Source organism: Cavia porcellus, unplaced genomic scaffold, assembly GCF_034190915.1.
Source record: "Cavia porcellus strain 051 isolate PalLab524CR breed Dunkin Hartley unplaced genomic scaffold, mCavPor4.1 scaffold_8, whole genome shotgun sequence".
NCBI classification, from domain to species: domain Eukaryota; kingdom Metazoa; phylum Chordata; class Mammalia; order Rodentia; family Caviidae; genus Cavia; species Cavia porcellus.
Genome location: NW_026947491.1, coordinates 42,720,598 through 42,960,600, shown reverse-complemented (window position 1 = coordinate 42,960,600; position 240,003 = coordinate 42,720,598). Strand labels below are relative to the sequence as shown.

Here is a 240,003-nt window from a genome sequence, read left to right as displayed (position 1 = left end):
TATTTTAATTCCTTTTTGGAACTATTACGAGTGGTTAAAAGTTCTTACTATGCGTCCCTCAGTGGCTTCTCCAAGCAATCCTCCAAAAGTGATGACAGGTGACATGCAGGCACAGTACAGGAACAGAAAAGAGGCCAGACACTGTAAGCTGAGTGCATCTCGGTAGTCGCTCCAGTACCAAGGCGCCTTCCGCTTGATATCCAGCACCAAGCCCCCAAAAAGTCTGTGGAAACACAGAAGAGAGGCTTCTAATGCAGTCCCTCATCCACAAAAGCTCATGACCAGAGCACATGGGAAAGCTTTTCAAATGTGCTCTGTACTGAGGTAGTATTTTGGCTTCAACTTGACCCCAAATACAGGAAATCTCTTTAGAGTCAGCACAGATCCCATTTGCAGTCAAGGACATGACTTACGGTACATGTGAGTAACTTATCCTGAGAATAAAAATAATTTGAATAAGCATATTATCCATTTTTTTAAAAGTTCAAAAACTTAAGAAAGTACTAGTCTGAAACTTCAAATTCTGAGCTGTTAGGATGAAATAAGTAAAAGCAATTTAAAATTGATTTTATTAAATATCTTCTGGATAAAAAGCCCTACCCATGTCCTTTCTTACTCTGAACAACCATCTACTTTGCTGTTGGGAAATTAGTGTAATAGTTCATTGACGTAATTGACAAGTAGTAGTAGATATACGGTGCCCAGAGTAATTCAGGTACAGAAGATGACCGGTAAGACAAACATGACCTTTGCTCCCTGAGACCAAGAGTGCAGTGCAGGAGACAGGCAGTGCTGAGGGCGCTAGAGGATCACAGAGCAGAGAGGCGCATTTCAGCAGGGACTCAAAGGATGAACCTGGAGAGCCAGATGAGTAGGAGAAAGCTAGCACAGGCAACAGCTATAAGGTGAGAGTGCATGCTGGGGTCAAGGTCTAGAACAGATAAGATGGATAACACAGTGTGAGGGGCAGCTACCAACGGACAAGGCTGGATGGAGAAGCTGATTCACAAAGGGCCTTGAAAATGCTAAACCAACTAGAACTTTGAACTAGAACTTTTATCTGAACTGCATGCCAAGTTACTGAAGGAGTATAAACAGCAAAGCAACATAATCAAACATGCATTCTGACAGGATCATTCTTATAGTGTGACAAGACAGTATCAACTGGGATAAAGGAAGAAGATAGATTTAAATGCTCATCAGGAAGCAAAAACAACAGGACTTTCTGGTAGGAGTTCAGAGCCCTCTTACACTACCTGGATGAGAAAGACAAGGGATGAGACTTCCTGCCCTGAGAAGAGCAGTGCTCCCAGATTGAGCCATTTTTTCTAAAAATGGAGTCAATGCAGTGAGAAGTTCAACTGAGTAACTTTGCATTCTACACAGTACATCATCTGGCTTCTACAAATCAGTGTCATCGAGTAAAAGGAAAGAAAGGGGGCTACATAGGACGGCAGCATAGTAACCAAACTCAAACCTGTATCAAACAAACTCTAGAAAAATACTAACAATCACAAGAAAACCCAACAATATGGACTGAGCAGCAGATGATATAAAGAATGAGCATTAATTCTGCTAGACTAGACAATGCCATAATTATTTTTAACTGTATTTATTAAACAAGGTATACTTCCCTGAAGTATTTGCATGGAAAAATGATATGATATCTTGGATTTGGCTTAAAATAATCTAGAAAAAATAAAAATAAATGGGAAGAAGTAGATGAAATGAGATTGGCAAAATATTGGTCACAGTCAATAAGTACCTGGAGATTCATGTGTTCTTTCTTTTTTATATGGTTGAAATTTTCTATAATAAAAAGCAAAAACAAAAAACAAGTTACTTCCTCACAGAAGAAGGCTTAGCCAGCTTTCTTTCCTTATCTTATAGAAGTCTGGAGAAGTACGTAAGGCCTGGGGTCAGGGGTAAAGCCACAGCACTTTCTCCGTTCAAATGCTCTGTCATTTAGCTAAGTACAAGGGATGCACAGGTGGAACCCAGGGCAGACACTGTTCTCTGTTACCCTCTTGCTCCTTTCCTCTGACTTCGGAGGATGTAGCTGGGATTGATCTTTCCTCCACTTATTGCAGAAACTTCAAAATCAGAGTGTGGGCTATAAGAAAGAGGCAATGCTAGCCTTGTGACCTGCTTTCTTTTCAGTCTTTCTGGCAAATCTGGCTTAGGTACATAAGCTATCTATAGGGTTCAACCTAGACTATGAGAGATTAGCCTCAGGGTCTGGGAACAAGATTCTCATTAATAATAAATTTGTACTTTGTCTTGCTCTCTACTAGATAAATAGCCCTCCAAAGGCTAACAGCAGTGATTAGTCTGAAGCAAGATTCAAGTATTGCTAGGCCCTTAGCTACTATAGCATCTTATTTCTGATGACTATTATCTCCTTATCACAAGTAACTTTCCTCTGAAGGGCATTATTTTGGGAAAAGAGTCTTCTTTGTACCCCACCGAGGTCACCTGATATGCTTCTATGATTGTCTGTCCCTTGACACAGTAGTCATCTTCAGTGAAGAGTGTCAGGCAAAAAGATTTATGGGACGGACTTATGGAATGATTTAGAGAAGAAAGACACCTGTCTACCTAACAGTGATTAAAAGAGTGAGAAGGAGGTGGTTTGGAGTTCACATAGATGGTATAAATATAAATTAATAAAGTAGTTTTTGAATACTGTTTATGGGGTCAGGCTCATAGCTCATTCACACATAAAATCAGATCATAGGTATTAAGCAGACATGGATGCTTCTCTTCATTTTGAAACTTCATTTCCTTTTCAACACTGCCCTTGATGTTCAAGGGGGGTGGCTATGAAGTTAAGCTTGATGCAAGAAAGGACTTACCCTCACTAGGCTCTGGAGCACTGATCTAGGGAAAACTCCCCTAAGGTTTAGGAATGAGTGAGTCATCCATTTGTCTGGTATGCTTTGGAAGAAATCATTTGAAGTCCTTTTTTCCATTAATCCTTCTCCAAAATTGGCAACCCTAATATAGGATATAAATCCAGCCTAAAGATCTCTCTATAGTACTTTCCTTGAAACACAGCTTCAGGACAGGAAGACGATACCCATACTTTCTTCTTTGTTATGTATGCCATCCCTGCTTGCATCAGCAACAAAGAGGTTCATGATATTGTCTGAGCCCTGGCTTGGAGGGTCAAAAAATATAGAGCTCGAGAGCCAGCAGATCCACCTCTGCCTGCCAGGCACCACCACTAGAAGGCCCTTCCCTAAAGGCTCTAGCACGGGCAAAGAGAATCAGCAGATCCACTTCTGCCTGTTGGGTGCTGGCACTGGAAGGCCCTTTCCTACAGGTGCCCAGCACGGGTAGACAGAGCCAGACAGATCTACCTCCGCCTGCCACTTGCCACCACCAGAAGGTCCCCTCCTGTAGGCAGCGAGCAGGACTCCAAATAGCCATACAGAACTCCAAATAGCCATAACCAAAGTACATCTACACCCAGACATATTATAATCACGATCCCAGAAATTCAGCACACGAACAGAATATTAAAAGCTGTTAGAGAGGGGCTGGGGATTTAGCTCAGTGGCATAAGCACCTGCATTGCAAGCAGGCGGTCATGAGTTCAATCCCAGGTATCAATAAAAAAAAAAAAAAAGCTGTTAGAGAAAAGAGATAGATCACCTATAAAGGAAAACCAGTCAGAATCACAGCAGACTTATCAACACAAACCATCAAGTCAAGAAGAGTTTGGAGTGAAGTGTTTCAAACTCTGAACAACTTCCAACCCAGATTGATCTACCCTGCAAAACTATCTTTTCAAAACTGATGGAAAAGTAAGATACTTCCATAAAGAACAACTGAAGGAATTCATGACTACCAAACCAAGCCTATAGAGAATGCTAAAGAATATTCTAGAGACAGATAAAGATGACCATGGTTCCAGGAACAGCAGCAGAGGAGGATCGCCAAACAGGACAGACAATTAAATGAAGGGGTAAAGTGGAGGGCCAACAGCAGGAGGGATAACATGGCAGAGACAAACCAATGTACATTGGTTGTAACCATTAATGTAGATGGCCTCAGTTCAGCAATAAAAAGAAACATAGGGAGAGTGGATCAAGAAACAACATCCATTGACATACTGTACACCAAAAACACATTTAACTGGAAAGGAAATTCAACTGAAAATCAAAGGGGAGAAAACAATTGTTCCATGTGACAGGAGACCGCCCCCCTCCAAAAAAATAAGCAACAGTAACTTGCCCATCAACCACAGAATGGATAAGAAAGATATGTTATTTTCATGCAGTGGAAAGCTACCCAGTTATAAAGTAGAATAATCTCAAGCCTCCTGTAGTTAACTGCACGCACCTGGAAATCATGTACATGGCCAAAACAGTTTGAACACATGTGTGTGAACCCTAGCATAAGAAACAAAAGGAGTTAATGGGATCCAAAAGCAAAATAGTTAACGTAAGAGCAAAGGAGAGGAAACACCTGGGAGGGAAAGGTGGAAACTACTGTCAATTTCTTATTGTCTTATCTAGAACTCTTGCATTGTTTATATAATTTTGTTAGGTTTGGCTTTATTCTGCCTTGTTTTGTTAGATATTATGCTGTCAGATATTAGGGGCAGCTATTTTGAATATAATGGAATACATTCAGGTAATCATAGTTTCCTATTATATTGCTTTGAAGTCTTATAATGCTTTCATTCATTCGTTTGGTTTTGTTTGATTGTATTATGTATGATATAATGAACTATTTTGAAGAAAACGAGACATTATGGTAGCCATTGCTGATTTATATCATCTTGTTTTGAAGTCCTATCATGCTTTTGTTCTTCTGTTTTGACTGGCTCTATCCTGTTGTATTTTATTTGATTTTATTATGTGTGATGGTAGGGACAGCTTTTCTGAGAAAAATGACATATTATAGTAGCCATTTTTCATTTCCTGTTATCTGGTTTTGAAGTCCTATAATGCTCTCCTTCTGATGCATGGTTTTATACTGTTTTGTTTTGTTTGATATTATTGTTTGTGAAGGTATGCTCAACTATAAGAAAACAAGAGACGTTATGTAGCCACTATTGATATCCTTTTATCTTGTTGTGAAGTGCTGTGTTGTCTACATTGTTCTATCCTTGTTTTGTTCTCTTTAAAATAAAAAGGAAAAAAGAAAATATAGAGCTCAAAATAATGTTTTCAGCCTCATCTCCTTTCCCATGGCCCCATCCTCAAACACTTCTTTATCCGAAAAGGATAATATAAGTTTGTGAGTTTTCTCTCAAGGTTGTGTAAAGTAGATTTTGCATTCAAAGAAACACAACTCATGTTTTGAATAATAATGTTAATAATGCTTTTAGACTACACAGCCTAGGAAGGTCCAAACACTTCTGGGATGTGCAGCCAGAAATTCACATTGCCTTTGGCATCACTTGAAATGGGAAGGAGTCAGAGGTGGCCTAGAATGGTGATGTCTGACAAAGTACCAGGTTACCAGGCTACCGTGGAGGCTGGGCCACATGTCTCGAGCGAGGTGTTTGAGGAAAACATCAGAAGCTCAGGAAGCAGACTACCAAGGAAAAGAAAGCTTTGAGCCCAGCGCTTCTTTTCATCTCTGTCCAGTTCCAGAGGTTTCTGACATGACATTCTGAGAAAACTTCAAACCTATTTAAACATACAATTTAAGATACTTAGGGTTTTGTCTTTATTTTGTTTGTTTGTTTGATGCTTGGTTTTTTAGGACAGAGTCTCACTTCAGACTGGTTAGAACTCACTACGTAACCCAGGATGGCCTCAAACCCATGGTAATCCTCTTGCCTCAGTGCCCCAAGTGCTGGGATTAAAGGTGTGTGTCCCCATGCCCAGCAGTACTTAGGTTTTGTGATTAAGCATGTGACAATCCTGACAATGTGGGATTTACTTTGGGAATATGAGGCATCACTTCTAAGATCTTAAGATGTTTCAGATCCAGTCTTACCATCTCTTATCCCCCACCACAGCATGCAGAATAGATCACAAGGGTGATTACACTCTAGTTCATTCTGTTTTCTTTGGTTCTGAAAGAAAGCTGAAGTATCACTTTACATAGATATACATCTGAAGAAAACCTGTTGCCATCAATCTCAAACTCTAAATCCTACAGTGTACATACCCTAAAATATAAAAAATACAAATCATAATTCTGAAGTATTATCAAACCTGCACTCAAGACCTTTTGTGGGGTTGGGGGTAGGGTGTTCTTCTTTGGACAGCCTCAGACCTGAAGCCACTATCAGGGGAGACACTTCTTTTGCTATATTAGCAGCAGGCCCCAACCTATTCAGATCTCTCTCAGTTTTAAGGAAGGTATTTAACTCACTCTTGGAGGCTGCTCCCTCTTTGCAGTGACCCCTTCAATTCCGATGCTGCTCCTTCTTGTCAATTCTCTCTCCAAGAAGAGTTATCTTCTTGCATCCTCAGATACATTCCTTCCACCAAAAATATACTCCCCTATCACCACACTGTTAGTTAAGCAACATTCTTTCCTATTTCTCTATCTCCTATTGTGGCTTCTCTCTGAAATTTTCCAGAAGTGGGAAAATAATTTCTCTCCACAACTGAAAAGAAAAGAAGAGTCTGAGTTTCCATTGTTTAGAAAAATGAGGAGAATAAGAGTTAAGAAAGGACCCTCCTGCGGCATAAGCGCCTGCCTTGCAAGCAGGCAGTCGTGAGTTCAATCCCCAGTACCGATAAAAAAAAAGAGAAAAAGACAAAAAAATAAAATAAAAAAAAAAGAAAGGAGCCTCAAGCAAGAAGAAAAGATGTGAAGGTAAAGAAGTAGAGGTCATAAAAGCTTCTTTCCATGATCCAAACCCTGCTCTAAAAATCTCTATCCCACAGATCTCTATAGATGCAAAGTAATACACAGAGTCAAAGCCACAGTTTCAAATTTTTCTCATAATCTCCAGACATCACTGAATACTACATCAATGCCAAACATCATCTTTTTACCACCTTCTTACCTAGGAAGTAAAACCCCCTGGTATGGGGATCTGTTATCCCTACCTACAATAAGGGATACCACTTCCTTGGATATCTGCCCTTAAAATACTGATGAAGGAGGGAAGATTGTCTATTCTGAGATCCACACATCTAAGACAGTGTCTATATTCCTACCATATATTATTGTAAACCCATATATTGAGTTCAGTCATCCAAGTATTGTAATCCTCTTTCTAGTTTTCCTCACAATCCAAAAAGTTATATTTGTAATCCTATTGAGACGATATTGGAATCACAGCAGGCTAATTTCAATCTACCATCACCAATCCAATCCACAGAGAGAATAAAGACACCACGACATGTCAAGGGGTCAAGGGGTCAAGGGCAGTCAAGAGGTCTTAAGTCAAATCCTCAAGGCCTCGATCCTAGGCCTCGCCCAGCATTTATTATCTTGTGAAGAAAGGGGGGGGGTGGCTCAGGAATGAGTGATAGTGAGGATGTTGGGGATTACTGAGCAACTTGAGCTGGTTGGCCAGGTTTAAGAATGGCATCTCTGGGGCTGGGGATTTAGCTCAGCGGCATAAGCACCTGCCTTGCAAGCAGGTGGTCATGAGTTGGATCCCCGGTACCGATAAAAAAGGAAAAAGACAAAAAAAAAAAAAAGAATGGCATCTCTGGGTAAACCGAATTGAGAGCAGAGCTGGCGGGGAAACCTGCATGGACCTGCGGTGAGTGATGGGAATAAAGACCCTTTCATAGACAAAGAGGCTCCAACAGATGACATTCTGGGACTGGGCAGACTGGCCAGAACAAGGGGCTGCAATGACTTCAGTCAGCTATTCCCTTCTCAAGCAGGATTGGTGGGGAGCACTTGACCTGGATCACGCCGTGGACTGAAATCCAATAGGCTAGCCCTAACCAAGTCCCTGCGCCTGGCAGTGCACCCTAATGCAGTGAAGCCTTCAGCAGGTTGACTAAACTGGAGGGGAGGGCCCAACAGAGGTTCCCCGGGTCTGTACCTCCTAGTACACTGCAGTGGGTAGACCACCTAACCAGCATACTTCAGACAAACTGAAACCAACAAAGAAAGAAACTGGCCTTCCTATATACGCCTGTAAGGGAGGAAGAAAAAATATGAGAAGAGGAGGCAACAAGAAAGGGTACTCAGTTCACAATCCTGAGAACACTGATCCAGGAAAGGTAAATGCAAAGGAGAATGAGGACAGCAAACAAGCAATATCAGACATGGCACCAACAGACATAAAGCGGTACCTTCAGGACCTCATAGGTGAGTTCAAAAGTGAAGTATTTAACCAAGTAAAGCAAGATATAAATAGAATAATTAAAGAAATGCTAAGCACCTCCCAAGAAAAAACAGATGGAAGAATGGAAGAACAAAAAAAGGGAGAATTGTTTGATGGAGAAAATAGAGAAAACATAGAATACATGAAGCAGGTTCAAAGAGATTACCAGGAAATTAAAAACTCCACTGAAAGCTGGCAAAACTGCTTGAAAGAAACTAAGGACAGATTATCCAAACTGGAGGACAGATTTGTAATGTGGGAACATAAAAGGAAAAACTTCTTAAAAATAACAAGGAAACAAGCAGTAACAATACAAAGGATAGAAGACGACAAGAGGATCTATTACTTAAGAATAAAGAATGTGAATAAAGAAGCAAACAAAGGAACTGCAAAGGCTATTCACAGACATAATTAAGGAAAACTTCCCAAACATAGGAAAAGGAAGATACTCAGATGTATGAGGCATACAGAACTCCAGCCACCTACAATCAAAACAGAACTACACCCAGGCATATAATAATCAAGATCTCAGAAATCAAAAGAAGAACAGAATATTAAAAGCTGTCAGAGACAAGAAACACATCACATACAAGGGAAAACCCATCAAAATTACAGTAGACTTCCTGGCACAAACCATCAAATTGAGAAAAGCATGGTGCGAAATAATCTAAGCCTTGAAAGAAAATAACCTCCAGCCCAGATTGATGTATCCTAGAAATTAATGGAGAAACAAGGTGCTTCCAAGATAAAGAGGAACTGGGGGAATTCACAACCACTAATCCAACTCTACAGAGAATACTACAGGACATTCTAAAGAGAGAGAAAAGCACCAGGATTTCAGGAACAGTGGCAGACAGGCCCCAGCAAATTGAGCAAAAAACGAATTGAAGAAGACAGATAACTAACTAATGACAGAAAAAAGAGCACAACAGAAATGAGGCAGAGAAGGTTGGATATACTTTCTAATATAGATGGCCTAGATACACTAACTTAAGGGAAAAAAAGAGAATTGCAGGCAGAATGGATCAAGAGATAGGGTCCACCGAGAGGCTCTTTATAGGAAATATAATTAACCTGAAGAAGGGTATATGGACCAAAATCAAATATGAGAAAACAGAACTAGATGTGATAGGGAACCAGAGAGTAATAGGGGTAACTGAGCCAGTATCTATGGATAGGTTGAAAAGACAGGCTTTAATAAGTGAAGAAATACAACTAGAGATCAAGTCCAGGAGTAAGAAAATTCGGAAACAGGTAAATAGCAGGTTGCCTCCCCCAATATAAAACCATAAGTGTTGGGGAGACCCAAAAATACAGAGTATATCCTGGGGAAGGAATAGTCTTAAAAAATACAGCAGAAGATATTGCTAACAGTGTATTAGGAGTTAAAACCCTTATTACTCGCACCACTCTGCTTGGATGGAACTTGTTCCGTCCCAGTTTGTATACAACTGAATCTGAGAGCACAGACAGCTGTCCTGAAGATATCAGGACATAGCACACTGGTCATCTTTAAATTTCCTATTAACTTAATCCAGATCCCTGTATGACTTATACTGTTGTATCATGACTGATCTTAGTTAAATCTGATTTGTTTGATTGCTGCTGCTTATTGACAGATTTATTCAAAACTGTTAGGCTGATGGTATCAAGTTAGAGAGTATAGACAACAATACTGAAAATGATAATGATTCACTACAATACCCATTCTGATTTGATTACTACCTGTTTTTGTAGCTCTACACTATCTACAGAATTATATTTCTATTAATTCTGTTATGTACTGATATGTTCAATTATACTTTATCTGATGATATAGCCAATTCTGTTGATGATAAGAAACAGCACAGTGACTATGGTAGAACTCCTTATACAGCAGTTTTATATGTCTTTTTAGTTTTATGTGTCTATAGGGATATGTTTTGTTCCATCCTGCTTTGTTCCGTTTCTCCCCCTAATATAGAAAGGATAGAAATACATGTTAAAGACTCATGCTTGCGGGGCTGGGGATTTAGCTCAGCGGGATAAGCGCCTGCTTTGCAAGCAGGCAGTCGTGAGTTCCATCCCTGGTACTGATAAAAAAACGAAAAGACCAAAAAAAAAAAAAAAAGACTCATGATTGCATAAAACCTATAAACAGTTTATGAGAACTATCTTATGACACATGATGAAATGAACAAATACTGTGAAGGAAAAAAAAGGGGCACTGCAGTATCCAGTGCTGATTCTGGAGTGTCATAATGTAAAATCCAGCAATACTATTAATCTTTGTTCAGAATGATTTTAATTTGCTATGTTTTCTTTGGTCTCAACATAAATGAAGATATGGATAAATGTGTACATGTCTAAGTACATAGGATTGATAGCCGTATTACTTAGTTTTTGTTGGATAGTTGAACAGAACTGTTTGCAGTCTCCCTGGTTGAATTCCCATTTATATGTTCTACTTTTGTATTTTGAACAATTATTTGTGGGGGGACAATATGTATATATCAACTAGTGATTTATTACTGTTTATTTCTTTTCTTTGAAAGTATGCACTATTTCTGCCCATTTTCTGTTTTGTTTTGTCTTTCTTTAAATAAAATTTTAAAAAAGAATGGCATCTCTATAATTTGCAGAGGTAAAGATATACAAAAAAGTCAATTTACATAACTCAATTAAGGTAACAGTGGAATTGTTTTGGTGGGCTATTGCTTTGGTTTCTGATATGCAAACTCTTGTGCCTGGGGAGTGATAGCCTCTTATCTTGAGGCTCTTACCCAGTTGACATTCCTCGAGCTGTTTGCTCTAATACCTTGCCAGCTCAATCCTGTTGTGGAGAGCACTGTGCAAGGAAACAGGACTGTCTGATGGCAATAGACTTTGTATAATAGCACTTCGTCTAGCCTTACTTGCAATGCACAGAGCAAATTGAAGAGAGAAGGAAATATCCTAGCCAGCCTTTCACATATAAGGAAATGAGTTTCCAAGTAATCAAAGTCACAGCAATTGTTTTGGATTCAAAGGGAGTTATTGGAGTTGCCTCTCACAAGTGTGATGGCTACAGACTTTGCACATTAGCCCCTGGGCCAGTCTTATTTGTAATGCTCAGAGCCAATTGAAGAGAAGGAAATACCCTGGTCAGCCTTTTACATATCAGTATAAGGAAATGAGTCTCCAAGTCTTCAGAGTCACAGTAATTATTATGGATTCAAAGGGAGTCACTGGAGTTGTCTCCCACCCTATATGAGAATTTATTAATCCCAAATGATTACCCAATATATTCATTCATACCTAGTCCATTCCATGCTAAAAGTATTCACTCATTCATCAGATATTAAGTGCCTGCTCTGTGTAGGGCACTGGGCTGTGTGCTAAGAATATAAGAGTCTCTGTTCTTTTGGAGCAAACGGGTCTAGCAGGAAACACAATGATTCAAGCAATAACAATAAAATATGATAAGAATTATTGTGATGTAGGAGAGTGGATGGTCAGAAATTGATGCTGTGTACTATCAGAGTACTGTGCAATGAAAACAAAAATCAAAGACCAAAGAAATTTCAGAACAGGCAAAAGCTCCTGGAAAATTAACAACATACTCTTAAACAATCAGTGGGTCACAAAAGAAATGTTAAAATTTCTGGAAGTTAGTAACAAGAACTGAATAACTCTTCAAAACATCTGGGACACTATGAAGGCAGTTCCAAGAGGAAAACTCATCATAACCAATGCTCACATTAGGAAGACAGAGCAACCCCAAGTAAGTAACCTCATGAGAAATCTTAAAATACTTGAGAAGCAATAACAAACTAGCCCTGAACCAAAATTAAGGGAAATTGTAAAGATGAGTGGAAATCAATAAAATTGAGATTAAAACACAGTAAAAAAAAAGAAAGTCAACAAGTTGAGGAGCTGGTTCTTCAAAAGAATAAATAAAAGAGATAATCTGTAGACCTGAGTCACCAAAAGAAAGCAAGAAAAGACTCATATCAATGCAATTAGAAATAAAAAAGGTCAAAATCATGACAAATACTGTTGAAATCCAGAAGACAGTAATTACTTTGAAAAATTACATTACAACAAATTAGCAAATTTTGAAGAAATGGACAGATTCTTAGATACATACAAACTACCAAGACTAACCCAAGGAGACATAAATGTTTAACAATCCAATAACAAACAATGAAGATAAAACATGTAAAACACTTGAAGATATAGGTATAGGAAAGGATTTCCTAAATAGAACCTGAGTTGCACAAGAAATAATAGCAAAAATAAACAAATGGGACCCTAATCCCAGCACTCGGGAGTCTAAGGCAGGAGGATCACTGAGAGTTTGAAGCCTGCCTGGGTTACATAGTGAGTTCAAGTTCAGCCTGAACTACATGATGAGACCCTATCTCAAAAATAAATAAGTAAATAAATAAACAAATGGGCTTATATCAGACTAAAAAGCTTCTGTACTTCTGCATACAAAAGAATCAATCAGTAAAGAGACAACCTACAGAATGGGAAAAAATTTTTTGCTAGCTACTCCTCAGACAGAGGACTAATATCTAGAATACACAAAGAACTCAAAAAAATTAAACCACATCAAATTAAACACCAGTCAAGAAATGAGCAAGAAAACTGAACAGATACTTCACCCAGAGGAAGAAACACCAATAGTCAACAAATATATGACAAAATGTTAAAACATCTCTTGCCATTAGAGAAATGCAAATTAAAATACTGTTAAGAGTCCATCTTACTCTGGAAAGAATGGCAATCAGTAAGAAATCAAATAATAACAAATGTTGGCATAGCTGTAGTGAAAAAGGAACCTTCCCTTATTGGTAGGAATGTAAGCTAGTTCAGCATTGTGTAAATCAGCCTGGAGATTTCTCAAAGAACTAAAATTATAAATTTCATATGACCCAGCAATCCCAAACAGCTTAAGTCATCATACTACAGGGATACATGCATACCAATGTTTATAGTAGCACAATTCATAATAGATAAATCCTGGAAGCAGCCTGTATACCAATCAGCACACAACTGGATAAAGAAAATGTGCTATCTATACATAATAGAATACTACTTGGCTATAAAAAATGATAAACGTGATACATCTGTAGGAAAATTGATGCACCTGGAAAATAGAACGTTGTAAGAAATAAACCAAACATACAAGCTTAGGCACCATATGATATCTGTCATTTGAGTGAGGCAAAGTACAAGCAAAGAAAACGGAAGGATGGGTCTCTTGCAACAGGGCAGTAGTTTGAAGGAATGAGGGCAAGGAGTGAGGAAGGGGAAATATGTGAACTGTACGAAATCTAAACATGTACAAATAATATTAAAACTTAATAACAGACAAATCAGTGCCGTGACATAACTTAGCAGGAACACCTAATTTCAAGTATAGAAAGGCTTTCCAAAGAAAGTGACACCAAAACTGGGACAAAAGATAAGTGGAGTTAGCCAGGAATGAAGAAGGAAGCGAATGTTTAAATCAGAGGGAATAACATGTGGGAGAGTCTGGAGGTGAGACAGAAAATGATAGGTGGTTTGGAAAACTCGAATGAATGAATGAATGATGAATACAGCATTTGATATTTCATAAGACTTATAGTCAGTGGTCCCATTTAAGTTATTCCCAGACAATAAAGTCCCCATTCAGAGAAAAGGGCAGAAAATAGAGAAGAGGCCTTCTTCCTTCATCTCGCTTCTGCCCAGTAAGGAGCGTTAGCTGTGCCATGTCCCAGGACTTACCGCCCAGTACGTTGAAGCTCTGGCCCACTATGACCCCCATGTAGTTCTGGTTCTATGTGGCAAACATTTCCATTTGGAACCCCAGGCATTTTCCTCTTCTCCTTTTAACATAAGACCACAGAGTTAGTAAAGTCAGCATCTATCTGCCCTTCCTGCTAACAAGGGAAGTGGTGATAGGATAACCTGAAGCAACCAAACTGCTCGAGTGTTTGATTATTTCAAATGCATTTACTGACTTGATACACACTGACTTTCATGAAAGTATATATGTGTTTACATATATAAAATTTCTCTTCCTCTCCAAGAGAACCTATCTATAAGAGAAACACAAAAGTGAGAGCTTTTTGATGATGATGATGACAAAGTTTCAGTTCCGATCAGCTTCTGTGTAATTTTACTTTACTTTAGAACCTTGCATGGAAGATCATTTTATTCTTCTAAGGACAAGAATACCTTTCAGGGAGATGTTGCTGGGAATATTGTATTCAGACATAAAGCACCTGTCCTGGTACCTAGCACAATTGGATTTCTTTCTCCATGCTTAATATTTCAGAAAAGTGTGAGAAACTCTTTATGCTTTCTCCATAAAATTGATTTTTTTATTTGATGATTTTATACATGATGTACTCTAAAAAATGTTCTCCCTCTCCTCTTAACTATTTTATATCAACCCTTCAAAATCTAGTTTAAAATTCATATCCAGATAACTCTGAGATGTCATCACATTGCAGCCAATCCATGTTACAGTATATTCAGTTTGAATTGCAGCTCAGACATTCTAGGAATCCCCAATCACGGCCATGCTTTAATTTATTTAGCATATGCCCGCATGATCTTTGGTTTGTTTGCCACAGTGCTTTAGTGAAACTAGCTACCGCAGGTTAATGTGCACACATTACCTGGGATGGGACGTTTTTGGGTGGCTCAATTCTAATGGAGGGATCCCATTCTCCTGGAGGGAGCACAGTCACCTGGTCTAGGAACTCATCAATCCCTGCCAGGAGATCATCTCGTTCTTTTGCTTTATATGCCACATCATGAAAAATCTACAGAGAAGAAAAACTTCTTAGGAAAGTTGAAGGTTACTTTTCTTAAAACAATCACCAACTGAGACAGTGATAGATGGATACAGCCTCTTGATTTTTATCTCTGTCATGGGGATATGAGAAGCAAAAACTTAGAAAAGTATAAAGATAAAAGGATAAAAAAACTGAACCTAGATATTAAGTGGGTAAAAGAACTACATATATGTCTGCTAGTGTAAGAAGAGATGCATGACTCTAAAATTGTGTAATTTGAGCTGGGCACAGTGGCTCACATCTGTAATCCCAGCACTCGGGGGCTGAGGCAGGAGGACCACTGTGAGTTCAAGGGCAACCTGGGTTACACAGTGAGTTGTAGTCAGATCCTGTCCCTCCCCCCCCCAAAAAATAATAATAATGTTGTATAATTCTATTGTTTCTACAAAGAATGGAACAAAAAGTAGGATTATAGAAAATTTTCTTGATCATTATGTTTGAGGAAACTGGATGAAATTACTAATGAGTGTCTTCTGTGAGATAAGCTCTCCAATCAAACTAGCTGATAAAGCACAGCCCACATTTCCCTCTTCCCTCTTTTAAACACACCTTGAAAACCTTACTTTGGAGCTTACACTGGAAACACTGATCGTGTATGAGTGTGGCACAGTGTCAAAATGTCTGGTAGCTTGGTACAGACAAGCCAGGACATTCCCCTACACTCGGAGGTCACAGTCCTGACCTATGCAAACTGCTCTCCCTTATGCAGGACAGAGATAAGGTTTCTTTGTACTAATAGCTTGGATGTATTCAAGGAAGTTAAATCAGCCCTATTTCTCCACACATTCTATTTGGCAATAATATATTTTCCAAAAAGATTTCTCTACATCTTTGATTACTCAAAAGGTAGAGATAACATAAGAAGAAAATTTCCGGGGCTGGGGATTTAGCTCAGCGGCATTAGCGCCTGCCTTGCAAGCAGGCAGTCGTGGGTTCGATCCCTGGTACCAATAAAAAGGAAAAAAGACGAAAAAAGAAAAGAAAAGAAAAGAAAATTTCCTCAGGGGGCTTGGTCTTCCCACAAAAGGCTCTCAGAGAAGAGCCCTAACCTGCTTTTGAGCAGACACCGCAACTGTAAATTCTATCCCCAGGAATTAGCACAGTACATGACACAGAAAAATACACTCTATAAATATTTATGACATGAATAAAGCATAAGTGGCATGTACCTCATCTGTCATGATGGTGGCCATGGACCTGCCAATCTCATGGTACTGCTGACCTTTCCCTACTGGACCCAATAAGACAAACAGAAATCTGGCAAAACACACAGAAGAAGAAGTTATACAAGTAAAAGCGAAGACATGACACCTTGCTCCTTTCTAAACAGTAAAACATTTCTCTTTCTTATTGAAGATAAATCATCCCCATACCTTCAAAAAATTTAATTAAAAACAAGGAAACATACTAATATGGAGTTCTTCAAGATGCCTTGATCTAGTAGTTCTGACATGAGAATTGAACACTATCTGTACGACATCATTCAACAATGTGGTCAAATTTTTTAAGGTTTCCATTAACCTAGCTTTTCAAGTTCCTAGTTTCAGAAAGGACAGCTTTTCAAAACATGGCACTGTGCAAATCAAGGTTATCTGGCACCTATTCACTGTTCTAATAAGAAAACAATAGGGAGGAGAGCGAGCATAAGGATGCTGCCACGATCGAGCCCTGCAGAGCAGTCTAAATTGTGTCCTGGACATCTGAATACGCTATAATTAGTGGGGCTCTGAATCACTGTCATCACCACCTTCAGAGTGCATGAATAGCCTTTGAACAAATGCAGACATATGTGCAAACCATACAAACCCTGACTGAATTGTGAAAAGACACCAATACCTTTACTTGGAAATGTTTCTAAGGAATTTATCTCTGTGGAATTTAGAAAGTGAGACTTAGGCTTCCTGTTAGAATGCGTGACTAGCCCTTGCTGGGCCTTTTAAATCTCCTCTCATTTCCAAGACTGTAAGTACGCATAATCTTAAAATTTACAATTCATCTACATGGTCACTAAATAAATAAATGCTAGTTTTCTAGCCCACTGCTAAATTTTAAACACATTTTCAAAATTAATTAATCCTGGGGCTGGGGATTTAGCTCAGCAGCATAAGCGCCTGCCTTGCAAGCAGACAATCGTGAGTTCGATCCCTGGTACCAATAAAAAGGAAAAAGAAAAAAAAAATTAATTAATCCTAACATTTGGCATTAAATGCTTTATTCTACAGTGCTCACATAAATTTATACTTTGGATGGGATGCATTGGGTTTTTTATAATTTATTTTTGCTTGTTTTTGATTGGTCCATGTTTAGAGTACACAGTGATTACATTCATTCTGGGGAGGTGATACATGTACAGACACATCTTAATTATCTTTCCATCCCTTCTCTGCCCCTCTTCTCCCTCCATCTCTTGGTCCCCTTTCCTTCTGCAAAAGTTTTATCTCCCTGTTTCCTATTCTTATCTTTTATATGACCTTTAACTTACTTATCCTTTGAGTTTCTCACATAAAAGGAACCATGAAATAGTTAGCCTTGTATGTCTGATTATTTTACTTTAACTTCTGGCCTCTGAGTAAACCATTTTTCTACAAATGAATCAAATTTATCTTCTTTATGGCACAGTAGGACTCCATTATAAGTAAATAAAGAGTAAGATAAAGGAAAGAAAAAGTAATATTCAGATACACTGAGTTTTATCTTTGCTTTTACCTCGTTGGGATTGGCACTTCTGTCAGGCCTGAAAGAAGAACAGCTGGAGACAATCTCACAAAGGCAACGATAGGCCGGTCCAAAGTGTCCACCTCTCCAACCAAGACATTTGAGGCCTCTGCCCCAGTGGGAATTTTTTTCATAAAATGAAGGTCAACCTGAAAGTGCAAAAGAGCTTCTTGATTTTGGAGTTATCATCTTAAACATTACTCACGTTCCACACAGCTTACTTTCACATGTCATTTTATGGTTAACAAATGTTTTTCCTCACATTGTTTTATTGATTCTTACCTATCTCTGCATGATTGATAAGATAGGCCACATTAGTCCCACCATTTAAAAAATAGGAGGAGGAGGAGGAGGAGGAAGAGAGAAAAGGAGAAGGAGAAGGAAGACAAGGGTGGGGGAGAGGAGAAACTGAGACTCAGAAAAGTGAAGCTGACTTTCTAGGGCTACAGAGCTTTTAAAATAATCAGAATTTAAATTCCTATATTCTGATTTGAAACCCATCCCTTGGTGCTTCCTCAAAGAGAAATGTCTTTGAAGCTCTGGGTCATATGACTTGGCTTAAAATACCTGATTGCTTTGTCACTGTCCTCAAGTTTTCTGAATAAAACAGGGAGCCTGTGAGCTCAGGGAGAAAACTGTTATGACAGTCCCATGGTTCAGAAGACAGTGTCAAGAACAGATCAGAGCAAGGAGCAGCTGGAAGGAGGGAGACCAAGGCTAGGAACAGAAACGGAACAAGGTGGTGCTAATGCGGAGGCCTTGGCTACCGCAGCCACAGTCCACGTGAGTTTCAACAATAAGGGTGGAAGAGTTTGCTTTAGCAAAACTCATGGAGATGAGAAGGAGCTTCAGAAGTGCATACATCAAAATATAACTGAAAAGTCAGGAGGTCTGGGTTAGGAAAGACTCTCAGTAGCTAGTCCCATTTTTTTTAGCTTCTTAAATCTGGAGGAACAAACAGTCAAAAGACAGCCTTACTTAGGTGGGGTGGAAGGCAGAAGACATAACGTGGCAGAAACGTGATTGTTATTCCAAATAAATATCTCTAGTCTGGAATACTCATATGTAGACTATATGACTCAAAAAAATTTCAAGGCTCAGTCGAAAAATGGGCATTTGAAATGAATACTTTTCAGATGAGAACAGTCAATACATGAAAAAATACTCAACATTGATGGCCATTCAAGAAATACAAATTAATCAAAACAACACTGAGACTCCATCTCACTCCAGGAAGAATGGCCATTATCAAAAAATCAACTAATAAGTCAGGTGTGATGGCTCACGTCTGTAATTCCAGCACTTGGGAGGCTGAGGCAGGAGGATTGTTGCGAGTTCGAGACCAGCCTGAGCTACAAAGTAAATTCAAGGCCAGCCTGGACTGCATAGTGAGACCTGTCTCAAAAAGACAAAAAAAAAAAAAAAAAAAAAAAAAAAAAAAAAATCAACTAATAACAAATGCTGGTGAGGGTGCAGGAAAAAAGGAACCTTTTTCCATTGTTGGTTGGGAGTGTAAATTGGTACAAGCACTATAGAAATCAATAGGGCAATTTGATCCAGTTGTTCCCTTTCTACATATCTTCCTGAAAAAGTTAAAGTCATTATAACAAAGTGATACATGAATACCTACATATATACATGTTTATAATAGCAGAATTTATAAAAGATAAATCTTGGAAATAGCCCATATGCCCATCAACAGATTAATGGATAAGGAAAATGTGGTATTTATAAACAATGAAGCATTACTCTGCCATAAAGAAGCACAAACTTCACACATTTTTAATCCTAAGTGAAATAAGACACACAAATTTAAACATCACATTTTTTCTCTTGTGTGAGAAATCCAAAATATAAATAATGAGCAAAACAGAGGATAGTAGGAGGAAGAAAGAAGAAAGGAAGGGAAAGAGGATTTAAATGAAAAAGGAAAAAATAAAGAAAAAAATGGAAATAGAGCTTTTGTAAATGTGAGTGGGAGAAGAGTTGGAGGCAGGGGAGTAGAGAGGGACTTTGTTTTAAAAAAGAATCAAGATGCGTTATGTACATGTACAAATACTCCATGATGCACGTGTTCATTATGTGCTGGAAACATGTACTAACAACAACAACAACAACAACAAAAAACTCAGGTTGAAGAAAGTCTTGAAATAACAAAACTTACGCAGATTCTGGCAATTGGATGCAAGGCCACTAGGGTTAGCCTTAAACCTAAAAGCCTGCTCCCACATCTCTGCTCACCTTGCTTAAATCCACAGGACTGTGTTCACAATTCACTCCATTTTTCACTTCAAGATTTGCACTTGGAACAGACTGAGGTGATATAGTTTGACCTATTTGGAGAAAATCAAACATAATCTTCTAAGTGCCTGCCCTTTTCCTCTTCTGAAACACCCCATCCATTATCAGTTAGCTATCACTTCTCCCATGATGGCTACCTAGAGAGGAAACCAAAATGAATATGAAGGCAGGACCCATTCATACCTATCTCCCTACCAGTGAGTTAGTGATAAGAGGAAAACAGACATCTTAACTTCTGCACCTTCCTGAACACATCTGTGGTCCTTTTAATTTCTCTGTTTAAGTAATAATATCCTTAACCAGAGTGCATATGAGAGAACTCTACAGAGAACTTTTCAGAAATACAGATTCCCAGGCATATCTCTTCACACTGTAGTTTAGTAAACAAGAAGACCACGAGATGAATATAGAACAAATGAAACCCAGTCCAGTACAGGAAAGGGAACCAATCAGCAGCTGAAATTCAGAATGTTTACAATCACGTTTCTGCCTAAAAGATTTACATAAATTTACTCATGGAAATCTCAAGCTGAAGGAATAGGTTCTATTGTCTTAATTTTACAAATGAGAAAGTAAAATTTAAACAGCTTTAGTGGGTTGTCCAAGGTCATACGTTTTACAGGTAGAAAAGCCCGAAACCTAACCATAGAAATATGATTCAATTCTATACTAGTAGGGATACAGCTCAGTGCTGTATCACTCAGTAGAGTGCTTGCCTAGCATGTGTGAAGCCCTGGTGCAATACCCAGCAGGTAATGTACTACTAAAAAAATTCTTGTTAAAGAAAAGATCTTGAAATATCAAAGCTTACCTAGATTCCATCAATTGGATACAAGGTTCCACTAGAGATATCCTTAGATCTGGAAGTCAACTTCTCATGTTGGGGGAGGCAGGTGTATACCACTATACTTGGTCTGCCTAATCAGTAAGTCATTTGTTTACTTCTAAAATGCTCACATCCTCTGGCCCAAAATTGTCCCAGATATAGATATCTCCCAAAAGCCATTCAGTTCTGAGAGCAACCTGGGGCACAAGCTCTTTACCTTAGGTCTACTGAGCTGCATCAAAAACAGACATCTTAAGTGCCAAAAGAAAGACACAGGCACTGCCAGCCACTCACCTTTCTAATGGGCATGAAAACATTGCCCTTACCCTCTAATAGCTCAGCATCTCCAATACTAGTAAAGAGAAACAATTATCACTTAGAATAATTTTACCATTTTTATCCATTGAATGTGGATCAGACTGTTTCTTGCCAACCTCAGCAAAGGAGCGAACAATGGGAATGAGGTTGTTTCTCTTCTTCTCATTTTGATGATGATGCTTTTTGAGAAGAGCTTCCCGCACTTTAACCCTCATGCTGTCATTCAGGTCACTGAACAGTTCCTGCTGGTCCAGTATCAGGTCTGGAAGGCAGATATTCACATAAAGGCTCAAATCGAAAGTTGAGGAATCCACGGAGGCCAGCATCAGGTGGGTGGAGCTGAGGCCAAGGAGGAAGGGGAAGCCACTCCAGCAGGGTCACTGAGGTATAATTTCAGCTGCACTGTCTAAAAATGCTCTTTGATTACTGTGGCTATGAAAAATTACACTTTATTCATTCTTTTAAGAGATAGGGTCTTACTATGTTGACCAGGATGGCCATGAACTACTGGGCTCAACTGACCTTCCTGCCTTAGCCGTCTATGAAGGTGAGACTACAAGCACATGCTACTGTCCCCAGTTCAAATCACCATTATTAAGAATAAAACTTATCAAAAAAACTAAGTAATTAACATGCACCAAGATTTATAATGTGAACTTCACACTTATTATCCAGCTAATCTTCACAAAAACTCTGAAAAGCAAATATTACACAACAATTTTTACAGATGACAAAACTGACGACCAAATGTTATAAAATTCTCCACGCTCTCACATCTAGTAAACTGTCGAGCTAGGAATCATGTTCAGGACTGTGTAAGTCAAAAGCCTACATTATTACCCACTCTGTTCTGTCATAGGCCAAACTTCTATGTTTCCTCCCTCCAAGAATTTAACACCACTGGGATTGTCAAGAGGACCATAACTGCGTGTGGCTGTTGAGAGTAGTCTGTGAGACAAATGTACCATCATGTCACACAGCTACTATCGAGTATCAATCTTTATCCCATCATATTCAGCAGATTTAAAGGGCAAAGGGTCCCTGTACTCACTCGGTACAGTCAACAGAGCCGTTTGGGTATGGATCCTGCAGCTATAACTCCACATTTCGTCACTTCTATCACTTTCGTCATTCCATCACTTTCTATTCATGTGATCTTGGATAAATCACATACTCTCTCTGCTCTCAGCTTCCTTAGCTGTGATAGGGAACTGAAATTATCACCCACCCTCTAAGACTACAGGCTGTTATGGAGAATTAAATTACATGATATATAATAGAGTACCGATTCAAAGTAAATGTTTGATACAGTTTACTTATCCTTATCACTAATATTCTGCATATACAGGTACCAGATGTGAAGACCATAGCAGTTGTTATCATTGTTGTTTTTGAGCCGGGGACTTGCTATGTAGTGCGGGCTGGCCTTAAATTCACTATGTAGCCTAGGCTGGACTTGAACTTGCAAAGATCGTCCTGTTTCAGCCTCCCAGTGCACCACTGTACCCAGCCCACAGCAGTTTTACTTGATTCTTAAATACATCTCCCTAAGCCTCCCCCAAACCTCAACCTATCCTTAACTTCTAACTCCACAAAGACTAACCAAGTGCTTAAAGTAATAAATGAGAATTTATTTCATATTCAAGCTGAAGATCCATATTTTTGTATCTCTAACCTTTATATTGGTTGATTTCTTTTTGTGCCCAACCCAGTTTATATTCAGGAGGCTTCATTTTGAAAGGAAAAAAAAGTCAAGGTCCCCTCTACCTACTGTCTCCTTTTTCTCTTTCTCTATCACTCAAGGTTCTCAAAAGAAAAATTCTTCAGCCCTTTGGGCTATGCCAATAAACCTGCTTCTCATATAATCATTAATAACCTTGCTAAATCTGATGGACATTCCTGATCATTATCTCACCAAACCACATTGAAGCATTTGACACTGATAAATTAACATTTTCTCCTCTCTTGACTTCTGTAATTGGTTCAAAAGCACCTCTCAAAAGATCTATATTCTAACAGATCTATATTCTAATCTATATTCTCACCAAAATCTGTGAATGTGACTTTACTTGTAAAGCACTCTCATAGATGTATTTAGTTAAGATTTCAAAAGGAAGTCTTTCTGGTTTACCATAGGCCCTAAATCCAGTGGCAACTGTTTGTATAAGACACACAGAGAAGACCCAGGTAGAAGAGAGAAATCCAGCGAGCTGAACATTTCCTCACGTATTTATTAGCCTTTTGTACTTCTGAGAAACAGCTCTTCACCTTGCCAGCCCATTTTTGACTGGGTCTTTTATTCTGAGGGACTTAATTTTTTTAAGTTCTTTATATATCCTAGATGTTAGTCCTCTGTCCAAGGAATTGCTGGCAAAAATTTCTTTTCCATTCTATAGGCTGTCTTTTCACTGCTGGTTGTTTCTTTTGCCATGCAGAGGCTTTTTAATTTGACAAGATCCTACTCATTGGTTCTCAGTATTTTCTTATGCCCTTGGGGTTCTGTTCAGAAAGTCTCTACTTACACCTGTGTTTTCAAGAATCGTACCTATTTTATCTTCCAACAGAGGATAAAATGTTTTGTTTAACATTTACTTCTTTTAGTTTAGTACATGGGGAGAGAGATGGTTCTAGCTTCAGTCTTCCGCATGCGGAGAGCCAGTTTTCCAGACACGGTTTATTAAAGAGGCTATCTCTCTTCCAGCATCTGTTTTTGGCCCTTTGTCAAAGATCAGAAAGTTACATGTACTTGAGGGGTTCCTTCACCTTCTATTCTATTCCATTGGACCTTATGTTCATTTTTGTGCCAGAATCATGCTGTTTTATCACAGTAACAGCACAATATAACTTCAGGTCTGGAACCGCGATACCTCCCACTTTGCTCTTTTTACCCAGAATGGTGTTTGCTCCTCTAGGTCTCTTCTGGTTCTATATGAATTTTAGAATTGTTGGGGCCAGGGATGTAGTTCCATGGCACAGCACCTGCCTGGCAAGCACAAGGCCCTGAGTTCAAATGCCAGTACCAAAACAAATAGAATTGTTTTTCCCATTTCTGTGAAGAATGCTGTTAAAATTTTGACTGGGATTGACATAAATCTGTATAACAATTTTGGAAGTATTGTCATTTTGACTGTGTTGGTTTTGCCTATTCTGGAACAGGGAACATCTTTCAATTTTTTTATGTTATCTTAGAGAAATGAAAATTAAAACAACACTCAGATTCTATCTTACCCCAGAAAGAATAGTCATCATCTAGAAATAAAATGATAACAAAAGATGAAGAGGCTGCAGGGGAAAAGGAACTCTTTTAAACTGTTGGTGGTACACTACCATAATCACAGAACTTGGGAGGCTGAGGTAGGAGGATCGTTGTGAGTTCGAGACCAGTCTGGGCTACAAAGTGAGTTCAAGACCAGCCTGAACCATATAGTGAAACTTTGCCCCCAAAAAAGACCAAAAAGCTACATTGAGATAACATCTTATCCCTGAAAGGATAGCCATAATCAAAAAATAATAGCAAATGCTACAGAGGATATGGGGGAAAGGAACTCTTTCACACTGTTGATAAACTAGTATAACCACTATGGAAGTCAGGGTGGAGATTCCTCAAAAATCTAAAAACAGAAATTCCATTTGACCCAGCTAGTCTCCTTCTAGCTATCTTCTGAAAAGTTAAAATAATCATATTACAGGGATATATGCATACTCATAGCAGCTCAGTTCATAATAGCTAAATCTTGAAAACAGCCTATATGCCTATCAACAGATGAATGGATAAGGAAAATGTGGTATTTGTTCACAATGGGTCGTATCCTTTGTCATAAAGAAAGATAAACCTGAGGCATTCATTGGTAAATGGATGTACCTCGCGACTTTAATGTTAAGAGAAGTAAGTCAGACACACAAACTCAAATATTGCATGGCTGGTATATGTATGCGTGAGAGAGAGAAAGCACAAAATAGAAGACGGCTAAACAGGAAGTAAGGATAACTTCAAATAATTCTCCAAATTACCTTCTACTGTTTCAAAAACATTTTAACATATATGCTAACTTTTCTCATTTATACTACGAGTTTCTCTTAGTTAATTGAAAAGAAACTTTTGTGCTATTATCTGTTTTATCTTTGTAAGAGTCTTTTTTAATCCATGTCTTGCACTCTGAGTTACTACTTTTGTGGTTTTTGTTTTTGTTTTTAGACAGATCTTACTACGTAGTGCAGCCTGGTTTTGAACTCGCTTATGTAGCCCAGGTTAGCCCTGAATTCATAGCAATTCTCCTGCCTCATCTTCCCAAGAGCTGGGACTATAGGCATGCACCACCATATCCAGTTGAGTAAATACCTGTAAGATTATGATACATAGTGTATTAAATATTATTCTCTTATTATTTCATGAATTTTTTGATAAAACAAAAAGTAGAAATAAATTTTAAAAAGCAGAGTTCCTATTACTGATTAGATATCTCTACCTAGATGTTCCACATAACTCTAAAGCTAAATAAATATAAAACCATTCTTTTTCCCACCACACCTTGTTTTTCAGCTATTAAGCCACCTAAACAGAATGCTTAACTTTTTTCTTCTAACTTACTTTCTTGTTGCTAAGACAAAATACCTGATACCCAAGGAATGGAGGAAGGGTTTATTTTAGCTCATTGGGTGCAGAGGTTTCAGTCCATAGTTGCCTGGCTCCTAGGCCAGGGGAGCACGGCAGAGGGTCATGGCAGAGGAGAAACAGTCCATGGCATGGCGAGCAGGAAACAGCAAGCAGTGAGTCTCCCTTCCCTAAAGAGTCCATCCAGGCTGCAAGTCTATTGTTTGGTATCACTCACACCCAGGATGGGCCTTCTGTCTTCATTCAAATCATTCAGCCACACCGAGAACTGTGTCAAACCAGTCACCTGTCAGTGGTACTACTGGAGCATCTCCAGTGAGAGAAGGGCACGTAGCATCCTGTCAGTGCTGACCCTTTCCCTGGGTATCCATGTTACCCCCGAGGGGCAGAAGTGGAGAAAGGTCTGGAGCAATCTTTATTTAAACCTGTTGAGCTGAACAAAGCCCATCTGATGGGAAAATCTCTACAGACCCAGGTGTTTCTCCAACTCTGTTCCCAAAGCACAGTCATTTAATATCTAATTACATCAGGAAACCCCATCAGACATGGGTCTCTTTTATCATATCACTGAAGACGTGAGAGCACTGTGGCTCACTATTCCTGTATTTCTTCCTGAAATGCCATATTTTTTAACGTTTAGTTTGCTTTCATTGAACTCCTTCTCTGCACAACTCCTACTGGCCCTTTAATTTTGCCAGCCACATCTGTTAAAATTATTTTACTTGTTATTTCCAGGGGTATTTTCTCCACTAAAAGGTGAGCATCTTGAAGGCTGGCACTGTCTTATTTTCATAACCCTACACATCACACATTGTGAAGCTTACAGTAGATGCAAAATGTCTGCTAAATGAATGGGCAAATGGAAAACTAAATACTAATTACTATGTGTTCCCTCTCCTAAGCTTACCTGAAATTTCCTCGATGCTATTCGCATGCATGTCTAGAAGGACAGTTCCATTAATGAGGCAGCTCCTTAATTCGAAGAGACTGTGCAGCGAAAGGGTTGCCACATAGGGCTTGCTCCAGCGCTCTCCGCCGTCTTCCACATCTTCCTCAAACTTCAGCCACCTGAAAGCATTGCAAATAGCTTGAGGCCAAAGATAGAAAATGAGTTTTCAAAAGCGAAAAAAATATGAACAGTCTGACTAAACAGTGTGAAATCCAATCTATATCTTCAGGACATACTGATTAACTAGAAAAAGCAAGTGATAGAATAGTACAATACTGAGAAAAAATAAAAACCATAAAGAGTAGTTTAACTCCATTTTTATTTAGATAAAAACATAAAAATACAAACACATACATGTATAAGACACTACATATACTCCTTATTGAAAAGGTTTTGGTCCAGGCCGGATACTGTAGCTGGAAAAGGCCTCAGTGGGAACCAAGGAGCTCCATCTCCCCACCCCTAGGAATTTACCTCTGGCGCCAAACAAAGACCAATGGGCTACCTGTGCATCCCTAATGCCCCCTCAGGCTCCACCCCAAACCGAGGCTACTTAATGTGCCTCACTCCACGTGTTCCACGGAGAGATCCGACCCTGGGGTGGAGATGCCGCACCCCAGGAGGGGTCCCCGCATTTTCAGAATAAAGGTCATTTATATTTCATACTTCTTATCTTTTCAGCCGCCGGTGCACCACAGTTCTATCACTTATGACCCTTGGGGCAGTGGAATTACAGACAATTTTCATTTTCTTCTTGCTGCTTATCATTATTTTTTAACTTTCTACAATCAGCATGCATTGCCCGCACAATTAAAAATAGATCTAATTTCTATCATTTGGATATACAGACAAATTCACATTAATAAAAGAGATGATATTTTCTTTTTTTGAGTGTCCTCTGACTTTCAGAGCTCAGTATTCTGTGTGACCTCTAGAAGTCACAAAGACTGCAGGACAAAAGGTTAATTCATTGCCTTTTCACTTGGTGTCAGGTCAATTAGTTTGTTCAATAGTCCCCATCCACAGGAAATGTCCATAATACACAGATACCCAGAAAGAGGTATTTCAGTGACAGCTGGGGCATGGATTTGCTGGTCACCTCCTCTCCCCTTGTTTCCAGGATCCAGGCAGGCTGATTTCATATCAACCATGAGGATCACTGGTCAGTTACTACAGCAGCCTACTCAGGGCCTGGTTGGGTAACCAGATGGGCTGGTTACAATACCATAGGTCTCTGTGAAGCTGAATTCTACCAGAAGTAGTCAAAGTCTCAAAATTATAGGACTATTGTGGATTAAACCCTCAACGGTTCATTTGCAGAAAAAAATCTGAAAATACGCTATGACTGGCCAGGTTACAGTGACTTTATCTAGCATCTTGTAAACCAGACCTATAATATCAAGAGAGCCCACGGGGGTGAGATAGTTCATGCTTATAACCCTAGTAATCTATAGGCTGGGGCAGGAAGACTGTCGCAAATTTGATGTGACCATAGGCTATAATAGTGAGTTCAAGGCTATTCTAGGTCATACAATGAAACCTTGTCTCAACACAAAAAGAGAGAAAAAGAAAAGAAAGGAAGAGAGCACCCATGAACTTACTCTGAAGCTCAAACAAATGAGAGAGCCCTCTTTGAAGGTTATACATTTGTGTCACCAATTACAAGCTCCAGGTCACCTGGCAGATGAATGAGCAGAGATATCATGAAAAGACCAACACCAAGACTCCTAACAGGAGGCTCTAGAATGTCAGTCTTCACATCAGCTATCACTTCACCAAAAAAGAAAGAAAAGGCAAGCAGAGGGGTCCCTGGCTGAGCGTCTGCCTCCCAGACAGATCCTGATCCCGGTCATTTCAGGGCCTCACCTGGCTGTCTCCTTCCACTCAGCATCTTCCCCTTCTTTCATGCAGATCTCGTCCAGCTCTGTGAACAGCTCATGAGGCACATGCTCTTCATCTTCCTCTGTCCCAAGAATGAACTGAACACGCTGAGATGGTGTGTCTAGGAAAGCAACCGCAGAGACAGTCTGCAGCTAGCCTCAAATCAGAACAGAAAGAGCATCTGCCTTATCTAACCACTTCTGGAGTAAACAGAAGATGATCCTGAACACAGAATTCCTTTAGTCTCAAACAAAAAGCTATTCTGTGAAAGCAGTTTCATAAGAAGACAGATTTAAAAACTAACACTACTTGTAGAAATTCCCTATGAACCTAGAAATCTGACAAATTTGATCAAAAGGAAAGACTAATTCTCTAGCAAAGGATTACACCCTATTATGGCACTGATTTGGGGAGGCGAAGGGTGGGTACTGAACCATTAGGTTTTCGTGAACAAGCTTTTGATTCTTAAGGACATTTTTTTCTTGGAAGCAAACTCTGCAAAACCTACCAAAAGGCTAGAATCAAGATGACATGTTATACCCTGACGCACTCTCACCAAGCCTCCAGCCATCGATGCCCACCGCCTCCTCCCTCCTCCCTCCTTCCCTCCGGAGGGCTGAGGGCATTACCATGGGCCAGCGCTTCCAGGCCCTCCTCTCCCTGGCTGGCTCCTTTGCCCCGCCCTCGTCTCCGGTGCTTCTGGCCATGGGTGCGGTGGTGTCGATGGCTCTGCCTGCCCAGTGGCATCCGAACCCCCACATACAAAGTTCTGTGACCTGGAAGGAACCAATAAATCTATAGGGAGGATGCGTCTAGTCAAAGGAGTCTAGTATAGTTATCAGGAAAAAAAAATCCATTTGTTTTTTGGTGGGGGTGTGTTTTGGTTTTCGTTTTTGACTGATCACAAGTCTAGAATAATAAAACTTCAAAACTTCCAGGACTAAAGATTCAGCGCTCTTAGAGTTGAAGGCCTCTTCCTTTTCTAGCACATGGCTGCAGACCTCACGGGAGTGTTATAAAGATCCAAAGAAATCGTGTGTCTTAGGGGTTAAGGAGGTAGCTCAGGGGTAGAGCAAAGGCTTCAGCAAGTATAAGGCCCCAAGTTCAATCATCAGGGCCAAAAAAAGAAAAGGAATAACGTCTGCATATTGTACAGGCCTATAAGGTATTAGTTATTGGTATTACAATTACAATTTGACTGAGTGACTTTTAAAAAAGAAATATAATTGCTCTATGACAATTTTAGCAAATTCTTCCATAGACAGTTTAGAAAAATGGTTAAAATACAATTTAGCAGCATGGACTATACAGTAAGACCCTATTTCAAAATAAAACAAGATAAACCCTAACAGCATAGCACAACTCAGACTCAACTCAGCTTGCCTGTATCCAAAACTTGATTTTGTCATTGGCTAGTATGTGACCTTGAACAAGTTATCTTATCTCTCTGTGATTCTTTTTTTTTTTTTTTTTTTTGGTATCAGGGATCAAACTCATGACCTCGAACTCAGGAGACAGGTGTTTACACCACTGAGCTAAATCTCTGGCCTCTGATATCTTTTTAAAGGGGAGCAGAAGAGAAAGTAAAAAAGGATGGAGATGTAATATGTACATGTACCAATTCTCCACATGAAAATATTTACTCTGCATGCAAACAAATACAAATAAAGAAGGGGAAAAATTAAAAATAAGCTGGATGTGGTGGTGCATGCCAGTAATCCCAGCACTTGGAAGACTGAGGCAGAAAGATCTCTGAGAGTCTGAAGTCAGCCTGGGTTACACAGTGAAGTCAAGGTCAGCTTAAACAACATAGCAAGACCCTTTCTCAAAAAACCAAAAGAATAAAAATTTTTAAATAAAATATTTAAACTAAAGGAATACTAACAGCTTATCATTTCAATTCAGAGTGTGGTCATAAGCAAGAAGTAAGATAATACATGTAAAATATTTAACACAATGCCTTAAACAGTGATGAAACTTTTAAAGATCGAGTACTCAAACTACAACGCCAAAACCACTTAGGTCTTGCAAAGCACCAATACTGCGATTAACCCTGAACACTCGGCTTCCAGAGTGATGCTGGGATGACTTGGCTCGTGTGCCTGCTGTACCACACATGCTGTAGGTTTGCCACCACTGGCCTAGAGCGTACTAGCCACTACATTCTACAATCTGCTTCCTTTTTTTCCTTTTCTAGCACTACAGAATAAAACATCTAGAACAATCGTGAAGGTCTAGTTATAAATCGAAAAGAACATGGGGCTGAGTTTAAAAAGAAATAGTGTATGTTGCATGAAACGTGGAGAAGATGTGAAAATAAACAACCCAATAGCATTCCTCTCTGACTCCTGTCTCCTGCTCCACACCTGCTATACTGACTTTTCACTTCACCTGCCTTCCTGCCGAGTCTGGAGCCCAGAAGCCCCAGTCACTCCTGTACCTGCCACAAAGAACCTTGGTTTCCCCTGTTCCACCTGATTACTGCCTCACCCCTCCCAACCTCAGGCCCACTCCACATCTTCTGCCACTGAAGCTGCTCCAAACTTCGGCATCGTCCGTCCGTCTTCAAATCCACCACTCTAGTCACATTCCCTCCCTCTGAGCAGGTGACCTTGCTTCGCCTTTTCCTGAGGTGCCCTCCTATGAATGCCCTCCATCTCAATCAGGGCTTCTGTCTGCAAGGTTTATGCTCATGGCTCTTGATCCCATTTCCTCCTACCTTTCCAAAGCACTCCTGCCTCAGCTCTCTACAGTCCTCCCTGCCATTCATTCCTTTCATAGCTTCCTCCTGATCTTTTTTCTCCCACAGTACTAGGGGCTGAACTTGTGCTAAGCAGGCACTCCACTCCTCAGCCCTTTTGATTTTTTAATTTTGATCAGGATCTTACCAAGTTGCCTAAAATGGCACTGAACTAGTTATCCTCCGGCTTCAGCCTCCTAGGATTGGAGATGCTCCTAGGGTGACATTTGTAGCTCTATCTCTGTGCTCCCTCATCTACATTCCTGTAGATTAGGGACGCCAAGCCTTCCTCTCCTCCCACTTTGACAAAGGAAGATCTCTTCCTGCCTCCCTCCCTAATTTAACCTCATAGAATAATCCTCCTGTTCACAGCTATAAAATGACACACACACTCAGCTCTACAGATTCAGAACTCTTCATTCACAGTCCTCAGCCTACTTTCTAAACTTCTTTCCTTAGGACAAGTTATACATTCAAGGTGCAGATAAAAGGACACCCTCTAAAAGCAGAGTAATCAATCACCTCAAGAGATATGAAAGGGAAGTCCCACATGCTCACGCAGAACAAACATTTGAGAGAACACTCTGGACAAATACATCTTCTGTACGCAGCAACAGGCTGGCCTGGTTTTTACTTCCTCTCCTTCTCATGGCTCTGGCTGTACATCCACCATCACTTCACACCCTTTTTTTCTACCTAGAGCAGCGTGCTGTTGCCTAGATGTGCCAGTGCTTCCTGGATGCTGACTTGGCGCACTCAGCCAAGACTCTGCAAATGCACCTTCCTTTGGCAAAGTTTCTGATTTTCCTGATGGAGATGTATTGCTCCTCCCTCTAAATGCTCAGAGCCCTGTGCTAGGACTTCTTGAATGCACTTACAGTGGTATCTTGGTTCACTAACTTGATTCTTCCCATGATTCTGGTCACAAACCAAATTGGATGAGAACTGAGTCAATAAGGTCAATATTTCACCTAACAGTTGAATTTGATTCAGTTCTTGTCCAATTTGGTTTGCAACCAGGATAGTGAATTCAGTTCGAAAACCAAGGTACCACTGTATTTTATGTCTTGAATTAAGTTTTCTGCCTCACCATTAAGTTGAACAGCTATCTATCTTGTCCCTCACTTTTCATCTGCAAGTAAGCTCTTTCAAGGTCATAGTCAGACTTTCTCTGAAACCCCACATAATCAAACACATTGTCTTGTACCTTGGCATCGCTCCACAAATGTTTGACAAATGGGATATTTCCTAAGTGCCTCCTCCAGGGGTATAACCCCTTACAACTCCTCAGAAATACCCAACCTGACCTAAAGGGCCTGTGATCTGAAAGAGGCTACAAAAGGATCATGTTACAAAGTGAATATGTTTAAAATAGTAGCAAGGCATGAGAGGGATTGTGAAGATCCTAACCCATCTGAGAATGGACAGCTTCATAGGACGACTTCCCAGAGAGAGGGGCTTTATGAGAAGAGCTGCAAACTCTTTATCTTCTCTTCTCAGCCAGTAAGTTTCGTAAGACTGCACTCAACTTCCCTGATAGTGCTTTCCACTTCCAAGAGAGGACAGAGTGCCTTGGGTACTGCTCTAACACACCTTGGCCAATTTCCTCCTCCTCCTTTTTTTTCTCCTCTTATTTGCCAAACTCTAAAATGATAATACAAAATAAAATAGAAATAGTAACTATTAGAAGAGATCACAGACTTCTCAGAATACAGAGTGCAGAAGAATAGAATATTTAATACTTGATGGAATCACCTCTAACCCTCCTCCTATGTTGCCTCATGCACATCTCGGGACATTTCAATACGCAGATCTCTGAATGCAGTGTACTTCCCTTGCAGCTTCATAGAAAGATTTGGACCAGAGAAAATCATCTGCTAAGATCTGAAATTCCAGACCTCCAACATTATCAATATAAAGTACGTAAAGGAGGAAATGACTAAACTAGCCTGTGTAGTAATTCCAGCTACTCAAGAGGCCAAGGCAGAAAGAATACAAGTTAAAGGCCAGACTGAACAACTCACAGCAAGACCCTGTCTCAAAATAAAATGAAATCAGCTGGGGATATAGCCCAGCATTCCCTAGGTTCAACGCTCAGAAATACACACACACACACACACACACACACACACACACACACACACACACATTTAAATGAGTATCATCCTATGGAATATCACTGAGATCAACTCAGATGGCATTAACAGTAGAATGAAGTCACCTAATTGTACCAGGTCCTGTCTTAAGGGCTTAGGATATAGTATTGAACAACACAGTCTTCAGAATATATATTCTGCTTGGGAGAAACAAACATCATGAAAACAAGAAGACATTATCTCTACAGACATGGTAGTTCACACCTGTAATCCCAGCTACTAGAGAGGCTGAGTAAGGACGATTGCAAATTCAAGCCCAACCTGGGCAACTTAGTAAAACTCTGTCCCAAACAAAATCATTTTTAAAAGGGCTGGGAGCCAGAATGGTGGCACACAACTATAATTCTGCCACTCTGGGAGGCTGAGACAGGAGGATAGCAAGTTCAAGCACCTGAGCTATTTAGCTAGTTGGCAAGACCCTGACTCACTATTTAAATTTTTTAAAAGGGTTGAGGACATAGCTCAGTTCAAAGACCCTGGATTCAATCCCCAGAAATATAAAAAGAGAGGGATTAGGAATGCAGTGCAAAATTAAAATGCTTGCCTAACATGTCCAAGTATTGCAGATATAAATATGATTTCAAATATGGATACTTATTATGAAGCAGAAAAAGTGCTAGAGTGTCTTTGAAGAGGGGAGGATGGAAGAGAGAGCCTTTAGCTGAGAGGATTACATGGGACATCTCAGAAAAGGCCATCAGAAGACCTAGGAGAACACCCTACTCTAGGAAAGAGAAGATCTTAGTGCACAGGCTGTAAACTGGGACGCGCATGAACGCAAGGCAAAGGGACGGCCAGGAGCGTCAGAATAAGGTGGAAAGGGGAAGGAAAAGATGCAGAAGAGGACAGAAAGACAAACAAGAACAGATCATGAAGAATCTGTGGACCATGAAAGACACAGTTAGGCCCTACAGAATCACTTCAAACAGCCTCTAAACGTAGTAAATCTGGTACATCTAGGAAGAGCTGGTCTTAGGTAAAGAGTAGCCTCACTGAGGGATGCCTCTCAGGCTTCCCTGCTCCCAACTGCCTGCCCGCCACCCCCAGAGGCTAGGCCAGGCCTCTACTTTGAGCACATTACAAATACTTCCACTAGGCTCACACAGCAGAATTATCTAATTTTAACTACATCCTTAAAGATAGTAAGAAACAGTATTCAAATATGTGTTGTTAGATCTCATCTTACTGGTGAATTAACACACTGCCATTGGTAAAACCAAGAGTTTGGACCAAATAAATTCCCAACGCTTACTCAGATGATGGCAAACCCAGGTCCTAATGTCGCACTCATTGAAAATTTCAGTATAGGTCACTTTTTGGAAATATTCTTTGGCACAAATGTTTAATTATTCTCACTATTCTTACTTATTGCTACAGAGAAGAACCACAAAAGGGACTCAGTAAATGTTTGTTGAGTAAAAAATGTGTGATTTTACTGGACATCTAAATTCCTACTAGGTCAGTGTGAGACCTAACAGGAAAGACATCTTTCAGATGCTTGATGTTTCTGCAGGAATAGAAAGCTTAAATCTTAGAGAAGGAAGGCTGTCTGCCTTTCTAAAACACCAAAGAGATAGGCAGAAATGAAAATGGGTTCAGCAAGGATCAATGCTAAGAAGGACCAAGTGTCAGAAAATTAGAAATAAACTTCTAGGCTGAAGATTCAGAAGAAGGAATTTAGATTTTTCTGAGTGAATTTAGCAGAAAAGATAACAAACACACAGACCCTAGGAAATGAATAAGCACCAATGAAGTTCAGTCAATCTAATTAGATTCTGGCAGTCAGGTGACTTTATCAAAGTAATCCCATGGAGGCCACTTTGCTGGTCATTTGATGATGCTCCTTCCCACGCGGTCTTTGTCTCCATCTGTCTTCCAACTCACTCAGACACTGTTTATTCACATTTAATTCTTCACTCTTTTTCCTAGTCGGTGTCATACCTCATCTACTGGGACTATCTTTATACAAATAAAGTATTCTACATTTGTAAAGCTCTGAGAAGTATGTAATACTAGTGTTTTTTTTAAAAAGATAGGTGTAGTACATGTAACATAAGAGAACAATCATTAGTGAACTGGCACTGAATCTTGTAGAGGAAAACAGAAACCACAGGTGTGACCCATGCCATAGATAGAGACTGGGCTCAGCAATGCACAGCACGGCACATGCATGCTGTTTCCCAAGGGCTCATACGGAGCTCATTAGCACATACAAAATGATGTTCTGCTCCTCTGGGCTTACAGGTAGACTTAAAGTCAATAACCACAAAGGGAAACCCAATATGTGGAACAGAAGCTAGCTTTTCTAAAAGTTATAAATGTGACCAAATAGCTCTGTTAAAAACTTATTAGTAGGCATTAAACTTCCTCCAGGATTCATAAATCTAGTAGCTAATCAGGAATAATGATGTGCCAAGGAAAAAATGGGAAAAGTCATTCTTCTAACTAAAGCAACTGCTATCTTCCTCTGGGGCCGGGAGAATTCATGGAACACATCATAAGCTATTGCTCTTCTTAAGTCTGCCTTTGGAAAGATGTTCTAATGTTTGCTTTTATTCTTCAGATAGATAGATATATCAATACCATGATTTAATGCACAATTTCTTAGTGATAAAGTTAGCTTATGCAAAAAGTCCCACATTTACAGTTTTTAACCACATCTAGACACTCAGTCTCCGCAACTGTTGTGAAAATGAGGTAAGGGAATGGTTTATCAGGTGGGTAGTAGATATAGGGTAAAGTGGGGAGAAAGACCCGGAGAGTTCTCTACAGACACAGAAATCAAAATACAGTTTACTCTGTTTTCTATAAAAGTGGGGCTGATTTTATTCTATGCCTTCAAGAGGCATCACTACCTTGCGTGCTGCTTCCTTGAACCCTAAGGTTGCATGTCAGAGGGAGCCAGAGGTGGGGGGACCCAGGGCATGGCTAACTCTACATCAATGCTAACTCCCTCTCCTTTTCTCTAGGGCTTAAACCACATCAGGCCTGCGGAGTGCAATGATTTTTCTCCATTTGCATGTCGTTCTTCTTTAAAAAGTGGTAACACAGATGGGCTAGGGATATAGCTCAATGCTTGACCAGCATGTGTGAGACTGAGTATGATTCTTGGCACCACAAAAGAAAAAAGTTCCAAAAAAGTACTAACAGAAAATATTCTAGTTTTTAAAAACTAGAGGAATGCATGCGGGACCATTTCCCAACACGCCATCCCCCAGTTATGCCATCTTCATACGCAGCTTTCCTTTGCAGCAAAGTAGAGCATGCATACAGAACAGATGACGTAATCAGGCAAAAGATACTGGCCTTGTCGCCAATTTCCAGCTCTGCGAATGGAACCTAGTCCTCAGGATCCAGGACAGCTTGTCCAGGTTTATTATTCTATTTCTAAGTAGACAAAAGTATTCTTAAGTGGTTACCTCCTTGTTCAGGACAAAGGTCCAGTGTGTAATTGCTGGAGCCATCAAAACAGATGGCTGTGTGCCCCACCCCCAAGGTAAGATGAGAGAGTAGAGAGATAACAGGATTATTAGAACAGAATAAGAAAGAGGAGCAACAAATAAAAATGTCTGTATAACAGAGCAAGATGCTGAGGTTAGATGATTCACGCTGGCTAGGTATTCTTTCTTTGCAATCAGATGGTAGAATGAAAAAAGTAGGATTCTCTTTTGTTTCCCGTTCTGTTAGGCCAGATAATCCAGAGAGGTTTGCCCTTTGTATAACAGGGATAATGATACCTACACCTGCCAGGTACCAAGTAGACAAAAAAGTCAGCTTGTATAACTGATGTCTCATCTAATACCTAACACGGGGGCATTCTCCAAATAGTAGCCTCCTGCGCCACACCCTTTCCTTTTCCCACTTTCTTCCATTTGCTGAAACTAACATTTCCTCTTCATCCATCTGGTCAAAATAACTTGTAAAACTTGACCTTGATATATCTGAACACCACTGACCTCCACTGAGCCCTCCACAGCGCCGCCCACGTAAGTTCTCGCGGTAACAGACCCAGAGGCTGAGTCAGCCTCTACAGCTTTCCTTCTCTCCCCATCTAAAGGACAAGCTTCCTCTGGGGGTTGAACAGCTTTGATGAAAAATCCATCATGGGAACAAGCAGGAGGGAGAGAACATTTCACATGCTGTCCCAGGCATCAGAAAGTTGCTGTATCATAGTCTGCAATTGCGCAGTCGATTCTGCAGGTATTTCAAAAAGGCTTTTGAACCAAATGTGGCCAAAAGAAGAAAAAGGCTGAATTGGACACAAGCCTTCCTCTAAGAAAACCGAATGCCACTGTTAATCAGAAACCTTGGCTAGGTGTGAGGCCACCCGCTAAAGGTCCAGTGAGGCTCCCTGGGGAGAAGGAAAGCAAAAGAACACCATGCTCTGGTCACTTGGGGAGCTGGGGGCGGGGACCAGAGAAGGGCAGAGCCAGGCAACAAAATGCCTCTTCCTTCCTTCCAGTTCAGCTGGAATTTTATAAAATTTTGTGGTGTTGGAGAGTATGTCACAGGTATGTTCCTGTTTTTCCTTTTCTTATTTCAATGAAAACACCTGGCAGAAATGGGTATAGTTGGAACATGAAGAACAAATATTGGAAATGGGTTTAAAAAAAAGAAAAGAATTCTAGCTTCATGGACTGCAGAGGCCCAGAACCAGGTCTCACAAGGTGATCCCCACCTGGGAACCAGCCCCACGAGCGGGCTTCTGCCAGGGTGGGGACAGCCAGACCAAGCCTCTCTCTGTGAGTCAGTGCCATTTGTGGAACATGGAGGGAGAGAACAAGGCCTCACCAAGAAGCCATCCCCACCTGGAAACCATATTATTTTCATTGTTTTGTTGGATTGGATTTTACTCTTTTGTTTTGTTTGATTATGTTAAATCCGACAGCATAAGCAGCTATTTAAAAAGACAGCATGACATATTATGGTAGCCATTTTGGATTTACTATTGGCTTGTTTTGAAGTCTCTTATGCATTCATTGTTTTATTTTTATTGTTTCTATTCTATTCTGTTTTGTTCAATTTTTACTGTGTCTGAAAGTACCTACAACTATTTTGATGACAACAAAAGGCATTATGGTAACTGTTGTTGATTTTGTAAGGTTTTAAAGTTCTGTATCACTGACAATGGTTTGATTGGTCTTATTCTGTTTTACTTTCCTTGTTTTATCCTTTTTAAAATAAATAAATAAATAAATAAGAGGTCTATCACCAGAGTTTTAAAAAATATTTGTTTATTATTTTTAAAATTTTTTTCAAGCTGGTGATTTAGCTCAGTGGTGTAAGTTCCTGCCTGGCAAACGCAAGGTAAGGAGTTTGATCCCTGGTATCAAAAAACAAAACAAACAAAAAAACCCAGAAACAAAAAGTAGCTGAGCATGGTAGTGCACACCTGTAATCCCAGCACTTGGGAGGCTGAGGCAGGAGGATCGTTGCAAGTTGGAGACCAGCCTGGGCTACAAAGTGAGCTCAAGGCCAGCCTGAACTGCAGAGTGAGATCCTGTCTCAAAAAGACAAAAAAAAAATTTCTTTTTCATATCCTTATATTTCCAGGTAGTGTCAAGAATCGATGAGCTGAACTGTGTGTTTAACATCCTCAAGGAATAGGTTATTCATTAATACTTACATTGAACTATACAGTTACTTAAAGCAGTGTATCATAGGTTCCTGACTAGGTCCTAATGATACCCATGTCAGGTGGATTGCTGTCTCTGCTTTTATTTAATAGACAAGGAAATTGATAAAACAAATTATGTAATTTTTTTCCCCTAAAGTCTTACATCTAGTAAGAAAGAGTTAGGATCCAAACCCAGGTGTCCTGCTAGTAAAGCCAGATCTAACCTTCTCATACTAGGCTGCATCCTGGCAACCTCCTCAATTGCACGCACAGATGCACACACACATAGACATACACACACAGAGTTCTTACCTTCCAACTCTTCTTTCTCATAGTGAATGTTGAGAATTGTGCTGGTCCCACCCTGATCCACCACAGCTTCTTCATCTGGTCTCTGTTTAAACACAAGTTAAGTAAGTCGGCATGGCAGTACACACATTTCACTCAAATACCTGAGTACCTTGCCTATGCCAGACCCTTTTGAGATTCCAGGAGGGAAAGGAAGGGGATACAATGATGTACATATATTTTAAAATTTGAACTTCACAATAACTTTTAGAGGTAAACATAGCCACTTTCTTTCTCATTTTATAAGTGAGCTGTCTGAGATGCAGACTATTAAGTTACCACAGCGCAAGGTCACCAATGCATTAAATGATAAAGCTAAGACTGAGCCCAGGTCTCATGATGACAGATCTCATGTCTTTTTCCACCTCTTCACTCCACCCATGCATCTTTATAATTATTTGGCACTTTACAAATGCTGTCTCATTTAATGTAAACTTCTCAATCTCTGTCCAGCATTCAGGAGTTTACTATATTGTCCTTGAAATTCTCCATCATGTTCCTCTGATCAGTTCTCCTCTGTCTCATCCTAACACTCATCTTCCTCTACGTTTAATTCCCAAGGAAGAGCTTTTGACTTTTCCTTTCCTTCTCTTGGATCTTACGAATTTCAGGTGCAGCCTGCAACTGTGTAGCTCAGCACTTGATAAGCCACTGGGATCCTGCACCTCAGCATCCATGTGTCTAAAATCCAACTAACCTTCCTTCCCGAAGTACCACTCAATCCTCATTTATTTATTCCTCTGCATTGCACCACCATTTGTTAGCTCACATTTCAAATTTACTTATTTATTTACTCATTCAATAATATTAATACTCACCATATACTCTCAGGGAATTAATTCCCTTTCATTATGAAGTGTGCCTTTGCAACTGATTTCAGATTCACTCCTCTCTCTCATTCACTCTACCTCACACTCTTTTAGTCTTTTAAATTATACAGGCATTTTTTAGCACTGCAACAGCTTTCTTCACTGAGTACAGCTTTCTCCATCTGGATTCCGTTTTTGGGGGGTTTTTGTTTTGTTTTGTTTTGTTTGTTTTTTTGATACCAGGAATTGAACTCAGGACCTTGCACTTGCCAGACAGGCGCTTGTGCCACTGAGCTGTATCCCCAGCTCCTGGACTCTCATTCTCTCTCTGCAGCTCCCACGCCACTACTGGCAGCTAATAAAATATTATTCAACATCTCTTAGATCTCAACCTGAATACATTTCCCTGGATGACTTTCCTGACTGACCCCCACTTCTAAACTAAGCTAGGTCTTGGCATTTATATTCCTCATAGCACACCCAATTTTCCTTAACAATAAAATGTCTCTTTCTGTTCCTTGAAGGAAAGACTATATCTGTCTTCCCCTACACTATATCCCAGGACTCAGCCTAGATTTTTCACATAATAGATACTCAGTAAATCTTTATTAAAAGAATTAATACATTCAGGTACGTTGGCACATGCCTGTAATTTCAGCAACTGGGAGGCTGAGGGAAGAGGATTGCCAGGGGTTTGAGGCCAGCTTGGGCAACACAGTGAGTTCAAGGTCAGCCTGAACTATACAGTGAGACTCCCCACCCCCCTCAAATAAAAAGGTCTATAGATATATGATCTATCTAGCAACAGACTCACAAAACACTTGGGAATATTATTTAATATACATTATAATATTCAAAATCTTCAAATGCACTTTAACATCAGTGTCTTCCTCAGTACCATAAGTACTTTAATTTAATGACACAAATTTCCAGAACATATCAGTTTTATTTCTAGCTAAATTGCAAAGCTTCCTACAGTCTTCCCCTTCTGCCCCCAGGAATAATTTTACTTTGTTTCTTTTCCTTTTATTAATTTTTTTTGTTTTTGATAGGGTTTCCATAAGTAGTTCAGGCTGGCCTTGAACTCACTATATAGTCCAGGCTGGCCTCAAAGTCCCTACGACTCTGCTGCCTCACCCTCCTAAATCCTGGGATTACAGGCATGTGCTTCCATACCAGTCCCTGAGGAATTTTTTTTTTTTTTTTTTTTCCTTGAGACAGGGTCTCACTATGCAGTTCAAGCTGTCCTTGAGCTCACTTTGTAGCCCAGGCTGGTCTCGAACTCAAAATGATCCTCCTACCTCAACCTTCTGAGTACAGGGATTACAGGTGAATGCCACCACGCCAGCTCAGAGTATTTTTTAAGTGGAAAAAAACACTTAGCTTTGTTTTAGACTTATTATTTGCTTACCTAGCTTATCTTTAGATCATGAATTCCCTGACAGCAGGAACCACATATTTTTCATCCTTATGTTCTCTGAGAGCCCAACACAGTAGCTTACACTCCTTCAAGATCCAGCAGGTTGGGTGCTGTGTCTTATGTTCACCACTACGTATCTGGTACCCATTACAATGTCCAGCACATGTCAAATATCTAGTAAATTTCAACAAATATTTATTAGTTTTATGAATTCTTTGATATTTTACCTATATTTTCTCCTAAACCTACCTATATGAATTATTTTACCTATACAAATAATTATTCATGTTGGCTTCATTGGTTTTTAATTTCCAAGGACAGAGATTAATTAATTATAATTAATACTTCGTAGTGTCCACAGACAGCAGACACAGCATAGAACATGATGGCAATCTGGAGAGAGGAAGGAAGAGATCATTGATTTCTTGATTCTAAGATTATAAAGTCAAACTATGAAGAGCAAAGTCAATCATCTCAAAATATCTAGGTTGGAAAACTGACTTCTTGCTTGTGTCCTTAACTTAGATTGGCTAGTTACAGCCTAACTTCAGTGACTAACTGCCCGTCTACTTTTTTTGTCTCACCAAACAAATCAGGGCCACAGTCAGTAACTATTAGCCTAAGCATTTGAAAAGCTGAGCTTGAATGGGAATGAACATTTGGGTTTTTTTCAAATAAACCAAGTATGCAAAAAATATAGATAAAAATAATTATAAGACACTGAAAAACAAATTAATCAATTCACCGCATATTTCATTATACTAAGCAATTATTATTTTGTGTAATGATAATATCATTCTTAAAAGAGTCTTAATCTTTAGTGATACACAGTGAAGGTTTTACTGATGATATGAAGTCTGGTATTTGGAGAATGGATGAGGAATAGATGAAACAAGATGGTGTATTCATTATTGAAGCCAAATCATGGTGATTCATTATGCAAATCTCTTTAATTTATGCTTGAAGTTTTCCATAAATTTCAGGCATGTACAAAGTTTGTTTGAAATCATTAAAAATGAAAAGAAAGGCATATTGGATCTCTTTGGTCTGTGTTTGCATATGCCCCACCAGTTGGCTATTATTTCCTCTGGTATTTTCACTGTTTATGGCAAAGAAGATTTTTCAACCTATGGTCTGTGAATTTCTAGGGTATCTATGAATGGGCTTCAGAAAATCTGTGGTAATAGGTATGAATGTACATGGGGGGGGGGTTAGAAGGTCCATAACTTTCATAGTAGTCTTTGAAGGCCTTGTGACTCAGAAAAGATTAGAATCATGAGAATCACATACAAGCATAAGGGAAAAAAAAGGAAAGAGGGGAAGAAAGAAGTGTAAACTAGAGAAAAGTCCTATTTCTAAGCATCTTCTTTTTAGTTCTTCCTCCTAGCAGGCTAATAATAACCCCCTATATAAAACTGAATAGGAGTGCCTATCTCAAGGACTATATAAGATAAAAACAATTAACGGGTTATTTGTGCATTAAAATATTGAACTTGCAGGACAACTCCTGAGAGCAAGTCAAGCCCAAACCTTGTAACAGAGAGGAAATTATAAAGATTAGAGCAGAAATTAATGCAATTGAGTCTAAGAAAATAATACAAAGAATCAAATCAACTTGGTTATTTGAAAAATTAAATAAAATTGACAAACCCTTAGGCAACTCTATCAAAAAAAGAAAGAAAAGTCTCAAACTCATATAGTTAAGAATGAAAAAGGTAAAAACACAATGAAACCTGCAGAAATTCAGAGGATCATTAATAGCTACTTCAAGAACCTCTGTTTTATGGCCAGGGATTTAGCTCAGCAGCATAAGCACCTGCCTGGCAAACTGAAGTTGTGAGTTTGATTCCCTGTACCAAAAAAAAAAAAAAAAGAACCTCTGCTTTAAAATGATGGAAAACATAGAAGAAATGGAAAGTATTTAGATACATATGATTACCAGAGCTGAGTCAAGAAGATATAAAGATTCTAAAATAATCCAGTGTCAATAAAATTGATGATGTAATTTAAAACTTACCAATAAAGAAGATCACAAGTTTTGATGGATTCACAGCTGAATCTATAAGAGATTTAGAGACGATCTAATGCCACTAATTGAAAGGGAAGCAATACTCCCAAGCTCATTCTCAGAAGCAAACTTTACCCTGATACCAAAATCAGAGAAGGATTCACCCATAAAAGGGAGCTCTAGACCAATTCCCTAGTGTACAGAGATGCAAAAATCCTCAGTAAGATACTGGCAAACAGAATGCAGCAAATCATGAAGATTATACATTATGATCAAGTAGGATTCACCCCAGGTATATAGGAATGGTTCCACATACATAAATCCGTAAGTGTAACATCCCAGATTAACAGAGCCAAGGACAAAAACCACATGATCATCTCAATGAAAACAGAAAAATTCATTTGATAAAGTCTAACATCATTTTTAAAAAACTATATAGAAAACTGGAAAAAATGGTCTTTTTCTCAATCTGATAAAAGTTATCTATGACAAACCAACAGCCAACATCATACTAAATGATAAAAACATGAAAGCTTTCATTCTAAAATTAGGAACAAGTCAAGAATGTCACTGTTACCACTCTTATTCAGTATAGTTCTGGAAACTTTAGCCAGAGAAGCTAGCCAAGGATAGAAAAGCAAGAAGTTAAATTATCATTATTTGCAGATGACATGAATACACTACACAGAAGATACCAAAAATTTCACCAAAAGACTCCTAGATTCAGTAGCTAAATCATTAGCACAGTTGGATATAAAGTCAACACTCAAAAGTCAATAGCCTTCCTGTAAAGAAATAACAAACTTACTGAGAGAGAAATTAGGGAAACAACTTTCACAATAGCATCAAAACCATGAAATACCCAGGAATTACTCTAACAAAGAAATAAAAGACCTTTACATTGAAAACTATAGTATTCTGATACAGGAAACTGAAGAAGATAACAGAAAATGGAAAGATATCTCTTGTTCTTAGGTAGAAAGAACGAATATAGTGCAAATGGCTATACTTCCAAAGTTGTTATACAATTTTAATGCAATTCCAATCAACATTCCAACAGCATATCTCACAGAGTTAGAGGCAACAACCCTAAAATTTGTTTGGAACCAGACCAGACCTAGAATAGCAAAGGTAATTCTTCCGGGCAACAAAGGCAAGACAGGGAGCATCACAATCTCAGACTTGAAATTATACTACAAAGCTACTGTGACAAAAACAGTATGGTACGGGCCAAAAACAAACCTGAGGATCAAGGGAATAGATGAGAAGATGCAGAAACAACTCCAGACATACTAAGTCATGTTATCTATGATAAGGGGCCAAAGTCATTCACTGGAAGAAAGATAGCCTCTTTAATAAATGATACTGGCTCCCCACATGTCAAAGATTAGACTCATATCTTTCATCATGTACTAAACTAAAATCAAAATGGATCAAAGATCTAAAAATTAAAACAGGAACATAAAATGTCCAGGAAGATAAAATAGACCTCTTGAAGACACAAAGTCTACTAACAAAACCCCAATCACACATGAACTATCACAAAGAATCAACAAGCGGGATGTCATCTTACTAAAAAGTTTTTGCACAGCAAGAGAAATCACCAACAGAGTAAAGAGTCAGCCCACAGTGTGGGAAAAAATTTTTTCCAGCCGTTCCTCAAAGAATTACTATCTAGAATATATAAAGAACACAAAAAGTCAGATGCCACAAATTGGAAGACCCAATCAAAAAATGGACATCTAAAATAAATACAGAATTCTCAGATGAAGAAGTAGAAATGGCAAATATATATATATATATATATATGAAGAAATGTTCAATATCACTGTCTATTCGAGAGATGAAAATTAAAACAAGGCTGAGATTACATCTCTCCTCAGGAAAAAAATGGCTATTATCAAGAAATCAACCAATAATAAGAGTTGGAGGGGCTGTGAGGTTAAAAGGAACCCTTCTCCACTGTTGGTGAGTATAGACTGGGTGCAACCATTGTGGAAATTAGTGTGGAGATTCCTCAAAAAACTTGCAGTAGAGGATCCATTTGACCTAACTACCCCCTTTCTTGGCATCCTCCCAAAAGAATTAAAAGCATCATACCACAGTGATATACACACAACCATATTTACAGCAGCACAGTTTATAACAGCTAGATCTTAGAAACAGCCCAGATGCTCATCAACCAAAGAAGATGTGTTTTTTTAATATAATAGAGGGTTACTCACCATAAAGAAGGATAAACTTGAGACATTTCTAGGTAAATGAATGCACAGGGAGGCCAGAGTCTTAATTGAAATAAATCAGACACACATGTTCACATATGGCATGATTTCTCTGGTGTGAGAAACTGAAAGTATAAATAAGGACCAAAATGTATCACAGTTCTTGTGCAACAGGCAAACACTGTGCAGGTGGGGAGGGGAGCTAGGGAGACGGAAGGGGGACAGGAAAAAGAGAGAGAAGAAGGAAAAATGGAAACAAAGCTTTCATAAATGGGGAAAGGAAGAAGGAAAATGGAAGAAGGGAGTGGAGGGAAAGGGGAAAATTAAGAATCCAGATATACCACGTGCAGGGACAAATTTCATGTGATGAATTTATCATCATGTATACCTAAAACGTGCCAATGAGCTAAGACAATCATCTGCAGGTTTCGAAGGAAACACATTGCAGCCTGAATTGTCCCCCATTTTCTGGTCAAGTTTTTGCTTGGCAAGTCAGCCCACATCTTTGCTCCCAAAGGTCCCCAGCAGAGCTGGTAAAGCCAGGTAGACAATACATACCCCAGCTCCTCAGTTCTCACACGCCAGTTAGTGTGTACTGGACTACACTGTGTGTGCGTGGTCAGAAACTATTAGGGGTCAATGCTTTTGTTCAGTAACATTGAACATAAACTAACCATGACCCTCAGAAGAGTTGACCTGCTCTCTACAGTCATTCATTCACACACTCAACAAATATTTACTGAGCTACAACAACATCAGCAGAATCACCGGGCACCAAAGTTCAGGACTCCTTAAGGAACTTTTTTTGAAGTTTTAGGTGGTGTTATTGTTGTTATTTTCTGGTTCACTGTAAGGCTTACGGTGTGAATCCTTTCCACTGACCATGTTTCTCATTTACCAGGGTTGGTATTCTGAAGATTTCTGTAACATGTTCCACTTCGAGGGGGCCTGGTCCACACAGACAGCGTGGTAACTAACTGCCCAGGCTCACTGGCTTCCCCTCCCCCACTTCCCTTCTCACTTACCAGCACTACTTGGCAAACATGCGGAGGATGGCAACCTCTCCAGCCTTCTCTTCAAGCACTTCCTTCTGGTTGATTGTGAAAGTGCTGATCCAGAGAACTGGAAACTACATGATATTCTCAGTTCCAGCCCAAAATAGGGGCTTTCCCTAAAGCTGTCGCATCTTCTTCCTCTATTACTTTTAAGAGTTCACTAATCCTTAAAATTTCAACACCTCCTCCAGAAATCTCACCAAAATGAGATATTCATTAACTAGGTGTTCATGAACTCATCCTAAAGTACACCAACAAGCTCCCTTTCACAACAAGCTGTCTTCCGTCCTTTCAGTCTCTCCAGCTCTGATATATCCTTTGTACACCTTGCCACACATGTCTTCCCAAACATTTCAGAGGTGCTCACTCACAGCCAAGTATTAGCTAGATGCCAAAGACACAAGCTGCAGTGAGTAAAGGCACATTCTTTGAAGCGAGGTGGCCCTAGATTTGGCAGAACTATAGGCAATTTTGTCACTTATTAGAAGTTACCTGACCTATCAATACCTCAGTCTCCCCAGGTGGAAAATGGGATTAATAAAGGTCCATAATTCTCAGGATAATAGAGTTAAATGTGATCACAGGGCTGGGGTCATAGCTTAGTGGTAAAGCATATGCCTAGCATATGAAAAGTCCTGGGTTCAATTTCTAGCAACACAAAAGACAAGAAGAACACAAAGGAGGAAAGGAAGGGCAGTGGTGAAGAAGTTCATGCCATAGCACATGAAAAATACCTAGTCAGTACCTGGCACATGGCAAGCACTCAATACACGCTACTTAACAGTAACAAAAAGGGATCTGTTGGGCGGGCAGCAGAGATGCATGTATATTCCACAAGCAAATCATGGAAGAAATTATCGCACTTGCTATATGCTCTGAGTAGAAGAGACTGAGTGGCAAATTTAGACAGAGCTATATGAAGCCAGACCTTGAAGGTCAAACCAAACTTTCCTAAGTACAAAGGAAGGAAATGATTTCCCAGCTTGAACACCTGAGAAAAACACATGCACAAAAGCACAGCAGCAAAGAGAAATCTTCCACGTAATCAAGTAATGACCAGCTGCGTGTCTGCCAATCCTGACGAGCCCACAGAATCCTTTGTATATGGCAGAATTGTTCATTTATTCATGCAACTGAGAACCAATTTTATATCAGGCACTGCGCTCAATTTTCTGCCTGGTCCCTGTCCTCATACACTTCTATTTAAGAAGATAGTAAATAAGAAATCAAGAACATTTCAGACAGTTGGGTATGATGGCACACACCTGTAATCCCAGCACTTGGGAGGCTGAGGTAGGAAGATTGCCTCAAGTTCAAGGCAAGGCTGGGCTGCATAGTGAGTTCAAAGCTAGCCTGGACTATGCAGTGAGACCCTGTCTAAAAAAAGAAAAGAAAAGAAAAAAAGAATACTTTAGGTAAATTACATTTGCAATCAAGGAAATAACAAGAGGCAAAAGAATTACAAATTCAGGACCAGCCTGGGGCAATTTACAACTGTCTCAAAATAGAAAAATAAAAGGAACTAGGAATGTTGCATAGCACTCCTTGGTTTAGTCCCCAGTACAGAAAGGAAAAAAGGAAAGAAGAAAAAAAAGGAAAGGAGAGAGGCAGGGAAAGAGGAGAGAAGGAAGGTAAGAAAACAATGTCACATAAAGGAGAGTGACCAGGAGTGAAGAGCAGGCAAAGCCACTTTGAAGAGGGAAACTGAGTCATGATAAGGCCTGGGTATAAAATGTCCTTGGCAGAGAGAATGACAAACTCAAAGCTTCTGAGCTATGAAAGAGCTTGCCATACTGAGGAAACAATAGAAGCCAGAGTTCATGGACAGATCTATAAGCCTGAGGCAGGAAGATCAGGAGTTAGAAGCCAACCTATCGGGCTGGGGATTTAGCTCAGTGGCATAAGTGCTTGCCTTGCAAGCAGGCAGTCGTGTGTTCAATCCCTGGTACCGATAAAAATGAAAAAGACCAAAAAAAAAAAAAAAAAAGTTAGAAGCCAACCTATCTCAAAGACCTTGTCTCAAAATTTTAGAAAAGGCCTGAAGTGTGGCTCAGTGGTAGAGAGCTGGCAGAAAGAGGACAAGTAAGCAAGAATAGGGGTAGGAGGTGAGAGAGTGGAGAAGAGGCAGTCTCAGGAGCACGCGCAGGCCCTGATCATGCTAAAGCTTGGTGACCCGTGACAAAGAACTTGGATTTTATTCTAAAATGCACTGGGAAGGCATTGAAGGGATTCCAGATAGGGTATGATCTGCTTTGTATTTTTAAAAGCTCCTTCCGGTCTCCATGTGGATTGCAGCCTCGCAAGGAAACAAGCAGAGGCTACTGTTAGAAGACAAGAGCAGCGTCCACACCAGAGACAGGATAGACGTACAATACACAGAAGTGATGTCCGGAACATCTGTGCTCACTAAGTCACACAATTTACTCACTTGCAAGGTCTGTCTCCCCTGCACGCACCCTTACTGGCACATGGGGGGCTTTATTGGCAATCGGCACTTGCCTGGACTATGTGACCTCTTTCTTTTTCTCCTTTTACCCTCATTCCTTTTTCCTCCCCACACACTGCTGACTCCAACCTTTATGAGGTCCTGCTGTTTCCACTCAATTCTATTTCTTCTCATTCCACCACCCATGAAAGTTTCATAAGCTGGATATAAAGGAGATAATTATTTTCTCCTACCCCAGAAGCATGCAGGGATCACCAGTCTCATAGAAAACTAGCAGAAATCTAAGGGCTGTTACATTCTCAGTGACACAATCTGCATACATTCGGCCTTCTAGGGACCCATCTCACATTCACTCCAGCCTGCTCTCCCTACTGTTGCCAGAGAAACCTTTCAACAGAAAAATCTCATCATAGTATCATCTGCTGTCCCTCGAGTCCCCTGTCTCACCTGCCTCACCTTCCCCTGCTTGCTTAAACTTCTAGTGGTACCCCCTGTTTCTCAGATAAATGCCAGCTGCCTCAACAGGGGCTACAATGACCCGGGGAGTTACAACACCACTCTCCTCACTGCTCAGACTTTTTCCCAGAATTTTCCCCTTCTGCCACAAAACTTTTATATACGCTGTTCTCTTTGCCTCCAAGACCTCCCTTTTGCCTGACTTGATATTTACTCATTCTTTAAATCTTTGTCCAAATTTTCTTCCTCAGCACAATTATCTCTGATCTGAGATTACACACTATAACAACTAAATTGATTTTCAAACTCTTATCACAGTTTACAATATATTTGTGTGATTACTTGATGAAAAATAGTTACTTCTCTCTTATCAGATGACAAGCTCCAGGAGGGCAACAACTTGCCTGTTTTTGTCCATTACTATATTGTAGAGGTTCCAACACATAGTCAGCCTTAAGAAGATTAGATATGAAAAGATTTTCCAAAATCTTAGCTACTGTTCCTTTCCTCCTCCCAGTACTAGAGACTGAATCGAGCCTTCACACTAGGCTACATCTACAGCCCTTTTATTTATTTATATTTCGAGACAGCATCCTGCTAAATAGCCCAGACAAAACTTGAACTTGCAATCCTCCTGCTCAGCTAGAATTACTGGCCTGTCCCACCACGCCCTGCTTTGTTCCTTTTCAACTGAGAAAGCAGAAAAGAAATTATGGCTCTTCTTAGTAGCAAATTAGTACTAGGAAAAAGGAGAGGGAGTTAATGTCCAATACTCAATTTGCTACAAACTCAGGGCATTTTCCCTGCCTTCTTCCAGAAACAATGCTGATGTCAACATGGCACTTGTTTCCAAGACCTGTCATCCTTCCTGAGATAGTCCACCATCCTCTTCAGAGTCATCCACTTATCTTGACTGCCCTCCCACCTTCAAACCCTCTTTCCAGGACAGCAATCAAACAATCTGATTGCAGGCCAGACAAAGTGAGAGTTCAAAGAGCTACCACTCACTTACTGGGTATCGCACAATAAACAGTTCACAAATTGCACCACATCTAATCTTCAAAACAACCCTGACAAGTAAACAAAGTGAATATCACTATTTTTCTATTAATAAACGAGGAAGCTGAGGTTAGAAGAGACAAGTGACTTAGGTCACAAAGCCTATGTGAGACACGTGGAATTTGAACCTACAGATTCTAACACCTAGTCCAATGCTTCTTTATGTTGGCCACCCCAACAGTTCTATTGTCAATTATTTAACCCTGGTTTTTCTCAGTCCCTGAAATAAGCACCTGTTCCTGACCCGTCAGCACTTGCCCACCGCTTCTCTGCATGCAACTTGTCAAATGTTTGTGCAGTGAGCCGGAGGAGTCACAAAGCTGGCCATGCTAAGGAGGGCTCTTCCCAGCCCTGGTCTCTCTAACTCTTCCTCTGAGCCACTAAAGAACCCAAAGCCCCCAGAGATAAAAACACAAAGACCATAGCAAGATCCCTGGCTACTCTTTCGCCCACATTCTGGCGGGACAATGCAAAGCCAGAGCCGGCCTCTCCCACCGGGGAAGACTGGAGGAAAGCAGAGGTCACCGCCCGCCAGCCGTCAGGGCTCCTCGCGGGCCGGCGCGAGGGATGCGGCAGGACCGGCGGGTTCTCAGGTGCCGCCCAAGGTCACCTCTCCAGCCGCCCCGAGCGCCCCCTGGCGTCCCGGGCCGGCTCCCCTCGCCCTCCGGGAGCGGCCTGCAAGTCCGGGCTCCGGGGCAGGCGGGAGGGTGGGCAGAGGCTCCGGAGGCTGAGCCCCGGGGAGGGGCGAGAGGCGGGGCCCTACCTGATAGCTGAGGACGCCGTCCGGCTCGTTACTCCCGGCAGGCATGGCGGAGTGGAATTAGGTGTCCCCAGCGAGTTCCAGGCCAAGCATCAGCAGTTCGCGCCGTCCAGGCGGGTGCGAGCGGATCACTCGAGCCGCGACCCCTACCCTGGAGCCAACGGTCAACCATCAACCACCGCTGGCTCCATAACCACCGGCCGCGAGGCGCCCGCAGCAGCCAATCAGCGAGCGGCCTGTGCAGCCAATCGGAGCGCGGAGCACTGGAGGACGCTGTCCGGCGGTACCCTGGGCTACAGGGAGGCGGAGGAGTGAGCCGGCGCAGCAGACGGCTCCCCAGCCCGGTTGCCGTGGAAACCACCTCCCTCCCTTCAGGGGCCTCTAGGCTGGAAGGTCCCTCCAGCTGCTTGCTAGAAGTCGGGGGGAAAAAATCTCTTCTTATGTTTGCGGCTGCACCTGACTCTTGAAAACTGGAAAAGTGTTGGTTTTACCTCTTCCGATTTTACTTCATGGGAGATGCTTTATAAATTCTGAGGAATCGTCCTCAGGATTGCAGAAGCAAAGCATTGAGGCATGAGGGGAGAGGGCCTTCTAAAATGAATTGTTCATCCCTGAGCTCATAGATTGAAGAGCGTTGAGCCAGCAGTCAGTAATCGAGCCCCCTCAGCAGGCTATGACTTGGCAGGTCTTGTGAGTTTTAGATCAGCAAGCACAGAGATCAGCTAAGGATGGTTGCTGAAAAAAATCCCACCAATTTTTTTTTTTTTTTAAAAGGGGGGACTGGAGATATAACTCAGTGGCACAAGCATCTGCCTTGCAAGTGTAAGGTTGTGAGTTTGATCCCCAATACCAAAAAAAAACAAAACAAAAAAAAAAAAAACTTCCAACTTTTCCAGGAAATGATTTTAGGGAAATTATTATTTAATAGCAATGGAACCAAACAATCTAGAACAAAGTTTAAAAATCATAAGGATTGTATTCAGTTTGATTTGGTTTAAAAGAAAAGAGAACTTGACTAAAATCCAGCTAGTCCTCTGTTCCCAAAAGGAAGAGAGGGACCTTTTTTTAATGTGTAATACCATAAGACACTATAGGTAAGTCTACGTTATTAAGGAGGGAAGGATCACTACAAATAATTCTTAGCCTCCAAAGAAGCTACACTTGGGGGATACAGCGCAGTCCTAGCCTTGCATTCCATCCTTTGCATTGGCCCTGAAATTGGAAGCAAGGCTTGGCTTCAGTGCCCTTGAAAAAGAACTGTATCAGTTTTAATGCTCATATCCACATTCTCTGTTCATTTCTCCTTTGATCCTACCTCCATTTTTGCCCATCAAAATCGTTTTTTAATTTTAAATTTTGTCATACATATTGTACCTATTTGTCATACATATTGATCACATTCATCAGAGGGAGTTTGTAGCCTTACATAATATATCTTAATTCTTTTCCCATTCTCCCTTTAACCCTTTCCTTCACCATTTACACAAGCTTCATTTTCATTTTTTCCTTCCTTTCCTTTTCCTTTTCATTCTTTTTTTGCCATTTTCCCTTCCTTTTCTTCACCCCCTTCCTTGTTCCCATTCCCATTCCCAGTTGAATATGTTCTTCCTACTTCCTAATATCTGTCCTCCATTATGCTCCTTCTTTACCTTTGGTTTCTCACACAAGAGAGCAATAAAATATCTAAACTTGCATGTCTGGTTTATTTCACTTAGGATTATGGACTCAAGGTGAATCCATTTTCCTACAAATGATTCCGATGTATCTTTCCTCGTGGCAGAGTAGTATTCTATTTTATATAAATATCACACTTTCGGGGCTGGGGATTTAGCTCAGCGGCATAAGCGCCTGCTTTCCAAGCAGGCAGTCGTGAGTTCGATCCCTGGTACCGATAAAATCGAAAAAGACCAAAAATAAATAAATATTACACTTTCTTCATTACCTGTCAAAATCTTAATCATCCTTCAGAGCCAATCCCAGAGGCCACTTCTCCCTGACACCCCTAACAGACGTTTCCTCTCTCTCTACAAAATCCTCATTTCATGTTTTTCACAGTGGTTATCATGCTGTCGTAATTAAAGTACTCTTATGTATTGACTTTAGTTTGCTATAATATTGTATGCTCTTTGAAGACAATGATTATTTTTCTTATGCCTTCCTGGAAGAACACTGGACACAGAAAGTAGTAGGCAAATACATGTGCTTTTAATTTTTAAAAATTATTTAATATATAAATATTGTTATTGAATATATACAATGTACAAACCCAAATAGCACTAAAGATGCAGATAAATATAAGACATATATCCAAGGAATTTAATAAGCTAATCATGGATATATGTTAATACAATTATGGCAAAATAATATGCCCAGCCCATAAGGATAGGCTGGGCATAGTGGCACACACTTATAATCCCAGCACTCAGGAGGCTGACGCAGAAGGATTGCTGTGAGTTCAAAGCCAGCCTGGGCTACAAAGTGAGCTCAGTGCCACCCTGAACTACACAGAAAAACCCTGTCTCAAAAAGAAAAAAAAAAAAATGGGTAGAATATCCATTCCTCAAAATCAAGCGCAAAGGCTACCTTCCCAAGAAACCTTCCTTCCAAAGATTGTAGCTAAAGGGAAAATGTGCTTGATTTCCAAACAAAGATTACAAAAATTCAAAAGACAAAAGTAATTTTTATAACTTGAGGCAGTTCAAGGAGACACAGAGGACATGGGTGCCAGCTAAGTCTTAAAATACAGGTAAAGGACGGGGGCAGGGGGAGAACAAGAAGTCACCAAGAAGTAAGCCCTCCCTGTGAACCAGCACCATGTGTGGGCCACTGGGGAGACAGCCAGATGCTAAGCTCTTCTGGCACATGGGCCGGGAAACAAGAAAATCCAACACTGCCACCACTACCAACCCCACCATAAGCAACCAGCTGATTCGTAGAAACACAGCCTGTGATGATAGCTATTGAGGTAAAATACAATTTAATGCTTGTAGGGTTTAATGTCTTGCTGACTTTGTAGGTCTAAAGCTGGCAGTCTATTTAGAGGATGACAATGTATAACGTACCATCTATAGGGGATCTCCTTCTGACAGTGGTGGCCATTGTTGACTATTATCTTGTTTTGAAATCCTATATCATTCTCATTGTTTTGTTGAGTTTTGTTCTGTTTTAATTTTATTATATCCAATAGCATGAGCAGCTATTTCACAAATGACAAGATATATTATGGTAGCCATTTTGGATTTAGTCTTATCTTGTTTTGAAGTCCTTTATTGCATTTATTGTTTTGTTCTTACTTGTTTTATTCTGTCCTGTTTTGTTTGATTTTTACTATGTCTGAAGGTATCTGCAGCTATTTTGAAAGCAAGAGGCATGATGGTAACCACTGTTGATTTTCTTTTCTTCAAAGTCCTGTGTCACTTCCACTGCTTTGTTTTGATTTGCTTTATTCTGTTTTATTTCACTTGATTTTATTATCTTTAAAATTAAAAAACAGGTAAAATTTAAATTACATAAAAAGGTTTTAAAAAGGGAGGTTAGGTAAAGACTTAAGAGTAATAATGCATTTGGGTTAGCCATGAGCTGGACCAAAGCAGAAGGTTATTAAGAACAATAGGGGGACTTCTGGGAGAACATGGTGGATAGATAACAGCAGCTACGGAGGCTCTCTGAGATACCCAGCTTAAAATCCAGGAATGGTGCGGTGTGAGCAGTCCTAAGCAAGGGGAGATATACCCTGCCAACCCAGGAATGAACTAAGGTGAGAGAAACCAACTGGAAATCCAATCCTGGTGCTATAACCAGAACAGATAATATCTCAGCACAGAAGCTGGAACCCACGCCTCTGGAAATCACGATTTGAATTTCCTGCTGCCGCGGCTGAGTCTGAATTGGCACAGTAGGGACAAAGAGGCGAAACCTCTGAGAGCGGGAATCGGTGAACAGAGTTGAGAGTGGGACTGGTGGGGAGCTCTGCATCGACCTGCGGTGAGTAAGAGGAACGGGGACCCTTCCATAGACTAGGAGGCTCCAAAAGAAGACATTCTGGGACCAGGCAGACTAGCCAGAATAGGACGCTGCAGTGACTTTAGTCACATATTCCCCTCTTAAGTGGGATTGGGGCAGAGCGCTTGGCCTGGGTGACGCCACTGACTAAGACCCAGTAGGCTAGCCCAAACCAGGTCCCAGCGCCTGGCGGTGCACCCTAGCAGTGGAGCCTCCACGAGGTTGACTTCAAGGGCCGGGCCCAGCAGAGGCTGCCCAGGTCTGTGTCTCCCTAGTACACTGCAGTGGGCAGGAACCCCTAGGCGGTGGATTCAAACAAACTGTAACCGAAAAACAGAAAAAAATTGGGCCTCCTATATTCACTTGTATAGAAGGAACAAAAAGTATGGGAAGAGGAAGCAACAAGAAAGGGTCCTCAGTCTCCAATCCTGAGAACACTGATCCAGGAAAGGGAAACACAAAGGAAGACAGAAAACATGCAATATCAGACACGGCACCAACAGACATAAAGCACTGTCTCCAGAGCCTCATAGATGAGTTTAAAAATGAAGTATTTAATGAAATAAAGCAAGATATAAGTAGAATAGTTAGAGAAATGCTAAGCACTGCCCAAGAAAAAACAGAGGTGGAATGGAAGAACAGAAAAAAAGGGGAGAATTGTTTGATGGAGAAAATAGAGAAAACATAGAATACGTGAAACAGGTTCAAAGAGATTATCAGGAAACTAAAAACTCTATCGAAAGCTGGCATAACAGCTTGAAAGAAACTAAGGTTAGATTATCTGAACTGGAGGACAGATTTGTAAGGTGGGAGCATGAAATGAAAAACTTCTTAAAAATAACAAGAAAACAAACAGCAATAATACAAAGGCTAGAAGATGATAAGAGGCTCTATAACTTAAAAATTAAGAACATAAAATAAGAAGTAGGGACACAAACAAATGAACTACAAAAACTATTCAAAGAAATAATCCAGGAGAACTTCCCTAATTTAGCAAAAGGTAAAGATACTCAGATGTATGAGGCATACAGGACCCCAGACACCTACAACCCAAACAGAGCTACACCCAGGCATATAATAATCAAAATTCTAGAAATCTAATATAAGAATAGAATATTAAAAGCTGTTAGAGACAAGAAACAGATCACTTGCAAGGGAACACCCATCAGAATTAGAGCAGACTTCTCGGCACAAACCATCAAATCACGAAGAGCATGGGGGGAAATAATTCAAGCTTTGAAAGATAATAACCTCCAGCCAAGATTGATATATCCTGCACAACTGTCCCTAGAAATTGATGGAAAAACAAGGTGCTTCCAGGATAAAGAGAAAATAGGGAAATTTGCAACCATCAATTCAACTCTACAGAGAATACTGCAGGATACTCTGAAAAAGAAAAATACCAAGATTCCAGAAACAGTGGCAGAGAGGCCACAATGAATGGAGCAGAAAGCAAAATGAAGAAGACAGACTGACAACTAATGACAGAAAAAGAGCTCAACAGAAATGAGGCAGAGACTTCCGGGAGAACATGGCAGACAGATAACAGCAACTACCGGAGGCTCTCTGAAAGACTCAACTCAGAAGCCAGGAATGGTGCGGACTAAGGAGACATAAGCAGGTGGAGATATGCTCTGCTGACTCAGGAACGAACTGGGCTGAGAGAAACCAACTTGGAATGCAGTCCTGGTGCTAAAACATGAACAGAAAAGCCTCGGTGTGGAGGCTGGACCCCGCGCCATTGTAAGCCGCGATTTGGGTTTCCCGCCGCGCGGTGGCTGGCTGCCTCTACAGTGGCTCCGCAAGGAGAGAGACGCGCAGAAGCTCTGAGAACGGCAATCTGCGAACGGCAGGGAGGTGTGCACTGACTTGTGGTGAGGTGAGTGAGAGAAACTAACACTCTACCACAGTTTGACTCCAGCAGAGGATTTTCTGGGCCCAAGCAGTCCTGCGGGAGCAGGGCACGGTGGCAACTCCAGGCACACATCCCCCTCTCGGGCGGGATTGGTGAAAAGTGCCTGGCCTGCGTGACGCTGCTGGTGGACTCGGTAGGCTGGCCCAACCCAGATCCCAGAGCCTGGCCGGGAGGGGAGACGCATAGGCTGCCTGGTCCGTAACTCCCTGGTGCGCAGTGGTGAGCGGGAACACCTAACTGGCGCAATTCGATCAGGCTGTGGCTGACTGGGAGAGAAGCTGGGCCTCTTATATAAGCTTGCATTATAAGGAACAGAGAAGAAGAGGCAGCATGGGAAGAGGCAGCAACAAGAAAGGCTCCTCGGCCCCCAATTCTGAGAAACAGGCAATAGCAGACACCGCACCAATACACATAAGGCACCATATAGAGAGCCTCATAGACCAATTCAGGAATGAAGTTATCAATGACCTGAAGCTAGAAGTATGCAGAATAGTTAGAGAAATGCTAAGTACCACCCAAGAAAAAACAGGTGGTGGAATGGAAGAACAGAAAAAAAGGGGAGAATTGTTTGATGGAGAAAACAGAGAAAGCATAGAGTACGTGAAGCAGGTTCAAAGGGACTACCAAGATACTAAGAAGTCTATAGAAGACTGGCATAACAGCTTGAAAGAAACTAAGGACAGACTATCTGAACTGGAGGGCAGACTTGTAATATGGGAGAATGAAATGAAAAACTTCTTAAAAATAACAAAGAAACAAACAGCAATAATACAAAGACAAGAAGATGATAAGAGGATCCATAACTTAAGGATTAAGAACATAAAAGAAGAAGTAGGGACACAAACAAGTGAACTACAAAAGCTACTCACAGAAATAATCCAGGAGAATTTTCCTAATTTAGCAAAAGGTAAAGATACTCAGATGTATGAGGCATACAGGACCCCAGCTACCTACAACCCAAACAGAGCAACACCCAGGCATATAATAATAAAAATTCCAGAAATTCAATACAAGAACAGAATATTAAAAGCTGTAAGAGACAAGAAACAGACCACTTACAAGGGAACACCCATCAGAATTACAGCAGATTTCTCGGCACAAACCATCAAATCACGAAGAGTGTGGGGGGAAATAATTCAAGCTTTGAAAGATAATAATCTCCAGCCAAGATTGAGATATCCTGCACAACTGTCCCTGGAAATTGATGGAAAAACAAGGTGCTTCCAGGATAAAGAGGAACTGGGGGAATTTGCAACCACCAATTCAACTCTACAGAGAATATTGCAGGATATTCTAAAAAAAGAAAAATACAAAGATTCCAGAAATAATGGCAGGCCACAACGAATGGAGCAGAGAACAAAATGAAGAAGACAAACTGACAGCTACTGACAGAAAAAGAGCTCAACAGAAATGAGGCAGAGAAGATTGGATGATAGGAACAGCTATTTTGGAGAAAATGACATCTTAATAGGTAATACTGATTTAGTATCATCTTGTTTTGAAGTCTCATCTAGCTTTTGTCCTTCTGTCTCCAATGGTCTAAATAGGCTGTATCTTATTGGATTTTATTATGTACGATAGTATAAGCAAAAACCTTTTAAAGACAAGGAGATTATACAGAAACCATTGTTCATTTTCTGTTAGTCGATTCTAAATACTCTGTAATGCTGTCATTCTCTTGAATGGTTTTACATTGTTTTGATATACTTAATGCTACAGTATACGAAGTTGCACTCAAGGATTTCAAAGAAAGAGACAATATGGTAACTACTTTTAGGTTAGGATTATCTGGTGGTGAAACACTACTCTGCTTAAATGGTTATGTTTTGATCTGCACTGTTTCATTGTTATGCCCTCTTTTATCTCAATCCCCACTCCATTATTTACTTTTTTATCTTTATCCTTTTAATTAAAGGAAAAAAATAGCAGGATATATTATAGTAACCCACTTTGACTTTTCATTACCTTGATTTAAAGCCCTGTATTACTCTCACCATCTGGTTTTTAACTGATGTTCCCCTATTCTGTTTTGCTGGATAGTATCAGGTTCGAAAGTTTAGGCATCAGCTGTGAAGATAATGAGATTCATTATGACGCCCATTCTTGTTGACTTTTATCTACTTTTGAAGACCTACAATGTCTCTAATGTTTTGGTTTTGTCGGTTTTATTCTTTACTGTTTTGTTCAATTGTATTATAACTAACGATATAGGCAATTCTATTAGAGATAGCGGGAGGCATTATGGTAACCATTGTTGATCACCTTGTATTATGTTTTTACATTATCTATTATGTCCACCCTTTTGACTTGACCGATTCTGTTCTGTTATGTCACATTTGGTTTTACTCTCTTCCAAAAAAGTAATAAGAACCGTGGGAGCAATGAAACCCAAAATGTGTAATAGTCATGGTACAAAAGAGAGGAAAAGAAAGTGCTCCAAACTATATAACTGCATGTATATTTAAATGTATAAGATAGAAAATGATATCACAGAGTTTTATTGGATCAATGAACAGAACTGTTTGCAGTATCATTGATGGAATGTCCACTTTACAAGCTTTAATTTTGTGACTTGAACAATTATTTTTAAGATGACAATATGTAATCCATTAACTAGTGATTTCCTACTGTTCATTTTTTTTCTGTAAATCTGTATAACTTGTACCCTTTCCCTGCTTTTTTTTTTCTTTTCTCCTTAAATAAAATTAAAAAAAAATTTAAAAAAAAAAAAAAAGAAATGAGGCAGAGAAGGCTGGATGGTAGGAACAGCTATTCTGGAGAAAACAAGACATCATAATAGCTAGTGCTGATTTAATATCATCTTGTTTTGAAGTCCCATCAAGCTTTTGTTCTTCTGTCTCCAATGGTCTTAACACGTATCTTATTGGATTTTATTATATGTGATAATATAAACAAAATCTTTTATAGACAAGGAGATTATACAGAAACCATTGTTCATTTTCTGTTAGTTGGTTCTAAATTCCCTGTAATAATGTCATTCTCTTGAATGGTTTTACATTGTCTTGATATGTTTGATGCTACTGTATATGAAGTTATACTCAAAGATTTCAAGGAAAGAGACATTATGGTAACTACTTTTATGTCGGGATATCTAGTGGTGAAACACTATTTTGCTTAAATGGTTATGTTTTGACCTGCACTATTTTGTTGTTATGCCCTCTTTTATCTCAATCTCCTTTTTTTATTATTTACTTTTTTATCTTTTTAATTAAGGGAAAAATAAATTAAAAAATAGCAGGATATATTATAGTAACCCATTTTGATTTCTTATTAACTTGATTTGAAACCCTGTATTGCTCTCACCATCTTGTTTTGACTGATTTTCCTCTATTCTGTTTTGTTTGATAGTACCAAGTTTGAAAATATAGGCAACATCTGTGAAGACAATAAGATTCATTATGATGCCCATTCTGGTTAACTATTATCTGCTTATGAAGTCTTGTAATGTCTCAATGTTTTGGTTTTATTGGTTTTGTTCTTTACTGTTTTGTTCAATTTTATTATAACTGATGATATAGGCAGTTCTTTTTAAGATAGCAAGAGGCAGTATAGTAACCATTGTTGATCACCTTGTATCTTGTTTTTACATTATGTATTATGTCCATCCTTTTGATTTGACTGACTCTGTTCTGCTATGTTACATTCGGATTTACTCTCTTCAAAAAAAAAAAAAAAGAAATAAGAACTGTGGGAGTAATAAAACCCAAAATGTATAATTGTCATTGTACAAAAGAGAGGAAAAGAAAGTGCTCTAAAGCACTGCATACATATTTAAGTGTATAAGATAGATAACCATATTACTGAGTTTTGTTGGATCATTGAACAGAACTGTTTGTAGTCTCACTGTCTGAAAGTCTACTTTATATGCTTTAATTTTGTAACTTGAACAACGATTTCTAAGATGACAATATGTAATCTATTAACTAGTGATTTCCTATTGTTTATTTTTTCTGAAACTCTGTATAACTTATACCCTTTTTCTGTTTTTTTCTTTTTCTCCTTAAATAAAATTTAAAAAGAACAATAGGAAATAAGATCTATGATAAAGAGAGACTTTGGTGCTGAACATGATAGTGACATTGTTAATTCCAGCGGGACTTGGAGAGGCTGAGGCAGGAGGATCTCAATTTCAAACCCAGTGGGGCAACTTGGAAAAACCTTAGCATCAAAATAAAATTTTACAAAGGGCTGGCGATATAGGTCAGTACTCCATGGGTTCAATCCCTAGTAGTAGGAAGGAAAAAAGAAAGAAAGGAGAAAGGGAGGGAGAGAAGGGAAAAGGAAGAAAGGGCTGGGTATGATGGTGCATACCTGCAATCCCAGCACTTGAGAGACTGAGGCAGGATCACTATAAATTTGAGGCTAGCATGGGCTACATAGCAAGACCCTATCTCAAAAACCAAACGAAAAAAAAAAAAAAACAGGAAGGAAGGAAGCAAAAGAATGAATGAAAGAAAGAAAAAGTGAGTTTTAGGGCTTGGACCGTGTCTTAGTGGTAAAGTACTTGCCTAGCACACACAAGGCTTTGAGTTCAATCCTCAGCACTGAAAAACAAATTGTGGACTGTGGTGGATTAACAACTGGTGGTCAACTTGTAACACTCACCTGAACTGAATCAGCGTGGTGCTGGCTGTGGAAGGTCCACCTGAGAACTGCTGCCAACAACATGAAAACGAGAACTGGAGAGGAAGAGGTGATGCTGCTGATTCTCCTGGAGAAGCTTGTTGCACTGGCTTTCCTTATATGAACTTGGCAGTTCTCATCATCGGAGGAGCTTGGGACCTTATTTCACTGAGGATGGCTGTGATACTTGTGAGGGGAACTCTGACCTTACTTCAAGCATTGCTTCCAGGCTCCAATGCAGATCACTCAGCCTCCTGGCATAGATCCTTCATCCGGTTGGCACAGACTTTCTAGCCTCCACCACTAACCTTTGGGTCTTCCCAGTGCAAATTTGTGAAATAGACTGGGATGAGACATTCTCGTGGGCTCTGGGCCTCCAGTTGGACTCATCAGGGGCACTGTCATGTGCTCTAGACTGTCAGCTGGACTTGTACAGGACATTGTCATGGGATCCAGGCCCTTAGCTGGATTCTTTGGGTCTCTGGTGTGTGGACATATTTCCTACACTCTTTTGTATTTGACTCTTTGAGTGACTACCATAAAATAACCGTATGGGGCCAGGGATGTAGCTCAGTGGCACAAGCACCTGCGTGGCAAGCACAAGGTCCTGAATTCAATTTCCAGTACCAAAAAGTTAAAAAATCCTATAAGTTATGTGTCCTGTATTAAATTGTTTTCCTGGCAAACCCTGACTACATCATGGACAAACTGTGATAGACAGCCAGACATTGACAAAAGTTTCTAAGGAGCACTTCCATGAGCAAACAGTAGGTAGTATAAATGCATTGTGTTATTTAATGCAATGGTTATGTTATCTCCATTCTTTTTCACTGATACGAAAACTGAGGCTCAGAGAAGTTAAGAAGCTTCCTAAAGTTCAGGTAGCACATTTACTGAGATCCTGTGTATCTAGCCCACTGCTGGGTGACAGAGAAATAGCAAAAAGGCAAAGAGAATGATGCTTGCCTCTCTGGTCATTGCAGTTTAGTGAGGGGACAATTTAGGGACAGACAAACAAGATGGCTACAAGTTGCAGCAGCTACTATGAAGGGTGACAGAATTATGGGACAGTGAAAACCTGAAACAGGAGAGGAGGAGCCTTTCTGGATGAGACGAGTCAAAGGCAAGTCTTCCTGACTCTCAGAGTTCTAGGCACTTCACTATGCCACCCTGTCCTACAGAAACAGTACTATCCCCAAAACCTGCCATTAGGACAGGATGAATTAGAGGAAGACCCTGAAGCAGGGAGGTCAATTAGTCTGACCTTGGCAACCTACTAATTTAAGAGAGGCCAAGAATGGTGGCCAAAGGAAAATATGGCTGCGTCTTCATTCTCCCATAAGACAGCGTTGGAAAGGACTGAGGAGGTGATTCCTGGAATCTCTGGCTGATCTTATTTCCCTCTGGTACAAATGTGGAGAGGCGGAGCCGCTGGGCCTTGACTCCAGAGTCAAGAGCCCCACCTTGTGGCCTATTGTTCAAATTACAATAGGAAGTGGGCCACAGAGGCAGGCTCTGAGGCGGCCTGAGGCTGCTATCTGGGACACTGCAGCCAGGCCCTTGACTCCCAGGCCTGACTTGCTCTCTCCTACCTGAAGAAGGCCAGCTTGCATGACCCCGGGCACCGGATTCCATGTGAGTAATATATACAAGCAGCCTCTATTGCTCTACCCAGATTGGAAAAGTGGAAGTGTGTGTCTAGCCAGCAAACAGGCCCTGGAGGAGCTGAAAGGAAAGTAAGTCGGCCAAGGACAACTCACACTGATTATTTTTCTTAAAGAAGCATAAAAAAAGAGCACTATAGAACTGGATTAATGACAGGAATAGGCTTGAGAAATGTATTGTTAGGCAATTCTATCACTTTAATGCAAACATCAAAGACAATACACAAAATGACATTACGAGGTGATGTGATCTTATAGGACCACTGTTGTATACCCAGTTCAAAATACCTTTGTGCAGCACATGACTCTGTTGATGGAAAGACATTGAAATTCTTTTTTTTTAGAGATAAGATAAAATGCAAGAAACTCAAAGCATCTGAGAAAATATTATTCTATAATTGCAATCAATTTTTCCATCAAAAGCATTTTTTTGTTGTTTTTATGAAATGGTCTCACTGTGTTGTACAGGCTGGCCCTGAACTCATGATGATCTTCCTGCCTCAGCCTCCCAAGTGCTGGAATTACAGGCATGCACCACCATACCTAGCAAAAGCATCTTAATTCCTTTATGAATTTACCATGTCTCTTGCTCAATTTAATAAGTGAGAAGACACTTAAACAAGATGCAATCACAGACATGCAGTTCACCAAAGGCAAACCTAGCAGACAGCAAGGTGGGACAGTCAGAAGGCCACTCACCTGGACTCTCTGAAATGGTGACAACAAAACAAATGAGCAGAGTTCAAAAAAAAACAAAATCAGAAATAATTTTTCAGATACCTACAGAGATGGTGACCACAATGAAAACCATGCTTAGTGACTCTAGAGCAGATACAGATTTAAAGAGAGAGAGAGAGAGAGAGAGAGAGAGAGAGAGAGAGAGAGAAGCTTAGAAAAATGATGGAAATCATGAATACCCAACATAAAATCTGTAAAAGAGAATCAAGAAGATATCCAAGAGATTAAAAATTCCATTGAAAGTATCTGCAGCAGAATAGACCAACATGAGCACAGATATAGAAGATAGATATAGAATATATCTATCTTCAGATATAGAAGATAGATATAGAATATATCTATCTTCAGATATAGAAGATAGATTTACAGTTAGTGATCATGAAAAGAAAAATTTCTTAAAAATAGCAATGGACCATGAAAAATCAACCCAGCAGCTCCTAGATGATGGAAAGAAGAATAATATAAGATTGATTGGAGCCCGTGAAAAAAGCAAGAGGTATCACAAATGATATGAAAAATCTTTTTGCAGATGTCATGACATAAAATTTCCCTGGCAGGGAAAAAATTTTGACATGCAGATAAGTGAGGCATATAGAACTCTAGTTAGCTATGATCAAAAAAAAATTATAGCAAGCCATAAAATAGTTAAGATTCCAGAAATTCGGCACAAGAAAAGAATATTAAAAGCTGCTAAAGAAAAGAAACAAATCACTTATAAAGGAAATACCATCATAATTACAGCTGACTTCTTAACACAAACCTTCAAATCAAGGAGAGCTTAGAGTGAAATATTTCAAGTCCTAAAAGAAAACAGCCTCCAACACAGATTGACGTACCTTGCAAAACTATCTATTAAGATTGATGGAGAATTAATATGCTTCCATGAAAAGAGCACCTGAGGAAATTCACAAACAAAACCAGCACTCTAAAATGTTCTCAAGGACATTCTGGAAAGATAACAAGAACCACAACTCCATGAACCCCAACAGAAGAAATCCCCCAGGAAAGGCAAACAATTCAACGGGGAGGGGGGGGCCAATAACATGACAAGAATAAGGCAATACATATCAATTATAACTATCAATTCACAAATCAGAAGAAACAGACTGGCAGAATGGATCAAGAAACAAGATCCACCAATACGCTTCATACTAGAAATACATTTAATTCATAAAGAAATCCATGGACTGAAAGTCAAATGACGGAAAACAATAATCTATGCAACACGAACTTGGAACAAAAAGTACAGGTATTCTGTTTACAAATTGGATTTCAAGCCAGGACGGATTCAGGGACACAAATAATGTCACTACATCTTTGTAAAGAGAATAATCGAAGAAGAAGAAAAGACAACAGTGATAAATCAGAACACACATTCTTCTCAGGTACACATAGGATGTTCTCCAAAATAGATCACATACTATCTCACAGAACATGCTTAAGTAGATGCAAAGGAAATGAAATTATCCCATGCATATTATCAGCCCATAGTGCAATGAAATTGGAATTCAGTGGCAAGAGAAACCATGAGAACTTCATAAACACATTGAAACTTAATTATATCCTCCTAAACCACCAGTGGGTCACACATGAAATTAAAGTTAGTTTCTACAGTCAAATGATAATGACAGTATAACATCACACGATGAAATCAGGGAAATTTATAGCACTGAATACTCAAATCAGGAAAACAGAGCTAACTCAAACAGCATCATGTTAAACCTCGAGCTTCTAGAAAAAGATTAGGTCAAGCCCAAAGCTCATATGAGGGAGGCAATTATAAAGATCAGAGCAGAAATTAATGTAATGGAGACTAAGAAAACAATATAAAGAATCATAAATTGAAGAGTTAGTTCTTTAAAAGACTAAATAAAATTGACAAACTTTTAGTCAACCTTATCAAAAGAGGAAGGAAAAGACTCAAATCCATGCAATTAGAAATGAAAAGGGTAAAATCACAATGGATCCTGTAGAAATCAAAAGATCATCTATACCTACTTTGAGAACTTACGTTCCAATAAGATGGAAAGTGCAGAAAAAATGAACAGATTCCTAAATGCATATGAATTAACAAACATAAATTTAAAAAGATATAAAAATCCTATTTAAACCAATATCAATCAATGAAATCGATGATGTAATTAAAAACCTACCATCAAAGAAAAGCCCAGGCCCTAACAAATTTACTGCTGAATTCTACAAGAAATTTAGAAAATATCTAATACCACTATTTCCCAAACTCTTTAATGAAATTTAAAGGGAAGCAATATTCCCAAAGTAATTGCAGGAAGTGAACCTTACTCTGATACCAAAATCAGAGAAGGATTCAACCAAAAAAGAGAGCTATCAATCAGTCTCCCTAATGAACATACATGCAAAAATCCTCAATAAGATACTGGCAAACAGAATGCAGCAAATCATGAAGAATATTATACATTATAATAAAGGATTCATCCCAGGGATCCAGGAATGGTTCGACATACATAAAGCAATAAATGTAATGTACCATATTAACACAGCCAAGGACAAAAACCACATGATCACCTCAATGGAGGCAGAAAATTCATTTGACAAAGTCTAATACTCATTTATCATTTTAAAAAAACTCTACAGAAAACTAGAATAGATGGTCTTTCGCTCAATCTATAAAGGTTATCTATGACAAACCAACAGCCAACATCATACTAAATGATCAAAACCTGAAAACTTTCATTCTAAAGTCAGGAACAAGACAAGGCTATCCACTGTCACCACTCTTTTTTTTTTTTTTAAAGGAGAAAAAAAAACAGAAAAAGGGTATAAGTTATACAGAATTTCAGAAAAAAATAAACATAGGAAATCACTAGTTAATAGATTATGTATTGTTATCTTAGAAATAGTTGTTCAAGTTACAAAATTAAAGCATATAAAGTGGACTTTCAAACAGTAAGACTGGAAACAGTTTTGTTCAATGATCTAACAAAATTCAGTAATATGGTTATCTATCTTATGCTCTTAAATATATATGCAGTTATATCCTTTAGAGCACTTTCTTTTCCTCTCTTTTGTACAATGACAATTACACATTTTGGGTTTTATTACTCCCACAGTTCTTATTACTTTTTTTTAAGAGAGTAAAACCAAATGTGACATAACAGAACAGAGTCAGTCAAATCAAAAGGATAGAGATAATAGATAATGTAAAAACAAAATACTAGGTGATCAACAATTGTTACCGGGGCTGGGGATTTAGCTCAGCGGCATAAGTACCTGCCTTGCAAGCAGGCGGTCGTGAGTTCGATCTCCGGTACCAATAAAAATGAAAAAGACAAAAAAAAAAATTGTTACCATACTGCCTCTTGCTATCTTAAAAAGAATTGCCCATATCATCAGTTATAATAAAATTGAACACAACAGTAAAGAATAAAACCAAAACATTGGAGACATTACAGGACTTTAAAAGAAGATAATAGTCAACTAGAATGGGTGTCATAATGAATCTTATTGTCTTTACAGTTGTTGTCTATACTTTCAAACTTGGTACTATCAAGCAAAGCAGAATAGGGGAAAATCAGTCAAAGCAAGATGGTGAGGGCTGTACAGGGTTTCAAATCAAGTTAATAGGAAATCAAAGTGGATTACTATAATGTATCCTGCTTTTTTAATTTTTCCCTTAATTAAGAAGATAAAAATAAAAAAGTAAATAATTTAAAAGGAGGAGACTGAGATAAAAGAGGGCATAACAACAGAACAGCGCAGGTCAAAGCATAACCATTTAAGCAAAATAGTGTTCACCACAAGATATCCTGACATAAAAGTAGTTACCATAGTGTCTCTTTCCTTGAAATCTTTGAGTATAACTTCATATACTGTAGCACTAAACATATCAAGACAATGTAAAACCATTCAAAAGAATGACAGTATTACAGTATTTAGAACCAACTATCAGAAAATGAACAATGGTTTATGTATAATCTCCTTGTCTATAAAAGTTTTTGCTTATATTACCACATATAATAAAATACAATAAGATACAACCTGTTAAGACCATTGGAAACAGAAGAACAAAAGCTTGATGGGACTTCAAAACAAGATGGTATTAAATCAGCACTAGCTATTATGATGTCTTATTATCTCCAAAATAGCTATTCCTACCATCTAATCTTCTCTGCCTCATTTCTGTTGAGCTCTTTTTCTGTCGTTTGTTGCAGTTTGTCTTCTTCATTTTGCTTTCTGCTCCATTCATTGTGGCCTCTCTGCCACTGTTTCTGAAGTCTCGGTATTTTCCTTTTTTAGAATATCCTGCAGTATTCTCTGTAGAGTTGAATTGGTGGTTGCAAATTCCCCTAGTTCCTCTTTATCCTGGAAGCACCTTGTTTTTCCATCAATTTCTGGGGACAGTTGTGCAGGATATATCAATCTTGGCTGGAGGTTATTATCTTTCAAAGCTTGAATTATTTCCCCCCATGCTCTTCGTGATTTGATGGTTTGTGCCGAGAAGTCTGCTCTAATTCTGATGGGTGTTCCCTTGCAAGTGATCTGTTTCTTGTCTCTGACAGCTTTTAATATTCTGTTGTTATATTAGATTTCTAGAATTTTGATTATTATATGCATGGGTATAGCTCTGTTTGGGTTGTAGGTGTCTGGGGTCCTGTATGCCTCATACACCTGAGTATCTTTACCTTTTGCTAAATTAGGGAAGTTCTCCTGGATTATTTCTGTGAATAGCTTTTGTGGTTCATTTGTTTGTGTCCCTACTTCTTCTTTTATGTTCTTAATTTTTAAGTTATAGAGCCTCTTATCATCTGCTAGCCTTTGTATTATTGCTGTTTGTTTTCTTGTTATTTTTAAGAAGTTTTTCATTTCATGCTCCCACCTTACAAATCTGCCCTCCACTTCAGATAATCTATCCTTAGTTTCTTTCAAGCTGTTATGCCAGCTTTCGATAGAGTTTTTAGTTTCCTGGTAATCTCTTTGAACCTGTTTCACGTATTCTATGTTTTCTCTATTTTCTCCATCAAACAATTCTCCCCTTTTTTTCTGTTCTTCCATTCCACCTCTGTTTTTTCTTGGGCAGTGCTTAGCATTTCTCTAACTATTCTACTTATATCTTGCTTTATTTCATTAAATACTTCATTTTTAAACTCATATGTGAGGCTCTGGAGATAGCGCTTTATGTCTATTGGTGCCGTGTCTGATATTGCATGTTTTTTGTCTTCCTTTGCATTTCCCTTTCCTGGATCAGTGTTCTCAGGATTGGAGACTGAGGACCCTTTCTTGTTGCTTCCTCTTCCCATACTTTTTGTTCTATACAAGTGAATATAGGAGGCCCAATTTTTTTCTCTTTTTTGGTTACAGTTTGTTTGAATTGTGCTGGCTAGGTGTTCCCACCCACTGCAGTGTACTAGGCAGACACAGACCGGGGCAGCATCTCCTGGGCCCGCCCCTCCAGGTCAACCTACTGAAGGCTTCACTGCTAGGGTGCACCTCCAGGCGCTGGGATCTGGTTTGGGCTAGCCTACTGGGTCTTAGTCAGCGGCGTCAAACAGACCAGGCACTCCCCACCAATCCCATTTCAGAGGGGAATATGCAACTAATGTCACTCAACACTCTGTTCTGGCAAGTCTGCCCGGTCCCAGAATGTCCTTTGCTGGAGCCTCCTACTCTATGAAAGGGTCCCCATTCCGCTCACTTACCACAAGTCGATGTAGGGCTCCCTGCTAGTCCTGCTCTCAACTCTGTTCACAGATTCCTGCTCTCAGAGCTTTCACGTGTCTCTCTCCCTGCCCTGCAGATTTGAATGCAGCAGTGCCAGCAGGAAATTCTAATCGCGGCTTCCAGTGGCGCGGGTTCTTGCTTCTGCGCTGAGATTTTATCTGTTCCTGTTATAGCACCAGGATTGGATTTGCAGTTGGTTTCTCTTAGCTTAGTTCATTCCTGGGTTGGCAGGGTACATCTCCCCTTGCTTAGGATTCCTCGTACCACACCATTCCTGGATTTTAAGCTGGGTATCTCAGAGAGCCTCCGTAGCTGCTGCTATCTATCCGCCATGTTCTTCCGGAAGTCCCACTGTCACCACTCTTATTCAATATAGTTCTGGAAACTTTAGCCAGAGAAACAAGACAAAAGGAAAAATAAAAGAAATAAGGATAGAAAAGAAAGAAATTAAATTACCATTATTCGCAGATGACATGAATACACTAGACAAAAGATACCAAAAATTTCACCAAAAGACTCCTAGATTTAGTAACTAAATCAATAGTACAGCTGTATATAAAGTCAACACTCAAAAGTCAACAGCTTTCCTGTAAAGAAATAACAAACTTACTGAGAGAGAAATTAGGGAAACAACACCTTTCACAATAGCATCAAAACAAATGAAATACCAAGAATTATACTAACAAAGAAAGAAAAAGCCTTTACACTGAAAACTACAGCATTCTGATATAGGAAATTGAGGAAGAAAACAGAAAATGGAAAGATACCTCTTGTTCTTAGGTAGGAAGAACCAATATAGTGCAAATGGCTTCCAAAGTTGTTATACAATTTTAATGCAATTCCAATCAACATTCCAACAGCATATCTCATGGGGTTAGAGGAAACAACCCTAAAATTCATTTGGAACCAGACAAGACCTAGAATAGCAAAGGTAATTCTGGGCAACGAAGACAAGACAGGGAGCATCACAATCTCAGACTTGAAATTATACTACAAAGCTACTGTGACAAAAACAGTATGGTACTGGCCAAAAACAATCCTGAGGATCAATGGAACAGATGAGAAGATGCAGAAACAACTCCAGACATACTAAGTCATGTTATCTTTGATAAGTCATTCACTGGAAGAAAAATAGCCTCTTTAACAAATGGTGCTGGCTCTCCACATGTCAAAGATTAAAATTAGAGTCATATCTTTCACCATGTACTAAGTTTTAAAAAATAGATCAGAGATCTAAATAGTGAAACAGAAACATTAAGTGTTCTGGAAGATCAAATAGATAGACCTCTGGAAGACATTGGTGTACAATGGTTTATTGGTTTATTAACAAAACCCCAATCACACATGAACTATCACAAAGAATCAACAAGCAGGATGTCATCTTAATAAAAAGTTTTTTCACAGCAAGAGAAATCACCAACAGAGTAAAGAGACAGCCCACAGTGTGGGAAAAAAACTTTTTCCAGTTGTTCCTCAGACAAAGGATTACTATCTACAATATATAAAGAACCCCTCCCAAAATTAGATGCCCCAAATTTAAAGACCCAATCCAAAAATGGGCATCTGAAATGAATACACAATTCTCAGATGAAATAGAAATGGCAAATAAATATATGAAAAAATGTTCAACATCACTGGTCCTTCACGAAATGCAAACTAAAACCGAGCAAGCCCAAATAAACTTGAACAGACAAAATGGATTTCAAGCCAGGAATGATTAAGGAAGACAAAGAAGGTCATTACATCTTTGTAAAGGGAACAATCCAAAAAGAAGAATTATAAATACATATGCAACAAATACCAGTGTACCCAACTATATAAAAACAAACGTTAACAGACATCTCAACCCTAACAGAATGGCTATTATCAAGAAATCAACCAATAACAAATGCTGGCAGAGCTGCAAGGAAAAAGAAATACTTCTCCAGTGTTGGTGGGAGTGTAGACCAGTGCAACCACTGTGGAAATCAGTGTGGAGATTCCTCAAAAAACTAAGAGTAGGGGCTAGGGATTTAGCTCAGCAGCACAAGTGCCTGCCTGGCAAGCACTTGTGAATTCAATCCCTGGTACCAAACAAAAACAAAACAAAAAACTAGGAGTAGAGGTTCCATTCAATCTAGCAATTCACTTCTTGGTATCTTTCCAGAAGAATTAAAAGAATCATGCCACCACAATATATGCACACCCATGTTTATAGTGGCATAGTTTCTAATAGCCAAATCTTAGAAACAGCCTAAATGGCCATCCGCTGATGAATGGATAAAGATATGGTTTTTCATACAATGGAGTACTACTCTGCCAAAAGAAGGATAAGCTGCAGAATTTCTAGGTAAACTGACGGACCTTGAGACCATATTTTATGTGAAATAAATCAGACACACATGTTCAAATATCCCAAGGTTTCTGATAAGAGAAACTGAAAGTGTAAATAAAGAGCAAAATGTACAATAGATATTGTGAAATAGGAAGACAATATTCCAATGCGAGGGGAACTAGACAGTGGGGAGGGGGAAAGGAAAGAAATAAAAAGTGAAAAAATGAGAAAAGAAGGAAAAAGTAGACACAAAGCTTTTGTAAATAGGGCGGGGAAGAAGAGGGAAAGAGAGGGAAAGGGTTGGGGAAAAAAGGAAAGAAGTTACAGCACGTACATGTACAGGTACAAATTCTCTATGGTGAATGTGATTGTTATACATACCTAAAACGTACCAATAAAATCGGATTGGGAAAGGAAAAAAAAGAGTGGAGTGTGGATGCTCAGAGAATGAGGGACACTAGGGTTTGGAACTGGAAATACGTGTGTGTTTTTGGCGATGCAGATATGTGGAATTTAATCATCTATAGCAGCGGGGGTGACCTCCGCCACGTGTACCGCAGCAAGTACACAGAGCCCTTTCTGTAGGCACGAGAGCCAAAGCACCCCAGCAGCCAAGAATTGAGGTTTAATTGCAGTATAGTCACTTTGCAATAAATAAGCAGGTTTGGGTTGCAGTTTGGCACAGACTTTCTAGCTTCCACCACTGACCTTTGGGTCTTCCCAGTGCAGATCTGTGAAACAGACTTACATGAGACATTGTCAAGGGCTGTAGGTCTCCAGCTGGATGTGTGGGAGACATTATCTCGGGTCTAGGTCTTTAGCAGGACTCAGGCAGGACATTGTCATGGGATCCAGGCCCTCAGCTGGATTCTTTGGGCCCCTAGAGGATGAGCAGATCTCTTGCATTCTTTAGCATTTGACTTTTTGGGTGAATATTATAAAATAATCCTATAAATTGTGTGTCCTGTATTAAATCTATTCCCTTGTGAACCCTGACTACAATACCCAAGGTCTCTGAGGACATGTGAGGATATGAACCTGCTGTCTAGCACAAGTGCACAGTGGGATGCAATTATGTAACCATAACAACACAGACAACTGCTCATGTGCTATATGTTGGGTCAGTATAGAAGAATATGAATACATGATAACAACACTTGCAAGGACTTGACCATAAAAACGCAGGGGCTCTCTCTGCTCTGCTGCTGCTATGCTGGAAAATAAAAAATTGTCAAAAGGGCTACCAAATTAGGTGTCCTAGTCTTGTTATTAGGTAGCTCCCAAATCCAACTTTGTTTAATGGTGGGGAGCGCACACTAGGCAAGCACTGTACCACTGAACCGCACCCCTAGCCCCCAGCTCAATCTTATACCTGACTTCATTTTTCCACTTTCTTCTTCAGTACATGTCTAAACGCGAGAAAAATTTTGACGATGTCTTTGAGAGCCAAGGAAAGCCTCAATTAAGGCTTGTTTGTGCTGTCATCTGGGATCATTTCCTGCGGAAGAAAAGGACATGGGGAGAGACATGACTCTTTGTCAAGCTGAAAAGGTTATGCAGGTGCGTGATTTGTTTTCAGCCCCTGCCAAAGCACAGCGTATCTGAAGAGACTATAGATAGAATCCAGTCTTGTATGTTCACAGCAAGCTGCTAGCCTGGAACACTACGTGTTACCAGGAAGACTGTGAAGCCCCACAAAAAGTGAGAGCTGAGCTGCCAGCATCGCTCCCTCCTCCGTCCCTCAGCCTCACCGTCCTCTAGCGAGTTGCACTCATTTACATCTTGCTCCAGGCCAAGTGAGGCTCTGAGATGGAATGCAAGTGAAATGGCAGAAACCTAGCTTCTGCCCCCTCACAATCATCGTTACGATGTTAGGACAGAAGCAGAAGCAAAGAAAAGCACCCCAGGGAGAACAAAATGAAACAAAAAGCATACTGTTAAAAACAATTGCTGGGGGCTGGGGATTTAGCTCAGCGGCATAAGCGCCTGCCTTGCCAGCAGGCAGTCGTGAGTTCGATCCCCGGTACCTATAAAAAAGGAAAAAGACAAAAAAAAAAAAAAAACAATTGCTGTATGCAAGGCAAGAAAAACCTTGTAGGAAAGGAGTGTGGAACTTCAGATCTAGGTGAGAAGTCGTTCGGGAATTTGAAAGCATTGTGTTCACTAAGAACTACTTGCTAAATCCTTGATATCAGATCCAAACATTTTCATTATATTAAATATACTTAGCTTATCTGCTCCTAACAAAAACCTAACACCACTTAGAAGCCAGGTCTGTACAACACGGTTTCACTCCACATCTTATCTACTTGGGGCTAAGAGCTTATTGTATTAAATCAGGAAGTTTTTATTCTACTTTTACCCAATAAGCCTGGGATTTCCTTATAAGGTGGCAGCAAATTTAATATTTCACCTTCGTAAAATTCTACTCAACTTTAAAAAATCATCTTTATTTAATGTGTATCCATCAGTTTATAAATGTACACAGGAACTTTTATAGACTAAGAAATTAAAATGTGGTTAGGTACAGACCCTCGCTCAGCCAGTTAGTGGCAGAGCTGAGTCGGGAACTGATGTTTTCCATTTTTTCATGAGGCTTCCTAGAAATATAATTCTATGCAGCCACATTCTGCATACAGTTAAACTGGCTTTAATCAAACAGTGAAAACATGACCCTTCTTTAAAACTGACATTACTCCACCACCACCATCTAGCAAGAGCCCAGGATTTCTTCTGTTACTCTATCAGATAAGAGCTTCACATAATTTCCACTTTGGAAAGTGTTTCAGTGATACCAGTTTGTTAGTTATGGAACAAACTCTCACCCATTCTGAAAATAATGATTACTGCTTCTTATCTCTAGAAGCATGTTATCTGTCATGGATGTAAATTAAGTCCAAGTTACTGTTACTTCCAATAATATGTCCCTTGAGAGCATATTATCCAGTTAATGAAAAAGAAGAGATTCATTCAAGGTCTGGGCTGGAGCAGGGAATAGACATAGAATGTGAATTTATTTCACACATTTATCTTTTCTATCTCTAATCTTTTGCCAAATTGAAAAAGCCAACTCCCCTCTTTAAAGAAGTCAGAGTTTAGGGGCTGGGGACTTAGCTCAGTGGCATACACGCCTGCCTGGCACGTGCAAGGTCATGAGTTCGATCCCCAGTACCACACACACACACACACACACACACACAAAGTCAGAGTTCTCCAATCCTTTGTGTAAGCCAACTGAAACTATAAGCAAAAGTATCTGAGGGGCAGGGTTTAGCTTAGTGGGATTTAGCTTAGTGGCTGCCTGACAAGTGTGAGATCCAGAGTTTGATTTCCAGTATTCCCCCCAAATAATAATATTTGACCAGATATATAACTCAGTGGCACAGTGCCTATCTGGCAAGTGCAAAGTCCAAAGTTCAATTCCAGTACCAAACAAGTAATAATTGGAATCATTTATTAGGCCGCCATGATGGCGCATGCCTGTAATCTCAGGTTGGGAGGCTGAGGCAAGAGAATCACTGTGAGGTTCAAGGCCAGCCTAGACTGCATACTGAAACCCTGTCTCAAAAAGGAAAGAAAAAAAGTATCTGCCAGATATGCCTAAAACAATCAATGCTATCAAATAGTAATAAAGAAGGATAAACTAGAGCCTTATATAGCTAAATGGATGTAACTTGAAACCATACTCAGTGAGATAAATAAGACCTGTTTATATGTGTAAACATCATATTGTCTCATTGGTGTGGGACGCTGAAAAAACAATGTATGTATGTGTGTATGTATATAAAAACAGTTAAAATAGTTATAGTACTAATTTGAGTTCACTGAAGAGAAAGATTTATGCTGGTATTGTTTGGACAACTGAATGCAGATGTCTTGTGCTCTGGGTGAATGATTTGGGGATGACAATGTACAATGTGTGTACCATTGTTGCCCCGATTGATGTTTTGAAATTTTGTTTCAGGTTTTTTTTTCTTTTTCTTCTTGAAATGAAAAGGATTGGACAAAAATAAAACAAAAGGATCAGTAAACCCAGTGGAACACACCTGTAATCTCAGCACTTGTGAGGCTGAGGCAGGAGGATCACCATGAGTTGGAGGCCACCCTGACCTACATAGTGAGTTTGAGGCCACAACAGACTGCATGGTAAGACTCTATCTCAAAACGAAACAAAGATAGTGAATCACAATTGGGGGGGGGGGCAGACAGGATCACACATACATAATCCCAGCACTCTGAGAATTTGAGGTAGGAGCATCACAAGGTTGACTCCAGCCTGGGCAACTTAGAGTATGTCTCAAAAAAATTTTAAAAGGCTGAGGATGTAGATTAATGTGGAGACCCTGAGCTCAACCTCTAGTACAATTAAAAATAAAAATAAAAATATAAAATTCAGCCCTAGGGATGTGACTCAGTGGTAGAGCTCTTGCCTAGCACATGAGACCCCATGATTCAATCCTCAGCACTGTAGAAGTGAAACTTAGCTTTAAAAGCACAAATACAAACATGTATCTCTGTTTGGAGTAGGCAAAATGAACTACAGTTTTCATATATATTTGGAGGGATTTTTTTTTCTTTTTTTTTTTTAGCTTTTTGAGACAGAGTCTTGCTTTGTAATTCACCCTGCCCTTGAACTCACTATGAAGCTCAGACTGGCCTCGAAGTCATAACAATCCTCCTGCCTCAGCCTTCCAAATCCTGGGATTAAAAGAGTGCACCACTGCGCCTCACTGGGTGATTATAATGTATCCATCAGTTTGGATCCTTCCAGAACTTCTTGGCTTTATAAGCTTGTAATCTTTGGAAGGGATCCCAAAGTCCTAAGGACAAATTTTCGACCCAATACAATTTCTCCTACACAGCATCACAGAGAAGGGGGCATTCAGTTCGCCTTGGATATCTCCAGGAACAAGGGGACTTGCCAAGAATAACAGCATCTCTGTCTCAGGTACACTTTGAAACTTTCATCTCTGTTCAAGTTCTTTTCTGTAAAGAAAATATCTTTTCTGTAAAGAGAATATCTGTCTGTTCAGTCTTCCCCATGATACCCCTTCCAATCACAGGATGGGATCAGGATGGGATTCCTGATTCTAGCAAGCCTGGGCTTTTTAGCTACCACAGCACCCAGCCAGAAACAAGCTGGCCTAGCTGTCTCCCCTGTATCCTAGCAACCACCAGGATGCAGGAAGGGGTGGAGCCTCAGAAGAATACGGATCAGGCTGATGTCACTGCAGGTTAAGCCTGCAGCTCTACATTCTGAGAACTAGACAGGACATGTTATTTGCATCCCAAATTGTGAGAGTCCCTGATGTCACATGCATGCCCTTCACTTGGCCTGCATCTCTCCCATTTTCTTATCAGGCAAACTTTCCCTCATTCCTCACCAACCAGCTCGTATCACTCCTTTCTTCATGCCCTCACCGAGCCTCCTACACATGCTCCTCTGTCAACACTCTTACACAGTGATTGCCCAGGGGACTGGGAGCCGGGACCTTGTCCTTCGTGTCTGATTTCCTAGCACCTAGCACTGCCCTTCCACAGTAGTGCTTTTGTGGTCTTCACAGTACTTTCAGAGCATGCACCCTTCCAGCTGGAGCTGGGCTGCCAGAATGTTCCTTCTTCTCCTCAGTCCAGATCTCTCCCGTGGGATAATTTTATGTGTAGCTGGCGCTGTCTGTCATGAGACAGAGTTCTCTAAGAGATAGATGTGTGTCTTTTGCCCTTTTTTGGTGCCAGCTCCATTTATATAGAAACAAATGTAACTTCAGCTGCCGCAGCTGTTGCTGTCACCACTACCACAGCTGCTGCCAGCCCCACTGTGACCGTATGTCCTACTTGCAGGATACTCTGAAGGAAGTTTTTTGGGTTTTTGTTGTTGTTTTGTTTTGTTTTTTACTTTTTGAGACAGGATTTCACTCTGCAGGCTGGCCTTGAACTCACTTTTTAACCCAGGCTGGCCTCAAACTCACAGCAATCCTCCTGCCTCAGCTTCCTAAGTACTGGGATTCCAGACATGCACTACTGTGCCTAGCCTTGAAGCAAGTATCTTGATAGTCACATTGCATCATCTCTCCAGGGCTTTCTGTCCTGTGAGTTCCCAGGGAATCAGATGGCCCAGTTTGTTTAAAACCACATGATCCGCTGCACTCATACCGCAGTTTATGGTCTTTAGTTTATCAGCGGTATTGAGATATGGTTCTGCTTTCTGAAAAATAGGTCACTTCCTATATTCATTATTTGGCAATCAGCCTTCTCCTAGTTGACAACAGACAGAACGTTAAATATCTCTTTCCTAGATATGAATAATATTTCCTCCAGGACTATGAATCAAAATCCTTAATAATGTTCACAGACTTCAACTCAGTAAATTACACTTCTTGAAGTTAAAACGACCATAGATATGCAAGAGGGAATTAACAGCAGCACTCTGTGTAAAATGGGAGAGCGCTCCTTGGAGAATTTGGCTGAAAGCTCTCCCAAGCAAATTTGAGGGGCACAGCCATAGAAAACCGGCACTCCGGAGCCTCAGGCTGTAATGAAGTGGGAAACAGAGACCTATCCAGTGCTCAGAGGGATGAGGTACAGCAGGCCCTGAGGGGCCCTGGGGCCAGCTTATTATTGCCTCTCTTTGAAGGATCACCTTTTTCTCAAGAGGAAAAGTCCTCTAATTCCATGTTTCCCACCCATCTCCATGACCTACTTGGGAAATTGTCTGGTTCAGGAGCATCTTGCAGGATAAAGCCAATCCCTCATCCCTCTCAATCTAATGTGTCCACACTTCTATACTGTAAGTCATCTTTTAGCTCCCCAGCTCCTTTCCTCTGCTCCCTACAGAGGCGGAGGCATCATTTCCTAATATTTCTCTTGGGAGTACCTCTCTGCTTCCTCCCTTCCAGATCGGAGTTTAAAAGATCATAGACAACACTTTTACCAAATGCCCTATAGCAATAAATTTGTGCAGCATATCATATCACTTGTTAGGTTCTTTTGGTTGAAAAATTCAAACGAATTTCAAATAAAACAGGAAAAGGAAGGGAAGGGAAGCAGGGAGGAAAAGAGGAAGAAAGGAAGGGAAAGGAAGTACAGGTCTAGGAACAAACAGCTTCAGGTACAGCAGAACACAAGTGTCCAAAGGATATCATTAACTCTCTTCACTCATGTAATAGCAAGGACGGTCAGCTGCCACTCTAAGCCTCGATCACTCATTTTCCCACCTAATGATTTTATCAGTGGAGTTATGGAAGTAGAGGATAGAATTGCAGGCAAGAGGGCTCCATCATTTTGCTGATTTCAGGAAATGTCTCAGAGAAGACTGAGAGGCCTGGTTTGGTAATATGACTAACCCTAGCCAATCAGTGTTCCCAAAAGTTCCTAAGTGCAAGCCTGATGCTAAGGAGTGAGGTAGGCCTTATCTAAACTTCCTAGACTAAAGGGGAAGGAAGGAAGGAAGAAAGGAAGGAAGGAAGGGAGGGAGGGAGGGAGGGAGGGAAAAAGAGAAAGGGAGGGAGGAGAGAGGAAAGAAAGAAGGAAAAGAGAGAGGGAGGAAGGAATTGACTAGAGAAAGATGGTTCCCCTAAGGAAATGCTAAATAAAAATGTAGGTTCTTGACATTCGACTGGCCCTGTCCTTACACCTAGTCATAAGTCAGCTTCCACAGGTCAGCAGTTCTAAGGTCACCAGACAGCCCAAGATTCCAAAGCCATCCATCTGCTTCACATTTGTGTCTGACCTTATTACAGTAAATACAAAATAGTAAGGGTGGCTACATAGGAAGGTTCCTAAAATTTGTGCTTATATCTGGCTTCGCCCACTTCTTTTACCTGTGCTAAGGCAGACATCACAGTGGCAGCCCAAAGAAAGAAATGGGGTCTCCGGGATTTGACAGGCATAGTTGCTATGTATGGCTGTGCGATTTGTGTTATGCGCAAGCTTAGCTTGTCAACCCAGGTATTGTGAGCCCGTGTCTACCGTTGGGTAATGATACAGTCCCCCTGTGGGCTGACAGCCACTCTGCCTACAGCTCAGGTTCAGATAAAGAGTGACTTCCGCAAGGCAAGGATTTCAGAGCTTAGGATTTATCCCTGGGCGACATGACAGGGTAACAGAATTATGGCTTCCAGACTACTGTTGCTGGATCATTGTTGGGAGCCGCGTCTGTGATAGCTCGCCTTGCGCGGCGGACGTGCGGCCTGTGGTAAAGAGCAAAGCCTGAGGTAGATTACCCCTCCCATCGAATATGTTAGTTTCCTGCTTACCGCGTAAACAACCCGCTCAACAATATAGTCTGCCTGGCAACTGATGATGTTAGCCAATCAGCTTGCCTTGCTTACTTTAACATGATTGGACACTGTACCCGTATATATACTGGTGCCACCCCTGGGGGGAAGAAGAAGCCCGGAAGTAAAAGCCCAAAAGGAGCCGCGGAGAGCGGACCGGTAGAGGCTTTGGGGCAGACTGAAGCACAAAAGGAGCCGCGGGGAGCGGACCAGAGGAGGCTTCAGCTGGGAGAACCCAGGGCAGGCTGTACGGAGAAGGAAAATAAAAAAAAAAGGGTTGTCCACTACCAGACTTTGTCGTGTGTCCTTCCTGCCGGCCGGGAGCGGACATCGACATTTGGTGGCCCGTACGGGGACTGATCACCCCCGAGACGTGGAAGTGGACAACGCTCCAGTACAGAGCTGCGAGACAGGTGAGTTGGGGATAAGCCTGGGCTCTGGGTGGCGCGCACCTACAGGGCTTTTAGACTCCCCTCAGGCTCACGCGTAAGTGGCGGATTCCTTGGGCCTCACGCGGTGAGTAACATATTAAAAGATGGGAAACATGTTAGGTAGCAACACTAAGAGCGAGGGTGGTTGTGGAGAAAGCTCTCAAGAGCTTACAAAAGTACGCAGGGTATCTGAGCAGGCCCAGTCAGGGAGCTCCCGAGAGGGGTCCGTCAAGGGGAACAAGGATGCTAAGGAGGAGGACGGGGCTCTAGCCTCGGAGTCGTCTGACTCCGAGGACGAGGGAAAGTTGAATGGCAAGGAGGCCAAAGAGACCAGCTGTCAGGAGCCTAAGTCGCTCAATAAGGAGTCGCAGGGTTCTTTTCCAGCGTTGCCCCGCGAATTGCGCTCTGCTCAACCTGGTCTGCGGAGGAGTAGAGAGCTCCTGAGCGCTCCCCGGCGCGAGAGGGAGGCGAAGCCTTCCGCCCCACCTTGGGGGCCGTTTCCGGAGGCGATTCCTCGCCACGAGGCGGCCGCCTGGGAGCTCTCTCCCCTTTCGCCAGAACAGGAAGTGATGCACGGGCCCCCATTTTCCGCCCAATCACGGCCGCTGTCTTATGCTCCGCCGCCGGCGGGTCGGTATTTTTACAGGCGGCTTTGGCAGGGGGGACGCTTGTCTCATGAGGTACATCCACCTGGGATAGATAGTGGCCCCTACGGGATATTTCCTGTACAAGTAGCTATGGGCCAGGGACGCAATGTATGGGAGCCTTTTGAGATAAAGCAGATTAGGGAACTTAAAAATGCAGTTACAACCTTTGGGCCGACTGCGCCTTACACCATTGCCATGCTGGAGAATCTGTCTTCTGGGCCCCTCACCCCCGCGGACTGGATTCAGCTGGCAAAGGCGTGTCTGCCCTCGGGCAGTTACCTGGATTGGCGAGCCTGGTACGCAGAGTTCTCTGCAGAGCAGGCTGAGAGAAACGCCAATCGGGGAAACCGGGGGTGGAACAAGGAAATGCTTATGGGAGAAGGTCGGCACGCTGATGACCAGACCCAGTTCCCCGGCGCTGTCTATGAACAAATCAATGCCATAGGGCTCCGCGCCTGGAAACAGGTAAGTGGTGCCGGAACTGCCTCCTTGTGTCTTTCAAAAATAATTCAGGGTACCACAGAGCCATTTGTTGACTTTGTGGCCCGAATGCAAGATGCTGCCGATAAGATATTTTCTGATCCGGGAGTGGCTCAACCGCTGGTAAGACAGCTGATTTTTGAGCAATGTACAAAGGAGTGCAAGGCAGCGATAGCTCCTCATAAGAACAAGGACCTCAACGCCTGGATTAGGATATGCAGAGAGATAGGGGGGCCGCTCTCCAACTCGGGAGTGGCTGCTCTCCTGGCCGCGGCTGTACAGCAGAGGGGACCTCGCGGGTTAGAAGGGGAATGTAAGGCTAAAGGGTGTTTTGCCTGCGGGGAGCCAGGACACATTAAACGTCATTGCCCAAACAATGCAGATGCTAGGCCTCGCCCTAGGAATGAAGAACCATATGTTTGTGGGCGATGCAAAAAGGGATCACACAAAGCTGAGGAGTGTAGGTCGGTCTTTGATGCTCAGGGCAACCGTATTTGTGGACAAGATGCTAGAGAGCCAAAAAACGGCCAGAGGGGGCCCCCTTCACAGGCGGGCCCCCGCCCCAGAGACAGGACAGCTCAGGGTGGCAGCCTTCAACAAGGGCCACCCCTGGGTCAGCAGGTGTGGACCTCAGTGTCGCCTCCAGACTTATACAGAAGGTCACCATTAGGATGGATGGCGTTAGGACCCTAAATGACATGCAAAAGCTATTGGGAGACATTAATTGGATTAGGCCATATTTACATATACCAAATTCAGATCTCAAACCCCTGTTCGACCTTCTGAAGGGAGACCCAGATATAGCCTCCCACAGGAGGCTCACTCCTGAGGCAAGAGCTGCCTTACAGAGAGTGAAAAAAGCCTTAGGTGGGGCTACCTTACACAGAATTGAACCAGGGCGACCCTTTGATGTCTGTTTGCTACAGACTAGTCTACAGCCTACAGCGGTGATTTGGCAGAAAGGACCACTACTGTGGATACACCCTAAGGTCTCACCTGCAAAAGTCATAGAGCATTACCCGGAGGCAGTCGCTTCATTGGCCCTTGAAGCGCATGATAGAGCTGTCCAACATTTTGGCTCAGGACCACAAGCCATCCGAGTACCCTATACCGCCAGCCAGATCAAGACCCTGGCTGCCTGCATAGATACCTGGGCCATTCTGAGATGTGTTTTCCATGGGGATATAAACAATCAATACCCTAAAGACCCTATCTTGTCATTTGTCACTCAGCACCCTATAATTTTTCCAAAGGTTACTGCCTCTGAGCCATTAGTCCTAGCAACTACAATATACACAGATGGCTCCAAGACGGGGATAGGCGCCTATGTGATCCTAGGCAAGCCCCCGGTTACCATACAATTTAAACCAGATCAGCCTCAGGTGGTAGAACTGCAGATCGTTAAAATGATTCTTGAACGGTTCTCAGAAGCCATTAACATTGTCTCCGATTCTAGGTATGTGGTCAATGCTATGCAAGTGCTTGAGACTGCCAGTTTAATTAGATCCACTTCCACAGTGGCTGGACTGTTCCTGTCTATCCAGACATTGCTTCAGAACAGACACCATAAGGTCTTCACCACCCACATAAGAGCACATACATCCCTGCCGGGGCCCATGGCACAGGGGAATGCGGCTGCTGACACTGCCACTCGCCCGTTATGGATTTTTACCTTACTAACACCAATCGAGCGAGCCCGTGCCTTCCATGATAAGTTTCATGTTAATGCCAGGACACTAGCAAACCATTTCCATGTTTCTAGAGCAGATGCACGAGATATCGTGCGACTATGTGACTCCTGTGCCACATACAAACCTGCCATACCGATGGGAGTAAACCCTCGAGGTTTGATCCCTGGTGATGTTTGGCAGATGGACATCACACATATACAGGAGTTTGGGACTCTTAAATATGTTCATGTTTCCACAGACACCTGTTCTCACGTCATATTCGCAACAGCAGAAACAGGTGAAAAAGTGTCTAATGTGATCAATCATTGCCTGGCAGCTTGGGCCGCATGGGGCAAACCAAAAATATTAAAAACTGATAATGGACCAGCCTATATAGGCAAAGCCTTCAATGAGTTCTGCAAAATGATGGAGGTTCAATTAAAACATGGTATCCCATACAATCCCCAAGGTCAAGGAATCATTGAGAGGGCTCATAGAAGCCTCAAAGAAATTTTACAAAAACAAAAAGGGGGAGTAGGCCAAGGCCTGGCCCCAAAGGCACGATTATCCATGGCACTATTCACACACAATTTTTTAAATTTAAATAATGATAATCGCTCCCCAGCTGTGGAGCACTGCAACCCTTCCCCCAACCATAAAGGGTGGGTGAAGTGGAAAGATGTCCTGACAGGACAATGGATGGGCCCGGATCCAGTGGTCAGCTGGAACCGAGGCGCGGTTTGTGTTTTCCCACAGGAACCGGGACGAGAACCACTGTGGATACCGGAGAGACTGACACGGGCAACAAAGCCCTCGACTGAAGATCAGACCTGCCCTACTGGAGATCCATCACAGACCAACCAATAAGATGAATAGAAATAGCGATAGCCCGAAATGGACAAGAAGATCCTCAGGCATATGCATGGCTTGCTCAATTGGCCCACGACCGAGTCTAGATATGGCGGGCATCCCTCATTCTCCTCCATAAGGTGACAATACACAGCAGGGTAGGTGAGTCAATGACGGGTAAGAGCGTGCCTCCCCAGCACGACTCGACCTAAGCCAGGCCCTACCCCATCCTGCACGTAAGCCGCTGGACTGTTAGATGCTGCCCAGGTCTAAATTTCTCTCCGAGGGGATTTCTTTACGGAGAGGAAATGAGTGCAAGCTTGTGTGCATCCAGGTTCCGTCCAGTTTGTGCCTGGCCCTAGAAAAAGGACGAGGGCCTCAGGGCCTTGGCAGACCATGGCATGGCCAACCAGGGTCTAAGCCAAGGACCTACGGTGGACCTACACATAGGGCATAAGCCTCTGCACCCAGTCCAGGAAGGGCTACGATGCGCACATTCATAAAAAATAAAATAGGGGGAGATGTTGGGAGCCGCGTCTGTGATAGCTCGCCTTGCGCGGCGGACGTGCGGCCTGTGGTAAAGAGCAAAGCCTGAGGTAGATTACCCCTCCCATCGAATATGTTAGTTTCCTGCTTACCGCGTAAACAACCCGCTCAACAATATAGTCTGCCTGGCAACTGATGATGTTAGCCAATCAGCTTGCCTTGCTTACTTTAACATGATTGGACACTGTACCCGTATATATACTGGTGCCACCCCTGGGGGGAAGAAGAAGCCCGGAAGTAAAAGCCCAAAAGGAGCCGCGGAGAGCGGACCGGTAGAGGCTTTGGGGCAGACTGAAGCACAAAAGGAGCCGCGGGGAGCGGACCAGAGGAGGCTTCAGCTGGGAGAACCCAGGGCAGGCTGTACGGAGAAGGAAAATAAAAAAAAAAGGGTTGTCCACTACCAGACTTTGTCGTGTGTCCTTCCTGCCGGCCGGGAGCGGACATCGACAGATCATGATGTGGGGTGGTGCAGGTGTCAAGACAGTGGGCCTGTGGCTCTGTGCTCCCGCAGCCTGGCAAACAGTTTGCAGTCCTCACCAACTGCCAACATCGCCAAGCCTGAAGAGACGCTTTCACAAGAGGCCAAAAGGAGCAGCAGGCTCCAACCTGGATGCTCCCTTGTCTTGCTTCTTTAAACTGTTTTCTGCTGCTTTGGAAGTGTGCCAAGGAACTTCTGGCAGGACCTAGTGGTGACAATAGCCACACTCAAACCTCAGACTCGCCCAAACACTGAGTGAGCTAAGTTTTCTAGTGGAGGTACAAGCACAGATCAAGAAGATCATGCACTGGCCTCACTGAGCCTTCTGTTCAGGCCTGAGTGACCCAGGACACTTAGAGGAATTCAAGGATCTGGGTCTCCTTGGAGGCAGCAGGAGTGGCCCTGAGTGCCTTGTCACTGTTGAACACAGACTTTTATTATGTTCTGAGCAGTTCCCAGTCACTCACACACATTATCTAATCTAAACTGCACAACAGATCCGTATCAATGTCCTCTTTCATACAGAAGAGAAACAGGTAAACAATCTGCCCCTGATTATAGAACTACCAGCTGACTCATTCTCAGAGTCTCTCTTTTGATAGGGGGTAGTTATATGAGGGGATCCCTGGGCTGATATCTTGAGATGTGCCTCTCTCACAGCCTCTGGCTGTGGGACAACCCTGTGAAGCACTAGTAAAGGGATCTAGAACCTTCAGAATAGTCCATCTCTGGGCTTACAAAGGCAGAAGAGCATAAATACCAGCTCTGGGACTTCATTCATCAGTGGGGTCTCATAGCAACTCTCACCTGGGCAGCACCCCAAATCTCCCATCCAGCTACAGTTTTCTCAGCCATGGAAGTTAAAAGATTGGTTCAGGTGGACATGTTGACACATGCAGGAATCCCAGCACTCAGGAGGCTGAGGCAGGAGCTCTGCTACAAATTTGAGGCTAGCCGGGGTTACATAGTGAGTTCAAAGCCAGCCTGAACTACATAGTGAAACCCCGTCTCAAACAACGTTTGATTCATATTAACTCCAAGATTCTGTTGCATGCATTGTAATTCCTTTCTGTATTCATTCAAGGGTTCCATCATTTTCCTATGCTCCTCTTTTTTTGTCTGTCTTCTTTAGACCTGCTGAGCAATTCTTTCAGTATGCTTGTGATTTCTTGTTTTACCTGAGACATTATTTCTGATTTGACTGCTTTTTACAATCTCATGAAGTTGTTTCCTTACTTCCTCTCAGAGATTTCAGGTACGTGACTTTCATTTTCATCCATGACTGTGTCTCCCAGACTTGTTCTGTGTGGGCTGGAGGTCTGAGATTATTTTTACTACTTCGTCTTGATATTCTCTTGAGTTCCTCCCAACAAGCTGGTTGTGGAGCCCCAGGCACTTCCCAGGTTGACTTCCCCTATGCAGTGTAGGGGGTGGGACAGGCTCTTGGGTTCCTCTAACCCCATATGTACAGGGAGGTAGCAGGATGTGGAGCAGGCTTCTCCAGAGTGTGCAGCTATACTGAGGCTTCCCTGATGATCAGGGGTACATGGAGGTGGGGTTGCTTCTCTCAGCCTTTGTCTCTCTACACTAGGATGGCAGACACATATGGGTGTGTTTGTCTGCTAGTGGGTCCCGGCTGTCTGAAGGAACCAAGCGCCTGAAATGGTGGCCTACAGATGCACAGAGCTTACCTGGCTGTGTGTCCCTGCTCCTGCTGGCTGCCTGCAGGAAAGAACCTTCTGGTGACAGCTCCCTGTAGATGGAGGCAGATTTGCTGGTTCTCTCTGCCTGCACTGTGCACCCATGGGAAAGGGCCTTCGGTGGTGGCGCCCGGCAGGCAGAAGTGGATCTGTCTGGCTCTCCTGAAATTTCTTTTTTACAAAAAATACACAGATATCTTGAGATCTGGATTAATTTTAAGGAGATGATCTTATGTGATTTAAATAGAGAATTCCAGTCCCAGTTTGCCAATCCCCCATGTTTTCTAAGAGTGTAAAATAATATTAGTATTAAATTAATATTCATATAATATTAAATCTTCAGTTATAAAATAAAAGTTAACCAATATTCTCCTGGAATACATAATATTTGCAATAACCAAAGTTTAAAAATTCCAAGGAATTACTTTAAGAATTGTGCAGGTTGAGGTGGTATATGCCTATAATTCCAGCACTCAAGAGGCTGAGGCAGGCCAAAGCTACATAGTAAGTTCAAGGCCTGGCTGAACTACACAGCAAAACTCTTAGAAGCCTAGAAAAAAAAAAAAAGTACAGGTTGGGGAATGAATATTAGAACATTTTCCTGAGGTTCATAAAAAAGACTTGAATAAATGTAAAGACTTGAAGAACGTAGTAGCTAAGAACTCAAACTCTGAGGTCATAAGACCCACTGGGTTTATAAAATGCTCATTTGGTTGGGGATTTAGCTCAGCGGCATAAGCGCCTGCCTTGCAAGCAGGCAGTCGTGAGTTTGATTCCTGGTACTGATAAAAAACGAAAAAGACAAAATAAAATAAAATGCTCATTTATAAATATGTGGATAGGGGGACAGCTAGGATGATGGAACATGCCTATAATCTCAGCTACTTGGGAGGATGAGGCAGGGTGGTCATAAGTTCAAAACCAGTCTGGGCCAACTTAAGATCTATTTTAAAATAAAAGTTAAGTATAGTTCAGTGGTAAAATGTTTGTCTAGTATACACAAAGCCCTGAGTTTAGTTGCCAGTATTATTTAACAAAAAAGTGAGGATACTTAACGACACACCTCCTAGGAGAAAACAACACAGAAGTGCCTAGTTCTAGCCAGAGAAGGGGTCTTGTTACCCGTGATGCTGTTTTACAGGGCTCCATGAAGAATAAACATCAGCATTTCCTCAAACAGGTAAGACAGGAACTCAGATGGTTGGGCCCAAACTTGTGAGAAGCTCCTTTGTCTCACACAATATCCACTCTCATGCACAGACACTTTATTAATTTTCTAGAAAAACAGAACTAGCAGATGGAAGAGGGACAATTTTAAGGACCTAGTCCATGGACTTGTGGGGACTCAAAAATTCAAATTTGTAGGGCAGGCAAGCAGGCGAGAAGTCAGGTAATTGTTGACATTACAGTTTGGAGCCCAAAATCTTTATGACAGACCAACCATTTGGAAAGCCAGGCAGGGTTTCTACAAGGCAGTCTTGAGACATAACTGAATCTTCTTCCAGGAAACCTCAGTATTTAACCTTAAGGCCTTCAACTAATTGGATGAGGGTCACCTACTTTATGGTCGTAATCTGTTTTACTTAAACTCAATTGATTATAATTTGTTAATCACTTTTTAAAAAATTTTTTAGTACCAGGGATCAAACTCATGACCTTGCACTTGCCAGGCAAGCACTTGTGTTACTGAGCTAAATCCCCAGCTTGTTAATCACTTTTATAAGTACCTTCTTAGCAAAATCTAGTATTTCATCAAACAACTGGGCAGCATAGCCCAGCCAAGGTAACACAGAATTATGACAGCCAATCCGAAGCCTCAAAGTGCTGTCTAAACCCACCTCCCAGACATTTTCCCTTCAACTTCCTGTTGAGTTCCAGGACTTTAGTAGACTAAGCATGCACGCTATCCCTGAGCTACATCCTCAGTCTACTATTCCTTTTTAAGTGTTTGATTTTTGTTCATTGTAGATTTTTTTGGCAGTAATTTTTATTCTAAAATATTGTATCAGCGAGGTGTAGGGGTGCATACCCATAATCCAAACACTCTAGGAGGTTGAGGCAGGATGCCACAAGTTTGAGCCCAGCCTGCGTACCTGTGTGCAATTTAGTGATCCCTGTCTCAAAGTAAAAATTAAAAAATAGCAAAATCGGGGAATGTAGCAAAATCTGGGAAAGGCCCAGTACTGCAAACAAAGCCAGCACTGTAAATGTAACTAAAATCACATTAAAGTATTAAGTATCTGAATCACCATTTTGACATCTCTTTAAATTTTGCATACACGGCAAAAATTTCATTTGCTTCATCAGCCCTAGTCCAATCATAATCCTTTTCACATTTATCAGCTTCCGCCTTCCCACCCCAGTGGCTTACCTGTTGTACACTGCTAACGCACTTTGGACTTTAATTGAAGGAACGAATGAAGAAAGCAGAGATGGAAAACAGCTAATGACAATGGTTAACATTCTCGTACTTAGTATTTTTGTGTTCCAGGTACTGGGTTAAGCACTTCACTTCTTTAATAAGCCAGTAACAATAATAATAATAATAATAATAATAATAATAATAATGTACAGATTTTACAGAAGAACAAATTGAGAGGAGAGTAAACTGTAATGCATGAGTGACTTGCAGAACTGGAAGCAGCTCTTTCTGGATTCCTAAAATATCTTTTTCTCACTGTTTCCCTTCTGGGCATTGGAATAAAAACTGAGAAGGAGGAAGTATGAATACAGGAAGAGGTAGAGAGACAGAATTTAGAAGACCGGAACCATCATACTTTCATATCCAGTTATCTCACTTGAGCTTTGCAACTATTTGACAAGTTGGGTAATAACGGGTGGGGTGTCCCAGGTGGCCTCCCTCCTTGCCACCCTGGCAAGTCCGTAGCACCCTTAGCAAACATTCTGGATAAGTGAGGTCAGCACCTCTCCCTGAAGGGCGGGTCTCCCTTCTTCTGCCCCAGGGACTGAGTGGGGAAGGCAAAGATATGATAAGAGCCAGGGCTGACGTCACCAGCCTCTCAGATACCCTTGTCTAGCTGGCTTCACCTGATTCTGGTCCTCACCCTTCCTGCCTGATTGTGGAGAAAACCCCTGAAGCACACTGAGGCACAAAATGAAATTCAGAATACCCAAAACCAGAATCTAAAATGGCCCAGAAATAAAAATAAGAATGTGAGGAAATAAAATGAAATTCACAAGATTTGCTGAGAAGGGGTCATCTTAGGTCTTTGCACCTGGGGTAATTTGTGCATGTCTTACTCAGCGATAAAATGAGTTCTAGCCATGGGTGTGCAGAGATGATTTCTGAAGACAGTGACTGCAGCTCCAGGGAGGAAGGAAATGTAGTTTTCATTCTACACTTCATTTTTTAATTTGCACAACTAGGGATCCAACCCACGTGTGTGGAGCTACAGTCTCATACATTCCCCAGCTTTTTTTCATTTTAATTTTGAGACAAGGTCTCATTAAGTTGCCCAGGATGACCTTGAACTTGTGATCTTTCTGCCTTGGCCTCCACATATCTGGGATTAGAGGTATGTCTCACTGCACTTGACTTCTTTTTCTTCTCTGTGTGTGTGTGTGTGTGTGTGTATGCACGTGTGCACACCAGAGATCAAACTCACTACCTCCTGTTTGCCAAGCAGGCACTTACATCGCTGAGCTAAACTCCTGGCTCTGCCCCTGACTTCTTAAAATTTTTTAACCATGCCTGGATAAGCCTGGCATGGTGGCTCTTGCCTGTAATCCTAGAATTCAGGGGCTGAGGCAGGAGGATTCCTGAGAGTTTGAGGCCAGCCTAGCTTACTTACATAGCGGGTTCAAATCCAACTTGAACTGCATAGTGAGACCCCGTCTCAAAAAACAAAAAATAAAATAGTATTCATATATTATTTTTACATTTAAAGAACATACATACACACACATACACACACTCTTACGAATTAAACTCAGGGCTTTGCACATGCTAGAAAATCACTGTACAGAGTTACACCCCATTATTTAAGGTAGCCTGCCTGGAATGGAAGCCAAGGTGCCAGTCACGAGTAATGTGGTGGCTCCTCTCCAGACTTTCCTCTAGCAGAGTAGAGGGAGCCTAACCCATCCTTCCTGCAAGGAAAGAACAACTTAATTAGTGCACGACACTAAAGGGGTGCCTACCTAGTGCCTTCCAATTAGGTAGCTCATCATTCTGAGGACTCAGAGTCCTCAGTACTCACCGCAGCAGCACATGTAAAGCCAGCCAAAGAGAAATGGGCGGAGCGCTTGGCTCCTGGAGTGTTAACCACGTGGCCCAAACTCATGCTAGTTCTTGAGAGCTGTGCACCATCCCTCAGGAGCTTCAGCTGGGATCAGTGGCCACTAGCAAACCTTGGGAAAGAACCGAGACCACTCACTTCTAGTCAGGCAGGACCCTGATGAAGAATCACATGTCTGAAGGTCAAACCCACACAGGGAGCATCTAGCTCCAAAGAAGAGAGAAAGGAGGGGCAGCATCCCATGATCTTCAGCAGGAAATGCCCTTGTCCTGGGAAAAGGAGCTATTGAGAAAGGCAAGAACGGCTGCCCCTAGAGCAGGGAGTTAGAATGATCCACCAGTTTGTAAAGGGTCTAAAGAAGACAACTAGGAAGCTCAGTAGAAAATGTCTCTTTAGGAGTCATTTAACCCCCTCCTAGTCTCTAGTATGAAAGGAAGGGAAGCGGATTCTTCTGCTGCTTAACACTGGGGAGATGGGTGACCATGCCAAGAGTGAGTGGCACCTCTTTTTCTACGCCGGTGGGAATGTTGTCTTTCCTTGCCCCCCTCATATACAGTAGCTGGGAAAACTTTTCTTCCAACACTCTTGCTGGCTTTCTCTCCAGACTCTATCACAGAACGCCTTCCTTGGCCCTCTTAGGAATAGCTCAGTTCTACCATGAGGTCCCATATTAGAAAATAATATTGCTCCTTTTCATTCAACTGTTAATCCTCAAATGGTTCCCCTAGTCCTTCCCAGTCACTTCTTTAAGACTAAGAACCCACAAGGTTACATACAGAATGATAATTACCCACAGGATGCAAATTAACTAGATTGTCATTCCAGCGTCACCACTACTTGTTCAATGATTCTCACATTTGAATATGCACCAGAATCAGCAGGAAGACATTTTTGCAGCACTGGGGGATTGAACCCAAGGCCTTTGCACTGACCTAAATTCTCAACCGTGTATATATAATCTGTATGTGGCGACCCATATCTGTAATCCCAGGACCCTAGAGGCTGAGGCAGGAGGACTGTCTTAAATTCAATGCCAGTCTGGGCTACATAGGGAGATCGCCTCTTAGGGAAAAATTTTTTTCCTTAAGTCATACAGGCTGGGCTCAAATTTGTGATCCTCCTGCCTCAGCACCCCAGAGTAATGAAATTACAGTTCTGTTCCACCACACCTGCTCACCAGGAAGTTTTAAAACTCAAATTGCTGGGCTACTTCCCCAGGGTTTCAGGTTATCTCTGCACATCTATCTGCTGTGGGGCCTTGAACCTCACTTCCCTGTAGCGTGCCCTGCTGCTACTCATAGAGCTGTTCAGGAAATCACACTGTGAGAAAGCCTCTAGCTATGCGATCAGCACCTCCTGTGTACAGTCCGAGTAACGGTAAGGACCTGGTGAAGCTGATGTTTCAATCTGGCGCTTGGTACTAAGGCACGCGCGGTTAAAACCAGCTCGTGTTGGATGGGGGAAGGGCGTCGTTCGCCCAAGCCCTGCCTGCAAATGAAATCAAACCCGGGGCAAGCCCCGGGCCTCGCCCGCCGGCCGCTCCTCCGGTCAACCAGGCGGAGCTTCGCGGCTCAGGGAGCTCCCACCACGCCGTCCTCCAGGCTGCGCGCGGTACCACGCGGCTCCCTGCCCGCAGCGCTGCCGCTCTGTGGCTTTTGGGGCGTCCAGGACCCTCCGATCTGTTTCAGCGTAAAATCCGGCGTCCCGGGGTGGACCGAGGTGTGGGGGAGCCGGGCGCCCCCGCCTGCCGTGGCCCCGGGGTGCCGCCCGCGCGGCTGGGAGCACCTGGCCCGGGGCACCCGGCCTCCAAGACTGGAACCCGCCCCGGCCCCGCCCTCGCCTGGCCCTCGCCCTCGGGGCCGCCGGGGTGCGGACTCCGAGCGGGCGGCGGCGGCTCAGCCTCCGAGGTCCAGGTAAGTGCCGGAGCCGGCGACCCCTGCTGGCCCAGGGTCCTGGAGGGCTCCTGCTCCCCGGGACTCCCCTCCGTCGGCTCGCTCCACCAGCCTTCTCTTCCTCCTCCCCTGCCACCCCACAGTAAAATAAAGGGGCCGGGCCAGACCGGTGTCTCCTTTCTCCGCTCGTGAGGCGCCCTGGTCTGTAGCTCCTCCCTTGGTAGGACCCCTTCAATTTTGCGCTCTAGGATCCAAGGGATGAGCCGGGAGCCCAGACCTTGGAACCTGGGGGAGCGAGACGCGCTGTAGCACCCCCTTCAGATCTCTCTCGCTCTTTACCAACCCAAGTCCCCACTTCGCTTGCACTCGCGTCTCCCCAGTTTGGGCCACCCCATGTGTTCTGTGCAGAAAGTCAGAGAAGTTCCTGCAGCCCGTGCCACCTCTCACCTAAAAAGGCGGAACAATCAAGGGGAAACCTGGGGGGGGGGGCTTCCCTAGAGCCGGGTTGAGCAGACTCGGATACTTGGGCCTGTTGGAGGGAGGGAGACGATTGTGATTGTGTGGTATTGCGTGGGAGGAGGTCTAATGGGTATATGTGACTGTGACTGTCACTAACTTCCTGGTTTTTTTTCTTTTGTCATTTGTTCCAAGCCTCACCCTGACTGAAAGGAGAAACAGCTTGTTTTTTGCAGTTGGGGCCAGTCATCCTAGACCCAGACCCCTGCGGTGAGTGGGACCGGGACCTCCTGCCTGTGTGCAGGGTAGAGGAAATCAGTTGGCCAGCAAAGCTTACAACAGATCTCACTACATTGCTGCAGTAACCAGCTGTAGCTTGCCCTGGGATCACACATGCAATTTATGGGCAATAGATGAGGTTAATAACTCTGGACGCACCAGGAAACCTCGAGGGATTGTGTGTGCCCTATACAGGCCCCGTTCTTCCCTGTTGAGGGATGAGGAGCATCCTTATCCATCACAGGAAGGACTAGAGAATGAGATACGCAGATTCATGTGATGACTAGAACAAGGCAAGTTGAGGCTTTGAAATATACTTTCACTCAAAGTATCCAGCAGTAATAGCTAGTATCATGGCAGGCACATCCCAGCTCCATGCCCTCAGGGAGCTCTGCACTTTAGGAACCCCGAGGTAACAGGAGAAAAGTACTTCTTGGAGCACCCAGGCAGAGAGGAGTACAAGACTGTCAAAGGAAGAGGAAGTTGGTAGCTGGTGGAACCGTGAAACATACTGTGCTAGTGAATAGCCAGTGCCCACTGTCAGCAGGACTAACTCCCACCCAGAACAGCATGGAAGGGCTCAGGGCCCCTCTGAGATCAGAACTGACTTGACCCAAGATCAGCGGAGAGAAACCTGGATAGGAGATGTGACCCTACACTTAGTCTGCGCAGTCATCTTCTACAACAAAAGTCAGAGCTAAGCGGGCAGCTCATCCTAGCGCTGCGGGCTTCTTACGCAAAGGCAGTGAGTATAATGCAGGGAGCAGGAGGCTGACTCAGCTCTGTCATTAATTTAGCAGTACAACCTTGGCCAAATCACATAAACACTCCTTGGGTGGGGAGAAAATGAGAAGGTGTAGATGAAAGTGCTTCGGCAAATACAAGACAATATGATGTCATAGTAAAGAGAGGGGGCTTTGGAGAGACAGGGCCTGAGTGCAGATTCTGCCTCTGCTACTTCCTAGCTATGTGACTTTGATCTAATTAACCTCTCTGTGCTTCAGTTTCCTTCTACATAAAAGAGAGATGATAACTCTAATTCAGTTTGATGTAAGTAGTCATATGAAAAGTGACAATAGAGCTGGGTGCACACGTACACACCTGTAGTCCTAGATACTAGGGAAGTTGGGACAGGATTGCTTGAACCCAGGAGTTTGAATCTGATGATGCATTCCAACATCCCCAGCTATGGGAAGTAAAACTAAGGACCAAACTGGGTATATATGTGTCGAGAGGGACATGTGAATATGTGGGTGACCTTGGTTTTTCATATAGCCCCTACCCTTCTCTGGGAAGGCTCAAAATGTCATTTCTCATTTGATGGAGATGAGAATTTGAATTTGAATAAACAAGAGGTCAAGTGCAGGGCAGTGCCTGCCTCTGTGTGGAGCTCAATGCTGTAATTGTGCTGTGTAAAAAGGCTTGTGTGGTGAACAGGATAGGTTCAGTCCAGGAGAAAAGGGGCCTTCTCTTAGAAGATTCTTTTATAGTACCTGTGATACTCACATGCGTAGAGTCACGGTTTTCTCTTATACCTTGCCCAGCCCAGTATCCAGTCCTAGGCAGAGATTTGAAGGAAGGAAGAAACCTGATTTTTACCTTCAGCTCTCTCTCTGTATAAAATGGAAAGCAAAGCACAAACAGGCAGGAAGTGGCCTAGCTACACACCTCAGGCCCAAGGGATGGTGCAGGCTTAGGAGGCCAGACTGATGAGTCAGGAGAAACATTCCAGATGCACAAGTTTAGGGACTGGGATTAAGGCTCAGAAAGGAGAAGAAAATGGGATCTGGTGTCTGGGCTTGTTGGTTCACGCTCCTCCTGTGTGTGGGGAAGACCTAAATGAGAAAGCATGGGTAGTGAGGGTAACTTGGGAGCACTGAGGGGAGGGGAGGATCCGCCTTCGTCTAGAAAGACTTCTTGGAAAAAGAGGGTTGTGAGTGAGAATTTGAAAGAGTGGAAATGTGGCTGCTTAGCCAGAAGATAAGGGCAGCATTCCGAGGGGAGACACAACCAGTACCAAGATTCTGGTCAGGCTGTGAGAGTGAGTGCAGACAGAAAGCAGACTGCCCGAGCCTTGGTTTCTGCCGCAATCAAAAGGCACCAAGGAAATATAAACCTGACTTTCTGATTGTGGAAAGGGGAGAGAGGCCTGAGGCAAAGGAGGCTGTCAGGCAGCTACTGTTGATCCTTCAGATGCTGGGTGATAAGGATGAAGTTGCAGATGACTGGTTTTGAGAGTAGAGAAAGGGGAGGATTCTGGAGGCAGAGAATGAATCAGCAGGATTTGGGAGTAGGCATGGGGTAAACCCAAAAAAGAGAAGACCAGGGGCACTGAGTGGGCTAGAGCCAGGGCAAGGGCAAGAAGCAGGAACCGGGTGTTTCAAGGATTTTGATGCTACTGGCTACACTGGGGAGGCGGGAAGGCTGGCTAGCTTAGGGACCCAGGCTCAGGCCCTGAGTTCAGGGTGTGGCAAGTTGAGTATCCGATGGGTAGAAGCTCTGTAGTCAAGAGCAGATTGTTGGGTAGGCAAGAAGGGAAAACCCCAATTCTAGCCTCTTTCATCGCCCCCTCCAATCTGGAGATTGGCCCCAACCTCATCCTGCAACCAACAAATTGTAACACCCAATTCAATTTCTTTTTCACTTCTCTCAAACCCAGCCTGGCTGTCTTCAGGGTTCCCATGCAATTAGAGAAGCCTACCTTTCCCCTGCTTGAGAATCTCTTTCATTCCTGGAATCCTTGAGATAAATTGTATCCCTATTTAACTTGGCCTGGAAATCCTCTAGAGAAAAGCCTGTGAACTATTGAACTTCATATCTGGCTACCTGTTGTTTCGATTTTCAGTGACTTGTGCTTAGTATAAGCCAAAAAAAAGATTTAGTGAGCACCTACTATCTTGCCAAACATTAATCTGAGTATACAATGGTGAACAAATTTGGGTTGGGTTTTTCTGTTGAAAATTTATGTTTGAATAGCTTCAGCTTAACAGCTTGTGTAAACAGAAAATGAATTTAGATATGCTGGGTCAAATTTCCTCTTTTTTTTTTTTTGAGTCTCACTATTGAGGGTCTCACTATGTAGTTTAAGCTGGCCATTAACTCACTATGCATAGCCTAGGCTGGCCCCAAACTCACGATCCTCCTGCCTCAGCCTATTAAGTGTCAGAATCACAGGTGTGCTCTAGCATGCCCAGCATGGGGAAAATTTTTTGATAGACTTACTACAAAAATAACTTTCAGTGCATCTTTCTGGGAAAATAAGCTGCAGTACTGCAGGTCTGGTCTAGGGGAAAAGGCAAAGTGTTTCAGAGGTGTAATTATGGAGGAAAGTGGAAATCTCCCAGCCTTCTGTGATCAAAAAGTTTAGAGGTGAGAGAAGAGCTTTTTGAGAGAAAACTTGCTCCTCCTCACAGCAGGTCTGGGGAGGACAGGACAGGCAAGCGCTGTGTCTGGTAAAGAGAAAGTGTTAGTGAGGGAGAAAGGACCCCTCTCCCAACAGGAATGTGAGCCCACCTGTTATCTCTCCTACATTATGTTCAGCCCCACACACCTCTGCCCTCCATGAGACACTGGTGACAGTCTTGCTTTGCTTTTCGAAGAGATCGTGAGCTCAGTCTGAGCAATTTGAGCAAACATCTCTGTGGTGATGGCAGTGAAGTCTTGCTTCCTGTATGCCATGTCTCCCCAAGGTGAGCAGCTCATTTGATAAACAGGAAGAAACTTGTTACAAAGATACCACCTGTCAACACTGAGATTTCAGAAGAAAAAAAAAAAGATGCCACCTGGCCAACAAGGATATGTTCCAGGTGGCTGACCCTGGCTTTCACATTCAACTTCCTAGTTTCCATGTGTTTAAAGCTTCTGAGTGGCTGGGTGGGAGCTGGGAGGACCGCAGATGCCGTCGAGAGGGTTTGGGGAGGCTCAGGGGAGCACAGTCCCATGTGACCTCCAAGTGGTAGTTAAAAGAGGCAAGCAGGGCAGTGACCTGGGAGTTGGGAAACAGTTCTGTCCCAGGAGCCACTGGCTACGTGTCACCAGCAAAGTCACTTCAGCAAGCAGCCTCACCCATATTAGTCAAGAGTGCAAGCTAATAGTTCACAGCAGAACAGCACGGAACTCAGATACTTGTAGCACGTGCATGATACACGTCCATATTCTCAGCACTTGGGAGGCTGATGCTGGAAAATCGTAAGTTTGAGACAGCCTGGGCTCCATAGTGAGATCTTGTGCCAAAAAAGATAAACCATTGTTTAGTGAAACCCCTGTAGCCTCATTTCATTTAACAAAAGTTTTACAAAGTGATGTACTTTGGTATTTCCTTTTCCATCCTATTTTGGTCTGCTTAGAAATGATTTTCATGCTGATTTGCCCCACTGTAAACTTGCTTTATGAAATTGTATACAGTGATGGTAACCAGCAGTCAGGGAGACCCTGAATCTATTCCCTGTACTAGTGAGAGAAGTTCACCTCCTGGCTGGTGGCCCAGAAAAGCAAGTCTAATTTGTTCAATCTAGAAAGGCTTCCCAGAAGAGGATTTTTGGTGAAACCTCAGCACTGACAGTCTGAGAGTGGCAGCCCAAGGATGGGTGGAGGAAAAAGGCTTGGGAACTAATACTCAGCAGCAGCAGGAGGAGAGGAGTGAGTGGGTGAGGCTGTGAGCACTCTTGCTGGTGATCCTGGAGGCCAGCCGTTAAGGCCTGAGATGCAGGAGATCTGCAGGACTTGGGGTCCTGTGAAGCCCTGCACTTAACAAATAGTAGGGCCTATTCCTCCTCCAAAGCTGGTGGCAGGGTGACCTCGCTGCCCTTATTAATCACACTTGTGGGAATCGTCTCCTATACAGAGAGCAGAAATCCTTAATCTCAAACTCCTGTGGCTTCTATTGAATTGCTGTCTCTTCTGCTGCCTGCAAACTGAGCAAACAGTGAGTGCCCTGCTGCCAAGTCTAATCATAGGTGTCTCGTTTCTTTCAGGATGTGGTCAGTACCTTGAGGAACTGCAGGTCCTAGAGAGAAAGCTTTAGACTTCCAGGTTATATTGAGAGAGTAGATGACTGAGAGGAGCTCAACTTAACCCTGGTTTCCTTTCTTTAGGGAAATACGAGGAGCAAAGACAAACCCCACTACAAGAGGCCACAGTGGTGCCAGGATGAAGAAATTAGCGTAACTCAGCCGGAGAGATCTTGCTGGAGGTAAGTCCTGAGCGCTGATACTGCTAGTAACTCGGCATTACCACACCTTTGTCTCCACCTGCCCTCTCCTTGCTAGAGTGGGAAAGCAGAAGAAAAAACACAACCCTAGGATCCAGTGTCCCTATTCTGCAGCCTTCTGTGTGAGCTTTGTGCGACACTTCCAGCGCTGAAGAGGCACCTCCCTCAAGCAGCCTTGTGCTGACCCCAGCATAGCTCAGCCGCCAGGATGGGACATTTCTGAATCATCCTTTCTGCCTTGAAACCCTCACCAAGCTCATGGGGCACTTTACCTTCTTTCTTTGGTGTTTGCCACCTGTGCGACTGTTATGTTTTAATTTTATTAACTTTTGAATAGGAAATGTAGTCAGGGTTCAAAATACAAAGGGGGACTCAGTAAAAAGGTGTTTTCTGCCTATAATCCCAGCACAGGGGAGGCTGAGGCAGGAGGATCATTGCAAGTTCAAGACCAGCCTGGGCTACACAGCGAGTTCAAGGCCAGCCTGAACTATATAGTGAGAACCTCTGTCAAACAGACAAAAAAAAAAAGATCTTTTTCCTGATCCTGTCTCCTCCCAGGGCAGGTGTACCTGGACCCAGTGCTACCTCTTCCTGTTCCCCAGAAACACTTTTAAATCCCTTAGAGAAAGGAAGGGTCCCACACCCCTTTGTGTCTTCCAGTGTCCTACCCCATCACCCAAGAGAATTTCGCTAGCGTCACATGCCCTCTCTGCCCTGGCATCGCTCTCCTGGGCCCAGTGCCCAGGCCCCTCCTAACTGACTGTCCAGCTGCCAAGCAGATCCATCCCTAGACACCATCTACCAGATGTCATATTGCTTTTCCTAGAGTGCTGGGCTCCTTTATTATACCTGGTACCTCAGGTCAAGGGCAAACTCCTCAGCATGACAAACAAAGCCCTGATAACTTGGCCTCAGTAGCCACTCCAGGCCCATCTTCTACTGCTTCTACCAGACTTTACACCCCCGTCATATCAGACTATGGGCATTCTCTGGTTAATCATTCTGCCTCCCATCAGTAGGCCTTGGCTGTGTGGGACTTTCTCTCTGCCTGGACTGTGCTCACCTCTCCTAGGCTGCTTTCTCTCAATCTGGTGCTCTACCCAAGCTTCTCCCCCTGCAAGGTTTCTTTGCCCCCCTTCCTTCGACTGAGTTTCCAGCTTCTTTCTCCTTCAGCACCCAAGGGTACCTCTTCATGCTGCCTCCCTGACTCCCTCAGGGTTGGGGATTTAGCTCAGCAGACATAAGTGCCTGCCTTACAAGCAGGCAGTCGTGAGTTCAATCCCCGGTACCGATAACAAAGGAAAAAGACCACCAAAAAAAATCTGACTCCCTCCACTGACTGTTCCCTCCCTGAGGCCTGGCTTTGCTCATCTCTGTACTCTCTTCATCTTGCAGAGTCCCTGGCAGACAGCAGATACTTAGTGATATTGGCAGAGAGAACAATACTTAATGCGAAACAATCTGGGACATATCTTTTATTTAAGTGTTGATGCTCCTGAATCTCATGTTATGAAAGAAACCACCCCTCTTTTCCAGCCCAGAGTGAAAACTTTGCTCCACACTAAAATCAGGCCGACCACATTTTCCCTGGATGTGTGTGTCTCCTGCCACCAGTGTGCTCTTCAGGCAGGTTTAAATAGTTCAAGCAAAACAGGCAAGGGGTGATGAGTGTGGTTTTATTAATTATAAGAAAAGAAATACTTCAAACCATTTATTAAGGGCTTAGGAAATGACATGGACTCTGCTGAGTATTTTACATACGTTATCTGATTTAATCCCCCCATAACCCTGTGAGTTAGGTGTTAGTTACCCCCACTTTATAGATGAAGAAATTGAGACTTACAGGGATTAAGAAAATTGCCTGTGGGTCACACGTGACTAATGATAAAAACTAATGCGTTCTGAGAACTTACCATCCACAGAGATCACCAAACTTCTTCCATGAGTTTTTTTTAACGATAATCCTTATATCAGCCCTAGGAGATAGGTGCTATTACTAGAAGGGCAGAACCTGGACTTGTGCCCAGGCCTCTTGCCACTAACATCTAGTTCTCAGTCATGAGACTCGTTCTTCCAAAGCTTGGCACGGAAAGTTTTGCAAATATTCAAAACATGGAACACGTGCTCAGGATGGAAATTGGTGTACACCTATGCTCTGTCTTGTTCGAAAGGTGTTATAGAGCCTCAGATTTTTAAAAAAAGTTTATTTTATTTTTGGTAGAAACTAAGTAGATACAGAATACAATCTGCCCGTGGACAACACAAGTTTAAATTGCATGGCACCACTTTTACACAGTCTTTGGGGAGTGGATTTTCAACAGTTTTTTAAAGAAGTGACAGACCTCATAGCCTAGCAATGTAAATTTTTTTTAATTTTGTTTTTACAGTAATGGGGATTGAATCAAGGGTCCTCATACTGAGCCCATTTTTTATTTTTATTTTTATTTTTATTTTAAGACAGGCTTTCACTAAGTCATCTAGGCTGGGCTCAAATTTTCAATCCTCCTCCTTCAGAGTTCTGGCATTATAAGAATTGCTATGTTTTTTTTGAGACAAGAATTTCACCATGTAGCCCAGGCTTGCCTTGAACTTGTGAGAATCCTCCTGTCTCTGTTTCCTAAGTTCTGGAATTATAGGCATGTACCACCATACCCAGAAAAAACAGAACCAAAAAAAAAAAAATACTAAGAGTAGGAAAATTTATTGGAGAAAAGGAATGAGGACTAGAAATAGCTCCTAAGAGACAGGCAGACTCCTGAGTGAGTTGTCAATCAGCCCACTTCTCAAAGGAAGTTAAGGCATTGATAAAATTAAGTATGTCATGATTGCATAATATATATAATATATATAGTGATCTATCATTTACTACCATAAAACATACATAAATATATTATAATATAAATAAGATAAAATTTATCAGCATATATGCACACAAATGCTGAGCATGCATGGTACCACCTAACAAATATAGAGATGGAGCATTAAATTACAACTGGGGCCTAGGCCTATACCTCAGTAGTAAAGCATGTGCTTAGTGGGAGGGAGACCCTGGGTTCAATTTCCAGCACCAAATATAGAGTAAGTAAATCAGTAAGGCATAAGGGCTGGAGATGTGGCTTACTGGTAAAGTGCTTGCCTAACATACCTAAGGATTCAATCCCTATGATTATAAAAGAAAATTTAAAGTTTAAAAAATCATAACTACATAAGTTGATTTCAGTATACCCTCTACTACTGTAATAATTTTATAGCTACCCCCCTGTGCTAACATGGTAAGTACTGTGAATGTCTGCTTAAAATGCCCTGTGATACTATCTCCATGTGGTGTTCATCTCTGCAGAAAATCAAGTATCGTAGTAAAAAAACAGCTTTGCTTGGTTCACGGGTATTTTTCACTATCTATTATATATATATATATATATATATATATATATATATATATATATCACAGTAAGTATGCATTAGTCAGCTGTTTATGTTGTCAGTGAGGCTTCCAGGCAGCAGCAGACTTTCTGTAGTTAATCTGAGGGGGATTCAAAAGTTAAACTTAGATTTTCAGCTGAGTGAGCAGTTAGTACCTCTAACCCCTGTGTTGTTCAAAGGCCAACTGTATTTATAAAATATGGGTAGGGCAGTGTTGAAAGCCTTAGGCCAGGACTAAATATGGGGAGAGACGCCAGCTGTTGAGTTTGAAGCCAGAGGTGTTTTCCTGCTGGAACAACTCCCAAGCTGTCGTCCGCACCTGTGTCATGGCTGTGGCTCTATGGCAGTGTCGCTGGGGTACACCAGCTCCCTCCAGAGAGCACCCCTTTTCTTGGATTTTCCTCATCTTCCCAGCTCTGTGTTCCTTTTAGCCCACAGAAATTTCTCTTAGCTTATCATGATCGTGGATTGGAATTTCCTTAGGGCTTGACAATTTATGTTCATCTTGGAGAAGAGAGAAAAGGGATTAGAAAAGGTGATGCCTGTAAAGGACAGTATTGTGAAAAGAGAACCTCAGTTTTGTAGCTGTTTTTGTCTGTGCACTCCAGGATAGAACACTTGCATAATTTCAGTTAGTATTTGTGTAACCTTAATTTATTCCTTGGTAAAGAGATGCAATGGTCTGGCATTGGTCTTAGGTTTAAGAACTACTATTTATAGCCTACTGCCATACCACCCTGAATGCGCCCGATCTCGTCTGATCTGGAAGCTAAGCAGGGTCGGGCCTGGTTAGTACTTGGATGAGAGACCACCTGGAAATACTGGGTGCTGTAGGCTTTTGGTCAAAAAAAAAAAAAAAAAGAACTACCAGTTACAATATACAGTACATACAGATTCAGTTTCCTAGTGACCTGTGTTGTAATCAATGTGAAGTGTTTGAGAAGCATTATAAGCAAGTCCTTTTTAAAACTTAAGACCCATTCATTGATTCAGACAACCAGGATAGTCCATAAATTACCTGTTCTGGCAGAGCCCAACTGCTGAGCTGTGTACCCTGCCCTGCAAATTACCTTTTTGAACAGTAACCATGGGCCTAAGATGCCCATTGCTGACAGATCATATTGTGTGATTACCTCATTTTTAGTTGTCCTGTTTAAAAGTGTAACCATTTTGCATCCCTTTTTGCTGACTTAAAGTTGTACGTTTTATTTTAGGAAATAAGTAGGACTATTAAACATAAAGTGCATTCTTTCTACTAACTGGGATACCTGGAGTTGGAAGAGGTTAATTTTTCCTGCCTCTCACACCCCAACACATATCTAATGGATTTTAAATAATTTTTTATAAGATTTCAAAAAATCAAAAAAATAAAAAGATAAAAGAAAAAAGGGCCAGGGATTTAGCACAGCTGCATAAGTGCCTGTCTTACAGGTGCATGGTTGTGAGTTCAATCTACCATACCAAAAAAAAAAAAAAAAAAAAGATTTCAAAGAGTTAGTAGATTTTTTGGCATATGTAGGATTATTTAGTGTTTTGGGTCTTTTAATATACTTCAAGAGTTAAAGAGTAGCATCAATTTTCTTGAGTTCCAATATTTTAAGACGTGAAATCAACTCAAACATTTGTTTCTGTAGTGCCTTGTGCAGTCAAAAAACAATCTGAAGAAGTGGCCTTGTATCACGTCTAGTACTTAACCTTCTTTGTACTGGAAATAGATTTATGTGCTATGTTGCAAGTGTTACTGGGATTTTTCAAGCTGTAAACTATACAGAACAAAAGTGGCTTTCCGGTAGAGTCAGTTTATCATCACAGGACAGTTTTGTGGTCACTATTACTTAACAGATTTCTACTAAGTTGAAATAAAGCTTAGACGTTTTCAGAGTAATTTTAATATTCAATTGACTTTTTCTTGATATCTCCATTATGCTGCTATAAAGTATTCTCAGGGAAATAAGTTTTGCATCATTTCATTTATTTTGATTTTTAATTTTTAACAGTACATGTTTGCTGCACATAATTACATTTATTGTGGGGAACTTAGTGATTAGATAGTTTTTGTTCTGTACTATTAGTCTGTGTCACCAGGTAGTTTCTCTATCACTAGGCTTCTGTGCTATTGAGCATGTAGTTGAATGAAACATTGACTGAAAACTTTTACTGCCTAGGATAAATGTGCTGTTTTTCTCAGGAAAAAGTTTTAAATTCTAGTTTTGGTTCCCTGCAAAAGTGAATGAGAGGTACCAGGAGTGGACGTTTGAAATCCTTTTAACAAGTGTAAGCTATGCAAGCACTTACTCCTATAATAGACTAATCTGAAATAGTTCTTAAAGATATGAGAACAAAAATAAAATGTCTAGCACTTAAGAGGTTGAGGCAAGAGGATTGCTCTGAGCTCCAGGCCATCCTGTGCTACATATCAAGACTCTATCTCAAAAAACAGAAACAAAAATAAACAGACAAAACCCCCAAACCAAATAAAGTCCACTGTTCATTTTGAATCTATGTCATTTATTAATGATAGATACAACAGAGAGATAACGATGCAGTATCATTTTAGGCCAGCTAGCTAATGTTGCTGGATCTTGTCTGTCAAATGAGAAGGTTAAACTCTATCTGGAAGGATGAAAACCTTTTGGCACAAGAATTTTGAATCCAGGAGTCACCCATACTGAACACATACACTGCAGTGAGATCCTCCCAAGTTGCTTATCGTGTTTTGGATTGGTTTTGGTTTTCTGAAATAGGCCTTGCCTTGAACTCACTACATAACCTAGGCTGGCCTTGAACTCATGGCAATTTTTTTGCCTCAGCCTCCCAAATGGTGGGATCACAGATGTGCACCAACATGCCTGACTTTATAAACTTTATTGTTCCTTTTGTTTCCATGGATGGGACATGGGACCTTCTCACATCCCCAGCCTTTTTTCCTTTTTAGAATAGATAGATAGATATAGAGATAGATATAGATATATATACGTGATTTTGAGAAGGGACTCACTAAGTTGCTAAATTGCCCAGTAGAGCCAGGCATAATTGCTCATGCCTGCACTAGCATTCTGGGAGGCTGAGACAAAAGGATTACAAATTCAAGTGCCACATGGACAAGTTAGCAAGACTCTGCTGCAAAATAAAAAATAGAAAGGATCGAAGATACAATTCGGTGCAGAGGCCTTTGGTTTAATCCCCAGTACCACAGCAAAAAGTAAAATAAAATAAAAATTTTAAATTTCCCAGGCTGAGCGCAAACTTGCAATTCTCTTGCCTCGGCTCCCCGGGTGTTGGGGTTACAGGTGTGCACACCCATGTCTTGCTTCTTTATAGCTTTGCCACATTCGAATTCATAAACTACTTACCGCTTAATTTTAGTATGTTTTCAAATAGTCTATGAATGAGGTCACATCGTATGTGTCTGTCTGCAACTAGCTTTTTCATCGTGTCACTTCCATGGTCTTACATGAAGAAGGGGCTCTTTGTCATGGCTGTAGAGAACTCCAGAGTACTGATATCTCACACTTTACTCCTGATGGACTTGTAGGTTGTTACCAGTTTTTACCATTTTAGTCAGTGCTGCTATAAACATTCCTGTGCAGGCTCCTGGCTCATTTGCACAAGAATTTATCAGGGCTAGAAAACTCAGAGTGAAATTGTTGGCTCATGTGTGTGTTTGTTTTAAATTTTACTTACCGGCACCTGTTGTCTCACAAAGTGATTATGTCAGTTAGATCTCCTCGTGTAGAGTTTCATTGTTCTAGTTATCCTAAATCCACAAATGTAGTAGTCTTAGAACAGGAAAGAAACTCCTTAGAAACAGGAATCTGGTTTCCTCAACTTGCAGATAGAGAAAATTTGGGCATGGTGACAGTGTAAGGCAATGCCACCATTCAGAACAAAGCCTAGACCTGAGCCCTAAACCCCAAGACCCACTCCACCCCTACCTTGCCTGATTTCTTCCTTGTCCTTCCCTTCTCAGGCTGAAGCCCCAAGGGGTGGCCACCACAACTTATCAAGCTCTTTCCAAGGTCAGGCCCAGGGCTCAGAACTGAGCGTGCCGGGATCACACTCTGTGGAGGATGAGGCTCCTCCGCAGACGCCATATGCCTCTGCGCCTGGCCATGGCAGGCAGCATCTTCATGCTCTACCTCTTCATCCGACAAAAAGATGAAAGCAACAGAGAGCAGGCCACAGAGAAACTATGGCTGAAGTCTCTGGTGGGCCAGAAGGATCATGTCCTGGATCTCATGCTAGGGGCTGTGAACAACCTTAGAGATTCAATGCCCAAGCTCCAGATCAGAGCTCCGGAACTGCAGCAGCCTCTGGTCACCATAAACCAGTCTTGCCCCACTGGGTTCTACAGCCCAAGTGAGCTAAAGCCTTACTGGGAACGGCCACCGCAGGACCCCAACAGCCCTGGGGCAGATGGGAAAGCATTTCAGAAGAGTGACTGGACACCGCAGGAGACCCAGGAAAAAGAAGAGGGCTATAAGAAGCACTGCTTCAACGCCTTTGCCAGTGACCGGATCTCCCTGCAGAGAGCCCTGGGTCCTGACACCCGCCCTTCTGAGTGAGTAGCATCCAGAGCCCGGGGGAAAGCCAGGGCTTTACCAGAGTTGTGACCAGTAGGGCTGTGGCCACAGGCCAAGTTCCAGGAACGAAGCTGAGGGGGATCTGAGAATATAGGCAAGGATTTTCTTTACGTTTTTTTTTCTTTCACTAACCAACTGCCCTGATCATAGAGACTGTGGTTTCAGGAATATTATGGTCAGGGCAGAGGCCCAAGAGACCTGTAAAAGCAAAACACAGTTGTGAAAGTGACAGGGTAAAGGAGAAGGAACTAAGGACTTGGGACCAAGATCTGGTACAAGGGAACCTGGGAGGGGCTGATACCAAGCTGTGGATCCAGTGGCCTTGCCCTGCCCTGAGGTCTATCCCAGAGACCATGGGACCCCATGCTGAGCTATTGGGAAAGGGAATATTTCCTGACCAGAGCCTTGGTAATCAGGAATAGCCCCCATGCCATCTGCTTTTCTTCAGTGTAGCTCCCAGGGCTAGGAAGTCATTCCAACCTTTATTTGAAGCTGTTTATATTGTCAGTTTTGGATGGTGGAACCAGCACTTTAAGGTTGCTCTATAACCAGGGTTCTTCAGACTTAGACCAAATAGAATGGCCCTAGAACAAGGAGCCCCTTGGAGTTATCAGGAGCTCCTCAGCCAAGATAGGCCTTGGCATGTGGGCAGCTAGAAGAGTAAATTGTTTATCTCTTTGGAAGCTCCATGAGCAATTTCTCACCAACAAAGGCAATAGAAAAGGTGTTCAGCGAATGATTCCTTGCGATCCAGGATCACTGTATGAGTTTGGGTGTCTAGAAGACAGTGTAACCAGTGCTTCATACTGGCTGTTGGAGTGATGAGGACAGAGAAAAGTTCTCAGGAAATTGACTGTGATGGCAGAGTCACATTACAGGGAGTTGGTAAGAAAATGGATAGCGAGGAACTATAAATTACAAAAGAAAGAGCCTTTTCCTCCCATTGAGTGTGGAACTGGTTGCCACTTTTCTCAGATATCAGATTTGGCCTTTATTACTTACCCTCTGGGACCTGTAGATTGCATTACACTTTATGTAGCATACATATTACAGAAAAGTCAGCTCAGGGAACTCCTTGCTGATAGCAGAGAGCAGGTGGGCAAAAGCAGCAGAGGGCCTAATCATCACTGCTAGAGCACAGAGCCAGCTCTGGCTTGGAGCTTGGTGTTGGAAGAGGTTCAGCAGGGCCTGCACAGAGGCTTAGAGCAGGTTGTGGGGAGTCAAATTCAGGAAACAGCTGCTCCCAACTGCAGCAGCTGTCTCAACGTCCTCTACTGGCTGCCCACACTAATGCCCTTCTCTGCCAAAGAGCTCCTGGTAACTCCAAGTGGCTTCTGGTCCTAGGCAGTAATACTTTGGTCTGAGCTGTGGTAGCATTAGATTAAGATGGTAGCGTCTTAAAGACCAAATGCTGGTTTCAGTGACTCAGACCATAAACAGCTTCAGGTGAAGGTTGGCATGACCATGTGGGCTAATGATTCAGAGGAATGGAAGATGATTTGGGGAAACTTGAGATAGAGCTGTTCCCACTCCTGGAATTCCCAGGGACCTGGGAAGTAGTGCATATACTTTTGTCTTTCCAGATGTATCCACCAGAAGTTCCGACGCTGTCCCCCTCTGCCCACCACTAGCGTCATCATTGTCTTCCACAATGAGGCCTGGTCCACACTGCTGCGAACAGTGTACAGTGTCCTACACACCAGCCCTGCCACCTTACTGAAGGAGATCATACTGGTGGATGATGCCAGCACTGACGGTGAGGCTAGAGGGGCCCCAAGCAGGGGACTGGGGTTGTACCGGCACCCCACGGAGGAGGGCAGGGTCTCAAGAAATCAGGCCCATCACTAGTCACACTCATCAGAAAGGCTAGGAGCAAGAAGGCAGCCCGGGAACAGGCTGTAGGAAGGCCACATTCCTAGAGCCTGGACTTTATTCACATGTCACCCAAGGAACTCCAAGAGCTTAGCGGCTTTGGTCTTCCTGTGAGCTGCCAAGTTTTACCCCAGTCAGAAATGCTGGCAGAGGTCCAGGAAGAAGGAAGGCCTTCTCCTGTGGTCTTGCTGGCTCCATTTCAGAGTTCCTTTTTGTGTGGTTGTTAATAAGTGAGGCTGCTCCCTCCAGCTTCCACCTGTCAGTCAGGACTGAGTTGCACCTGGCCTGACCCAGGCACAGGGAGCACCATGACAAACAGACCCACTGCCCTGAAAAGGCTACCAGTGCTGCTAGGCCCTAACACGCCTCTCTCCCACATGAAAGGGCACGGACCTGAGAGTCTGCCACAGGAATACAAGTCCTGGCTCTGACTCTTCCTAGCTTTGTGACCTTAGACAAGCACTAGTCCTTGTCTTTTGAAAAATGAGGACAACTGACTTCTTCATATGACACATGAGAGGTCTGAGATAAATGGTCAACAAGATAATTCCTGTGGCAAAGTTGGCACAGAGTAACAGCTCCAGAAGCTTAAGTTTCGTTACATTCTCTGTACAGGAACAGTTTTGTTGTATTCTCTGTATGGGAACAGTATTTCTCCCTGGATATCTAGGACCAATCCACACTATTGGACCTGAAAGAATGAGTGTCTGGGAAAAGAAGAGTGGGTAAAGGGCATTCCTGGGACAGAGAACAGCATACACAGGGTCCTGAGGCACGAGTGCGTTTGTTGGGGAGATCTGGTGTGACTGAAACATAGGTTTCTCTTATGGAAATGAAGTTAAATAGATGCTGAGTTAGCATTCATACCAGGCTGAACATATTTATTTAGAAAGAAATGAGAAGGGCCAGGGGTTTAGCTCAGCGGTGTAAGTGCCAGCTTGGCAAACACAAAGTCATGAGTTCAATCCCTGGTACTAATAAATAAATAAATATATGAGGAAGCTGAGGATGTAACTTAATGGTCAAGCACTTGCCAAGCATATGTGAGGTCCTGGGTCCAACCCTCAGTGCTAAGAAAAGGCAGGAAGGAGTCGTCACTGGAGGTGTTTAAACTGGGGAAGCCTTGTTTCAGACTGGTCGCTTTAGAGGAGAGGAATTGGCAGGTAGAAAGGCAGAGGCACAGTGTCCAGTATCCAGTATGCAAGTCCTTAGAACCACTGAGAGTGGGAGGGTGGCTCAGAGCCAGGAAAGGGGCTGTGGCACTGCCACCTAGATGCACTTGGAGCTTCCGGGAGCTGAGCCCTACTCCCAGATGGTACAGCGTCTGGGGCCGCTGTGCTCAGGCTTCCATATCAAGGGCAGGGACTCACCACACACTCACCTGCTGATGTCCTGGGCCACTGCAGTGGAGCTGGTGCTTCCCTTACCTTCCCCAGCCTCTTCCTGTGCTGTGGGTTAGGGATGAGAACCACAACGTGAACTCTGCCGCACTCATTCCTTCAGGGAAAGGAGCTCACATTTGCCCAGGCTAGACAGACTCTTGTTGGGTGTAGTTGTGCCACCCTGTAACCCAGAACTCAAGGAAGCTGAGGCAGGAGGATCACCATGAGTTCAAGGCCAGCCTGGGCAACATAGTGAGTACAAGACCCGCCTAAACTGCACAGTGAGACCCTTTCTCAAAAACAAACAAACAAACAAAGACTCCTGGTAGCACTCACAAAGCACAGGCAAGTACAGAGATGCAGTGAAAGGATCTAGTGGGCAAAAATGTGTACATCAATCTTTTGGGGCAGAGATGAAGGTGCTTGGGAGTGGCCTTCAGGGCCTCTTAGTAGAAGCAAGTATATCAGCTACCTCCTCTCAGACTGGGCCCCTTTGTGACCTTGATCCCCCAGCCCTGTGCTACCCACGCTTCCCCTGAACCCACAGGTCACTTTTACCATCACCCAGAACTTAGTGAGTCCTTAAGGAGCAAGTGCCAGGATAGATGAGCGACATTCCAGGCTGGATCAGGAAGCATCCACAGGGCAGAGCAGCTTGTGCCTAGCAAGGCAGAATTTCCCAGTCACCCCTCCAAAGGACCAGCTCCTAGTAGCCACCTGGCATGTGCCAGTGTTTTCTCTGGTTATCTCCCTCTTATTGTCCAGGATTCTTTCTTACGGCCAACTCCAGCACCCTTGACCCAGCTGCCTGACAAACCTGAACCCAAGCCTGCCCCTCTTATTTTTCTGGGTCCTGGATTGCTTTTAGAATCCATTGAAAGCGACCCTCCCTCCCTAGAGTAGGGCACACTGGCCCACAACAATATGTACCCCTCCCCATTTTCCCATGTAATGCCAGGGAATTTGTGCATTCCAGAAAAACAATCCTACCAAGAAGATTCTCAGACTCTAGAGATACTTTAAGGATGATGTTCAGTAGGGAAAGGAAAAAACCCTGAGATTCATGGTCAGAAATCTCTTAGCCCACAGCAAGATAAAATTTCCTACACAGCTGACCGTCTGATCATGTTCACTGGCTGTCGTTAGACACACACAAACAATGCCTATGTCTCTGCTGAAACCCAAAGTCCCTGCTTTCTGCTCTGCCATCAGGCATGTGGCAGCTTCCCCGTGCCTGTGAGTATATCAGCAGTTGGTGGAGCCAAAAGAGAAGCCCCAGCGCCAGGCTGAGGACTTTGTATTTCCCAGAACAAGTCAGACCCAGGCATAAGCTTCACTCCTGAGTGCTGTCTGACTTCTTAGAGCTTACTTTTTTACTTGGAAAGACAGAATATAAGTAATTTAAAATAATAATAAAATTGCATGGCTAAGTTAAAGGCAAACAAAGCACAGAATGCATATGCTAAACTGGTGCAGAATTAGAGAGCTCCTTTAGCAAAGGAACTGCTCTGTTCTCCCCAGAGGAACAGCAGTGCAAAGGCCCTGCATGGCTGAAAGAAGTAGGCAAGGAAATAGAACGGTACTGCAAAATGAATTTATCTTTTTGGGGGGTGGGTACCGGGGATCAAATGTGACCTCACGCTTGCCAGGCAGGCACTTGTGCCACTGAGCTATATCCGTAGCCCCCCAAAATGAATTTAGAGAGACAAGGGGCTGGATTGTGAGACTTCCATAAGTGACAGGGTGTGTTTGTTCACCTGTGGGATAAAATATACATAATGTAAGATTTCCCACCATTTCCAAGGCACAGTTCCTCCTCAGGGCATCTGTTACTGCAACCATCACCACTGTCCAGCTCCAGAATGGCTCTGTCTTCCTATACTGAAGTGCCGTTTCTGCTGAACCACAGTTCCCCATCCTCCCCGTGCCTGGCATTCAACCTTCTCCCATCTGTCTCTATGAATTGTGTTACTGTGGGGGCCTCCTTAGGTGGAATCAGACTGTATTTGTCCTTTATGACTGGCTTCTTTCATGCAGCGTATCTTCAAGACATCTGTGTTGTACCGTCTGTCAGAACTCCCTTAAAGCTGAATAATATTCTGCTGTATTTTACCACATTTTGCTTATCCATTCATCTATTGATGCACATTTAGATTGTTTTCACCATGGCTATGCTGCTATGACGATGGATGATCAAATATTTTTAAAATTTTTCTTAGACAGGATCTCACTGTATAGTCCAGGCTGGCCTTGAAATCAATATGTAGCCCAGGCTGGCCTCAAACTCACAGTGATCCTCCTGCCTCAGCCTCCTGAGTGTGAAGACCACAATACCCAGATAAATACCTGTCTTAATTCTGTGTATTTTTTTCTTAAGGAAACCCCATACTATTTTAATTATATTTTTTTTATCAGTACCAGGGATTGAACTCATGACCACCCGCATGCAAGGCAGGCACTTATGCTGCTGAGTTAAATCCCCAGCCCCTAACCCCATACTATTTTAATTTGTTTGTGTATATATATATATATATATATATATATATATACATTTATTTATTTATTTATTTATTTATTTTATTGCTGGGGATGTAGCTCAATGCAAAGGTCCTGGATTCAGTCCCCAAAACTGCCAAAACCAAAAACACAAACAAAAAGATTAGAAAGAGTAATGTAGCCCAAGATATAGCTCTGCAGCACAGTGCCTATTTGGCAAGCATGAGGTCCCGAGTTGATTCCTGGTACAAAAAGGAAGGAAGGAAGGAATGAAGGAAGGAATGAAGGAAGGAAGGAAAGAAAGATACTGATAGTAAAGTAATACATTATCACTGTGGTAACCATAGGGACAGAGAATAAAGTAGCTCTACTTGCTGATGAGCTGATTGTTCACAGAAATATTAATATTAATAATAATAAACAGGGCAGAGTGGTAGGAGAGAATCCAGCGTCAGGGCAGCTGATGTCCTGTACCAGTGCAGGGGAGGCTGGGGAGCGGGGTGGGGTAGTATCAGAAATTCTGCTGGGAGTGTGTTTGTTAGGTTTGTGGTTCTCCTAGATGCTCTGATGCAGATGGATGGCAAGGCCAGGGAGCCATCTGCATACACATGGGACCCAGTGAGACACTGCATTGTGGGTCACCGTCAGCTTGTGGACTTGAGTTGTGTGGCGTGAAGCCACACCGGAGTGGTGGTGCATTGGACTATATTAAAAGGCTGGCACCCAAGGGACATGAGAGTCTGAGTGAACTTGCCTTTTCCATGCTCAGCTCTGCCATCTGGTTTGGGTGGGACAGGAGATGGAGTAACAGGGATATTTCTTAGGGGAGTTATCTTGCACCCCTAGAATGGGTGAAGCCTGGAGCTGGCTGCCTCTTGGGCTCCAATGCCCAGGTCCTTCCAGCCTAACCACGTGAGATGAGAAGGAAGGCGTGGGCGAACCTTGTAGAGCTCAGGCTCCCCTGAGGGGTACACCTCAGTGCTTCTTAGGCCCTTACCACAAAACCCACTTCCTATGACGTTTTGTCCCTGGGTTATCTCTACTACCATGGGCTTCCTGTGAGCAGAATTAAGCCCATTTTCAAGGGAAACATCAGCCACGCTGAGGTGAGGCTCCTGGTTGGGGTTCTTCCCTCCTTCCTGTCAGAGCCAGCGCTTAAGGCTGTGGAATCCATGAGCTGCTGGATGTCAGGATGCAAAGCAGCACCTGCCCGTACAGGACAGTGTCCTGCGTGTGGGCAGGGCACTGGCGGATGTTTCTTAAGTGGCTGCTGCGCTGAAGCTGCACACGAGGCTGGTTTTGACTCGTGAAGTCCTGGCTCCAGAGGCAAGAGGCCTAGAGTAAGATACAACCCCTTTCTGAGGTGACTGCCTGAAGAATTCCGCATGCAAGTCAGCACAGGGTCAGGAGCTCCTCTATCCAGAAAAGGTGAAGAAGAAGAAAAAAGAATTTTATCCTTGTGGAGCTCCACCCTCTAGAGCAGTGACCAAAAGAGCTGCTTGACAAAGTCCCTTCTCTTGTCTTCTCTTGTCAGGGTCATGCACGTGGCTGAGTGGTAAGGCCGTTAGATGACAAAGAGGCTGCAGAGCCTACTTTGAAACCTATGTACGTCAAGAGGCCTTGCTGCTCCTGTGGGAAGGAAGTGACACAGGCCTGGTTAGGACCTGCAGCTGCTCTTTGCACTTGCAGTGACTCTGGGGGCATCACTCACAGTTTTCCACCTGTTCACACACTGGGAGGACACTCCCTGCTCCACAGTCCTGTGCTCCTGGGGAAGATTAAAGCAGAAGTTGGCAGGAAAGCCCCAAGTTCAGCAACTGCACACAGGAAGCGCTCAAGCGTTCCGTGCTCGTGTGTATGAGTGTACACCATCAGTGGCGATGCACTACACTGGTTTTAGGGTCCACAGTCCGTAACACACTGTGCTCAGAACGAGGCCTAATCTCTAAGCTGATCAAACAGTCTGAAATGGAAAGGACGTACTGTCTGTACCTGTCACAGCTGTCCTCCTCCTGGAAATGATGGGCAGCTCCATTCTGCATAGTTGAGAGAAGAACAGATGAACCAAAATACTGGTTAATAAAATAACATTTGGGCTGGCTCTCTGGTGCATGCCTATAATCCCAGCACTTGGGAGGCTGAGGCAGATGGATCACCACAGTTCAAGGCCAGCCTGAATACATAACAAGACCCTGTCTCAAGAAAACAAAAAACAAGATTTGGAGTATGTTTCAAGATGAATAGAGTGATTTCTTAAGGTTTGAAGAGCTTGGGTTAATGAGTCACAGTAGTGAAGAAATAGCACTCCCAGCCTCCCGCATGAGGCCCTGAGGCTTGACAGGGGCCCCCTGCAGTGAGACTGCAGGGCGCAGGAGCTGAAGGGTAGTGAGTGGGAGGGAAGAGAATGCAACTCCTGGGAAGGTGCCCCCCCTGCAGAGGCTTCCCTCGGACTCACCTGGGGGATGGTCAGCCCACTTGCTGGGGCAGTTTGTTCCTTAGGACAAATGATTTCGTGGCCAGTGCTCATCACTGCCTGCGGCCTCCAGCAGCTGGAGGCAGCACTGTGCCTGGCCCGCATAGACACTTGGTGCATAGGATTTTATTCTTTTGTCTTTTGAAGTGCCAATAATTGACCCTGGAGCTCTGTGCTCTACCACTGAGCTACATGCCCCACACCTTTAAAAATACAATGTAGTGTGGTGGCACATGCCTGCCATCCTAGCCCGCTAAGAGGCTGAGTTTGAGAGGATCACAAGTTCAAGCCTAGCCTTGGCAATCTAACAACTTAGCAAGAATCTGTCTCCAAAGTGTGTGTGCGTGTGTGTGTAAGTAATTTAAAAGCTGCTTAGCTTGCTTTCATCTTCTTTTATTGTTTTGGAGGCAGGGTCTCACTATGTAGTGCAGTCTGCCCTCAAACTCACAGTGATTCTCCTGCCTCAGCCTCCCACATGCTGGGATTACAGGCATGCATCACCATGCCTGGCTCATCTTCTTAAAAAGTTCTGAATTCAGAGGAAGTAATTAAAGGAATTAAGGCCAGGAATGAATCTCACTTTCAGAAGTCAGCTTCTGTGTGTACTTCGCGATCAAACTCATTCTGAGGAGCATGGGAAACAGGAAAGTGCAGACCCTGAACGATGCCTGTGAACCCAATAGGTGTGAGAGAAAAGGAAGCCTGAAAGGCAGCTCTGAGAGAAGTGGCTGAGAGGGTGGAAAATGAGGGCATCTGAGAGCCTTTGTCAAAGTTTGATTTGATTTGAGACCAAAGAAACAACTCAGAGGTGTGTCTCAGATGATGGAGGAGGTACAGGATCCATCACTACAGACCTGGTGTCCTGGCAAGGAGGTTCTAGCCACAAGCAGAGTTCCCTCTTCCTTCCACTGTCTTCCTCCTCATTTTGCCACTATTTTTTTTGAGACAGGGTTTGGTAGCTCAGGCTGGCCTCAAAATTGCAGCAATCCTCCTGCCTCAGCCTCTTGAGTGCTGGGATTCAGGGAGTGCCCCATGACACCCAGCTACCTTTGGCTCCTGTGGAATGGCTCAGTGTCAGTGGTGTGGGAGGATTAACATTCCAGGGAGCTGGGAGTTTAGGAGGACCTGGGCTTGGTGCTCACCTGGGATGAGGTATGCAGTAGTGTTAGCCTGCGACAATGTCCCCATCCCTTCCAGAATACTTGAAGGATGAGCTGGAGCGGTATGTGCAGCAGCTACAGATCGTGAAGGTGGTGCGGCAGGAGGAGCGCAAGGGGCTGATCACTGCCCGGCTGCTGGGGGCCAGTGTGGCCCAGGCAGAGGTGCTGACGTTCCTGGATGCCCACTGTGAGTAAGAGACACCCACCCTGGCACCCTGGAGTCTTGTGTCTCCAGTCCCTCTGCTCCCCTTGACAGAAGCGAGGCCGTCCTGGTTCTGTTGCAGGAGTGAAGGAGGCTTGGGAGCTTCTCTCACTTCTACCCCCTCCTGCCCCCAGACAGGGATGTTTTATCAGGTGGCACAAATGGCTCTACACGTGGTGACCCCAAACTACTGGGCATGTACCCCGGAGCCAGAGACACTCACCCCTCCCCACCCATATCTGTTCTGAGTTCTGCCCCTGTGAAGGGCCAGCCTCCTGTTACCACTTTTTTGGAACTGGTTTACATAGGGCTTTCCTATAAGGCCATGTGGAACCAGGAAGATCTGACTCTTGATCAGAGCCAAAACACTTTCCAGGGAAAAAGTAACTCTTCCTTCAGGGCAGTGATATATACTGGGGAAAGCTCTTGATTTGGAGTAAGAAGCGCTGCCTCCCATTCTGACTGTACCACTTACCGGTTTCCTCATTTGTAAGCTGGGAATGAGAACGGGCGTGGCAACACTCTCCGAGAGGTTGAGAGGGAGGATCACAGTGAGTTCCAGGCCAGCCTGGGCTACATATTGAGACCCTGTCTCAAAAAAAATAGGACAACACTAATCTGACTTACCTACCACAGTTATCGCCCCAGGGGCCCTATGAAGTAATGTATGCAGGAGTTCATTGGAAATCTCCTAGGGTGGTTTTAGAGCTAAAATCTGAGAGGCACCTCCTGGGAAAGAGAACACCTCCTGAAATCCACACTTCAGTGGGGAGCTGCCCTGTGGATGAGGCTGGAAGCACTGAAGATCTAAGCCAGGGCCTTCCCTGTGCTTTGAAATCATCTGAGTTGACTGTGTTACTCCCTGCCTCTACCCAGACCTCCATTCTCCCCTTTAGGGGGACTGGGGACAGGAGGATTTCAGATTGCTCTCTGTTTTCTACAGCTGGGGAGCTCATTGTCATCTGCCCAAACCGTGAAGTAAGGGGAAGGCTCCTCTGATCACCTTGAGGCCCCTACAGGGGCGGAGCTTGGGTCAGCTGTGGGCAGGGCCCAGACTGTTACCTTCTTGTGTGGGTCTGCAGGCGAGTGCTTCCATGGCTGGCTGGAGCCCCTCCTGGCTCGAATTGCTGAGAACAAGATGGCAGTGGTGAGCCCAGACATCGTCACCATTAACTTGAATACCTTCGAGTTCTCCAAGCCCATCCCTGAGGGCAGAATCCATAGCCGGGGCAACTTTGACTGGATCCTGACCTTCGGCTGGGAGGCTCTACCTGCACATGAGAAGCAGAGGCGCAAAGATGAGACCTACCCCATCAAGTAAGGACCTGCCTGGCCTCCGTGACCCCCAGTCCCATCCGTTCCAGAGCCTGTGCCATCCCACATCAGTGCTTACTGGTGCTCTTATCAGGCACTTAACATTTAATGTACTCCTCCTAATCAGGTAGGTACTCTAGAGCAAGGGGTTTGGGAGTGTGAATCCCTGATAAAGCACTTTCTTAACGTGGGCACAATGCTGGGTTTGATGCCCAGCACTGCAAAACAAAAACAGATAGGGGCTGGGGATTTAGCTCAGCGGCGTAAGTGCCTGCCTTGTAAGCGGGCAGTCGTGAGTTCGATCCCTGGTACTGATAAAAAAGGAAAAAGGCAAAAAAACAAAACAAACAAAAAAAACAGAAACGGCGAGACTTATTCATAATGATAAACAGCTAATCTCAGATCATGCAGCTAGCACATGGTAGAGCATGGGTACTCGTCTCCGATCCCTGTCTGGCTCAAAGCCTTAACCACAGCACTGTACGGCCTCACACTGCAGCCACCCCATCTTACTCACTCTCTTGCTGTGTGCCAGGCTTTACATACTGTACCTCACTTATTCCTCCCCACACCTGGAAGGTCATGACTGGTGCTTGCAGAGCAGATAAGAGATAGTAGGTAGGGGTCATTGTTCCCTTGCCATTGTAGGAAGTAGGAATGGTGTGTGCTTCCTCTTTGGAAAAACTCAGAATAAAAGAGCCGGGTGTGGTGGCACATGCCTGTAATCCTAGCACTTAGGAGACTGAGGCAGGAGGACTGCTGCAAATTCAAGGCCACCCTGGGCTACACAGTGATTTCAAGGCCAGCCCGAGTGACATAGTGAGACCCTCCCCCCAAAAAAAAGATATAGTAAGAGAAAGCAGATAAATTTTATGCAATCTAAAGTTTGTTGCAGTTGTCCTGAACTTTTTCAGTAAAGGACTAGATAGTAAAAATAACTCAAGCTGTGCCAGCCAAAAGAAAACTGCTGCAGAGCCCTATAAAATCGGGCAGGCACAAGACCTGATCTGGCTGAGCTGGAGTGTGGATTGTTGGAAGTTATGCCACTCAGGCACTCTTGGGCTTGCCTTCCTTACACCCGGGCTACCCTGTCCTCTGAAGATCGCCTGTTGGTGGTGTTACGGGACACAATTCTACTTCCACAGTTGTCTCAGACCAACAGGGCTGGGGAGTGAATTTTACCGAATCCTGTGACTTTGGATTATGTGTGCCACTATTTTCCTATATAGAAGAAATTATGAGTCAACTAAACATATATCAGGAATAGAGGGGAACAGAGGATGTGGGATACAGTGGCCAGGGATAAGAAGAAAGACTTGAAAGGAAGAGGTTATGATTTCTTCTCCCCCTCCCCCCACTACATTCCCAGAAGCTTAAGAAATACTGCCTGGAGCCTCAATTGGGTGGGATCAGGTGGGTGCCACAGAGAAGAATCTGAAACAGCCTAACCCTAACTGCTCTGCCTCCATTAGGGAGTGTGAAGGGAAGAGTGAAAACAGAAGATAGGAGAGAGAAAAAAAAGCCGGACCATCCAACTGATTCTCCACCTGTGTCACACTTGCATTTTGTTTGGTGTGCACATCAACAAAGTCCCACCCCAAGGCCAGGGCCAGCCACGCAGCTGCACAGTCAGGGATAGGGCACCTGACACTCTGCCCATCTGTGACATCCTGCCTCTGACAGTCGAGAGCCACACAACTGGAGGACAAAGCTCCAGTGTTTGAGGGATGAACCAATGTCTTCTTGGTTCATGTGGCTTACCCGGACACTTCACATTGCAGCTCACCAGGAGCACTGTGAGTAGTGACTCCCACAGTCCACTCGCAGCAGGAGGCCAAACAGAGAGGGAGAGGACCAAGGGATCCCAGGAAGGAGGGCAGGGAATACTAGCAGTTGCCTCTTGGTTGTGATCTCTAGTGAAGTTCCCAGTGTAAGGTTTATCCTCATAGCTAATATGTTGGTGAATTCCCAGCCTGAAGAGCTTCTCAAAGAGAAGACAGGCCCAGGGAGGAGAGGGGGAGCTCCCCAAGAGCAAATTAGCTTAAAGTCCCAGGATTCCCTGAGCCTCACTGGATGCTACTTGGGCTGGCTTACTACCCTGAGAGAGGACAGAACCAGCAAGCAGAAGCCAGCCTGATCATGAGGGTTTCCCAACAGAGATTCCTTCCCAGAAGTACCTACAGTAGCAAACTTCAGGGAAATAAAAGCCATGAGGTCAGGCTCCTGGGCAGTCACCTTGATAGATCAATCCAAGAATGTGATTGAACCCCACTCTGTTTAAGGCATCATCATAGATTCTGAGGCTACAGAGAAACTTCCAGTATTTTCTGCTTGGTTGTACCTTATGAAGCCACTCACTGAAGGCAGCAAAGCCCTATCCAAGTCAGCATGGCCCAGGCCCAGAAGCCAACAGCTAAGGCTCGAGTGCTTCCTCCCCTGCTTCTCCAAGCACCCTCCCCCATCTCCTTGCCCACCTGAGTGCTTAACCCTAACCCTATCAAGTGAGATATTTTAAAATTTTTTTTTTCTTTTTCTTTAGATCAAGTGAGATATTTTTATAAGTTCATCTATGTTTCTCTGCCTTTGTCTGAAGGCCACAATCTTTTTGTAGCCTCCTAAATGCTTCCTGTGATCCAAACATTGAGTTTAACCTCGCTTTCTTCCCACAGGACGTTCAGGAGCACCTCTTATCTGTTTGTCTTGCTTAAGGCAACTGGCAGCTCTAGGCCAAAGCTTGGGTTTCTCAGGCCCCATTAAACACCAGGGCTAAGGTTCTCATACTGTGGCCTCACAGTCCCTGAAGATCCACAGATACTGACACAGAATGGGACTGGCCCTGCTGATGATAAAAGCCACTCAATCATTCATGGCTCTAATCCTGCCTGTTTTCAAAAAGTTTCACATAGCTCCTGAAAAGTGAGCATCTACTCTGCTCTAGTCACACTGCTGCCCAAAGTAGCCAGCGAAACTTTCCTGTCTGCTGCTAGCCTGTGTTCTCAGGAAGTGAGATTGTTCTTGTCAGCTCCAGATGCCCGCCACGCAGCAGGGGCCCTCATGCTGGTGTTTCATACATTCTCAGTTGAGTGAATGAATGAAGGCCTTTTGGGGGCCAGAAACAAAAATTACCTTTCACTTTGGCCCTAGAAGAAAAGATCAACGTAGATTTGTGAACAGGTGACTTGGTGGAAGGACGGCCCCCGTCCCAGGAACATGCTTCTCCCTCTGTCTCTCTAGATCCCCGACGTTTGCTGGTGGCCTCTTCTCCATCTCCAAGTCCTACTTTGAGCACATCGGTACCTATGATAATCAGATGGAGATCTGGGGAGGGGAGAACGTGGAAATGTCCTTCCGGGTGAGAGAGAAGAGGGCTTCGTGGGGAATCACAGCATCCCAGGAGGCAGCAGGAGCCTCGGGGATGTCACATCTGAAACTGAACTTGACATGGTGGCTGTTTCCTGTGGCTATGGCTCTGCTATTCTTCTGTTTCCCTCCTTGTCGCTGGCAATAGGGCCCTGGCAATTAGATTGGATCACTTTGAAAATAATTAGTGGGCCGAAGGAGCAATGGCACTTTCTCAGAGGGAAAGGACAGTAGTGGCTATTCAGGACTGGACATTGAGCATTAAATTCATGGGAAAAGGGTTGGAGTGAAGGCAGAAACAGGTCAGTAACCTATCACGATTTTTTTTAAAAAAACAAAGTCACCTTCTTAGGCCAAAAGACATGCCCAGGTTGCATTCAGATTGTCCCTATATATGCTCAACAACCACTTCATAAACATGGGACCAGATAGTGGCCCCAATTCTGGTAGACTCCAGAATTCCAAAGGATTCTAAGAATTACATAAATCAAAATTAAATCAGGAAGAGGGCTGGGATTTAGCTCAGTGACATAGTGCCTGCCTGGCAAGCACTAGGTCCTGAGTTTGATTCCTGGTACCAAAAAAAAAAAAAAAAAAAAAATGAAACCTTCATAAATCCTCATGCCAGATGAAAAGTAATACATAAATAAGCTCATATATGATGTCACCTCCCACTACAGTGCTTTGTACACATTAAGCACATACATAACTGATGTCTGCTAATACTATGATTATGTGTTTCTATGTTGCCATACTAAAATAGTTTCCAGAAAAGCCCAGGAGACAGAAGGAGGAAGCGTGTTGTAGCCAGTCTGCTGGCACGGAGAAGAGTCACCTGCCAGTCACCACAACTCTAGGTTTTCTGATTCTAGGTTCCTCAGTGAGGTTCTGATCTGTTTTCAGTCTTTCCTATGAAATCATCATGCTAAGGGCTCAGGTGACTGTGACAGGCCATCTGGTGGTTCTTGCTACTAATACATTGATGCTCTGCTCTAGGGAATTTGAGTCTCCAGTTAACCCCTGGGTAAGCTGATAAAAATCACATTTCCAAGCCAGACGTGGTGGTGCACACCTGTAATCCCAGCGCTCAGGAAGCTGAGGCAGGAGGATCACCATGAGCTCAAGACTAGCCTGGGCTATATATAATGAATTCAAGGCTGGCCTGAACTACATCGTGAGATCCTGTCTCAAAAAAAAAAAAAAAAAAAAAAAAACCTCATTACATTTCCAGGTTAAAAAGGCAAGCGACCAGAGCTCAAAGTAGGCATATAGCACAAAAGTAACCAGTTGTCTTCTCTAAAGTGGGCCCTGAGCCTCACGACTCCGCAAATTTCCATTTGCATACAGCAACATCAGAGAGCCTACGGCTGTAAGGTCATGGCCTAGCAAGAAGCCTAGTTGCTGTCCCTTTTTCCAGGGAGAGAAAACAGTATTTGCCTGGGTCACTGAACCTGGGGTCCAGCATCCTGGGAACTGAACAAGGGTGCTTTGTGGGAGATTGTCCCATTCTGCACCTTCTTGAAGGCCACACCCTGTCTCCTCTCGTGTCAGGTGTGGCAGTGTGGGGGCCAGCTGGAGATCATCCCCTGCTCTGTGGTAGGCCACGTGTTCCGTACCAAGAGCCCCCACACCTTCCCCAAGGGCACCAGTGTCATTGCTCGCAACCAAGTGCGCCTGGCTGAGGTGTGGATGGATGACTACAAGAAGATTTTCTATAGGAGAAATCTGCAGGCAGCAAAGATAGCCCAAGAGGTAAGAGAAGTGGTGCTCAAATGGTGTTTGGGTGAACAGAAGCACAGAATCTCAAACCTTGGCCAGGGGCAAACTGACAGGGACCTCCCCATCCCTATCATCCGGTGCCTAGCTCCACCCCTCAGGGCCCTGTGAGGCAAAGCCCACGGGAGATCTTGAAGACTAGACGAGGAGGAGAGGAACTTTGGTTGGCCCTGCCTGGGAAGGAAGAGGAAGGAAAAGAGATTCAGAGAAAAAGAACCTCTTAACGGAGGGGTGGCTCTGATAAGCTAGAACTGGGGACCAGGAGAACTGCCTGGGAGTCTTGGGAGATGAAGGAGCTGGGAGGATATGAGAGGGGGCTCCCAAGCCAGTGCAGAAGGTCTGGGACTGGATGTGAGGCAGCCCTTGTAGCTCCAATGGGCCCTGAGCAGGAAGAAGCAGGAGAGGGAGTGATACTGGGGGCTTTGTGCTATCTGGCTGGACAGTCAAAGCTGTGGAACTGACCATTAGAAGGGGATGACTTGATTGGCAGAAATCCTTTGGTGACATTTCGGAACGACTGCAGCTGAGGGAACGACTACACTGTCACAACTTTTCCTGGTTCTTGAGCAACATCTACCCAGAGATGTTTGTTCCTGACCTGAGTCCAACCTTCTATGGAGCCGTAAGTGTGAGACCCACTGTGTCTACCCACCATCACAGCGCCTCCTGGAGAAGTTCATGACCTACCACACCAATGAATGGCAGTCAGTAACTGATTTTTACTCCCCACTGTTTTTTATCCAGGAAAGGGATGGAGGGGCCACTTTGGGGCTTCTAGAAATAGCTAAAAATCTGACAGAAGGAAAGCCACCCATAAGCAGTGATTCTCAAATGTTGGTATGCATCAAGCCCCAGGAGTGCAGTGTGGAAATAGGTTGCTGAGTTCCCCCCCCCCACAAGTTTCTGAGTGAGGATTTGGATGGGGTCTGAAAATCTGCATTCCTACCAAGTCCCAAGTGATGTTGGTGGTCTGGGTACCGTACATTGAGAGCCACTGCTCTAAGGAAACTCCCATGCACTGAAGTCTTCCAAGGCACCTGGTGTTTGGGTAGTACCCCATCTTTTCCCATAGAGGTGTCCAGTCTTAACCTCTCTCAGGCTCTGGGACTCTGCACTTCACTTTGCTATTAACGTCAGGTATCTGGATTAATGAGCAGGAAAGGAATCTAACCCTGCAATTCATTCCAGGTTAGTTGGCCCCATAACACAACTAGGAAACTAACTCCCAGGTGTACTATCCTGGTTCCCCCCTCTGCTCACCATTCTGCAGATCAAGAACCTCGGCATCAATCAATGCCTGGATGTGGGTGAGAACAACCGAGGAGGGAAACCCCTCATCATGTACTCCTGCCATGGCCTTGGCGGCAATCAGGTAGACAGCCCACCGTGCCAGGCAGGCAGGCCCAAGAGAAGCCTGTCTCTGGGGCGTCTCCTTTCCTCATGGGCTCCTTTCTTGAGGCCTGGGATAGAAGACACCCAGAACAGGAGGAGGAGGTACCATCCCTACCTCAGAAATCTCCCAGTCTGAGGGATGGGATGGCACAGACATGAGTTCTGGTGCTGTGGAGCAGTGGGAGGGAGCGGATTAATCAGCATGGGCAATATTTATGCGTGGGTGTGGGAAATTATTTCTCTTCCTATATAAACTTATTCCTTATAACCACATGTGGTAAAAATCATGAAGACAAAAAAAAGTTACAGAAGTCATGGATGGCCACATCCATGTCTTTACTTCTCTGGAGTCCATCTGTGGTTGGCATTTAGGGCAGGTAGCTTTGGAAGGTGGTGGACAAACTCCTCGCCTGTTCTCAGGACTTTCTCTTGACTTCCAGTACTTTGAGTATACGACCCAGAGAGAGCTTCGTCACAACGTTGCTAAACAGCTGTGCCTCCATGCCAGGGCCGGCACACTGGGCCTTAGGGCCTGTCACTTCACTGGCAAAAATAGCCAAGTGCCCAAGGAGGAGGAATGGGAGTTGACCCAGGTGAGTCTGTTGCCCAGAAAGCTCGGAATTAAGCTGGGTATGGTGGTGCACACACTCATAATCCACCACGTGGGAGGCTAAGGTGGGAAGGTGACTGTGAGTTCAAGGCCAGCCTGGGCTACATAGCAAGGTCAAGGTGTCCTGAACTACATCGTGAGACTCTCTAAAAAGAAAACAAAATGCTTGGAATCAAGAACCCGAGGCCACATTTGCCCCTTCCCTGTTTTCTGTATCTTCTGCCTGAGATGCTGGGATGGATTAGAGCAGTAGAATGGTGAGTTGGACTTGGTCACAGCAGGGTCCTCAGCACTTGAGGACTCTGGTGATGGCCGATACAAACATGGGGTCAGAGAGTATGGCCTGTGTCCAGTTCTGCCATAACACAAGCGGTTTTTGGCATTTTATCATTTTTAGTAGATCATTGTGAAGGGCCATTCGTGGTTTCCGCCTGCCTCTGTGTGGCAGATGCAAATGAAGCAGCTCTGTGCATTAGCTTGGTTAATGTTTCAGGGCCCTTTCCAAGTAGACAGTGCCCCGTTTCTGCAGATGAGCCGAACGGAGCCCAGCAAGTTTGTGACTGGCCTAAGACCCACCATTAGTAAATGGAGGGTGGGATTCAGACATAGAGAAGTTTGACTGGAAAGCATTTGTGTTTTCCATGGCACCACATTGCCCCAGGACTGAGCCTGAACTCCATTCCACTCAGGAAAAGAGCCTGGTCTTGAGGATACAGGGAAGGGAGGAGTCAAAACACAAATAACAAAATGGGAAGTGAGCAGTGCTGGCCTCAGATCTTAGAACTTGGCCATTCAGGAGACCTCAGAAGCATTTTTCTTAGCTGTGGTCTTCATTTCCTCTACTTATTTTCTAGCCACTCAGGCTAAAGCTGGAGATGGGGAACTAGCACCAGACATGGGGAGGAATTTAGGAACGTATCTCTCAGAGTCTGCAATCAGGAAATGGAAGTATCCTCTCTGTGCCTTGGTGGCCTTCCTTTGTCTTTTATCTGTTATCCCCTGCCCCTAATAGCGTTGTTAGAGGTCTGCAACCCAGAGTGAGCCTTTACTGTATTGTTTTTAGGATCAGCTCATCAGGAACTCAGGATCTGGTACCTGCCTGATATCCCAGGACAAAACGCCAGCCATGGCCCCATGCAATCCCAGTGACTTCCACCAGCGCTGGCTCTTTGTCTAGGCCTGCGATCATCTCCACTGTATGATCCCCTTACAACCCCCAAGTCTTCTCAGGAAACAGGATTGCAGGTGTCTGGGAACCTGATCATCTGTCCTCTGTAGGCCTTCAAGAAGGATTTGTAAATGAAATGGGTGTCAAGGCAGAAGCTACTTGCCCCTTGCAACAACTCTGGGCCCATTTTCTTTCTCCACACTGACAGAAGAGACTGTGTGGACATGCCTAGAGCTTTTCTTCTGTTCTTGCAAAAAGGCCTCCAGGGCAGAGGGCAGGCCAAGGGCAGCAACTCTACAGTCAAGAAGAATACCTCTGCAGCCCTATCCTGAAGCCTTGATCAGCCAAAGCACCTACAGAATTTAGTGAAATAATGTGATCTAATAGAGGGTTTTGAGGTCAAAGAGAGCCTCCCTTGCTAATAATACCTGGTGTGTAGAACTGACTACATTTATGGAAAGCATCCATTGAGCTTTCCTTTATCTGAATTCATTTGCACAATAATCCTGTGAGAAAGACAGGGTGAGATCTACTGTACCCATCTTATAGGTAAGAGAGTAGAAGCGGGGATAAAGTATGCCTACAGTTGCATAACTAGTGGCTGGCTGAAGCTGACACTGAGGCTCAGTCTTCAATGCTGACCATGGATCATTTCACTGTGCCACAAGAACACTAGACACCTAGCCAGGAGTTTCCCACTCCCTCTCTGCCCTGTTATCTCCGAGCTACTGTTAGCCTAGATGAAGTCAATAAGAGTCCTAGCAAGATGGAGGGAGCAGGTGTGGCATCTGTAATCCCAGCACTTGGTAGGCTGAGGCAGGAGGATCACGGAGTTCCAGGCCCTCCAGAAATGCATGAGAAACCCTGTCTCAAAAAAAAAGAAAAAGACTGAGGAAGCAGGGTCATTGCGCAGTCAAGCAAGACTGATTTCATCTGTGATGTATGCATTAAGTCCTGGTGTGAAGCAGGCCTGATGTGTGTACTAGCTCTTCCAGCAATATGGACCCCGCTGCAGCTGGCTGCTCTGTCTGATACAGCCCTCTGTCTGGAAGAAGTCTCTCGACGTCAGAAACAGGCTGTGGCCACATGAGGGTGCCATGGGACCATTTCTGCTCCTGTTCGCACGAGCTGGCAGGAGATCCCTGGAAGCCTTCAGCACCCAGTAAAGACACTCTGAGGTGCCCAGCCAAAGGAAAAGGAGAACCTAGGGAAAAAGGAGAAAATTCTGTTTCTGAAAGAGAAGAGTTGGACATCCCTGTGGAAATAAAGGTTTCATGGCATTGGTAGAAGTGTGCATTGGGCTTCTCTTTCCCTGAACTGTGCCTTAACTGAATCAATTGATTGGGAAATACCACATACACTCTACAAGCACTGTCACACCCCGCCCCTTCTCCCTACATACCCTCTGGGCTCCAGTCTGGCCTGTGTAGTGGGTGTCAAGCACGTGGAAGTAGGCAGAGATGTAAGACAAGGTCCTTCCGCCTTGGAGCTCCCAGTCCAAGCACACACAGGTCGTGAAAGCCTGGAGATGTCCAAAAATGTGCTCTATGAGCTGCAGGGAAAAATCCCTCCCACTTAACGGAGTCAAGAAAGGCCTCACAAAGATAGTAACACTTCTCATCGATAGAGAAGTCTCAGGTAGGAAAGACTCAGTAAACAGAAATACCACACAAGCAGCCATCTAGCATGAGCATAGTCACAGAGAGACAAAAATACAAGTGGTTCTAAAAAGCAAGACCTCATAGAGAGAGAGATGGGTGTACAGAAGCTAGAGGAGGGCTGCGTTTTGACTTTGGTGGGCACTAAGCACTTGCACCTTCCTAAGACCCTTGTTCTAGTAAAAAATAAAATTGTATTTTATGAATGCACTGATATAAAAGTGAATATAATCCGGATTCTATTTTATTCTGATCCTAAAAGAACCTAAAACATTTTTTGTGAAACCCTTAAAAGTATTGCAGACCCTAGACACTGTGCCCCTAGGCAAGTCTGCCCTATGGAAGAGTGGAATAGGGCCCACGTGAAAGGGCTTTGACTCAGGCTAGCCAGAGTCATACTCTGCAATCCTGACCTCACTCTTGATTGTATTCAGCATCCAAACATTTACCAGACATGGATCCTTTGCCACTTGTCCCTGCATGCCTCATCATGTTGGTAGCATCACCCTGTGGCACCCCAGCTCAATCATATTGTGCCCGACCAAGATGCTGCTATGTGTGATGCCAACAAGCTTCCTCACACCTGCCTCAAAATAGCATTTCCTAGGTGAGTTATGAGTAACTCAGCTAGACATGATGGTATATGCCTGTAATCCCAGCACTCAGGAGGCTGAGGCAGGAAAGATCGATTGCCATGAATTCGGGCCAACCTGGACTACATAGCCAGACCCTGTTTCCAAAAACAAAAAAAAAAGTAACTCACAGTGTCATGGGTGGGACTGGAGGGAGATAAGACTACATGCCATGCTCAGGGTAGGCCCAGACATGAGGCCAGGGGAGGCCAAGGAAGGGAGGTGGTCAAGAGGAGGAAGAAGGTGCTGACCAGGCGGTGAGAAAACTAGGGAAGTAGTTTCTTGTCCTTATCCTTAGCAACAGCTAACCCTGCCCGAACTCAACACCAGCACTATTCCTTAAAACTTAACCTGGGTCCCTCCCTGACCATTCTCAGCTAACCGAGGGCCCCATGCAACTGTTTCCCAGCACCATAGTATTGAAGCACCACTCTGCTCTGGGTATTTGAAGTGTACTGGACTGTTGCTCCAAGGAGCAAAACTCCCCATAATTTATTATTTTTTAATTACAAAGGTAATACTGTAGAGAAAAGTCAAGTAATATAGAAAGTAAGAGGTTAAAAAAACATCAGCTGGATATGGTGGTATATACTCGTCCTGTACTCTGAGGGGCTGACGCACAAGAATTGCAAGTTTGAGCCTAGCCAGGAAATTTAAACAACTTCCTAAGATCCTGTCTCAAAAAAAGCAAAAGGAAAGAAAGAAAGAAAGTGTATCATGATGTTCCATACCTATTGATGTATTCTGTAGACATACTATCTATTTACAGCATAGGTGTCTGAACTCTTGACTTGCCTGGTCTGCAGTGTGGTAACTGAAGAGGAATTCTCAGGCCACATATAAAGTGTATATTGTGGTTTTATTGTTACTGTTTTTTATTTTGAGACATAATCTTGCTATGCAGTTCAGGCTGGTCTTGAACTCACTATGCAGCCCAGGCTGGCCCCAAACTCAAGTGATCCCCCTGTCTCACCTCCCGAGTTCTGGGCTGTGCCACCACACCCAGGTTAAAATGTATAATACAGTTAATGTATATAACTCCCAAAATTCCCCTTACTTTTTACACTTTATTATATTACTGTAGGAAATAAGACCATGTTTAATAATTAAATAAGCAAACTTGTATGTCTGCTTAGTAACAATGACCACTTGTCTTTAGAGGAGCCTGTGTATAGGTAGGTTGAAGTGCTGTTGGAAATTACTGCACTTTACTCACCAGGGACATGTGATAGCTGATACATGAGGGTTTCCAGTCAATGGATGGTGCCGCAGGAGGCAGAGATGGCACTGAAGTGTGCCCTCGCCCACACAGCCTTCTGCGGTCACCTATGCAGTCCATGACTGAACACTGTACAACAGACTCAAAAATCGCATGAGAGTGTTAGTTTATAATCTTGTGAAGCTACACTGCTAGCTGTCCAGAGACACATGTGGCCTACAGGTTGTCATCTATCAGCATACAAATGTACTAATACACAGTACCGTCTCATGCATGACTTTGGTTTCTTCACTTAGGATACTTTCATGTCAGTTCATTTAAATCTAACTTACTTTTTTCCCCATCTTTTTGAGACAGGGTCTCACTATGCAGTTCAGGCTGGCCTTGAACTCACTGTGTAATTCAGACTGGCCTCAAGCTTGTGGCGATGCCCTTACCTCAGCCTCCCAAGTTCTGGGTTACAAGTGTGCACCACCATGCCCTGCCTAATTTACTGTTTTAAAGCTACATAGTATTTCACAGTAAGACTAGAACCAGTTTATTCAAATTTATAATCCAAAGCTTTGTACATTTATTTTTATGCCTGTGTTTATTTCAAAGGGAGATATGACTAGCATTGGAACTGTTTAGCCAGAAGAAATACGATGCCTCAAAAATTTTCCAGGGAGTCTATGTATGCCTAATTCAAATAAATGAGTCTCACCAGCATGGAGATGAAACACCCACTGTCAGGGGCTTAAGTATAGTTCTAGAGTTTGGTTTTTAAGCAAATACAGATTGGGTCTCCCTGGATCAGGCCAAGGGTACAGAGACACATATGAAACAGGCCTGTCCTTAAAGGTTCACAACTTTGGCCTATGCGATGTCAAGGGGTAGCCTTTAGATACTCTCTGCCTCCTTTTGAACTCCTCCCCTGGGCTGAGTCTCCCATTCTCCAGAAAGGCAGGAAAGTAGGAGAATGACAAAAGCCCCGATCCCTCAGCCCAACTCAGGCTACCTCTCTAAGGTCCACTTTGTATCTGAATGCAAGAGACTGAACTGGGGCTGGGGATTTATCTCAGCGGCATAAGCGCCTGCCTTGCAAGCAGGCAGTCGTGAGTTCGATCCCTGAAAGGAAAAGACAAAAAAAAAAAAAGAAAAAAGAAAGAGACTGAACTGGAGAGAGAGCCCTCCAGGTGACCTGAGCATGAGAGCACAACTTTGAACAGCTCAAGGGCCCTGACAGTAACAATCTGTGTAGACCCAAACACCTTTCCCAGGCCTCTCCCGCCCTGCAGGCAGGAAGCCTGGCTTCTGCAGCATGTGGACAAGGAAAGCCCCAGGTGATCCAGGTGATTTTCCTACTTCTCCATAAGCTTCCAGGAATCTCTCTGCCCAGCTCAAAATCCCCCATTTTGCTACCATCACTGCTCCAGCCACAGCCTTCAGGAACTGCAGTGGCCCTAATCACTTTGTGCCCAATCCAAGGACCTCTGCCCCGCTCTGAGTACACTGCACCTCGCTCGTTTCTCCTCTGCTGACCTTGAGTGGCGCAGCCCTTCATCTCCTGCAGGGCCTGCCTGCCCCTCACCTCCTGTGCCCTCTGCTCCCAATTCTCATAGCCCACAGTCATCCCATCCTGAAGTTTTCCTCATCAGTCCTGCCCCACATTCCTTAGTTCTAGAAGCTCTCTTTTTCACTAGAGTCTTCCAAACCTGTTTCTCAGTATTTCCTTTCACCCAGAATTCTCTCCAGGGCATTTGCTTTGCCTGCACTCACACCTGTGCAGGTGTCCCCTAGCTCCCTCTCTGGAGTGTCTTCCTTCTGCTAATCACTGTCTCCCTCCTGCTCTGCCTTCCCCTCCTAAGTGCACAGACAGGTCTCTGCATTACAGTACACTGAGAACAGAGGGACAGATAGATGCTGGGGGTAGGACAATGAGGGGTGCACACCAAGGGAAAAGTGGTCTTGGTTCTCCATTTAACTTTGTTGTATATATTTTGTTTGTTTGTTTGTGACAGGGTCTCACTATGTAGTTAAGGATAGCTTGAATTCACTATGTAACCCAGGCTTTCCTTGGATTGCAGCAATCCTCGTGCCTCAGCCTCCCAAGTGCTGGGGTTACAGGCATGAAAAGTGTTTGTTCTGTCTTTGTTATGTCTTTGACTAAGGGATAAATTAATTGACTTGAAAAGCAATCTTTTGGGGGTGGCACAGTGGGTATCTAACTCAGGACCTCACACTTGCCAGGCAGACACTGTGCTGCTGAGCTAAGTCCCTGGCCCCTTGAGAAGCAATCTATTCATTTGTACTTCCATGTCACCTGTGATTTTTCCCGCCTTCCACCCACAGCCCTGTCAGCTGGCAGGAAGAAGATCAGCAAAGCTGATAAGAGGCGCATAAAGAGGGCTTGGTTCACGGCAAGAGGTCAGTGGTCCACTTTCCTGGCAACATGCTGCACTTCCTCGTGCTCACCTCCCTGGTCCTTTACGGTAAGTGGATGGTTTGGCCTGAGTTCTGAAAGGGAGAGGGATTTTTGCACAAGAGTCAAACTATCTTCCCCTAAGCCCAGGCCAATTCCCTCCCAGGTAAGGGCAGGTTGCTCTGTCTGCCAGTCTAGCAAAAACTTTACTGACCTGGAGCATCAGATAGAAAAGATAAGGTTACCACCAGCCACACAACGCTTTTCTGGTGAAAGGTCCTAGAGTCATGAAGCAGAAAGAAGCCCTTCTGAGGGGCCAGGGCTTCCCTACCAACCCTCTTGACAGGAGGACATCCTGAGCGGCCCCCACTGGGAAGTGCCTTGCTATCCCTATTCACTGGAAAATCCTGCCAAACATCAGCGGAAGAGTGCCCTCAAGCCAAGGGCTGACCCTGGGCAAACTGAGACCACAAGGAGTCTCTGGGGCCCCAGACTGGTGATTCCAGACAGGTCCTTCCTATCATGCCACAATTCCAGGACACTGGGAAAAGCAGAACTACTCAGGAGCCCCTGCTTTCAGAGGGGGCTCAGAGAACTCACAGCGGGGCCCCTCAGTTGTAGAGAAGAGCTGTGAATTTGCAGACACGGCTAACATTCCTCAAAGCACAGCGCCTGCCCCAGCCCTCCCGGAGCTGACCTCCTGCTTAGTCATCACTCACTTCTCTTCTGCTCCACAAAGGACACAGCACCCAGGACTTTCCAGAAACGAATGCCCGAGTAGTTGGAGGCACCGAGGTCCAGAGAAATTCCTGGCCCTCTCAGGTGGGTGTTCCTTCAGCCCAGACTCTCAACTGAATGAGTGCTGCTATGTCCTTACGAAAAGTGCTGTGTATGTTTGTGTGCCTTTTTCTCAACTAGCAGCTTAGCAACTGTCTATAACTCAGGTTTTAAAGATGGATTAGGGCCAGGGTTATAGTTCAGCAGCATAAGCACCTGCCTGGCAAGCACAAGGTCCTGAGTTCAATTCCTGATACCAAAATGAATAAATAAAGTAAAAGATGGATGGGACCAGGTTTAGATGGGCTCCTAAATGAAAAGGCTTAGCAGAGGGGACTAACATCAGCCACACTCCCAGGCACACACTGAGTACAGGCTACCTTTCTACTGCCAGCAACACCCTTCATGACACGCTGCAGGACTCATGAAATGCACTCCGCACAGGGGCACATACACATACACAGAGCAGTTGCTTGTTTGGGTAAAGAGTTTGTATTTTGTAACAGGACAGGGAGGCCCAGCTTTAAGCAAATCTGAATGTGTAAAACTGGCCGCTTCACAGGTGAATAGCCACACTTTGAGAGGCCTTTTGAGTGTGAGCCCTGGGTTTCAGTGGAGCTACTGTAAAATCTGAGGAAGCAGAAACTGACGGAAACGAACATTCCAGTACTGTTTCTGAGTATGCCCTGTAATGAGGGGACAGTGTATTTGAGAAGCCTGATTTGAAAGGTGTGCTCTGGAGACCTAGGTTGTGGGCCTTAGCTAGAAGAGAAACATGTTGGCTACATTTCCTTTCCAAGAAAGAACAGTGATAAAAGGACCTGGTTCCAAGCCTATTTCAACAACCTAGAGCAAGGATGCCAAATACACTCACCCAACAATGCAGCATTCTTGTAAGTGGATCCCAGAAGCACTGACACCCCCTTATCAACAGCACCTCTAGGCAGCCACTACCAACCTATCCATAGCAATTGGCAAGTCAGATGAAACCTATTTGCTGTCCTTAGTTCAGAAAGTTGGAGACTGTGTTGAGGATGTCAGGAACTTAAGGAGATGACATGTTTGGGGCAAAGTCTTTTGAAAAACACCAATCTATCCCTTCTCTCTTTCCTCCCCATCTAGATTTCCCTCCAGTACTTGTCTCTAGGTTCCTGGCATCACACCTGTGGAGGGACCCTCATCAGACAGAAGTGGGTGTTGACAGCTGCTCATTGTGTAGACCGGTGAGAAGAAAAGGGCCAGCTTTTTTCATGAACCCCTGGGAGGAGCAGATGCTGGATTTTCTTAAGGAACGTTTAATTTTGACATCTGAAGGTGGAGTGGAGAGTGGGCCACTGGCCAGCTCCTTTGTGTTTGGAAATCAATGTAGCAGGGAGACCATATAGAAAAAAGTACAAGCTATGGAGTCGGGCTCAGGTTTCACCACCTTCTAGCTGTGTAACCTTGAGCAACTGACTTAGCTCCTCTCTTCTCCGATCTCTAAAGTGGGATGATGGTATCTACATGATAGAGTTGTTAGGATTGAGTAAATATTTAAGTGCCTGCCTACTCAACATAGGACTGGTAACTTTTTTCACTGTTGCCATGAGTAATAGTTCTCAAATTTGAGATGTATCAGAATCATGTAGAAGCTACAGATGGCTGAGTCCCACCCAGCAGAATTTCTGATTTGCTAAGTCCACAATGAGGCCTGATGGTATTTCATTTTTATGTGTGTGTGATATTAAGGATTAAACCCAGGGGCTTTACACTAAGCTGTTCTTATATTTTATTTGAAGACAGTGTCTCACTAAGTTATTCAGGCAGGGCACAAACGTACCAGTCTGGGACTGAGATATAGCTCAGTAGCAGAGCACCTGCCTGGCAAGCATGAGGTCCTGAGTTCAACTCCTGGTAACCCTCCCAAAAAGAATCACCAGTCTATTGTGGGCATAGTGGTGCACATCTGTAATCCCAGCATTTGAAAGGCTGAGACAGGGGAATCACTGTGAGTTTGGACCAGCCTGAGCAACATAGTAAATTCAAGGTCAGCCCAGACTACACAATAAGACCCTGTCTCAAAAACGAAACAAAAAAGTTTATACTTCCTTCAAAATTGCTCCATGGTTCACGGTCATTATTTCATTCATGTTCACCACACTTGTCCCAGATTACAAAATGTGAAACTGAAGGTGATAGTGTTTTTCTCTCTCGCAAGTTAGTAAGTCAGAATGAAGAGCTCGTCACTTCTTCATCTTCAAGGCTCTTTCACCCTCCTCTGTCTGAGACAGATAATATGGAGTCCTGCCTGTCCTAAGGATAAGATGTAAGATGACTTTCCAGCCTTGCTCTGAGGGCACGAGACAGTTCCTTGGATCACTCGGAGTTTCCTTCTCTCACTCCAGTTCACGGACCTTCCGTGTGGTTGTCGGAGAGCACAACCTGAAGCAGAAGGAAGGCTCTGAGCAATCTGTGAGTGTGCAGAAGATTGTGACGCACTCAAAGTGGAACACCAAGAATGCAGCTGCCGGGTAAGCACAGGCTCAGGCTGCCCTCAGCTGCAGGAGGAGGGTCTTGGCTTCCATTACATCTTTTGCCAGAGGATTAGCTGGTTTTCACTGTCTGAATCTTGGTCCGTGGCTCACAGCCTGACCTTTGGATGATGAACCAGTTGAATCCAAGAGCGAACACTGTGTCCTGCCCAGAACTAATGAGCAGGCTCATTCATGCAGGTGGATTTTGAGAATTGCTACTTGGGAGGGCTTCAGAATTTCAGAAGATCTTAGGATTAGTTTGGCATAAGAGGGTTTGCATATTTGATTACCTGAAGTTCCTTGTCTGTAGAGCTTAATGTTGCTGCTTTTTTGCTTTTGCTGTTATTCATCATATGGAATAGATTCCATCATAAAAGAAAATGTCGTGTGTGTGTGTGTGTGTGTGTGTGTGTGTGTGTGTGTGTGCTGCAGATTGAACCCAGGGCCTAGTACATGCTAGGCAAGGACTCTCCCACTGAGCTACACCTCCAGCTCAAAAAGAAATTCCCTAAAGTGATTCTTACATGAGAGATCTGCAAGAGTGAGTTGCAGACATCTGGAATGGAAATCATTAAAATATAGCTAGGGCTGAGGTGGGGTTTTCGCTCTGTAGCAGAGTGCTGGCCTAGTATGTGAGAGATCCTGGATTTGACCCCCTGCACTGCTAATGAAACAAAATGCTAAAGAGTATGGAAGTACAGAGTTCAAATGATTAAGGAATTCCTGCAGAGCTCTCAGAGCCACACTATATTTTATGTCTTTCTTCTTTGAGAATGTTACCGCCAACATCAGAGCACCTACTGTTTACTGACTCCCTAATCGTCGCCTCCCCGGGTTGCGGACAATGGCAGTAACTGTAATACTGATATTCCACCAGCAGATGCTGCTGTTAAACATACACTCTCCCACAGCTCACCCTCTTAGCAGGTTAGGCCCCTTAAATTTCCTTTTCAATTCCACAGGCACACCAAGGCTTAGTGACCTTAGCACAGGTGCTGACCGGAGGGAAGTTTTGATTCCAGAGTGAGTTTTCTCCTCTTGCAGCTATGACATCGCCCTGCTGCGGCTGGCCCAGGCAGTTACCCTCAACAGCTACGTGCAGCTAGGTGTTCTGCCCCAGGAGGGAGACATCCTGGCTAACGACACTCCCTGCTACATAACAGGCTGGGGCCTGACCAAGAGTAAGTCACCTCCATTGGCTCCATTCATTCCTGAGATCTTCATTAGTAGCTGAGCTACTAGGGCATATTTTTCTGTGGTGTTTAATATTTAACACCAGAGATCATTAATCCAAGGAACCATAGATAAAATAGCTGATACAGTAAACCGAGTTAAGAATAGTTAAATAAGAGAATCAGACTCTTGGAATTAAAAACAGTCTTACCAAAGTGTGATTATAATGAAGGGGGTACACATGGGTAAATGAGATCTTTGTGCTGAGCTACATCCCCAGCCTCTTTTAACTTTTTTTTATTGTGAGACAGGATCTTGCTAGATTGCTAAGTTACCCTGGCTGGACTTGAACCAGGGATATTCTTGCCTCAGCCTCCCACAATGTTGGGATTACAGACATGTGTTACCACACATAAGCCAAAGCAGTTTTTTGTACCAGTTCTCATTTTGTACATGAGGAAAGTAAGGACCAAAGAAATTAAGGATCATGATCACATTGTTAGTACAAAATTATGACCAGAACCTTGATGTCTTGGTTCTGACTTCGGTGGTCATTATGGCATTGTGCTACTTCCAGACAAGGGGCTGAATTACAGCAAACAAGTTAGAGGTAGTTGTAGATCTAGGTAAGTCAGGGGTGGAAGAGATTTCAGCTGCTCTCTAGACATCACAGAGAATGTTATTCAGATAACATTCTGTAATTCCGCACACACCTGTAATCCTCGCACTTGGAAGGCTGAGGCAGGAAGATCACCTCAAATTTGAGGCTAGCCTTGGCTACATAGCAAGACCTTGTTTTGAAAGAAAGGAAGGAAGGAAGGAAGGACACGTCATGGAAAAGTGGGAGGGCTATGGGACAGAGCTAGTTAGGAAGGGCAGAAACATTCAGCTCAGCACAGAAGCCTGTTAACTGCCAGGCGGTGTTTGGGTTTCTGAGGGCAGGCAAGGCCCTGCTGTGAGCAGTCGATCTGCTGTAGAAACTTGGAGCTGGGAGATACACTTCTATCTGGCTCTGTTCTCCCTTAGTCCAATGTCACTGTAGTTCAGTTTCTTGATCTATGACATGAAAGGGTTATTGTAATGAAAAAATGATACATATGCAAAGGCTTTGAAAAGTCAAAAGAGCTAGAGAAAGCTGCACGTAGTTCTTCAGAAACGGAAACAGGTGTGTGTGTGTGTGTCCTAGTTCTGCTTTGTGAGGCGTAGAGTGTAAGGAGCAGAACAGAGAGATAAACTATCAACCAGTAAGACCATATTTGTTACTGAACTAAGTTATCCACAAGTGAACAAGCCGGGGTAGGATTGTGGACTTGGACTTGGAGGCTGGGAATAGTAAGAGGCCTGTAGTTGTCATATACAGAGAGAGAAGAGGACCTGTGGTATGTAACAGAGGGAAGGAGCTTGCCCTGAGTTTGGGAAGGTTTGGCGGGTGTGGAAGGATTTTTCCCTGGATGGAATCAGAGCAGAGGGGCAGACATACAGTATACTGTAATACAGTGTGGTGAAGTGTTACAATAAAGACAATGTGTGTCCTGTTCAGCCAGTGGGCAGGTGTCCCAGACCCTGCAGCAGGCTTACCTGCCCAGCGTAAGCTATGCCATCTGCTCCGGCTCTTCCTACTGGGGCTCTACCGTGAAGAACACCATGGTGTGTGCTGGAGGAGATGGAGTTAGATCTGGATGCCAGGTGAATATATGTGGAAGGGATCAGAAAGCCTTCTGCTCTCTGCCTCTGACCCTCTCTCTACCTTTTGCTCACCCCCTGTTCCACATCTACTCTTTTTTTTTTTTTTTGTCTTTTTCCTTTTTATTGGTACCGAGAATCGAACTCACGATGGCCTGCTTGCAAGGCAGGTGCTTATGCCGCTGAGCTAAATCCCCAGCCCCTCCACATCTACTCTTGAACTTATGTACCGACTCAGCTTTCTATTTCTGCATCTGAGAATGATTCTGGGCTAGTATTCACAGAATCTCAAAGTTGAAGGGAACCTCAAAATTTACCTTACTTAATGCCCCCATCATAGGGCTGGGGATTTAGCCCAGTGGCATAAACGCCTGCCTTGCAAGCATGTGGTCATGAGTTCGATCCCTGGTACCGATAAAAAAATTTTTTAAAAATGCCCCCACCTTAACAGCTTGTGGGTGGTCCGACATTTGTGTGTTGACATATCTATGTGTTCTTCAGATGTTATGACCCAGATTTGGGGCTGAGCCTCAAAGGTGACTGTAATTGTGTGTCAGATGCCTCCAATCACATTTTTTATTGTACTTCATCCATTACCACTTCTTTACCTCATTATTTATAGGTATGGGTACAGGTGAGTATGGTAGGAAAAAGTACACAAAATAATTTCATATTAGTTTTTATATAATAGAGAAAATTCTCTGCTTGCACAAGGTCTAAAGATTAAAGGTTTTCTAGTGAAGTTCCGCAGAAGCTCGGTGGGTATCTGCTATATGCCAGGCACCATGTCAGGAACAGGAACACAAAGAGGAATCAGGGTCAGTGTGCTCCTCTCTCCTCCATTTAACATTGTTTGATTCTTCTTGTGTCCTTAACACAGTGCTTGGCATACAGGGAAGGAGCAGAGGAGCAGACATACACTATATTATAATTCAGTGTGGCTGTTACAATAAAGACATAAATAGAGAGATGTGGGAGCTCAAGGATAGGTACCACTTCTATTCACTAGAGACAGAAAAGACTTGCGTTTCCTAGGGAAATAGAATCTACAGTAAGCCCTGAAGGTTAAATACAAGTAAGCAAGGTAGAAAAAGGGAAAAGACATTCAGAGACTGAAAACACATAAATAAAAGCATTAAGCCAAGAAATAACTTTCCCACACCTAGAACAAAACAGAGGTTGGAGGCCCACCAGCCAAATCCAGCTGCAGCTTGTTTTTGTACTGCCCTCACCTTAAAAACAGTTATTATGTTTTCAAATGGTTAGAGGAAAAAAATCAAAAGAAGATTTAAGTACACATGAAAAATGCATACAAATTTGCAGCATTCATAAGTGAGTGACATCATGTCACTGCCATGGTTGTTCATTTGCTTACCTGTTTTGTTTTTGTTTTTTGTTTTTTTGTGTGACAGGGTTTGGCTGTGTAGTTCAGGCTGACCCTGAACTCACTATGTAGCTCAGACTGGCCTTGAATTTGCAGCAATTCTCTTGCCTCAGCCTCCTGTATACTGAAACTACAACTGTGTGCCACCATGCCAGGCCACTTATTTATTTCTCATGATTGCTTTTGGACTGCAGTACAGAGAGTTCCTAAAGAGAAGGTGTGGCCTGCAAAGCCTAAGTTATTTACTATTTGTTCTTTCCATGAAAAGTTTGCTAACCTCTTGGCTAGAGGATAAGCTATTAGTTTACTAAGGAATGTCAGGAGATTAGACCAGAGAGGTCAAGCAGGAGCCACATGTGACTTAAGGCTTCAAATTCCATGATCGAGGGTATGACCTTTATCTGTTAGGCACTGGAAAAACCATTGAAGACTTATAAACAGAACAGCCAATTGGATTTGCCTTTTAGTGGTGATGTAGGCATGGTTTTTGAGAAGGGTAAGAAGGCAGGGAGACTGGCTAAGGGGCAATTGCAATAATCCAGGTAGGAAATTTGAGGGCCTAAATCTGGGCAAGATTGATAGGAATGGAGAAGAGGGAGGGAATGTAGGAGAGAGGAAAGAAGCAGGATCTGGAAGGATTTCCTGGTATCTAGTTCAAGTGATTTGGGGTATGAAGTTACTGCCTCAAACAAGACAAGATTTATAAGGTTTAGACAGCCAGGAGAAGTAACCGCTCCCAAAACAAAACGTTGCAGAATAAGAAGAGAACACTGGGTTAGGGAAGAACTATGGATGAAAACACAAATGCTTGAGTGTTTCAGAGATGTGCAGAGTGATCAAAGAGTAATAAAGATTTATAAAATCTCAGGAAATACTACCAGATCACATATCTAGTATACAGTGCAGCCAGGAGCCACAGTGGAAAAGAAAAGGACTACTTTACCACTGGCAGATCACTGTTGCTCATGGAAAGGGTCATTTTAGTCGAGTGGTGAGGGCAGGAGTCATAAATAATAAGGGACAAACATAAATAATAAGGGACAAACAGGCAGAAAAAATATACAGCAGGGAATACAGATTACCCTTTTAAGAATCTTGGATGAAAGACAGGAATAGAAAAAGTCTGGTAGCTTTAGGAACAGCTGGACATGGAGGAGGTGAATTTTTTAAACGGGAAGAAAACCGAGTACATTAATAGGCAGAGAGAAAAGTATCTGGTACAAACCAGGGAAAAGGAATAATGGATGGCACAGGGTCCCAGAAGAAAAGGAAGAGATGGAGCCAACGGCACTGACTCTGGCCAGGAAGACGGGTGCTAGGCCTGCATGCGGATGTGAGTTTGCCGCTTGGGTAGCTGGAAGTTGGCAGATGTTCTGAATTACTGCTTCTGGTTATGCATGAATTAGAAAGAGTCGATTTGACGACAGAAAATGAAGCTGGAAAGGTTGTATAAGTCTGGGATCCTTAAGGAGAATGGAAGGATCGTCCTCCAAGATGCTGAGGTTGGCGGTGAAGGAATGACCACGTGGATGTACGCTTCACTCCATCTTCCTCAGACACCAGATGCGGGGAACGGATTCATCCGAGGCTGGGGTTTCCTGCAAGATGACAGCAATAGGACCCAAGACTGCAGATCCATTGCAAAGTTCAAGCTATGCAGAAGCGGAAGAGAAGTTGTTAGCAGGAGGCTAGTTGAAATTGTAGAATGAAAGAGTTAAAGGGAGTTTTGTGAATCCAAAGAACCATGGAAATAAGGCAACCGATATGTCCCAATTTTCCTGTGACTTCCCTTGTTAAAATTTAAAAGTCAGGATGGGGGAGCAGACTCCTGCATCTTCTAGGCCCTCATCAGCAAGCCAGCCCCACATGTAAGGTGTAGCCTTCTGAGTTAATTCTCATCCTTCTACTGTCTCAATACCTTCAATTTTCAAAAACTAATGTGCTTTTCTTCTCTGAACACTTGATAATTCTCTGAAACACTTGTGTCATCAGCTCTCTTTCCACTGGAGTTTCTCAAATAGTGGGTCTTCTGGGATTTCAGATTTCTGATTCCCTTTCTCCTCAAAGTGGATTCACTGCAACCCTCCTGGTTCAATCACTGCGTTCTTTTCCAGCTCCTCCTCCTGCCATAAAATCTTAGTCACACCCTCCGTCTGCCCAGAGCTTCAGTGAGTCTCTTTCCAGATCATTTAGCATATGACAGTAGTACTCACAACTCTATTCTCTTCTGGTCCTCTCAATCTGAAATATTCTCAAGTCCCTTTTAGGATATAGATGGAAGAGAGGTTGTTTCGAATACAATAAATGTATTCGTATTAAACAAAACACATTGTCCCAAACAGCAGTTGGAGTAATGTACAGAGAGTTCCTCTTTAAAAGAATTATCTCCAATTTGAATTTTTGGTTTTTTCCCCTAGTTCTTCTTGTTTGTTTGTCTATTCTTTTGTTTTTTGAAACAGGGTCTCATTATATAGCCTGGACTTGAACTTACTATGTAACCCAGGCTGGTCTTGAACTGGTGATGATGATCCACCTGCCTCAGCCTCCTGAGTGGTGGGATTATAGGTATGGAGCACCACACCTGGCCCATTTCTTCTTCTTTATTTTTTTTTGGTACCAAGAATTGAACTTAGGACCTTGTGCTCTTAATTCTTATTTAAGCTACACCTATTAAACTGAAAAATACTGTAAGACCATGAGCCTCAGTACTAGAAAAGAAAACGTACTACACCAATTCTGCTCATCTAGTTCTTCCCCAAAGGGACTAGCTTTCAACATTTTTGGCTGATCTTCTGAGGTCAACCTCCATACTTTATATATATATATACTGCTATTTAATTTTTCAGTTCAGATACTATATGAAATGTAAACCTTTTATTATTATATATTACAAATATTATATATATTTATATATAATATATATATGAATGCCCTATACCCTACCTCACCTGCTCAGCAAGATTGTTAAGGACATCAACCTTACCCTGCAAAAGTGATTTTGGTTAGGTCAGTGTTCATCCAGTGTTTATTATGGCTATGAAAAATACTATTCACAACTAAATCATGTAATACTCAAGGATTACTTTTCCTTTCTTACATAATTTATTTTTTTCCCTGGAAAATAGTTTCCTTTTTTTGTTTGCTTAATATATAGTTAATTCATCCCAAATTCAGCCCCACATCTCCCACTAATTTGTAAATAATCTCCTTCATTTTCTCTTGACCCCCATGGTCTATGACCTTCAGGGGTCTGGCCCTGGGATGTGGGTCTACTTGTGTTCATTATAACATTTAGTGGTTTTTTTTCCTTTCTAGAAATTCCAGACTTTGATTATGAAAGTATCCTTTGTTTATTATTTCCTCACCTCCATTTTTAGTTTTCTCTTTCTAGATTTCTTTTCTGGGCACCAAGGATAAAACCCAGGGCTTTGTGATGCCAGCCAAATGCTCTGCCACTGAACCACACCCCTAAACCTCTTTCTAGAATTTCTTTTATTCATGTGGTTTCCTCCTGGTCCTGTCCTTTATATTTCTTTGTTCCTGTTTATGTTCCAACTCTTCCAAATTTTCAGTTCTACTATCAAATTTATAATTTCTAGAGGCTACTTTTTTGTTGTTTTCTGACCATGTTATATCATGGATGCAATATAAATTATAGTTCTGTAGTTTACTTTCTTCTCCATGCTTAAACTTGATTGCCTTCATTTTCTATTTATTTATTTTTGGTAGCTTTATTTTGGTCTGTATTTAATTTTTGCAGTGCTTGGAATTGAACCTAAGGCCTTGAGATCAGGGCTGAGGTCTAACTCAGTGGCGGAAGCATATGCTTAGCAAGGGGAAGGCTCTGGGTTCAGTCTAGCACCACAAGAACAAACAACAACAAAAAGGTTCTATGCTAGCATTGTGGAGAGGAAAGATGTCAATATAATATAATTCCTGACTCAAGAAGCTCATAGATATGTTCGAGAAACAGACACAAATTATGAAACAAAATAGAAGGCGAAGTATGACATAAATGTGGCAAAGGAGAGGAAAAAGTACTATGGTTGTTTTAGAAAGAAAGAAGATTCATTGTGATTACAGGGATAGGAAAGAAGTAGAAATAGAACTGGACTTTTAAAACAGCACAAAATTTCACAAACAAAGATGGCTGAAGTCTTAGGACTCTGCTTCTGTTCCCTGCAGGGTGACTCTGGGGGCCCCCTCCACTGCTTAGTGAATGGTCAGTATGCTGTTCATGGAGTAACCAGCTTTGTGTCCACACTGGGCTGCAACGTTGCCAAGAAGCCCACAGTCTTCACCCGCGTCTCTGCTTATATTTCTTGGATAAATAATGTAAGCCCTCTCAAATGATGGATTAAACAGTCACCTGGAGAGTCAAGTACTACATGGGTTAGGAGCAAAAGATGGGCTGGGGAAGTCATTGTCTTCCTTACTGTGTTCACACATTTAATCCTTCGCCTTTGCCACAAGATAGTGCCATCCCGAGTTCTCCTTCCCATAACTATTGAGCAGACTTCACCATATTGTCTACTGGTTAGGCCGAGAGAATAGAACAGCAGATCGGAACCAGGCACATATCAGGGTTGTCCTAAGTCAAAGCCAAGGGGGAAACAGTTCAGAAAGGCCTGCATGCTCCTCTCCCTCAATGTCTTCCTAAGGGCACTGAGAGAATTGCATTAAGTTTTTGTTTTGCTTTTTGGGACAGTCTTGCATGTACTGCATGGCTGGCCCTGAACTCAGCAGCCTAGGTTGGCCTCAAGCTTTAGTTCCTCTTGCCTTAGCCTCCTAGGTGCTGGGATTATAACTGTGCACCACCATGCCTGGTTTGTTTTAATTTTTGAAAATGTTATTGCCTTAAAGAATGCTTGAGAGTGAGGACAGACTGGCTACATTGACCTAGCTGTAGAAACACATAATTCTTCTTACTATGCCCTCTAGCTTTCAAACAATCTGGAGCCTTCATATGTGAATCTTGGCTCACATATTTCAAAGTCTGCCCATATCTCTATATCCTGAGTATGTGCCTATAATATTGAGGCCTCCTGAGACCTACTACTGCCCCCCCCCAACTACCCCAAAACCCTGTACAGGACATATTTAACTCGGAGCTCTGAGAAAATAAGAAAGGAGGTAGACAGAATTTACTAATAGGGGATATAACTCTGTCTTTTCTTTCAGGTCATTGCTTCCAACTGAACATTTTCCTGAGTCCAGTGGCCTTCCCAAGATGGTTCTTACATCTTCATACAATAGGATTTAAGTCAACAAGAAAAAAAAGAGCTGAGGTTAAGCTTAGTGGTAGAGTGCTTCTGTAGGATACTCAAGGCCCTGGATTACATCCTCAGGGCTGGAAAAAAAGGACAGCAAACAAGACAAAACAAAACACCCATCCTGAGACTACTGAGTCAGAGCCAGATTTTTTTGAAAAATGGGATGTACATTGTTTTTCTAGTTGTAATTAAGCCCTTTAGAGGAAATGTAGTTATAGGGCCCAAGTTAGATTTCACCACATTTCTGGGCTGGTTCTTCCTTTGCTGCTATCTTTACCAGTCCACAAACTAAGCCTAGTGAGTGGGGTTTTTACATTATCCACTTTGCACTGTTTCAGGATCTACTCATCCATTAATCTATCTGACTCCTTTCCTGTGAATATTTGCTATACCCAAAAGCACAAAGTGCTTTTAAAAATTCCTGAGTAACTAACTCTCCATGATAGACTGTGCACTCATCTTTTGTTCTCTTCTGTGCCTCAAACAAATGCTGACTGAGAGGAGCTACTAAGATACACTAGAGACGGAAGGAAGTACAGGGTTAGGATGGAAGGTCACATGCCAGCAGACTAAGGAACTGACAAATTAGGAGACTGCAAAGAGTAGAAAGTAGAGGGATGAGGATACCAAATGAAGGAAAGAATTGAGGGAAGGAGAGAACAGAAAGGAAGAGGCAACAATATGGGCCTCAAGCTAACTGTGAATCAGCATTTCAAGGCTTCAACTAAAATAGGCAACCTTATCCTGGATTTTGTAAACCACAAAGAACTGAGAAGCTGATAATTCTGCTTTCTTCTGGCCATGGCTCAGTGTGTTAAAAGTGGCCTAGGAGAAAGCAAAAAGGGAATTGAAAGAAGAAGTCCAAGCTGATGAGAAGCAGTTTTTGTTTGTTTGTTTTTTGTCTTTTTCATTTTTATCGATACCAAGATCGAACTCAAGACCACCTGCTTGCAAGGCAGGTGCTTATGCCGCTGAGCTAAATTCCCAGCCCTGAGAAGCAGTTGTTCTAGCAATTACTAAGACCAGACATGAAGGACTAAGGTAGTAAACATTCTAGCTGGAGAAACTGGCTGAGACAAGTCCTAGAATTGGTCCTGCTATATTGGCAGAGGCTCCAAACATTATCTACAAGAGACTGGGCTGGGGCCATGGCACATGCGTCCTTTCCCAGTTCTACCACTGAGAACGGGGATAACCTTGAGCCAATTACCAGCCTTTTCTGTGACTTAATTTTCCTATGCCATTTTTTTTTAAGACAGGGTCTTATAGTTTAGGCTGGCCTTGAGTTCACTACATAGCCCAGGTTGGCTTCAAACTTGTAGCAATCCTCTTGCCTCTGTCTCCCAAGTACTGGGATTACAGGTGTGTACCCCCACAGCCTAATTTCTAATGAATGTTCCTGCTCTAATATTATGTGATTTGGTGAACATGATTTTTTTCAATCATATTTTATTGGCATATTTTGGATAGGCATAATGATCACATCCATCATACAGAATTTATACCTGTACATCATTTTTTCCCAACATCCCTAGTCTCCCTTCAGTTCTCCACCCTTGTCATTTGTGAAAGCTGTTTCCATGTTTTCCTTTTTCACTTCCCCCTTCTTTCCTTTTTCCCTTCCCTTTCCATTGTTCTCCTTTCCATTTGAACATTTTCTTCCTATTTAACAATGCCTATTATATGTTTTGATCTTTGTTTACACGTTCAGTTTATCATACTAGACAAACAATGCAGTATTTATGTGTCTGATTTATTTCACTTAAGAGTATGGTCCCAAGGTTCATGCATCCATTTTCCTAGAAATGTCTCAAGTATTTGATTGTCAACTTCAGTTTCTGATATTGACACTAAAGAGGGTTTCTTAGAAGGCAGTGGCTGCAGTGTGCTATGTAGAGTGCTGTAGAGTCCCGAGTGACAGGGACATACGCCTTTGTTAATGACACACCTGCTTGTTGTCACTGTCATCTCTCAGCATTCCAGAATATGTCTTCTAGGTTTCTCCTAATTAATGAGTCCTTCCATTTTTCTTACTCTGCCTTCCCTGGCTGTCACTAAAGCTAACATCCAGAAAAAACACTAATCACCTGTAGACTAAAAATTTTGTATCCATGTCTGTAACTAAGCACATTGCAGTATAATCAGATTACGAACATATCTCCCCCTTCAGACTGTAAGCATCTTGAGATCAGAGATTGTATTTTATTCACCCGTAGCTTCCCCTCACCCAGCAGTGTTTGGCACACAGCTGACCTGAAGTGCATTCTGGCTATTCAGGGGACAGAAATGGAAAATACCAGAAGGTGATTTTGTGGCAGGACTCCAGTTTCTCTCTGCACTCCTTGGGACACGTATTTTTACCTTCTCTTCTTCTTTGAGGAAATTTTACCTGCACTGTAAAAGTTAATAGGTCCTCTGAATATATAATCCTAATTTTCAGCTGTCTCCTTAAACAGATCAGGGGATAACTTCCATATGGAGAACTTCTTCCTAGAGAAACAATAGCAATCTCAGTAGCCTCAACACAGGACAGCAATGTTGCTTCAGCCTCCCAAGTGCTAGAACTAGGAGTATGCATGCTGCTATATAGTTTACAGTACCCAACTAGAAACACTTACTCCCCCACATACACCAGCACAGTGTGGAAAATATTCTTCTCAGATCTTTTTCAATGGGTTAACTCCTTTCCTGAGGACTCCCATTTCTCTCCAGCTCAGTGGCTCCTCCTTTCCAAACTCAGACCTGAAGTCCTGTCCCCTTATCTGTATCTGCTCCTACCAGTTCCAAGTTTAGGGCCAACCTCTCCTGCAGTGGTTAAACTGCAACCTGAGCAACCCAGCATGAACAAACACCTCCAGAATGAAAAGAAGCTTTCAGATACAATAAATATTACACTGAGAGTAGAATTCAATTGTATTTTCTGTCACGTTGTGTCAGTTCTTTCCCAGAGCAAATTCGTCTTCTGGCTCACACTTGAATACCAAGTTCAGCGCAGTCTATGTTCCTCTACTGTGGGGAGGAATTTTTTGTTTGTTTGTTTTTGTTTTTGGGGCGGGGGTTTGTTTGTTGTTTTGTTGAGACAGGATCTCACTATATAGTTAAGACTTAAAATCGCCCTGTACCCCAGGCTGGTCTCGAACTCCAGAGCGCTGGGATTACAGCATGGGCCACCACGCCTGGCCTGGGGTGGGCCTAGAGCGGGCGCCTCCTGTGGGCAGCCCAAGTCCCAGCCCGCTGGCCCGGCCTCTGCCACTGAACAGCATCTACCCCAGCTCCCAGCATCCCCGCCCACCCTGCCGGCCGCTCTGGACTGTGGTGGGCAGTGAGATGGGCCACACTGGCAGCCGGGTGGGCCTGGGCTCCCGGTGGGCCTCGGCCTTTGGCCGCAGACCCCGGAGCTGCCCGAGCCCCACGTAGGGCAGGGGAGGGAGGCCGAGCCCGCCCCCTCCCCCAGCAGGCGCGCGGGGCATCCTGGGAGTGCGCACTTCCTCCTCCTCGGGGGCTGCAGAAACCACAGGGCGCAGGGCTAGGTCAGCCGTCCCCGGGGAGCCGGTAGGATGGCAGAGGGCAAGGCGGGTGGAGCTGCAGGCCTCTTCGCCAAGCAGGTGCAGAAGAAGTTCAGCAGGGCCCAGGAGAAGGTAGGCAGCGGGGGCCGCGGGAGACCTGGGCTAGAGATGAGGGTCTGCGGCTGCCCAGCAAGGAGGAGGCAGTCGGCTCCAGGCAGCCGAGGGTCTGAGAGAGAAGGGAGCCCACCGCCTGACAGGACAGGCCGTGGAGGAGACTGCAGTCCCTCTCAGGGACCTCAGGCTGACTCAGGAAAGGGGGAAGAAAGGAGCTAACGTTGGTGCCCAACTGTAGCAGGGTCTGCCTCCCAGTACAGAGGATGGTGATTTGTAGATGTTGAAATTAGAGGGTTGCTGAGTGTGGTGGCACACGCCTGTGGAGGCCAGCACTGGGGAGGCCGAGGCAGAAGGATCTCCGTGAATTCAAGGCTAGCCTGGACTACAGAGTGAGACCCTATCTCAAAATAATAATAATAATTTCCCCAAAGGCAAAGACAGTGATGACCAACTATGTGATGCTGCAGAGTCCCACCGCTTAGCTTGGGTTGGGAATCTGAGGACTAAATAAGTCTTCACAGTTCTTTTGGTACCAGCCTTTCCTGGCCTTGGGTGCTGTTTAAATCGGTATAAGCAGTAGCACATACAGTATCTGTTTCCTGTACCCTCTTTGGCATTGGAGAGAACCCCACCCAAGATGATGGAGCATCTCTTAAGTTTGTATCTATCCTAGCAGCAGTTAGCTTTACGCCAGCACTAGCATTTTGGTAGGCTGCCCATGTATAACTTACCTGTCTTTCTAGATTATGTGTACTTTCTTACGTATTATAATGAAATTGTTTGTTTCTACCAGTCTGGAGTATTTTCTTTGCTTTTAACTTTCACATACCAGCACTCCAGTAGACAAGGTCATGTGGAAAGACAAGTAAGATAGGAGAAAGGAAAATGCAAGGACTTCAGATACAGTACAGTATTGGTTTTTCAAGGGCTCATGATCTTGGAAGGGTTTAGAATATCACATGCTTAACAATGGCAGTATTTGTATTATCTTTTAAAGATGAAGTACTGGCTTGGGTCCTGGGAATGATTAAAGGCTATCAGCTCGCTCTCCCAAGGGGCATTATCAACTAGGAACCAATGAAAATACAAGTGTACTTCCTGACTTATAAAGGCCACAATAGTGGGAAGAGAGTCTATATACTTTTTATCTTATTTTATTTTTTATATCTTTTGAGTCATGTGAAAGAGAGGGAAAGACTTTGTGTGTCCAGTCTCTGTTACTCTAACTGCACTTTGATCATTAAGTCTCTCTGAAGACTGTCTAGTTACAAATTTGAAGACCTGAGAGAATGCCTATGGGAAGGGCTAGCAAGAAACAGTACAGAGAGCAACAAGTTTCCTCAGAGAAAGCTACACTACTACTGGAAAAACAAAACCGCCAAAAAGACACATTAAGGGCTGATGGTATAGCTCAGTGATAGCTCAGGAACTTGCTAGTATGCAGGAGGCCCTGGGTTCCATTTTCATCACCACAAAAGATAAAATAAAATTTAAAAAATAAAGCAGGGTATGGTGCTACATGCCCATAATTCCAGCACTCTGGGAGGCTGAGGCAGGAGAATCAAAAGTTTGAGCCAAATTTGGGCAAGTTAGAGACTGAGACTGTATCTCAAAATAAAAAAGGACTGGGCATGTAGCTTAGTGTGAAGGGCCTGGGTTCAGTTCCCAGTGCCACCAAGCCTAATAAGAGCCAGAGCTGAGATGTAGCTTAGTGATAGAGCACTTGCCTAGTATGCATGAGGCCTTAGATTCAGTCCCCAGCACTCAATCAATTAATTAATTAAAAGACATAGCAATTGATTTTTGTCTCACCCTCTGTCTTCAGCAGTGGTGGTAAGCCTACAGCACTCATGCCACAGTGGGCTGTTTATACCATTGAACACTCTAAAAGGTTTGCCATCACTGAGTCTTCATCAACACTGTGCCCTTATTTTGGGCTTCCTCTCCTCTTTAAGTGTGGACTCCAAAACCTTAAGTAAATAATGTCCTGCTTGGGGCCTCAGATCTTGCATCTATAAAAGGAGGTCAGTATTCTTCATGAAACTCAATTTGGTAATACCAAGTTGAAAAGGGAAGGGGATTCCTTAAACCTCAAAGTCAAATATTTCCTAAGAGGAAAACCAGTCACCCAGGTAGCACCCTATGCTTCCTGCCTCAAACCCTGAAAATGTAGAGAAAGAGAGACAACCCTGGGTCTTCCCAGGGAGCTCTGTATTACTGCAGACAAGACACTGTGAAATCACACACAGCGACAGGCAAACACTGAATTGGAAGCAGTACCTAGAGGTGCTGCCTGGATAAGGGGAAATGGCCGGGGTTGGGGGTGCTTGCTCAGAGCCAGACTTCTTGACTCTTGAAATGTTATGGAAGGCAAGATAAAGATGGAGAAAGTTACAGTAAAAAGAAAAAGATTCTCTGGAATACTTCAACATTTCTGTAAGCATGGATATAATCTTCTGAATAAGGTCCCAAATAGCCAAATGTGTCAACTGTCAAGTGCCTGTGATGGACCAGTGGCAGGGATAGAACAAGTCACGATCTCTCCCTTTTGGAGCCAACATTCTAGCCATATGATCTCACTTCGTCTCTTCAGCACTTTAGGCCGGTTGTTAGTATCCCAGTTTGTATGTATGTGTGATGCTGGGGCTCAAACTCAGAGCATGCAAGAACTCTACCACTCTCTCTTTAGCTGTAGTATCCCAGTTTTAGAAATGAGGAAATGAGTTTGAAAAGAGATGGCTAAATGGCAGAACTATCATTGAAACCCAGGTGTCCTGCCTTTCAATTGTAACCTCAGGCTGCATCCTTTGCAGCAATGCTGATAAGCTGGCCTGACATCTGTGCCTGCCCACTTCCTGCTGATCCTCTCTGGGAGGAGCAAGGCTAGCAGAGAAAACACTTTTTGCTCTGAAGAGCTGGGAATGAGTATCTGGTGTCTGTTAAACACAAAAAGGGGGAACCATTCTTCTTGTTCTATTTTCTGCTTCCCACCCAAACTCATCGTGATAGTGACTCTTCAGCCCAGTTTTTTATTGTATCTGCAGTATCTTACAGCCTTGTTTCAAACTGTTGCTTTCACTGGCTGTTTCTGATTTCTCAGTGGCAGACTCTCAGATCTCCCCTGAGCAAGGGCATTGTTGACTACTTCTTTGTTGGTCTTTGCCTGCGTTGACTTTTACTCAACTTGTATCCCAGAGGGTTTAATTCACCAAATATTTACAGAGGATTCCCTTGTTCAGGGGGCTGGCTTGAACACAGGAAGGAATTTAGAGATGACGAAGAGGCGGTCTTACCTGCCAGAAGCTTACAATCTAGTAAAATAAAGTGAAAATCAAGTAACCTAAGAGAGAGATACATCTGGGGGAGGGAATTCAGCAGACAGAAAGATTTAGGGAGAGCTGAAGGAGGTTTTATAGTGAAGACTTGCATTCGAAATAGGACTTGTGTCTGGTTGGGAGGCAAGTGGTGAGAGTACTGAGAGGAATCTGCAGGTTCTCTCAGCCCGACTAGCGACTAGCGACTAATGAAAAGCAAGCGCAGCTGAGGGAGTGAGGGGAGAAAAGGCTGGACAAGAATACTGGACATAGTAAGAAGGCTGTGTTTAGGGCTGGGGATTTAGCTCAGCGGCATAAGGACCTGCCTTGCAAGCAGGTGGTTGTGAGTTCGATCCCTGGTACCAATAAAAAGTTAAAAAAAAAAAACAAAACAAAGAAAAGTCTGTGTTAGCATATAGCTTAAGTCTTTTTATATAACCGTAGTAAAGTTATTACACCTAAGAAAAAATTGACAATATTCCATAATATCTAATATTGAGGCCCTATTCAAATTCCCCCAATTAAGAGAATTACCTAACCTGTAATAACTGATTACTGGGAAGAATCATGGTGAGGAACTGGAAGCTACCAAACATGTCTGCAGTGATAAAAAAAGAAAAAAACTCAAGCTACAGAAAAATTAACAGAATAGGTCAATGGATACTGGAATATTGTTCACCGAGAGTCACCAGGTGCTAGCATTTTGTTGCACTGACTTCCCAGCCTTTGCTCTTGCTCTTTCTCTCTAAATGTCTACATGCTAATTTGTTAGCTGGCAGGCCAGGTAAACAGAGGCAGAATGTGAAGACAGGACTTTAGAAATTGGCATTGTGTTCATTTTCAATAGGAACAATCCAGCCATAGAATTAATTTAACATTTGTATATGTTGTTCCCTTAATGGCTTCTCTTTTAATACATAGGGAGATCCTGTCTCAAAAAAACAAAGAAAAAAAAAAAGGTTTCTCTTTTAGAGACAAGTGCCCCAACCGCAATCCAGAATCCACTTACTAATCACAAAGTGCCAACCCAGCAGTTAAACCTGAATACTGAGGTTTTAGTTTAGAAAAAGCAACTCCTTCCTTAACATCTTTGTGTTGTAAAAGAACAACAAATAACTCCTGCCACGGATTCACCCACACTGGCCTTGAATACAGAATAAGCGCTCGGGGCAGCAAATGATTTTGTGCCCAGAGCCTGAAGTGTCTTTCCAGAGTGTTAACATTGTTTTTTTACTTTTTTTTTTTTTTTCTTGGTACCAGGGATGGAACTCACTACCTCATGCTTGCCAGGCAGGCACTTATACCGCTGAGCTAAATCCCAACCCCTGTTTTTCCACTTTTTCCAGCTGAAAGTGGGAAGGTTTCCTCACCAAACACTTCAAGCCTTTGAATCTTGAGCCTTTAATGGGTTAGTTTTCTCTTTATCTTTTCTACCCTCTCTACCTAAGAACCAAGCTATAGTCAAAGGAAGGGAGTGGTAGAAAAAAGGAAGTATGCACTGTGCTTAGCAGCACTAAACAAGGTGGTTTTGCAACTTTCTGGTTGAAGACAGTGTTTTGTCAGGGCAGAGGGTGGAGCCAGAGAAGATGGTAGGTTCTGTAAATACTCAGAGCCATGATAGACACAAACAGACATGGCTGAACTGAAAGGACATATACTATTTATAAGCAAAGGGGTAAAACTGGACATAATGATAGAGATGAGTATTGAGCACTCACTGTAGGGCAGCACTGAGAAAGCAATTTAATGCATAATCTCATTTGATCCAACAACTCTAAGCGATAAATAGATCTTAATGGGGGAAAGAAAACACTCTGTAAATTTGTGTTCAAAAGTCTTTTTTTCTTTCTTTTTTGAGACAAGTTCTTGCTATGTCATTCAGGATGGCCCTTAAGCCCAGGATGGCCTCAAACCTGTGGCAACCCTTCTGCCTCAGCCACTTGAGTGCTAGGGTTACAGGCATGTGCTACTACACCAGGTGCTCTAAAGAGTTATACGTGACTTGTCCAGCAGCTCATAACCAGTAGGTAGAAAAGCAAGTGTAAGAGCTAATGTGTTAGTCAGCTTTCTTTCATTGTAACAAGATAGCTGAGAGAAATAACTTGAACAAAAAAAGATTAATTTTGGCGCATGGTTTCAGCCCATGGTCTTTGGCTCCATTGTTTCTGGGCCTGTGGTGAAGCAGAACATCCTTTGGCAGGAAACATAAGTTAGATCAAGGCTGCTTATCTAATGGTGAGGGAGGAGAGGAGGAGGCACCATGGGTGAAAAAGAGAAGGAGAAAGGAATGAAGGAAGAAGGGAGGAAGGAAAGGAGGGAGTAAGGGAGAGAAGAAGAGTGAGAGAAAGAGGTTAAGAAAGAGAAGGAAATACAAATGTAATGAACACCCAAGCGGTGGACCAAGTCCCATGATACCCTTAAATCACTCTCCCCATTAGCTACTTTCTATGCGCACTTCCTAAAGTGTCCACCACTTACCACTAGTGTCACCAGCTGGGGACCAAGCCTGAGACATCCCAGGTCCAAACCGTAACCGTGAATGTCTGACTCTGAGGCCTTGTTGTTAACTACTACAGAGAGAACTCTAAAAGCAAAAGATACTGTCCCTGCCCTCGTAATAAGATTAGAGACCCTTGAATCAGAGACTCCACGTACAACCTTCTTGCTCCCAAGACTTGGAGACTTTTTTTTTCCTCCCCAGTACTGGGGATTTAAGTCAGAGTCTCACATTGAGCTACATCTCAGCCCTTTATTTTTTGAAACAGGGTCTCACTGAGTTCAGGCTGACCTTAAATTTGCAACCCTCCTGCTCAGCCTCCTGAATAGCTGGGATTATAAGCAGACACCATCATGTCTGGCTTTAAATTTTAACTTGTACAAATTCTCATTCTTTTTTTGTTAGCACATATTAATTATATACAATATTGGATTTAATTGTGGAATTTTCATACATACACAGAACATACTTTGAACATGTCACCCTACATTACCTTCCTTTGTCTTCCCTCCTCCCCTCTCCCCAACAGCCTCCCCTTTGTCTAGCCATCTCCTTTCTGCTTTCATGTCCAGGGCACTCTTAGATGTGATTCATAGCCCTTCATAGTAAAGTTCCAATTTTACTAACTCCATTTCCCACCATAGAACACCTTAAATAAGCTAAGGCGAACCATCTCAGAAGGCTTTTGTAAAGTTACATACTCCCATAACTTTGCTGATACTCTTGTCTGCCTGGAATCCTCTTTCCACTTTCACTGTATTTTTTTTTTTTTTTTACTCGTTATATTTTATTTTAGTCTGTCAAAATCCTACTTCAAGGACCAGCTCATGATCCTTTCTTATATTGGTCTCCTTCTCTTTCCTGTTAAAATGACCAAGCATCTATTAGCTGAATACTGAGAGATCTATATAAGTAAAGTAAGTAAAGTACTCAATCCATAAGGAATTTCAGTTTAGAAGACATAGACAAATAAACACAAATAACAAAACAATAATAGAAATATAGGAGAATTACAGAGGTTATGAGCATTTAGAAGGGAGGAACTAACTTGATTAATGGGATAAAGTAGATGTGGATAAATGTTATAATGGATCTCAGTATGAACTGGGTATTTTTAGAAGGTTGCCTGGCAGACATGGGCCTGCCAGGAAGAAAGAATAGGATCTATCACAGGTAATCATCTGCTTCTTTAGGAAACTAAGAAAACCATCATGTAGGGAGATACAGAGAGACCTGACACTTAATGAAGAGTCAGGCTACTGGGACCCTTATGCATGCTAGGCTATGAACTATCACTTCATGGATACATAATGGGCATTTAATAGAAGTGTACTGACCAAGTTAGTGAAGACCCATTATGCAGTTTTAAGAGCACCATGGTAGACCTATTGCAGCAGGCCCGATAAGAAACAGTGAGCACATGGACTAAGCCTGTGGCAGTGAGACCAGAGAGCACAGGATGGTTTCCAGGGGTGGATGTGGTGTGCGGGAGAAGTAATCAAAGGCAGCTTCAGACATTCTGAATTGGGCCTGGAAACCGTGGGGTGTTCTTCTGAGGTGCATGGTGTAGTAGGAGCCTCAGGGTTTTCTTACCTCATAGAATCACTTGTTATAAGTGAGTGTCCATTATAAGGATGGTCTTTTTCCATCTCTATCTCTTTTGTATTACTACCGAGACTTGTCAGGTGGTTGGCTGTCTGTTTCCTAGTTAAGGAGGATAGACGGATAGCATTCATTTCTAGCTGAATTCAAGTGCATTGTATCAGGGCTTCTCACAGTTCCCACATTGCCCCAGTGAGAGAAGAATCACATGCCTGCCCTACCTTCATTTCTCAGGAAGGATGCGTGGCTGTGGCTGGAAGAGGATTTCTTAAAATAAACATTATATTCAGGGTTCATGTTTTATCTTAAAAGTCATGCACAATTACATGCTTTTTTCTAGTCCTTGTTTTAATAGAATGCCCTCCTCCTTCCACCTTAAAAAAAAAATTAAAAAAGAACATTTTAGCCAAGCCTGATGGCACAGGCCTACAGTCGCAGCATTCTGGAGGCTGAGGCAGGAGACTGATTAATTTAAGCCCAACCTGGTGACCAAACTTAGTAAGACCCTCTCTTTCAAAAAAAGGCAATGGGGCTGGAGGTTAACTCGGCTCAAAGGTCCTCAGTTGAATTCTTAGTGGTTCTTCCCATACATACATACACCAATTTTTATATGATGCTGGTGAAGCAGTTTAGCGGTAAAGTGCTTGCCTAGCCTGCAGAAGGCCATGTGTTCAATGTTTAGTCCCATAATAAATACACACACACACACACACACACACACACACACACACACACACACACACTTCATGGCTCAGGTGTAGCTCAGTAGTAGAGCACGTATTTAGCTTATACAAAGCTCTAAATTTAATCCTTGCTGCACCAAAAAAAATTGAAAAACCACTTTCCATTTGTTTGTTTGTTTGAGACAGGGCCTCACTATAAAATTCAGGCTGGCCTTGAACTCAGTATGTAACCCAGGCTGGCCTTGAATTCACTGCCATCCTCCTGCTTCAGCCTCCCAAGTTCTAGGATTGCAGGAATGTGCCAGCACACCTCGCTGATAAATACTGTGTGTGTGAACACACACACACAGACACACACACACACATAACCTCTAGCATACTACTGTACACCTTTAGGCCCCAATTTGAGAAGAACCACAAAATTTTGTCAGTACCATATTATATTCCTAATTCTGTTGCGCTGATAAGGAGTATGAACTTTTAGTTGCATCTACTGTTAGATTGAGTAGCCAGGGACCTGTGTGGCCGACAGTTAAAAGAGATTTGGCTGTAACCTTATGAGCTCTTCTGTTTTATGTCCCCAGGTACTGCAAAAATTGGGGAAAACTGTAGAAACAAAAGATGAACGATTTGAACAAAGTGCTGGCAACTTCTACCAACAACAGGTAATCTGGAGGGTGGGGAAGGGCAGACAGGTGGAAGAAAGCAAGCTTGAGAGCAGAGCGGCCAGAGCAGAGGTGCTGTACACCACGCATCTTTATCAACCCATCCTCTTCCAGGACTGAGAGACCCAAGGTGACCTGCTGCTTATCCTTCCGCTGGGAACCTTCCTAGTCCTGCTCACTCAGGATTTGGGGGAACAGAGGAACGTTCTTTTCTCTTATTGATTCTCCTCAGGACGGCAAAGTTCAGTGGTATCACCAGGTCCTTAGACATCAAAGTGAGCCCTTGCTACCTAAATTGTGGCATATACAGCTTCCCGAAGTGCTGCTCCTATTCTAGGTCTCCTCTCAATTGCGCATCATTTCCTTTTGCTTTTTCTAGCTATTACATCTACCCCACCCGGGCTCTTTATTCCACAATAATTCCTCCATATTTTACTGGTCATTTCTACCAGTAAACCTCTTATTTTCACTGTTCCTTTTATTTCAACAGGGTGTTAAGGATTATTTCATACAGAAAATCTACATTAAGAAGTGCATAGCCTGATGTGCCCATAATCTCAGCCCTCTGAAAGGCCCAGACAGTAGAATAGCAAGTTTGAGCCCAGCCTTGGCAACCTAGCAACTAAGAGTCTATCTCAGGAAAAAAAAAAAAAAAAAACACCTGTCTCAGAATACAAAATAAAACAAGAGCTATGAATATAGTTCAGTGTGAAGGCCCTGAGTTTAACCCTTAGTACTGGGAAGAAGAAAAGAAAGTGTGTAACATGTGTAACCTCCATGAGATAGTTGGTGTACTTTTTTAATTTTTCCCTTGTATTGAGCCAGAGCCTTCACATCAAGCTAAATCCATAGCCATTCTTAACTTTTTTTTTTTTTTTTTTTTTTTGAGACAAGGGTGTTAGTAAATAACTAAATTGCACAGGCTGGGCTTGAACTTGTGATCCTCCTTGCTCAGCCTCCCAAAGTGCTGGGTTACAGGCATGTGCTACCAAGCCAGGTGAATATTTGAGTTTCTATGTACTATGTGTGAGATATCACGTTCAGTTCTTCTAATCTCATTTAATGTTGATTTCAGCATTGGAATTGTTGTCCCCACTTAATAATAGAAGAAAGGTATTCAGTAAAACGACTGCCTGGTTGCAGTTTAGTTTTGATACCACCCAGCATCAGACCAGATTTCACAGGTTAAGATCACATTCCCACCCAGACCTGCCCTCACTTCAGAGACCAGCCACATGCTCCTGAGTTCCAAGCCACCTGGTCTTCTGTTCCATTTGATATAAATTTGGGTGTTTCTACTACCTACTCAGGTTTGATGATTCATTAAAGTGACTTTTAGAACTCAAGATAGTATGTTGTTTATCATTATGCTTTTATTATAAAGGATACAAACCAAGACCAGCCAAATGAAGGAGCATATAAGGCAAGATCTGGGAAGAACGCAAACACTAAGCCCCTGTGTCTTCAAGACATACCACTCTTTCGACCCATTAATGTAGGATTATTCAGGCAAAGGCCAGGGGTTTAGCTCAGCGCCTGTAAGACCCTGTCTGGCAAGTGCGAGGTCGTGAGTTCAATCTACAAAACAAAAAACAAAAAAATTATTCAGGCAAGCTTCAGGTGTCCAGAGTTCTCGTAGCTTCCTTATATATTAAACCACTGGCTATGTGATTGACCTCAATTTCCAGCTTCCCAGAGGTCAGGTTGATAATACCTGTCTCAAAGGCTGTACCCTTGAATCACATGGTTCATTTTTCTACCCTAACCAGCAACCATTCTGAGTTATTTGGTTCATATAAACTCAGGTATGGTCTTAGGGATCGCCATGAATAACAAACACTTAGGATGTAGAGGTTATTTCCCAGGAACCAGGGACAAAACCAGCCAAATTCTCTACATATACTGTCAGTTAAATTATTTGTAAATAATTATTACAATTATAATTAAAGGATATTAACTATATATCCTTTTATGTAATTCAGTAGCTGATTATATATCACAATCATCTGGGAATTTTTGAAATAATTTTTTATTAGTGTACATTTGCAGTACATAGTGATTACCTTCATTTTGGGGAGTTGGTACATGTATATAACACATTATAGTTCATTCTACTTCTGCTCTCTCTCCCTCCCTCTTCCTTCTATCTCTTGATTCCTTCAATTTAGGAAATATTTAAAAATACAAGGTCTTACCTGAGTGTAGTGGTGCACAGGTATAATTCCAGCACTCTGAGAGGCTGAGGTAGGAGGACCACAGATTCACACCCAGCAATGGCAACTTAGCAACTGAGTAAAACCCTATCTCAAAATAAAAATAAAATAAAAAAGGGCTGTAATGTAGTTCAAAGGCCCTTGCTTCAATCTGTTGTAACTACTCCCCACACACACACACACAAAAGCAAGGTCTCTGGAGTTGGAACCTATAATGTTACTGTTAAACTTTCTTTTAATCAGACTGCCACTGGCAGTTTAGACTGGCCTTGAACTTACCGTGTGGCACCAGGTGCCATGGGCACAAAGCTGTTCTCCTGCACCAATTTCTATGTGCTGGATTACAGGAGTGCGCCACCACACCTCGTTTAAACAGTTTTAGTGGAAAATTTCAAGTACACAAAGGAAGACAAATTGACATAATGAATCCTCATGTACTGAACGCCCAGCAGAGTAATTTATCAAATCATGGGAAATCTTATTTCATCTGTCTCTATTCACTTTTTTCCTCTTTGATTTTTTAAAAATTTGGCAGAAAAATTTTTAAAAAATTGTTTTAATTTTAAAAGTAGTAAAATCCAACAAAATAAGACAGAACAAAGCCAATTAAAACAGTGCAGCAGAAATGGTATAGAAATTCAAAGCAGGATACCAGGAAAACAATAATAGGTACCACAGTATATCTTGTTATTTTCAAAATAGTTGTCCATTCTATCAAGTATAGCAAAATCAAAGCAAAAACAAAACACACAGTACAGAATATTGAATAGAGCAAAGCAATCAGAACAAAGCAAAACAGTGAAAACAGTATTTGACTTTGAAGATAAGATAGAAAGGAATCCCCCATATTTGCTACATTGTATACTATCATCCTCCCAAGAGATGCTCAGACTGCTGGTCTCAGCCCAAGGCAGAATAATTTTTAACAGTTTTTTTATTAGTACATGTTTGCAGTACAAAATGATTACCTTCATCATGGAGAGTTGGTACATGTACATAATACATGTTAATTCTTTTTCATCCTCCCTCTCTCTCTCTCTCTCTCTCTCTCTCTCTCCTCCCCTCCCGTCTCCGCCCTCCACCTCTTGGATCCCTTCCCTTTTTTTGTACATGTTTGTAGTACACAGTCATCACATTCTTCATGGGAGGTGATACACATGCACACATCCCAATTTTTTTTAAAATTTAATCCCAGCCCCCTCACCTGCCTTTTTGCTTCCCTATCTTTTGGTCCCTTTGTATATGCAAAAGATCCATCTTGTTGTTTCCTATTAGCTATCTTTTATTTTGCTCTTTATTTATGTTTTGGTGTTCTCATATAAGGGAGACCATACAGTATTTTGGTTTTGGTTTTTTGGAAACAGGGGTCTCACTATGTAGTGTAGGCTGCCCTTGAACTCACTGTGTAGTTCAGGCTGGCCTCGAGCTTAAAGTGATCCTTCTGCCTCAGTTTCCCAAGTGCTGGAATTATAGGTGTGCACCACCATACCTGGCAGAGATCATGCAATATTTAAGCTTGTGTGCCTGATTTATTTCACTTAATGTTATAGTCTTAAGGTGCATCAGTGTTCCTACAGATAACTCAAGTTTATGGCAGATTAGTATTGTATAGCATAAAATGTCACATTTCCTTAATCCAGTCATCTTTTGATGATGGATATATAGGTCACTTACAAGTTTTAGCTATTATGATTTGTGCTGTTATAAAATGGATATGCACATATATTATGATGTCTTTAACTCTTTGGGGAAGATGCCTAGAAGGGAAATACGTGAGTCAAATGGAATTCCTAGTTTTAAGGGTTTGTTTTTTTGGTTCTTGTGTCTTTTTGAGACATGGTTTTGTTCTGCAGTTCAGGTTGATCTTGAACTCACTTTATAGGGCAGGTTGGCCTCCAACTCACAATGATCTTTCTGCCTCACCCTCCCCTGTGCCCACCAGGCCTGGCAGGGTTTTTTTTGTTGGGGGGGAGATTACCAGGAATCAAACTCAGGACCTCCTGCTTAACAGGCAGAGTTTTAGTTTTCTGAGGAACCTCTATACTGATTTCCATAGTGGCTGTACTAATTTACATTCCTACCAGTAATGCAGAAGGGTTCATTTTGTCCCCCACAGCCTCACCAGCATTTATTATTCAATTTCTTTCCTTTTTTTTTGAACCAGAATCAAACTTAGGTCCTTGTGCTTGCCAGGCAGGCACTGTGCCACTGAGCTACATCCCTGGTGCTGTTACTTGATTTTTTGATGATGGCCATTCTTTCTGGAGTAAGACAGAATCTCAGTGTTGTTTTAGTTTGCATTTCTCTAATTCCCCGAGATGTTGAACATTTTTTCATGCATTTATTAGTCATTTGTACTTCTAAGAAGTTTCTATTCATTTCAGTTGCTTACTTTTTGATTGGGTGTTTTATTTTTTTGGGGCGTCTAATTTTTTTGAGTTCTTTATATATTCTAGATATTAGTCCTCTGTCCAAGGAATAGCTGGCAAAAGTACTTCACTTTGGTCATTGTTTCCTTTGATGTGTAGAAGTTTTTTAATTTGATATAATCCCAGTTGTTGATTCTTAATTTTTTTTTTTTTTTTTTTTTTTTTTTTTTTTTTTTGAGACAGGGTCTTGCTGTATAGACCAGGCTGGCCTTAAACTTACTGTGTAGCCCATGGTTGCAGTGAGCCTCCCATCTCTGCCTTCCAAGTCCTGGGATAACACCTGTGTATTACCACATCCATCTGGTTATTGATTCTTGGGGTTATTTCTTATGCAGTTGATGTTCTGGTCAGAAAGTTCTCACCTATGCTTATGTCTTCAGTAGTTTTACCTACTTTATCTTTCAGCAGGTTGTTTCTGTTTTAATATTTAGATCTTTGATCCATTCGACTTATTTAGTAGGTGGTGAGAGATAAGAGTCTTCTTTCAATCTTCTGCATATAGTATCCAGTTCTCCTAGCACCCTACCCTTGATTTTTATACGTATTCAAAAAATTTTCATTTTCCATCTCTAACAGTGAAGACTGTTAAAATGTAACCACAATACCTGAAAATGTTTTTCTGTAAAAATATTTACACACTACAACAAAGCAGAAAGAACATCAAGAAAAAGAGAAGTTTGACTAGAGACACAGCTCAGTACAGCAGAGAACTTGCTTGGTATATGGGAGAGGCCCTGGGTTAGATTCCTGACATTGAAAAAAAAAAGAAGAAGAAGAAAGAAAATGAACTTAAAAATAGTAATGAGTTCATACTTCCTAAGCTCCAATTGTTACGTTATATCCTTACAATTACTTAGTTACATACATATATGATATCTAAATCTATTCAGAATAATTAATGTGAGGGTTTTTTTTGTTTTGTTTTATATATATTTTTAATTTTATCTTGAATGTAGTAAAAATACAACAGAACAAGACAGAACAAAGCCAATCAAGACAATGTAGTGACATTGGTACAGAACTTCACAGCAGGATACTGGGATAGTAGTAATAGGTACCATAGTATATCTCATTATCTTTACAATAGTTGTTCAGCCAATTAGGTATAGCGAAATCAAACCAATAACAGACCATTGTAAAACCAACTGAAGGAGAATATTGAATAGAGTGAAACAATTATTACAAAACATAACAGTGAAAATAACCTTTGCCTTCAAACAGAACATAGAAGGAAGTCCCCCTTATTTGCTATATTGCATATGGTCATCCTCCCAAGAGATGCTCAGAACTCTGTGCCCAGTTGCTGACGGGGGGTGGGAGGGTAGGAGATGTTTGATTCTCAGCCCATGCACCCTTAGGCTCAGGGGAACAGCTGACTGGTTCTCCTCCTGGCCGGTACCAAGAGCGCTTACCAAGAGGGCAGGCAAATTGCTTTCTTGTGCAGCGCCTAAGTCCCAAGCTGCTAGTTCTTTTTGTTTTATTTTTGTGGGGGGTTTTGCTGCTGTAGTTAAGTGAGAGAGACTTTATTCAGGACCCATGGCCACGGCACTTGGGCAGGTGGTGCCATTCCGGAGGGGTGGATGGAGCATTACTTGACCTTGTTCTTGGGGTACAAGTTGTTGGTGTGGCCACACTTCTTGTGGCAGTTGATAGCACAGGGGTGTAGGTGGTCATAGCACTTGCCACAGATCATCTTGTCACATTTGTCCTTCTGCATGAGTTGGCGCAAGGATGACTGGATGATTCTACCTCACAGGTGGAGCACCAGGCGCAGGGTGAACTCTTTTTGGATGCTGTAGTCAGAGAGAGTCTGACCATCCTCCAGCTGTCTGCTGGCAAACATCAGACACTGCTGGTCAGATGGGATGCCCTCTTTGTCTTGGATTTTTTTTTTTTTTTTTTCCAGTACCAAGGATCAAACTCACAACTGCCTGCTTGCAAGGCAGGCGCTTATGTGGCTGAGCTAAATCCCCAGCCCTTTGTCTTGGATTTTGGCTTTGATATTCTCGGTGGAGTCACTGGGCTTGACCTCAAGGGTGATGGTCTTGCCTGTCAGGGTCTTCAGGAAGATCGGCATCTGTGCATCTACTCAGTGAGACAGCCTTTTGAATTCAGTTCTCAGTATAGTGTGTGTCTCTGTTGACCCCATCTGCACAGCCTCGGCCTACTGTGAGATTTACTATAGTGAGATTATGCCATACATTTTTTTAATACTGGGATTGCAGGCAAGTGGTTAAAGTTATTTTTACTAGCAAATTTGAACAGTGCATCACCACTGTGTAATCTGCTTTTTTTTTTCCTAAGTTTTTTTTCTTCTTTCTTTTTCTTTTTCTTCTTGGAATAAAATGGATTTGGAAAAAAACAGTTATTTTTAAAGCCATATCTATAGTTTTGCAACTTGCTTTATTTATTTATTTATTTATGTATGTATGTATTTTGAGGCAAGGTCTCACTAATTCAGACTGGCTTTGAACTCACTGTGTAGCTCAGGCTGGCCTCAAACCCTTTTTTTTTTTTTTTTTTTTTGGCTTTTTCCTTTTTATCGGTACCGGGGATCGAACTCACGACTGCCTGCTTGCAAGGCAGGCTATTATGCCGCTGAGCTAAATCCCCAGCCCATGTTTTTGTTTTTTTGTCTTTTTCATTTTTATCGGGACCAAGGATCGAACTCACGACCTCCTGCTTGCAAGGCAGGTGCTTATGCCACTGAGCTAAATCCCCAGCCCCCTGGCCTCAAACTCTTAGTGATCCTCTTGCCTCAGTCTCCCAGGTGCTGGGATTACCACCACACCTAGCGCTTCTTTTTTTTCCATTTAGCAACATAATACAAGTATCATTTCAGATATCCCAGATTATTCCACTAAAATATAAGTTTTAGCGCTACCTAAAATATAAAATGGCAGCATTCCTTTATATAAAACATCCAATTAAGCCAGGCATGGTGACATACAGCTGTAATCCCAGCTACCCTATTAGGCAGAGATAGGATTGTAAATTCAAGACTAGCCTGAGCAATTTAGTGAGACTTTGTCTCAAAATAAAATTGAAGAAGGGCTAGGAATGCAACTCAGTGGTAGAATGTATTCCTAGCAGACATGAGTCCCTAGGTTCAGTTCCCAGTACCACACAAAGAAATTCCAGTCAAGAGGTTGTTGCTCAATGGTATGGTATTTACCTAGCATGTGCAAGGCCTGGGTTCCATCCTTAGCACTGAAAAAAAAAAAAAAAAACAATGTTCAAATTCCCCTGATTGAGTCATCATTTTTAAAAACACTTTAAGTCAGCAGTATTGACACATTTAAGTCTCTTTGGTCTAAAGCTAAGTCTTTCCATCTATAGTTTCTAATACCCCTCTCATTGCAGTTTGTCAATGATACCATTCTGTTTATGCTGCAGGCTGTAGTTCTCCAGAGTCTGTATTTTGCTAATTAAATCCTCATGGTACTGAAATCTTCCTGTCTCCTTTATTTTCTGTAAATTGATAGGTTTAGAGATTCAGTGAAATTTAGATTTGAGTGGCAAGAATACTTAGCAGGTGTTACTGTATTCTTCCATCATGAGGCACATAGTGTCCTGTTTTTTGTGTATGATATTAACAGCCATCAGTGATCACTGACCATGGAATCAACTTTTTATTAATAGCTTCTCCTGTAACTTCCAACTCCTTAGCTTAGTTTCAAGGCCTTGCTCCTTGCCTAGGTGTCTGGTCAAATTTCTATCAGTAAATTTTCTTTTTTTGGGGGGGGGCACTGGGAATTGAACCCAGGACTTTGTACTTGCCAAGCAGGTACAGTACCATTGACCTATATCCCCAATTCCCATAGGTAAATTTTCTTTGACGCTCTGCTTGCTTCCCCCTTATCCTCTCTTCAAAACATACTGCATAGGAAGAATTATTTTCCTCACACAGAACTTTAATCTCTTACTTCTGGTCCTAACAGCTGCTTCTAATTTAAAATCAAATCTAAAGTCTAGTTTCATCTTTCCTTCTTGGATCTCCATTGGAACATTTAATTCAGGGTTTGATCACATTATTTTTGTTTGTTTTGCTGAGTGTTTGGGTTTCTCTGAAGCCATTTTTCTCTAGCAAGTAGAGAACCACAGGACAAAGACCTTCTTCCCTATCCTCAGTAGCCTGGTTTCCCAGGCTCTGGCTCTTTATGTTTATGACAAACTTCCATAGTCTGTGACTCATTTATTGAGGGCTGGGATTGTTTGTATAAAGGACAGGAAAGACTGACTCAGATTCTTTATGACAGTACCAAGAATTTGGCAAGGTTTCAGACAAGCAGAAGTGATAAAACTGTAAGATTTACAGTAGGAATGCTCTTACCCTACATTTACACAGTAAGTGAGGAAATAGAAACCAGCGTAGTGGAATAACTTGCTAGTTGAGAGTAGAGCCAAATTGCTTGGCTTGCAGATGAGTCCCTAAGACTTAAGTGTCATATCTGTTAGGAAAGGAGAAGATGCTGGGATTATGCCTGGAGCCATTTCAGGTCAGGGGAGTAAAATAAATGATAATCAGTGCTGTCCCATCTTCCTCAGCCTCGCCCCCTTCCACAATTACCACCTCCACACCCATTCCCATACCTCACCTCTTCAGACAAGTTCATCAAGGAAGAACTTGGTGACTAAGACACATTTCTCAAACACAGAAATGGAAGTAGGCTTTGTGAGGTGCAGTGGCAGGAAGAAGGCACTCACATTTCTTAACTATGGAACAGAACAATACATGATGGCCTTGATTTCCAGTATTTTTCAGGCCATATGATACCAAATTGGGGAAAACTAAAATTTCATCTGTAGAAATTATGCAAGATAGTGTAACAGTTTTTATTACTCATATATATATATATATATATATATATATATATATATATTTTTTTTTTTTTTTTTTTTTTTTTTTTTTTTTTTTTTTAGTACCAGGGCTGAAAGTCAACCTCATGCTTACCAGGCAGGCAGGCATTTGTGCTGCTGAGCTGCTGTATCGCTGGCCCTCAAATATATTTGCTAAAATCAAGTTTTCATGGTGTAGTGAAGTTAATTCTACATTATTTTCTTTCAAAAAGAATTTGAGCCAGACATGGTGGCACACACCTGTAATTCCAGTACTCAGGAGGCTGAAGCAGGAGGATCACTGTGAATTTGAAGCCAGCCTGGGCTACATAGTGAGTTTAAGGCTGACCTGAACTACATATTGAAACCCTGTCTCAAAAACAAAATAAAAAAAAATTTGAAATCCTTGTTCATTTTAATAATCTCTAGGACTGTTTTTGGGTTTTTTGAGACAGAGTCTTGCTGTGCAGTTTAGGCTGGCCTTGAGCTCACTTTGTAGTCCAGGCTGGTCTCAAACTTGTAACAACCCTCCTGCCCCAACCTCCTGAGTGCTGGGAGTACAGGTGCGTACCACCACACTGGGACTTTTTCAAAGATCTTCAAAAACGTTATCACAATTTTAAAACTCACAAACTTATGCTTACCATATTCATGTTTGTTTGTTTAATTTGACTTTTGAGAGAAATTCTCACTGTTAAGTTCAGTCTGGTCTTGAACTCAACATGCAGCCCAGGCTGGCTTTGAACTCCCAGCAATCCTCTTTCCTCAGCCTTCCAAATGTTGGGATTATAGGCGTGTACTACTATGCCTGGCTACATATCTTTGTTTTGTTTGGTTTGGTTTTGTGACAGGGTCTTGCTGTGTAATACAGGCTGGCCTTGAATTTGCTTATGTAACCCACGCTGGCCTTGAACTCACAGTGGTGATCCTTTTGCCTCAGCCTCCTAAGTGCTGGGATATGCAGCACATGTGGCTGCATATCCATGTTTAAAAGGCATTGTACACAATGTTACTTAACATTTTATACTCGGTAAACTGTTTTTGGTACTGGGAATTGAACTCACAACCTTGTGCTTGCCAGGCAGAGGCTTGTGCCACCAAATTAAATCCGTTGCCCTCTCAGTAAAATTTTTTTTTTCTGGTACTGGGGATCAAACTCATGACCTCATGCTTGCCAGGCAGGCACTTGTGCCACTAAGCTAAATTCCTGGCCCCTCGGTAAACTTCTTTATATGAAAAAAAAAGCAAGAAGGAAGTGAGACATCATTCCTGAAATAAGTCCCATTTCTGAGTTTTGTAAACTGACTGTCTCCATTATACTATTGAAAATACTTTCTCAGTGGCACTAGTGACCTCCAGTTACCCTGTCAGTCCATTGGCTTTGCTGACTTTTCCTGGATTCAGACCTCTCAGTCCATCGCACTCTTTGCTGATCGTTTCTCAATGTTCTCTTGGTGCTCACTTGTTGAAGTGTAGGCCCACTTCTCTCAGTCTGACAGAGCTTTCAACTCCTCTGAGACTGTCTGTGCCCTTGTGGCCGTCAACCTGGCTTCCAGCCAGAGGGACTTTCAACCTAAGTGTGATCAGAAATTTGGATTGGCTTAGAAGTGAACTCTGCAGGCAAGAAGATAGTTGAAACAATTAGCCAGTTTCCTGTGACTGCTTGACCAAGTAGACATAGGATTTTTGCTGCTAAAATTATAGTGACCTTTCTCCCAGGGACAATTTTTAAATTATTAGATATAATTTTCTGAATTTTTTGGCTCATAATTCTTTATTATGATTAATAGCCTGTCAAGTAGTGAATGAGTTCCCAAGAAGTACAGTTTTTCACAATTTACTGAATAATACACCTTGTTTTCAACTACTCCATCCCCTGAACTGGTGTGTTCTGACCAATGCGAGCTCTGTAGAGTACCCTATGAGGAAAAGTACATGCTGAAAGTTGTCTTCAAATATGTATGGAGGAGAAATTAGATCTACTGTAGGTACAGAAGACCACCCTATGATTGACTGATGGGCAAAAGTTCTAATAGAGCTATTTAAAAATGAAGTTGGAGCTGGGATTTATGATTCATACTGAAATTCCAGTCCTTGGGAGCCTGGGAAAGAAGGATTATGAGCTACATAACAAGACCTCATCTCAAAGAAAATGAACAAGTGAAGCAAGCACTTCTCAGGCAACAGGTTACTAATTTCTACTCCTGGAGGTATTTAAGAAGCAAAAGCTAAAGCAACAAACATTAGTTATAATAAAAGTATTCCGTTATGAGGCACAGGTTATACCTCTTTCCTTCTGTCACAGGTTTTTATTTTTATTTTTCTGAGACAGAGCCTTATTACTGGTCTCAAACTTCTGGGCTCAACTGCCTCAGACTGCTGAATGCCTGGGCACCATGCCCAATTCCCTCTTTTTTAAAACAAGAAGACCTATTCTGCATTTGGATATTCCTGGCCAAGAAAATACCAGAATTCAGACATAAGAGTAAAGGTAGAAGCAGAGATGGATCAGGAGAACTCAAGAGGAAGACACTGGGGTTGAACAGAAGGAGAATCAATGAGTAGGCTTGTTGGAGTAGTATAAGCTGGTGACTGATGGGAGGGTAAAGTGAAGCCAGGGAGAAAAAGGGTCTGCGTGAACATCCACAGAAGGAAGTGTCCTCGAAACTGCAGAAGATAGCAGCAGTTTATCCTGAGAACAAAGCATGAGCCAGAGGATCACAATGATGAGTGGTGACGAAACTCTGGTACACGTGCCACAGCAGGCTGTTTTTACCATTGAGTGCTCTAAAAGGTTCGCCATCACAGACATAGATAGTATCAAATAGAAGATGCCTTTTTTTTTGGTCTTTTTCCTTTTCATCGGTACCAGGGATCGAACTCACGACTACCTGCTTGCAGGGCAGGTGCTTATGCCCCTGAGCTAAATCCCCAGCCCCCTGAGCTAAATCCCCAGCCCTGAAGATGCTTAAATTTCAACAGAAGATCTTGTGCGTAAGCGCTTGTTCACTGGGAGGGAGAACAACAGAAGAAGGAGGACATGCCAATGCAGTGAGACTGCTAGCAACTGTCTCACTTAAAAATTGACTGCAACTTTTTGGTAAAGTCTAATTTTGTAACAGTTGTGCATATTTCAAGAAATATCCGGACTGAGTTATGTATCTGATGTACTTTGTAACTTTGACCTCTAGAGTATCTTTGAAAATACATCTCTTTAGTTATTGAAGCTACTCTTCCCTTTCAGGCAGAAGGCCACAAGCTCTACAAGGACTTGAAGAGCTTCCTTAGTGCAGTCAAAGGTAGGTACTACAGGGTAGGAGAATCCAGAAGGCATCACACAGATGCCAAGAGGTCTGGGGAAGAAAAAACAAGCACCCCAGTATATTAAACTTGTTTGCCCTGGGCTGCTGAAACCCAGTGGGCCTAAGAGGAACATTTCCTACCGGAACCCACATCTAGCTTCCCTCACCGATAGTCTGACCTCCTGAGTTTGTCCTTCTAAACCACTGAATTGTCACTCATGCGATTACATCAGATTACCTTTTGGAAAACTTGGAGGTTGGACTGAGTTCTCTCTTTTAGTGATGCACGAAAGTTCAAAGAGAGTGTCGGAGACACTGCAGGAGATCTACAGCAGCGAATGGGACGGGCATGAGGACCTGAAGGCCATCGCAGGGGTAAGGGGACTCTGGCCTTGTGACTCTGTGAACTTCTGTATTCATCTCTACCTCACCTGAGCTTCTCCATCCAAGCAAATAGGAAAACAAAGAATCTAGTTCCCATTGTCCATTTGTGGCATTAGGTGGTAGGAAAAAGCTTCAACGTGAAGATAAAAATAAGTTGTCCCTTGTCTGTGGATCCCCCTGGTTTTAACTGTCTTTCCCTCTTTAACAGCTTATGAAAGTTTTACCTCCAAAAAATTAGTTGTTTTGTGGTGGTTTTTTGCTGTTTGTTTTTTGGGTTTTGGGGGTTTTTTGTTGCGGTTGTTATTGGTTTTTTGAGAAAGGGTCTCACTACGTAGTTCCAACTGGCCTTGAACTCAGGCTGACCTTAAACTTGCAGTGATCCTTCTGCCTCAGCCTCCTGAGTATTGGGATTATAAGTGTGTGCCACCACACCTGGCCAAGATTGGTCGTTTTTGGACACTAACCTTATTCCGTTAATTACTCCCAAACTTCCCAACTTTCTAAACTCTAGACCAGGACTTTAACCATGTATTCCTGTTTTATATCCCTAAATGCATGTCCTGCCACCTTTGGGACAGTTCGTTGGGGCAGGACTATCTCTTTTCTTCTCATGCTTTCCCAGAGTCCAATAAGACATTCTAAGTATAATACTACAAAAAAAGTTTTTTCCACAGGGAGGACATGGGTTTTTCCCTGGGAGGCAGTTATTGAGAAGTGGAGCCCCTCACCAGCCTCTGCTTCTATCCCACAGAATAATGATCTCCTTTGGGAAGACTATGAAGAGAAACTTGCTGACCAGGCTTTGAGGACTATGGAAAACTATGTAGCTCAGTTCAGCGAGATTAAGGTACTTGATTTACAGAATGGAGACTAGGTTGTATATGACTCCACAGCAATTAGAAAACATATTCAGGTTAAACATTATAAGTAGCATTAGAGCTCATGGTTAGGAATGAAATTATATGGGTTAGGAATTAGAAGGCTACAATAGAATATTACAGATAGTATGAAAGATATTTTTTTTCTTTTTTCTTTCTTTTTTGGCAAAACCTTGCTGTGTAGTTCAGGCCAGCCTTGAACTCACAATGATCCTCCTGCCTCAGCCTCCCAAGGGCTGGGATTATAGGCATGCAGCATCATGCCTGGCCTAAATGTGATGTTTAAATCAGTGAGCCAGCTTTGGGCTCAATGGATCAGTGAATAAAATCCACTCAGGGCATCTCTATTAGATGTGAGAAACAGCTAATAGGAAGAAAGGTAGAAGAGGAAACCTCAAATACTTGAAATTCTATTACATGAAAAGGAACTCAGCCTGTTCTGCACTGCTGTAGAATGCAGAATTAGAGTTTAACTACTTATTCAACTAAGTTTATGAAACATCTGTTGGACATGGTGCTGAGTTTAGTTAAGAGGTAAAGTAAAATTTCATAATAGAACCCCAGAATCTTGCCTCTCAGCTTAGTATCGTTACCTACACTCTGGCCACTGAAAAGTGAATATCCACACTCTTTCTCTTCACTCTGGGCTAGGAGAGAATTGCCAAGCGGGGTCGGAAACTTGTGGACTATGACAGTGCCCGACACCACCTGGAGGCGGTGCAGAACGCTAAGAAGAAAGATGAGGCCAAGATTGCCAAGGTGAAAATAAGTAAAATCTTCCTGCTGTCGGTTACCCTCCAGAGCTGCCAGGTAGATGGGCCACGATGGGTGTGAGAAATGATAAAGTAAGCATCCAACATCCTGAAGGACATGCTGGGGGTGTTTCTGACACCCATGCTGTAAGGGGGTTCACAGTCTTGCGGCGGGGAGGGCATGGGTCTGGAGAAGAAAGGAGAGGAGACTCAACCACCAAATAAGGTAGAATGCGGGATAAAGGAGCCTCCAGCCATGGATTCAGAATTAAGTGGGCTTGTCTTGTCTCCTGTACCTAGGCAGAGGAAGAGTTCAACAAAGCCCAGCTAGTATTTGAAGATCTGAACCAGGAGCTGTTGGAGGAACTGCCTGTTCTTTACAATAGGTAACAACCACCGAGATTTAGCAAAGTGCTAACCTCTTGGACCAGTGGAGACTAGGGCTACCTGGCAGCCCAAATGTGCCACCTCATGAAAAGAGCCTTGGCCAGAAATGCGATGTAGCCTCTGCATTGCCACTAACTTGCTGTATGCAATTAGACAAGAAGCCTTATCTCTTTAGAGTCTGCTTTCTTCACTTGTAATTCAGAGATAACTATCCTTGTCCTACCAGTTTTTCTGGGTTTGAAGACAAGATTCTTCTTTGCAAGGAGATCTTGGCAAACTCTTGACATGAACACCTTTAGGATCTGATTTCATGCTCAAGTGTGTATTGTTTTAAACAAGCTTGGTTCATATAAGCACCCAGATTTACATAGATTAGTCATGGGATGAACACTTTCATTACTGATGGTGTCATTGTGTAACAATGAAGTTTTAGATTTAAGTTGTCCAAACTAGAAGAGAAATCTGGGCATAAAGTTCATTCATGTCTTATTTTTGTGGTATATGTTTTAATGCAGTTATAGTCAGAATAGTGTATATTGTTACTTGAAGTTAATCCACATATTTTATAGCCTTTTTCATGACTACATACATTCTGAAACATTAATTATATGATTCAACTTAAAATGGAATTAAAATTTGATTCAGTTTCTTTAAATGTAAATTTTCCCAGCTCATTTGCTAGAGAAATTCATACAGACATAGAAATCTTATATAAAGACTAACTACTTCTTGGGGCTGGGGATTTAGTTCAGCAGCATAAGCGCCTGCCTTAAGCATAGTTATGAGTTCAATCCCCAGTACTGATAACTTTAAAAAAAAAGATAACTACTTCTTATAATAATTATATGGCCTTATATTATGATAATATTTAATTATATAACCCTTTAAAAGAGTGTTTTTCAAACACTTTCATGTCTACTTTAGTATCTCAAGAGGGCTGGGGCTATAGCTCAGTGGTATAGTGCTTGCTTTGCATGCACAAGGCCCTGGGTTAAATCTCCAGTATTACATTAAAAGAGTGAAAGGGCTTGTCTAGAAATAGCTTAAAATCCTGAATCACATAACTTTATGAGCCAGAGAGCTGTTCAACTAGGATCAGTCTGTCCTGGTGTTGTCCCCCCAGGCCTTTAAGATCAGGTACGTGTCTGGCCCAGCTCTGATGAGTACATAACTAAGAATATCCAAGTCTAGGATGAGAGGTCCCTTTTTCTGAGGGGTCAGATGGTAGCTAGTTTTGACTTAGTAGGACCTTGTATGTTTTCATTTTTGTTTTTTTGTTGCTACTGGGAATTGAACTCATGACCTCACACTTGCTGGGCAGGTGCTGTGTCGCTAAGCTAAATCCCTAGCCCTCTACTTTGTATTTTACATAAAGGCCTTTTTTACTATCCCTTACCTGTGTGTGTCTCTTGTTTACTTCTTAATAGTCGTATTGGTTGTTACGTCACCGTCTTCCAAAATATTTCCAACTTGAGAGATGTCTTCTACAGAGAGATGAGCAAGGTGAGAATCAAGTGTCTAATTGAGACTGTTAAATAGTTTTTAGTGACTATAAGAGTTACCCTGATTTATATAACTTCTGTACATTTCCATATTAGCACCACAGGCTGACTTTTATCTTACTATGAAATAATAACACTTGATTGATTGAGTTAAACTTAATTCTATATATATCATATTTTATGTATATATTGGGGGAGAGACACCACCAAAAAAAAATGTATACACACTTGAGTAGTTCGCCAATTAATAAATGACTGGAAGTTGATGGCCACTATTTTGAGCACATCTTGTAATTGTAGAGGCCAAGGGTAACTTAAATTAATCTCATGATGCCTTAATAAATTTAGTATTAAGATATTTATGCAAGTTTTTTTCCTGATTATATATTTTGTGGTAGACTCTGATATATTGAGGTGTATATATATTCTTATCAGAGGGCCCTTTCCATCTGCCATAACAACTAGGAGTATCCAAACTCAAGCTTCAGAATGACTAAAGAGGCTAGGCCTTGAAAGGAACCATTAAAATGGGGAATCGCACTGAGAAATGTGTTTTTGTTGAGGACTACAGAAATCAGTTTCGCAAGTGGTTGGTCTTGAATAGGCCCTGTCCTGTCAATGACAGGCAGCCATAACATGATCTCCTAAGGTCTTTCCTACTCTGGGATTCCAAGATTCTTTGCTGTTATGGTATTATATTCATACACAGCCACACATGTTCCCCTCCACAATTTCTTTTGCTAAATTATTTTTTGCCTAGTTAACACTAAGATGAGTTGTCATCCTCTGGATCACCTGAGAAGACCTAGCATATCAAATTAAACAGTTATGGCCCCAGCCTGAGAAAGCTGCTAGTCTGACACCAAGAAACAAGGATGCAAGAGCAGTGGGACAGAATACTGGATGCCAGTCCATGAGAAATGAGAGGACTTACTGATCAGAGTTGGAAGAGTGAGCCATTTGTGTTTTGGGAAGCTGTCTTAGGAGAGGATCATCTTGGGTTCCCATCTAGTCTCCCTTTCTTTCTTTCTGGCTCTAGCTGAACCATAGTCTCTACGAGGTGATGAGTAAACTGGAGAAGCAGCATTCCAACAAAGTCTTTGTGGTGAAGGGAATGCAAAGGTGAGCAACTTCGGAGACTCTTTTCTGCTTCATTTGCCCCGTGCCTGAGCATATTCAGCATCTTATCTCCAAAGCAAAATCCTGGCCTTCAACCAGGCATGGTGGTGCATGCCTTTAATCCCAGCATTTGGGAGGCAGAGGCAGGAGGATCCCCACGAGTTTGAGGTCAGCCTAGGCTACATAGTGAGTTCAAAGCCCACCTGAACTGCAGAGTGAGACTCTCTCAAAAAAAAAAAATCCTGGCCTTTTTTTTTAATGACCATGCTGTTGTTTGCACTATGTTCCTATATATTTTTCTTTTTCATTAAGTTTTTCACATATAACTAATGCCATAAAGAATAATATAACAAAATTACCATATACCTACCACCAAACTTTGGCTTGTTTGAGACAAGTTCTTGCTATGTAACTTAGACTGGCCTTGAACTCATCACCCCCTTGCCTCAGCCTCCTGAGTGCTATAGACTACATCGCCATGCCTGGCTTTACACAATTTAAATCAAACTTTTTTTCCTTTTTTGAGACAGTCTTACTATGTAGTTCAGATTGACCTTGGACTCACTGTGTAGCCCAGGCTGGTCTCAGACTCTCAACAATCCTCCTGTCTCAGCCTCCCAAAGTGCTAGGATTACAGGCATGTGTCACCATGCCCAGCATAAATCAACTATTATAAAAATTACTGAAGCATCCAGTGTCCCTTTCTCATTCACTTTTGTCTTGCCCCCACCAAATTTAGCCACTGTAGTAAATCCCATATTATTTCCATGTACATCTTTTTTATTTACACTTCACACATATATATTCACTCATAAAACACTGTTTTGCATTGCTTTAAATCTCTATATAGATGAACTTATGCTACATGTATTCATATCCTTGTACGGTTTTGTTTTTTGCCTTTGTGTTTTGTTTTGGTTTTGGTACTAGAAATTGAACTCAGGACCTTGCACTTGCCAGGGAGGCACTTATGCTGCTGAGCTACATCCCTGGACCTTGTCTTTGTTTTTTCAGACAATAGTCTCTGTTGCCCAGACTGGCTTTAAACCCCTGGGCCCAACTGGTCTTCCTACCTCAGCCTCCTGAGTACTAGACTATTGTGCATCTTCTTTTGTTCTCTTAGTATTGTTTGAGAAAATTTATCCTTATTGCTACATCTTGCCAGCTTTCCTACTAGTTTTTGTTGTTATTTTTGGGGGTTATTTTGTGGGGTTTGTTCAGTGTTTTGTTTGTTTTTGAGGCAGGATCTTGCTATATAGTCCTGACTGGCTTTGAACTCACTATGTAATATAGGGTGGCCTCAAACCTGAAGCAATTCTCCTGCCTCAGCCTCCTAAGTGCTAAAATTACAGGGTGCACTATCACACCTGGCTCCATAACTGTTATCTATGCTATTGGATGCCAAGTTCATGACTTACTTATCTTCTTGCTAGTCAACATGTGGGTTATTTTCCACTTTTTTTACTATTACAAACAATGTTGCAATAAGCATATACATTTCTCCTTGTGAATATTATCAAGAGTTTCTTTACAGTATTGAATGGTTGAGTCTGTCACTGGAGCTTCTTCAGCCTTACTAGCTAACTCCTCATTGCTCTCCAGAGTGATTGTTGCCTTGTACAACCCATGATCAAGGAATATAAGCCCCTAAGGCTCAACATTTTTACTGCATGTGAAACTGTCAGACTTAATTCTTTTAAGCTCATGGGTATAAAATGGAGTTACTGGCATTTTTAAGTCATAACTGTGAGTTAACTTGGGCATCTTTTCATGTATTGGCATTATAAAGTTCCTATGTTGTGACTTTCATAAATGCAAAATAACTTCCCAATTGGGTTAACTCTTTTTGAAAAGTTAATTTATATGAGTTTTTGTAGGCATGTTCCAGATGCTAATCCTTTAATTTTATGCATTGTAGATCTCTTTTCCCAATCTCTTATGATTGCTTTCTTGTATATGTGTGTGTGTGTGTGTGTGTGTGTGTGTGAGAGAGAGAGAGAGAGAGAGAGAGAAAAAGAGAGAGAGAGAGAGAGAGAGAGAGAGAGAGAGAGAGAGAGAGAGAGAGAGATGTCTTTTGCCTTCATACATTCTTCCTTCTGGAAAGCATAAGCAATTCAGTGGTCCTTCAAAATGTGATAACTCATCAGTTCTGAAGCCTTTGTTTAGGAAGTTTTATTAAGCATTTTTTTTTTTTTTTGTACCAGGGATTAAACTCATGACCTCGTGTTTACCAAGCAGGCACTTACACCACTGAGCTAAACCCCTGGCCTATTAAGCTCATTCTGTGCCTGAAGTTTTTTTATGCCAGGTGTTAGTGATCCAGAGACATAGGAAACCTGGCCTTTCCCTAATATGATTTACAAGAAGTTCAAAGACTCCCCCCAGTATGTGGGCCAGGGCCACAACTCAATGGCACAGTGCCTGCCTGACAAGCACAAGGTCCTGAGTTGGATTCCCAGTATCAAAAAAAAAAAAAAAAAAAAAAAAAAAAGCCATGCATGCAGGTAATCCCAGCACTTGGGCTGAGGCAGGAGAACTATAGATTTGAATCTAGCCTGGACAACTTAGTGGGACCCTGTCTCAAAAAGAATTTTTTTAAAAGGCCTAACTTCAGAGTAAAAGCCCTGGGGTCAGTCCCCAGTACTTGAAAAAAAATTGTAAGTATAGAAAATGTGTCTGATGGGACAAGGAATGAAAGCCATAAGCTTACACATACTAAGTTCCTAATGATCACAGTGGGAATTCTAGAGAGATATAAGTAATTGCCAATGTGTGTGTTTAGAGAAGACTTCAAGGAGATGGTGAAACTAAGCTTGGGACTTGAAGGCAGAATAGGGCTCATATTTGTTCATACTACTCAGCAATTAGCTGTAGGCTATTTGAAAGAATTATAAAAGGGCCAATGTAGACTTCTGTGTTAGCTTTCCATCACTATGACAAAATAACCTGACACTAAGGAGGAAATGTTAATTTTGGTTTTAGTGTAGGAGGTTTCATTCCATAGTTGATTTGTCTCAAGCCAGAAACATAATGGTGGAAGGGCTTGGCGGAAGAAAGCTGCTCATCTCACTGCAGCCAGGAACCACAGAGAAAGGCAAAGAGCCAGAAAGAAATGGGCTGGGGAGCAATTACAATCTCCAAGGTTATGCTCCCATGACCCACTCCCTACAACGAGGCCTTCCCTTCCAAGTTTCCATTATCTTGATAATGCCGCTGCATTATAATTTCATCAGTGACTTAACCCACTTACCAAGTTACAGTCCTCATGGCTGAATCATCTTCTGAAGGCCCCATCTCTGAACAGATGACTTCAGGGAGACATTTTAGATCTTACAACTTCCTAGACAGATGTCCTTTGGTCCCAAAGCTCCATTTCTCCTCTAAAAGGCACAGTTCTCTGTAACTGTCTAATCTCCCCAAATTTAGTCTCCTGTATACTCAGATATCCCAGAACCTTATGAAAAAATTGGGGTTCTGCTTGTGTCCTGAGTTTTCTAAATTTAATTGAGTCCTAGAATTCTAGTGCTAGGAAAAACTTTTAAGTCACATAGCTTATTCAACACCAGAAACTTCCGCAAGGTGAAGGCAAGCATCTTACTTCCTCCTCCCAATCTTATGCCCAAGACACAGCACATCCTTGGAACCTATCAAGTATATAACTGTGGTTGCGTAGTCAGCTGGTGGACAGTACATAGAAGGCACATGAGGAGGTGAAATAGGAATCAAGCTGGTACTGACTGTATAAGTGCACTCACATGATATATTGGACAAATGTTACTGTCAGTGCTTGCTACTCATGGTAGTTTTGTTCTGAAGTTGCCATAAACAGAATACTTAATCATTGCTCATTGGAAAAGCACAGGGTTAGGTTCCTATTAGTCACAATATATAACCGTGTTTGATGTTAATTTTTGTTTGAAGTCTTTAATTAATAGTACTTTTGCTGCCAGGCATGGTGGCACACTCCCTGTAGTCCCAGCACTCAGGAGGCTGAGGCAGAAGGATCACTGCACGTTCAAGGCTAGCCTGGGCTACATAGCGAGCCCTGTCTCAAAAAAATGAAAAGATGATGATGATAGTGGTGGTGGTGGTGATGTTTCCTTCATGTGGGAACTCAAATGAAGAGTACTGTAACTCATACCTGGACGAAGTTTTGTCTAACAAATGTATTTTCTGTATAAGGCATATCACTTTAGCTTGGAACCCATGTTAAATAGCAAAATCACCAATAAAAAAGCATAAGAACTCAAAAACTGGATTAAAGGGTCCTTGTTTACAGTATGAGAACTGAAACAAAAAGGCAGATCATTGGTGTATTCTGCCTCAGCTGAAAAAGTGCAGTGTTTTTTTTATCATTGGCATATGTCCGTAAACGACTGGGAAAGCACCAGGAATATTGATGTTGGGGTTAAAATAAGTAGGTTTCTTAGTTACTTTTTCTTGTTGCTGAGACAAAATATCTGCCAGCCCAAATTAAAGGAGGAAAGATTTATTACAACTCACATTCTGTAGAGGTTTCAGTTTGCAGTCAGCTGGCTTCAAGGCAGGGTGATGGTAGAAAGGCATCACAGAAGAGAAGCGGTTCATGGTGGCAGAAGGCAGCAAGCAGCAAAGAAGCAGAGCAGCAAGTAAACAGCAACCCTCTTCCTACCTTAGACTCTACCCAGGGGCTGTGGTCTTCGGGTGGGTGGCACTCACCACTGGGTGGGCCTTCCCATTACCCACACTCAGATGCCAGCCAGGCAGTGGACTGGTTTAGTAATAGACCTCTGATGCCAACATCACACACTCCAGATTCAGCCACTTCTGAGATGCTGTACCTGTGACTGCATGAGGCTTGGGGGGACATCTAGACACAAAACATAACCGTAGGTGAATGTACAGATACAAAAAGTGTATGCACCAACCATGCAGCAGCACCCATTACTCTTTCCCCCAGAAGACATATTTACTAATATTTTGCTGTTTCTTTCCAGTGTTTTCTTTACATACTTTTACATACTTCAGAATATCATAGATTAAAAATTTTTTACCGAGAATCAAACTCAGGATCTTGTGCTTGCCAGGCAGGGGTTTTTTGTTTGGTTTTGGTACCAGGGATCGAATTCACAACTGCGCACTCGCAAGGCAGGTGCTTATGTTGCTGAGCTACATTCCTGGTCTGATTAAAAATTTTTTACACCATCTTATAATTACCAATTACACAGATCTTCTAACATTTTAAATTGCTTTATTATTATTTTGTATGAATGATAATTTGTTTTGTTTGCTTTTTATGATACTGGGAATTAAGCCGGGGCCTTCAGCCGGGTGTGGTGGCTCACGCCTGTAATCTTAGCACTTGGGAGGCTGAGGTGGGAGGATAGTTGTGAGTTTGAGACCAGCCTGGGCTACAAAGTGAGTTCAAGGCCAGCTTGAACTGTATAGCGAGACCCTGTCGCAAAAAAGACAAAAAATTTAAAAAAGAAAAAAAAAAAAGGGCCTTCACACTGAACTATATTCCAGTCCCTTTTTATTTTTTTATTTTTTGAGATAGGATCTCACTAAATTAAGTCACTAAGTGGCTCAGCCTCATGTCCAACTTTTGATCCTCCTGCCTCAACCTCCCGAGTGCTCCTGGAGTCCACGTGCACCACCATGACCAGCTATGATAATTACTTCTGTAAATGTGGATTATCTCCAGTGTCTCTCTGACTCTGAATGTCTTTCCATTTTTAGCAGCAGCAGGCGCTCTTTAGTCATCTCTTCCCCAGTTCGAACATCCACCATCTCCAGCTCTGTTAGCTCACCTACCAGTCCCTCTGCACTTTCCTCGATGAGTGAGAGTGAAACAACTGAGGAAGAGCTGACACCTGATGCAGGCAAGGGAGAAGACCACTCTGAGATTCAAGAAGAGTCCTTGAAAGATGAGGGAATGGAAGAGGAAGGGTCTGAAGCAAGCTCCTCTGAGGAGGAAGAACCTCTGCCTGCCTGCAATGGCCCAGCCCAGTCCCAGCCCTCTCCCACCCAGGGTAACAAGTCGCAGGAGGAAATTTTGCCTTGCTCACCAGCTCCATCACCAGATGGAGCTCTGACCCCTTCAGAGCAGTCTTCCCCTCTCCCAGAAGTAACCCTGCGAACCCGTGCCTCAAGCGAGGGATCTGAACAACCAAAGAGAGCCTCTATCCAGAGGACTTCAGTGTCCCCTAGTAGACCCCCTCCTCCCAAAGCCCCTCCAAGCCCTAAGGCTGTCTTGGGGACTGGGACTCCAAGTCCTAGAGCTTCCTTAGAGGCCTCTTCTAATCCAGAACCACCAGAAAAGCCACTGAGGTCTCCTGAGGTAAGAGAAAAGGAAGACACCCCTGAACAGAACCCGGAAGAACTTTGCACTTCCCCCAGCGTGCATACTTCTCAGGTAAGAGTGGATCTGGTTGGGTCTTTGTTCCCTTTTATAGCCTCCATGTAGAGTATCTTTACCGTGGTGGAGCTGTCCCATAGTTAGTAAGATATTACATTACAGTCAAGAATACTTTTGGATACTTTTTTGGATTTGGTTCTGAAAATTGTTTATATCTTTGTAGCAACTAATTTTTAAAATTTGTTGTTTTTCTTTTTGGTTTTTTGAGACAAGATCTCCTTATGGGGCCCAGACTGGCCTCAAATGTGAAGTGATTCTCCTGCCTCAGCCTGAGTGCTGGGATTTCAGGCATGCTCTACCATATCTGCCTTGTAGCAGCTCATTTAATAATCTAATCTAGGGGAACTGACACCTATAAAGTATATCAGTAATATTATGATAGGTAGATTCTTAATCATTTCCTTTCCAACAAGGTCTAAAGTTCTCAATACTACAGCAGGCATCCATAACTTTCTTTTTTTAGTGGAGATAGGGGAAAGAACCTTCAGTTTATTATACCTGTGACTCTGGCAAATAGACCCAGAGAAAAATGGCCACAAATTTCTCATCATTTTTTTTTTAATGAGAAGGACCTAGAAGCAGGAACTCACAGAAGAATTTAAAACAAAAAGGATGCCTTTGAAAGATGAGACTAAAGCTGAGAAATAAGAGACACTGATACACTAGAGAGAAACTAGTTCTGTGAAGGCTCTGGAAATCAGGTCATGTTCTATTCAAGTTACAGAGAAAGGCTATTCAGAAAAGAGTGAGAGAGTTCTGGCTTATTCTTTGAGCCTGCAGAACCCTGTGTATAAAGTTAAAAAGATATATTTTGTATCAAAAGGCACTACCTCTGTATAAAAAGCAGGTGGAAAAATATATTTTTTAAAAAAATTTATGGGTAATGGGGCACAAGAGTCTAATAAACAACAAAATGGGGCACTGGGGCAGGTCAGGGATAGGGGCTGGCTTAGCATGCCCAGGGCTCTTGAATGGATTCCGAACACCACAAAAATTTAAAAAGTTTGAGGAAATAGGATGTAAGCCAGGTATGATGGTGTCCACCTGTAATCCCAGCATTCAGGAGGCTGAGGCAGAAGTACCATGAGTTCAAGACCAGCCTTCACTCCATAGTGAGACCTTGCCTCAAAAAACAAACAAAAATAAGATGCAAAAAATAGCTCTCCTTCGTTGATGCCAAGAGCTAAAAATCTATGATCTTTGGTCAGGTGCATGGCAGAGAATTTTGTTGATATGTCTGTCTAGATGGCAGCAGGATTCATTCATTCAGTATACAATCACTTAAAAGGGCTCTGCTATGTGCCCAGCATTTTTAGGAGATGAGTTAGAACAGTGAACAAAACACAGAATTTTTTGCCTTCCCGGACCTTATGAAGACAGACATGGATAAATAGTTAAATCCAGTGATGAAATATAAACAAAAATTAAGTGGGGACTGAGTTGCAGTTTTAAACAGAGTTATCAGAGAAAATGAGACCTAAGCAAGAAAGAAGGCCAGGACGTGAGTCAGTTGGATATCTGGCAGAAAAGCACCTGGTACGTCTTGGGTCAGACCACCCCACTACTGCTGCCTTTGCCCACCCTAGGTTGGGCAAAGTATTCCTTGGGGGTCTCCTGCTACCTGAAAGGAGCAACCCAGACAGGATTTGAGGGTTAGCACCCAGGTATACAAAGTGTGTGACTATCTCTCACATTGTTCACTTTGATCTACAGGATTTTTCAGAGCCTGGAGGTTCAAAAGAGGTGGCAGATGAGGAGAACAAGGAGCTTATCTCAGCTAACCCTCCTGAGGTACTACCATCTAAATCAGCAACATTGTTACCACCTCAGGTGTTTCTTGACTCACATGCAGTGCTAAAGGCTCTAGCAAAAAGTCACCCTTGGCTCGTTCTAGTCAGAGGCAGATTGTGAGATGTATGGAACCTGTGGACAATGAATAAGCATCCCGGAACAGATTCGATTGTTTAGCTCTATCCCCACCCCGATTCAGAGCCTTGAGCAAGTCAAGTATAGCGTCTTCCCATTTTTCTGCATTGAAAGTAGCAACTCAATGTTAGGGAAAATCCAAATTAATTTGTTTGACTTTGTAATGTGTGATTTAGCATGGATCCAGCAATAGAATGACTTCTGTTTGGCTCTGCTGAAGAATAGAACAAGTCTGCATCCTTGGAGTAATTTTATTGAAATGGAGATTATAGGCACCAAGTTTCTGTTTAACTTTTTGAGGAGCAGGCCAGTAATACCATCCTCCCTGGGAGGGAAGTACAGCACACAACCTCCTTTCCCCCAAGGCGATTAATACTGTTCCTCCCCTCCATGCTGTCTGATAGGATTGATGTGGTTATCAGCTAAGGAAACATGTTTCCTCTGTGGTACCAAGGAGCTAAAGCATCTTAGATCCATCCTGTCAGCGTCACCAATCCTTCTGAAACCATGTCCTCCAAGGTACTCTCATCTCCCTTGCAGACACATCCTAAATCACATTCTCAGCAGAAATATGGCTGTGTCACATGTTAAGTGGAAAAATAAAAATGTAGCTGAGGAAAAACCAGTTTGTGCTCAGCGTTGCAGAGAGAAGGAAGGTTTTGGTGATTTATTTAGAAGATAGTAATAGCTTTGAGCACATTCATAGCCTAGAAAGGAAGGAGAGAGTAAGAAGAAAGAAATTTTCCTTAAATCATGAAATTTCAAGTGATTGCCACAGTGCTTGGTAATTGGTTGTTTTTTGTTTTTCATTTTAGCAGGTTTTAACTAAAGTTACACAAAAGAATTTATTCCTGCATCTTTTCAATCATTTCTTCCTTGTATTTGCCCTTTTCCTTTCCTACCTAGCTTTCCATTCCAGGATCTTTTTGCGGTCTTTGTCCAGTTTTAGCCTGGTGGTAACCACCTTACTGGGGTGAATGCCCACGTGGACAGCTGTGCCATTTGCCTTCTCCCCCTGCACCTGTTCAATGTACTTCTTCCTGTAAACATGGATTACTTTGCCAATCTGCTGACATCTGTAGTGTCCTCACACAATCTGCACCTCATCATCCTTTCGGCTGGGCATAGATCGAACATTGTTTTTCTGTCTTAGCTATTTGGAAAGAGGGGAAGACATAATCTTCCTGTGAATGTGCGAAGGTGCATTAAAATGCCTTTTACGGTTCTTGGTTCTGTCCAAAGTCACAAAAGGATTGAACCTCATTTTGGCCACTGCAACTCCAGAGATGGCCACAAAAACAATTGGTTCTGTTTTTAAAAGATGCACTTCATAGAGTATAAACTAAATTTCAATTAAAAATATAAAAAAATTTAAAGCCCTGATAATGCTAAAGTCTTTTGCTGGCATAGCAGTTCCTTAACAGGGGTTTCTGCACCTTGGGTTCCATCTCGGGACCTGTAACTTTTCCCAAAGAGAACATCATGCCATTTTCCTCTCTAATCACTAAAGTGATTTAGGATCACTTGTGTGGGGGCGCTGCAGTGCATTCCTGAGGTTAGTCTAAGAATGGTACACAGTAGTTTGGAAACCACACACACAAACGTGTTACACACATCACATGGTGTCTGTTCATGAAAACAACTTGGAATCTAAAGACCTGTTTCTCTGTCCTAGCAAGTCATCTCACCCTTTGAATCTTGTTTGTTCCTTGTTTTGTGTGTTTTGTTTCCTTTTGTTTCTGAGACTGGGTCTGGATGTGTAGTTCAAGCTGGCCTTGAACTCACTACATAGCCCAAGCTGCCTCCTGAATGCAGGATTATAGGTGTGCACCACCATACCTGGCCATCCTTTGAATATTGATTTCTTCATTTTTAAAAGACCATGAAGGAAAGCCTTCCCTGATGCTTCAGGCTTTGTGAAACCTCCTTGCATGTTTACCCTTTGTATTGTACATGACCCTTTAAAAGTGTAAGGAACAGGCACCCTTCTCAATGGAGAGGCTGAAAAGGCTGCACCACCTCTCAATGGCAGAACTCTTCTCTTTTTAGGGCCACAGCGATCAGCTTCACGTTTCTGTAGTTCCAGGACAAAATGACATCATAACACCTGAGCCTCAAGAAGAGGTAAGGAGATGAGAAATACAGGGAACAGTGTGGGTATGAGACTGGGCACTGGGTGTAGACAAGGGTCTGGCTGCAAGCTGTGATCCTCACCATGGGCTTCAAATGCAAGGGAATCCACAGTGAGCAACAAACACCCTTTGGGCTAGGTCGGGGTAGAGAGCCAGAGGAACCAAGAATGAAATGGAGCTTCAGATGTCTCCCCCGCACCCCCTCCAGTACCGGGGATCGAACTCATGACTACGTGCTTGCAAGGCAGGCACTTATGCCGCTGAGCTAAGTCCCCAGCCTCCTTCGTGATGTCTTTGTTCCCATTTCCCAATTCTTGGCCTTACACTAACCCTGGTTCCCAAGTATTTAATGGTATCTGTGCTTTTGGTTTTTTTCTTTTCTTTTTATTTTGTGACAGGGTCTCACTGTATAGTTGGGATTGGCCTTGAACTCACTATATACCCCAGTATGTACTCTAGGCTGAAGTAGATCCTCTTACTTCAGCCTTCCGAGTCCGGGATTACAGGCATGCGCCACCATGCCCAGCTGTAGTTATTTTTAAAAGGAGTTCAGGTATACAAGAAGCATATAGGGCTGGGGGTTTAGCTCAGCGGCATAAGCACCTGCCTTGCAAGCAGGCAGCCGTGAGTTCCATCCCTGGTACCGATAAAAAAAAAATAAAAAAATAAAAAAAAAAAGAAGCATACAAAAGCATTACTTATTTATATCATATACATACTATACTTACACATTTAAAAGGTAGCAGAGCAGTTCAGAAGTATGAGACAGAATGGTGACATAAAATGACGTGAATTAGGCAAGTACAAAAATGCACTTTATAAAATAAATTTACTAAGGATTCACCAAAATAGTGATTCTAGACTTTTCCAACATCCAAGAAAAAGAGAAACACCAGATTCATGGTGCTTTTTTTTTTTTGTACTGGGGATTAAAATCATGACCTTGCCAGGCAGGTGCTTTACACCACTGAGCTAAATCCCTGGCCCATGGTGCCTATTCTCTAGGAGACAATAGCTATTGCTACTAAGAGAAGGAAGTTTGTCCTGTGACTCTTCATGAACAGAGGTAAATGATGTTAGCGAACAGTAAGTCTCTCCAACAATCTCAACACCCTGCTTCACACTGCCTCCCTGAGCAGAAGCCAGTAGCATTACATGGAATACATTGCAAGAGGAGAAAACTGAGGTTTTACTCTCAAGTAGCTGGTAGAAAGGCAGATCAGCATCTAATACAATTGCCTTTATTTTCCAGGTTTCCACAAATGAAGATGCACGATTCTGAAGAGAAACTGCCAAGGCCACCCCTACACACATTTCCTCAGAGAAGCTTCACAGCCAGAGGGGTTAGAGGGTTCAGAATCAGCATTCCCTCTGGGCTGCTCAGAGGGCAGGAATGCTAAGACTTGGCATTAATGGCAGCTGGGGAGCAGCCTTATGGGAGGGACAGAGGGAGGCTGGCTTGGAGACAGAACTGTTAGACTCAGGGAATATTTTAATTCAGGTTTTAGTATTATCAGAAAAGTGAGACTTTATGTAACAAGATGAGCTGTAATGACTATAAAAAGCAAAAGTTCCTATAAACACAAACACTTGTCCACAAAGATACAAAACCACACATACTCAGAAGATTGTGAACAAACATGCTTTTGACTTAGCCATTTATTTTGCAAGACTTAAATTCAAAAGAATATATTTTCAGGTTGTTAAATAAAGTATGGTTTTCACTATATCTGGATCACTGTTTTGACACAGGGTGTTGCTTTAACTCAGCACATTGTTTTCCACTTAGGTAAGATTATTGATTTTGCCCCAGGCTAAGAAAGCTTTAGTCATATCCCTCACACCCAGCTCGCTCTACCTGTTTGTCATAACTCTTTTATTGTGCTTTTCCTCAATCTAGATATGTTACTATATAAGTAAATACTGTGAGAAAGGGGTTATATTTTAGAGCAGTACTGTAGTCAAGTACTTGCTTAGATTAAGGGATCTGAGCAGGATAAACTCAGATTTTTTTCCTTTGGAGGTGGTTTCTGTTTTTCAGTACTAGGAACTGAAACCAGGGGGCAGAGACTCTGTCCTAGTGAACTATATCCCTGGCCTCCCTGTTTTTTGAACCAGGCTTCCACTAAATGGTTTAAACTGGCCTTAAACTTGTGATCTTCCTTGCTCAGCTGAGGATTTCAGTAGCTGGGTTATAAGTATGGGCCAGTATGCCCAGCTAAAGGTAAAATCTTTAAGAAAGCAGTGAGACTATTGAGCAGAGAGCAGAATGGACAAGATTTAATGATGGGTTAGAAGGCAACACTTGATCAACATTGAGATTCTAAGGCATTATTCTAGGTTCCTCTTGCAAGTAGCATCTGGTGTTATTTCCCCAAACAGTAACTACAGAAGGAAGTGCATTATGTGGGCCCTCTGGTTGCAAGCAACAAATCCACAAAACAGCAATAAAAACATGGGGCCTGGTGCTACACTCCTATAATCCCAGCACTTGGGAGGTTAAGGGAGGAGGGTCACTGTGAGTTCAAGGCCAGCTTGAATTATGTAGGGTGAACCTGTGTCAAAAAGTGAAAACAACAAAAACAAATGAATAAAGGATACGTGAGAAGGTATCTCACAGAACTGACAAAACCACCAAACTGCAGGAAGGTCAAGAACCAGCCTGAGGAGTCCAATTGGAAAGTGTGGACTGCTGCTCCGTTTAGCTGCCATTAGAAGACTTCAGTTTCCGCTGCTTCCTGCCACTCTGTTCTCCCCAGATCCAGAGTCCCTGGAGAAAGAATCTGACAGATTCACTTTGCATGATGTCCCCGTCCTATGGCTAGGGAAATGAAATGTGACAGAATGGGGTACAGGGTGTAACATTATATGTTGGTATCTGTACTGATAAGCAGTGATGAGAATGACAGATTATTTTTAAAAACCACAAGACAATTTTAAAAAATGATAGAAATGCTTATTATCCTGTGTTGTCTGAGGTACCTGAAATCGAACCCAGGGTTTTTGCACAGAACTATACCAGAGATTTCTCACTAAGTCACTAAGTTGCACCTCTTTGAGTTTTTGCTAAGTCACTGAATTGCATAGGGTGTGCTGCAAAATTTGTAATCTTCCTGGTTTAGCTTCTCAGAGCACTGGGATTACATGTGTGCACCACCCTGGCCTGCCAGAAATGGTCTTAGTTTTTATTAGGGTGATAGTGTAACAGGTAAGTACATGTGTCCAGGCTTATCAAATTATGTACTTTATGTGTCTTTATTATGCATCAGTTATGCTTGATTAAGCTAATAAAAACAAACTCCGGGTCCCTATAAGCACTTGATATAAGAAGTTTGAAGCCCTTGCAGGATTTTCCAGTAGATGTGTCTGTCAGGGAGCTGGAAATATGTACTTATATTTGGAGATCAGTTTTCCATTTTATTTTTATTAAGCATTACATAATACACTGCATTCTACATAATATACTGCATCCCCATCTAATAAGAGTAGATGATCATAACGGAGTTACCTTTTCATCTATCAAGAAAATGCTTCCTTAATGCCAGGGATGTGCCTGTCTCTTTCAGTCAGACCCACTGATAGGGATAATGGGCAATCCTTTTCCCCTCACGCGCGACAGCAAGCTTGTGAATGTACGCAAGGGCCACTTGCCTAGATAAGCAAGCTTGCATCAAGGGTGGCGAATCCAGGAAAAAACTCAAACAACATCTCAGCATAGTTATGTGGACCAATAACCTTAGGAGCCATTTTTTAAAAACCCAATCCTAAGGGCTGGGGATTTGGCTCAGTGACCTAAGCACCTGCCTGGCAAGCATAAGGTTGTGAGTCCAATCCCCAATACCAAAAATAAGTAAGTTAAAAATAAAAATAAAAATCTAATCCTAAAAAACTAGGATTAGAGGTCCTATGTGACCCAATTATTCCCCTTCGGATCCTGGAAGAATTAAAAACATCATACCACAGTGATGTATGTACACCCACATTTGTAGCAGCACAATTTGTAATAGCTAAATCTTGGAAACAACCCAAATGCCCATCAACTGAGTAATGGATTAAAAGCTGTGGACTTTTTATTCAATGGAGTACTTCTCAGCCATAAAGGATAAATTTAAGACTTATAGGTAAATGGATGCAACTTGCTACCACACTAAGTGAAATAAATCAGACTCACATGTGTAAACATTGTCTCCTTGGTATGAGAAATTGAAAGAGTAAATATTGTGAAATGGGAAGAAATTGTTCAAAAGGAAAGAAGAACTAGGATGGGGAGAAGAGAAGGAAAGGAAAGGAAAAGGAAAAAAAATATATATACATGTATGTATAATACAGTTATACTACTAGTTTCTCTTAGTTCATTGAAAAGAAAGGTTTGTACTATATCTTTTGGAGAATTTTTTATGCCCATATCTTGTACTCTGAGTAACTACTTTGAAGATAACAATACACAGTGTATTCACTATTGTTATTATTTTGTTTTGAAGTTTTTTCCTATAAAATAGTTAAAATCTAATCCTGTTATTACTCTTCCAGCTGTGCTGACACATGCCTCAAACCCAGTATATTACAGCTTTACCTCTCCTCAAGAAGGAAAGGTTTAGTTAAGCTCATGGTTTTAGATTCAGTCTATGGTTTCGGCCTCCAAGGCAGAAACATCATAGCAGTGGGGCAAAGATGCTTAGCTCATGGTGGCCAAGCAGCAGATCAAAGGTAAATACCACAGAAGGTGCCAAGGATCATATAATATACTCAAGGTCAACCTCCTTCATGACTCACCTAGACACACCCAAATGTGTGTTTTACTAATCCCCTAGGCAGCTCCCAAGCCAATCAAGTTAACATAATGAAGTTTAACCACCATATCCAGCTACTTGGTAGGCTAAGACAGGAGGACTGCAAGTTTGAGACCAGCCTGGGCAACTTAGCAAGACCCTGACTCAAAAATCACTTTTAAAGGGCTCAAGCTGTAGTGATGATAGTGTGCTTATTAAGCTTGTGTGAGGCCCTGGTTTTAATCCCCAGCACTGGGTGTTGGGTGGGGGAGTAACCATTCAGAGATATGCTTTATAGAGACTACTGAGGAGGAGACTGCACACACTTCTAGGAGAGTTTTTCAAAATATGAAAATTCTGCCTAGTTTTAATGCCTCTCCTAGAAAGCATCTCTTCCTGAATAGAAAAATCAGAAAAAAGGTCTTATAAATAAAGAAGAGGGGCTGGAAGAGGGCGGGAAGCAACAGCAAGATATACCATGTACAACTACAAATACCCTATGATGAATGTACCAATAAAATAAAAAGATTTTTAGAAAGAAAGAAGGCATTCCCCTCCCTTAACACTCAGAATCTGCTAGGAATGTGTTCTGGAGAGTACTAGAAAGGTATGGGAAATGCTGAGAACACAGGCCTCTCACTGTGTAAGGTCTTCCATGATCTTCATGGTGAGCCCTTCACAGGGCAAAACACAGTTCAAGCTGGGACTTTCCAAACTCCTACTGCTCCAGAAAAGAGGTTCTCTTCGGGGAACATACTGGAGACTTGTAGGGATTTACAGTCTGGAAGGGGAGGGTAAACTGTTACCCTGATTTACAAAATGTTAAAGTTGTCTAAGGGGAAAGCCTGGGGCCTAGAAGACTACCACCTGGCAGCAACATAAGATGGAGTTGAAAGCTAATAAAATTAGGTAGAACAGTATACCTGTCTCCTGGTTGAGGTCCCTGGAGGTCTATTAAAGGATGGCTGCTCCAGTTTCTGAGGCTCAGCAGTTAATCCTTGGAGAGCACTGAAAGACTACCACATGGGGCTGCTGTCATCATCCATCCCTATCGGCTTTATATAGCATGAATCACAAATGCGCCATCCTGTCCCTGCCCTCCAGGGACAAATGATATTGACAGCCTAGGCAAGACAGAGAACTCTACAAACATGATTTATCCAGGGTAAACAGGTTGCACCCTTCTTGGTTGGACTGGCAGTTTCCCAACACAGAAAGTGAGCTACTTTCTCATCAATAGTGCTTCGCCTTTAAAAAAATCTATAAATATGGGCTGGGTGTTTGGCTCAGTGGTGTAAGTGCCTGCTTGGCAAATGCAAAGTCTTGAGTTCGATCCCCTGTACCCAAAAAAAAAAAAAAAAAAAAAAATCTATAAAGTGAATTCAATCAACTTTTTTCATCCTCTGGTTTTTATCAACACCTTAGAAATAAAAGCAATTTATTCTTGTTTTAGTCAAGAGTTTTTGCCCCCTCACTTTATAAGACTTTTTTAGTTGCTATTCCCAGATGCACACCCACAATCTGTCTAATCATTTGTATAAACATTAATTCCTCAACCTACAGAACTCAGGGGTAAGAAGCACAGAAGAGTATATACCACCGGGATGGAAAGTAGAATAACCACAAGAGATCCAACTCTGGGCAGCCAAGAGAATAATAGCTAACATTTATGGTGTACTTACTATGTGCCAGGTAAGGTTCTACTGCTTTCTATTAACGCATTCCATTCCCATAGTAATGCTATGGCAGGAGACGGGTATTGCCCTAGGAAAGTGAAAGAAACAAGTAATTTGTCCAGCCTGGGAGTGGTGTTGCCTGTAGTCACCTTGGGAGGCTGAGCTAGAAGAATGGAAAGTTCAAGCCTGGCCTAAGCAATTTAGTAAAACCCTGTCTCAAAATAAAGGGTTGGGGATGTAGCTTAGTGAGAAGACTCTGGTTCAATTCCCAATACTGAAAAACAAAACAAAAACTTGTCAAATTTACAAAGCAGAAACCATTCCAGAGGCACTATTACATCCTCTTGGTCACTGAATTCCCACGGATTAATTTGGGAACACTTCCAGCCACGAAGAAGTGAGTCAAAGCTAAAAGTACGGCTAAAAGTACGTAGCTAAAGTACGGCTGTGATCAATATTTAAATTACAATGATCAATTATTTAAATTACAATGCTTACCTTGCTCTAGAACAGTCGTTATGAAGTGGCTTTACAGGCATTGTCACTTTTAGTCCCCATTTTAGAGATGAGGAAACATAAGTTAGAGGTGTTAAATCATTTGCCCAAAGTTAGCAAGTTAACAAGCGGTGGGTCCGGGACTGTTTGAATCCAAAGTCCACGACACACAACACTCGGAACCTTCACACTAGGCTGCCTCAAAGGAAGAACCTGGAAGACCCAGGCAGGGCCTGGCGCCTCTCTCCCCGCTCCTGGTGCGCCTCCAAAATTCGCTTCGGAACCTCAGACCCACGTGCGTAAATGAGCTGCAAACCTCAGGTCTATGTAACTTTCCACATTCGCAGCAAATTCAAATTACTGCAACCCGGAGAGGTCCGACAGCACTGTGGGTGCCCTCTGCAGCCTCTGGGCGAGGAGGAAGCGGCTCCGGATGGAGTGCGCGGTGACAGCTGGCGAAGGGAAGGCAGCCTTTCCTCCCGGGGGAGCGCGGGGATCTGCGAGGGCGACTGCTCGGCTCTTTCCTGTCCCACCCGGGCGGCCTGGCCCCCACCCCGCCGGCCCGGCTGCGCGCGTCCCCGCGGTGCCCGCCCCCATCGAGTTCAAAGGGACGCGCGGAGCTGCGTGGGCCCTGCCCCGTCGCACGGCGGACTAGAAAGGTGAGCGCGGAGGAGGGGACCTGGGCAGGGCGGACCGGGCGCCCACACGCAGCAGCAGCAGCAGCAACAGCAGCAGCAGCAGCAGCCACTTGGCGGGGTAAGAACGGAAAGCGAGCGCGGCGGACTCGGCGTCCCGGGGCCCACGGTGCGTGAGCGGCAAGCGCGGGCGGTCGGGGCCGGGCACCGAGAGCCCGGGCCGGAGCGGCAGCCCGCCGCGTGCGCGCACCGTCCTCGACGTCCGCGGGTCCGTCAGGGCCCCGAGGCGGCCGAGGCTCAGGCTGGGACCGGTGCGGCTGGGAGGCCGGGTGTGGACGGCGCCGGGACAAGGCAGGGAGGGCGAGGGAGAGCCGGGGGCCGGAGACGGGCCGGACGGCGGCTGTAGCCCGGCGCCGAGTTTCTCTGCCTTCCGTCCCACCCCGCGTGGGGCCGACCTGCCCGGCGCTCTCCTGACACCTAGCGGATGGCTCCGCCCGAGCGCTCGGCCGCGGAAGCCCAGGTGCCTGTTACCACACTTGGGCGAAAACAGGGGCTGCTGCCCACCTGTGCCTTTTTTGGCCTTGAGGTCTCTTGGGTAAATGTGATCGCCCCGTGCAAGGGTCGCACGGGTGATACGCGGTCTCCAGTTGCCCTCGGGGAGAGGCTACCCAGAGCACGAGAGGATCCTCAGGGAGACCCGAAGAGAAGGGTTAAAGGGGAAGCGGGAAAGGGACTCAGGGGAACCCAGGAACCCACCCGCCTCATTCCTGTGTGCTTCTTCCTCCAGATCTGCCCCTCTAACAAGGGTCTCCAGCCCTGGCCGCCATGGCCGGCCTTCCGACCACGCCTTCTCCTGGAGGTAGGTAAAGGCCCCTAATCCAGTGGACCCCAACCAGACCTGAAATTCCTTGAGGCCTCAGCTCTCCCCCCTCGCCTTGGCTGCTGCACTAAGGGAGAAGCCCCGGGCGTGAGCAGCAGACGTGTGTGTCCTTTAATGCGCCTACATTCTCAAGTGCGGTGGACCAGGCCGGTTCCGGCACCGCCAGTTAAAGCTTTGTAACCTTGGCTTATAAAGTTTTTTTGTAAGGGAACCGCTTTACATGCTGCCCTCTAATAATTAACAGCTGAGGCAAAGAGATTGGCAATAACTCCACAGTTAAATGTGGAAAAGGAATCTTCCAAAGATAACAGGGAAGTGAAAGAATAGCAAGGCCAGGCAGGATGGTGGGGCAGGCAGGTAGTCCCAGGTGCTTTAGAGGCTGAGGGTCACTTGAGCTTGGATAATAAATCCCTGTGGGGTGGGGGTGGGGCAGCAAAACATGCTAAGTTAGTACTGTCTAGCCTCTGATTTTTTTCCTACCTTGTAAAATAGGAAAATGGCCCCTATCTTATAAGGCTGAACAAGGACTGAACAAAATAATCCATATTAAAACATCTATAACAATGCCTGTAGCTTCTAGAAAGCACTAGTAACACTTGTTATTACTATTTATTAGAAACCCCACCTTTCCCTGGAAAGGGATTCTGCTTTGTAATTCCACGTCTCTAATGATACCGAGCCCCATTTTCTGAAAGTATGTGGGGTCAAGGATCTACCTCATCTCACCTTTCATTTCATAATCTGGGCAGACTCATCAGATATTTACATAGTATTTCAGCATGTGTTGATTGGGTAAGGGAGGAACAAATCCTTGGTGGGTCTGTATGCCTTTGTTTTCATATACACAGTCTCATTTATCAGAACCAAAATTTCTGCTTTTATTGATATGGAAGCAGGTGTGTGACAATCCCAGGGAAAGTCTTAGCATCTCCTGTGATTGGTGATGCATATAATTCAAATTCTTCTTTGGCAAGAAGACATAGGAAAAAGGAGAAATGGGCAGAAGTCTAAATCAGTCCACAAAGGCGTCCCAAGTACAGAAGGAATCTGAGAATTCTGGGAAGATGGGTAAAGTTTTCACAGACAAGGAGGGGACACAACAGAAAGTTTGGATGAGACGTGCCAAGTGCAAAGCTGTAGAGACTGGGTTTACCTTGGAGGATGTTCAGGAGAAGGGGAAGCATTTCCAAAACAAACTTCCCCACAGGGAAAAAGAGGGGAAACTTGGGCAGCGGGCTCAGGGGTTAGGAAACTATTTACCTTTTTTCTTTTTTAAGAATCTGTGGTAAAATACTCATACTACAAGTATTAGCCTTGGAACTTTTTTTGGTATATATTTCAGTGGTATTGAGTTCATTCACATTTTTGTACTGTACAATCATCACCACCATCCATCTCCAGAACTGTTTTATTTTCCCAAATTGAAACTGCATACTCATTAGGCGTTAACTCCTTATTCCGTTCTCCTTGGGCCCCTAGAAACCACCACTCTACTTTCTCTCTCTATGAACTTGACTATTCCATGTACCTTATATGAATAGAATAATATCATATTCTTCTGGGTCAGGTTTATTTCACTTAGTATAATACTGTCAAAGCTCATCTATGCTGTAGCATAGGTTAGAGAATTTCTTTCCCTTCTAATTTGGCATAATAGTCCATTGTGTATTTATGCTACAGTTTGTTTATCCATCTGTTGATCAGCATTTGGGTCATGTCCACATTTTGGCTATTGTAAATAAGACTGCTGTGAACATTGGTCTACAAATACCTGTTCAAGTATCTGGTTTTGATTCCTTTGGCCATTTATCCAGGAGTGGAATTACTGTATTATGTGGTAATTTCTATGTTTAAATTATTTTTGAAGAACCACTGTACTGTTTGTTTTTCATAGCACCTGCACCTTGGACATTCCCACCACCAATAAGCAAATGTTCTAATTTCTTCAACCCTTGCCAGCACTTATTATTCTTTGGGTTTTGTTTTGTTTTTTAGTAGTAACCACCCTAATGGGTATGAAGTGGTATCTCATTGTCGTTTTAACTTGCATTTTCCTAATGACCAGTGATATTGAGCACCTGGATGTCTTTGGAGAAGTGTCCAGGTCCTTGCCCATTTTCCACTTGGGTTGTTATTGAGAGCCCTTCCTGGTCCTAGTCACTGTCCAGGAAGTTTATATTTGTAATCCCATGGAAAGTTATTGGAATTCTAGTGAGTTAATTCCAATCTGCCACTTCTAGTGCAATTCATGGCAAGAAAAAAGACACTAAGGCATATTTGTAGTTGTGGGAGCCAAGGCGGTTCTAAATCCAGGTAGGGTGATGGCTAACCAGAACAAAAGCCTTTACCCCTGGCTGAACCTGGGTTAATTTATGAAGAGGGGAGTGTTTCAGAGATGAGTGACTTTGAGAATGATGGGAAGTATGTGAGTGCTGTGAACTGGATTAGGTTGGAGTCCTGCAGTCAACCTCTGCAATATGCAGAGATGATATGCAGAAAGACTGATCTGTGTAACACAGTTGAAAGTAGTATCTAACGTTTTGGGGTCGGTGCTTTAGCTCTGATGTGTAATCTTTGATGCCCTTGGAAGTCATAGCCTTATCTCAAGGCTCAGTCCCAGCTGACAGGGTCAGTTAGCAGGGATCATGGCTCTTCCTCCCACCCAGCTCACACCTGCTTTTTGGGAGCTACAGAGCTAGGCAGCACTGACTTGTCACCTTGCTTCAAGGCTACACATCAGCATGTTGGCTAGACCCATTTGCATTGCTTAATGCCAGTTGAAGAGATAAGAAAAAGTCCTAGCCATCTCTGTACTATCAATACATAGAAATGGGGCCAGATTTAGCCAAGATGGAGATGATAATTCTTCTTTTGGGGAAAGTCATCCAAGTAGTCCTCCAGAAGTGGTTATGTCATTGTTGCTGTTGAGTTGTATATTTACATTCTTGATCCAATAAGTGAAATGCATAAAAAAAGAGAAACCCATAGAGTGGTATTAAGGGTGTATCATATAGTCCCCTGCCCATTGGGTTCCAGCAAATGTGAGTTTAGGGACAAGAGTGGAGAAAAGAATAGCAATGACACAGAGAAGAGAGCTGTTTCTTTGAATAATGCAATCATTGAGAGTCCAGCTCTTTACTCCATGCCGTCTTGCACTTGCTTCCCCCAGCTTCTTCCTGTGTCCTCTTCCTATCCCTTTTCCTCAGTTGGTAGACATTTCCTTAAGGAGAGATCTTTCAGGAATATTGAACATGAGAGCTGCATTATGACTTTCCTAGGCACTGCCCATCCCACCAACTAAAGCCCATCTCTTACCAGCTAATAATCATACTAACTACTTTCCAGGTCGTCTCATCATGTACTAGAAGCTTAGCATTTTTTATCCTACTTAGTCCTTACCACAATCCTTTATAAAAGTTTTAGTCTCATTTTACTGAAGCAAAAGCTGAGGTTTAGGAAATTAAGAAATTTTCTCTAATTAAAAGAATTTCCCACTGGGCATGGTGGTGCATGCCTGTACAGTAATTCCAGCACTGGGAGGCTGAGGCAGGAGGGTTGCTGTAAATTCGAGATCATCCTGGGCTATATAACCAAACTGTGTCTCAGAAAAACACAAGATTTTCCCAGGATACTGTAGCTAATCATGGCAGAGGCAGAGTTTTGTGCCAAGTCTGATTTATTCCCAAACCTGTGTTTTTCCAGTCATGGTCTACTGTTTCCAAGGTCTCACTGTACCCCACTGACCAGGGCGGCACACGTGAAAGGGAAAGGGAAAGGAGCAGAATTTTAGGCAGGTTCCCACAGAACACAGATCCGGAGGCACCGCCCTTTGCTGGGAAGGTTTAGAGCAAATAAGTAGGTTGGCAGCCTCCAGTGGCAACAGATCTGATGCCGTGGTGATAAGGGATGTAGCCCCACCTGGGGAAAAGGGCCACAAAGAAACCAACCAGTAGTATCTAGGTCAACAAAAAGGATAAGAGAGCAGAATAAATTGTGAAGGTCATTTGCTGTCAGTTAGGATTTGGGTGGAACCTTAAATCTTGTGGTCCTCTGCGTTGGCCTCCCACCCACAATAAAAAGGATGTAGTCTTTCCAGACTTGAGGAGGGAAGATAGAGGATAATAGTATTTCCTTGTTGGAACAAGATGACCACAAAGAACAAAGGTAGGAGTGGGTGATACAGGGGAAAGCTATAGTCCTTTCTGTGCTTACCTTAATCTTTTCTTTTAGGTCTTAGGGGTCAAACCCATAGCCTTGCACATGCTAAGTGTGCGTTGTACTACTGAACTATACCCCTAGCTCTTTGCCTTCCCTTTCATGCCAGGCTTCCTGAACTGAGCTTACTTTAGTGGTGGTATCAGCTTTTTCATTTATAAAGTAATGTGTGGCATTGGATATGGTGGCACATACCTGTATTCTCAACATGTAGAAGGCTAAAGCAGGAGGATTGCCATGAGTTCAGAGCCACTCTGGGCTACATAATGAGTGCAAGGCCAGTCTGAACTGCATAGTGAGACTGTCTCAAAGAAAGAAAAAAAAAAGTAACGAATGCCTCTTAGGGACTAGCTTTTAGGGAATGGACCTTTTTTATGTACATATAGACACAAATGCCCACTTAAGGTTATAACCTTATAAGATATAACCCTATAATACATATTGTAGCTATTTGCTTTTTTTCATGAAACAGTATCCATAAATATGTCCCAGTGTTACTGCAAAGCTACCACTTTCTTTTCCTGGTGGTGCGGGCTCTTGCTTAGTCTCTCAGGCTGGCCTCCACCTCCAGATCCTTCTGCCTCGGCCTCCATAGCTTTGCTTCAACTATTCATTCTGAGCTAGGATTTTTTCTCCCATGAACCTTGCGTCAGTTTTCCTTTTCCTTCCATTAAGGAGACGTCTATCTTCTCCCTCAAGTTTGTGTTTAGTCTTGTATAGATCTTCGCGAGGCCTATTAGAAGACAAAATTCAAATTGTAAGCCTGCCCTACATTTTCTGTCTAGGGTGTACCTTGTAAGCTTTCCTTTCCTAACCTGTTTGCCTGCTCACCTCAGATTTGTGACCCTCAGATGAGCTCAGCAGCCCAGGAGTGCTGCAAAGTAGGGTACATTGTGGTGCTATTACCAGAGTCCATATTTGTATCGATGGTGCCTCATATAACAGCAGGTTTTCAGTTTTTATGATTATAAAACAATTCCTTTTCATGATAAGAAATTTGAAAGATAAAAGAAAGCATATAGAAGAAAATAAAAATCATTTCAAACACCACAATCTAGTGGTAAGTGTTGCTACTTTGGAATATATAGCCCTCTTGGTTCCCCCATAAATCTTTTATACATGTGTGTTGTTGCTATTGTTGTTGTAGTTGTCTTAGACTCTACATAAAGTCTCCCTGTGTAGTCCAGCTAGCCTTCAGTTCACTATGTAGCCCAGACTGGCCTCAAATTTGCAGGTAATCCCCTGATCCTTCCACTTCAGCCTCTCAAGTGCTAGGACTACAGGCATGCAGCCCTGTGCCCCACTGTGTTTTTGTTGTTGTTTTTGGTTTTTTGATTTGTTGTTTTCGAGACAGGGTCTTGCTATGTAGTTCAAGCTGGCCTTGAACTCACTAGCATAGGCTTACCTCAAACTTGTGGTGATCCTCCTGCTTCAGCCTCCCAAGTGCTGGGACTAGAGTCCTGCACCACCATGTCCAGCTTGTTTTTTGAGACAGGATCTCACTATGTAATTCAACCTGGCCTTTAACTCACTATGTAGGCCATGCGTGGCCTTGAGGTCAAAGTGATTCTCCTGCCACAGCCTCCCAAATTGCTGAGATTACAGGTGTGGGTAACCATGTACAGTATTTATTATATATTCTGCTGCTAAGCTATGGCTTTAACAGTCTTTATTTGTGAATAGTTTGTTTCCTGGACCTCAGAGCAAGGAATTTGTTCTCATCATGTTCCAGTGGACCCATTTCTCTAGTCATTTGAAATTTGTGTCTGCTAATGAGTTTACTAGTTGCCCCTCTAGCTTTTAATTCTTAACAAATTGTGGAGGGCACTAAGCCTTCCACACTAAGTCCATGTGGAAAGCACCAATAAACTGGACTATACATATACACAAAGAATCTGGTATCCAATACTGAGAGGAAAAAACTATTATCACTATTATAGGGAAATTTTGTATTTTTTTTTTGTATTAGACTCTCTGACACTTGTTTTGTGGTTTAATAGTACTATCTAGAATTACAAAGTTCTTAATTTGGCCCTGGCATTGTTTGACATAACCAAATCAGTTTAAAAACAAAGTCAAATTTCAGTGGAAGAACCTCTCTAGACTGGCATAACTCCATTCTTTGACAGCCAGTTTTTACTGCCCCAATTAGCTGTGTCTTCGTCTTCCCCAAAGATATTATAAACAGTCTTACCAGATTTCTTTGACTCTTCATGCAGCATCTTCAGCCTCTCTTGAACCTAACCAGCTCTGGTCCTCACTCCTCCCTGACCCCACTGGAGGGGAAACCCAGGGCCTTTCTTGCAAGTGCTAGGTGAAGGTTCTACCCCTGAGCTACATCTTCAACCCATATCCCGTTTTCCTGAGCAAATCAAAGCTCCCTGAAGAGAACTGCCAAAGGCTCCTACATCCCCATCTCCCTACTGCCTGCACCTCTGTCCACGTTCTCTGCTTTTCCTGTTGTTAGAGTAAATGGACTCTGTCCTTCTGTCTGCAGCCTCTATTTATGAATGAGATCCATCTCTTCAAGGACGTGGTTCTGACCTCATTCTCTGATGCTGTATCATTTTTCTCTCTCATGAGTCCCTCCTCTACATGCATAACATTTCTCCCACCTGAAAACAAAAAAGTCAGACTGCCTTCCGTCTCAAGCACATTCCCATTTCTCTGCTAACCTTTACAGAAAAACTTGTAGGAATTTATTTATATTGGGCCTCTAGTTCCCTTCCCATCTCTTTCTTGAATCCACCCCAAACCAAAGTTTTGTTTTCAGCACCTCACTAGAACTTCTCTTGTGTAGGTCATTTGTGATTTCTGTGTGTTGAAATCCAGGAAATAGTCTTTATACTCTATCTGGTTTGCTGCTCCTTGGGCTCACTCCACGGCCGCCTTTTATGTATCTGCTCTTATTCTCCAGGTAGTTTTAAATATGCTGGAGTTTCACTTTTTTTTAATCACTAGTCACATCTCTTCCCAAAATTTTGATCTACACATCTGCACTTTGATATCTCATAAGTAATGAGGTCCCTTCTAGAGAAATCTGTTCTTCCTGCAAACTTTCTCATCTTAGATAACAATCAGCCTCCTTTGCCTCCCATTACTCAGGCCCACAAATTTGGAATCAACCCTAGACTCCACCCCACAACCAGTTCCGTCAGTCCTGACTTCAAACTAAATTCAGATTCTTGTCACTGTCTCATTGGGCTGCTGTTAGACCCAAATAGAGCTTCCATGCAAGTCATAAAAAGTTGCCCCCTTTGGTTGTATTTGCAGGTACAAGCTGCTTCTACCCTTCCCTCAGCCTTTGGTACCACAGTGTGTGTGCAGGAGCAAGGCATGGGAGATTCCCTTTAATCTAACTCTGTTTCAGTGACGTGTTGCTTTATAACAACCCACCCCAAAACTTGGTGGCTTAAAACAAAAATTTGACTGGAAGTGGGGGGGTGCTCAGTGTGAGCATTAGTCTCATATGCATAAGACTGTGGGTACAACTGGGGATATAGCTCAGCAGACAAGCGCCTGCCTAGCAAAGTGCAGGGTCCTGAGTTTGATTCCCTGGGTGCAATCCCTAGCACTGCAAAAACAAAACAGAAATCCCATTGAATATCTCTGACAGTTCTGTAGGTTGGCAGCATTTCCCTGGGGCTTTACCTGTGCTACCCTCAGAGCTGCAATCTGTTGAAGGTCTCAGTGGCCCCCCATCTGGCTGACAGTGCTGGATATGAGCTGAATCAGGTGCTCAGGATTTGGTAGTCTCCAGTTTCAAAAGTATGACCTTTGGAATTGCAGGCCCCACCTCAGACCTCCTGACCCATAGTCTGCTTTTTAACAAGATCCCTAGAAGATTGTCATGCGCAGCAAAGTGCAAGCATTGATTTCAAATACAAATCTAATCAATTTCTGCTGAGAAACCTGTGTAATCTTCCCATTTCACTCATCAACAAAGCCAAAATTCTTGCTGTGGCCTACAGGACCCATGTTCTATGTCTTCCCTAACTTAATCTCCTTTTCTCCTCCTTCATCCTCCACCTGAGCCCCATGCTGTGCCTCACTTTGAAGTTGCTGTCCCCTCTGCCTGGAGTGTTCTTCTGGCAGGTCTTTGCTTGGCTGTCCCCATTGCCTTCTGTAGGTCTTTAATCAAGCCTTCTCCTCTGTAAAGCTTTTGCAGATCTTACTTAAAATTGCAACCCCCTTCACATCCCATTTCCTTACCTCTTTCCTGTTGTTTTTATACATCTAATATAATGTTTTGCTTATTTTGTGTATTTTCTGACTCTTCCCTCTGTGAATTTAATTGTTTGGAGAGGATTTTTTTGTCTTTTAATTGTCTGAAAGACTGCTCACTTCACCTTTTGTTTTTTGGGGTTTTGTTTTGTTTTGTTTTTCTGAGAAAGGGTCTGGATAAGTCTCTAAATTGTCCAGGCTAGGCTGGAACATTCAATTCTTCTGCCTTAGCCTGCTGGGATTACACTATGCTTGGCTCACTTTTTACTTATTGTATTGCACACTGTCTTTAGTGTTACAAGGTTTGGGGGTCTGGGAATCTGCTGCTGGAGGTAGTTTCTAAGTTCTTTCTGTCCTAAGCAAAGAATTGGCCAGCATAAGCACAAACAATAGCAAATTTTTATTAAAGGTAGGAAAAAGGCTTTGCAGTGAGTTAGCAAGTAAAAGTAGGAAAAGAAGTATACCCTATAGTGTAAGAGTGCCCAGCATGCAAGAGAACACAGTGGCAAAAACAGGGTGTGGACTGTCCTTTTTGTGCCTCACCCACTCCTCAGAGTGACATCAGGTCTAGGTTAGCCAATCAAAAACCTGCTTGAGTCCTCCCAAGAAGTCCACGTGCAGGGCTTCAGGGAGTGCTGTATGCACGTGTTACGAGATCTTGTCACGCCTCCTTTCCCAGCCAATTTTAGGCATGCCCTTTCCTTCCTATCTTATTTCCCCTGAGAGACATAAATCCCATTAATTCTTTGTGGACTGCTGAGAGAGTTGACTTCTCTGTCATCTATTACTTATTGTTTCTGGAAGGGGCTGTGGACCCTGCCTCCTTGTGTGCTTTCGACCTGTCTTTGGGTCCTGTGGCTCACTGGCTGGGTTGAAGAGAAAAACTTACAAGACAGTGAGAAAAGAATTATTGGTCATGGAGCTGTCTGTTTGATGGGGAAAAGAAAGTAACTTTACTATTATATTGGGGATGTACGGCCCAGATATGAGGAGCAAGGGGCCAGGTATATAGTTCAGTGGCACGGAGCCTGCCTGTCAAGCTCAAGGTCCTGAGTTCGATACCTTGTACAAAAAAAAAATGCTCAACTATGAGGAGCAGGACAGATTTTCATGTTTCCTGTGGAGGACAAGGCATGGCAAACAGGAAGTTAAGCTCACTATGAGAGCCATAACTTTAACAAGATCACCCACATAATTGCTCTAAAAACCAGAGCCTCAATACAGGTGCCAATTTAAGCTGTGGTGAATGAGAGTCAGCAGTGTCTCTACTTATCTGCAATATTGCTTTCTGAAGAGGAGCCTTAGGTCTTCCAGAGGGTCTCAGGAAGAGCTTTCTCCTACGTCCTGTGAAAATGCTAGAGACCATTTCCCATGCAGGAGCTTTATAACTTCACTGCATCCCTTGAGAAAGGAGTGGAGGGGCTGGGGATTTAGCTCAGGGGCGTAAGCTCCTGCCTTGCAAGCAGGTAGTTGCGAGTTCGATCCCGGTACGGATAAAAAAGAAAAAGACCAAAAAAAAAAAAAAAAAAAAAAAAAAAAAGAAGAGAGAGAGAGAGAGAGAGAGAAAGAGAGAGAGAGAGAGAGAGAGAGAGAGAGAGAGAAAGGAGTGGAATAGAATGGTTCCTGAGGAGCTGGGAATAAGGCTGGGGTCTTGAGAGGCTATAGAAGAGCTGCCCTTCTTGTGTTGTGTTGTGTTGTGTTTTGTTTTGTTTTGTGTTTGAGACAGGGTTTTACTGTGTAGTTTATACTGCCTTGAACTCACTGTGTAGCTCAGGCTGCTAATTCACAATGATCTCCTGCCTCAGTCTCCCAAGTGCTGGGACTACAGACGTGCACCACCATGCCCAGCCTCAAGGCTACCTTTCTTGCCTCCCTATCAGCTTTTTGATTTTCCAGGGAGAGTTTGGACATGTCTCTATGGAATCCCTAGCAGTAAATAACAGCAACAGATTTGTAGAATTTCCTACTTGTGCTTTATAAATGATTACTTATTAGTTAGCAAGCCCCATTTTTTCCAGATTGCTGCATGGTCATCTAGCACCACAAAAGTATATTTGGAGTCTGTATAAACAAATAGATAACCTTCCTCCAGATCCCAATTGTTGAACGCAGAAAAGGCCATGTCCCCAGACACGTGGGAATCTGAGGACAGGATCATCAAAGATATTTTTCTCTTCATCGGGGGCTGCTCTAAATACCAGACTTTCTGGGATTTTCCTGAGATAAAGTAGCACAAAAGCCTGAGCATACGGGATTTCACTCCACCTTCTGTATTTTAAGCAGAAATGAATTAACTGAAAAATAGTCTCATAATTTAAACTGCCATCCTGTACCCATCTCTCATCATTTCCTAGTTCATATTGAACCCAAACCATATTACAATAGTAGATAAGCTGTTCCTTTTTTAAATTGGCAGGGTCAAACCTTTCCCACTGATCAGGGATGTAGCCTAGTGGTGCAGTCATGAAGCACTGTGGGGTGTAGTTTATGAGGTTTCCCATGGCTTGTGTTTGGAGACAACTATGTCTCGGGTTTTTAAATCGCATCCCATGCAGAAAGAGGAGATGGGATTCCACCCACAAAGCATCCCTTGTGAGATTCAACTATTCACCAGATGTCTCTGTCCAAAGCTAGGATGATGTGAGTGTGATTCACAGACACATAAAATAAAGCCCTTCTGAGGGCTTTTTGTCTTTATATGTGGACCTGTTAACTCCTTAGGGTGGAGGTGTTGAGCCACTTGATAGCTCTCCCTAGCCATTGGAAACTCCCCACTGGGACTCCCTCAGCCATGTTGATCCACTTGATTGGCTCTACTTTATGCAGAGTGCAACCGCTTGTGAAACAGTGTCTCTTCATTGACCTCTGTAGTAAGAACTTTGGTACTTAAAGGCAAAGGAGAGGACCCTTGCAAATTCAAGACCAGCCTGTGCTACAAAGTGAGATGCATAGCAAGACCTTGTCTCAAAAAGATGAATAGACAAAAATTAAAAAAAAATAAAGACTTAGTCACCTGAGTTAAACATTACTAGCTTTTTAGTTCCACTCCAGCCAGCAGGCATACATTTCTAAATTATCTGCATTTTGTTTAAAAAAAAAAAAAAGAGGAAGGAAAATAAACATAGTGGAACCCACCTGGCTGATCCAAAATGAGCAGCCAGTCATGTGGCAGACAAGATGGCAGCCACTCACAGGACGAGACAAGATGATGACTCGCACTAAGACAGCATGTAGAAAAAAAGCACAGATGGGACTCTGAGCTCAAAACAAGTAAACTGGGTTGGCAACTGCTCAGGCAGGCTACCAGGTTACCAGCAGCTATTTTATCCCAAAGAGTGAGAAAGCTGAAAACAGACACAGGAGGTCAAAAAGGCTCATTGAACTCTTAGGTCACACATAGTACCTCTGAATGATCTGTTCTGCAACAGGATTAGTAATAGGCTTGCTGGTTGTTCTTTACTGACTTATATCTGCAGTGAGTCACCAAAAATGGGAAAAAGAAAAGCAGAGAGCTGAACTTCAAGTGGGCCTGTCAGCTTCCTACAAAGAGGTCACGTGTACACACACACACCCCAGTGGGAAAAGCAGGAAACACTTCCTGGTGCCTGGAGAAGAGCGCCCCCCCCCCCAGGGAAAGAAAAGAACAACAAAAAACCTTCATGGCATTTTAGAGAGGAAAAAAAAGTGCCCAAAGGACTTTCACTGCTTTCTTGGCTGGCCACGTTACATACATTGCTAGGTTTGGGGGTGTTGGAGTCTCCTTCTGGAGGTAGTTTCTAAATTCTTTCGGTCCTAAGCAAAGAATTGGTCCAGACAAATGCAAATAGTAGCACAGTTTTATTGAAGGAAAGAAACAGCTCTGCAGAGCACATTTGAGTCAAGTAAAAGTAGGAAAAGTACATCCTACAGTGTCAGGGTGACCACCACGCAAGAGAGAACACAGTGGCAAACACTCAGTGTGGACTGTCCTTTCTGTGTCACCCACTCCTTAAAGTGATGTCAAGTCTAGGCTGGCCTATCAGAAACCTGGGAGTTCTCATGAGAAGCCCACATGCAGGGCTTTGGGAACTGTTCTGTGCATGTGTTCTGGGATCTTGTCACACCTCCTTTCCCATGCTCTACATTCCTGTCTCATTAATGTGAATAGATCTGCTATTCTTCTTCAGCCTTTTTTTTTTTAAATTTGTTTTTTGAAATAGGGTCTTGCTATGTATTTCAGGCTGGCCTTAAACTCACTATGTAGCTCATGCTGGCTTTGAACTTGTGGTGATCCTCCTGCCTCAGCCTCCTGAGTATTGAAATCATAGTCAGGTGCCACCACGCCCAGCTAATTTGAACCGTTTTTAACCAAAGCAGAATAAGCTAAGTATTAGGAAGTGTTAAAAATACAACATAAATATATTTTTTTAAAAAGATGTACTAATTCTAGTTACAAATGGGATGTTGCTTTTTTATATTCCATAATTATGTTTAGGAAATCATAAACTTAGATCACTGATTTAAATGAAATACATGAAGAAAAAATAAATGAAATACGTGAATTTGTAGCAAAGCTTTATAGTTATAAGAAATACCAAAGAATGCATAAAATGAATGTTTGTTGACTTTTGTGTCATATTCTTAGGTCCCTCACCAGTGTTATATGAGGTGGGGAGGCAAAACAGATGAAAAACTGAAGGCAGAATCACTGTTACCAAGGAAACAAATATGAAACAGCCATTAGCAAGAGTACAGTGAAGACAATTCTGTAAAAAGAAACAAAAATTGCTATAAAACTGTGCATCTTAGCCGGATATGGTGGCACTTTCCTGTAATCCTAACACTCAGGAGGCTGAGACAGGAGAATCCTATTCTGTTCAAGGCCAGCCTAGGCTGTAATAGCAAGACTCTGTCTAAAACAAAACTACAACGAAAAAAAACTATGCATCTTACTCTTTCAAGCCAGAAAATTATGCTTCTATATTCAGTGAAACAGAAATAAACTTCTTTTTCTATTAACATATAGAAATAATTCTTTTTTTAGTATTGTGGATGGGTAAAGTGTGATTGTAATCATAGTTCTACTAAACTGCTACAAGGTAAGACAAGGACACATTTATGGGTTCTGGGGATATATTCTGAAATTCTTAGCATAGTAGACACTAACAACAATTAACAACCAAGTGAACACAGAATCACAAGACAAAGGCAAACAGGCTTATATTTTAGGAACAGTTACAATCAAATTTAAGTGTAATCGTCTTTACTTTTAAAGAGGGGGTGTGTATGTCTGTGTTGTTGGGAATTGATTGGTTGGTGCTGAGAGCACTCAAGGTATGAACAATAAACCTATTTTTAGTGGTGAAGCTGATCTGAATAGTTACGTCTGCTTGAGAATGATAGCGAATCACTATCTTTGGAGGAAGGCCTACCCTTCCCTTCTATATTCTCCTTATATGACATCCCTCTCTAGTCACATATTCAGTAGGTCATATTGCTGTCATCACCTTTAGCTCTGGCATTAACAGAGCTGTCACTACTGTCATCCCCAGAGTCTCCAGTGCCCTAACAGTGTCCACAAAACCAATCAAGGTCATTTCCTGTCTGCTGTTTGTTCAGTGCAATTAACTATTGTCCTCCCCGTTTGTTTTTCTCTTCTGCCCATCCTGGAAAGGTACATACTCTTACCTAGGCATTAAATTACTAGGCAACTGGATATGGTTCTATAGACCCCAAAAGTACAAGATTTCCTCCTCCAAGCTTTACTTTTGTTTTGTTTTGTTTTTTGAGACTAGTTCAGGTTGACCTTGTATGAGTATATAGTCCAATGTGGCCTCGAATTCCCGGCAATCCTTCTGCCTCAATCTCCCAAGTGCTGGGATATCAGGTGTGCCCCACTACGCTGGCACCAAGCTTTATTCTGTGTGTATACTGAGGATTAAACTTTGCACTAAGCTATGTCCCCTCCACACACACAACCTCTTTTTTTGAGGTATAGTCTTGTTAAGTATTTAAATTGCCCAGGCTAGGCTTAAAATTTGCAGTCCTCCTCCACTGTCCAGGAGTATTGGGAATTACAGGGCTGTGCCCTCATGCCTGGCTGCTTTCATCACTTTTTAAAAAACAGAATGCTGGTCTGTTCTGTAGAAGATGTTTAAATAGTGTTCTAGGTTAGCAACCTCCGATTAGATTCTGTTTTTTGCTCTTCTGTAGGCAGGACTAGAAGTAGAAATGGTTTCTAGCTCTACATTTGGCTATCCTAGGAGCTGTGTGTGTGTGTGTGTGTGTGTGTGTGTGTGTGTGTATCTGGGGATTGAATGCAGGACCTTGTGCATGCTAGCCAAGTGCTGTACCACTGAGCTACAGCCCCAGCCCCATTTTAAACATACAGTCCAGTACATTAAGTACATTCACTGTCACCATTGACTATTCCAACTCTTTTTATTATACCAAACTGAAACTCTGTGCCCATTAAGTGTTAATTTGCCAATGTCCCCCTCTCCCAGACCCTGGTACCCTCCATACTGCTTTCTGTCTCTATGAATTTGATTGATGTAGGTCAGCGGTGGCCAGCCTATGGCACATGTGCCACAGCAGGCTGTTGGTATCGTTGAAAGTTCTAAAAAGTTCGCCATCTCTGCCTAGGTAATCAGTAAAATTAAAAGTATATAATATTTGCTCTTTCATGCCTGTTTTATTCTACTGAGCTTAATGTCTTGCAGGTTCATCCTCACTGTAGCATATGTTAGAACTTGCCTCTTAAGGCTGAATAATATTCTACTGTATATGTATGCCACGTTTTGTTTTTCCTTCATCTGTTATTGGACACTTGGGTTGCTCTACCTTTTTGTATTATAAATTATGCTACTATGTACATTGATAAACAAATATCAGTTTGAGTCCTATTCTTTCATTTTGAATATATACCGAGAAATAGGATTGTTGGATCATATAGTAATTTTATTTATTTTGTAGAACTGTGAAGATAAGAGGTTTTGTTCTTTTGTTCACTGATTTGTGCCTTGGGCCTAACAGAGTACATATTCAGTGAATACTTGTTGAATTAACTTGTTTTATTTTTTTTGAGACAGAATCTTGCTATGTAGTTCAGGCTGGCCCTAAACTTACATAGCCCAGGCTGCACTCAAATTTGAGGCAATTTCCTGTCTTAGCTTCCCAATGCTAGATAACAGGTGTGTACTACCATGCCTAGCACTGAATTAACTTTTTGATTTTTCTCTCTGTCCAAGCTTATGCTTAGTGGTCCCACACTGACTCCTAATGCTTGCTCTTTTGAGTTCAAGGCCCCCTAAACGGGCCCGTAAGCTAGGATTTTCTGGGGAACCCCATCAAGCTCACCAGCTTTTTGTAGAATTTATATTCTTTCCATTGCCCTTTGGGCACCTGGCCCGTCTCCTTCCTTAGAAGTGCCTGTATTTCCAACAGAGGTCCCATTTACAAGTTATTATCCCCCTTGGCTGACATTTATCTGGATGCCTTTTAAATTATCCAGTGCTTCTCACTTCTTGAGCTTACTTCCCTGTGTCCCAAATGCTCCTGCTGCTCCTGAGAGGCAGAGGCCAAAAGCACCGGGAACTTTTCCATTTTCTCCAGCCTGGCACCTTCAAGTCTAAAGATCAAGCCTTGTTCTTATTCCAAATATAAAAATTTTAAAATTGTCTTTCATGTTTATTTGCCAAAGTGAGCTGCATAGAGCTTCCCAACACTATTCTTCTAAAAGTCTTTGGCAGCCTTTAACATAGGCATTTTGGCTAGAAAACTTTACGTGCATTTTGAAAAGACTAACATTCTTGAAATCACATTAGTGAGACTAGAAGAGCCTACAGAATAAAGAAGATTGGAGCAGACCATACAATACTTACAAAGTTTTATAACAGAATCCCTATAATTACAGTAACAACTTTAATAAAAATATTGGCAGAGTTAAATCTCCACTAGCATTTGAACCTTGAATTTGCAGCTTATACCCTGGGGCATGTACTTCCTCTAATAAATTCTAGTGAGCCTTTACTTCTAATAGGGAGCATCTTCATCAGAAATTAAAATCTAAGGTAAGGTCCATCATCTTCACTCGTCCATTGTTTTAATATTGAGGTGAATTTCTTTGTACTTTTGTCATTTGCACATGTTGCTTCATGAGATGGTTTTTAGTGAAACCAAACAGTAACTACATCCAAAGACAGTATTCTATTGAATTTTCATAAGGTCTTCCTATATTGTTACTTTTCTCTAGTTGTGAGAAGATGTGCCTCTAACCAAATCAGAGATTAAAGCTGAGGAAGTTTCCTATGAACAGACATGAATTCCATATTATACTGTTGTCTTTACCCCCTTTGACCAATGGCACATGAGCAAGTTCACATTAAATGAGCAGTCTTTGTATTTGACTGTGGTCACCTGGCTTTTCTTTTACTTGAATCCATCTTTTAAACCTTTGAATTTGTTTTTTGATTTTGTAGTACTGGAGATTGAACCCAGAACTTTGTGCATGCTAGGCAAGCATTCTTATCACTAAGCTACATTCTTAGCACCATTTATTTATGTACTTACTTATACATACATACATACATACATACATATGTACATCTATACATATGTACATACAGGGCCTTGCTAAGTTTCCCAGTCTGGCCTTAAACATGTAATCTTCCTGTCTCAATTTTTCCAAGTATCTGGGATTACAGAGCTGTTCCACCAAGCCTAGCAACCCTTGAACCTCTTGGAGAGCTCGCTATGTTTCCTCATGTTATCTTTTATTAGCTTTTCCTCCTTTTCCTTATTGAAAAAGAAAAGCTTGGGCTTTGGACAGGTAGTCCTAGATTCATATCTTGGCCTATCCACTAATACTTCATGTGTCATATGAGTCATGTTACTTGGGCCTCAGGTTCCACATCAGCAAGAAAAAACACTCACTTTGAAGTAATTGGTGTTGTAAAGATGAGTAGTGATGTATATGAAGCATCTGGCATTAGTCAGATTTACTAAATGACAGCTGTTATAACTGGGGTCATTTTCAGAATTTCCCAACTAGGAATCATCTTCCCTCCCAGATTCTTTGTGACTCCTGTGTATCTGCATTCTGATCCACACTAAAACTCGACTCCATGGTCAGATTGCTGGTTAACCTCATCACAGAGGCCTCTTGCATCTAAGAAGTCAGTGTGCCTGGCACATGATGGTTGAAATGGTTGCAAGTCTGATTGCTGTCAATTAATTGAACTGAAATTAATTGAACTTTTCAGCATATTTAAGCTTTTGTCATGCATTGATCTTTTCAGTATTTTATATAGATTAAATTCTCAAATGTTTAAGGAAGGCAAAATGAGGACCTGTAAAAAAACTCTGGGTCAGCCAGAAGGTAGTGGTGCATGTCTGTAATCTCAGCACTTAGACTGAAGCAGAAGGATGGCCACAAGTTTAAGGCCAGCCTAGGCTAGTGAATTCCAGGCCAACCTGAACTACTGTCTCAAAAAAAAAAAAAGTTACCTTCCCAACCATTACGTTAAAATGCTAATTATGAAAGAATTAAGAGTGTCCTGACTTCCTGTGGAATCACTTATTCTCAAGAATAGATAGACCCCTACAGGAAGGGCCTCATTTCTAGCCTTTCAAACTATAAAGTCTATCTTGAAAGTAGAGAAAAGGACTTTTGATAGGAGAGGAATATTACTTAAAAATAATGTTTATAGGGGCTGGGGCTTTGGCTCAGCGGCATAAGCACCTGCCTTGCAAGCAGGTGGTCATGAGTACCTGGTACCGATAAAAAAAAAAATGTTTATAGAGTAAGAACACTAAAGAAAATGCATGATATAATGTATATGATATATATACATGTAATTATATGTACTCACCATTTATGTAAAAATACACATTTCTGATGACTTATCCTGTTACTATGTTGCAACAACCCTTATAAAGTAGATACTCTTATCTCCCTTTTGCAGATGAGATAACTGATACTTAGTGGAGTCGGGTAGTTTCCCGAGTTCAGTTAGTAAAGGACAGAGCTCACATTTGAAACGCAGTCAGGCTCAAAAAATCAGTACATTTTTTTTATTTTTGAGGGGGTGGAGAACATGCTACCACTGAACTGCAGCCCCATCCCTTTTCTTTGAGACAGTATCTGAGTTGCCAAGGCTAGCCTTGAACTTGAGATCTGCCATCTAGCCTCCCAAGAATCTGGGATTACAGGCAGTGGGCCACTATATTATAAAGAAATAAATTATCATAGTAGTCATTGTCTTTGGGAAGTAGTTTTTCTCTTCCATTCTCTAGGATTTTTTTTGCATTTTCTGTAGGAACTGAACATTAAACTTTTGAGTAGGGAAAAAGATGTGATGAAATTTTAGAACAAAAGTATGCTTTAGGATAAAAGAATTCATTCCCATTTCCTTTTCCACTCTTCTAAACTTTCCAGAAGAGCTGATGACTCCTCCACTTCTGCAGGCCACTGAGACCCTGTCCCCAGAAGCTGAAGAAGCCAGCACAGCACTCATTGCAGGTAACAAAGAGAGCCAAATCCCAGGGACCCCCAGGAGTAGGGGCTTTCTTGTTCCAGCGACAACTAGAATGCAGTGTGGTAAACTACAGATTTTCCCCCAACTGGAAAATCACAACGTTGGAAACCAAATCCATTCATGGGCTTACTTTGGCACATAGGTTCTGCACATATACATGCACTGCTCTGGAAGACTCAGCTTCTGCACCACCAGTAAATGATAGGTTGGGAGGTGACTAAAAATAGGTATTGGTGCATATGGACACTACACTCCAGTGTGGGTAGGGATGAGGATATATGTGGTTTGTTGGGTGGTGAGGAAGAGGGGGAGGATGAGAGAAATTGCTACAGGAAGCTAGGAACTTAAAAACACCCTTTCCTGTTTAGATAAACTGCTGCTTATTTCCCATTCTATCGTAAGTGTCAGGAAATCATTTGGGAGGGAGTTGTTTTGTCAGAAATCAAAAGCTTTGTGTCCTTAGCTTAAGTACCAGGAGACTTTAGATACCATGTATCATGGAAGCTTGCTGAGGGAACATGGATTTGAAGTGGATGCAAATTAACTAAAAACAAGAGAATCCTTTTGGAGAGTAAGGAAATTTTCTAATTCAGGTGACCCAAAAAATTCCTGAGATCTCAATCCTGAAACATGTCTCCATTTTCCCTCTCCTTTCCAAGTTGTTATCACCATAGTCTTCCTCACCCTGCTCTCGGTCGTGATCTTGATCTTCTTTTACCTGTACAAGAACAAAGGCAGCTACGTCACCTATGAACCTACAGAAAGCGAGCCCAGCGCCATCCTCCAGATGGAGAGTGACTCGGCCAAGGACAGAGAGAAGGAGGAGTATTTCATCTAGTAATTACCAGGCCTGTTGGAACTAAGTCCTGGCTCCAATGCTAATACAGTGACTGTTTAATTTATTAGCTCAAAGTTTTATCTGAATCCAGTGAGTGACACTGATTGAAGCAGAAAAATCCAAGCTCCTTCCAAGACACAGGCCCAAATGCCAGCATCACTGACTCCAGGGGCCAGAAGCTGCTTATGATGTGGGTAGGCCTTTGGAAAAGAACTAGTGTCTGTGACTAGCCAACAAGTGGGGCTGTACCAGGGAACACTTGAGTATGTGCCTTCATAGGAAAAGAATGAGGGTCACTGGCTACTGCTCTACTCTGTCCCCTTTGTGGTCGTCTAGTTGTAGGGCCAGAATAAAACATCTATATAAGTTCATCCCAGAGACTAAATAGCACAGTAAAAGGCCAGGCCCCAAGGGATAGGAGACTCTGGATTCTTACCTCCTGATCAATGTGCTATATCCCTTAATCTGAGCCCTTCCTTCCCAACAACCTCATACTTGTGCTAGTAACACAAATTAAACTTTTTCACTGATACATAAGTTAGACTTTTAGGTACAAGAAGTAACTACCTTTATACTTTGACTTGCTTAGATTTTGACATTTGTTAACTCCTTTGCGCCTGTTTTCTCCCAAGCAGCAAGAACCGTAGGGAAGCTCCATGAGTTCCCAGCACTGTCTCAGCAGTTTGAGATGAAGATGGGTCAGGAAGCTGGCCCCAGAACAGCCTCATTAGAAGCATCCTGGGAGATAAACTGGTTTAGCCTCAGTCCAGGTGGGGGCCAAAATTTCCCAGATTCCATATGTACACTCAGAGGAAACCAGGAAAAATCTGCCTTCTCCTACCAGTATCCTTGAAATCGGTCCAAGAAATACGTAGGATTTAACTTAGCCTCAAAGTAAGGTATGTTTAAAAGGTCCAGTACTTAAAACATAAACTGTTGGCTCCTCAGATATCATTTACTTTTGAATTAAGCTATCTTCAAGACCTTACTGTATTGTCTTCATTGTCCCAGCTCTAGCGCACACAAGGTAAAACCCAGGAGTTGGGAATTCTAGGAGTTTTCAGTATTTCTCCCCACACAGAATTTTGCAAAGTCTCTCCAGATGCATACAGGCTGCTATACTATTTCTCAATCCAAACTCTAGAGCTAGGGAAGGGAGCCAATTGTTCCCTTCTTATTTTAAATTCTGAGTTCCAGAATCTAAGTTTAGGCAGTAAAGTGAAAAAAAGTGTTGCATCTAAAGTGGCACTCATGAAAATAGTCAAATCTTGGTCTTGTATTCCTGCCATTTCAAAGCTTTCATTAAAACAGAAGAGCAGTAACACCTAGCAGAGTTCTAGGTTGAATATATACAAAAATAGCAAAGAAATCTAAAAACAAGCTAAGTAAAGAATCCTTGGAGTGAGGTGTAATGCAACTTCATCACTTTATTCAAATCTTCAAAATAGTCTTTATTCTACATTTTTAGTATAAAAAATCCACAAGTTAAGTGCACCACAGTGTAGAGAGAGACATACAACGCTGAACTTCCATAACAGTCAATGGTACAGTCAAACATCACATGTACAGAACACAAAATTTAGATGAACTGAAGTTATAAGATAAAATAAAATCCAATTTCAGAAAACACAAATCAAAATATTAAGGATCCCTGAAATATTCTTAACCCTAATGAGATCCTACTGGACTCAAGTCATCTTATTAGTGAAGCATTCACCATATGACCCTAATCACCCAGCTTCGGAATTCTTGGGAGCCATGAGTGGTTACATCAGACATGCTGTCAAAAAAATGATAACCAGTTTTTGATCTGAAAACTCCTCTTAATTTGGTTCTGAAGTCAAGCTTTTGAAATGCATCCTCCTCCTTGCCCCTCATTTTAAACACACTTTTATTGGACATTTTGCACTGGTACTGTTCTGTTAAAACAAAGCTCAGTTTTTCTGGCACCGAAGCAAATATGGGTTAGGTTTGTATATGCAGAAACAACCTATAAAGAGGGTCCAAAAGCACCCTCTACATTTGCCTGAGGATATAGAAAAGCAGGCATAATGGGGCCTGTGGTTGGGACACATGGAGGTTTCAGAGGATCCTTATGAAAGACAAGTTAAAAGATGGCAAGTGGGTAGAAGTGCAAGGAGAGAAGGAAATGACTGACTGGCTTTCTGTCCTGCACCACTGATTCAATGGAGACTGGCAGGAGGGAATGGAAGACTAAGGTTGGAGACAGCACGTGGGGCAAAAGATGGAAAGGAAAAGGCAGACAGCTAATGCATTTAACAAGTAATATAAATCAAAGATTGAAAGATTAAAGACCAATCAGAATAATTTGGCAACTTTAATTCTTAGGAAGATCAAAGTTCCCTCCAAACCTAATTTGATGTTTTATTACTAAAAGCAAAGACCAGTATGGTACAGTATTACTCCAGAGGAATTAAAGGAAGATCCTTAGGGCTGCTTCACCCACATTCATTTTATGAATGGATACCCTCCCCTACCTCAAAATGCTTTAGGGAGGTACTGCTACCATTACATGGTTCCTTATTAAATTTGAAAAGTGCCTGAAGTTTGGGCACCAGAAAGACACCCCAACAACATGTGTCTAAACTGCAATTTCAGGTTAATATGACTAAAGCAGTTACATTGTGAGAAGTGCTGAAGGTATGTGATGTCTTTCCTGGCACAGAGGCGGCGCTGGTTCTTCACCAGATGGTGTAGCCACCATCTGAGCCACCCATGAAGAAGTTTCCCTTCCGCTGAGTTACGAGGACATTGGCTCCCTGCATGACTGCAAGCTGAGCAGCATTGGGAGGGCATCCAGGAGGCGGAGGCTGAAAGGAAGGACAAGGTAGAATGGGCACAGGGCAGCTGACCAAGGGAAGGGAATACAGGTAAAGCAGATGCTATTAGAAAGATGGCAAAGCATGACCAACAGCATTTTAAGGAGCTGGTTCTGCCACCAATTTGGGTTTTAAAGCAAGTATATTTGCTCTGTGAACACAAGGCACAAAAAAGAAAGGGAGCCTATCACTCATTCAAAAGGTTCTAGCTCCAAGATAAAGCCTATGCGTGGAATCAAAACACATTTTCAGAACAGAAAAAACTCCCACTCACACTCCCTAAACAGGAACAATGTGTCAGGTCTGTGGCCAAATCCCAGAGGATTCCTAGATAATCTGGTGTTTTATTTTGGGAGAGCAGCTTTACATGTTAAACACACACTGCCACCAAGCCCTCTGGATACTCTTTTTTTTAAATGGGTGGGTACCGGAGATCGAACTCACAACAGCCTGCTTGCAAGGCAGGTGCTTATGCCGCTGAGCTAAATCCCCAGCCCCACTCTGGATCCTCTTAATACAGAACATCGAATTACCTAAAGCTCACAAACTTCTCTAATGTATAGTTCTGAGTAGATGGCCTTAGCAAAGACTGTGTGAACTCTTCTGTCCCATGCACTGGGGAACTAAGCACAAGGCAACAATAACCAAAAAGCTAAGTACTAGGGACTATGGTTCTATGTTTTTAATCATCTGGTATCCAAATACAATACCACGCTGATGAAATATTAAGTAAATGCTTACAGAATGAATAGGGAACATTACTAGACCAGTTGTTCACTGTATCAAAATGAACTGGAAAAACAGCAAGCACAACTGACAAAGCAATCTGGTTGACTTGGACCCCAGGGAATGTGCTAGTGCTATACAATGCCATAGTTCTCCTGTCCCCTCAGCCACTTTCTGTTTATTAGATGGCAGCTGTTGTACCAAAATTGACAACTGTTTTCCAGGGATGGTGGGAGAATGAATATAAAATCATTTCAGAAAGTGAAAACACACAAGGGCCGAGTTTCTTGAGGGCATACTCACAGGAATGTTGCCAGCAGTAGCCCCAGCTCCAAATCTGGCACCTGCATCATATCCTCCTTCCACCAGCACTGTTGAACCAGGAGGATAGATGGGACCAACTGGATAATAAGCCATGGGAATTGTGGAACCTAATGGCCCAACAGCCACAGACTGGGCCATAGGAAGATACAGAGAGGCGCCAGGAAATGCAGCTGACATGGTAGGGACTGTGGCAGCCCCTGGGTGCACAAAGCTTGGACGATAGAGCTAAAAAGGTGAAAAAGAAGGCAAGAGTTATTTTGTTTCCTACTTGAAATCTCTTCAATGAGTCAGTCTTTTCTTTGTGCTGCTGAGAATTGAAACTAGGACATCACAGATGCTACATAAGCACTCAATCACTGAACTACATCCTTTAAACATATTTTTAAAAATTACTTTGAGATAAGAGTCTCACCAAGTTTCCCAGACCTATCTTGAACTTGTGACCTCCTGCCTCACCCTCCCATGGCTGGGATAACAGGTGTATACCACCACACCCAGGCTAAGTCAATTCCTAATTCTCCTAGTAGATTATACTTTGTGCATTATTCAAGTGTCTTTCCACTGGCATTCAGTATTCTCCTAGTTCATTTCCTGCTAGACCTAATGTCAGACTCCAGACAAACTCATCTTAACCTCAGCCTGTGCCAAAAAACAGAGAATGCATTCTTGAGTCCAACAAATTTCTGCATTACATGTTTTACATTATTCCTCTGATCATTTTCTGTTTAAGAAGTCAGAGTTAGCTAAAGATGTAAAATGTGGTCCAAGAGTATTCTTAACTAGTTCAACTTTGCCAAACAGGCAGCACCTCTGAATAGGCAGGCGGCGCATCAGTATAGGGTGGAGCCTGAGGAAGATGCAAGGTCTGAGGATAGACTGGATTCCCAGGAGGCTGCACAGGGTAGGTTGGCTGCGTTGGATATTGACCTAGAAGACAAAAAATTCAGGTTGCCCACCACTATAGACACCAAAATGGGCAAAATATCTGGGTAGCTAACTTGGTGGGAGTGAGGAGATTTGCAAACAGCCCTGCATGGCAGTTTTTTGGTACCAAGAAAATAACCATTGTTCTTCTACCCTTATAATGGAAGGTGCTGGGTTCTGATTGGGCAAGAAAGGCGCTGTTTCCACTGTGGTATACTGTAAGGGGACGTCTAGCTGGGCCAAATTCTGACATGTAAGACGGCTCCTTTGCTGTTGTATCTAGGATGCCTCCGTTCCAGGTAGTCTCCACTGGCCAAGGTGTCACCAACCCTGACTGTGAGTAACGATGGTTCTAATTATTTACCTCGCGGTTTCTTATTCAAGGTCGACTTCCCAATAGTGGGAGAATGGGGAGTAAACCAGCCCAGGGAAAGGGCGAGACAATCCTACTTTGGCACAATCACAAGAACGGGAGGAAGTTCGAGCTCCGCCCGCGAAAGGCTAGAAGCGTGAAGGGCACAGGGAAAAGACCTTGCAGGCCCCGGACGGTCCACCGACGCAGCCAGCAGCACACTAGTTAAACTCCGGCCCGGCCCGCAGTACCCGAGCGCGGCGCCCCGCCTCTGCCGGCTCTCCATTGGCCCACCCAAATCCCTGCTCTAGTCCTCCATTTGCTCCCGCAGATGTCCATCATGACAAGGCCCCCCCACACACCCCCAACTCCGCAGCGCCAAACTGCGCCACAGAGTTTAAGAGGGAAAGGGCCGGGAGGCAGCAAGCAGCCGTAGTTACAAGAGGCCGAGGACGCCAAGTGCACCCCCACACCCCGGCTGGCCGAGGGGTGCGGCGCAGCCCCTGCCAAGCCTGGCGCGGGGTTAACCTGGGTTCCGAACCCGCGCGCCCAAGGCCAACACTACTTCCCCGATGGCCTCTGCCGCTCCCCGTCCTTGCCTTTGCTGTTCATGGTGTCTGCGGGTCCTGTTCGACTCGGCGTCGCGGACGGTTATTTTTTCCGTCCTCTTCCTGTTCGGAGTCACTTCCGTGTCACGTGACGGTGCTCCTCGCCTGGCGTCATCGGACGCCCGAGTGCTGCTGCCACCGGAAACCCCGCCCCCCGTTTGGCTTCCTGTCGCTGCGAAGAGGGCCCGCGTGTTCCTGCCAATTGCGCTGGCCACGCCCCTTATTCTTGTTCTCCGCCCTCCGCTCTGCCCCTCTACTGGGGGAAACCGAAAGTGGTGGTGCCGGAACGGGCTGTCTTTTGACAGGTTTTCTCTATTGGGCTTTTGGAGCCAGAAGGATGAAATGATACCCTAAAACCTTTTCTCACCAACACTCGACAGTCATTAACCCTGGATCAGCTCACTTTGGGAATCTTTCTCGAGGGACACAGATTTTTGGAAATTTTCCAAACTACTGAAAATATACTGTCCAAATCTTGGTACCTCTCGCTCTTCACATGCCCAAGTTCAATTTAAGCTTCGGCTCCGTAAAGATTTATTCTGCCAGTCCAGTTTCTGTCTTTTCCCGAAAAAGACTTTGACCTTTACTGCCTGTGTGTCCCAGTGACAGGCTATCACGTAAGGAGTAGATTGTGTTTTGCTGTGCCATCCAAAACAGCTGGCACCAAAGCTGACATAGTTCTAGAGTACGTGTGACCCTGCCCTTCTTTTAGCCCCTGTTACATATGACCTGAATGTGTGCCTGTGGACACATCTTTTCTCTTTTCATCGCCTCATCCTTATGATGAAAGATGACATCCTTTACAGTAGCAATGAAGTTTTTTCCCTTTCTTCATTCAAAAATACCTGCTGAAGCCAGGTAGTGCACACCTATAATCCCAGCTACTTAGAAGGCTGAGGCAAAAAAGATTTTAGATTTAAACCTGGGCAACACAGCAAGACTCTGTATCAAGGTAAAAAATGAAAAGGGCTGGGACTGTGGCTCGGTAGTAAAGAACTTGGTCCAAACAGCACAATTGCTAAGCACCCGCTACCTATAAATATGGAGACAGAGTTAAGCAAAGAAAAACTAGCTAAGAGTGGTACCCCACACTTATAATCCCAGCAGGGTGATCCCTAAAAATTTGAGATCATTTTGGTCTACATAGTGAGGTCAAGGCCAGCCTGACCATAGCAAAATCCTGTCTCAAAAAACAAAACAAGCCCAACAGTGTATGCCTGTGGAGTTTACACTGTCCATTGCAGTAAAAGTAAATACAAAAGCATTTTAAGAATGAAGCACTCTAGCAAGGGTTGATGGCACACACCTATAATCCCAGCACTGAGGGAGGCTGAGGCAGGAGGATTGCAAATTCCAGGCCAGCTTTTCAAGATCCTGTCTCAAAAAATAAAAAGGCATTCAGTAAATAAAATAAAAAATAAATAAATAAAAAGGAGTTCAGTGGGAGAACTCCCCCAGGTTCATCCACAGTAAGGGGCTAGCGGGAGCTTTGGAGAGAAAAGCTCCCAGTAAACATTAGAATCTTGATAAATATTTGCTGATTGATTTATTAAACCACAGAAAAAGATCCATACTTGCTTCAGCTTGTCATTCCCTTCTGTCTCCAGTGCTCTATCTCAGTTTGCAGAGCACCCTAAAATGCAGAATCCTATCTAGTCTTCAGAGTAGTGTGGTGTTGAAAGCAGGGCTTGTTCAGGCATTCCTCCTGTTTTTCAAATTAAGAGCATTGTTCAGAAGAGATTTTCTTCAAGTCACACAGTTAAACAGATTACAGAATTGGGTTTTATGTTCTGGCACCCACTTCCCAGGTCAGTGCTTTTATTTTGTTCTGTTGCTATTGGTTTGTTGTTGTTTTTGTTGTTTTTGTACTAGGGATCAAACTCAAGACCTCACTCTTGCCAGGCAGGCACTTATGCTGTTGGGCTAAATCCCTAGCCCCTGTTTTTTTCTTATTAATGCACATTGCCTCACATAAGTAAAATGTCTGATTTCCAAGTCTGTGTTGGGAGGTTTTTAAAGTTGTTTTGCTTTTTTTCAATATATTCAAATTATTAATTTTTTTTTCCTGTAAGGGGATAGAGACTACAGTCTTCTGCTAAGGCACACTCCTGCCTCCTTTTCGCTTTGAGACACAGGGTCTCACTAAATTGTTTAAACTGGTGATCAATTTTGGGATCCTTCCACCTCACCCACCTAAGATGCTGGGATTGCAGGTGGGTACCACTAACACCCAGCCACATTATTAGTTTAACTCGAACAAACATTGTTAGTATAAAGCCTATGACATTGACTTTCTTCTCTTTTTCTGACGCTAATATTCTTGAGGCAAACGAAACACTTGCTGTGCCAAAGCTTACCTTCCAAGGGGAAAGACTTGAGGTATGTTTATTTGGGTTTTGTTTGTTTGTTTGCTTATGATACTGGGAATTGAACCCAGAGCCTCACACATACTAGGCAAGTGCTCTACCACTGAGCCACAGCCCCAGCTAAAGCTTACCTTCTAATGCAGGGGCTTGCAACCTTTTTGGACCAAATCCACAGTAGTATTTTAGAGATAAGGTCTCATTAAATTGACCAATCTGACCTCAAACTCAAGAGCTTCCTGCCTGTCTCCCAAGTAGCTAACAGTGCACACAACCTCACTGTGAAACAGTACACTTTAAATCAGAACCCAGCACACACATTTATGTATATATAACTAAAACAAAATTTTATGACTTAAAACCATCCTTTATGCTCCCCTATTTTTTTCTGGTTTTTTTTTTGTTGTTGTTGTTGTTGTCGTTTTCTTTTTCTTCCCATCTTCCTTTTTCTTTTTTTCAACTTCTGTTGTGATTTCACATCCCACTAACATTCAAATTCACAATTTGACAAACACTACTTTTAATGGACTGCCATCCCCAGCCCTGCCATCCCCAGGCAAGTTTGCAATGAGTAATTGGTAAGTAAGTTAATGAATAACTCGCTGGAAATCAGATCAGGCAGATCTTATAAAACAAGCAAGAAGCATTTTCACTTTTCCAAATCAGATCCTAAAAATAATCCCACTCCAATGCCTGGAATAGGAGCGGTCACTGATTTGTGTGATGCCAAAGGAAGGCCAGTGAAGGAATTTACTGATAGACAGGGGATGTAGAAAAGACAAGGGGTAAGGGAGCACCGAAGAAATAAAAGATGAGTAGAAAGGAGACGATAAAATTATAACTCAAAATTATACTTTCAAGAATGCTGCAACTTCCAGGTCCCAGCCAGTTTACCCACTGTGACCTATATCATCCTCCTTTGACAGCTTCATGCACAAAATTCCTCAGGAAACTAAAAGTCCATAAATTAACTAGTTGAGAAAGAGCAGAAACCTGATCCTAAAATACAGGTTGGGAGAACCCAAAGAATTTTTAAATTACCTAGTCAGAAAAAAAAAAAAAAAAAAAAAAAAAAACAACCTGTAAAACTGCCCATACCTATTAAATGGGCCATTTCCCTTCTGGGAGTGGGCCACTTTCTTCTGTGGTTTCCACCCTTGAGAGAGGCATAAAGTTCCTTCTTCAAAAACAAAAAACAAAAAAACAATGCATCTCATTTCCCCAGGCACCTGCACTTCCCTCAAGCATGTCCTAAAAGTCTTTGCCTAGTAAACTCTCCCCATTCCCCTTACCGACATGTCCTAGAAGTTCTTTTTCTGAGAGGGGAGTTAGTAGGTCTACAAACTTATTCTCCAGAAGGCCAGCTTAAATTCCTTAGTCCAACTTTGGGACCGCTCAGATCCGGCCCAGTGACAGAAAGAAACCATGCAGTCAGTGAGAGATTTAGCTTTTTATGCAGAGACATTGAGGATCTGGAGCAAATGAGATTATCTAAAGAAGGCCTTTTTCATTTAGCATGTCACACATCCCACAGCACCTAGATTGAGTTCAGAATGATATGTTTACTGGGCATGGTAGCACACAGCTGTAATCCCAGCTCTCAGGAGGCTGAGGCAGGAGGATTGTGAGATTTTAAGCCAGCCTCGGCTACATAGTGAGTTCAAGGTCAAGCTACACTAAATAGCAAGACCCTTTCTCAAAAAAAAAAAAAAAAAATCATATGTTTACAGTTGCAGCTTTGACCAGGCCATCTCCTCCGACCTATAGCTTTTTGACCAGTTGCCCAATGCCTTCAACAGGACTTTAATTATTAAAGTTTTTAATCCTTTTCATTGCTAGTAAGTGGCTGTTATGGTAACAGTCCATCTCCACCCTTCCTAAGAAAGGAAGCTTCCCTTTTTTCTTCTCAGATCTCAAAAGGGGCCTGACAAAGGCAGCAGACCCAAAACCAGTCTCTAGTTCTGCCAGTGTTTTGGTACACACCTCTGCTGCCAGCCTGTGGGTTACTAAGGTAACCGACAGGGTGAAGGGGATCTGTAAAGGATGATAGCCGGGCAGTCTGTAATCCCAGCACTCAAGAATTTGAGGCAGGAAGATTACTGTGAGTTCAAGGTAAGCCTGGGCTACACAGTGAGACTCTGTCTCAAAATAAAAATAAAAATAAACATTGCACCTGTTTTGGAAGTCAGATCCTCTAGAGATGGGGAAGTGTGGCCCAGAGTACCCAGCGTCAGTACTGCTTATGGATTCACAGTTCTGAGAAGAGTGTTTGAGCGCTACTGCCAGTGCTGAAGCTGCTGGATGGATCTCCTTGTACTTCTGGCCAGGACACTGCAGCTCTGATACTGTCTCCTCTTGAGGACCTTCAAACTGTTTCTCTCCAGCCTCCTCCCATGTGGGAGCTTCATGCCAGCGGAGTACCCAAGATGACAGATAACCCATAGAACAAAATCATCATGAACTTTGGCTGAATTATTCCTTCTTGATTGAGGAGAAAACGGTGGGGAAAATGTTCACTTTTTGATGTTTCCTGGATAAAATTTCTTGAGATAGCAGCTTGCTTAACACAGGGATGTTGAGACCTGTTCTTCCAGGCTGTACAGAGTATCCAAAATATCTGTGCAAGTGGAGAGCCCAGACATCCCGCGCTCTCTGCGTCAGACCAGCTTTGTAATGGACACTGATTAACAGGACCTCTGTCTTTCAGTAAGTGTAACCTATAACCTTTCAATCTAAAAAGCTTCATGCTGCTCAAAAACAAACAAAACAAAACAAAACAAAAAAACAAAAAGAAAAACTTTGGGTGTGGTAGCATACACCTGTAATTCCAGCACTCTGGGTGGCTAAGGGAATTTAGTGATACCCTGTCTTGAAATAACAACAACAACAACAATAATAATAGTGAAAAGGGCTGGGGATGTAATTCAGCATGAAGGTCCTGGCTTCAATCCCTAGTACTGAAAAAAAAAATTGAGTTACTTCTCCGAGCTTCGACATGCACAGGGTGTAACCACCAGCACCCCTCCTCTCCTGAGCGCAGATGAACTGGCAGAGTATGCCGATGCTGGGACCCCAGAAGGTTTGGGCTGGGTTTCATTTCCACAAGGAGAGAAGGAGCTGGTTGGGAAGAAGCCCAGAATGGCCTGGGATGGAACAGTGCAGAGGTCTCCTTGTCTATTGTTCCATTTGATTCCTCTCCCAACTGTTCCTTGTCCCCTTGAACACGGCCTTTGTGCACTTGAGCACAGGAGAAGGTGACTGGAGGTGATGCCAGGCTCCTCTGTCTCCTAGGAGCCAGCTTGGAATAAAACCTTTTTCCCTTTTACCACGTCTCCAGTGTTTTTGGACCCGAGCAACAGGTAGAGAGGATGATGTGAGTCAGGAGTTCAAAGCCAGCCGGGCAAAATAATGAGATTCTGTCTACAAGAGGGAAAAAACCAGTTGTGTTTTGGTGTGGTTTGGTTCGGTCTGCTTAGTTCGTTTCACGGATTTATTAAACCAAACGCGACGAGAGTGCCGCTGGCTCAGCACCCAGAGACAGAATAGCAGTCCCCGAAGCAGCCCACTGGCTCTGCTCTGCTGGGACTGAAGAGCTGTGCTAGGTGAGCCAGATGGAGCTGCAGTGGGCAGAGGCCAGGCGGGTCCGGGTAGCCTTCCTCACTAGACAATCACAGACCTTGCTCCTCACCTGTGTGGCTCTCACTTATTCCTTACAAAGGTGAGGCCAATGTTGCACCTGGGCTATCAAGTTAATGTCTACAGCAGACTCAGAAAGGTGCGGGTAAGCAGGAAGCTCAGGCAGGTTAAGTAGCTGACCTAAACATACAGTTGTAGAGCCAGAATTGAAGTGCAGAGGCCACTATTTTGTTCTTATGGTGCTGGGGGGATGGAGGGGCATGCCAGGGATGTAGCTCAGTGGCACAGCACATGCATGCCTGGCAGGCGCAAGGTCCTGAGTTCGATTACTGGAACCAAATAAAATAAGGCGCTGGGTGGAGAGGGATCGTAGCCCCTCACATGTGCCAGGCAAGTGTTCCACCCTTACACATCCTCACCTCACTCATTGTTTCTAACCTGTTGCCTCTCAAGTTTTGTCATCTGCCAAAGACGTCACAGATTCTTGTGTGTCACCTTTGGCTCTAGATCCAAACCCTGTGTTGGGGGAGGAAAAGACTATAGGAGTGGGGAAAGAGAAGTAGACAGAGCTGAAAATCAGCTTGCAAATTCTGGGCCCCTACTGTTAGAAATTTAAATACGTTTACTGGAGGGTCCTTACCAAACCTCTCCTGGCCCACTGATTAAAGGATGAACCCTTGGCAGCCAGAGATCTGACCAGATCTTCTCATGCTATCTCCAGGCTGGGTCTGAGGGTCCCCAAGGTTGTCCTGAGGAACCTATCCCACCCTTGTAGAGTAAGTTTCAGGTTCACTGATTCCTGTTGTGGAGAAAGAATTTTCAGGATGCATTAGTAAGAGAGAGACACGAGAAGGTTTCATTAGACAGATATTTTAGGACACACTCAACAGGAGAGTGCAGGGGCTCAGAAATGAGAGGAGGCACATTAGGAACCAGAGTTGGGTGTATTTAAGGGTTTTCTTCAAGATGGGTGATTGATCTAGCTGAGTGTGATGGCCCATGCATATAATCCCAGCATTTAGGCTGGGGCAGAAGGATTGCCACAAGTTTGAGGCCAGCCTGCGCTACGTAGGGAGCTCAAAGCTAGCCTGGACTACATAGTGAGACCCTGTCTCAAAAATTAAAATGAAATAAAGTAAAATAAAAGACCTTTAGGGAAAATTTTTTTTTCAAGTGAGTTTACAGAAAGGGAAAAAGCCTTGAGTAACTTTTGTGTCTTGAAGCTTCAGGTAAGTGCAATTTAAAAATTTCAATTTCCATGTCTCCTTTCTCACTAGTTTTTATTTTTTCCACCTCAATACCTTGCAGGAAAATTCCCAAATCAAACCAAACTGAAAGGAAGACTCTGCATGGAGGAGATAAGAAGGCAGGGTTTAATCTTCATACCAGCAAGCTGTTTCAGGATAGTTCCTCAAAGGCAACAGTACTGAGTTTACAGAGAGCTTATTTGATATAGAATTTAGAAGTGGGAGGTACAAATCAAGTGACAAAATGTTACATAATTGGTTAGATGTATTGAGTCATATATTAATAGGCAGGCTAGTCTTTAACAGATTTATTGAAATAAAGGAATTGTTTATTGAAATACAGAAATATTCTGGGAACAAGGGAAGGAGTCCCTTACAAGGTGCCCTTGACTAGACCAGGGTTCCTTCAGGTATAGACAATTTACTCTGACTCAGTGCTTATCAGAGGGATGCAGCTGGGATTTAGACATTGTCAAGGTCAACTGAATTCAGGAGCAGAAACTAGGACAGATTTCTAATTTGTATCATGAAGTATCTATGACATTGCTATTTTTAAAACATGTTCTTACATTATAATTGTGCCCCAACAAATAACACAAGCCTCTCTGGCAGTGTCGGGTGCTTCGCCTATTGCCCTGGGACCTGAGTGAGTTTACTAAGATTCTGAAGGCCACTGCTTTCTCTAGTGGGTGGAATTAAGGAAAAACTGACTACTTTTTTGGGTAGAAGCATTTTCCTCGTTCTCATGGGTACCCCAATGAGATGAAGATGTTTGTTTAGTCGTTTATAAAGTACTCTTTCTTGTGTTAATTTGTCAAGAATGTACTGTGCATGTACTATGTGTCAGGTACGGGGGAAACAGGAGTGAAGATGATATCTGAGATGCAGATAAAGGTTGAATGTAAGTTAAACAATTGAAAGGGCTCCTGGGATGGGGACAGCTGATGTGCAGGCCAAGAGAAGACAGGGAGCCTGCAGAAAGGAAGGGCAGGAGAAGAGGTCCCCATTGTCGCCAGTTAGGGCTAACGAGGTTTCCAACGCTGAGATGAGGATTCCACCTAAACCTGGATTCCCGTCACAAAAAAGAATTTTCAGAACACATCTTTAAAAGGCAAAAGAAAGGTTTATTAGGTAGAAATTGCAGTATATACTCAAGAGCAGAGTCCAGGTGCTTGGTGAAGTGAGACACATTATGAATGTGGGCTGAATACATTTACAGGGTCTTGGGGGTGTCTACACGGTGGGTAATCTAGGGCTGGGGATGGTAGCACATGCTTGTAATCCCAGAACTCAGAAAGCTGAGGCTGGAGGATTGCTGGGCTACATAGTAAGTTCAAGGCCAGTCTGAGCTACACAGTGAGACCCTGTCTCAGAAAGGAAGGAAGGAAGGCAGGAAGGAAGGAAGAAAGAAAGAAAGAAAGAAGGAAAGAAAGAAAGAAAGAAAGAAAGAAAGAAAGAAAGAAAGAAAGAATCAACATTACAAAAAATAGCAAATGACATTCCCAGACAGTTCATAGCAAAGGAAAAACAAATTACCCCCAATGCATAAGGTAATATTCAGCTTCAGTCATAATAAGGTAGCAGATTAAAATCACACAGATACCATTATCAGACTGGAAAAAATCCAAATGTTTGCTAACATTTCTTGCCTGGATGTGGATAAACAGACATTCTAATTTATTGATGGTGGGAGTATAAATCAATACAACTCCTATCCAATATATTTGGCAACTCCTATGAAATAAATTTGGCAAAAGCTATCAAAATTGTAAACATACTATTCCTTCTTCTGGGAATCATTCCGACAGATTTATTTACACTCAAGAGAACCATTGTATGTAAAAGGACCCTGTTGTAGCCTTATTAATACTAACGAACGATTAAAAGCTAGTAAAAGAAAGCTTAGCATGTACAATGAAATACTGTGTGATTTTAACAAAGAGTCCAGGATTTTTATTTATTTATTTTGAGACAGGGTCTCACTATAGAGTAAGGCTGGCCATGAACTTCTGCCCCATTTGCATGCTCAGGGTTACAGATGTGCACCACCACAACCAACCCAAGACATTTTTGAAATGAAAAAGAGAAAGATTCAGAACAGTGTGCTAAGTGTGATGCTTTTTATAACAAAAAACAAGAAAATGAAGAATATTCATTAATATGTGTGTAAAGAAATTTTAGAAGCACACACAAAATATCTATAAAAGTAGGCTCAAGTGGGAGTGTTGATGTGTGGGAATGAGACTTTTCACTATAAATGTTTTTAAAATTAAAAAAGCTGGATGTGTGCTGCATCCAGTCTGAGGCTGGTGGATCTTCATGAGTTCCTGGTCACCCTGGGCATACAGTGACTTCAAGGCCAGCCTGAACTACATAGCAAGACCCTGGCTCAAAAAACCAAGAACAAAAGAACATCTAATATTAAAAAAGACTATAGCAAATAGCAAATATTGGACAGGATGTAGAGTAACTGGAATTCTCATCCACATCTGGCTAAAATATAAAATGGTATAACCTTTGTGGAAAATAGTCTGGTAGGGCCCTTAAAATTGAACATACTAGCCAGGTGTGGTGGTACAGACCTATAATCCCAGCAAAGGGAGGCTGAGGCAGAAGGATTGCCATGAGTACAAGGCCAGCCTGAACTATACAGCTAGCCACTGTCTCAATAGACAAACAAAAATTTAAACATACACATACCATATCATATGATCTAGTATCTCACCACTAGATATTTACTCAAATAAAATGAAAATATCTGGGCACACAAAGACTTATATGTGGCTATTTATAGTATCTTTATTTAAATTTATTAAAACTAGAAACAATGAAAATTTCCATCAATAGATAAATGAATAAACAAATTTTTTTGCCATAAAATAAAAGGCAGTAAATATAGAGCTACAAACAAAAATGGATAATCTCAATTATACTGAGTAAAAAAAGAATACAGCTACGTGTGGTGGTGGTATCTGCCTGTCGTCCCAGCTGTTTGAGAGTCTGAGAGGAAGATTGCTTGGGTCCAGGAAATTGAGCCCAGCGGTGTCATGGGACCCCACCTCAAGAAGAAAAGAAAAGAATACACACTATCTTTACATAAAATTCTAGAAAAGGAAGACCAGATCAATGGTTCCTTTTGAAGGATAAAAGAACAAGGCTGGGAAGCAGGAAGCTTACAAATGGATCCTAGAAAACTTGTGAGGGTGATGAATGTGTTCATTATCTGGATTGTGGTGGGTTTATGGATGCATACATGTATCAAAATATCAAGTTGCACATTTTATTTTATTTATTTTTACAATGCTGGAAATCAAACCAAGAGCCTTGCACATGTTAGCTCTGCCAGATCAGTGGATCAGTGGATCTACACACCTAGCCCAAGCTGTACATTTTAAACATGTGCAATTTATTGTGTGCAAATTATAGCCCAGTAAAGCTGTTTTTAAGAATAACTTTAGTGCTGGGCACAGTAGTGCACACCTGTAATCCCAGCACTTGGGAGATTGGGGCAGGAGACTGGGGCAGGAGGATTGCTGTAAATTTGAGGCCAGGCTGAACTATAGTGAGACAGTGTCTAAAAACAAAATAAAACAAACAAAAAAGAGTAACTTTAAAGGAGGGGGGGAAAGCCAAAGATGATAGTTAATGAGCTGTCTCAGCGTACCTAAGGTGAAATAGATGCTAAGTGGAAAATTACAGCAGATCTGAATACATGCCACATAGCTACAATGCTACATATATACATAATATATGCCATGAGGGCTCAGAAAATGGTGGTGACTGCTATCACTTGGACAGGGTTTGTCCCAAAAGCTTTGTGTGCTGGAAGCTTGGTCCCCATGTGTCAGTATTGAGGCAGTAGGGCCTAGCAGAAGGTGATTAGGATGGGGCATCCTAATCCCATGGGAGGAATCAGCAATGGTCTCATGAGGTTGGGTGTCACATGACTAGGTTAGTTCTTATGAGAGTGAGTTATACAGTGAGGCTACCCCATGTGTTTGTTCCATTCTGAATGCAGCAAGTTCCTCTTCTGCTGTGACACAGCCAGTGGGCCCCTACTCGGAACTGGCACTCTGTTGGACTATCTAGCCATCAGGATATGAAGTAACTAAACTTTGTTAGTCCATCAATTACCCAGTCTTATGTGTTTGGTTATAGCAAAGCTAAACAAAGATTTCCTGCTGGGCTGCCAGTTTCAGTTAACTAGAGTGTCAGAGTCTTTTTGTTTTTGTTTTTTAATGTACCTTTACTGAATACCTACAATGTGTTGAGTGCTTCACTTATGGAACTGGAAGAACAAAGCAAGCTCCTATTTCCTCACCCAAAGAAAGAGGTGAAGCATTGTGGAAGAATCCAGTCTGGCTCTTTGAAGCAACCTTGTGAAAGCTTTGCCTGGTCTTTGGGTAACTCAGGGAACAGCTACTACAAGATATATGGCTCAGAAATGAATCTTCCTTTCTTATTCCCAGCAAACCATGTTTGCAAGGTGCCAATACTGCTGTGCATAATGAACTTGAAACACTGACTCCCCCATAGCCAGGGCAGCCTGGGAAGCCCTGGGGCAGTGTCTCATGTCTTTTGATTTTGGCCAGTATTTCTTCCTGTGAAATCCTAACCCTATTGTAGTAGAATCATTTAAGGCTTATTAAAAATGCAAGTTAAACAGTACGATATTAATGGATAGCAAAATTTGCTGGCTTGAGATCCTGCTGTCATTTTATTGTTTGGAGACAGAGACACAGAGAAAGAGGAAGGATGGAGGGAGGGAGGGAAAGAGAGAGGGAGGGAGAGAGAAGGGAGAGAGACAGAGAAACAGAGACAGAGAGACAGAGATAGAGAGAGAGTTCTCCAAAGATTACTTGAGGCACTCTGAAGCACAGAATCTCATCTGCAACTCACCTTAATCTGGCCAGAATGCCGAGATGGGAAGGGGTGTGGACTTGTGGTACCACCCCTTTGGAGGTGCTCATCCTGAGAGTAAACTAAACAGTCGGATTTGGGAAAATGTCCTTTTGGGGAATGTTCTAGCCTCTTCAGAAAGGACAGAAGTTTAAAGAAGGATTTCCTGAGCCAGGTAGGAGGGAGCATGAGGACAGGCAGCCAGCGTATGTTATGATCTGGGACCCAACCAGGAAAGCATTGACACTCCTTAATAAAGCCTCAATCTCTGGGACGTTTCTTAGAATACAGAGAAAGTTAAAACCAAAGTTTAAGAACTTTCTGTTAGATTTGAGGCAAGGCCAGCCTAGGCTACATGTGAGTTCAAGGCCAGTTTGAACTACTAAGCAAGATTTTGTCTCAAAAAAAGTAAATAAACAATAAAAAAAATAAGAGCTGGGCATTGTGGCACACACCTGTAATCCCAGCACTTGGGAGCTCGAGGCTGAAGGATTGCCATGAGTCTGAGGCCAGGCTGGGCTGCACAGTAAGTTCAAGGCTAGCCATCAATAGCTAGACCCTGTCTCAAAAAAGCCAAAAAGATAAAGGAAAAAAAAAAAAGCAAAGAATTTTCCATTATAGTTCTCGTTAGCTTTCTCCTACCCCTTCAATAAGGAACAACCTGGTAGAGTTTGGGTTGTGGCTAAGACATACACAGCATTTGCCAAGCACTCTCAAAGCCCCAGGCCTAATCCCAGAACTGAAATAAATAAACGGAAGAACCCTGTATAGTCACAATGGAGAGAATTCACACCTGTGTCACACTGTGATTATAGCTGTATTTCATTCAGAGGAGCCACACACACGGGCAGTTCCAGGCTGAGTCTAGCTACCAAGAGAGAAACCCCAAGACAGAATGGATCAGAGAGTCAAGCAAAAGACTTGGGGGCAGGCATGAAACAAACAGTGCCTCAAGTTCTTCAAGTCCTTACAGTGAAGGAAAATGCTGACTCCTGGATTCTATATATATATTCTTTTCCATTTTTAGTGTTTCAGTCCCAGGGATTGAACCTAAGAAGGGCTGAGTTACATCTTTTTGAGTTTCCCAGGCTGGCCTCCCACTTGCAATCTTCCCGTTTTGGTCCCACAAGTAGCTGGGATTATAGCCATGTGCCACTATGCCCTGGCACATGGCCTCATTTCACACTTGTAAAACCATCAAGAAAAGATTCTATTCCCATTTAACAAGTAAGAAAGCCATGACTTAAAGAATCCAACTCTCCTTCAGATGTGGTGGCACACAACTGGAATCCCAGCACTTGGGAAATGGAGGCCAAAGGATTGTGAGTTCAGAATCAACCTGGGTTACTTTAGGGACACTATCACAAAAAACAAAGGGAGACACAAAAATAAAGTGTAAGTCTAAGTAAGTGATCATTGCAAGATTGGAACCCGGTCTGCAGACCTTACTTGATTATAATGCCTCCCACTTTTGCCTGTGAAAATGGAGGCTTGCAGTCATGATAGTTCTCTGCCTGCCCATACACTGGGACATTCCTTATTCACTATTCTGTAAAACTTTGTATTATTCAATTTATTTATTTAATTATTAATTTACTTAATTTATTTCCTTCGCCATGCTTTCAAACCCATATTGCTTGATATTCCGCAGAAACAATGAAGATATTAAAAATGACAAAGTCAGTGCATGGAAAGATAGAAGAACATAAGGCCAAGCCTGCTTGACTTTAGTTCCCCATTTTTTGTGCAATTTTCCCTTTCACTCGCCAGGTCCACCTTGCTATGGACTGTGTATGCCTCCATTTGGGTGGTGAAATCATAACCCCCACTGGATGGTATTTGGAGATGAGACTTGGGGAAGGACATAAGAAGACAGAATATAAAGAACAGAGGATGCCAGGCATGATGGCACACACCTGTAGTCCCAGCTATCTACGAAGCTCACTTGAGGTATCCAAAAGTTTGCAAATGACCTGGGCAACATGATGAGACCCCCCCACCTCAAAAAGAAAATGGATTGGATGGAAATTTAGGCTCCTTTCCTAATTCTGCTCCTCATGAGCTGCTTGACCTCGGACAAATCACTTGTGAATTTCAGTTTTCTCATTTTTGTTTTCTCTGAGTGTGCTTTTGCATTCTGAAAATTATTTCTGCTTCAGAGACTTGGTATGAGAGCAAAGAAGAAGAGAAGCATAACTACTTCTTTATCTGTGGAATGCAACCAGCACCTTAATTAATATAAGCAGTAACTACTAGACCTGCTGAAGCTGCTCTTTTTTTTTTTTTTTTTTTTTTTTTTTTTGTCTTTTTCCTTTTTATTGGTACCGGGGATCGAACTCACGACTACCTGCTTGCAAGGCAGGCGCTTATGCCGCTGAGCTAAATCCCCAGCCTGAAGCTGCTCTTTTGTTGTAAGAAAGGGGATAGCGTGGCTACTGCCTGGCACAGCACCTGTGGAAGCAGAAGCCAGAGGCCTTTATCAGTGCTAAATGGGTGGGTTGAGTCTGCCAATTTACTACCTTCTCCATACTGTCTTTTTCTCTATCTGCATGTCAGGAATAGTTTTTCCCCCATATCATTTTTTTTCCTTTGATGGGACTTCCAGAATTACTCAGGGGGAGAAAGGATGGAGGAGGACAAAGGCCTACATTTCTTCAGCATTTCAATCAACAACCTCATTTTCTTCTAACAGTTGAAGTGAACTTCTTATGAATAATGGATGATAACCTGATGAATATGCATATACCTATTATGCCTGTGAGCTTTGGTAAATAATTTATGAGCTGAAATCTTCCTCACCTTGTAACTGTACAAAACTAAATTTTAAAAAAAACTATATTTACCCTTTGAGCTGGTGAGGTGATCTGTCAGTGACAGTGACAGCAGCCCAGCAACACAATTTTATGTTATTGCCAAAATTAAATAGAATAAAACACCATACATGCATTTCAAGACAGGAAGTGGAGGTCTATTAAAAAATCAAGCATGCATAGCAAATGTTCCTTGTCATATATAAACTGACTGAAACTCTAGCTTTTCACCCTGTAACACCTTCCACTGTTCTCAGTACCCAGAAACCTTCCCTTCCATGGTTCATCTCCTCTCAGGACTTCAACATGGCCACCTAGCACACACAACTGCTTTCTTGGCTTTTGAAATTCAGCCTAGGAACTCATGGAACTGCACTGCTGCCTTTCCTCTCCTCACAGATAAGAAGTTTTCTTCCTGCTGACCAAGCTGAGGCCCCACTGCCTCATTCATCAACTGATTGCCACCTGGCCCAGCCTTCTTCCCTTAGCAGCCTCAGTGGGTGTCTTTAACCTGGTGGGTAGAGAAAGGAGGGGCAAGATTGTCTATGGAGGTAAGGAAGGTGTTTGGAAAATATGCACAGGTCCTGGGAACCTTGGTTGCTGTATAACAAGATTTAGAAGACCGTGGGCTGGGGATTTAGCTCAGCGGCATAAGCACCTGCCTTGCAAGCAGGCAGTCGTGAGTTCGCTCCCCGGTACCGATAAAAAAGAAAAAGACAAAAAAAGATTTAGAAGACCTGAAATGGGGTCAGTTTCCCAGCCAGGTAGAACTAAGGTCTGCCCTATCTGCCTAATCTCATCTTCCATGAGATTCCTAGGCACCGTGTCGAAAGACTTACTGTCTGCAAAGCATGTGCCTCACTTGCCAGATGCTTGGAGGGCAGCAGTGAGAAGAGGAAATGTTAAGCCCCCCTGGATAAAATCCTAAGAAACAGAGTAACTCGTCTAAAAATTACCTGCTACCCTGTTATTCAAGAGGCAGGAGAGTTGCAACTTGCAGGCTAGCCTGAGCAATTTAGCAAAATCCTACCTCAAAAATGAAAGAGGCTGGGTGTGGTGGCTCATACCTATAATCCCACCACTCAGGAGGATGAGGCAGGAGGATTGCTGTGAGTTCAAGGCCAGTGTAGGTTACACAGTGAGTTGAAGGACAGACTGAGCTACATAGTGAGAATAGAATAAAATAGAATAAAACACCATGTCAACAAAACAAAACAGAGAGGGAGAGAGAGAGAAGAAAAAATGACAGAGATACTGGAGATGTAGCTCATCTTTTTGTGGATTTTCATGGATTCCTAGTCTGAAGAACAAGAATGGAGAAGAAGGTGAAGACAAAGAAATAACAAGGAGATGTGGGAAGGAGGTGGCTTCTTGAAGTAGGTAAATCTTGAGTTTGCAGACCATGAAGGAACCCACATTTATTAGAAAGAATAGAAGAACACAAGGCCAAGCCTACCTGATTTTGGTTCCCCTGCATTTTGTGCACTTTTTCCTTCCACTCGCCAGTCCCACCTTGCTATGGACTGTGTATGCCTCCTTCATACACTGGAATCATGACCGCCATTGGATGGCATCTGGATATGGGGCCTTGGGAGGTGATGGAACCCTGAGGCCCGGCCTTCCCAAGTGGGATCCACCCTTATAAAAGGGAGCCCAAGTGCTTCCTAGCCCCTCCCACCACGTGAGGCTGGATGTCCAGAAAGTGGCCCCTCACGAGACACACAGTCAGCCTACACCTTGCTAGTACACTTCTCAGCCTCTGGCCCTGGCAGGACTGAATTTCTTTGTTTATAAGCTACTTAGTCTATAGTATTTTCAAACAGCAGACAAAGCAGAAAAAAGACACAGTCACACTGATTCACTTTCAGTTTCTTGAACCCCAGGCTCTTCCAGCCTCACAACTCTGTGTGTTAAACTTACCTGCACCTGGTCCCACAAGTTTCCCAGTCCTCAGTGTTTTCTCTCAGATCTGCTTCTTGTATTCATTCCGCGTATGGTGTTATATTCATGAGTTTATTTTTTTCAATATCTGTTTACCAAGCCGAATACAATTCCAAGAAAGCAGTCTGTTTTGGTTTTTGGTAGACATTTAGCACCCAGCCCAATGTCTGGCATATAGTAGATAACACATAGTTGTTGAATAAATTAAATCTCAGAAGGCACGGGAAGGCCAGGTATGGTGACACATGCCTGTAGTCCTAGCAGAAGTGTGCCAGAGTTTGAGGCCAGTGTGGGCTCCATAGAGAATTCAAGGGGATCCTGCAATGAGACCCTATCTCAAAGAAAAAGAAAAAAGAAAAAAAAATATAGGAAGTCAGAGTGAAGGATATGAAGGAAATGTGCTGGGCTGGGGATCCTGCTGAGGAGTTTTATTTGGGAAGCAAAAGGAAGCTGCTAGCAACATCTCCTTACTCATGGAAATGTTTGCATTGTTGGCCTTTTTGTTTTGTTTTACGTTGGTTTTTTTCAGTGCTAGTTATGAAATCCAGGTCCTGACACAAGCTTAGCAAGTGTTCTACCACTGAGCTATATCCCCTACCCTGACCCCATTATTGGCTTTTTAAAATCATAAAAGGAATATATATTTATTGTAAGAAGAGTGCCAGTACTAAGTATTGGTACCAACAGCTGGTGAGGGTGGTGAACAGCTAGAACTCCTACGTTACTGCTGATGACATAAATTGGTTCAAACACTCTGAAAAATTATTTAGCAGTACCTGCAAACATTAAACATGTACCCAAGCCCTAAATATTCCATTCTTCATGAATAAAAAGGATGTGATAATTTTTATGCAATGGAGTACTACTCAGCTATAAAGAAGGATAAACTCAAGGCTTTTATGGGTAAATGGATGCAACTAGAGACCATATGCATAAGTGAAATAAATCAAACTCACCATGTGTAAACATTGTATTGTCCCTAGTGTAGGAAACTGAAAGAGTAAATAAGATCCAAAATCTGTAATAACTACTATGAAAGGGAACGAAACAGCTTAAACAGAAAGACAATTGGGATGGATGGAAGTGTTACAGGCAGCTGGGTTAGAAATATTATAGGTAGTCAGACATGCCTAGGCCCTTGAAGGAGCCAGTGTAGAAGCCCAGATACCTTGCAACTGTGGGAGAAACAAACACCTCCACTGTGGGTCAGACCTCAAGACAAAAGATAAAAACAAATGCAACCACACCCTAAGTATAAACCTCAGGGATTTGATATTCTAAATAGTTCTGTATCACCCTGAGGAAGCCCCGAGTCACTAACCTGACCCCCTACAGCAAGAACCACTGCTCTATATGCATGCCCACTTGCTATGTGACTCACTTCCCCATTTGTCCCAGATGTAATTGGTTTCACCTGAGCACTTAATCTCATTGGTTGACCATAGTTCTGTCCCACCTCATGCCACCTTGTGAGTTCCCATTTTTCCCCCACCTTGAATCAGCCTCACTTTGGGGTTTTGCTCTATAAAATCCCTAGAGACAGAGTCTTTGTCAGCCCACTCGGGACGACCCCTTCCTTCACCCTCTCAGCCTTCTTTCCCTCAATAAATACATTATGTTCTTAACCTCTGTTCCTAAAATTCATTCTTCGATTTTAGAGAACACAAACTTGTACTCAACATCTAGTATGTTGGGCATTTCTTTCCCTTGTATCAGAAGGAAAAAAGAAGGGAAAAGAAAAAAAATACATACATATATACATACTAGTAATTTCTTTTCATTCATTGAAAAAAGTTTGTGCTTTTTTTTTGGTCTTCTTTTGAGATGGGGTCTCGTTATGCAGTTCAGGCTGGCCTTGAGCTCACTTTGTAGCCCAGGCTGGTTTCAAACTCACAATGATCCTCCCACCTCAGCCTCCCGAGTGCTGGGATTACAGGCGTGAGCCCAACCACGCCCAACTTGTGCCAATATATATATATATATATATATATATATAATCTGTTTCATTTTTATCGGTACCAGGGATCGAACTCACAACCGCCTGCTTGCAAGGCAGGTGCTTATGCCGCTGAGCTGAATCCCCAGCCCCTTGTGCTTATATTTTTGATCAATTATGCATATCTATATCTTGTAATCTGAGCAATATGCAATATGTTAACCATTGTTAATTTCCTATTAGTTTTGAAATTCTGTTTTTTCTCTTTAAAAAATTCCATCCCTCTGCATCTGCCCAAGAAATGTGCCTATATTTACACAAAAAATTGCATGCATAAATTGAAATGTTACGCTGTACCCAAAAATATGTATAATTACTATGCATGAATTAAAAATAAAATGTTTTTGGGCCATGGGAGTGTAGTTCTATATAAAAATGCTTATAGTATGCAGGAAGCTGAGTCTGATCCCCAGCACCACAGAACACACACACACACACACACACACTCACATGTCAAACTGGCAAGAAGTGAACTTTAGTGTATATACCTTAAATGCCAATAAAAAAATGAAACATTTAAAAAACACGTTTTTCAAGTATTTGCACAATGCAGAAGTATATACAATGTACCTGAAAGATTTCCTTTTCCTAATGACTG

The 240,003-nt window shown here is 42.6% G+C and overlaps 6 protein-coding genes, 1 long non-coding RNA gene and 2 pseudogenes across 21 annotated transcripts in view; 5 read left to right on the top strand and 4 right to left on the bottom strand.

Moving 5' to 3' along the window:
* Positions 1 to 52,026, bottom strand: part of Slc4a8 (solute carrier family 4 member 8) — an 86,146-nt gene extending 34,120 nt beyond the window's left edge. Inside the window, exons 1-12 of one of the 4 annotated variants that reach the window (XM_063254782.1) lie at positions 51,783 to 52,026; positions 39,509 to 39,590; positions 29,313 to 29,459; positions 28,669 to 28,804; positions 26,761 to 26,921; positions 21,315 to 21,503; positions 20,038 to 20,129; positions 17,788 to 17,945; positions 16,251 to 16,338; positions 14,902 to 15,048; positions 14,003 to 14,103; positions 49 to 223 (exon numbers count right to left, since the gene is read on the bottom strand). In XM_063254782.1, the coding sequence (XP_063110852.1) occupies positions 49 to 223; positions 14,003 to 14,103; positions 14,902 to 15,048; positions 16,251 to 16,338; positions 17,788 to 17,945; positions 20,038 to 20,129; positions 21,315 to 21,503; positions 26,761 to 26,921; positions 28,669 to 28,804; positions 29,313 to 29,459; positions 39,509 to 39,590; positions 51,783 to 51,827 (1,521 nt within the window). In that variant the 5' untranslated portion in view covers positions 51,828 to 52,026. Of the gene's footprint in view, positions 1 to 48; positions 224 to 14,002; positions 14,104 to 14,901; positions 15,049 to 16,250; positions 16,339 to 17,787; positions 17,946 to 20,037; positions 20,130 to 21,314; positions 21,504 to 26,760; positions 26,922 to 28,668; positions 28,805 to 29,312; positions 29,460 to 39,508; positions 39,591 to 47,028; positions 47,435 to 51,782 lie in introns of those variants that run through there. The other 3 variants (XM_005006465.4, XM_003476046.5, XM_063254781.1) reach the window with 3 other exon arrangements.
* Positions 52,027 to 93,356: 41,330 nt separating this feature from the next.
* On the top strand, positions 93,357 to 128,425 carry Galnt6 (polypeptide N-acetylgalactosaminyltransferase 6). Of its 3 annotated transcripts, none has more exons than XM_013159413.3 (13): positions 93,357 to 93,466; positions 94,633 to 94,707; positions 99,810 to 99,907; positions 107,319 to 107,909; positions 109,515 to 109,687; positions 117,352 to 117,501; positions 118,599 to 118,833; positions 122,065 to 122,182; positions 123,742 to 123,942; positions 124,457 to 124,588; positions 125,237 to 125,338; positions 125,799 to 125,951; positions 127,032 to 128,425. In XM_013159413.3, exons 4-13 carry the CDS (start codon positions 107,419 to 107,421, stop codon positions 127,143 to 127,145), a joined length of 1,869 nt encoding a protein of 622 aa, XP_013014867.1. In that variant the 5' UTR covers positions 93,357 to 93,466; positions 94,633 to 94,707; positions 99,810 to 99,907; positions 107,319 to 107,418; the 3' UTR covers positions 127,146 to 128,425. The 3 variants fall into 3 exon arrangements, 2 of the variants coding, with proteins under 2 accessions (XP_013014867.1, XP_013014866.1); XM_013159412.3 differs by lacking the exon at positions 93,357 to 93,466 and adding an exon at positions 93,577 to 94,002; XR_010049282.1 differs by lacking the exons at positions 93,357 to 93,466; positions 127,032 to 128,425 and adding an exon at positions 93,562 to 94,002 and having other exon boundaries at positions 124,457 to 124,670; positions 125,799 to 125,909.
* Positions 104,068 to 104,185, top strand: LOC111753376 (5S ribosomal RNA; annotated as a pseudogene).
* A 4,651-nt stretch (positions 128,426 to 133,076) lies between the features above and the next one.
* Cela1 (chymotrypsin like elastase 1) lies at positions 133,077 to 148,993 on the top strand. The gene is made up of 8 exons (XM_063255569.1): positions 133,077 to 133,116; positions 133,786 to 133,868; positions 134,946 to 135,046; positions 136,208 to 136,333; positions 137,381 to 137,517; positions 139,050 to 139,195; positions 144,762 to 144,911; positions 145,758 to 148,993. Exons 1-8 carry the CDS (start codon positions 133,077 to 133,079, stop codon positions 145,773 to 145,775), a joined length of 801 nt encoding a protein of 266 aa, XP_063111639.1. The 3' UTR covers positions 145,776 to 148,993.
* A 322-nt stretch (positions 148,994 to 149,315) lies between these two features.
* Bin2 (bridging integrator 2) lies at positions 149,316 to 188,217 on the top strand. 3 transcript variants are annotated; one of them, XM_063254778.1, is made up of 14 exons: positions 149,316 to 149,487; positions 158,150 to 158,230; positions 170,956 to 171,010; positions 171,294 to 171,388; positions 172,149 to 172,244; positions 172,927 to 173,034; positions 173,328 to 173,413; positions 174,842 to 174,917; positions 175,956 to 176,038; positions 181,754 to 182,046; positions 182,323 to 182,429; positions 184,146 to 184,223; positions 186,408 to 186,482; positions 187,743 to 188,217. In XM_063254778.1, exons 1-14 carry the CDS (start codon positions 149,407 to 149,409, stop codon positions 187,770 to 187,772), a joined length of 1,344 nt encoding a protein of 447 aa, XP_063110848.1. In that variant the 5' UTR covers positions 149,316 to 149,406; the 3' UTR covers positions 187,773 to 188,217. The 3 variants fall into 3 exon arrangements, with proteins under 3 accessions (XP_063110848.1, XP_063110846.1, XP_063110847.1); XM_063254776.1 differs by having other exon boundaries at positions 181,754 to 182,429; XM_063254777.1 differs by lacking the exon at positions 184,146 to 184,223 and having other exon boundaries at positions 181,754 to 182,429.
* LOC134477308 (uncharacterized) lies at positions 159,584 to 180,678 on the bottom strand. 4 transcript variants are annotated; one of them, XR_010049278.1, is made up of 6 exons: positions 180,539 to 180,678; positions 174,811 to 174,898; positions 169,075 to 169,284; positions 166,048 to 166,082; positions 160,426 to 160,530; positions 159,584 to 159,808 (listed from the first exon to the last, which is right to left on the bottom strand). It is a non-coding gene; the product is annotated as an uncharacterized LOC134477308 (long non-coding RNA). The 4 variants fall into 4 exon arrangements; XR_010049280.1 differs by lacking the exon at positions 180,539 to 180,678 and adding an exon at positions 179,286 to 180,466; XR_010049281.1 differs by lacking the exon at positions 169,075 to 169,284.
* On the bottom strand, positions 184,592 to 187,747 carry LOC106029001 (ribosomal protein uL24-like; annotated as a pseudogene).
* Positions 188,218 to 193,954: 5,737 nt separating the features above from the next.
* On the top strand, positions 193,955 to 226,201 carry Smagp (small cell adhesion glycoprotein). Of its 5 annotated transcripts, none has more exons than XM_063254780.1 (5): positions 193,955 to 194,089; positions 194,853 to 194,924; positions 213,802 to 213,885; positions 214,561 to 222,892; positions 225,131 to 226,201. In XM_063254780.1, the coding sequence occupies exons 2-4, from the start codon at positions 194,891 to 194,893 to the stop codon at positions 214,737 to 214,739; spliced, it is 297 nt and encodes a 98-aa protein (XP_063110850.1). In that variant the 5' UTR covers positions 193,955 to 194,089; positions 194,853 to 194,890; the 3' UTR covers positions 214,740 to 222,892; positions 225,131 to 226,201. The 5 variants fall into 5 exon arrangements, with proteins under 5 accessions (XP_063110850.1, XP_003476096.1, XP_063110849.1 ...); XM_003476048.5 differs by having other exon boundaries at positions 194,043 to 194,186; positions 214,561 to 219,889; XM_063254779.1 differs by having other exon boundaries at positions 194,043 to 194,186.
* On the bottom strand, positions 216,142 to 220,664 carry Dazap2 (DAZ associated protein 2). Its single transcript, XM_005006467.4, has 4 exons — positions 220,505 to 220,664; positions 219,438 to 219,556; positions 218,609 to 218,854; positions 216,142 to 217,570 (listed from the first exon to the last, which is right to left on the bottom strand). Exons 1-4 carry the CDS (start codon positions 220,515 to 220,517, stop codon positions 217,442 to 217,444), a joined length of 507 nt encoding a protein of 168 aa, XP_005006524.1. The 5' UTR covers positions 220,518 to 220,664; the 3' UTR covers positions 216,142 to 217,441.
* Positions 226,202 to 240,003: the final 13,802 nt, after the last annotated feature.

Excerpts from the sequence above, each read along its gene's own strand:
- Galnt6 (XM_013159413.3), top strand. The coding sequence starts at position 107,419 with ATGAGGCTCCTCCGCAGACGCCATATGCCTCTGCGCCTGGCCATGGCA. Across the intron at positions 117,502-118,598 it reads GACGTTCCTGGATGCCCACT|GCGAGTGCTTCCATGGCTGG; the intron begins GTGAGTAAGAGA and ends GTGGGTCTGCAG. Across the intron at positions 123,943-124,456 it reads CAGCAAAGATAGCCCAAGAG|AAATCCTTTGGTGACATTTC; the intron begins GTAAGAGAAGTG and ends CTTGATTGGCAG.
- Cela1 (XM_063255569.1), top strand. The coding sequence starts at position 133,077 with ATGCTGCACTTCCTCGTGCTCACCTCCCTGGTCCTTTACG. Across the intron at positions 133,117-133,785 it reads CACCTCCCTGGTCCTTTACG|GACACAGCACCCAGGACTTT; the intron begins GTAAGTGGATGG and ends TGCTCCACAAAG. Across the intron at positions 133,869-134,945 it reads GAAATTCCTGGCCCTCTCAG|ATTTCCCTCCAGTACTTGTC; the intron begins GTGGGTGTTCCT and ends CTCCCCATCTAG.
- Bin2 (XM_063254776.1), top strand. The coding sequence starts at position 149,407 with ATGGCAGAGGGCAAGGCGGGTGGAGCTGCAGGCCTCTTCGCCAAGCAG. Across the intron at positions 172,245-172,926 it reads CTCAGTTCAGCGAGATTAAG|GAGAGAATTGCCAAGCGGGG; the intron begins GTACTTGATTTA and ends ACTCTGGGCTAG. Across the intron at positions 186,483-187,742 it reads CACCTGAGCCTCAAGAAGAG|GTTTCCACAAATGAAGATGC; the intron begins GTAAGGAGATGA and ends TTTATTTTCCAG.
- Smagp (XM_063254780.1), top strand. The coding sequence starts at position 194,891 with ATGGCCGGCCTTCCGACCACGCCTTCTCCTGGAG. Across the intron at positions 194,925-213,801 it reads GACCACGCCTTCTCCTGGAG|AAGAGCTGATGACTCCTCCA; the intron begins GTAGGTAAAGGC and ends TAAACTTTCCAG. Across the intron at positions 213,886-214,560 it reads CAGCACAGCACTCATTGCAG|TTGTTATCACCATAGTCTTC; the intron begins GTAACAAAGAGA and ends CTCCTTTCCAAG.
- Dazap2 (XM_005006467.4), bottom strand. Across the intron at positions 218,855-219,437 it reads CGCCGCCTGCCTATTCAGAG|CTCTATCGTCCAAGCTTTGT; the intron begins GTGCTGCCTGTT and ends TCACCTTTTTAG. Across the intron at positions 217,571-218,608 it reads CTACTGCTGGCAACATTCCT|CCTCCGCCTCCTGGATGCCC; the intron begins GTGAGTATGCCC and ends CCTTCCTTTCAG.